The sequence below is a fragment of the Catharus ustulatus genome, chromosome 18, assembly GCF_009819885.2.
Source record: "Catharus ustulatus isolate bCatUst1 chromosome 18, bCatUst1.pri.v2, whole genome shotgun sequence".
Classification (NCBI taxonomy): domain Eukaryota; kingdom Metazoa; phylum Chordata; class Aves; order Passeriformes; family Turdidae; genus Catharus; species Catharus ustulatus.
This window is the reverse complement of record NC_046238.1, coordinates 13,830,027-14,090,226: the sequence shown is the minus strand read 5'-3', so window position 1 is coordinate 14,090,226 and position 260,200 is coordinate 13,830,027. Positions and strand designations below refer to the sequence as shown.

The window sequence follows — 260,200 nt, the reverse complement described above, 5'->3', positions numbered from 1 at the left end:
TCTTTCTTAACTAAAAAGAGCTGTCAAACATGGATGTCCTGCAGGTAAATATCCACTCTAATGCATTCCTAGTTTCTCATCATAGGACTTGGAACATCTTTCTCCAAGTCTACTGCTAAAAGGCTTTGTGAGGTACAAACTCCCTTCTGCAGCTCCATCAAAGGCTTCTCCAAAATCTGGAGGTGCAGTAAGTTTTATCTAGCTCCCAATTCCTGCTTGTACACACCAGGAAAAGACTCAGCTCTTGCTGTCACACACCCACACGATTTACCAAAGAGACACCTGGCTGTTACAGGGTTTTACCTGTTAAAGACAAGATCAGTGCTTCGCTGGCCCAAGCCAGGAGTACAAGGTGTGGAGGTTGGTTGTGAATTCTCACCAGGATGAACAAAGACATCAGTCCCTTGTGAGGAAACTCTTGTGCTTTTAGGTAAAGTTTCCTTTACAGTTGCAGCCACTCCACTATTTAATCTCAAATGCTGCTGGCTAACAGGTTCTTAAATATGTACAAGAGAGTTTCACAAATGGTGACTTATGAGCCCTTCCTTTTTCCTCAGTGCACTTCCATCATTTCTCAGCTCCTCCCAAGGACCTTCTCAAAGGTGCTGGCTCACAAGCCACAACACATGGCCACAAGCTCCCCACTCCCACAGCAAACTTCAGGACTGAGGATGGAGTAGAACAGGACAGCCATGCTGTTCCCAGGCAGAGTGAGGGAGGAGAGAAATGAAGGCAGAGAATGCAGTGAGGGAATATCACAATTCTGTAGATCCTGTACTGCCATGTGGATAGTGTGCATCTAGGAGTAAACAATGAGAATGAAAGCAAGAGAGAGGGAAAAAAGACTGAGAGGGCCCCATCTGCCCCACCCTGGTGCAGCCTCTTATGCACAGGAGTCTTTTGACACAGTTTTGTCCTGCATGCAGAGCCAGCCCTTTGAGCCCTTCTGCAGGGAATGAGTTGAGGCTGGGGACTGAGCTCCAGTCTCCAGGCAGAGCAGAAAGTTGGCTCAGGACAGTGCTGCTCCACCCCTGCAGGACCCTCTCTTCTGATCACAGCCTTCCTGCCAAAGCTGTCAGAATGCCTGAGGCACAGCATGCTTTGGCCTGGTCCTGCACATTCACATCACAGCTTTTACACCTTCAGCAGAGGGCTAAACCTTAATACACAATAGAGAATGTTAAAAATGCACCAAATACCTGAGCAGGTCTTACTGGAGCATCTCTCTAGAGGGCTCTGGAGATGGCACTTGGCTGCTGCTGGTGGTGTTCTGAGATGGAGCTGATTTGCTGCAAGGATTGTCAAACATTTCAGGTTACATGGCCTAAATATCAACTGTCATAGTTCTTTCCTTGCACAGCAAACAGATGTTCAGTGTCAGGACTCAAGGAAACAGCATGAAGCTGAGTTGAGAGAGCTTTAGGCTGGATATCAGGAAAAGTTCTGGCCCTAGAGAGTGCTGGAGCACTGGAACAGGCTCTCCTGGCCAGTGGTCACTGCAGCAGGAGCTCAAGAAGCATTTGGACAACACTCTTGGGCACAGGGTGTGATTCTTGTGGTGTCCTGTGCAGGGCCAGGAGTTGGACTCCATGACCCTGATGGGTGTCTGCTGACTCAGCATATTCTAACAAGCTCGGCTTCATTTCCCAGGTTGTTTTTCTCTGAAAAGTCTCTTTTCCCTCCTCTAAAGACTGAACTTACCTAGCAAGTATTAATTTCAAATTCTCCCTCTCAATTTCAGTGTAGCCAGGCCAATCAGTCTGAAGGGTTTGAAAGAGATGTTCCTTCAGACTGTAGGAATTATCCTTTGGATTCAGGTTGGCTACCTACAGAGAAGACATTTAAGCAAACAAACCTTCATTGTGGTTGCTATATGCAAACTACAGAAATCCAGTTAGTCCTGAACAGCTGTTTGTGAGCACCCAGCTGGAACTGAACAATGTCCTTTGGTAGAGAGATGAATTATTCCTCTATCACATGAGCTTTAAGCTATATTAATTTTCTCCAATTGGAAACAGCCAAGGAACTCTATTCATATCTAGCAAGTTTTCCTTTGAAAACAACACGTAGTGCTTTTTATATTTGAGGAATGTGATAGTTTGGTCTTGCAATTAAGTGATGAATATTATGTTTGTTTTAAGGAAAGTTTTACTGATACATAGTTATGTGTTTGGGATGTGTTGTTTGGATGTCCTCTGTTCTCCCCATAGTCCCCTTTCCCCCAGGGAGTTGCCAGGGGACAGCCTTGGTAGTTGGGACATGCAGAGGGAGGGCATGAACCTGTTCCCCTTGCATGGGGTATCTGGGAGGAGGGAAGGCTTGTTACTGTCACCAGCACCCAGGGGGCTCTCCTTTATTCATAATTCAGTCCTTTTGTTGTTTTTTGCTTAAGGTTTTTAATACACCTTTGAACTCTTTAAAGAGAGCTGTTGTTTCTCACAGTGCTACAATGTGTAAGGAGAGGTGGTCAGGCCCAGAGTCCCTCTTCATGTGGCTGAGCCAGGGTTCATTCCAGAAAAGTACTGCCATGAGAAGACCGTGCACATGGCTTGCTGTGTTCCTTTGAAAATCAGTGAGGTTCATATGTTCCTCAAGACAAATACAAAGTCTACTCTAAGAGGTGAAATGAGGAAGTAAAACCTCAGGACTGTGAATATCAAACGTTCTGATTTAGACTTCATCACCTGACACCTGCTCAGAGTTCCATAGAAAAGCCCACAGGAAAAGTCTCCATCCATTTTTTCCCTACAACACACTGGATAACTCATGAACACCACCATCATCTGTCACAACTTTGACTTTTCTCCTTGAAAACATGATAAACACTGCTAATTCAGGTCTGTGCTGATGTCTGTCTCCCCCAGCTTAAAAAAAATATAAAAGTAACAAAGATACCCAGAATCAGGAATTCATGTCTCAAAAGCAGAACTAAGGTTATGTTGGAAGGGAAGCAAGTGTCTTTGTACCAGATCTCAGCAAGCTCAGGCTGCCCTTTCCAGATTTATACAGGAAAAACCCCACTTGCCCTGATGTCCAGAAAAGCCTGAGCAAGGCATTTCAGGGTGGAGTGCTGCTCACACAGCCCTTTCAGAATACAAACCAGTACCTTGAAGCACTTCACACCTCATACAGGAAATTGCCTCCAAGGAAATCTCCTTAAACTTTGCAATGGAACAGGAGAAAGTGTTTTCACCCTTCACTTTCTAAGGAGCTGATCTTGGAAATTTTATAATAAACTTGAAATCTAAATGTGTTACTTAAGGTGGGATCGGCAGAATATGGCTCATTAAATTGTGAATTTGTGTCGTCTGGGTGAAAAAGCCCTGGCACTGCCCTGGGCAAGAACAGCAACAAACTTCACAGGTCCAAGGAATGAGTTCCTTAAATGTCAATGTGGGATCAACCACACCTGTATCCATGTTGAATTTGGCTCTCTTGACTAGGTTCCCAAACACTTTTTTCCTGGCTAAAGAGGCAATATTCCTACTTGATATATTAATGCTTGCATAATTCCACTACAAGCCTACATAGATGGGGAATATTTAAAAAGGAAGGAAGGAACTACTGCATCTTTCAATTGGTGTGCCTATCATGAATGGTTGTGAGAAAGAAATACCAGTGGAACTGAACTCAAAGGAGTATTGGAAAAGTCTCTAATTTAAACAGGTGAGGAAGTAGTAAAGTTATGAACTTCCAGCAGAATAGCATGCTGGAAGAATTGCTGGCACAAGCTCCATGATCTCACCTGCTGAAGGATCTTTCCAAGGGAATCCTTGTCCTTCTGCCTGACTCCATCTCTCTGCAGGCGGGCGAGTAACTCTGGCTCCTTGTAATCCCTCAGAGCAAGTAAATGAATCACCCTGTCCCTGTAGGGTCGGCCATAAACAGCAGCACAACCACTCCAGTCAATGTCTGCAAGTCTCACAGACATCATCCTCTTCTTCTCAGGCACAGAACCTGAATTGTTTCCTTGGGCTCCTCTGACCTCTGCTTTTTCTCCTGAAGTGAGGGAAAAACAGAAAAAAATACTTCAAACTGGAGATTCTGGGAAAGCACGGATGTTGATTCAAAAGTATGTAGCAAGACAGTTGAACCTCTCTTTCTTTGTCATTTACAGATCTGTAAGAATCCAGACAGTAAAGCATTAGAAAGAAACAGTCATTAAGAGCTGGTTAAGATGTGAAACTGGATGGGAAGTTTTTTGTGAAAAATTCTTTATATGATTTCCCCAGTTTGTAAGCTCAAGCAATGAGCTATGTCAAGAATGACATGGACAGTGGGATGAAGTGCACCCTCAGCAAGTTTGCCAGTGCCAGAGGCATGGGATGCCATCCAGAGGGACCAGGACAAGCTCAGGAAGTGGGGCCCTGGGAACCTCATCAGATTCAACAAGGGCAAGAGCAAAGTTCTGAATCTTTTGGTTTGAGACAGCCCCTGGCACAAAGACAGGCTGGGGCATGAAAGTGGGGAGGACTTGGAAGTGCTAGGGGATGAGAGCCTGGATATGACTAAAAAACCATACAGATATCAGGTAAAAAATGAAATGGAAGCATATCTAAAACTGGTCCATCAGTTTAGTGCCCTTTGCTCTTTGATTGTGTGACTCCTGTTCTGCCTGGGTCCTGAACTCTCTGCTCATCTCTTTGGCTTTGCTCATGGCAAGTATTTTATCAAAATTCAAAGGATGGGATTTTTTTTACACCCTGACAAATTCTGTTTTCTCACCTTTGGACCTTGGAGTCTTCCCCTGCACCCTGGCAGGCACTGGGATTCCAGGAGTCTGAATTGTATCTTTTTTTGGTACCTCAGGGTGGAGGTGGTAAATGGAGCTGACTCTTGGAGGCAGGTTCAAAGTTGAACAGGATGTGGAAGACAGGAGCAAGGACGAAGGAGAGTGGCCACCAGCTGCTGGCTGGACATCACTGGGCTGTTGGTCAACCCTCTGCTTCTTGCTCATCCCAGGATTGATAAAATCAGAAGCCAGAAGCCGTTTCTGCAAAGATGATCAGAATTAGTTTTGCTCCCATTCTGAAAAAGCAGCATTTCTGAACTGGCAATGGTTGGAAACACACCTTTCTTCCCTAAAACAGCCTGTCAAACAAGGAGGTGCTGCAGCTAAATATGTTCCCTATTTCATTCCTACTTTCTCACCTGACTATTCAGCCAGTCCTACTCCAACTCTGTAGCTAAAAGGCTTTGGGAGAAAGACACTGCCTTCAGCAGCTCTATCAAAGGCTTGCCCAAAATGGGGAGCTCAGGTTAGCTTTATCTGGCTCCCTGTTTCTGCTTAGGCACACCAGGAGGACACTCAGCTCTTGCTGTCACACACCCACTCCATTCACCAGAGCAGCCCCAGAAGCCGCCGGTGCTGATCACAGCGTGTCCAGAGCAGGGATGAGAACAGCAGAGAGTAGCCCCAGCCTGGCTGCAGGTGTCATTGCTGCTGTTCTCCAGAGCAAACCCTGGATCACCCTGAGCCTCTTCCCCACGGAGCACCCACTGCTCCCATCCATGCACATCAGCAGCTCAGAGCAGGAGAGCCAGACCCGGCTCTGTGCCAGCCTGCTGACAGAAATCCTGTGGGCACGGAGGCAGGTGGGAAGAGGTTGCTGGGGCCTGCAGCATTTCCTGCTCTGGCTGGAACAGAGCCAGGGAAAAACAGAGCTGTGTTCTCCATCCTCTATTTAAAGAGACTTCTTTAAGGTGTATAAAAGATACCCTTTATGCAGTGTTTGCCAAGCTTCTTTCAAGAGGTTTGCCTTGCTCTCTCGTAGTGGTAAGAAAACAGGCCCCCTCTTGATTTTAACCCTGACAAGTCAGAGGTATTCCCTGGTGATTCAGAGTCCCCTCCTCACACATGGGATACCCTGAATCAAAATGGGGCCTAAATGCTGCCTAGGGCAGAGAAACAAGATTCCTACTAATGCATCACTACTGTAATTTGTCCTTCTTCTAGACTTCCCTAAGATTTCTATTCAAACAGTAGCACTGGGATGTCCCTGCATGTTTTAGGTACTAGAGCTTCCAGATCATCAAGAGCCTTCACAGACACAGCCAGGTACCAAAACCACGTACACATCTTGTCCTTAGCAGAGCTTCCTATGCACCATGAGAAACAAGTCATGTGTGCAGGCTTGTTGCAGGCTTTGAAAAGCATTCAGTGTGTTACAGAAGTACCTTGAAAAGCATGCAGGAATGCCATTAGAAGTACACGCTGCAGGTTTTTATGATAGAAAGACAACACTACTGCTTCATATCACAGCTTTGACACCAAAAGCAAGTGGGATAAAATGTAATATATGCTAGAGAATATTTAAAAAACTGACAAAATACCTGAGCAGTTCTCAGTGGAGTATCTCTCTCAGAAGGTCCCAGAGATGATGACTGGCTGGTGTTGGTGGCATTCTGAGGTGGAGCTGTTTTTCTGTAAGGAGAGTCCAACAACTCAGGTTGCAAGGAAAAAATATCAACAGTCATAGTTCCTTCCTCACAGGGACAACAGACCTTCATTTCCCAGAGGGTTTTCTGAAATGGTTGTTGTCCTGACTGAACTTACTGGAAAAGGGTCACCTCCAACATCTGCCTTTCACTTTCACTGTAGCCAGGCCAATCTTCCTGGATGTCTTTAAAGAAATGTTCTTTCAGACTGAAAGAATTCTCATTTGCATCCAGGTTGGCTACCTACAGGCAGACATTTAAAACAGAAATGTTCATTACACCTAAATGTAGACTACAGATGTGAAACTGGGAGTGCAAAGCTAAAGCAAAGCTGAAGAGAAAATCGTGCACCAGTTTTCCAGGACTTTTGTTTGATGGGAAGAACAAAGCAGCTGTCATGTAAGAGACAACAACTTTAAACAAGTGTGGTCCATTTGGGCTGTAGAAATTTGGATGCAAGTGAATCCCAAACTGCTGCAAGCATGGAGGAAATGTGGATTATGAAAACCTCTCCCTGCACTAGGTATCCAGGTTTTTTGGTCTTTATGGCAGCTTTGAGAGTCATAGTACACTATGCCAGAACTCTCAGTCTTCACCATTTGAAATACATGGAGAGGCCAGGTTTTTCCTTTCTCTTTCCTTTTCTTTTGAATAACACCTGAAGAAAACCATCTCAATGGACAAATCCATATTTTTCCACCCTCAGGAGGACACCTACTGCCCTCTTGCTTCCCCCAGCTACATTGCCATGGCAGAGCACAGCCTGGGCCTGGAACAGGGCATGTTTTCATCATCCCATGAAGCACCACAGGATGTTGGCATTTGTCTCCTCAAACAGAACTGCTTTTCTTTCTCAAGTGCCTGCTCAGAGGAAACTACAGCTTCCTATGGTAGAGTTGTAGGTGATAATCTAGCTAGAGCTGCACTTCAAGAATTTAAAAGTACCAAAGATACCCAGAATCAGGAATTCACTTGTTAAAAGCAGAACTAAGGCTGTGTTGGACAAGAAGGAAAGCTGTGCATGTCAGATCTCTGCAAGCTCACGCTACCAGTTGTTCATATATAGCAAAAAAACGACACCACCTCTCTATGAAGTTAAGAAAAATGTGAATAATAGTTTTCAGGACGTAGTGCTGTTCACACAGCCCTTTCAGAATGCAAACCTTGAGGCAGTTTATGCTACAAACAAGAAACTACACTTTCAAAATCTCCTTAAACATTGACAAGAATAAAGGGAAAGGAGACAATTTTTTCACCTTTTACCCTCTAAGGAGCTGAGCATTGAAATCTTATCATGAACTTGAAGTATAAATGGGCTACATGCATTGGGATGGCAGACCATGGCTCTCATTAAATTGTGAATGTCTTCAGGGTGAAAAAACCCTGCCACTGCCCTGGGCAAACACTGCAACAAACCTCACAGGTTCAGGGAAGGAGTTCTTAAAAATCATTGTGAGATTAACTGAAACTGCATCCATGTTGAATTTCCTCCCTGGACTAACTTCCAAAACACTCTTTTCCTAGCTAAAGAGGAAATATCTTAATGCTTACATAATTCAGCAACAGCCTTTGTGGACAGGGAATATTTCAAAAGGAAGGAAAGAGCCACTGCATCCTTCAATCAGTGTGAATTGTATGAATGGCTGTGATAAAGAAATACCAGTGGAACTAAAAGGAGAACTGGAAAAGCTACTGAATAATAATAAGTGCCAAGGAAGGTGATGATTCAATCCACACGACAGCAAAGAAACCGTGTGCTCAAAGTTCAGCCACCACCTCTATCATGTAGGATTTGCCTGGAACACCCTTCCCTGCAAGGCAATCTCCACAGATCCCAGCAGAAGCCAAGTACCACTGAGAGGCACCTACTCCATTCTAATGAAATACTGCCCTATGCAGTTACTAAATTTGCCTCCTCAGATATTTTTCTCAGGAAATTTTAAGTACCACAACAAACTGTTTCACCCAATTGAGAATTTCACCCTCCAAAGTTACTCCATGAAGCAGTTAAACAGTGCAAGGAAAAGAGAGAGGCTGAAATAAGGGAACGACATTACAAAGGGTTTGTCTTTGCCAGCTATTCCAGTAAAACATCAACAATGCCCCAAAACTTTTGAAGGTCTTTTTTCTGTCCTCACATGGACTTGCAGTTGGGGGGAAACTGGGTAAAAGTTTATGGAAAAACTTTAGCAAGGAGCATTTCCTAAGCCTCTCATTAGTTTCTAATTGAAACCCTGAAGTAAGACAGCCAAGAGTCAGCACTGCCAGCACCAACTCCAGGATCTCACCTCCTGAAGGATCTTTCCAAGGGATTCCTTGTCCTTTTCCACAACTCCCTCTCTCTGCAAGCGGGCAAGGAGCTCTGGCTGCTTGTAATTCTTCAGAGCCAGTAAATGAATCACCCTGTCCCTGATTGGGCGTTGAGAAACAGAACTGCAAAGTCTCGGGAAGAATTTTGCAGGGTTCGTGGGCATCGTTCTCTTCCTCTCAGGCACAGGATCTGGAGTGCTCTGTGGAGCTTTCCTGAGCTCTGGTATTTTAACTTCAGGAGAGGAAAAACAGAAAAAGAATTGTCAAATGGGGGGTTGAGAGAAGGCAAGGAAGTTGATTCAAAAGCATGTACCCAAGACTGTTGAAACTCCATTTGTTCAGCATTTATAGATCAGTAAGAATCCAAAAAGAAAATAATTAAGAAGAAACAGTCATTAAAAAAACTGGTACTGGAGTGATACTGGAGGGAGGTTTTTGTGAAAAATTCTTCTTATGCATGGCTCTTTTATATGATTTTCCCAGTTTGTAAGCTCAAGCATTGAGCTATGTCAAGCATGACATGGACAGTGGGATTAAGGGCACCCTCAGCAAGGTTGCCAGCAGCACCAGAGGCATGAGATGCCATCCAGAGGGACATGGAGAACCTTGGGAAGTAGGGCCCTGGGAAGCCTCATCAGATTTAACAAGGACAAATGCATAGTGCTGCATCTTTGGGGTTGGGACATGCCCTGGGCACCAAGGCAGGCTGGGGGATGAAGGTGGGGAGGATTTGGGGGTTCTGGTGGATGAGAGGCTGGGCATGAGCTGGCAACGTGTGCTGGCAGCCCAGAAAGGCAACCGTGTCCTGGGCTGCATCAGGAGAAGTGTGGCCAGCAGGTCGAGGGAGGGGATATGACACACCAGGCACTGTTTTGAAACCAGGAACTCGTGCTTGGTAGCTGATGGAGACTTCATGAGTATTGGTGAGAAATCTGGGAGCTTTGTCCCTTCCATCAGACACACAGAGACTGACCTTTCTTGGCACGCTCCTTCAGCCTTTCAATGTAGGTCAAATTTTTAATGCCTTTCTCCACTTCCTGTTCCTTGGACCATGCCTCTCTGACATTTGCCTGCAAACCTAATTGCACAAACATCACACAGTTCAATTATTTACAGCACTGAAAGCTCGTCAGTTGTTGACTGAAGGCACTATTAATGTTTTGAGAAGTTACATCCAATGTAGATACAGAAACTTCCCACAGCATTCAAGGAAAACACCTCCTAAAACCACACCCCTGCATGACTTCTAAAAAATATTACCTGAAACCATAACCAAGCATTAACATGAAAATTAGGAAAGAGTTCTTCACCCAGAGGCTGGTCAGGCATTGGGACAGGCTCCCCACAAGACTTCTCACGGCACCAAGTCCACCAGAGCTCGGGAAGCATTTGGGCAAGGTCCACAGGGACATGGTGGGATTCATGGGGAGAGAGCTGGACTTACACATCCTTGTGGATCCCTTCCAAGCATATTCAGCATATTCTCTGATTCTGTGACAAAGCCCAATCCCTAACTGGTACTGCATGGAGCATGTTGCAAGGGCACCCTGTACCCTACCAGCAACCAGACCTGTCTCACCTGAGCTTCTCAGTGCCAGCCCAAAGCAAAAGTGGCCCCAAATTCCACAATTGTCTCACTACTGCCAGACCTCAGACCCCAGTCACAGAATGTTAAATATTTCCTTAGGATCTATGTCCAAGAATCAAACAAATCATCATTTGCATGTGAAACAGAAAATCCCCAATGAGAAATTTGTGAGTTTAGATTTGTCTCCCCAAAACGCCTCGATGCTGCTGCCTTAGAATGCTCTGCACTCAGCTAAGGCAGAGCAAGAGCTGCACTTGCAGTGGCAGGGATGTCCCTGCAGGCAGTGACTGCAGCACAGCCAGGTGAGAGCCCCTTTTTCTCAGGGCAGCTGTGCCTGGTTCAGCTCACTGCTGCAGGCAGCACCACTGAGTGCCTGTGAGGGGAATATCCACCTCCTGTCTGCCTGGAGCCAGGCTCCTTGGGGAAACAGTGCTCAGAACAGGTTAGTGACAAATGGCACCACCTAAGCACATTGTGCTTTGTGGACAATTATGGACTCCATGGGGAAGATGATTTTCCTTTCACTTTCCTTGAAAAGAACCAAAACTATTGTGGCAATAGTTACTGATAAATGACTGAGACAAAAAATTCAATCAAGCAAAGTTTTCCATATTGGCCCTATGAAATTCTACATGGGACTTCCTCAAGGTCATTTTTGGTCAATTTCCAATAAGTTTAACAGATAAGCACAGTGCCTAGGTACTACAAAATCCAATTGCAAAACCAACACATTAGCTACCAAGCCAGCAAACTTAAGTGCATTAGGTAGTCAAACCATGACTTCAATGCTCACAATTCCAACCTGTCAAGCAGTATGGTAAGAAGGAAGGACTGGCAGGCTTTCCAAGAGGAAAACAGGCCAATGGCTGAATGCAGTGACAAGAGATTGCAAGGCTTATCTGATGGCCAACCACCTACAACTGAGACCTCTCAACACATCCCTGTCCCAAAAATATGCTACAAAAGAAAATTACCAAGTTGAATATCTTACAGACATTGAACAAAATATGAAAAGCAACCATACCTCCAAGTGGGTTATACAATTTGGCAACCTGCACACTTCCAATGTGCGACGCCTCACTGGCATTTGGCTAAAAGGAAAAAAGAAATGTTCTGTGAAACATTCAGCCAACACTCCATTCCTGGTGATTCACCAGGACCCTTAATTTTAAACAAGAGCTCTATTTGAAAAGTTTTGCTGTCCCATCACTAAAAACAGCTGCTCTGACACAATTCTCCCTCTGACAGCAGCCGGCTGCAAAACTGCCCTGAGACAGCGACCGTCACTTGGCCTCCAATGCAGCCAAGTGTTCAAGTAGCAAGTCATCCTTTCCCAATTGCTGGAATTTATAGGCACGGGCTTCCCTTGAAATCAAGTGCCTGAGCACAACTGAACTTGCCAGAGCTCAGCTGACAAACCAGGCGAGAGTGGTTCCCAAAAAGATCACAAAGTCGGGCAGCACCCAAGGCTGGGATTTATTTGGTACTGAGGAAGCACATGCTGGAGTGAGAGCCAAGAAGAATTTCAACTGCAAAAGGGGAATTTTGACTGTAACAGGTGGCAAAACCCTTTCTCTTTTCCTCAGCTCTAGATGCAATTATTTGCTTAGGTGTGAGATGAAATCAGTTTATCCCAGGATACTCAGATGTAACAAAATTTGGGTTGCTTGGCTGAACTCATCATTTAGTACAGAATGGGCCACAATGGAGCTCAAAAATCACTACAATGTCTATGGGCATGAGCATATTTTTTAACAAAAACAACCTATTGCCATCCAACTGCATTGTTCTGAAGACAAAATTGGCTGACCAGTGGAGTTAAAAAACTCATCTGAAATTTCCCTGAACTTTTATTGAAATAGGAGTGTCACTTGCAAAGATCTGTAAAAGCAATATTCAACAGTCTTTTAGAAATCCCTCAATATTTTGCTTGTGAGACTGTTCATCCTTCACCCCTGTCACTGTCATTTGCACTAAGTGCTGCCTCAACACAATTCCACTGATATTTCTGTTTCAATCATCAGTACTGGCAGAGCTTAGGACAGGGACTGGACATGAAGGGGAACAGGGAGTCACCTGAACTTCACATCCTTTTACATCACCTTAATGAATGAGTCTGCTCTAGGAGCATCTGTGCATTTTATAGAAGAATGGGAACAAATCACATCAGGTGCCAAACCCATCAGCTTGGATTACTTATGCAGCTTTTCACTGCTTGTTTAGCCTACATTTTCTCCTGGTTAATGAATTTTAATTTTTAATTGACTGTTAATTGATCATAAGCAGTATATTAATCATAAGCAGTGTATTCATCTTAACCATTGTAATTTTCCACCTTAGAAAGTAGGTAGCTGGGTGTCTTTTGGCTATCTATTGTTAGAGTTGGATTGTTAGATCCCCAAAACTTTTTGTTTTGCTAAACTAACCCTGATAACCTTCAATGAACAAAGCCTGTGGGCATAAAAGGCTGGACACCTGGAATCTAGACTTCCTAGCCCTCCAAGAACATGTTGGAGTGACCAAAAGACAAAGAAGAAACTAATAAAAACATTTCAGCCTCACAGCTCAAAACTACTTGTCTGGGAAAAAGATAATAAACAGACTGAAAATGTGAATTTATTAGCATGAGAATGGAAACATCAATACCAATAAAAGTGAGAATACTAATTAATAGATAACATGAATGATGTCATTTAAGACCAATGGACAGGAATTTCTTTGTGTTTTAAAAATGTATCAGTAAGTGGAAAAGCTTTGAAAGTGGCGTGTATGTGGCTGGAGATTCTCCATTATGCACCAGAGCTGGGAATAAAGTAATGGCTACTCTCAATACTGAAAACAAGTTACAGTTTGAGGGTTTCATTTATCCTTGCATTTCTGATGACCCTGGTATAAACAAGGAACAATGACAATTCCAAGCATTTTTACCAAGACCCATTCCCAGAGCATGAATGGACTGAATGTCACAGGCTGGGGAAGCTCCCACTTCCACTGGCAGCTCCTCAGAGTCATCCCTGGGAGTCGCTTCCCCCGGGGCGGCCGCCTCAGAGGGGCCGTGGGGCACCAGTGGGGCCCAGCCCTGCCCAGCTGGTCCCGCAGGGTCAGCAGCACCTGGCAAGCTCATTTCCAAGTGCAGGAAGGGGCACTCTGGCCACCCCAGTTGCTGAAGCTGTGCAAACCAGGGCTAATTAAGTGTTTCTGCACAACAGTGCTGTACTTGGCTGTCTCTGAGGTGAAAATAAAAATTAAGGAAAAAAGAAAAAAGCATTATGGAAAAAATAGCTGGAACAAACTGCACAATGTCACCTGATGGAGGATCTTGCCAAGGGTACCCTTGCATGACTCCATCTCTCTGCATCCAGGGCCTCAGCAAGGACACATCCCCTCCCACCTGGAGGTGACAGACGAGCTCTGGCACCAGCTGGTGTCACTTCTTGGGGATGCAGCAGTCAACGCTTGGTCTCCAATGGGGCTCTGTGGCCAGGTCTCCATCTCAGGGCCATTGGGCTCACCAGGCTGCACTGGGACTCACGGTCCCCACTGAGCCCTGTCCTGAGAACAGCTCCCCAGCCCTGCAAGCAATCTTGGGGACCGCCAGGCCCTTGACACCACCAGGAGACCCCCAGCCTGCTTCAGGACACCTTCCCCAGCATCCCTGTGTCCCTGCAATGCAGGACTTCAGTGCCAACAGCCCATGGCCATCCCAAACCCATGCAGTCCCTCTGCCCACTTGGTGTCCCCACATCTCTGAGGTGGAGCTGCCATCATCTCCCTCGGCACCACATCAGCTTACAGTGTCTGGGACAAGCTCCTGAGACCTGCTGCAGGCTCAGCTCACTGATGCACCAGGAAGGAGCACCATGCAGCACCTGAGCCCCAGCAGCAGCTCTGCACAGCCCCAGCTCCCCTCAGGCACCCCCGCACCCTGGGAGCTTCTGCCACGGGCACCGAGCTCCCGCTGCCGGGTCGCCCTTGTGCAGGCCCGCCTGGAGCTCAAGCGCCATCTCCGATTCCCGCCTGCGCCTCCTCAGGCGGCAGCGCCGCTGCTTCTCCTCCTGCCGGCCCGCGCAGCTCCCAGCCACACACGGGGCACCCACAGATCCTGCGGGACACACACAGATCCTGCGAGACACCCACAGATCCTGTGGGACACACACAGATCCTGCGGGACACACACAGATCCTGCGGGCACTCGGCACCCTCACAGCCCGGGCTGGGGCACGCCCAGCACACAGCAACCCCACAGTGCCTGCCTGGGGACAGCACCCTCAGCACCCCCACACCTCACGGCCATGGGGAAAAGCTCTATGGGGTGCCATGGCCGGCCCTCAGGAGCACGGGCTTTACTAGCCACAAAGGTGCCTTCTCTGAGAAGGTGCTGGAACGTTCCTCCCCGTCCCGGTCCAAAGACGGGCCCGCCGCCGGCAAAGGCCGAGCCAAGCAGCGACCGCATGTTCGAATAGGAAATATAAAGCAAAAAAAGAAGCAACACTTCTTGCACAGTAAGTGTTATGAACAAGTTCATAAGTTTTTAGCTTCTCATGTTAAGCTTTTCCCTGTTCTGGTTGTTAAAACTAATGTTAGTTGTTAAACGTTAAATTGTTGGCCCCCCCATTTTGCCTTAGCCCCCACTCTGTCTCACCTCTGTGTTTCCTTTTCCCTCCGTCGAGTGCTGCTGCTGCTGCTTCCCTGAAAATGGCGCCTGGAGGAGGGTGACATCATGGACCCACATGCAAATGAGGGGAGTGCAGGGGGACACAGGGACATTTTCCGGACTTAACACCCCTTAGGACAACGAGCCCAAATGACAGCTGGAGCTAAAACCAGTGTCCCCAGGCTGGAAAAGTGATGTGGACCATCCCGAGCTGCTCGGATTTACCACCATGATGTAAGAAGTGCCCCACCAACATGACACCCCTGGACCACGAGCAGACTTCGTCTTCCCAGGGATTCCCGACGAGGACAGAAGACCCAGCTCTGCCTGCGAGGACACAGCTGCACTCCTCCTCCTCCGGGCCGTCATCGGGAGCAGCGGCGGCGTGCGCATCCCCGCGGACCCCCCCCCGAGCTGATCTCACCAATAAAGGCCTTTTCAAAGGAGCTGGTCTCCTGGCCTATTCACTTCATTTTGGGGGCTCATCCGGGATAGCCACGCCCGAAGAGGACCAGGGACGGACCGGCCACCCGCCCCACCGGACCTCGAGGGACAGCTGGCTACGAGGACCAGGAGATCAGCGCGGGTCGACGGACCAGAGGAGCGCCGGGGTAAGTATAGCCGGTGGCGGGAATAGGAGGCGAGCGAGTGGTGTGTGCATGAGACGGGGGCCGGCAGCTCAGACCCCCGAAGTGAGTGCGGACCCTTCAGTACCGCGGTTCCGGATCTCCCGCGAGGGGGCCGGCCGGGAACAAGGGGAAGCGAGTGAGGCCTACCAAGGCCTAGTGAGTGCGTGAGGCGTCTCCTTGGGGGTAGGTTTCCCCCCCTCCGGGCGTGCGGAGGAAAACCCAGGGTGTGAGTGGCACGCATTAAGCCCCCCTCCTAAGGCAGCCTAGGTGACTCCGGGCGTGCGGAGGCCTAGGCAGTGGTGTGAGTGGCACGCAGTTTTTGGCAGGGTACCCCCAGGTACTGCCGGCGCCGAGCGTCCAGGAGGGCCCCGTTCCCCAGGGCCGGACCAGACGCGCCGTAGGTGTTGCGCTGTCGCAACTCCAGGGGAGGGTGGAGTTTGTAAACCCGCCGCCCAGAGCACAGGGGCGGGGAGTCAGGGAATCGGGTGAGGACTGGCGAGGCAGGCAGCACACACACACCCACGCATCCCTGTTGTCTAGGCCATCCTACTGGGGGAGGGTGGTCAAGCCGGGCCGGCAGACGGCAAAGGGGTCGGGCCCTGCTTGGGTGACTCTCCGGTAACGGAGAGCTCGCCCCCAGGTAACCCTGGAGAGTTTTTTTTTCGCTTTCCCAACTCTCTTTAAAAACTGAGGAAAGTGACGGCACCAGGGAAAGGACTGCTTGTAGTCCGGGGTTGGACACGTCCGGCCCGGCGGGAGGCTAGGCAGGGGAGGTCCTTAGGGAGGCCTGGTGCTAGGGACCCCGGCAGCGTCGAACAAAAGTGCTCAGAGTCCCGCTGGGGCGAGGCGCGGGGGTACGTAGGGGGCTGATCACTAGGACCAGCCCCAAAAGGTTCAACGGGGAGGGTTGGACCTAAAGCCTCTAGAGGCTTGTTCTGTTTTGTGAGGTTTGCAGTCACTTAAAGGATTGCAGGTTCGGTTAAGCATATTTAAGGTTTACATTAAGAGTTTTTGGCGGTAATTTAAGTGAATTAAAAGGAGTTGTGTTTGTTAGAATTTAAGTTGCAAAAACTTTTGAAAGGAGTTAATTTGAGAGGCCAGCTTGAGCAGTTTAAGTTGTTTAAGTGTTAGGTTGCCCGTCAGTTTGTTTCCTTTTGGGTAGGGGCACCGTTAAAGTTTTATTTCTGGCCTGAAAAGGTAGATTATAACAAACAGTCTTTTTAGTTGTGTTGCCTATTGATGAATTAAGTTTAAGTAAGGGCATTTTAGATTTTTGGTAAAGTAACTTTTGACTTATAATTTAGAAGGGCCAAGTAATTTTCAGTTGTTTAGAGGTTGTGTTGCCTGTCAGTCTATTTCCTTTTGGGTAGAGGCACCGTTGAAGTTTTTTTCGGCCCGATATGGAACAACTGGCTTATGTCGCCTGTTGGCAAGAAATTGCCACAGGCTGGGATAATGCCAAGATTTACAAATTACAAAAGAACAAAAAGGACAAAAAAGAGGATGAGGAGGTAAGGGAAACAGGCAAGAGATGGGACCCCCTTGAATATTTACCACCTCCTCCTCCTGCCTATCCAGCATTGTCTGAGCCCCCCCTTCCAGCTCCTTCAGCTACGCTTCAGGTTTCTTCCCCCACTGAAACCCTGGTACCCCCACTGATGGCTGGCAATAAACCTCCACTCCCATCCCCTACAGAGTCTAACATCTCTGCTTCTTTGCCATCAGCGACCCAGCCATTAACTGCCCCTGGTGTTCCTGTCCGAAACCCAACTCCTTCACCTACCCCATCCACTGCCCCAACCTCTATTCCTCATTTGCCCGTACTACCAACCCCTTCTGTTGTTCCTTCACATACAACCTCGACCTCATCCCCAGTGTCCCCTGTAATATCTTCCCCCTTGCCCAATACCCTTACTTTTCCTCCCCCAGACTGGGAACTGAACCCACAGGCACTGAACACTAACTCAGCCCCTAACACCTCTGTCCCCCAAGGTAGCGCTCAGGGGGAAGAACCTTACTATCATACCAGCTCTAGGGCATCGAGGGTAGAAAGAACAAATAAAACTCTCAAAAATGGTTTAACAAAACTGATTTCTGAAACTCAGATGAATTGGCATAAGTGTTTGCCTCTTGCCCTTCTACTAATAAGAACGAGGCCCCAGTCGGACATAGGCGTTTCCCCCTGTGGAATGGTGTTTGGACTTCCTTTCCTTGTCACCCCTTTCGGTACGGGGAACTGCATAGAAGGAGAAACAGCAACCCGAAAATATCTAGAGACTATTGGGAGGACATTGGGAAATCTCGGAGGAGGGGGATGCCTTCCCCAGGCTTCCCCCCTCAATGCAGACATGCATTGGATCAGTCCCGGAGATTGGGTGTTTATAATAAAGTCCTGGAGTGACCAACTCCTAAGTTTGAAGGCCCATTTCAAGTGTTGCTCACTACACACACTGCGGTGCGGACCCAGGAGCGAGGCTGGACACACACCTCTTGGGTTAAAGGACCAGTATCACCTCCCAGCAGCAAATCAGATGCTGTGGCACCACCGGCAGATGCCCCTGGATGGACTGCTACTCGAGACCCAGAGCATCTTGGAATAACATTAAGAGGGAAACTAAGAGACAGTTAAGAAATTGACACGGAAAGACTGGTTAGGTCTTGAAAAGTTTGTGTGCAAATGGACATTATGTTGTGGTGGGGACTCTTGGAGAAGACAGGGAATTGGTATTTCTTAAAGTTACCTGGAGTTGTGTTCAACCCATTTTTTCTGATACTGTTGTTGTTGCTTAAAGGGTTTTTGAAGTTCAGAGTTGTAAAAGTTGGCAAGTTCAGTGTTTTGTTCATATGCCCCCAATAACTGGCTAAAAACATTAAAAAGTTCATATATTCTTCTCTGAGCCCAGCACTAATCTCCTACAGAATATTCCCCAAAGGGTGACTAAATTGCTAGGGGATCAGGAGTGAAGGGAGCCAGCCCCTGAGAGAGGGACTGTGGTACGCATCCAGAAAGTTTTTCAGTTCCCTGAGAGGCAAGACCAGGTGAGGCCGCAGGAGATGGCTCATACTGGACTCTTGGGAGGAATAATGATAATTTTATTCCTATGCAACATTTCAGGAACTACAGACGATGCCTGCACCAAATGTTATCATCCCCTGTATGATGGGGAAAATCTCAAGTCCCTCTTAAGGGTGCATACCAACGTAGATCCCAAGTGCTTCAATAACTCCCAGTTAAGCACCTGTTGAGAAGATGGGAAGGTATATTGGCTAGTAAATACAGCCTCTTATAGGCAACACCTGTATGGGGAATGTCCTGTAGGAGATACTCGGCTTTGCTTCGAGTACGAAGCAAATGAAAATGGATTGGAAGTTAACTAGCCAAAGACACACCAAAATCATGTTAATGGAAAGTCGAGAACAAAAAAATCAGAAGCAAGAGCAAGAAGGGGCCAGAGAAATATATGAACAATATCAGAAACTAAAAAATTTTGTATTCAGGAATCAGAGGTCAGTGTTTGATGCAGGCTAAAGCCTGATCAAAGAAATAGAGGGGGGAATTGTTATGAACAAGTTCATAAGTTTTTAGCTTCTCATGTTAAGCTTTTCCCTGTTCTGGTTGTTAAAACTAATGTTAGTTGTTAAACGTTAAATTGTTGGCCCCCCCATTTTGCCTTAGCCCCCACTCTGTCTCACCTCTGTGTTTCCTTTTCCCTCCGTCGAGTGCTGCTGCTGCTGCTTCCCTGAAAATGGCGCCTGGAGGAGGGTGACATCATGGACCCACATGCAAATGAGGGGAGTGCAGGGGGACACAGGGACATTTTCCGGACTTAACACCCCTTAGGACAACGAGCCCAAATGACAGCTGGAGCTAAAACCAGTGTCCCCAGGCTGGAAAAGTGATGTGGACCATCCCGAGCTGCTCGGATTTACCACCATGATGTAAGAAGTGCCCCACCAACATGACACCCCTGGACCACGAGCAGACTTTGTCTTCCCAGGGATTCCCGACGAGGACAGAAGACCCAGCTCTGCCTGCGAGGACACAGCTGCACTCCTCCTCCTCCGGGCCGTCATCGGGAGCAGCGGCGGCGTGCGCATCCCCGCGGACCCCCCCCGAGCTGATCTCACCAATAAAGGCCTTTTCAAAGGAGCTGGTCTCCTGGCCCATTTACATCAGTAAGTACCTTAAATATACTAGATATATTTAGGTGCAGAAGTCACCCCGCTCTCCCTTCCCGTAGCAGCTCTGGAGAGGAGCTCATGACATTTGTTGCTCTGTCAGTGTGCTCCTGACGGGGCTCAGCCCCTCATGGCGGGACCGAAGCATTCAGTCGTTTCAAAAGGCGATTTCACTCCTCCACCACCGGCTGGGTAGGTCCCTATCTTTCAGTAGGCCGAATAAAATGACCTCTGAGGTCCCTGTGTAGCTCGCAGGACGGCGATTCCGGCGCTGAGGGAACACACCGCCCGCCCCACACCGCGGCCCGAGCGGGGCTGGCGCTGGGCGAGCGGGCAGTGGTTAAAAATGTCTGTGGGTCTGGCCGGGCCGGGCCGGGGCAGGCGGAGCAGGGGCTGATCCCCGCCGGCCCCGCCGCTCTCCCCGCCCCTCGCTCAGGTGCCGGCGGCGGCTCCCGGTGGCCGCTCGGACGGGGAGGGTGCCCGCGGGACAGGGGGCACTGACCGGACTCGTCCCGGCCCGTCCCGCAGGAGCCGGGCCCGGCAGCCTCGGGGAGGCAGCGGGGGCGAGACGGCATCGCTGCCGGAGCGGGGTTTGCCCTGGGCAGAAGCGTCCTTCGGGGAGCGGCTGGGATGCGGGGCTGCCCGCGGTGCCTCCGCCTTTGCAGAGCATCCAGGCGTGTGTGTCCCCGCGTTCTGCGGGCTGCTGGGGCGGGATGTGGGAGCGCTGCTGCGGTCCCGAGCCCGGACGGGTCGGTTCAAGTTCTCCTCAGAGCGCTTGTCTGTTTTTAAAGGTTCTCCTGTATTTTCACGGAAGGCTTTTTTCTTTATTTTCACGAAGTCGTGAGCAGAAACTGGAGCGAGTGTACACACTGGAATAGAGGGATGCTTGTGCATACATGTGAATTAGCGTGACCTGCGCATGAAAATGTCAATCTGTGTATCTTGATTTCATTCCAGCATATGTTCGTCAGCAGAAGCAGAAATTTTCAGTTGTGTGATATCCTGTACAGATTTTCTTCTGGCAACAGGAATAGCAGCATAAACACTTGCTATTTTGTCTTTCAGCCGAGGAGATGTTCAAACTGGAAATATAGGCACAAATCAATTAGGAAAAATATGCAGCTGCTACTCCCTAGATGAGCTGGAAAGGGGGAGTTTTTGATAATCTTAGTAATACTTAAATGTTGCTGCCACTCGTTGAGTACAGAAATGCAGTCAAAGCCAACATGCATTTCCTAGAATCACCTACAGCTCTGAAGTTTTTCCAAAGTACAAACTATTCACTATAGAGTCAGTTTAAAACCTCACTTGGAGCATGTCATCAGTGTAGAAAATGCTTCATAGCTTATTTTATCAAGTTGGTAACAGCGCTCTCACAGCAGTGGATCTCTGAAGACAAAGTCTGTAAAAGAGAGTTTTTTTCCGCATTGATGCATTTGGTTCATGACAGAGATGGTTTTGAGAAGGTAACTCGTGTTAAAAAATGAGACTTACTGTGGAGACAAAAAGCTGGCCAGTTATTTTAACTGACATGATTGGAATGATGTTTTTAAGCCTCCTGGAAGTTAATTATCAAAAATGATGGAAGTTCATTATCAAAAACATACTGAAAAATAATGATGAACACGTTATGCTTAAATCAACTTTGGTAATCTTCAAAGAGCAATAGTAGCCAAAAACTGCTCCAAGTAATTTTACTTATGTGAATGTTGAAAACTCTGGGCCCGTGCTTGGGCAATTGAAGGAAAGAAACATTGGAACTTTACAGGAATACTCATGTGTTTTGAAAACACATTTTTCAGATCAGGCAGTGATATAGAAGGACAGCTGTTGCCTCAGGACAGAAATCAACCAGAAATGGACACCAGTGAAGATCTGAGAAAGAAAATCCAGGAGCTTGAGAAAAAAACCTTGGACTTAACCAATCAACACAATCATGATGTAAGCATTTTGTTTGCTTGCTTGCTTTATTTTACCCTTGAAATGAGTGGAAGTTGTTTCCTTAAATGCAATTTGTTTCCTTGAAATAATCCTCTCATCGGGTGAATCAAAATCACGGTCACAAGCTGGAAAATAACAAAGCAGCAGCCCTGCACAGACCTCTCATGCCTGCCCATGGGAACTGGTATCACTTTCAGTGTCATTGCTGATAGCTGAAGGTGTGTGTGAGAAACTGGAGCACTGCACAACAGCAAAGTCATGCACAAGAATATTTTGCATCCCCAGCTTTGGAATTCTCAATGTAAGACATGGTTGCTTTGTTTGAGTGGTTTAAACCTGGTAATTCCAGGGATCCATTTTAGAGAATCACCCCACCATTGATGGAACAATGGGAGCACAAGAGCAAATCACTGTGTAAGAAGCAGGAATCTCTAAAAAAAATGGTTATGGAACAACAAACTTGGTTTATTGGCTGTATTTAATCTACAACAGATGAATGAGCACTCACACCAGCTGCCCATAACAAACTGCTAATAGTAGAATTGTTACTTGTAGCAGTTACAATAATTCAAACTCCAGAAAATTTTAATGAAGTATTTTCTCACTACTACTTCATTTAGGTACTAGTTTGCCACAAGAGCATCAGGGTAAACCTTTGTCATGGGCTTAAATTATTTCCCATTTATGGGGCTCCTGTTAATAAGGATGCTGCTGCTTTGTAGATGTTTTGAAGAAATGCATGTTTTACTTTCCACCTTTTTGCATTCAGGTGGCTAATGTGGTAATTTCTGGCAGCAGTGACTAGATTATCTTTCTTACAGCAGATAAGAACCTTTTTTGAAGTGTTTTCTTTGTTTTGTTTGTTGTGTTGAATAGAATTCTAACTCAAGTCAAGGGCACCGTGCTGAGCAAATAAATGCTGAAATACCTGAAAAGAGCAGCCTGCTGCTGCTGCATCCCAAGCCAGGACTGAGGAATGAGGACCTCACCCATTCTGAAGACCCTTCCAAGTCATTGTTTGGCAATGAGGAAACAGGGTTGCTAAAAACCAAGTTAAAGCAGAGTATTTTTGCACAAGAGACTTTTGCTGCAGATGCAGGATTTGCAACCAAAGATAAGCCAATAGCAAATGCAAAGTGCCTGTCACACATGTCCAGCAGCAGCTCTCCAACTGCTGCATCAGAGATGGGGAAACGGAAGAGGGAAGCCCTAGAAAAGGCACAGTAAGTCTTGCTCATCATGAAGTTTGTAGTGAAGCTTAGAAATTCTGGACATGTGATACATTTACTTTAATTTGTATGTCATACTCGCATGTACTTCAAAAACCAATGGTTAATTGGTATTTTAAATAATCATAAGATTAATCATAATTTATAGTAATTATCTTTAAAATATACGCTTGCTTGTTATTTAGTGATATTTTAAAATCTCACAGGAAGCCAATTATTCTATTACAGCTTCTAGGATAATGCTAGAGGAATAAATATTATAATACACACTGCAATTCTCAGTAATTAATTGGCTTACTATAAGCTGCAAAGTGCCTAAAATATATCAAAACCTTCCATCAAGGATCAGGTTATATTTGTTCCATCAATGAAAACAGAAACTGCAAAAGCAGCTGGGCAGTCACTGAAGGTGTAGATATAAAGCTTCTGAATACTCTGAGCTGCCATTTTCAGCTCCAGGACTGGACTGCATTCCCTTGACTGAAAATGCATTGTTGGTCAGTGAAACTTGCTCAGAGAAACCAACAGCAGCACTGCATTCCTGCCTGGCCTGGTTCTCACTGAAATTACTTACAGACTCATGGTTATGAGCCACTTCACCAATTCATTAGATGATTGCTGTGCTCCTTGATTCTCCTACAGTGCAAAGCAGCTGTGTGCTGGCTGAGCTAAGGAAGGGCTGTGGTCACTCCGCTGTAAGCAGCTCTCAGTTACCCAGTTCATCCTGAAACCCAAACCACTGCAGTCCACTGCACTTCACGGAGCACTGGTGTGCCTTTCCTGAGTGCCAGGGATACAGGACAGCAAGGCTTCCTCTGGGTATTGCTCGGATTGAAGGTTTGTTGAGGCCAGCTGTGATTCCAAGCAGTGATTGCACTACAGGCTGTGTAACCAGTGTGTGTTTTTTGTTCATCAGGCAGACTGCAATTCGTGCTCTTTGGCAGCAGCTGGATGAAATGGCATGCCTGTGCTTCAAAGAGGAGTCCTGGATAAATCAGATGTCAGCAATGGTAAGTGTTTCAGATGATAGGTTTGGTGCCCATTGAACCTGTATAAATTAATCTTAGAGATTATTAACTTGAATTGGCATGTGATGTTCCTTGTCAGTTCTGCCCCATAGATTCCCTGCCCCATAGATTCTGATCCCATTCGTGCCCCACAGATTTCTCTGCCCCATAGATTCTGCCCCATAGATTCCCTGCCCCATAGATTCTGATCCCATTCCTGCCCCACAGATTTCTCTGCCCCATAGATTCTCTGCCCCATAGATTCTGACCCGATTCCTGCCCCATAGATTCTCAATCCATTCCTGCCCCATGGATTTCCTGCCCCACACACTGACCCCATTCCCTGCCCCACAGATTTTCTTGCCCTGTTTCTGCCCCACAGATTTCCCTGCCCCACAGATTCTGCCCCCGTTGCTGCCCCACACATTTCCCAGCCCCATCGATTTCCTGTCCCCATTCCTGCCCCACAGATTCAAAAAATAAAAAAAAATCCCCCAAAAATTCCAAAAAAATCCAAAAAAATCCCAAAAAATCTAAAAAAAATTCCCAAAAAATTAAAAAATCCAAAAAAATCCCCCAAAAAATCCCCAAAAAATCCCCCAAAAATCCCCCAAAATTCCCAAAAAATCTCAAAAAATCCTCAAAAATCCCAAAAAATCCCCCAAAAGTTCCCAAAAAAATCCAAAAAATATCCCGAAAAAATTCCAAAAAAATCCCAAAAAAATCCCCCAAAATCCCCAAAATTCCCCAGAAAATTCCCAAAAAATCCCCCAAAAAATCCCCAAAAAGTTCCCAAAAATGCTAAAAAAATCTCAAAAAAAGTCAAAAAAATTCCCCAAAAAATCCAAAAAAATTTCCAAAAAAATCCCTAAAAAATCCCTAAAATTCCCCCCAAAAATCCCCCCAAAAGTAAAAAAATCCCATAAAAATGCAAAAAAAAAATCTCTAAAAAATTCCACAAAAATTCCAAAAAATCCCCAAAAAGTCTCCACAAATTCCCAAATTTTTCCCAAAAGAAATCCCAAAAAATTCCCTAAAAAATCCCCAACAATTCCCAAAATTCACCAAATTTTTCCCAAAAAATTCCCTAAAAATTTCCCCCAAATCCCCAAAAATCATTCAAAAATTCTCGAAAAATTCCCAGTTCCTGCCCCATAGATTCTGATCCCATTCCTGCCCCACGGATTTTTGGACTTCATTCCTCTCTTTTTTTGGTTCAATTTTTGGATGGATTTTGATGAATTTTTGGGATAATTTCGTGACAATTTGGGGACATTTCTGGATTAATTTTGGGCCATTTTTGGGTGAATTTTGGGTGAATTGTGCACTGATTTGGATGAATTTTTGGATGATTTTTGGATTAATTTTGGGCCATTTTTGGGTGGATTTGGGGCTGTTTTGGGTGACTTTTTAGATGAATTTTGGGCCATTTTTGAGACAATTTTGGGTGGATTTGAGGCGATTTTGGCACCATTTTTAGGGCCATTTCTGGGATATTTTTGGGTAAATTTTGGGTGGATTTTGATGAATTTTTGAATTTCTCTGCCCCATAGATTCTGAACCCAAAATTTTCCAAAATTTCCTCCAAATATTCCAAATTTTTCCCCAAAAAATTTTTTTAGATTTTAGGGGGAATTTTTTTTTATTTTTTGGGATTTTTTGGGGCTTTTTTTTTTTGCCATTTTTTGGGATTTTTTTTTTAATATTTTGGGAACTTTTTGGGAATTTTTGGGGGGAATTTTGGGGAATTTTGAGATTTTTTTGGAGTTTTTTAGGGAAATTATGGAATTTTTTTTAATTTTGGGGCATTTAGGGGGAATTTTTGGGAAATTTTTTGGGATTTTTAAAAGAAAATTTGGGGGTAATTTTGGGGTATTTTGGGATTTTTTTGGTTTTCTTTATTTTTTTGAGATTTTTTTGAGGTTTTTGGGGGATTTTTTGGGGATTTTTTAGGATTTTTTTGGAATTTTTTAGGAACTTTTTTGGGGATTTTTTGGGATATTTTGGGGGAATTTTTTGGGGATTTTTTGGGATTTTTTGGGGAATTTTTGGGGACTTTTTTGGGGGGATTTTTAGAATTTTGGGAGGAATTTTTTGGAGATTTTTTGGGGAATTTTGGGGATTTTTGGGGGGATTTTTTGGGATTTTTTTGAGGTTTTTTTAATTTTTTAGGGAAATTATGGGATTTTTTTTTTTTTAATTTTGGGGGGGATTTTTGGGGGGATGTTTAGGGATTTTTGGGGGGATTTTTGGGGGATTTTTGGGAATTTTGGGGGAATTTTGGGAAATCTTTTTAATTTTTTTTAATTTTTTGGGATTTTTGGGGCAATTTTGAGGATTTTTTTGAATTTTTGGGGAAAAAAGTTGGGAAATTTTGAGGAACTTTTTAGGAATTTTGGGGAAAAAATTTGCAAATTTGGGGGGATTTTTGGGGAATTTTTTTTGAATTTTGGGGATTTTTGGGGAATTTTTTAGGAAATGTTTGGGATTTTTAGGAAATTTTTGGGATTTTTTGGGATTTTTTTAAAATTTTGGGGGATTTTTGGAAATTTTGGGGAATTTTGGGGGGATTTTTTTTATTTTTTGAGAATTTTTGGAGATTTTTTGGAGATTTGGGATTTTTAAAAAAATTTTTGGGGAATTTTTTTGGGAAAATTCGGGTAATTTTGGGGAATTTTGGGGAATTTTTGGAGGAATTTTTGGGAAAAATTTGGGGAATTTTGGGAATTTTTTGGAGGACTTTTGGGAATTCTTGTGGGAATTTTGGGGATTTTTTGGAGATTTTTTGGGGGGATTTTTGGGGGATTTTTAGAGGGATTTTTTTAGAATATTTTGGGATTTTTTGAGGGAATTTTGGATGAATTTTTGGATGAATTTTAGGGATTTTGGGGGGATTTTTTTGGGGATTTTTTTGGATTTTTTGGAATTTTTGGGGGATTTTTTTGGGATTTTTTTTGAATTTTTTGGTAACTTTTTGGGGATTTTTTGGGGAATTTTTGGGGATTTTTTGGGGATTTTTTGGACATTTTTTTGGAATTTTTGGGGGATATTTGGGGGATTTTTTTTAATTTTTTTTATTTTTCTGAGATTCTTTTGGGATTTTTGGGGGAATTTTTGGGATTATTTTGGAATTTTTTGGGAACTTTTGGGGATTTTTGGGGAATTTTTTGGGGAAATTCGGGTAATTTTGGGGCATTTTTGGGAATTTTTGGGGGAATTTTTGGGAAAAATTTGGGGAATTTTGGGAATTTTTTGGGGGATTTTTTTGGGGACTTTTGGGAATTCTTGTGGGAATTTCGGGGATTTTTTGGAGATTTTTTTTGATTTTTGGGGGGATTTTTAAAGGGATTTTTTAAGAATATTTTGGGATATTTTTGAGGGAATTTTGGATGAATTTTTAGGTGAATTTTAGGGATTTTGGGGGGATTTTTTTGGGATTTTTTTTGGATTTTGTTTTATTTTTTTGGAATTTTTGGGGGATTTTTTGGGGATTTTTTTTTATTTTTTTTATTTTTCTGAGATTTTTTTGGGATTTTTGGGGGAATTTTTGGGATTATTTTGGAATTTTTTGGGAACTTTTGGGGGATTTTTGCGAGATTTTTTTGGAATTTTTTTGGAAACTTTTTGGGGAATTTTTGGGGAATTTTTGGGGATATTTTTGGATTTTTTTAATTTTTTGGGGGATTTTTTTTATTTTTCTGTGAATTTGGTGGGGATTTTTGAGGGAATTTTGGATGAATTTTTTTTTGGGGGGGGGTAATTTTGGGGATTTTTGGGGAAATTTTGGGGAGTTTTGGGAATTTTTGGGGATTTTTTTGCCATTTCCCCGCCCCCACAGACGAGGCCACGCCCCTTTTCCCCATTCTCCGTTTTTATTGGTCGGCGATGACGTCACCCAGGAGCCGGCCCAAGATGGCAGTGTGGGCGGGGTCTTACGAGGCCACGCCCACCCGGAAAATGGCTGGGTCTGCCCCGCCCACCCAGCGGAGCAGCGCGAGCAGCGATTGGCTGAGAGCTGGAGGGGGCGGTGCCAAAACAGGAAGTGAGGCAAAAACACAAAAAACACAAATTTGATCCAAAAAATTCCCAAAATTCCCGATTTTCAACCCAAAAATCCCAAATTTTCCCACAATTTCCCCCAAATTCCCCAAAAATAAAAAAAAATCCAATAATTTGCCCAAATTTTTCTCAGAATTTTTCCAAAATTCCCAAAATTTCCCCAAAATTTCAGAAATGTCCCCTAAATTTTTTCACTGTTTTCCCCAAAATTTCCCAAAATTCCCCCAAAAAATCCCGAAAAAACTCCAAAAAATTCCCAAAAAATCCCAAAAATCTCCTAAAAAATCAAAAAAAAGTCTCCCAAAAATTCCCAAAATTCCCCGAATTTTTCAAAATATCCCTAAAAAATCTCCAAAAAATTCCAGAAAAATCCCAAAAAATAAAAAAAAAAAATCAAAAAAATCCCCCAGAAAATCCAAAAAAAATTCCCAAAAATCCCCCCAAAAATCTCCAAAAAATCCTAAAACATCTCCAAAAAATCCCCCAAAAAAAACCAAAAATCCCAAAAAACCTTCCAAAATTACCAAATTTCCCCAAATTCCCCAAAATTTCCAAATTTCCCAAAATCCCAAAATTTCCCTAATTTTCCCCGAAATTCCCCCAAAAATAAAAAAAGGATCCCAAAAAGCCCCCCAAAAATTCCCAAAAAAATCCCAAAATTTCCGCAAAATTTTACCCAAATTTTCCCAAAATTCACCAAGAAATCCCAAAAAAATCCCAAAATTCCCAAATTTAACACCAAAAATTCCCAAAATCCCGAATTTCCCCAAAATTCCCCAAATCCCCAAAATCCCTCAATTTTCCCCCAAAAAATTAAAAAAAAATCCCCCAAAACAATTTTAAAAATCAAAAAAAAATCCCCAGACATTCCAAAAAATTCCCAAAATTCCCCAAAATCCCCAAATTTTTGCCAAAATCCCAAAAAACTCCCCAAAAATTCTTTAAAAAATCAAAAAAAATCCCAATAAATTCCCCAAAAAATCCCCAAGAATCCCCAAAATTTCCCCAAATTTTCCCCAAAAATCCCCAAAAATACTCAAAAAATCCCATTTTAAAAAAATCAAAAAAATCCTAAAAAAACCCCAAGAAATTCCTGAAAAATAAAAAAAATCTCCAAAATCCCCAAATTTCCCCAAAAATAAAAAAAAATCCTCCCAAAAAACCCTAAAATTTCCCAAAAATTCCCCCAAAAATCCTAAAAAATCCCCCAAAAATTCCCAAATTTTTCCAAAATACCCAAATTTCTAAAAATTCCCAAATTTTCCCAAAAACTTCTTTAAAAATTACCCAAAAAATAAACTAAAACATATAAAATTTAAAAAATTTTAAAAATAAAAAAAAAATCCAAAAATTTCTCCAAAAAATTCTGAAAAATTTTAAAAAAATTTTAAAAACCCAAAAATCCAAAAAAAACCCTCAAAATCCCAAAATTCTCCAAATCTCCCAAATTCCCCCAAAAATAAAAAAAATCCAAAAAAATTCCCCAAAAATTCCCCAAAAATCACCAAAAAATCAAAAAAATTCCCAAATAAATTTTAAAAAATCCAAAAAATAAACCCCAAAAAATTCCCCAAAATCCCAAAAATACCAAATTTCCCCAAATTTGCCCAAAATTCCCCAATTCCCCCCAGTTTTCTCACCTGGGTCAAGTCTGTTCAGGGCCAGGGCGGGGCCAACGCCGCGAACGAGGGCGGGGACGTGGGGGAGGAGCTGGGGGGAAATCCGGGAAAAATTAAAAATTTGGGGAAATTTGGGGGGTTTTGGGGATTTGGGGAATTTTGGGGGATTTTTTGGGATTTTTTTGGCTTTTTTTGGCTTTTTTTGGGATTTTTGGGGGGGAAATTTGGGGAGTTTTGGGGGATTTTTTGGGGATTTTTTTGGGGGATTTTTTTTGATTTTTGGGGGGGGAAATTTGGGAAATTTTTGGGGATGTTTTGGAACATTTTGGGAATAGTTTTAGAATTTTTAAAAAATTTTTTGGGGAATTTTTTGGGATTTTTTTTATTTTTTGGGGATTTTTTTGAGGAATTTTTGGGGATTTTGAAAAATTTTTGGGATAATTTTGGGGATTCTTTGGGAATTTTGGAATATTTTAGGATTTTTTTGGAATTTTTTGGGATTTTTTGGGGGAATTTTTTTTCGGAATTTTGGGGATTTTTTGGGATTTTCTGAGGGAATTTTAGGAAGTTTATTGGAATTTTCAGAATTTTTTTGGAAAATTTTGGGACAATTTTGGGGAATTTTTTGGGGAATTTTTGGACGAATTTTGGACAAATTTTGGGTGAATTTGGGGCCATTTTTGGATGATTTTTGGATGAATTTTTGTAAAAACTTTTGGATTAATTTCTGGTCAATTTCGGGTCAATTTCGTGTCAATTCCGTGCCAATTTCTTGTCAATTTCATGCCAATTTCGTGTCAATTTCGTGCCATTTTGGACCCATTTTCAGACAAATTTTCGACGAATTTTGGGGTGAATTTGGAGCCATTTTGGGACCATTTTTGAGTGAATTTTTGGATGAATTTTGGGGTGAATTTGGTCGATTTTGGGTCATTTTTGAGTGAATTTTTGAGTGAATTTTGGATGAATTTCGGGATGATTTTTGATGAATTTTTGGGGTGAATTTGGTGGATTTTGGGTCATTTGTGTGTCTCAACCTCTCCATCCCCGCCCCCAGGAGCCATCGCAGAACCGGAGCCTCCTGCTGGAGATCCTGAGAGAGCGGCAGGGAGCCGAGAGCCAGGGGGAGGGACTGGGACCAGTATGGACCAGTATAAACCAGTATGGACTGGTATGGACCAGTATGGACCCAAAAACCCCCACAGAAATCCATAAAAACCAGTATAAACCAGTATGGACCAGTATGGACCAGTATGGATCAGTATGGACCAGTATAAACCAGTATGGACCAGTATGGATGAGTATGGACCAGTATAGACCAGTATGAATTGGTATAAACCAGTATGGACCGGTATGCAGTGGTATGGACCAGTATAAACCAGTATGGACCAGTATGGACCAGTATGGATCAGTATGGACCAGTATAAACCAGTATGGACCAGTATGGATGAGTATGGACCAGTATAGACCAGTATGAATTGGTATAAACCAGTATGGACCAGTATGGACCGGTATGGATCAGTATGGACCAGTATAAACCAGTATGGACCAGTATGGATGAGTATGGACCAGTATAGACCAGTATGGACTCCCAGTGATCCCTTCCCAGTTCATCCCAGTACAAACCAGTTCCTTCCCAGTAACCCCAAATCTCAAACCAGTCCATCCCAGTTCATCCCAGTTTGATTCCAGTTTGATTCCAGTTCCATCCCAGTCCATCCCAGTCTCTCCCAGTTCCCTCCCAGTTCCTCCCAGTTCCCTCCTAGTCCCTCCCAGTCCATCCCAGTTCCCTCCCAGTTCCCTCTCAGTCCCTCCCAGTCCATCCCAGTCCATCCCAGTCCCTCCCAGTTCCCTCCCAGTCCCTCCCAGTTCCTCCCAGTTCCCTCCCAGTCCCTCCCAGTATAACCCAGTCCCCCCAGTACCTGCTCGTAGGGCACTCCCAGTCTGACCAGTGCTCCCAGTGTGTTGTCCCGAACCTCCCCCGGCCCCTCACCTCCCCCTGCAGGGTGTGGCAGCAAAGCTCCACCCCCCAGGCCACGCCCCCACACCCGTTAAGGAAAAAGGGGCGGGGTCTGGCCTTATATGGGAATAGGGGCAGGGCTTAAGGAGGTGGGCGGGGTTTTGGCATTTTATGGGGATGTGGGTGGGGTTTAATGATGGTGGGCGTGGTTTAAAGGTAGTGGGTGGGGTTTAAGAACTTAAAATGGAATGTGGGCGGGGTTTAAACGTGGTGGGCGGGGCTTAATGGAGGTGGGTGGGGCTTAATGGCTTTAATTAGGTTGTGGGCGGGGTTTAAGGGAGGTGGGCAGAGTTTAAAGGTGGTGGGCGGGGTTTGAGGCCTTTAATGTGAATGTGGGCAGGGTTTAAACATGGTGGGCGGAGCTTAAGGCCTTTTATGGGAATGTGTGTGGGGCTTAAAGATGGTGGGCGGGGTTTAAGGATGGTAGGCGGGGTTAAAGGCCTTTAATGGGCCTGTGGGCGGGGCTTAAAGGTGGTGTGTGGGGTTTAGGGCCTTTAATGGAGTTGTGGGCGGGGCTTAAGGGTGGTGGGCGGGGTCTAAAGGTGATGGGCGGGGCTTAAGGCATTTAATGGGAATGTGGGTGGGGTTTAAGGCCTTTAAAGGGTTGTGGGCGGGGTTTAAGACCTTTAAAGGGGTTGTGGGCAGAGTTTAAAGGTGGTGGGCATGGCTTAAGGCCTTTAATGAGAATGTGGGCGGGGTTAAATGTGGTGGGTGGGGTTTAATGGACCAGTATGGACTGGTATTGACCAGTATAAACCAGTATAAACAAGTATGGACCAGTTTAAATCCCTCCCAGTCCATCCCAGTAAGTTCCAGTGACCTCCCAGCATGACCCAGTGACCATCCCATTCCAAACCAGTATAAACCAGTTACCCGCAGCTCTCCGCCAGCTCTCCCAGCGCTCCCAGCGCTGCCTCTGCCAATCTCAGGAAGGCCCTGCCCACTTCCGCCCTGTGGGGGCGTGGCCATGACCATAAATGGGTGTTAATCCTGCCCCCAAGCCCTGCCCACCCCTCCCTGGCCATGCCCACTGACTCCTCCCACTCGGTGACACCATCATCCTCCATGGCGGTGACGTCATCGCTGTCGGGGTCGTCATGGAGATCCGGCAACCAATCAGGAGCGTCCGTGGGGGGCTGGGGGGGAAAGAGACCAGTATGGACCAGTATGGCTTCGTATGGACCAGTATAAACCAGTATGGACCAGTATGGACTGGTATGGACCGGTATGGACCGGTATGAAGCAGTGTAAACCAGTATGGACCGGTATGGACCAGTATAAAACAGTATGGACCCATATGGACCAGTATGAACCAGTATAGACTGGTAGTGACCAGTATGAACTGGTATGGACCAGTATAAACCAGTATAACCCAGTATGGACTGATATGGACCAGTATGGACCAGTATAAACCAGTATGGACTGGTATGGACTGGTATAAACCAGTATGGACCAGTATGGACCGGTATAAACCAGTATGAACCAGTATGGACCAGTATGGATTGGTATAAACTAGTATGGACCAGTATAGACCATTATAAACCAGTATGGACCAGTATAAACCAGCATGGACCAGTACTGACCAGTATGGACCGGTATGGACCAGTATGGACTGGTATAAACCAGTATAGACCAGTACGGACCAGTATAAACCAGTATGGACCAGTATAAACCAGCATGGACCAGTATAAACCAGTATGGACTGGTATAAACCAGTGTGGACCAGTATGGACCACTATAAACCGTTATGGACCAGTATGGACCCATATAAACCAGTATGGACCGGTATAAACCAGTATGGACCAGTATGGATTGGTAAAAACCAGTATGGACCAGTATGAACCAGTATGGACCAGTGACCACCTCCGGGGACTTCCCAGTAACCTCCCAGTTCATCCAGTCCAAACCAGTAACCCCAGACCCATTTCCACCCCAAACCAGTATAAACCAGTACAAACCACCACTCCCCATTCCCTCCCAGCCCCTCCCAGTCCCTCCCAGCAACCCGCAAACCCCATCCCGGTCCAAACCAGTAACCCCAACCCCATTTTCACCCCAAACCAGTACAAACCAGTATAAACCAGTATAAACCAGTAGTCACGGATGGTGGGGGCCGCAGCGCCCCCTGCAGGACCGAAAGTGCCCGCGGCAGCAGCAGCGCCGTCCCCTCCCCCAACAGATGAACTGGGATGAACTGGGAGTTACTGGGATGAACTGGGAAGGGTTTCAGGCCTTACTGGGAGCAACTGGGATGAACTGGGAGTTACTGGGATGGGGATTTGGGGTTACTGGGATGAACTGGTTTGAACTGGGAGGGACTGGGAGTGGCCTTGGGGTTACTGGGATGAACTGGGATCAAACTGGGACTTACTGGGATGAACTGGGAAGGAGATTTGGTGTTACTGGGACAAACTGGGATCAAACTGGGATGAACTGGGAGGGACTGGGAGGGAACTGGGGCTTACTGGGATGAACTGGGACGAACTGGGACAAAACTGGGATGAACTGGGAGGAACCCCGGGGTCACTGGGCCGCTGTTATGGGGTCACTGGTTTATACTGGTTTATACTGGTTTATACTGGTTTCACTCATGTGACCTTGGTGGCCTTGGGGTCATCGGGGGCCAGGCCCAGCCCCAACTGGAACAGCTCCAGGAGCCCCTCCCCAAACTGGGATCCCAGTGCTGCCACCAGTCCTAAACCAGTATAAACCAGTATGAACCAATATGCACCAGTATAAACCAGTATGGACCAGTATAAACCACTACAGATTGACATAAGTCAGTTTGAAGTGGTTTAAGTTGGTATAAACCAGTATAAAATGGAGTTGAGGACTGGATTGCTCCCAGTAAGGACCAGTTTAAACCAGTATAAATCAGTATGAACCAGTATGGAACAGTATGGACCAGTACGGACCAGTATGGACCAGTACGGACCAGTATGAACCAGTATGTGAGGTCCCAGGCCCAGCCCCAGCTCCAGCAGCTCCAGGAGCCCCTCCCCAAACTGGGATCTCAGGGCTGCGGCCAGTCCTGCACCAGTATAAACCAGTATGAACCAGTATAAACCAGTATACACCAGTATGAACCAGTACGGACCAGTATAAACCAGTATGAACAGGTATACACCAGTATAAACCAGTCTAGACCAGTATGAACCAGTATAAACCAGTATATACCAGTAAAAACCAGTATGGACCAGTATGAACCAATATAGACCAGTATGGACCAGTATGAACCAGTATGGACCAATATGGACCAGTATGAACCAGTGTGGACCGGTATGGACCAGTATGGACCAGTATAAACCAGTATAGACTACTATAGGCCAGTACAGACTAGTATGGACCGGTATGGATCAGTATAAACCAGTATGGACCAGTACAAACCAGTACCCCCCAAATTTTAAGTCTCACTAAGCCCCACCCACCGCCACCATTTTGTCTCATTAAGCCCCGCCTACCGCCGCCATTTTGTCTCATTACGCCCCGCCCACCGCCACCATTTTTTCCTGTTTTTTGACAAATTTTCGCCATTTTTTCCCCATTTTTCCCTTCCCAGTCCCTCCCAGTTTGATCCCAGTTCCCTCCCAGTACAAACCAGTACAAACAAGTAACCCCAAACCCCATTTTCCCCCCATTTTTCCGCACTTTATTCCATTTTTTCCCCATTTTTTTCCCAATTTTCACCCAATTTTCACCCAAATTTTTCTTTTTTTCCCCTCCCAGTACAAACCAGTACAAACCAGTCTCACCCAGTGCCTGTAACTGGTGAGGCCCCTCCCGGGCCAGGGCGGCGACAGCTGCCAGGGTTGGGGGGGGAGGGGCAGGGACTCGCAACTGCAGGCTGGGAAAAAAAATCAAAATTAAAATTTTTGGCTGAAAAAATGAAAATTTTGGGGAAAAATAAAATTGGGGAGTTTTGGGGGGGGGAAGAAGAAAAAGTTTGGGGATTTTTGGGGGGAGTTTTGGGGATTTTTAAAATTTTTTTTGTTTTTTTCTTAATTTTTTGAGGATATTGTGAACAATTTTTGGGGATTTTTTTTTGGACAAGTTTTGAGAATTTTGAGGGGATTTTTTTTATTGAAAAATTTTTTTTCTAGTATTTTTTTAGGAAATTTTTCGGGATTTTTTGGAATTGTTCCAGGGGATTTTTTAGGGGATTTTTTTTTTAATTTTGGGGGATTTTTTGGACAACATTTTGGATTTTTTTTTTTTTTGGGGGGGTGGGGGTTGGAAATTTTTTGGGATTTTTAAAATAAATTTTTGGGACATTTCAAAGTTTTGGGGTTTTTTTTTAATTTTTGGGGGGATTTAAAAATTTTTTTAATTTTTTGCAAATTTTGGGGGATTTTTTATTTTTGGGGGGATTTTTTCGATTGTTAAAGAATTTTTAAATTTTTTTTATTATTTTTTGGGATTTTTGTGAACTTTGCCAAATTTTTGGGGATTTTTTTGAAAAATTTTGGGGAACTTTTGGGGTTTTTTTTTATTTTTGGGGGGATTTTTTACAGAATTTTTCGGGAATTTTTTGGGAATTTGGGGGGATTTTTTGGATTTTATTTTGGGGTTTTTTGGGGATTTTTCGGGATTTTTTTGAATTTTTATGGGATTTTTTTGGGAGATTTTTTGGGAAATTTTTTGGATTTTTTGGGGTGATTTTTGGGCCATTTTGGGGATTATTTTGGGATATTTTTGGGGTGATTTTTGGGACATTTTCAGGCTATTTTCAGGACTTTTTTGGGATAATTTTCGGGTAATTTGGGGCTATTTTAGTGACATTTTTGGACCATTTTGGGATTGATTTTTGGGCTGACTTTGGGACTATATTAGGACATTTTTGGAGTGATTTATGGGGTTTTTTTGGGGGTTTTTTTGCTGTTTTTGGGATAATTTTTGAGCTGGTTGTGGGTCATTTTGGGATTATTTTAGGGCTATTTCTGGGATATTTTTGGACTATTTTTGGGTTGATTTTGGGATTTTTTGGGAATTTTTTTTTACATTTTTGGGCTATTTTTAGGGTGATTTTGGGGTTACTTTGGGAATGTTTTTGGGATATTTTTAGGTGATTTTTGGGACCTTTTTGGGTTATAATTAGAAGATTTTTGGGGTGATTTGGGGGAATTTTTAGGACATTTTTAGGGTATTTTGGGATTATTTTGGATCTATTTTTTGGGTGATTTTGGAATCATTTTTGGGATTACTTTTGGGTTTATTTTTGGGTTGAATTTGGACCATTTTGGGAATATTTTGGGATTATTTTGGGCTTGTTTTTGGGCTGATTTTAGGATATTTTGTGACAATTTTTGGGATTAATTTTGGGTTATTTTGGGGCTGATTTTTGGGCTATTTTTGGCACTTTTTTTGGTTTATTTTTGGATTTATTTTGGGATATTCGGGGATTATTTTTAGGTTTATTTTGGGTTTATTTTTGGGATTTTTTTTTGTTTATTTTGGACCATTTTGTGTTTATTTTTGGGCTGATTTTTGGGACATTTTGGGACATTTTTGGGATTATTTTGAAACTATTTTGGGATAATTTTGGGCTGATTTTGGGCTATTTTAGAAACATTCTTAGAACAACTTTACGACATTTTTGGGATATTTTTTAGGATATTTTGGGATTTTTTGGGACATTTTTGGGATTATTTTGGATTTATTTTTGGGGTGATTTTCAGATAATTTTTGGGATATTTTTTGGGCCATTTTTGGGTTGATTTTTGAGATATTTTTAGGATATTTTTAGGACTATTTTAGAACATTTTTGAGAATTTTTTCCCCCACATATTTCCTATTTTTGGGCCATTTTTGGGTTGATTTTTAGGACATTTTGGGTTCATTTTTGGGTTTATCTTGGGCTTTTTGGGGGATTTTTTTCCCCTATTTTTTTTTGCTATTTTTGGGATATTTTTGGGCTATTTTGGGATATTTTTGGGGTGATTTTGGGGTATTTTAGGATATTTTTGGGACATTTTTAGATGATTTGTAGGACCTTTTAAAGATATTGTTCGGAAATTTTTGGGATATTTTTTAATTTTTTTTTTTTTTTACTATTTTTGGGATTCTTTTTGGTTTGATTTTGGGCCATTTTGAGATAATTTTGGGTGATTTTGGGGTATTCTAGGACATTTCTAGGGCAATTTTTTGGATATTTTTCCCCTATTTTTCTCCTATTTTTAGGACATTTTTGGGTGATTTTTGGGAAACTTTTGGGATAATTTTGGGGTGATTTTGGGCCATTTTTTGGGTTGATTTTTGGGGTAACTTTGGGCTACTTTAGGACATTCTTGAAATAATTTTTGGGATGTTTTGAGGTTCATGTTGGGTGAATTTTGGGGCATTTTGGGATTATTTTGGGTCTATTTTTGGGCTGATTTTTGGATATTTTGGGATTTTTTTGGTAGAGGGGCCTGGCCAGAGCTGGTGCCTGCAGCAGCAGCTTCCTCTGCATTCCTCCCTGCAGGCACAGAAACGCTCCCTTGCTCTTCTCCCTGCACATCCCATCCCCAGCTGAGCGTGTCCTGGCTGGATTCATGTAAAGGGGTGGGACCCCATGGAACCAAAGGGCCATTGTGGCACTGTGGGGCCTCATGGAATCCTGGAGGCCATGGTGACACTTTGAGGCCTTGTTGAATCAAGGGGCTCTGCAGGACCTTGTGGAACCAAGGAGACCCTTATGCCATTGTGAGTCCTCACAGAACCAAGGGTCCATTGTGATACCGGGCAAGAGACCCCTGTGATACTGCCAGGGATCATGGAAACAAGGGACCAGTGTGACACTGTGGAGCCCCATGGAAACAAGGGTCCAGTGTGACACAGCTGGGCCCCATGGAAACAAGGGACCAGTGTGACACAGCTGGACCCCATGGAACCAAGGGACCAGTGTGACACTGTGGAGCCCCATGGAAACAAGGGACCAGTGTGACACTGTGGAGCCCCATGGAAACAAGGGACCAGTGTGACTCTGTGGAGCCCCATGGAAACAAGGGACCAGTGTGACACTGTGGAGCCCCATGGAAACAAGAGGCCAGTGTGACACTGCAAGGGATCATGGAAACAAGGGACCAGTGTGACACTGTGGAGCCCCATGGAAACAAGGGACCAGTGTGACACAGCTGGACCCCATGGAACCAAGGGGCCAGTGTGACACTGTGGAGCCCCATGGAAACAAGGGACCAGTGTGACACAGCTGGGCCTCATGGAACCAAGGATCCAGTGTGACACTACCATTGTGACACTGCAGGTCCCATAGATACAAGGGAAATGCTAACAGGTCTGGTTGGCTTGGCCTGACTGGTCCCACTGCCCTTGGCATGTTGAGGATCTCTTCTTATGTACTCCTGAAACCCTGGGGCTCTGGGCCTTGCTTCGAATGGAGAAGAACTGTCCATCTTCTTCCAGGCATCCATGCCTAAAATGGGATTCCCCCTCCGAAATTCCCTATGTGTAGGAATTGCTCCCATATACCAAACAGCTATTACAAACAAATCTGGCTGCCCTTGTCTTCCTGAGGACTGACTCTTATCTGCCTTCAAACACTGGAGCTCAGTGCTTTCCTTCTTATGAAAAAGAATTATCCTTCTTCTTCCAGTACCCGTGCCGAAATTGGGATTCTGCCTCCAAAAGTCCTAGATCCAAAGATTGCTCCTACGCAAAAGCTGCTATTATAGACAGTGCTGGCTGACCTTGCCTTGCTGAGGGCCAGCTCTCACCTGCCTTCCAAGCAGTGGGGCTGCATGCTTTCCTTTCTTTGGAAAAGAACTGGCCTTCTCCTCCAGGCAAAAAGGGCTGAAATTGGGATTCCACATTCAAAATTTCAAATATCCAAGAGTTTCTCTAAGACAAACCTGCCAGGACAGACAGGTCTGTCTGGCCTTGGCCCCTGGTGGCTGCCACTCACTGCCCCTGACTCACTGGGGCTCTGTGGTTTCCCTCCTGTGGAGACCATGGGGACAATGTGGGGGCCTTGTAGCACCAAGGACATCACTGTGGCACTGCTGGGCCCCATGGTCCCAAGGGCCCAGTGTGAAGCAGCAGGGCTTTGTGGAACCAAGAGGCCATTGCTGCATTCCAGGGCCTCGTGCAGCCAGAGGGCCGTGGTGATCCTGCAGGGCACCGTGGATCCATGGAGACCATTGTGGCATTGCAAGGCCCCATGGAATCATGGAGACCATTGTGACGCTGTGGGGCTCCATGGAACCAAAGGGCCATTGTGACCCTGCAGGGCCTCATGGAAGCAAGGGGCCATTGAGACACTGCAGAAGCAGAGAGAACATTGTGACACTGAGGTGCCTCATGAAACCAAGGGGACATGGAATGGATTTGGATGGTTTCGCTTCCCAGGAGCCACCTACCAGGTCCAGCTGATTATGGAATGTTGAGGACTCGCTCTCCTCAGCCTCTGGAGAACTGGGGCCCTGTGCTTTCCTTCCTATGCAAAAGAACCATCCGTCTTTCCAGGTGCCAACGGCCAAAGCTGATACTCCCCCTGAAAACGTCCCAATATGCAAGGGTTCTCTCAGTTAAAACTGCCAGGACACCCTGGAGAGCTCTGGCTGCCCGTCACCACTGGTGATCACCTCACATCTCAAGGCTGCTCTGAGGAAAGTATTTGAACAGGTTTGACTACTGGAAGATCAATGACTGTCTCATCCTCTGAAAAACTCAGATCCTCTTCTGATCATACAAGTTTTTTTTTTCTCATTGTGCATTATGCATGAAATTATTTTTTCAGCAGTATAATATTATTCTTGTCACTCTACCAGTGTTATCTGACAGAAGACCCCTCCTCTACATATGCATGCAGGTCACCTGTGTAAAGAAACACACTAAAGAATCCAGCAGGAATTATTTGTCTCTGCTTCCCATCTGTCACATCTCCTCTGGAGCTGGAGGTGCAGCCGTGGTGCCCACAGCAGCCCTGGGGCTCTGTGCCCCATGGCCTCCCTGCTGGGCAGCCTCTGACAGCTCCTGCACAGCCCCTGGCACCTGTGGGCCTGCACTGACAGCCCTGCCCTGGGCTCTGCCGGGCTCTGGGCCAGCAGAGAGGCCGGGCAGGGCTGGCCATGGCTGGGAACAGGCCCTGAGCCTCGCAGGAGGATGGAGCTGGGCCACAGCCAAACTCAGCCCAGGGCAAACCTGTGCTGAGCAGCCAGGGCTGGCAAGGGCTGGGGACAGAGGCTGGCAGTGACAAATGTCCTGGGCCCCCTCCCTGCTCTGTGCATGCCACCAAGGGCACAGAGCAGCCTCCTCTCTCTTTGGCACTTGCCTGTTTCCAATGCCTTCCACAGGCGCTGGCCCTGCCCCACAAGGCCTGGGCTGAGTCCTGCCCCTGCACGCTCAGCCAGGCTGAGATGGACACTGCTGCTTTCTCTGGCAGGCTCTCTCAGGCCAGCCCAGCTCCCTGCAAGCTCTGCCAGCTGCCCTGAGCTCTGTGCAGCACCAAGGGCCTCTCCCCAGCACAGCCCAGCCGGCTCTGGCCCCACAGCTCTGCTCAGCCCAGGGGGCTCTGGGCAGTGGCCCCACGGCCTCAGCCCCTGCCAAGGGCACAGCAGCAGCTGCAGCTCAGAGAGGACTCAGCCCCAGCCATGGGCAAGGGGCTTGGCCAAGGCAAAAGGAGGCTCCCTGGGTGCCCTGCTCCCCTGTCCCTGAGCTCCTGAGAGCTCTGCAGCCCCTGCTGCCATCCCATCTGCCCAGGCCAGCACAACAGCCCCGGCCTTGGGGCCCTCCAGAGCTGCTCCTGCTCCAGGCCCAGGGCCCATCCCAGAGCTGGGGCAGCCACAAAGCTGTGCCCATTTCTGTTCATTCCTGCTCTGATGAGGATGGATCCTCAGCCACTTGGAGGATGCAGATGAATTTTACTACTCCAGAGGCCTCTTTTTTCTTGAGGTCTTCAACTGAGAAATTCAGTAGCAAAGACTCATAAACTTTTGTTCAAAACACCCAAACAAGAAAAGCCCCTGGAAATAATTTAAGTTTTCAGTTCTTCTGTGGTTAATTAGAAAGATTTCAGAAGTGTATTCCAAGTGAATATACTGTACTGAAAACAATCCCAAGAGAACTCTTTTGTCTTGTATTTTCCCCTTTATGGATGGATATCAGCAATGTCCAATTGATATTGACCCCCAACACCTTCTAATGCAGTCTGATAGATATGAAAATCAAGACCCTTCATGGCTGATAATCAATCAGTCTTTGTGTCCACCCTCTTCCTACCATTTCCCTCATCCAACCCCTGGGACTCCTATGGATCAGGAATGCTGTGGCCAGCAGGACCAGGGCAGTGATTCTTCCCCTGTGCTTGGCACTGGTTAGGCAGCACCTCGAGTGCTGTGTTCAGTTCTGGGCTCCCCAATTTAAGAAGGGTATGGAGGGGCTGGAGAGTTTCCAGTGAAGGGCAACAAGGCTGGTAGGGGGTCTGGAGCACAAATCCTGTGAGGAGTGTCTGAGGGAGCTGGGGATGTTTATCCTGAAGAAGAGGAGGCTCAGGGGAGACCTCATCACTCTCTACAACTCCCTGACAGGATGGGGCAGACAGGGTGGGGGTCAGGCTCTTTTCCCAGGGAACAGTGACAAGACAAGAGGACACAGCCTTAAGCTGCACCAGGGGATGTTTAGGATGGACATTAGGAAATATTCTTCACAAAAAGAGTGATTGGGCATTGGAAAGGGCTGCCCAGAGAGGTGGGTGAGTCACTGTCCTTGGAAGTGTTTCAGGAAAGATTGGATGTGGCACTGAGTGCCATGGTCTGGGTGACAAGGTGGTGTTGGGTCACAGGTTGGACTTGATGCTCTCAAAGGTCTTTTTCAGCCTGGGTGATTCTGTGATGATTGTGACACTGCAGGGCCCTGGGGAAGCAAGGGGCCATTGTGACACTGCAGGGCCTCGTGGAACTGAGAGGACCATAGTGACACTGTGTACAACATGGTGAATTGTTAAAAATGTATATGATCACAGACAAAGACCGTCTAATTAAAGTTAGAATGTGGCATGTTTATTCACCGGTGAGCAGCACAGGGGTCACCTCCAAAAGGCATGACTACCCTGGACAAGGTTCTTTGCCGTCTATTTATTTCCCAAGTTTTAACATACAATGCGTATTCATTACACCAGCACCTTCCATTGCCATGTGATATAAAAATGAGGCTATTAGTCCTTCACATGTGCACAATTCTTCTCTTTAATTGGGTCAGTGGTCTCGAATTGGGTCCGCGGTCTCAAAGGATGAAGTCAGGAGAGTCTTCATCAGGTCTCTGTGACCCTGCAGCATATTCCAAGCCCCCTGCTTCGTGATCAATTGGTATGCAGTCCAGATTCTGGCCATTGTTCTTACTGGTTTCAGTCTGTTCTTATATCAATTCACTTACTCCACTTTTTGTATAAGAAAGCTTGTAATGGCAAACAATATAACAATTAGCTGTAGCTTAAGCACTATGAATCATTAACCTACCATTTTCCTATCTAACTTACACCCTGACCAATATGATTTGCTTCTAAACCTTAGCTAAAACCTTAACTCTTTAAAATCATGATTCAATGGGACCACACAGCCAAGGGACCATTGTGACACTGTGGGGCTCCATGGAATCAAGGAGTCCATTGTGACATTCTGGGTCCTCATGGAACCACAGAGGCCATTGTGACACTGCAGGGCCTTGTGAAACCAAGAGGCCGTTGTGCCACTGGGCAACCAAGGAGGGCCTTGTGAGAGCCTGGGGCCCAATGGAATCAAGGGGACATTGTTCCATTGCAAGGACTCTTGGCATGAAGGGAACAATTGTGACACTGTGGTGTCCCATGGAGCCAAGGGTCCCTGATGACACTGCAGGATCTTGTGGAACCAGGGCTCCATTGTGACACTGCAGCACCAAGGAATTCATGGCAGCACTCAGAGGCCTCATGGAACCAAGAGGCCATTGTGACACTGTGGAACCAAGGAGAGCATTGCTGCACTGTGAGACCTCATGGAACCAAGGATCCATTATGACACTGCAGGGTCCAAGGATCCAGGAGACTTTATGACACCAAGGTGTTCCATGGACAAGTAGCAGTCATAGTACATGATGGTGAGAAGGGAAAATTCTGCTGAAATGAAAAACATCACAAACAACACCTGTGCAGCACATCCTGAGTAGGAGATAGTCCTGGTGTCCCAGAGGGAATTGTGCATGGCTTTAGGGACAGTGGCGCAGATGGAGCCCAGGTGAGTGAGGGCCAGGTTGAGCAGGAAGAAGAACATGGGGGTGTGCAGGTGGTGGCTGCAGGCTACGACGCTGATGATGAGGCCGTTGCCCAGGAGGGCAGCCAGGAAGATGCCCAGGAAGAGGCAGAAGTGCAGGAGCTGCAGCTGCTGCGTGTCTGCCAATGGCAGCAGGAGGAAGTGGCTGATGGAGCTGCTGTTGGACATTTGCTGTGTCTTGGCATGGGGATACGTAAGAAAAGTACAGTAATTTCACGATTATAAGCTGCACTTCCGGGTGTCAGCAACTTTTCATTCTTTGTCCATACATAAGCCGCACCTGATTATAAGCTGCATGTTACAATACAGAGTGTGATAAAAGGTATCTGTTCTATCACCATCTGTTGAGAGTGGGGGCAGTGATCCTGATCTCTGCGGGAGATATTCTGCTAATGGGCCATCCATTGAAACCAGGCGGGGCATTGTTCTTTATCTTTTCACAAGCCGTCCTTCCTCCAGCGAGTCATTTTCTGCTAATGGCCATTGAGTCCCACTGTGGGACTGATAAAATTACTGCATCCCATTGGAAGTTGCTCCAGCCAGGGGGAAGAGCCCAACATTTCTTACCAAAATAAAAACAGAGGTTTTGGGACACTAAGGTAGCCCCTTTCTCCACTGGACTCCAGAGGAAAACCGGATTTCTCCACATCACCACTGGACCTTTAGAGGGAAACTGCACCTTCTGCAGGAGCACTGCTCCAACTGAGCCACATCTGTCACTGCAGGAGGATGCAGCCACCATGGAATGGGACTGCTGCCAACACCCTGCCTGATGGGTGTCAGGTTGTACTCTGACTTTGTCAGGGTTTGGGGTTTGTTTCTTTGTAGTACTGTATTTCTATTTTAATTTCCCTAGTAAAGAACTGTTATTCCTAATTCCCATATTTTTGCCTGAAAGTCCCTTGATTTCAAAATTATAATAATTTGGAGGGAGGGGGTTTACATTCTCCATTTCAAAGAGAAGTTCCTGCCTTTCTCAGCAGACATCTGTCCTCCAAACTAAAACAGCAACTTTTCATTCTTTGTCCATATATAAGCTGCACCTGATTATAAGGCGCACTTTGGGTTCAGACCAAAATTTTAGTCAAAATGGTGCAGCTTATAATGGTGAAATTACTGTAGTCATGGACTAGTTCAGTTTGGAGAGGACTTCAAATATCCCAGCCCAGTTTGGTGGCATTTGCCCCCCACTGCTGGCCCAGGGCTCTGCTGCCTGGAGCTGTCCCTTCCAGTAGCTGCTTCCCTGTACCAAGGGCTGGGCCCTCCAGTGCTGCCAGAGCCCAGGCCAGCCCTGGGGGCTAAGCTCTGCCCTGCAAACCCCTCCCAGCACAGGGCACTGCCCAGGGCCAGCTCTGCCTCTGTAGGCTCTGATGGCAACATCACAGCAACCCTGAGAAGGCTGGAAAATCAATACTGATGCTGCATGTAAGGGGCCCTCTGCTGATTTCTCATAATGCCTGGTTTATTTTTTCTCAACCTGAGATGAATATCAGTGTGCCATGTCCCATCTGGGCAACCCAGAGCAGTAGATTTAAAAAGTAGGATTTTCCCTTCTGTGTAGCTCCTGCATTGCTGTGTTCCCTGTACAATCTACAGTAATTTCACTACTATAAGGTGCACCCTTTTGACTAAAATTTTCCCTTGAACCCCTTATAGTCCGGTGCGCCTTATCTGATGTACAAAGTCGCAAAATTTGCCTACCCAGAAGTGTGAGCTGTGAGTCGTGGGGGGAGCCGGCAGTGCCACGGCAGCTGGTTGGAGGCGGGCCCAGGGGCCCACGGCACAGCCCCTTCCGGGTGCAGGCGGGCCAGGGGGCCCATGGCTGCCGGATGAAGGTGGGCCAGGGAGCCTGTGGCACCCCCCCTCCCGGGTCCAGGCAGTCCTGGGGGTCCATGGCTGCCGGGTACAAGCGGGGCCTCAGCCAGAAACGGCGTGAGGGGAGCTGGGGGTGGAGCCTCGCTGCAAAAAAAAAGTGCGCCTTATAGTCCGGTGTGCCTTATCTGATCTACAAAGTTGCGAATTTTGCCAACTCCCAGGGGGTGCGCCTTATAGTCCGGTGCGCCTTATGGTCGTGAAATTACCGTACTTGGAAATGTTCTGGAGTTAAATGTCATGCTGGGAGCAGTCCTGAACAATGCAGCATCCTCACCACACAAGGAGAAAACCTCCAAGCCTTACCAGCTCTCTCCTTCCTCCCTGACCTTGTCCCCCAGTGCTGTGAGCAGCTCCCAGGGCTGGCTGAGGGCTGTCCCTGGCAGGCAGCAGAGCCCCTGCCCCAGCACAGCACCCTGGGCTGCAGGACCCTGCTCTGCAGGACAGCCCTGGGCACCCCTGGCTGCTCTGCACAAGAGAGAATCAGAGAATGTACTCACAGAGTCTGTAGGCATTGGGATGTTCCAGCTTTAGGAGATCACTGCAGGAGCTGCAGCTGCATTGTCCTGCAGCCAGAGGCTTCCTGTGTCAAGGGCTGGGAGTGATTCTGCCCCAGGCACTTCTGAGCATCTTCCCAGCCCTGACTGACTGAAGCTCTCTGTGCCTCTGTGCTGTGCCCGGGGTGGCTGCAGGCAGTGTCTTCAGCCCTGTTGTGCTGGGAGAAGAGCTGCTCATCAAGAGAAATGTGTTTTTGAAGCTCTTCTTGGTTTCCAGTATCATCCTCTGTGCCAGGAGCCAGGCCTACCTCAGCAGCCCAGACACAGCATAAAGACTTTAATGACCCTCTCAGAGTTTTGGTCCTGTTTGGATCAGACTCAGTCCCTGAGAGAGTATTCAAAAAACTTCTTTAGAACTCAAAGGGAGTTTGAAAAACTGAAGTTTCTTTAACTTTTAATGGGTTCCACTGAGGGACACAACTGTGAAAGTGTCTCCAGTTTCCAATTAGAGAAGAACACTGGTGGCAGTGATGGACAGGTGGGGACAAACAAGGGAAAGGTGTCTCTGATGCTGAGCAAACCTGGATGTGTTTCAGGAATGCAAAGGACCAAGGCCTGAGCCCCAGCCCCTGCCAAGGCACATCCTGTCCCTCCCTCATTGCTCAGGGCTCTTCCCGGGGCACTGGGCTCTGGGGATGTGCAATGCCAAGGGCAGCACCATGGGGCGGCCCCTGCCAGGCTGCTGAGCAGGGACAAGGAGGCAATGAGGCCCCAGCACAGCAAGGCTCACTTGTCCTTTCCTGCTGGCCTCAGGCCCAGGGCCAGCAGCCATGGCCAAAGTGCTGCAGGAGTTGGCTCTGGCAGGGCCTTTCAGCTGCTGCCCATCCCTGTGCCCTGTGCAGCCCAGGCTGTCCTACGGTGTCCCTGCCCTGCGCCTCTGTCCCTGCAGGCTGTCGTCATCCCCCGGCTGCCCCACCTGGCTGGCCCCTTCCTTTGCTGACAGCTCTGCGTCCTGCCTGCCTCTGCCTGGCCACACAAAGCCTTGGGCTGCTCCAGACTCCTTCTGGGGGACGTTTTGCACCATGACCTTCCCCTGGAAGAGAAATTCCTTTTTCCATGGGTCCCATCTGGTTTTGGAATTAATTCTTTCTTTCTCCATATGTCCTCAACTATGTCAAATAGATCCACCATCTCTGAAACTGCCCTTCAAGAGGCCCAGGCTTCTCCTCAATCTCCTTTGTCTCTATGCAGTGATCATGTGCCTTAGGCTTCTAAACTCCACCTTGGGAGATCTCTGAGTCCACTCCAAGGTGTTGGCAAATTAAAACATTCTGCTTATTGTCTGAGGAAATCAGCAGAAGAACAAGATCAGCCAGACCTCTCTGTTCTGGCTACTTTACTCTGGGAGCAGTCCTTGCATATAATTTGGGAAGCCATATCACAATTTTGGCCATGATTCTTTTCCTTAGAAAGGAAAGCACAGAGCCCCCATGTTTAAGGGCAGAATAGAGGTGACCACCAGAGGCCAAGGCCAGCCAGAGGCATCTGTCCTGGGAGAAACTCTTGTGGATAGGAATTTTGAAGGAAAAGTACCAATTTTGGCCATGAGTCCCTGTGCAGGAGGGACGGTTCTTTTCCATAGGAAGGAAAACACAGAGCCACAGTGTTTGAAGGCAAGTGAGAGCAGGCCCTCAGGAAGACAAAGTCAGCCAGGTCTGTTGGAAGTGGTAGCTTTTGTCTGGGCATAATCCTTGGATAATGGGAATTTTGGAGGCAGAATCCCATTTTGGCCATGGGTGCTTGAATGAGAAGGACTGTTCTTTACCATTTGAAGAAATGCCCAGAGCCCCAGTGCTTCAGGGGCACATGAGAAGAGACCCTTGAAATGCCAGGGGCAGTTGGACCAGACAGGCCAAGTCAAGCAGATCTGTTACCTGTTCCTTGGATCCATGGGGCCCTGCAGTGTCACAATGGTTTCGTCATATTGGATCCTTGACTCCATGAGGCCCAGATGTGTAACACTGGCCTTTTGTTTCCATGGGGCTCCTCAATGTCACAATGGTCCCTTGTTCCCATGAGGCCTTGCAGTGTCAGAATGCTTTCTTTGGTTACATGGCACTGCACAATGACACAATGGCACCTTGGCTGCATGAGTCCCTGGTGTGTCATAATGGGCCCCCCTTTTTTCCATGAGGCCTTGCAGTGTCCCAAGGGTCTCCTTGGTACCACAGCATCAGGATATAAATACTATGAGCAAGGGGGCAAGTGAGACATGTTGTAAAAGATGGTTTATTGCTTTAGGGCATCAGTCTCATAGAAGGGTGAGATGTTAAAGGCATTACATCCAACACCATAATATCAGAAGCTGCCTAATTCTTAGTTACAATGTCTTATGTTAGGTTTTTAGCCAATCAAATACTTCTATGAACTTTGTTAGAATCTTTTTGCACCAATCATTAATTGTTTTGCTTTTCATGCCTTTGCTGCATGCGGCATTTTTCAACCAACCGTATAACACTTCACAAACCCACATTGATACATCTTAAACTTCTAACTAACTTTATAATAGTTTATTTTGCTAAACTTTAAAATCTTTTAACATTTTACTTAACGAATTTCTTTGCTTACATAATATATATTTCTGTTTACTTAGAACATATTTTTATTTAAATGACAAACTTATTTCTTGCTTCATGTCTACTTTAACTTTAATGCTCTAATTCTCTAAGCCCTCTCCAAGGTCTTAGGTCAAACCTTGTATCCATCTCCATCTCTGAGCCTGGATGCACAAGGCCCTGAGAGCTCTCCATGTCTTCATTTCGCACACTGCAGTATCCCAATGGACCCTTGGTTCTGTGGGGACTCACAATGGCAGAAGGGTCTCCTTGGTTCCATGAGGGTCTGCAGAGCCCCTTGATTCAACAAGGCCTCAAAGTGTCATCATGGCCTCCAGGATTCCATGAGGCCCCGCGATGTCACAATGCACATTCAGTTCCATTGGGTCCCGCACTCACCAATCCTTAGTTCCATGGGACCCTGTAGTGTCACAACAAACCATTGATTCCATGAGACTCACAGTGTTACAATGGCGCCTTCGTCCCACGAAGTCCCACACTGTCACTGTGGCCCCCTTCATTCCATGAGGCCCTGCCATGCTACAATGGCTACAATGGCTCCAATCGTCTCCAGTGAGACTCTCTACAACCACCTGAACAGAGGCTGTAGTCAGGTGGGGGTCGGTCTCTTCTCCCAGGCAACCACTGACAGAACAAGAAGACACAGTATTAAGGTGAGCCAGGAGTAGTAGAGGTTTGACATCAGGAAAAAATTGTTCACTGAAAGACTAATTGGGCACTAGAATCTTCTGCCCTGGCAGGTGGTAGAGTCACCACACCTGGCGGCATTTAGAAAAGACTGAACATGGTACTCAGAGCAATAGTTTAGTTGATGAGGTGATGTTAGGTCATAGGTTGCACTTGATGATCTCAAAAGTCTTTTCCAAACTTGTTCATTCTGTGATTCTATGTCATAATAGTCTGCATGGTTCCCTGAGGTCCTGCAATGTCACAACGGACCTTTGGTTTCATGAGTTCCCACAGTGTAATAATGGGTCCTTGGTTCCATGAGGTTCCCCAGTGTCACAATGGTCTCTTGGATCCACAGTGTCACAATGGCCCCTTGGTCACAATGGATTTTGGTTCCATGAGCTTTCATACTCTCAGCAACAGTTCTGCAGTGTCACCTTCAACCCTTTGTTCCACAAGGTTCTGTAGTACTAACAGGGTCACCTTAGTTCTGTGAGGTTCCAAAGTGTCACAATGGACTCCTTGGTTCTGTGAGGCCCTGCAGTGTCACAATGCACCCATGGTTACAGGAGGTTCCATAGTATCACCATGGTCTCCTTGGATCTGACTTATAACAATGGACCATTAGGTTCCATGTGGCCCCACCCTGTCAAAATGGATTTTGGTTCCATGAGCTCCCACAGTGTCAAAAGTCCCCTTTGTTCCTTGAGGTTCCAGTGTCACAGTTGACTCCTTGGTTCTGTGAGGCCCCACTGTCAGCAAATCTCCAAAATATCAGAATAAGACTCCTTAACACTAATTTGGTGTTAAAGAGGGCATCATTTTTTTCAGGCCTCAGGTCCAATGTGAGAAAAATCCAAACTTTATGTGGACACATCATTCTACAAGGGTGTTGCTAATATTCAGTCACTACATGTGTATTACAATTTACCCATTTCCATAAAACCCACCCCAAGTTCCCAGGTTCAGTCCTTATTTTCTCTGTCACTGAGCCAGATGTGTTCTTCTTCTCTTCTACCATCCTGGCTGGGAAAGCAGCCCCTGCATGCCATATTGCTATGGTAAGGTCCACAGGCACAGTAAAACTTGAAAGAACCCTTTTGGTATCAAGGCCAAGGCTTTGTGTGCCCAGGCAGAGGCAGGCAGGACACAGAGCTGTCAGCAAAGGAAGGGGCCAGCCAGGTGGGGCAGCCGGGGGATGACGACAGCCTGCAGGGACAGAGGCGCAGGGCATGGACACCGTAGGACAGCCTGGGCTGCACAGGGCACAGGGATGGGCAGCAGCTGAAAGGCCCTGCCAGAGCCAACTCCTGCAGCACTTTGGCCATGGCTGCTGGCCCTGGGCCTGAGGCCAGCAGGAAAGGACAAGTGAGCCTTGCTGTGCTGGGGCCTCATTGCCTCCTTGTCCCTGCTCAGCAGCCTGGCAGGGGCCGCCCCATGGTGCTGCCCTTGGCATTGCACATCCCCAGAGCCCAGTGCCCTGGGAAGAGCCCTGAGCAATGAGGGAGGGACAGGATGTGCCTTGGCAGGGGCTGGGGCTCAGGCCTTGGCCCTTTGCATTGCCTGAAACACATCCAGGTTTGCTCAGCATCAGAGACACCTTTCCCTTGTTTGTCCCCACCTGTCATCACTGCCTCCAGTGTTCTGCTCTAACTGGAACCTGGGTGTTGGAATTCAAAATGCAAGGAATTCTCAGAACATTGGGTCTGTAAGCCAAAGCTTAGATTAAGCAGAGATAGGTATAGCTTTATAATTTAAGATATAGAAAAAATAAAGGGAGTTACTAATGTAACAAGAAGTTTAAAATGCAGGAATGTAAGTTTGTGTGTTGTGATATAATTGCCTAAGAAATTTCACACTGTAGTATGAGTCAGTAAGATGAAATACATTAGTATTGAATTAAAAACATAGATATGTCTGCTTGACAGTGTTTTATTAGTTAATAAATCCTTAAAAGACTCTTTAACCATAAGTCTTGTGACTTCCAAGCCTTGCTGTGACCATCTGTAAGAAAAACTTACATTTTCTGCTCTGTATAGAAATAAAAGAATTAATCACGCTTTCTAAGCTACTCAGAAGTCCTGTCTCTGTTTCATTCAGAAAAAGAAAACATCCCCACCAAAAATGTAACATAAAAGCAACAAGCCCACACTTAAAAAAATGTAACATTAAACCAATAAATTTATTTAAAAATATAATGTTAAAACAATAAACCTGCAGCTGGGGACACTTTTCGCAGTCATGTCCTCAGTGGGACCCATTAGAACTTCAGGAAACTTTGGACTTTGACTCTGTCTTTGAATTCTTGAGAGTTTCTTTTCCTCCTTTACCCTATTTTTTCCTACCTGACATCATTGTCATCAATTTTCTGCTCTAATTCAACCCTTGGGAAACCTTCTCCTTCATGTTTATCAGTGGGACTCACTAAAAGTAAGAGAAACTTTGGACTTTGAATCTGACTTGGAGTTCTTGAGAGGTTTCTTCAACTCCCTCTCAGGGACTGATGTTCAGGGACTCAGCCCCAACCCTGAGAGGGTCATTAAAGTCCTTGTGCTGTGTCTGTGCTGCTGAGCTGGGCCAGGCTCCTGGCAAGGGAGTGCTGCAGAGAGAGAGCCAATATTTCCAAAATATTATTTGGAGCTCCTTGGCAGCACCAAATGCACACAGGGCTCATTGGGATCAAGCAAGTCCTGACAAACCATGGCTCTGCTTTGATTTCCCTCTGGTCTGGTGCAGTTCATTATGACAGTTTTCAACTCCAGCTATGGAGAAATATTTCAAAGAGCTTCTAAGAAATATCCATTCCTATTTTAAAGGGTGTATTTTATTACTGTTCTGGTCAGAGTAGAGGTGATTGCAGCATTCTGTGATTGATGTTGATCCAGGGTCTCTCCTCAGGAGGTCTGGCCTGCTCAGAGAAGCTGTGCCTTGAGGTCTGACCCAGTGTGGACAACCTTGCTCCACATTCCCCAACCCCATCCTGTCTGTCCTCACTCACCTGGGACCTGCTTTGCTTGGAGAACTGGCTGCACTCAGGAAAAGAGATGTTTTTCCTTTTATTTTTTTTTTCTTTTTGAAGCAATCTAAAACTCTTAATTTCCCCACTGCAAACAGACACACTCCTCAGGTGTGTGCCAGCCCAAGGTGCCACCAAAACCACTGCAGAGCTGCCCTGGGCCAGCTGTGAGGGTGGATCATCATCCCAACCTGCACTGGGCCACTGCCAGGGGCTGTGGCCATGGCCACTGCACTGACCCCACTGCTGGGTTTGGGTGCCACGGCAACCGTGAGAAGTTCAAGTTTCCTTGGAAACACTGGGGAGGACTGGGACATACTGGGAAAACTGGGAGGCCTGGGGGAGACGCTGGGTCATACGGAGATGGACAGTGGGAGGGCTGGAACATACTGGGGAGCAGTGGGAAGGCTGAGGGGGAATTTGTGTGGACTGGGATGGACTGTGGGGGTACACAGAAACATACTGGGACATACTGGGACATAGTGGGAGCGATACTGGGGGATACTGGGAGAAACAGGGGACACTTGGAACCATGTTGGGAAGACTGGGGGACACTGGGGCGCACTACGGATGACACTGGGGAGACCTAGATGTGTACTGGAAGGGACTGGGCTGTACTGGGAGGGCGTGGAGGGGCACTGGGGTTGTACTGGCTTGTAGTGGAGATGAACTGGGCTGTTCCGAAAGCGACTAGAGGGGTTGAATAACTCCCATCATGCCCTGCAGCCCAATTGAGCCCTGCTGGAGCCATGACTACAACACCCATCATGCCCTGCATGCTGCCACAGAACGTCCCCCCCCCCACCGGTATCTGCCCCCCACATGTCCCATAAGTGTCCCCCAAACCCTCCAGGATCCCTAAGTGCCCCCTCTGCGCCCACGCAGGACCGCCCCGAAAGCGTCTCTGGATTCCCTGAATGCTCCCAAGCCATGGATGCCCTGGTAACACAGTTCAGCGCCTAAAGCTCCTGTCGTGCACCACACCCTCAAGAGAACGGTTAGAGCTCCCCAGGTTTCCCCCATGTGCTCCCGAACCGTATCCGTTGCTTCCCGAGAACCTCAAGTCAAGTGCCTTCCCTGATCCCCAAACACCCCGTCCAAGTCACCTCCGGGACTACAGCTCCCATCATGCTCCACGGTTCCAGTAGAGTGCTATTCGAGCCATGACTTCATCTCCCAGCATGCACTGCGCCCACGAGAGACATTGTAGCGTGTCCAGAACTCCCATGATGCTCCACGGCACTATTAACATTTACTATACCAGAGCCTACAACTCCCATCATCCCCCACGCCCCAGAGAGCCCCGTCAGAGCTCCCCAAGACCCTGCCCGGACCCCAAAGGGCCCCAGATTCCCCTCCCTGACCTCCAAGTGCCCCCCTGGAACCCCAAGAGCTCCCGTGGACCTTGAAACGTCTGTCACAATCCCTCAGTGCCCTGCGCAGTGCCCACCTGGCTCCCCAAGTGTCCTCCAGACCTTCAAGTTCTTTCTAAAATCTCTCCCCAGACCCAAAACTGACACAAATGTGCCCCAGAAATGTCTCCATGGACCACAAAGTGGCCCCTTTTACCCTGTCTGAGGAGATGATTGAAAAAAAAACCACTAAAGGACTATAAATAGGACTAATAAGCATGAAGATGAAGAAATGAATAGTAAATACTGGTTAATTAACTAAATGAACTAAAGTTTTTCTGTTTGCTAAAAATACATAGGTTTTTCTAACATAAACATAAAAATAAGGTAATAAAAATACAGATCAATATTATTATAATAAACACAATTATTATAATTTCAACTATTATTACAACTTTTAATTATAAACTATTATGATAAATTTTATTTACAAAGAAAAATGCATAATATTATTTTAATGCTTTGGGATTTCAGTCCTCCATGGCCCATTTCAGACATGGTTGTAGGGAATAAATTCCCAGATGAAAGTTTTTCTCTACAAGGTGTTTACCCAGCTGTGGTTGATGCTTGTGTTGATGTGTGTCTACCCAGTTGACTATAATTGTTTGTGTTGACTATTTGTTGTTAACATTTTATGTCTTTTTAAATTGTTAACGCTCCTAGCTGTTTGTCCCTTCTCCCATCCCAGTACCTATGCACGCCCACCTCCACTACCCTCTCCAAAATGGCATGTGACAGCAAGTGCTCATGGGATACCATTCAGTGGTAAAAACCCCTAAAAACAATGAGCCAGTGTAACATCTAAGACTAAAAAATTATGAAATCACCAACTAGAGCTTTCTCGCCTTGTCGCCATGACTTAAACAGCATCGGGCCGGCATGACACCCTGTCCCAGTTTGAAAAACAAGTATTTGCCAAGAAAGGCAGGAATCCCTCCCTGAGATGGAAGGAGTGAAAATCCCCTCTCTCCAATTTATTATAATTTGGAAATTAAGTGGCTCTGGGCAAAGATACAGGGTTAGGAATGACAGTTCTTTACTAATACATCTACAAGGCCAAAAACCCCAACATCAGCTGAGAAAATTAATGACAAAACAGAACAGTAACTCAGTTCCAGTCCTTTTTGGCTGCAGACACTTTCTCCCTGCAATCAGTACCAGTGGTGGTGGGGGCAGGGCAGGTCCTGAGCAGCTGGAGAGGGCTGGGACAATGGTGGCAGCGGCCCAAGTTGGAGAAGGACGGGGGAAGAGTTGTGTCCACCAGGGGACAGACCTGCCCTGGCTGTGGGGGTGCAGTACTTGGCTGTGTGCCCCAGGGGGCAGCACTATGTGGGGAGGTAGCGGGCGCGCAATACTGAGTTGTGTGTACCCGGAGGCACGAGTACCCGGGGGAGCGGGGAAGGGAGAAGGCGCTGGACCGCATTTTGTCCCCCAGGAGGCAGCACTGCCCAGGGGTGAGGCCGGGGGTCCCCACTACGGCATTTTCTCTACCAGGTGCAGCAGAGCACCGGGAGTGGGGGGGGCTGCAGTACCGGACAGTATCCACCAGGGGGAGGCAGTGCCCTGGGGGGTGAGGCCGCTGTACACATCAGAAAAAAATCAGAAATAAACCCCAAAAGGAACAGCCTAAACGCCCAGAAAAATCCCTAAATATTCACACCAAGAAATGGAAAATTCCCCTGAAAGTCGCACGAGAAATGGCCAGAAAAGTCCTAAAATCAGCACTAGAAAACCAAAAATGGCCACAAAACCCAGTGCGATTCCAGGAATTTCAGAGGAAAAAAAACCAGGAAAATGGGTGGACAAAATTCTGAAGGAAATCCGACTTAAAATGCCCCCAAACCCTAAACATCGCATGAAAAAGGCCTCAAAAATCAAAATAATCTAAAGTAAACAACACCCTAAACCTGCCAAAAAGACAGGGATTATTGGGGAAAAAATCCAGAGGAGAAAAAACAAAAAAAAATCAGCCTAAAAACTCATAAAAATCCTTACATATTCCCACGAAGAAATGCAAAAATCCCAAAAAAATCACATGGGAAATGGCAAGAAAAGTCCTAAACTCAGCAATAAAAACCAAAAAATGGTCCCAAAATCCAATGACATTCCAGGGATTTCAGAGGAAACACAACAGGAAAATGAGTGGGCAAAATTCTGAAAGAAATCTGACTTAAAATGCCCCAAAACACCAAACATCAAATGAAAAATGGCCTCAAAAATCTGAAGTAAAAACACCTTAAACCTGCCAGAATTCCAGGGATTATTGGGAAAAACATGGGGGGAAACACAGAAAAAATTCAGCCTAAAAAATGAGAAAAATCCTTAAACATCTGCAACAAGAAATGCAAAAAATCCCCTAAGAAATTGCACAAGAAATGGCCAGAAAAATTCCTAAAACCGCCACTAAAAAACTAAAAATAGCCCCAAAAAATCCAGTGAAATTCCAGGGGTATCTGGGGACACAAAATGGAAAAATGGGTGGCCAAATCCCGAAGGAAAGTTGATTTTAAATGGCTGAAAAACTCCAAAAATCGCATACAAAATGGCCCAAAAAATCCAAAAACCTGCAAAAATTCCAAGGATTATTGGGAAAAACATGGGGGAAAACCCAGAAAAAAGTCAGCCTAAATAACCAGAAAAGTATGGAGAAGTCTGCACCAAGAAATGCAAAATCCCCTAAAAATTACATGAGCAATGGCCAGAAAAGGACAAAAATCGGCACTGAAAAACTAATAATAGCCCCAAAATCCAGTGAAACTCCAGGATTTCCGAGAAAACAAAACTGGAAATTGGGTAGGTAAAATTCCGAAGGAAATCAGACTAAAAATGGCCTAAAAACTCCAAAAATTGCACAAGAAAATGCCAAAAAAATCCAAAAATTAGCACAGAAACACCCCAAACCTGCCAAAATTCCAGGGATTATTGGGAAACACATCAGGAAAATCTTAGAAAAAATTCAGCCTAAAAATCCATAAAAATCCCTAAATATTTGCACCAGAAAACGCAAAAATCCCCCAGAAATCCCCCGAGAAATGGCCAGAGAACTGCTAAAAATGCCACGAAAAAAATGAAAATTGGCCCCAGTGAAATTCCAGGGATTTCTAAGGAAAACACCAGGAAAATTTGGGGGGCAAAATTCTGAAGCAAATTCAACTGCAACTGGCCTAAAACTCCAAAAATTGCACGAGAAATGGCCCAAGAAGTCGAAAAATAAGCACTGAAAACCCCAAACCTGCCCAAATTCCGGGGATTATTAGGAAAAGCATTGGGGAAAAACCCAGAAAACCTCCAGTCTAAAAACTCAGAACAATCCCTAAATATTTGCACCAAGAAACGCATAAATCCCCTGCAAATTGCACCAGAAATGGCCAGAAAAATCCTAAAATCAGCATTAGAAAACAAAAAATCGCTCCAAAATCCAGTGTGATTCCAGGGATTTCAGAGGAAAAAAAAAAAAAAAAAACAGGAAAATGGTTGGGCAAAATTCTGAAGGAAATCTGACTTAAAATGGCCAAAAAACTCCAAATATTGCATGAAAAATGGCCCAAAAAAATCCACACCAAAACACCCCAAACCTGCCTGAATTCCAGGGATTATTGGGAAAAGCATGGGGGAAACCCAGAAAAAATTCAGCCTAAAAACCCAGAAAAATCCCTCAAAATCCACAACAAAAAATGCAAAAATCCCCTAAAAGTTGCACGAGAAATGGCCAGAAAATTCCAAAAATTGGTGATAAAATACCAAAAATAGCCCCAAAATCCAGTGAGATTCCAGGGATTTCAGAGAAAACAAAACAGGAAAATGGGTGGGTAAAATTCCCAAGGAAATCAGACTTAAATGGCCTAAAAACTCCAAAAATCACACAAAAAATACCCCAAAAAATCCAAAAATCTGCACTGAAAAACCCCAAACCTGACAGAATTCCAGGGATTATTGGGAAAAGCATCGCAAAAAACCCAGGAAAAATTCAGCCGAAAACCCCATGAAAGTCCCTAAACAGTAGCACCAAGAAATGCATAAATCCCCCAAAATTGCACAAATATGGCAAAAAGCTCCTGAAACATGCACTAAAAATCCAAATACGGCCACAAATCCAGTGAAACTCCAGGATTTCCGAGAAAACAAAACTGGAAATTGGGTAGGTAAAATTCCGAAGGAAACCTGACTTAAAATGGCCTAAAAACTCCAAATATTGCACAAAAAATGGCCCAAAAAATCCGCAATGAAAATCCTCAAACCTGCCTGAATTCCAGGAATTACTGGGAAAAACATGGGGGAAACCCAGAAAAAATTCAGCCTAAAACCCCAGAAAAATCCCTCAAAATCCACAACAAGAAATGCAAAAATCCCCTAAAAGTCGCACCAGAAATGGCCAGAAAATTCCAAAAATTGGTGATAAAATACAAAAAAACACCCAAAACCCATCAAAATCCCAGGGATTATTGGGAAAAACATCAGGAAAAAACTAGGACAAATTTGTTTTTAAAATCCAGTAAAATCTCTAAATATTCGCTTCCATAAAAATGCTAAAATCCCCTAAAAATTGCACTAGAATTGGCCAGAAAAGTGCTGAAATATGCACTAAAACCCTAAAATGGGCCCCAAAATCCAGTGAGATTCTAGGGGTTTCAGAGGAAACAAAATGGCAAAATGGGTGGGCAAAATTCCGAAGTAAATTCGACATTAAATGGGCCAAAACCCCCAACAATTGCAGAAAAAATGGCCCAAAAATCCCAAAATCTGCATAAAAAAACACTCAAAACCTGTCAAAATCCCAGGGATTATTGGGAAATACATCAGGAAAAATCCAGGAAGAAATCACCATTAAAAAAACAGAAAAATCCCTGAAAATTGTTTTCCTCCTTATCCCTCATTTGGCAAACCAATTTTTCACACATAATAAACAGAAATTTCTAAGATCTTTCTTTGTCACTGTCAAATGTGTTCAGTTCAGAAGGGTGGAACAGAGAAGATCAAGACATTTTTTCTCTCTGTCTGTTTTCTTGCTACCCGTATGAAAGGTATGCAAGGAAGGCGCACAAAGACAGAAAAGCTGTGTAAATGCTTCCTTAGAGCATGCAAAAGACTGTGTGCATGGTAAACATGCAATGGTTGTGTAAAATACTGCTGAATAAAGTCCAAGACATCGCTTTTTTCCAAGAAGCAAGAAAATATGGGACAACTTTTTTCTTTGTTTGACAGTTTATCCATTGGGTTGCCATGCCAATTGCTAGCATTCAGAAGAGTTTTGCAAAAGCCCATACTCAAAGAAATTATGATCTCAACATTGTCATAAGGACTACTCATTCTACAACATCTCAGCGAAGATTTAGGGGAAGTCTGTGGGTGAGCTTTGGCCGATGCTGTAGTACCTAGGTGTGCTTCACAGTCCACAGAAGTAGATGACGGTTTGCCGCCGGGAAAATGAGAAGAGCGACAGTTTGCAGAGTGCGCAGAAAGAAGCTGCAGAGAAGTCACGGGGTTGGTAGGCACAGCATACTGGCTGCCACGGGAGTGTGGCTTCCAAATTCGCGTTGGCAGTCGTAAGGAGGCTACTTGGGCTGCTACCTACTCTTCTTCACACCTCCTGTAGAAACAATTGTGCTTGCTTTACTTTACTGCCACAAGACCCAGGCAGAACAAGGATTGATTCAGCGGAGAAGGGTAGGAATAGGGTGTATCAGTGAGTTTGAAGCAGTTTACGTGCAGCAGGTGGAAGGTGCAGATGTGCACTTGCTTTTACTTTTAGAGCTTTTTTCTATGAAAGGAGTTGCTGAAAGTCAGCAACGGAGCTGCCACGGAGAGTGGAAAATAGGATGGCATGTCTAGTTGGGCAGGAAGACACAAAAACACAGTCTGGTGTGTGTGCAGTTTCATGGCGGCTCAAAGAAGGGTACCTGAGGAACCTGTTCTGCTTTGGAGCATCTTTCTGGGTGATCATAGGCTCTGTAATACAAGGAGTTGGACAAAGAGCTAATCTATCAGTTGTGTGTGATGAAGCCCAAAGGCTGCACTTTCGCAATTTGGTCCGTGCAGCCGAGCGGAGCTGAGCGCAGCCAAGCAGGCTGTGTCGGCGGCAGTGCCGCCTTGCAGGGCAGGTCCAGGTTGGCCCGGGCGTGGTTCCGGACAGCTGGCGGCAACAGGTTCGCGAGTAGAACGGTGCTGCCTGGCGTTGGGGTGGCAGTCCTGGATGCCCGCACCCTTCCAGACAAAATAGATCTTTTCCAATTTCTGCACCTTTACATGCACACCAGAACAATGGCATTTCTTAGCCACAAGGCAAAATAAGGCGTTAGTCTAGCCTCAGCAGCCTAGGCGTTAAGAGACCATGTGTGAGGGAGACCTTAGAAGTTTCTTCCCCCAAGCACATGCGTATTCTCATTGCTGTGCTGAGCTGAAAGGTCCGGGCATGGGAAGTCTGGCCTGCCCTGTGCAGAGACTAACACAAATGTGGCGCTGTGATCCCCGCTTCCGGAGCTCTGGTTCCCACAGCAGCCCTCGGGGTGACTGTGGATGAGGCTGGGCCGGCCCCACCTCCCTTCCTCTCCCCCCCTCCCTCCCTCCCCCCCACCGCGGGTCTGACCACAGCACATGGCACTCTCGGCAAGGCGCATCCGAGAGGGACTGCCTGAGGGCCCCTTGAGGGGTGGGGAGAGACCCGGGTGGTGTTTCACCCCTAGGAGTCTCCGGGAGGCTATGAAGCTGCTTTGAAGGCTGTAGCTCCTACTAGGGCCCTATCCTAGGAAGTGTCCAAGGCCAGCATGGACAGGACTTGGTGCAATCTGGGCTAGTGCAAAGTGTCCCTGCCCATGGCAGGATGTCAGAAGAAGATGATCTAGCTCCAAGGTCCCTTCCAGCCCAAACCATTCTGGGATTCTAGGTTTCATGGAAGGCCCTTTATCCAAGTGAAGTGCTGTATCTCTAGTAGTTGTCAGTTCTTCTGGAAGCAGGCCCGGCCAATCAGCTGCCATGAGCCACGGCTTCTCAATAGGATGAGTGTGACACATTGGCAGAGAGGAAGGCTGCAGATAGATCTTCAAGGCCCAGGTAAAAAAAGCAAAAGATTGAGCAAAAGCCAAAGGTTGGTTGTGTTAAGTCAGTTTGCTGGCTGTTCAAATTACCCTAGGTCATTTGCAACAGGTCTGGTTTTGATTTGTTTTAGTAAAAAATGAATGCCTTATCTCAAGCATATGCTCTCCAATGCATCTGCGTGCGTTCCCATCTCTTTGTTGTATACCAGTTACATGAAGTGAAGGCAGAATTAGAGCACAGCAGTAAAACATTTAGAGGCATTTGTAGTTAGCCAGATTCAGGCATTTTTAACTCTGCTGTTGACTTTTCTGGTATCTGCAAGTACTGCAACACAGTCCAGTTACTCCACTTTTCCTGTCTGAGGAAAAGATGATCCTTTTTTTTCCTCTCTCATTTTGTGAGGTTTTTCTCAATAATCCCTGGAATTCTGACAGGTTTCGGGTATGGTTCAGTGCAGATTGTTGGGATTGTCTGGCCCATTTTTTGTACGATTTCTGGAGTTTTTTGACCATTTTAAGGCAGATTTGCTTCATAATTTTGCCCACCCATTTTCCTGTTCTTTTCCTCAGAAATCCCTGGAATTTCACTGGACTCTGGGGCCTTTTTTGGTTTTTCAGTGTAGGTTTTAGGACTTTTCTGGCTCTTTCCCGTGTGAGTTTTAGGGGATTTCTGCATTTCTTGTTGTGAATATTTAGGGATTTTTATGGTGAAGTTTTCCTGGATTTCTCCTGCCTTTTTCCCCCCCATACTCCCTGGAATTGTGGCAGGTGTGGAATGTTTCAGTACAGATCTGGTCTTTCCAGAGGCTGATTTTAGGACTCTTTTGGGAGATTTTGGGGGGTTTTTTTGCTCAGCTAGATTTATGGCATTGCATCCCATATAATTCCTGCTCCAGCATGATAACTTCCCCTTTCTTCTTACTGCATAGTAGGCGAAAGACTTAAATATAGTACACTTTCCTTTCTGAATGCACATAAAATACTCTCAGGTTAAGGCTTTATTCAGTGACAATGTTCTTAATTCTGTTGTTTCCTCAGGCTGAGGAGTAGTCCATAAAATGGGAGAGCACTGCAGCTACAGGCTTACTTTTGATCTGGCTGATGGCCATTTCATTGTTTATGGATTTAAAGACAAAGGTTTAAAACCGCTGCTCCAGAAAACATGGGACATTTTCAATACTTCTCTTCCATTTGCAATTTTGTAGTCTTCAACTTCCTTAGGCTGGCAGTCAAATAAATGTTGAGGAAGTCACTAGTTGCAGTGTCGGTTTTGGAGGCCCCTTTGTGTTGGTTTTGGAGGCCCCTTGAAAGGTTATTCTCTGAACCCTGTGAGGAGTGCTACAAGTTGTCTGAATACCTCCACATTATAGAACCTGATTTTAAATAAGCAAACCCTGAAAAGTCTTATTATGGAGTTCTTGATTTTACATAGAAATCCACCGTGGGAAAGGTAAATAAGAGAAAAGTGGGTCTGAGTATATTCCCATAAAATAACATGCAGGACAAAGTATGTTAAGTCCACATCATTACAAGCAGCGTCCTTTGGTCCTGATTCCACTCTATGCCACAACCTTTTCTCAGCCACAAGCACTTAGCACAAAGCAAAATCTTTCCCCATCACAATGGCTGCAGAGATCTCAGAAACCAAAATCACCTTCCAAGACCAGGAAGATTTGCCTTGTGAAATATGTACTCAGTCCTCATTCGGTTTCTTAGTTTTTCAAGGAAGAAAAACAAATTGTCAGAGATAGTTCTCTCCTTGTCCCAAATATGGTGATCAGTGAAATACAAGGAAAACTGTAAGAAGCCATTTCTAAAAATAGCAGCATGTGTTTCAACTAAAATATTGAGGGCTTCATTATACGAAAGCAATGAAAGCACAGAGGACAAAGAACTATCGCACCTTGCAACTAGATTCCCAAGACCATTGCTAAATAAAGGAGAGGAGTCTCCCAATAACACTGGCCAACTAGCCTCCTGTCAGTCAGTGTTGGTAGCAGTCTGATTCACTGGTGGCTGTAGTCCTCCTGGAGTGACAGATGTGGTTCAGTTGAAGCAGTGATCCTGTAGAAAAGTGCAGTTTTCCTACGAAGGTCCAGCAATGATATGGAAAGGACCAGTTTTCTTCTGGGATCCAGTGGAAACAAAGGCTACCTTGTTGTTTCAAATCTCAGTTTTTATCTTGGTAGGAAAGGCTTGGCTCCTCCCCCTGACTGGAGCATTTGCCAATGGCATAATGGAATTTTATCAGTGGGACTCAATGGGCCAGTAACAGAAGATACCTCCCTGGAGGAAGGATGGCTTGTGAAAAGATAAAGAACAATGCCCCACCTGGTTTCGATCGACGGTCCATTAGCATAATATCTCCCACAGAGATAAGGATCACTGCCCCACCTGGTCTCAACAGGTGGTGATAGAATAGATACTTTTGGTCACATTCTGTATTGCAACACAAGACACTTGGGCACACTCAAACTTAGGCACACTCAGTCAAAAGCAGCTCCATTTGGGCAAAATCAGACATGCTTGGGAAAACCAGACATGCTGAAGCACACTCAGGCAAAACCAGACACACTCAGGCACACACAGGAACACTCAGGCAAAATCAGGCACACTCAGCCACACCCCAGCACAGTTGAACAGACTCAGGCACACTTGAGCACACAATAGGGCACACACAGACACTCAGGTACACTCAGCCATACAGAGGCACACTCAAGACCACTTGGGCCCACGTGGCCACATGCGAGTGTTCTAACCCACTATCCAAGATGTATTAAGAATGATATGTCTCTTGATTCTTGACCCCTGTAATACCTGTGGACTGACCCTATCTCCTCTGCTTTACCGTATTGGCAAGATGCCAATTCCCCCTCCACTTCCTGACCATAGAAAAGACCACTGTCCTTGGGAAACTTTCTCTTTGCCCCCTGGACACCATGAAGAAATAAACCACAGAACGCCTGGAAGAAAAGAGCCTCTTGGTATCTTTCACCCTTGTTCATGCTGCTCTGGTCCCAGTCTTGCCCTGCTACAGAATTACCAGGGTATGGGGTGAGCCTGGGACCATAGTAGCAAGCAGGCACACTCAGACACCCTCAGGGAAAATCACACACACTTGGGCACACTCAGACACACTTGGGTACATGCATGTACGCTCAAGCAATATCAGACAAAATCAGGCACTCTAAGGAATACACGGGCACACTAAGATACACTCAGGGAAGATCAAACACCCTCAGGCATACTAGGACACACTCAGGCACAGTTGACCACACTCAGGCCTTCTCAAGCACACTCTGAAACACTTGGCCATACTCAGGCCTTCTTGAGCACACTAGGCCCACGTGGACACAGGCAGGCACACCCACACACACTCAGAGCACATTCAGATGCACTTAGGCAAAATAAGACATGCTTGGGCACAGTCAGGCACACTCAGACACCCTCAGGGAAAATCCAACACCCTTGGGCACACTAGGGCACAATCAGACATAGCTGGGCACTCCCAGAAACCCTTGGGAAAAATCAGACACACAATTGGACATGCTCAGACAAAATCAGACACACTCTGGCATACTCACACAAAATCAGACACACTCGAGCACACTCAGCCACGCTCCAGCACAGTTGAACACACTCAGACCCTCTCAGGCATACTTGAGCACACAATAAGGCACACACAGACCCGCTCAGGCACACTCGAGCCCATATGGGCACAGGCGGGCACACTCAATCACACTCTGGCACACTCAGACACAACTGGGGAAAATCAGACACTCAGGTACACTCAGACACCCTCAGGGAAAATCAGACACACTGGGCACAATCAGACACTCTCAGGCATACTCAGGCCCTCTCGAGCACACTCAGGCTCACGACAGCACATTGGGGCACACTCACACACAACTGAGAGCACATGGGCACAATCACACACAGGCACACTGAGGCACAATCAGGCACACTCAGACACCCTAGGGTGTTGGGGAGGATGAAATAGGAAAACTCTATAAATATGATTGCCTGGGAAAAAACTTTGAGAATACGAAAACTATAAATGTGAGATTGAGATACCAAACCTTAGTTACTAAATAACTAGAAAACAATAGGATGGCCAGCTGAAAGTAATCCCCTCTTGATTGAAGAATTCCCTCTGCTTGCTGGCAGGTCCAAAGATCAGAGAAGACCCTACTAGCTTGGCAGAAGGGGTCCAAAGACCAGCTTTTAGGGTTTAAAGTGTAACACAGTATGGTAATGATTCTTATAGGCTGTATGTAAATGCTATAGGATTTGTATCTTGTATCTCGATTGGTTAGTGGAAATTGGAATATTCAACACAGAAGAAGATTTATTGTATTGCAACAGGAACCTTGCTCTCTGAGCTTTTCCTCTTACCTCTCTTACTGCCCTGTGCCGAGCTGTGGCTGGCAGCTCAAAGCAGGGCCCTTTTCCCCATGCCCTTTTGCAATAAACCACAAGTTCCAAGACCTGCCTTTAAAGATCTCTCCATCTGTCCCAACCATCCTACCCACCGTCACCTCCTACACTAGGGCACACGTGGGACCTCGGGCACACTCAGGCACTCTCAGGCAGATTAGGGAATACTTGGCCATGCTGAGACACACTTGAGCACGGTCAACCACACAGGCCCTCTCAGGCACAATCGGGCACAGTCAACCACACTAAGGCCCCCTGAGGCACACACAGACATTCTCAGACGCACTCAGGCACATTAGGGCGCACTTGGGCACTCTCTGACCAACTAAGACACACTGGAGCACACTTGGGCACACGTGAGCACACTCACATTCGGGAACACTGAGGCACACTCAGGCACACTTGGACACTTCGGGGCACACTTGGGCATACTTGGACCCACTCAGGCACACTGCGGCACACTCGACCACACTCGGGCACCCTTGGGCAGACACACTTGACCAAACAGAGGCACATTCAAACTCAGTCACACTCAGGCACACTAGGGCACATTCTGGCACACTCACACACTTTCAGACACATATGGGCACCCTAAAGCATGCTCAGTCACACCCGGGCACACTTAGACACGCTCATTACCTCTCTGACTCACTCAGACACACTAGGGCACACACACACACTCTAGCACAGTCACACACACTCAGGCTGGCTCAGAAATACTCTGATGCACTCAGATCAGGGCACACTCAGGCATACCTGAACACATTCATGCACACTAGGGGACATTAGGGGACACACTGACACATACAGGCACACTATGGCACACTGTCACTCGGGCACATTCAGGCACACTGACACACAACTGGGCACACACGGGCACATTTAGGCACACTTAGCACACTCAGGTACACTAGTGCACACTCAGACATACTCAGGCACACACTAGGGCACATTCAGAAACACTCAGGCACACTTGGACACACACAAACAATCGGACACACTCAGGCACAATCAGACATTCTCCATCACACTTGGCCATACTCAGGTGCACTACTACACACTGGGGCATACTCACAATCGAGCACACTCAGTCATACTACAGCACACTGGGGCACAGGCGGGCACACTCCAGCCCACTCGGATACACTGGGGCACACTCGGCCATTCTCAGGCACACTACAGCACACTCACACACAATAGGGCACACTCAAGCACACTCAGACACTCTCAGGCACACTGAGACACACTTGAACACATTCTGCCCTTAGCAGCCCATTAGCCCAAATACATAATTCCACTACTCACCATCATACAAGAATAGTAGTGTTATGTGGACCAAATCCCCACAAGTCAGCTACTCACCATTTCTACGCATGCTGGGGTCTTCGAGTCTCCAGCTTCAGCCAGAGCCTTAGGCTGTGGTTGTTATTATGATTGGCACCTGGGCTAGGAAGAGACAAGGTTACACGGCATTTCTGGGAGCAAGGCAGATGTGCTTATGCACTGTAAGACATGTAAATGCATGTGCTGTGCTTGTGAAAAGCCTTGAGGGCCCACAAATGGACATTTTGCACCATGCTGCCTTCAAACCACCCCCACCCCCTCCAAGGTAACTCCTAACTGGATAGCCTGCTCACCTTCCCTCTTGTGGTCACAGTCCTCAATTTACTCACCTGAAGCTCCAATCTCAAACATCTTTAACACAGGTCAAGTGCCTTTTCTCATATGACAAATCTGCTTAAAAAAAATCTCAGGTGTCATACTTGACACAAGCTACAATTTCAGGAAGTTGTAGTCCACCTTAAAAAAACAAAACCAAAAACTACAAAAGCGCCTTATTTCCTCTGAATACACAACCCAAAATCATGAACTTAAGTACTCCCTGTATTCAATGCTATTTTCTTCACTGAATCTTCAGAGCCTCTGCTTCTTTAGATGCCCAAAAGCATCTGCTGAAAAACAGAGATAAGGTGAAAGAGTCTCTTCACAGAAATGAGAGGAGAACCCTTATCCCAGCTGATCCCAGAGAGGGAATGAAGGCCCTTAGCAAAGGCTGCAGTTAATATACCCCTGACTGGGACCACCTCTCATTCCCAGGAAAAAGGAGGAGCAAATCCCACGAGGTATAAAAGGCCTCAGAGTAACTGCAGCTGTTTGGCTCCTCAGACTTGAATTTGAGGTGAGTAATTTTTCAATAGAGAAGACAACTCTATAGGAAATGAAAATACTTTCCTTTGTGCAACAAGTGCCTTCAGAAAAAGGGCGGCAATTGGGTCAGAAATAAAACTTTGTGTTTCAGCAGCATAGCTAGATAACACAGAAGATTTATTAGTGGCATAATTAGTCCTTAGTGAATGTAAAAAATTACTACACATGTGACTAACTAGGGTGGACAAGAAAAGGAATGAGAAGAATGGTATATCACAGGGACCACTGTTTAGGGCTATCTACGTTTTAAAAAACAGGAAAAATCATAAATTCTCTGTGAAGCAAATCTCACCCACCCAGTTCCATGATATCAGTAGGGAAGAAGCATTTTGCACTGCAAAGGCAGCCAGGGTTCTTAGTGGTGGCAGCTTGCGTCTGGGAGAAATCCTGATCCATTCAGAATTTTAGCAGACAGAATCCCGGTCCTAGGAACAGGGCCCTGGACAAGAACATTGGGGCTTTGCCCTCTGAACCAAAACTCACTCTCCCAATATCATAATAGCAGTTTAAAAGAAGTATTTCACACTGCAAACCCAGATCCCAGATTCCCTAGACAGTTAATCCCAGCAGGGAGGAAAAGAGTAGCCCTGCATCCCTCTCACTTTACCCCACAGCACAGGCAGGAGCAGGAGCCCTCCAGGGCAGAGCCCTGGTGCTGAAGCCTCCTGGCTTTGGCTGCTCAAACACCACAGCTTTTGGCAAAGATGGAAGGAATATAATGATTTTTCCTGTCCTGAAAGAGAGGAGGAAAAGAAAATTAAGTCCACTGCAGAAGTCAAAGTATCCCAGCTTTCACATTTCTGCTCTGATTGCTCACTATGGGGTTTTATCCAGGTGACACCAATTCAAATATAAAAGGGCCTTTCCCCAGCATTTTTATTCCTAACTATTTCAGACATTAAAAGGATACTTGTTGCAGTAGAAGCTGGCTTGTACTGGACATTGGAATTGGCCATATATGCAAAAAGCACTCTGGTGGGACAGACAGCCCTCCAGGGGAAAGAACCACAACCAGACAGGGGCTGGCCCAGTGGGTTTCTGCCCGGCTGCAGGGGCTAATTGGTCAGAGGGCTGGGCAGCCTGAACTTTGGACCAATCACAGGTGCTTGTTGAGAAACATTTAAGAAGCTGTAAAAGGACAGCTCAGAACAAAGAAGAGACTTTTTGTCACGAGAATCACAGAGTGCCCGTGTCTCTCTCTCGGTGTTGATGCAACAGATGCTCATTTTTCTTACTGCATTCTTTGCTTAATTTTAACAGAACCATTTTCATCCCAGACTCCACTTGTCAGTTATTCGATCCTTTACCACTGGACTTTGTACAAAGGGACACCTGGGGTGCTGCATCACAAGAAATCTCAAAGATAAACCCCTCCAAAACCTGCCAGAGAAAGGTTTCAAGGTTCTCCAGAACACAGACAGCTATTCATGCCTTGTCAGGCCACACCAATTCTGTCACATCCACCTGAGCTGTGCCGGTGAGGCAAAGGCTCCCCTTCCTCCTACAGAGCCACTGTCTGAGACCACAGATGTCCATCCAGGACAGCACCTGAAAACAACATGGGAAAGGCAAAATGAGAATGTTTTCTGTCAGAAAATGAGTACTACTAATAATAATCAGACCTTCTGGACAGCTTTAGTAACACCGCTTTCACATGATAAATACAGGCCATGCCCATCCTTCCAGCCCAGGTGAAAACATAAAGGAGAACTACAGGAAAAGCAGACTCCCTTATATTGATGTATTTCCTAAAAACTCTTCTGCATTGTAGGCTCTTTGTGTTCTTTTAGAAAATGGATTGCTGCTAAAAACATCTCAGGCCCATATTTTATCAGCCACAGGCAGGACAAGGTGAGCTACAGCTGGAGAGCCAGGGAGATGCAGGACCTTGGCACACCAAGGATAAAAGCAGAGGAAGCAGGGAAGGTGTGAGGGGGAGAGCTGGAGAAGTGAAGGAGCAGGCATTTTCTTGTTTAGATTCATCACTGCTGGGAACATGGAAAACACGTGGTGCTGCATGCATCAAGGACAGAATGCCCATTCTTGGTTGTTTTCCTTTGCTCATAACCTTTGGCTTCAAGCCCTCTCCAGAGGAGCAGAGAATTCCTCCAGGGTAAGGGTGACTCTGGTCCCACTCCAGGAACGTGTCCAGTAAAGAAGGGGAGTAGTTTAGAGGAACTGACCTAAAAAAATCAAGCTCCACAAACACTGAAATGAACTACATTGAGCTGCAACACCAAGTGTTCACAGCAGGCAGAGGCACAAGGTGCACGCAGGACCAAGAAGTACCACTTCACTTGCTTTTTCTGCTTACTTGTATTTCAGTTCTGCTTCCCTTCACAGCTGCTATTCTGCCAAGGCCAAGTCCATTTTCAGAAGCCTGTGTCCTGTGTAGTCAAGGCAAAAAACCCTCACTTAGGATTTCTGCATCACATCTGGATTTGCCAGGAAGCGGATGCACACACAGATGCCCATTTCTGTGACAGGTCAGTCAGAAATCATGCCACCCAGCAACTTGCTCCTCACCTCCCCACTTGGAAATACATTAAAAAGCCAGAAAAAACAACAACCACACAACAGCCCACAAAAGAGAGAGAGTTTAGTGCAGCTTCATCTTAATATTCTGCCCAGTGATGAAGAAAGGAGGAAAGCTGTTCTTCCAGTTCTGCATCAAGCAGTTTGAAACTGCCAATATTGCCCTCACCTGCAGCTGTAGGAATTTCCCTCCTTCCTTCAGCCTTGCCCTGACTTCTGAGGGGCCAGAGGCACCACACAACCCAAAAGGATCGGCACTCACACCCACTGCTAGTACAGACATCTTCATGGTCTGTCTTTGGCCAAACAAACCCCAGGATGTTTTGCTTTCCTGACAGACTTGGCCAATTTCATTCCCATTTATCAAGGCAACAGACTCTCTGTGGCTCTGGGGTCAGAGCCCCACTGCTGGCACAAGACCTCCAGAAAAGTTTAGAGAGAAGAATCCAAGAACAAATTGAAATCCCAGCTATGCAATGAAGGCCTGCTTCTGGCAGGTTCCTTGCAGCTTTTGGGGCACAAGATAAGCCTCTAGACCATAAAAGCATAAGTGAGAAGCCCACACCAAACACTTGGCTTAAAAGACATTGCACCTAATGTTACAGACACAGAATTGCTTTGGCATTTGGCATTTCCTGCACCCACACAAACACATTAAAATAATTAAGTGCAGAGTCCTGAAGCTCAGTTCTTCTAGTCTTCTTTTGGTGGTGTACCAAAATCTACAGCAACACTTAAAAAAAATGGAAAGCAACTTCCACCCCATTCTATTTTCCAATGTAAGAGTCCTCTTAAGAACAGCTCAAAGAAAAAAAAAAGCCCAAGACCTACTAACAGCTAGTGTACCAACCACCCATTTTCCATAGATTTTCATGACACCTGATGGCTTTTGTAAGAAAATAAATTTGTATGTGTAAAAACCCGTCCAGTAAGAGCAGGTGTCTCTGAGCCCACAGCTCGTAGGTAAAAGATCAGAGGAGTGGCACAGAGGGATCCAAAAGTGCCCAAGAGATGTTCAAGTTCACTATATTTGGGCAGCCTTATTTGAAACCAAAGTGCTCTGCAGCTGCCCCAATCCTAGAGTTCATAGCAACGAAACGAGCTCCCCCGCGCCTCATTTTCCCCTCTCTTCCCTTCCGTGACTTTTCCACACACGGTCTGAAGCTGCCCAGACACAGGCACTCGCTCCGGGGCCGGCACCTTTCCATAGCGCGGGGGGGGCCGGGGGACCACGGTAGTGTTGGGACTGGGTGCTCGGCACAGCCCCGCGCTCGCAGCAGCGGACAGGGCACGGCCCCCAGCACCGGCTGGGAAAGCCGCTCCTCGGGCGGCTCCTGTGGCAGGCGGCGACTGCGCCGGGAGACCCCCGCCCGCTCCTGCCTGCCCAGCGGGGCCCGAGCCCCGCGGCCGGAGTGGACAGAGCGGACAGGATGAGCTCGGCTCTATACCGCCGCTCCCGCCTGCCAGCCTAGCACAGCTCGGCTCCGCATGGCTCGGCTCGCACCAGAGCGGCTCTGGGAGTCCTTAGAAGCAGCCCAGCCACCAAATTCCAGTCCCACCCCAGCAATTCCCCCAGGAATGAAGGCTAGGAGTGTCCCCCGTGCAAGATACTCGGTGCTGGCAGAAGCACCCTCAAATGCAGCAGTACAGCCTGATTTAAACCCTTTAAATGCTGGGAAAGCTAGAGTTTCCTTCAGGTGAACTCTTGAGGCAGCAGGGAGTGTTCACCTCACCTTAAATGGCAAATAAATGTGTTCTCCCCTTCCATTTAGTCTCCTACAGTAGCAGAAAAAAGGAGTTTTTCTCAAATCTCTCAAATTATTGGAAAAGGGGGTTTTTACCTCAATTCAAATCCTTAACAAGGAGGGACAACAGGCTTCTCCCCTAGTTTAAACCTTAGGATGATGAAAATGAGCAGGTTACCCTCAAATCAAATCCATAATAAAACAATAATATTTTCCACTTAACAATTAAAATAGAACACAGGGATTTCCCTGCCAACTGATACCCCTAACATCCCAGAAAAGGTAGGCTTTCCCTCAACCAACACCCTTAAAAATACAGGTGAAAGGGCATTCCCCCCAGTTTAAACATACGCAATAATGGAAGAGGAGTTACTTCCCTCAACTCAAATTCCTTTTGTCCTCACAACCCCCAATTTTTCTGGGGGCACCAGGGAGGAATCAGCAAGATAAAATTGAAAAGGGAAAGGAGACAAGTCCCTCCTGCACTTGGCCTTCAGTACTGTTCCTAGTTGTTCCTAGCCTACCCTTGCTTTGCTTTGCCTTGCCTACCACTCTTTGCCTTGCCCTCCATGTAGGCAAGGCAATGCAAACCACATGTAGGCAACTTGTAGGCAAGTCAAGGGAGTGTTTAGAAAGGCCAGAGCAGTGAGGGGAAAGCAAATGGAGTGGTAGGTAAGAGGAGGCCCAGAAGTTCTAGGCAAGGCTGAGGACAGGAAGATAAGCCCAGTGATGGCTAGGCCAGGCTGAAACAGGAAGGACTAGGCAAGGCCCTGGAGGAAAGCAGCAGGCAGGACGAGGGTGAGGCATGGGCATGCAAGGGAATGCATAGCTAGGGAGGGTTAGAAACACAAGGCAAAGAAACTGTTAGGTTGCCAAGGCAAAGCAAGGCAAGGCAAGACAAGGCAAGTGAGAGGTACATCCAAAGATTGCTGGTACATGAAAGTGGCCAGGACAAAAAGCTCTGTCCAGCCTTGATTTGGCATGGCTATCTCTAATCTTCACCTAAAACACTTGGGCTACCTGCTTTCCTTCATATGCAAACGAACTGACATTCTGGGGCTGGACCCCAAGGGAGAAATGTGAATCACCTGTCCAAACTTCAAGATATGCACAGATTGGTACCAACCAAAAGCTGCCCAGACAGATGAGTTGGGTCTGGCAGCATGTGTCCTCCTCTGGGCTTTTGCTCATGTGCTCCTGAAACACTAGGGATACATGAGAACTTTGAGAGTCATAGGAGGAGCAGACAGGGCAGGGCAAGGCCAAGAAATGTCACTGAAAAAGGGGTCTTGAATTCTGGGGAGGTGGGGTGGGAGGGGGATGAGCAAGGTGATGCTCAGCCAAGGCAGTGTTAAATTCCTGAACCCAGAGCAACAGAAGAGGGACTTAATAGAATTAGGAAGAGTTTATTTTTCTTTCTTGTATATAGCAAAAGTAGGAGTGCATATTAGAGTGGGGCATAGAGTATGCGATATGGGAAGTCTGTATCTTCCAATTACCTCATCCTGTGGGGAAAAGGGTGACAGAGCAAGAACTTAGGATAAAAAGGGAGCTGCATCCATCAACCATTTGAGAGACCCCATTGGAAATGCCCCATGATCTCTTCCTTTATTGGAATAAAGTTACAGGACATACCTGTCTCCTTTTTGGATTAAAATCTCTGGAATCGTGGATTAATTTTTCTGACAGCACCAACCAGCGCTCCCCGCTCCGCCCGGAGCTCGGCAGGGCCCGGCCGCACGCGTTCCCCGCTCCGCCCGGAGCTCTCGCGTTGCGGGCAGGCCGCGGGGCAGGCGGGCCGAGCCGGCGCGGCCGTGGTGGCGCGGAGAGCCCCGGGCGGGACGGGGAGTGCGGCGGCGCCCTGCGCTTCTGCTGCCGGTCTCTCGGCAGCTGCCCCCGGCAGGCCCGCCAGGTGCCCCGTGGCCTCGCGGAGCGCGGGGTCGGCCGGGCAGTGCACAGCCGGGGTTGCGGCCAGCGGCGGCCGCAGCAAGGGGCTGCTGGCACTGCCTGTTCCGGTGGTGAGAGAAGGGAGCCCAGAGCGGCGATGAGGGGTGCCCGCCTTTGCCGAGGGTTCCGCACGTGGCCGATTCCGGCGAACCAGAGGTCCAGGGAGCTGCGCCTGATGTCGGCCGTGGGAAGCGCGCTCCGGTTGATGCTGGCCGCTCCCGCCCAGCGCCGCGCTCCCCCGAGGCGTTTTCCTGCTCGTCTTGGGAGGACGTAAAGGACACTAAATCGGGAGCAACTTCGTCTCCTGGTATCCTCAGGGAGACAGCGCACAACTACATGACAAAAAGCCCACTGTAAAAATATGCAGAAGTCTTCAAACTTCTTACCTGTGCTTGCTTGGAATTTGTTGGTGGACCAAATGGATTTTAGGTAAACTGGTATTGCTGATACTACTTTTAAATTAGATTCCTCAACTTCAGAAGGGTAGGGATGGTGGTCATATAGCCCTGAGGAATGCTGTAAACAGTAAGACTGCTCAGTCATTTCAAGCTGTTCAGGAAATGATTGTAGCAGTGGAGTGGACACTGTGAGTAGGTAGCCTTATGTAATGTAATGAGTGGTACTTCCAAATGGAGCAGGATTTCTCCCAGACCCAAGCTGCCACCACTTAGAGCCCTCGCTACCTGTGGAGCTGTCAAACACCTCCTCCAAACTGATACCAGGAAACTGGGAGGCTGAGTTTTGTTTTACAGGGAAAAGGATCACCGTTCACCTCCAGGGGCCTGTAGCCAGGAGTGGGCTTCTGCCTGCTAAGATTCCAACTGGCGCAGGATTTCTCCCAGACCCAAGCTGCTACCACCTAAAACCCTGGCTGCCCTTGGAGTGCCAAATGCCTCTTCCAGACTGACATCAGAAAACTGGAATGTTGAGTGTTGCTTCCCATGGAAAAGACCAAGCATTTGTGTGCAGGTGCCTGTTCCTGTGACTGGACTTCTGCCTGGTAAAATTCCGAACAGCGCAGGATTTGTCCCAGACCAAAACTGCCACACCTAGAACCATGGCTGCCTTTGGAGTGCCAAATGCCTCCTCCAGAATGACATCAGGAATCTGGAGGGGGGTGAGTTTTGATTTTACAGGAAAAGGGCCAAGGTTTGTGTCCGAGGCTGGCTGAGGGCAATGAGTCTACCCTGCAATCAGCAGCCAGATGGAAAGGCTGGCTGAGGGCAGCAGGTCTACCCAGAACCTGCCAGGACGGGAAGGCACAGGACAGGATATTGTGCATCCCCTCTTGGCATCCCAAGAACCAAGCATGACACCTGCAGACGTGGCACAAGGGGCATGATGCGCGGCTCCCCAGGAAGGAAGGAAGGGAGGGAAGAAGGAAGGGGTCCAAATCAGAGGTGCCGCTTCCCAGAGGACCTCTGGAAATGTAGGACCCAGGATAAAAACCCTTAGTATGACCCTCTGTCATATTTCATAGCAAAAAAAAATCCCAGTAAATGGATTCTTCATTATTTTTAATTGATAATATTAAGGAATTTTTATTTTGTATGTTTATTTCAGTTATTAACTATGATTTTCTCTAGGAACGCAGTCCAACTCAGCAGCAGTGACACGTCTTGTCACCTGGCGACATCTCTTCCTTCCACAGCCCCCCTTCTCCATTTCCAAGGTGCCATCTTTTTGCTCACATCACAATGCATCTCTTCAGTCTGCCATTGTCATCACAAGGTGGCACTCCCCCATCACTGGGACACCCCATGGCAACAACTGGGAGCTGCTGGGCACTGCCTGTAGCCTCAAGCAGGGTTGGGGGATTGTTCTGGTGGGTGTGGGGGCTTTTATGGGAGGGCCCTCAAGGACAGGCAAGGCAGGGGCTGATTGGAGAGGAATTTGGGGAGCAAGATGGAGGAGTGTTACACCATCAGCATCAGCAAGAAGCAGAGTTGCTTGTTCCCCACACTCCTGCGGCTCTCCATCAAAGGTGAGGGTTTTGGGAGGCCCCCAGGGGCCAGGAGGGTTGAACAGGGCTGAGGCTACTCTGAGGGTCTCATGGGTATAGCATATCCCTCTGCCGTGGCCAGCTTCTGAGCTGTGGGAATCTCTCTCGAGGTTCTGGCTCTTATGGGAGCTCTGACAGCTCCTACTGGGATCTCAGGAGCCAGCTGAATTTTGGGTTGCCATCTTGTTTTGGGGGTTGGATGATCACAGCCCTGGTTCTGAGCCCTTTTCACACCCCCAGTTTTGCCCCAGCCCTGCCTGGGGAGTAGAAGGAGGCAGAACTAGGGGCACAGTCCAGTCCAGGCTCTTTGTCAGCCCCATTTATCATTCCAAGAGCTCCACAAAATGCCATGAGTGCAACCTGACACTTCTTTCCAATACTTTCCAGAGGTGGTGGCCATCTGGGATGTTGTGTCTGCCTACATCCTACGACAGATGAAGCTGGACAAGGTTGGCTGGTGTCTTGGACCCCTGTGGTCCCTTTTCCCGAGCATCACGGCGCCACCCCAAGAGAACTCTTCTTAGTGTTCCCTGATCTGCCAGGGGTAGAGAGACCTAGCAGAGAGATACAGGATGCTGCTGGGTCCATGCCAAGGATCATCCCAGCGAATCTTTCCCTGGTTTGCAATTGCTTGGGATCTTCTTTAGCCGAGGAATTTTTGTGAATATTTTGAAGAGGGAAGGTAAAAAAAATTGAGAACGTGAGTTTTTCCCACAATTTTCACATTTCCTTTTGTCAGAGACTGGATTAGAACAACGTCTTGAGACATCTTGCACTTGTAATCCCAGTCTGCGTCTGGTGGGAGGGGCAGGGCAGGCTTTGCGTAGGTGAAGCAGTGCCCATCCCACCCCCAGTGCCCAGTCAGGCTGTCAGTCATAGCACCTAGGGGTCATTGATAACCTGCCCTCTGATTGGCGAGTGACCAGCAGTCCCACCTGGAGCATGGGCCCACAAAGGCCTAAGAGCTTAAAACAGGCTAACCACAAGGTAGCCAGCATGTGGACCTTGCCTTGCCTGGGACACTGGGGGGGAACACAGGAGCTGGTACCTATATGTGTGTTTTGCTGTACTCTTTCTGTCTCTGTCTGTCTCTGTCTTTCCTTCTAATCCTCTTTTCTTTGTACCTTTTTGGTAAATGCTGAATAAATGCTAAGTAATGGGATGATAAGTGGTTTTATGTTGAATTTGTTAGTGTATTTATTCCTTTGCCAAAGTTTCTTTAATTTTCTGTATTTCTACCTTTCTGTGATTTTTCATCTTTTGAGAATAGCTGGTGGGGATTTCTCATTGGCACTAGCTAGATTAAAGGCACCTTGAGTTTAACCCATGGATTCAAGGGTCTGGGTATCTCAAGTGCTTTTTCTTTTTCCTGGGCAGGGTGTTCTTGTCCCAGGTCTTGGGACCTTTGCTGTGGTCCATGAGCAAATCAATGGCATAGAAGAGGTGTATGTGGTTCGAAGACCTGTGTTCCAGCTGGATATGGACACGTCCTGTCTACGGGAGCTGGTGTTCCCAGCAGTGATGATACCTGGTGAGAAGGGATCCAGCCCCATATTTGGGGGGACTGTGTGCCCTCTGCTCTTTGAGGGAGGGGGGAATCACCTCCAAAGTTGGAGGACAGAGTTGACTTTACCCCAGACCAAACCTCTCTGGCATTTTGCCATGAATCTCACGTGAACATTTGCTCAGCTGTGGTAGTGAAAATGCTTTCCTCTTTGTAGGTGACATCAAGATCATGCCACTGGATTACTGGTGGCTGTCCCAGACCAATTCCCTCCCACCCGACGTGGTGAGGGGCTGTGTGGAAGAGACCGTTCTTTTGTATTCCTTCCAGCTGAGGGACAGGCAGCGCCCTGCCTTCGCCTTTGAGAATATTGGCATCCTGTCCTGCCAGGACAATGTCCTGTGCATGCAGTTCCACTGCAGCTGTGTTGCAGGACTGGAGAGTCAGGACACCTGGGTGGCTCTACTGCTCACGGTGAGCTCGAATGTGGGGACACTGAGGTGCTGGAGCATGCCCAGAGAAAGGCAGAGAGGCTGGGAAAGGATCTGAAACACAAGTCTTATGAGGAGTAGCTGTGGGGACTGAGCCTGAAGAAAAGGAGGCTCATTGGGGACCTTCTTGCTCTCTGCATCTGCATGAAAGGAGGGTGAAGCCAGGTGGGCGTAGGCCTGTTCTCCCAGATAACAAAAGACAAATTGCACCAGGAGAGGTTTAGGTGGGATTTTAGGGAAAATGTCTTCAAGTGAGAGGTCATCCACCCTTGACACAGGTTGCCCAGGGCAGTGGTGGTCTCATCATCCCTGGAGGGATTTAAGAGGCATGTGGATGTGGCCGTGGTTGGACTTGTTGGAAGAACTCCAAGGGTTCTTCCAATCTTATTGGTTCATTGATTCCATGATGTTCGTGAATGAGGTCTGGGAAGAGGAGTTTGGAGAAGTGGGTTCTATCCTATAGGAGCAGAAGACAGCTCTGCTTCCTCCATGGAAACCTCCTGACAGCTCCCTGTCACTCTGCAGAGGCTGAGTGTGCCAGGTTCTGGTGTCAACAATGGAGTGGCTCAGGAAGTGCAGGTTGCACAGGCCCACATGTTCCCAAGGTGAGTGCATTTCCTTGATGATTGTCTGGTTCCTTCATTGCCTGCAGAATGGGGGGTCTGCCATTCCTCAAGCCTGTGGCATCATTTGCTTCTGGAGTTGGCCTCATTTATTCTTTTGGGTCCCTTCTAATACAGGATGTTGTCATTCTGTGATTCTAGGTTTCAGCTTGCTGTGTCTGAGGATTTTTCCACCCAACCTACAAAGGCTGCAGAGAAACACGGGGTCAGAACAGGTAGGGAAAGGGTTCCTCCTGCTCTGATACACGTGGAGTAATCACATCCTGTTACCACACAACCTCACAGGCTGCTCCCAAGAGCTTCCTCCTTTTCCAGGAGAAAAAGAGCATCCTGGAAAGTTTTCTCAAGCTGTGCTGCCATACCAGAGGCCAGGCATGAGGCAGCAAGAGCCAGGGCCAAAGCCACCTGCCAGGTGAAACTCTTGTGGGAACAGAATAGAGGGATCTTTGCACCCAGGGTGAAATCCACTTCAGACACTTGGACTGTGTAGCAACTCAGGGAGGTCCACAGGAACAGTCCTAGCTCCCTACTTCTCCTGAACACCTGTGGAGTTTTGGCCCCAAGGGAAACAGGTTCCCTATCTGCCCCATGCTGATGCTGATGGCTGCTGGTATTTCTGCAGTGTGCTTGCCCAATACCCAACCAGCTCTCGGAGGATGAGGGAGGTAGGTGGGCAGGAGTTAGCTCCTTCAGCCAAGCCTGACATCACCCTCCTGGCTTCTGAGAACTGCCAGAGAGCACTGCAGGTATGTCCCAGATGGATCAGATCTGAAGGAAGCCCCTCAAAAGCTGAAACTAATTATGCCTGACACCTCCAGGAGGTCTGGCAGCTGTCTGCAGAATGGGAACATGGGAATTCACACTGGAAAGAACAGAAGGTGGAATGGGGGGCGTGGGAAGCCTGGGCTGCTGAGGAGGACCAACAGATGCCACAGGTAGGGGAAGAGAACCGCTGTGTCAGTCATCCTGGTTGCCCACAGAGCCTCCCTGGGACAGGGGCACAGGGAGTGGAACTGGAGACCAGGGGGGACCATGAAAGACTAATGAGGCATGGGACAGGTCCCTTGGAGGAGCTGGATGTTTGTAGGGTGTCTCAGGGAACTTTTGGGCCCCCCGGGCTACTTTGAGGGTAGTCCCTGGGGATTGGAGGGACTCTTAGGACCCCAGGAGATGGGAATCCCTGCGGACCCAGATTGAGAGAGGGGTCTCAGGTGGGATTAGGGTGTCCTGGGGCTTCAAGGGGACTCTTAGAACTGGAGGAGATGGGTGTCCCTGGGGTCCAGTTGGGGGACACCGAGGTACAGGTCAGAGATCTGCTGACATGTCTTCCAAGGGAGAGCTCTGGGGAGAAAGAGCAAGCTGTCAGTCATGGTGGGGTGCCAAGTCTCCTGGCTCCCACATTTTCAGGGATCCTCTGGGAAGCAACACCTCTGATTTGCTGAAAGCATCTCCTCCTTGGCAGGTATCTGGCATTGGACGTGCTTGGGCTCCCCATCGTCCATCCCAGCCCCCAAGAAAGGGGGTCACTGTGAGGTTAGGGGGGGCTGGAACCCCCCTCCCCACAGAGAAAATGTCAGAGAGATTCCAGCCTGGGACCAGGTGGGTGAATGCACAACCAGGTGGGTGGATGTGGCACTGTGTGGGTACAGGATGGGGTGAAGGGAGAGGCAGCTGGCAGCTCTGGGATGACAATTCCCTCTTGTTGCAGACACCTTTCCCCACGAGCCATCCAGGTGCTCTGTGGGCTGGAGCCACATCAAACACGGAGGAACATCTTCACGTTCTTGGCTGAGAACAACCGGCGGCGGCAGGAACAGCAGAGGCAGTTCTGCAGGTACAGTAATTTCACGAATACAAGCCGCACTGAGTATAAGCCGCATCTCTGGGTGTTGGCAAATATTTCGTTCTTTGTCCATACACAAGCCGCACCTGAGTATAAGCCGCTCTGTCGTTCGCAGCGAGGACCCCAGGTGCAACAAAGTTGCCAAATAGTAACAGAACCGCGGCAGGGCGGGGTTTACTGGCTCAGCTAAGGCTGTGCAGGCTCGGCCCACTCGGGGCTGCCGACGGGGCCAGGTGGCCCAGCCCGGCGCTGCCGCTCGGCGGGGCCGCTCAGGGCCGGCCGCCGCTGCCACTGGGCTCGGTCACCACGGCCCAGCACTGTACCGTGGTGGCAGGCAGGGACGGAGCCCCCTCCACTCCCGCAGCGGCGGAGGTGGGCAGGGCGGAGCACCCCGCCTCCTCCCTGAGCCGCGGCAATGGCGGCGCGGGGCTCCCCCGTCTCTCCCCCAGGCTGCGGCAGAGGAGAGAAGGAAAGAGCTCTCCTGCCTCTCTCTCCGCCCCCCGTGCTGCCTGCAGGGTGCCAGGCTCCACCCGCGACGCAACAGAGTAGCAATTTGTAACAATCGCAAAATGCCGGCTTTGCAGCTGCTCGGCTCGGCACCCTGGCTGGCACTTCTGAGGTTGTGAATGTCAGAAAATTATTCACATATTAGCCGCTCCTGAGTATTAGCCGCATTTCCGGTTTGGGAGCCAAATCTTAGTCAAAATGGTGCGGCTTGTATTCATGAAATTACTGTAATTCCAAAGGGATTGATTTCACCACTGCAGAGGTAGCCCCAGGGGATGGGAGCGGGATCTGAAGGCTGCCTTTGGGCTGCCTGACACACCCCTGACACCTACCTGAACACCCAGCATTGGCTTCCCATGTGGGACAGAAAAATCCTGATTGAAGACAGAGAGACCTTTATGGCAGGCCATCTCCTTGTCAAACCTGAGAGTATGTCCTTCCCCGGCAGAGTCCTGTCCCACAATACCTTATCCTGAGTGGGGACACCTGTGTGGGACACCCAAGGTCTTAGCCCAACCTGACTTTGCCTCAGCTGTATGAGGGACCTTCTCATGGGCTGGGAATTCACCAGAGCATCTCCATGGACACCTTGACGTGATCTGATCCCAGGTGGCTGAGCAAGTCCTGGAGAAGTTCTCTGCTTCTGCCTGCCTGATTGATTGGACGCCTCTCTCTCTCTCTCCCTCTCACCTCAGCTCCAGGTGCTGGTCCAGCGCGTAAAGGGTTGAGGCTGAGCTGTGGCTGCTGGGGATGCAGCTGGGAAGCTGCTCACCTGCTGAGGTCCACCTGTGGGTACAAAATAAATACAACTGTTCGCCCCAGGACTGAGTGGCCTAGGCCTGGTGATGAAGCTGTCTAATGGCTGGGACTGTGCTGGGACCACAGGGGCTGGGATGGGGAGGGGGCTGTGTGGGGGACCATGGGCTTTTCAGGAAGGTGAGGAAATGGGTTTGCCTCATGTCTCCTGCTCAGGGTGGAGGGACCCCGCAGCCGATAGGCCAAGGTGAGTGCGATGTTTGCCAGGTACCTGCTCTTCAGGAGGAACAGGTAGGTCAGACTCCTTCACAAGCCCTGGTTCTCATGGGGCACCTGTGCCAGCCCCCAAGCTCCCCAGTGTCCCCCAGTACATGACAGGAGGAGAATCCAAACATCTGGGAGATCTTCAGAGTGCATTTTCTGGCACAGGTGATACGGAACCAAGATGGAGAGGTGCCTGGGGAGCAGTGATCACCCATGGGATCATTGTGCCTGCTGGGATGTTACTGTGGAGAGACTGGGGGACACTGGAAGAGGAGGACACTGGAGAGCAGTGAGGCACACTGGAGAGCAGTGAGGCACACTTGGGAGCATTGGAGGGGGCACTGGAAGCAGTGCAGGAGACAGGGAGCAATGGAAGGGGCACTGGAAGCCCTGGGGAGGACCCTGAGAGTGCTGAGGAGACTGTGGAGCACTGCAGAAAGTTGTCATTGACCTTTACCTCCCCTGGGCAGCCCACCATCCTCAGCACCCCTGTGCCTACATATTTTCCTCCCTCAGGAAGGGAAGGCACTGTTCTCCTCCTTCGTGAGCCCACCTCCCAAATTTGGATACCATCTCCAAAATTTGAACACGTCCAGGGATTGCTCCCACACAAAAGGTATGGGGGCAGAAAGGTCCTGGCCTTTACCTCCCCTGGGCAGAAAAGGCAACTTTGCTCTCCAGTCTGGTGTATCAGTGCATTTGTGAGAATGAACACCTATCATTGCAGCCAGGCTTATAGCACCCCAGAACTAGAATCGCAGCAAAAAAAAATCAAGGGTTTGACAAACAAGGAACAATTTTTTTTCCTCCATAAAATTCCAGCTTTTAATTGAACCCCACACCAGTTTCTGATTGATTTTGTATGGTGCCACCTGATTTAGCTTTTCAGGGGTGGTTTGGTTTGGGTTTTTTCCCCCCTCCTCATCATTCACCAGTGACCAACCATGTCACTTAGCACAGTGGCAGTGCAATACAGAAACGAGGTGCGAAGCAACGCTGAGGATCCAGGATGCCCATGTCCTCCATTTTAGCATCTTTCTGGCAACAGCAGAAAATCCAAATGACAACACCCTTTCAAATGCACTTCATCAATCACAGGAAACTAGGAATGACCTTACCTGAAACTTTGAGCATGGCACATTTATGCATGCAAGTTACTTCTGGGGATGTTCCAAATGGGCACAGAGGAAAATTTTCCACAATGAGAACAATCAGCCACTGGAATAATCACCCCAGGGAAGTAGTGGGTTGTTGCTGTGGCAACGGACAAAGACAAACACTACACTAAAGTTTAAGTGACAAAAGCCAAATCATTATTGCACACATCTTATAGTTATCAGAAGGCACTGTGTTTCATTCCAGTTGGTCACTAACCTTTCTCCACTCAGTTCATTGGTTAGTAGCTGTTCATGTGCGTATGTGCTAATGGCTTTCCTCTTTACAGATATTTATATTTTTATCCCCTGTGAAGAAGATGTTTCACACAGGCAGAATCTTTACTTTCACAGGTGTAAATTGTCTTCCCCCAAGAATAGATGGATATGCAAGCTGATTCTCATTGTTACCATTCCTTCCTCACAGGAACTTAGCTGAAGTAACAAGGCCTGAACCATGATTTTACCAGACCTTTCTTTTGTAAAGTTTTACCTATATGCAACAGTGGATTTCTCAACATTGGACACTTTTGAGATTCAGCTGGAACTGGGTGCTGGGCCAATCTTCTCTTGACTGTGCTTTTGCCAGGAAAGGTTGATCCTGGATCCTTGAGGTCCCTTCCAAACTGGGATTCCATGAGTTCATGGAATCAGACAACATGCTCCCTATGCTCTCCTGCACCTTTTCTGAACACAACATGGAAAGGTGGCTTCTAGAGAAAAATTGAGACCTATGTTCCTAGAGTCTCTGTTGTTTTTCCATCCCTCAGAACTGACTGAGCAAGGGCTCATAAGACCACCTCTGCCCCTAGGAGAGCAAGTGGCACCGGCCAGTGGCAGAGTGCATGTCAACTGCTGCAAGACAAAGCTTATGAAGCAGCTGTTGTTCAAGTTGTGGAGCTTCCCCCATGCTGATACTGGCTGGTTGCTGCCAGGCCACACAAAAGCTTCTGCAGGGGAAACAGGACCCTTTGTCGATGAGTTACTCCCTTACAAAGGCCTGCAAAGAAATCAGATGCTGAAGGACAAGAAAAGCTTCTTGTGGCTGAAGAAAGGCAAAGTATTCTTCTGCACTCTTCTGTGCCCAGAAGACCCAGCTCTCACCTATAACCCAAGCACACTGCAGAGGCAGTCTTAGTGCAGCCATTCTCCACCTCTCCACGCATTCTCCACCTCTCCACACACAGCTCTTGCTCATGTGCAAGAAGTTGCTTTTCTCTAACACTGGCCAACTTTCTTTCCACTTTGTGCCTTGCGCCTGCCTCCAATATGTCTTACCTTCTGGGGAATTTGTACTGTCTTGGGGTGATTTTATGATGATGCTTTATTCCCTAATCGTCTGCTTTATGCCCAGAAAGTGAGTGCCGTAGCTTTAAGATGGACCTGGGGGGTGGGGCAGGGAGCCTTGGGCTCCTATGGGCTGTGTTCAAGCTCTGGCTCTCTCTGTGCTCTGGAGGAGGATGCTACATTGTTTCCTCTGTTGGATTGTTGTTTTTTTCCTAGCTTGAAGCAAAAAGTTTTTTCCCTTCTGTTCCTGTAGCTTGGAGGCGGTACCGGGAATCGATCCTCTCGGCAATTCATCCCTTTTTACTTGAACTGTTTCGGTTTTTTTTATAATTTTTTTTTTCCCCTTCTTTCTTTGACTGTCCGGGGAGCCAGTGCGAGATGGCCCCAAACCCGAGACCTCGGAGGAGCTGAACTGAGACAAGAAAGGACATTTAAATCCACCAAATCTGGCTGTTGCAAGGAGAAGACCCACGCCAGATATCTAACAGGTTCCCAGCAGCTCTGAACTCTTTTCTTCTCCCATTCCCATAGACAAAGAAGGGTGGTTGCCAACTTTGCCTCTCAGTGACATGGCGAGGTGGGAGTGTGGTGTAAGGTTAAAAAATTTTTTTTTCTCCTTTTCCTGTTTTTTTTCTCTACCTTGTGGGCACCCTTATTTTTCTTTTGTTAATAAATTTATTTTCTTTTCACTTTCATCCGCTGGTATCCATTTCTCATTGGCAGAAGAAATGGGAGTTATTGAAACCCTCTCTCTTTAGAGAAAAACACTCAATTTAGAGCTTTTTTCTCCTAGAATTTGTCTCCAAACAGGTACTCACAGGACCTGCTGTGTGTGATGGGAATTGCTTGTGCCTTTAATGGGGGAGTGTTTGGGTTTAGTATTTTTTCCTTCTGTTTCTTTCTCTCATGGAATTTTGTCCCATCTGTCACCAAGAAGATATGATCGATACTTCAGAGAAAAGAAGTTGCCAAGCTAAGGGGAGGACGGCACCTGGCTGTACTTCTCTTACCTGAGGGTTTCTCTCTGAGAGGGACTGAGAGAATTGGGTAAACAGGGCTGGGCACAGCTCCTTTGCAGTTCTTTTGCTTCCTCATCTTTCAGAGGGGAAGGAGACTGCAGTCTCTGTGGGAAGAATTCGCCCCCACTGTGGGTTCTGTCTCCTGATGCCTTCTCCTGTGAGCGGAGCTCTGCTTGTAAGAGCGGCTGTTGGACTGGGACCTTACTAGCACCCTTCCTCACTAAAAAAGGGACTTTTCACCATTTGCTGGGGTGCCTCAGGGGAAGAGCCCAGGGATCCCTGAGCCCCTTCCCCCTCCAAGGGAGCCTCTCCCAGCCCTGTTCAGGAGCCGGGCTGTTGCTGCCCAGCCCCCGCCACGCCTCGCTACTGCTCCTGGGGTTTTTTTGCAAGACTGCCTGCTGGGACACCCTGCAGTAGCAGGTCCTGCTACAGCTGCTGAGTTTCTGCTGCCTCTTGCTTGCTGTCCCAGGTGAGCTTGTTCCTGCCATTTCAGCTTGTTGTATCCGAGGTTCCTGCTGGGGCATTGGCATCAGCTGCCTCTGGGCGTTTGTGGAACATCCCTTCCGCTGGCACGCCTGCCATTATGACATGAAAGAGGTGACCGAGCCCACCCCACAGCGCCCCCTGCAGCCGCGGGGGAATCATTGCACCCGCCCTGCCTGGCTGGGAGCCAGCAGCGCCCCTGCCGGCCGTGCCCGGAACTGCACCAAGGCGAAAGTGCCTGTGGCGAGAGAAGGCTGGGACTGGGTCTGGGGGTCTGTTTGTTGGGAATGCCATGGCTGTTGTTTGTTTGCCTTGTTATACTCACTAGTAAAGAACTGCTATTCCTTTTCCCCAGGGAAAGGGGCCTGAAAGACCCTTAATTTCAAAGTTATAATAATTCAGAGGGAAGCGGGTGAGTCTCCATTCCAAGGGATGTTCCTCACCTTCCTTGGCACATATCTGTCTTTCAAACCAAGACAAGAGCTCTGGCTGACAAAAAGTGTGTCAAGTAGTGCTCCAAACGGACAGGAATCACACAGTCATCCATTTCCTTGATAAGAAGCAATTCTGGGCACTGAGAACTTTTAGGGACTATGAACACCTACAGAACTGCATGCACCCACCCATCAGCATTCTCCATACAAAGCAGATCAGTGCTACTTTACCCCTCTGCAGAGCTGTGCATGCAGGACATCCCCTCCATTTCCACAGCATTTTAGTCCACAGCAATCATCAAGAATTGACTAATTTCCCAGACACACTTGGTTTCTCCCAGAGTGACCCTCACTGCCACACTGTCTTTGCTTTCCCACAGGTAAGAATGTCAGTCATCTGCTGTTCCTGCTGCTCTCAGAAGAAGATGCAAAGGGAATGTGGCAGAGAGCTTGAAGGAAAAATGCAGCCTCACCAGCAGGAATGAGCTGGCATGAAGAACCCACCTGACAGCTCTTAGAGGAATTTAAAAAATGGAACGCATAAAGAAGGGATTAATCTGGCCATAGAAAGAGGGAGGAAAATGTTGGGCAAAATGAAACTCATGTCCTTCTTAAGCATTTCTGCTGTAAGAAACCGCTGAAAGTGAAGAGGAAGAGTTAAAGGACAACCTGAGGCATCAAGAGACTTAACTGCAGGATGGAGGTGTCATGACAGGACTACAGGCAGGGGACAAGTTCTTGATGGCAGCTGGAACAACCTTCAAGATGTGACAGGGACATCTCTGTGTGATAGCAGCAAAGAACACCCATGGGAGAGGTGTGTAGTGCACAGCTGGGGGCAATCTCCACCCCAGATTTTAAGAGCTCAACAGGAAAATGTCCTGAACCATCTGATACAGCTTTGGATATACCCCACTAGGAACCAGCGGTTTGGATAACTCTGGAGGCTTTCTGAGCCTATGGGTTTTAGAGGTGTTACTAAAACCTGATGTTACACAGAGATTTGCTTAACAGATTTACAGAAACAAAATCAAGAAAAAGAAAAAAGCAGCTGCACAGGATTGCCCGATAAGGTTTGCGAACAAAAAACTTGTTTTATTGGCACTTTAAAGTTCTTGGCTTGCTCTTCCTAGTAAAAAAGCTTGGTAGAAGATGAAAAAAATTAAATGCACTAAAAAACTAGAGTTAAAACTGGAACTGAGGAGTTCCACAGAACAGAGGGGGGAAAAAACCCAAACCTCAAAACAAATGCACTTTCCTAACAGGAGAGAAGTAGGAAATCAAACTGTGCCAGGAAGCTCAAGAACTGTGCAAAAGCTGTTAGCCTCATACTGGTCTCTGAGTGCCAGAAATTATAGCCTGTGTGCCGTAGCAGCTCTGAACTGCAATATTACAAAATCTCCTTCTCTGCAATGTCTGCTGGCTCCTGGGAAGGACAAGGACTTTGTCTTTCACCTTAATAAAAAATGCTTCTTCTCCAGATTATTCTCACCAGAAACTGCATCATCACAACAAACAAACCACCAGTATGTGTGAGGAAATGGAGACTGGTGGAGCCTGCTCCTTTATTCAGGGAATGCTGCCCCTCTGTGGAGGAAGGTGCATGAGGATGGGGAATACTCCTTACCTTCACTTATTGTGGGATGTCAGGCCCAGATTCTGGATGGAAGCAGCGAATCTCAGTGTGCTGTGACAAGCACCTGGAATTCAGGTAACAAGCAAAAGCCTTCCCCCTCTTTTATGGTGCGTAGAAACTTGGGAGTTCTTCAGAACTATAAACAATTAATACCAAAGATTTTCTGTGCAACAGATATTTAATTTGGATGGGTTTTCTGCAAAACATCTATTACACATCCAGGTGTCAACCCTAAGGGTCCATTGTACCTGATCTCCCTGATAGTAGGTACCTCTTGCTTACACCATGTTTCTCCAACCATCTGGCCTGAGCATGAGTCCACAGACACTTTGTCCTAGCAGGCCCAAGAAGCTGCTGGCCAGCTGACAAACTCTGACCAAGTCCCCTTGACCTCAAGTGGCCTACCAGGAGCTGGCTGCAGCTGAAGGATTAAGGGACAGATGTTTTCCTTGATGCAGGCACAGGGCCAGGTGCCAATCAGTGGTGTAGAGCTCCGAAGGCTCCAAATAGCCTCTCTCTAATAATTAGAAATCTCTAATAATAAAATTATTACCTGGTAGAGCAAATTGATCAAAGCAACACAAACCTGAGGGGGTGACAATAGAACAGGGGTCACTTTATTGTCAGGCGGTCGAGAAGTTTTTCTGATGCTGTAATTATGTCTCAAAGAAACAGCAGTGGAACTAAGTGATAAAGTACCTGCAAGCAGAGAACCCAAATCCTCTGATGCTCACAGCCCACTGTGAGCAATCCAGGAGGTGATCCTTCTCTAGAAGGACCCTCAGCCTTTTAGGTGTTACCATGGTGGCAGTTACACCTACTTGCAGCGACCTCCTGTTCAGGAAGCTCACTGCAGATGCCAGTGCCAAATTTCTGAGTTCCACTGAGGTTCCATCCCCTCTGCTCACACTCATACATGGACATGTCCTTTTCATAGCTCCAATTCATGGCTTGGCTTTCTCTAGTCCAAGTTCAGTATCTTCCACAAAAAACTCCTACACCCCTTTGCTACAGCTCAAGGCTTATTTTTTAATTGCTGCCAGGTTCTTACTGGAGAACCAGTAAACTAAGAGGGTGCTGAGCTTCCAGGTTTAGCATATGAATATACTCAAGTTGGAAAAGGGGCACTCACGCTTCTACATCACTAAAAACACCCATCGTATCAGGCACAGTTCCCATTTCTTTTAAAAATAAATATTTATAAACAAAAGGAAGAGATTCAGAGAACTACAAAGTTAAAAATTTTCCTGCCAACAGCACGAATGTTTCCCATGTACAGTCACAGGAACAAGTTGTACACCAACATGAGCAGTGTCTAAAAACCTCTCTCCTCATCAGCTGCCCCAGTCCACCCGCACAGAGATCCACATCGCCCTTTGCAGCAGCCAGCTCTTCTGCACCTCTCCAGGACTTGTACTGGAGCTGCTCAGTCTCCTTTCATGATCAAGTCCTCAATATATGCATCCAGTTCATCATCTGTATTAATATCAATGTCCTGAAACCAAAGCAACAAGGAATACCAATGAGAAGTGAATCCTGAAGAACAGTGCAAGAAAAGAGGAGCCAGAGCAGCTTAGCATCCTCTGTTACATCTGGCCTGCTTAGTCTCTATGCCCCAACCTCCAGCACCCTCCAACTGCTGATAGTTGCAGTGACAGCACTCTCAGATTTCCCTCTCAGCATCTGAAAGAAAACACTGGAAACCCATCAGCACCTGATGTTCAAACAATGCACTGAAGTGATGGACTTGCTGTACTGATATCAGTTGAGGCAGGTTTCGTTGGGGTTCGTTTAGATTTAACATGTTTTTCTAACAGGGAGCAACTGCTTCCAGATGCTTTCACTAGCCTTTCCAGGTTGATCCTGATTTTATTAATGTAGTTTTTAAATTCAAAGTTAGTTTACTTATTTAAATGTTTAAATTATATATTTTCTATTTTAATTTAATAGTATAACTAATGTCTCAATTTTACCACAAAACTTTTTATATTGTTTGCTTAAAGGTTTGCATTTCTAGATGTGGAGCTCAGAATCTGCCCAAGAACAGGGCAAAAATTCCCTGCTGAGCAATGCCTGTGCCTGGGGAAATTCTCAGGCAGCCTCACAGCAGAGAACAAACACAAGCTGTGCATTACATACACACCATTAGGAATCACTCGGTGAGAATTAACACACATCAGGACTCCTAGGCCTGCATCCCAAGGGTGGCCAGTGACAGCCCAAACTGTTCCCAGCTGAGGAAGAGCCCAACGAGACACTGGACTGAAACACTTTTAATGCCTGGGGGGGAAGAGCCAGGTGGCTACACTGAGGCAGCTCAGGGTTTGCTACTCCTCCTCACCCACCTCCTGTACTTTCTGCAAAAGGGCCATGATATTAGTCCTCAGCTTCTGCAGTTTCTCCTCTGTTTCCCTCAGCTTCTTCTCCGAGTTCTGCAGGTTTTCCTCACAGGCTTTGGCGCGGGCATCGGCACGTGTCTGATATGAATTGCACAGGTTCTGCAGACCCACCTCATACTGCTTAAAATATTCTTTCTGTAGTAGACAAAACCCAACAGATGTCACGTTAAGAGAAAGCATCAAGCGTCACAAAAACATGAGCACTCATAGCTGTAGAAGATCCAAACTCCTGGCCCCCTTGATCAAATCCTGCCCCTGCACGGCCTCCCCACACTCATCTACATCTGATTTGCCTACACCAGCCAGTATGAAATTCACACAGCTTTTCACATTCTTCCAATACCAGAACTGCCCCTAAAGCTGCTTGAATTTAGAGTAAAGATGCAGCCTACTTTAAAAAGCCTGAACCCACAGGTATGCTGCAGGCAAGGCCTGACATCCCCTTTACACTGTGAGTATCTGTGGTACAGATCACCCAGTCAACACAGCCTCTCACTGCAAGGTAGGGACAGCACTAAAAACCCCAGACACAACCAAGCTGTCCTGTGGAAGAAGCAGGAGTGGTAACTCCAGCAAATGCCAGCAGATGTCTGAGTTATCAGAAGGGGTGGAGACAAGCGAGAGACTGCCAATACACACACTGCAAGTGTGGAACTACAAAACAGAACTAACTGGCTTTGGTCAGTAAGTTTGGTCAGTTTGGTCAGCTGCAGGTAGCTTTTTACGTGTGCCTCCTTGTAAAGGTCTCTCTTGGTGGTATATCGGAAAAGGAAAAAGTCAGAGGGGTCAGTTCCCTTGCCCTGCATTCCAACCAGCACTGGTCCTCCCAGTACCAGGTCTCTGATGGAAGCTCACTTCCACCTGTTCTGTGCTCAATTAAATAGAGGTCAAAAGTCTTAAGGTGTGCAACTGACTTGCTGGTAGTAAACCTGCTCTCCTAGGAAATTGGGAAGGGGTTGGCTTCCATGTTGTCTCACACTAAAGCAAATGGCCTATAAAGGGATTGAATCCACACTAACGTTTTGAGTTAGACTCAAAGAATTGGACTCGGTGATCCTCGTGGCTTCCTTCCAACTCAGAATATTCTGTGAATCTGGGGATAATTATTTGTTATTATTTACAATTTTTAAGATTGTCTCCAGAAAAGTTATAAGGCTGTGAGCAAAACAAGAGATATGTTTACCTCCTGTTTCTATAAACCTCTGACCTGCTCTCTCCTTTTTAGAAGATTAACAGCAATGGTTAAGAATTTAAGATAGCAGCAGCCAATGGCATTCCCACACAGATGCATGGTAATTAGAAAAATCCTCAGACAACTGTTACAAGACTCAAGGCATCTCTCAGAGCTCTCATTCTTTTCCTCACCTATGTTAGTCTGCCAAGGACCAAAATTATCTTTTCAAGAGTGCACTCTTGCATCAGCAAGATGCACCTTTTCTGTAAGAATGGAGTATGTATGGGGAAAACACACAAACTTACTTTTCTAGAAGTACTGAACTCACCAAGGGAAATGCCAACAACCCTTCTGAGCTCATGGAACTCAGCTCATTCTTGGAGATTGGAAAATTTGGAGGCAAGAAGTATCGCAAACAATTCCTGTGCAGAAAAACAAAACACAAAGCCAGAGTTGGGAGTTTACCAGACTGAAGTAATCAGAGTGCAGAGCTCACAAGGTCTGCGGTGAACCCACCTAAGGATCTGGACTAGCAAGTCAATTGTTTCTTGGCTGCTGCTGGAACCAGTGGTGTCAGGCTCGATTCTGACGCAATCCGAGGTAGAAGGCTCAGCCATGACCACCTCCTCTTCCTGCTGTGTATCTGGAGCCTGGTTCTCAGGAGAGGGAGGCTTCATAAGCCTTACATCCTCACTGCCCTTCTCTACCCTGAGAAAAAGTATTAAAGGGGAATGTCAGGAGTCTTTTTCTACATTGGACATACCTGAAACACGGTTTCATCAGACCCTGTACCCAAGTGTCACACAGACCTCTAGATACACAACAGCTGCCTCTAGGGCAGGCAGCAGTGACAGACTGATGGAGTCTGTCATACCCATTCCTTATGAAGTCCTGGACAGTCCTGACCTCACATGTTTTCTGACATGACAGCAGCATCCATGTCAATAAAATAAGACCTTCCTCCCAAAAACAAAACAAGCCTCCAAAATCCAGTAGCTTGAGGTAGTTACCAGCGATCCCTTGGTGTGGTGTCTGTAGGGACATAATCAAATTTCACCTTCCACCGGATTGCATGCCTGACCCTTTCCACAGCCGTGACACGACCTGTGAACCATTCCTTGTTCACACGCACCTCCACATGCAGACCCTTATCTGTGTGGGAGAAGCAAAGGTGTTTGCAAACATTCAGCTGCTGGAAAGCACATTCTACAAGAGCTCTAGAGATTCAGGCACCTCAGCAGGAAGTACGCTTGAACCTGTGACAACGCCCTCAAAACAGTATGGACACCATAAAAACACAATGGGCACACAGGTCATCTCCTGCTGAGAAACATGAAACGCATAGAAATGAAATGACAATTCCATATGGAAGGTTTCTCCTGTACTCCAAGGCTTTACAGTATCACGATGGGGTCTAGGGCAATTTGCCACACTTGCCTAGTGGGTCACTTTGCAGAAAGCATGCTGAAAAGATGCCCTGCTCTGGAAGATGGTGCAGTACCACCCTGGCCATCACCTTTCCTGGAGTCTCCCAGCCCCTCTTCTCTCACAGCAGTGGAGCAGATCTGGATACAGTCCTGAGCCTTTTCCAGCTGGCATGGCTGTGTCATCCACTCAGGAAGGGTGAACATGCCATCAACTATACACTGCAGCTCAGCCCCACCCCTGTCAATGTGACACGGCCATTGATCACAGACATTTCCACGCCACGGATGCCTCTGGTCTAATCAAAGGGTTCCCAGCCATGCTTCATGGAAGTTAGAATAAACTTGGGGTTTGAAATTAAAATTTACACTATTTCCTATTTAAAAATCTCATTAATGAAATCACAAGTTTAACTGGTGCAACAGTTCTTTTCTATGTCAGATACTGGTGGCAGGCCAAGGGCTCATTTCTCACCTTTCTGTGCTTTCTTCAGTTCCAACAACTCTTCCTCTCCAGCACTGTCTGTGAGCTGGGAGCAGAGAGAGCTCACATTAGTGGCCTCCCATCAAGATTATAAACATCTGACAAATACCTTCTGCTGGGCAAACCAGCACACTCTCACCTCCACCACCACCTCATTGGAATCCTTCTCTTCTTTCACAGCCAAAAATTTTCCTCGTTTTGTTCTCTCCTTTTTGGGCTCCTCCTCCTCCTCAGACCCATCCTCTGGGATGTTCAAGGCCCTCTTTCGCGTGCTGGAGGCCTGAAAGAAGCAAACAAGCTCTAGCTATTAATTCCAGCCTTCTTCCAACCACAACGTTATTGCAGCAAAAAAACAAACAAACAAAAAAAAAAAAAAAAACAAAAAAACAAAAAAACAAGCAAAAAAACCAAAAAAACCAAACCCAACATCCAGTATTTAATTTGGCAGTTAATTAGCTGTTCTGGAAGGTTTTAGAGGTGCTACATCCTCATGCAAATGCTCACCCCACCACTCCATACACTTTTTTTCCTCTAGGGAAACTATCTGGTCTAACAGGAAAGACATGAGACCAGTCTTCTTGAGGGGTGTAAATGGCACCCTAACCCAAGACTAAAGCAAAAGTTCTCTTGTCCTGTGCAGTATCCACAGTGCATATATCAACCACAAGACAGAGCAGACAGGCTGAGTAAGACAGTGGATGAGGAACTGAGGGGTTTCATCCCATTGATTCTTACCTGTAAACATCTGCCAGAGGCAGATTTTCTTACTGCTGGCACCTTGGCAGCTTTTGGATTGGGTGTCTCACGTGGGCTTTTGGGGCTCTGCAGGCCAGAGAGGGACTTCATGCTTGTACTTGGTTTGGCAAGAGTTTTTAAAGTGCTGTTAGACTTCCCAGCTGTAGCAGTGTGATGGTGTGTCCTGGAAGTGCTGGCCTCCTCCTTGAAGGGTATGCTCGCTAGCTTGGGAGAGCTGGTATTTGGACGATCTGAAGAGCTCTTTTTCAGCTGACTGCAGGACTTGGGAGGAGGTGAAGGTCCTGGTGGTCTGCTGGGAGCATTCTTGATTATATCAGGCAAAGGAGGAGATCGTGGGCGCTGAGTTTGGGTGTGCTGAAACAAAGGAGAGTAGAGAGAGAAGAAGGGTAGAAGAATGGGGAACTGCTGTTCAGAACAACTAAGGAAGCACAAAAGAGTAAAAGCCTACAGCAGGATCCCATTTACCTCCCTTGAAGGCCATGTGGTCACTTCCAGAGGCAGTTTCTTTAAGTCAGCCTGAGATCGAATTGGAGTGGTTTTCTACCAAAAAAAAAAAAAAAAAAAAATCAGAAAGGTCATGTTTACAAGCTGCCAGAGGCTGCCTGAAACCATCCCAGCAGCTTTTTAGGCTAAAATCAATGATTATATGGTGTGGTTTGTGTCCTTCAAGAGACATCCCTTCAGCTGTCATTTCCATTTTCCCAACAGAAAATTAAATGCAAGCTGAGATGGTCAATTTCTGTTATTAGAACAGCCCCAGCCCCCTGAAGGAGCATAGATGGTTTCAGACTCAGCAGCAGCTCTTTGCACAAGGAGGTCCATCACACCTGCTCTGCTTAGCCAGAGAACTCCAGACTCACCTGCAGAGCTTCCAGCTTTTTCTGCTGCTGGCGGATTTTCTCTGTCAGTTGTTTCTGCTTTTCCTCATTTGATTTCAAGTCTTTTTTTAGAGTTCCCAATGGTACCTTCTGCTTCTGCTCTGCAGCCTCACACCTAGCAGGGAGGGAATGCAACAAAACCTCAGCAAGCACAGCAGTACCTGTATCGTCTCACACAGGATTATCGCAATATCCCATTCCAGATGCAGCAAGAAAGCCACTTGACTTTCTGCAGTACAGTAATTTCACGACCATAAGGCGCACCAGACTATAAGGTGCACCTCCGGGAGTCGGCAAATTTCGCAACTTTGTAGATCATATAAGGCGCACCGGACTACAAGGCCCACTTTTTTTTTGTCACGAAGATCCGTGCCACGTGCAACAAAGTAATGAATTAGTAATGCAATCCTGCGATCGTGGAGTTTAGTGGCAGGTGCTCAATTTGCAAACATTTTTCACATATTGGCGTAGCCTTTAAATGCAGCCCCAAGCGCCCTCCCTGTGCATGGGGCCTGGCACTCCCGCCCGCCCCAAGTTGGCGAGGTGGGGCTCGGCGCCGCCGTGGCTCGCAGTTTCTGCGGCAGCCCGCTCACTCCCTCCCCGTGCCGCCCCGGCGCTCCGGCAGCCCCGTGCAGCTCCGGGAGCCCCGTGCTCCCCCGGCACTCCGGGAGCTGTGTGCCGCTCTGGGAGGCCCGCGCCCCCCCGGGCTTTTCCCCATGCCGCCGCTGCCCCGATGCTGGCTTTCCCCCGCCGCCCGGGTTGTACCACTACACTTTCCCCCAGCCACCCGGGCAGCGCCGCCACCACCACCGCGCTTTCCCCCAGCCGCCCGGGCTGCGCCGCCGCTGCCCCGATGCTGCCGCTGGGCGGGCTCTGTTTGGCTCGGGGCTGTTGAGGGCTCACACTTCTCGTTTCCCCCGCGCCTGGGCCGGTACCACCTGGTTTCTCATTCCCCCCGCCCCTGGGGTGGTGCCGCCCAGCTTCTTGTTCCGCCTGGGCCAGGGCCAGCAGCAGCTCCCTCCCTCCCTGCATGACTCCTGCCGGCCATGGCTGCCCGCTCCCACCCCCCCTCATGACTCAGAGCTCCCGCGGCACCGCCCCCCCATTGCAGCTCACACTTCCAGTTTGGCAAATTTCACAACTTCGTCCATTATATTAAGGCGCACTGGACTATAAGGTGCACTTCCGGGTTCGGGGGTAAATTTTATTCAAAAGGGTGCGCCTTATAGTCGTGAAATTACTGTACCCACAATCTCAAAAGCAGACATCAAAAGTTTTCCTTTTGGAAAACAAATATGAATTAAGGATCAAAAGCACAGTTGTTAAGAAAAGGGGATTTTTGCTAGGATTCACCAATTCAGAGTCCAGGAACTGTGACAGCTGTGATATCTTCTGTACTGCATGTAGGAGTACTGCAACTGTACTACTCCTGACCTTTTCAGCAATTTTCCTTCTTATCAGCTTATTCCTTCATATCAATTCTTCTTTCTACAGACTTCTTTCCCTTCAGAAAGGAAAGCACAGCGCCAGAAACCCATGACTAAGACATTACCACAAGCCTTCCACCCTCAGATGCCTTCTGCCTTGCCACTCAAGTCCAGGCAGTGTCCTTTGCAATGTCCTGTAGCTATTTGCTTTTTCCATCCTGCTCAGCCTATGGCTTACAACAGTGGTGAGTATCCTACTCTCCCAGGTCCTATCAGAATCCTGGAAGAGTCCCTGAGAAAGAAGGAAAACAGAGGTAGGAAATACTCTCTCAAATGGACTGGCATCACCTTCAAAGCACTGACTGAACAGCTGGCCCTCAGGAGCATTGCCAGAGGAGGAAGAGGGGACCGAGCCCGGGCTCATCTCATATCACCAGAGTCATGGAAAGACAGACTAGATCAGCCCTGCTGGGGTAAAGTCATGGAAGAATGGTTTGAGCCAGGAAAGCAGCAGACAGCCCTTTTACAGCACAAGAGATCCAGCAGATCTCACTGCACTGGAGCCAAGCTGGTAACCTGGAGATGTGTCTTACTAGTAAAGGGAGAATCCAGCTCTGTAGAATACTCAAAGCTCCAAAAAGCTGAGGAGAGATGGTTTTATCAAGATCTTTACCAGACACACACTGATCAGCTTTGTGAGTGAGAAGGAGCACAAGCAGCAGGTCCTCCATCAGCCTTTTCCCAGCTGAAGCACTACTGTGGTGTTTTCCATAGAGTGGTTGCTTCCTTGGCTTCCTTGGAAGTGTGTATCACCACTGCAAAATGACTGCCTGACACAAAATCTGCAGTTCCCAAAGACAAAGTTGAACAAATGACACAATACACAGGTTTCCCAGCACAGAAATGTGTCTTCCAGCTCATGGCAAGGCTGGAAGCAATGCCAAGCTGTATCTTACAGCACAATAAAGAATGAAAGCATCTTGAGTTTTGCAACAAGAGAAATTCAGACTACTCATGGCATCCAAACCCAGAGATTGCATCACTGGAGGCAGCAAATTAGAACATAGAAATTATCTTGGTAGTCAGAATGGATTAAAAGCAAGACTGGTGGTGGTTCAAGGAGTTTTGAGAGACACACAATCATCAGCTAGTGCTTTAGTCACCCATTCAAACGATACTTAGGATCCAACTGGATATTGGGTAGGAGAATAGAGACAAGCAAGCCTGACACTATTTCATAGAGTGAAACAGGGACACTGCCTTCTCTGTAACAAAGAGAGTGATGGTGGCACCTGGTGCTGACTGCAACACAGACACTGGCACTGGAGGGAGTGACTGCTTCCCATGACAGAGAATGAGAAGGGCATTCAGCTCCCATGATCTAGAACACCATGCCATGAGCAGCCACTGAAGTGTAGGTGGAAAAACCAGTAGGGTGGGCAACAGCTCAGTGCCAACACTCCTGAGGCAGCCAAAACCACCATATGATCTCTGATGCCAGGAGAGTCTCAAGACCTGACATTGCTCTGATATTGCTTCATTTCCAGTTTGGCTGGATGAGACCCTGCACAGACCCTCACAGTACACAAGCTGAGGACGCTACCCATGTGCTTCTCAAATCCTGTAATCCTTCAGACACTACAAATACCTGGAATGGTCAGGACACAGATGTGAAAGTGTCCAAACTCTGCACTAGGACCCAACAGCGCAGCACTTGGAACTGGAATGCAGGAGCAACTTCTGCTTCATGTAAAGGACACAACTGCACTCGCTGCTGGAAAGCACATGTAAGTCTATTTAATAAAAAAATGTCCTGGAGTTATTCTTCCAGCATAAGACTCCCGAGTTCCCTTTTGAAGCTAAAATGACCAGAAGTTTGGCTTACCTGTGCCAGCTGCCCCACCTGCTCTTTCTCAGCCTCCTGCATGGGGGATGTAGGATGGTACAGCATGCACTGTGGAGGCACCCGGACTCACTCCAAACAACACCTCAACATGTTCTCTTGTGAAATGCAGCCACCCACCCCCACTCATCCCCAATTTCTAAAGTATTGAAAATAAAAAATTTTAATTCTTTCCTCAATAAATCAAGTTCCTGGTAGGTGACACCATAAAGACCTCATCTGCAGACAGAAGTGCACAAATATAATGGTAGGTGAGGGGACCTGAGTAACACACCTCCATGGCTACCCTCAGGCCATCCCAGGAGCTGCCATCTCAGAAGCTACCAGCCCATCTAGGGTCCATTTCCACAAGCCCAGAGACCTAAAGGCAGCTCAGGGGATGTGAATTGGGCTTTTTGGGAATTGTGGAAGGCAAATCTGTTCAGAGGAAAAGAAACCCTGCTTTGGGGTCCTGGCAGGACTGTCCTATGGCCACCGCACCCCTGGTGTCTGGTCAGTGGGGGCAGCCCTCTGAAATATCTTTTGGACCAACAGGAGGAACGAAAAGCAGATAAAGGAAAGGACTGAGATTATTTGGGAAGAACAAACACAGGAAAAAGAGACTATAACAAGGGCCAGTTGTACATATACCTTTGGCTGGTCAGTACACCTCTGTGTACTAATCTCCACATCTCCCTCTTTCCTAGGTGAGGGCCTCTGTTCCACATGCGCACCTGTGTACTGGGGTGCAAGTGCCAGCAGCTGGAGAGGGACCACGGGTGACAGTGACCCATGTGCCTGAGTGCCAACCAACTGCTGTGACTACAGGCAAGTGAATGAACATGAGCCACAGGAACATCAGGCCAGAGGAGCCAACCAGGAGGTTACCTGGGAGCAGGGAAGGGACATCTAAGGGTGACCTGCAGGAGCTGATTACTAGAGGCACAGGTGAGTCCTGCCCAGCTGATGGAGATGGGTATAGGGGTGTAGGCAGAGCTGTGGGTGTCTCTAGGCAGAAAGGACCTGGGAAGAGCAAGGATCCCAATCCAATCAAGACAGAGAGATGCCCAGTGTGAGACACTGGGAGGTGTGTGTGTGCTATGTGTAACCACAGAAGGAAGTCTGTACACCTCACCCTCTGGGACTGCAGGCCTCAGGGCCCATCTATCCCAGTGCAAGTAACCAGAGGCATGGGATCTGGAGGCCAGATATGGACATGAGTATTTCCACTAGTGGCCCTTCATCCTGATAAGCCAAAAGGGAAAAGGATGAAGCTGCTGGTGCGGTCTGTAGGAGGGCTGCACACACCCACCTGTGCTATCTGTGGGGCTGGATGTGCGTACCTACACAATCTTTCTGTGTTTCTGTGTGTCTACAAGCAGTATCTTCAGAGCCTCACTACTGCTTCCATGTGAAGGGCTGGGGATGTGGCAGCCCCTTCTAAGGTTCCAGGCTCAGCCCTGCCCCAGAATTTTGTCCAGGAACATCCTCAGCACTGCCACACTCCTCAGAGTTCTACATCAGGAGCTCTACATACACATGAAGCAAACAAAGAAGTGTGCACAGGTAGTTTTCCACTGAGAGGTACCAAAAGGATGAAGATAGAAAGTCAATACTTCGAGATAACATCAATATTCTGCAAAATTTGCGGTCACTGATGTCAAATTTTTTATTCCAATCAAAAGTTACTGCCTGGATTCATCCCCTTTGTCTTTAAGCCCTGAGCAAAGGGACCTGAGTTACAGTGAAGCAGCTTCCCTTCCAATATAGACAAGAACTGGCTTCCAGCAGTGCTGCTCTCCACAGAGAAGCCTAGAGCAATCATTTTCTTCACTCAAATAAATGACTAGACTCTAAGTACATTTTGGAACTGTAACACACATCACTGGAAAGTGAACCACTGTGCTGCTCCCTCAAGCATTCAAAATGTCCCTCCTGGGCTCACCCCAACCAAGTGGAATTGCTGCGTTTTGGCGTCTGATGGGTGGGAGCAATAGGAACAATAAAGACAACTGCAAAGCCCCCCTTGAACTCACCTAACTCCCAGCCTGCACCATGACAGTTCTCCAACTGCCATCTATTCTGCCCATGGCAAAATTAATATAATCTAAACCTACAATAGTATTTCTGGTGCCAGTGCAGAAAAACCACCAAGGATCCAAATTTCACCATATCACTGGTTGATAGGCTAGAGGCAGCTCTGTGGTCTAGCTGGTTTCACCCTGCTCAGCAGAGCCACCCAGCACCAGGAACCCAGGACCACGTCCTGAAATATCTCCAAGGATGGAGACTGCACAATCCCCCTGAGCAACCTAGGCCAGGATTTGGTCACCCTCGCAGGTTCAGGGGGACCCTCCAGCAATCCAGTTTGTGCCCACAGTGTCTGATCCTGCCACTGGGCACCACTGGGAAGAGCCAGGCTCCATCCTCTTTGCAGCCTGCCTTTATATGTTTGTATACATTGATGAGAACGCTCTGAGCCTGCTCAGCTCTGGGATGGACAGCACACACCACTGCTGGGGCTGTCCTCCCCAAGGACAGGACTTCACATTCTTCTGGATAAATGTCAGGATAGGTTTCTGCTGGCCCATTTCTCCAACCTGCAAGTCCCTCTGTGGATCTGTGACTGCCTGGTTTGTCACCTGCTCCTCCCAGTTTCATGTCAATTGTCACTTGCTGAGGATGTCCTCTGCAATTTGCACATCGCAAACGCCCACCCAGCAGTCAGCTCACTATGCAATTGCCATTGTTGCCTTCTCACAGACTGTGAGCACAGCTTAAAGGTACAGAATCCTTGCAACTGTTTTCAACAAACAGACGACCAGCAAAAAGGCTCCAAATGTGCACATAAGGCACCCTGCAAAAAAGTCTTAATATGAACTGATTCTTACCTGTCTTGACCAGGATCAGGGTTCATGGAGCACACCCAACTGTCAGGGTAGTTCTTATCCACTGAGCTCAGCTGGAACGGGAGAGTCCGCCACTTCAGACAGACATCTGTTAGACAGACACTTTGCAAGTCAGAAACACACAGCCTGAGACACATTATTTTTTCCCATAGCCCAATTATCGCCCAAGGACCACACCAAAGCGTATCCAACAACAGTAAGACCAGTAGCCAAAAAAACTGTGAGACAGTCACAGAATATATTGAGTCAATTCCTTCTTTGAGCTCACAAAATGCTTGAATGAAACCCTCAAAGACAACCCTAACAAGAACGCAATGAAGCCTGGCATCAACCACCACCAGAGGACCTCCCACTCCTGCTGAAACACTGACACATACAAACTGAATTGAACAGCCAGTCCTGACATCACAGCTCAGCCCAGCAATCAGGCTGTCTCTTAATAATACCAAAGTAACATAAATCAGACACTTATCCACTACAAAACAAAAACCAAACAAACTATTAAATTTTTGATGAATCAGGAACACAAATTTGTCTTCCAGAGTATTGTTGGTCTACCAGGAAACCAACAACTTCACAAAATCAAGTTCTGCCAAGAAAATTCAAGCATCCTTAAATCAGGCTCTGAAAGGATAACAACAAGGGAAGACAAGGAGAGTAAAGCCCCCCCTCCTTCAGAAGAACCTCGAAAAGACTGAGACAACTATTAAGTCAGAAGAGCCTAAAAAAAATTTCACGAGAATGGCCTTACTTTCCTTCCTACAACCACATCCTCAAATCCCAGAGAGAAAATAAGGGAGTTTGGTGTCCCTCCACCAGGTGACAAAGCAATGGTGTTGAACTTTCTATTACTTTAACAAGGGCTTAGCCAGAGCTGTTAGAGCTGAACAGAAGAGAACTTCCATTAAATTCCATGGCAAAATGTTTCCACTGTGCTGATACAGCGTAGGCCAGTGCATCAGGGTACAAATTACTTGGCCACTTCCCACTGCCTGCGAGGATGTTTCAAATCTTATTCTGGTGTTGGGATGGGTGCCTTTGGTGAGTTCTAGTTCATATGACATTTGTAAGTCTGCTCTCAACACTGCTACTGGCCATAGCCACTCTGCTGTGTCAGGGCACCTGAAGATCAGTTAGTGAACTGTGCAGGAAAGGAGCCTTATGCCAGGATGTCACAGAGTACCACTGAGCGCAGACAAATGCAAACTGCAGAGGAGACGAGCCCTAGAAAGAGAAGGATAGTTCATCCCAAAGCATCTCCTAAGAATTTAACTGTCCCCATCTGAAGCCAGGACTGTCCCCCCCTTCCCCAGAGAGAAGCAGCTGGATCAGACGCACCGCACTGAATTGTGGTGGGGATCTCCATGGCTCTCCTGCGCTTGTAGCGCAGTTCACTAGATGGAGGCTGGTTCCAGTTTGCTGATAAATAACCAAATTCATCCCAGAACTTGATGATACCTCTCTGGGCTGGAAAATAAACCACATCCTGTTCAATACGGAGTCACTACCACAAAATCACCACCTGTTCTCTTGGCTGCCCTCCAGCCACCCAAATTTTTCCTTCCAGACCCTGGTAATCATGAAGTTTTGTTACCTATTGCAACATCCTTCCAATATTGAGCCAAATGCTCTCCCATGGCCTTCAGCAAGTGTCGATACTCCTTGGCATCAGCAAAGTCTTGTTTATTATGGGTTGGCTCCAGAACCAAATAGGGCACATCCACCACGCCTACCACTCCTCCACATGCCCTGGAAGAGGGACACAGAGTCACAAACATTAAACTGACAGGTTGGCAACCTGAACCGTCATGCAAAATGTAAGATGGGCTCAAATATTTGTATTTGCTGTCAAGACCTATTTTGTCTGTCTCTACAATGGGGCACTATTACTACCAGCACTCATCAGCACCAAACGCCAAGCACCTCATACTGCTGCAGGGATGACTAAAATTTGTGTAGAGAACTCTCTATCAAGAAACCGGGGAAATACTAGACAGTATTAAATACAATTTATTTGTCAGAACGCAAACTGAAGGCTGACAAAATGAGCAAGCCTCAGCCTCATGAAAAACGATTAATGCAGAACACGGTTATTGCACAGCCTAAGTCAGATGTAGAAATGTGCCAGGCTTAAGCAAAAAGATTGCAGAAAAATCTGCAGGACTCACATGCCACCCTCCAGCTGTGGGCCCACCTTCTCATACATCTTGATCAGCCGGCTGCAGTTATAAATGAACATGCCATCCAGCTCGCGTTGCTCAATGTTCACCCCAAAGATAAAATTCAACTCCTTGGGCTCCTTCAGCGCCCTGTAGGGAACAAAACAGAGTCTTGAGAGATGCTGAAAATAAAGCACATTATTTGCTGGTATTAGAGAGGGTACGGAAATCCAGTACCCTTGAGCATTAAATTAATCCCGCTACTTCTGAAAAATACAAAATATTTGTTGAAAGAGCATTACAACCAAATATGAACAAAATACAAAATCTTTGCAATACAGATACTAATTTAGGCTGGACATATAATTTAATTATTCATTTGAATATGTCTTCTCCTTCAGAACAGATTCCGGTTTTTACTTCAGATGGTTTTATCCAGTGAACTAGTTTTACGAGAGCACCGTTGCATCCAGACTGGTCTTTTTCAGTCCTATTTTGATTTGTATTTTCCAGCAATATATCCCTTTCTAGATAAAGCACAGAAATTCAGATTTCAATACAAAACTACAGTCTTGATATTCCAATTCCAGAAGTTCTCCCAATTCCAAATTTCACAAGCTGCTCCTTAAGTTGGAAACCTGGAGGATACAACATACAGCCCAGGCAGAGCTTTATTTTCTGGAGTGTCAGGATATCAATTTGCATGATTTCTCCCTCATCTATGCAGCAGATGACTCCAACAAAAGTTGGCCTTGAGTACGTGTGTGAGCCCATAGGGATTTCTCAATCTGAATCTTTGGGTACCAGGAATTCTATCTCCATTAAGGCCAAAAGCCTTGAGATTTTGATCTCTTTGTGCTATAAATCAAACAAAATCCCTGTATCTCACAAACAGAAATCCTGCTCTTCAACATACTAAATTAATCAGATTCTACAGCTTCCCTGATATCCATGCTGAGGATTTTTCATAAGAAGGATCCTCAGCTTCAGGATGAAGGTATCCTCAAACATGAGGTCCAAACCAGTAACTACTGCAAGGCAGAGACTACACCTTAGTCCTGCCCACCCCTCTCAATTTTAACCTCCTTTATATTACTCACCTGCCCCCATCAAGTCCTCTGCAGTTATATACAGTAATTTCACGATTACAAGCCGCACCATTTTGACTAAAGTTTTGGTCCGTACCCAGAAGTGTGGCCTGTAATCCAGAGTGGCTAATATATAAACAATATTCTGAAAGTTTCCAGCCCAGAAGTAAGAGCCCGCGGCAGCCCCAAGCCAAGCTGGAGCCCGGCCGGCCCGGGCAGAAGTGGGAAAGCCTGGCAGAGGCAAGGCCAGCGGTGCGGGGGTCGGATGGCAGAGCCCGGACCAGCAGCGCGGAGGAGCCCAGCGGTGCGGGGGGAGCCCAGCAGAACCGGGGCTAGCAGTGTGGGGGAGCCCAGCAGAACCAGAGCTAGCAGTGCGGGGGAGCCCAGCAGAACTGTGGCTAGCAGTGTGGGGGAGCCCAGCAGAAGCGGGGCTAGCAGTGTGGGGGAGCCCAGCAGAACCAGAGCTAGCAGTGCAGGGGAGCCCAGCAGAACTGTGGCTAGCAGTGTGGGGGAGCCCAGCAGAACTGTGGCTAGCAGTGTGGGAGAGCCCAGCAGAACTGTGGCTAGCAGTGTGGGGGAGCCCAGCAGAACCGGGGCTAGCAGTGTGGTGGAGCCCGGCAGCACAGGGGAGCACGGCAGAAGCGGGAAGCCCAGCAGTGCAGGGGAGCCTAGCAGAACCGGGGCCAGCAGCACGGGGGAGCCCGGTGGCACCAGGGAGCCCAGCAGAGCTGGGCCAGGGCGAGCAAATGCGGCAGCAGTGGTGCAGGTGGCGGGGGGGGGCGAGCGAGCCTGGTGGCGGCAGTGACAGCACTGCCAGGCTGGCCCCGAGTGGCCCCGCCGAGCCTTAGCATCGAGTTGGGCCACCTGGTCCCGTCGGCAACCATGAGCAGGCCAAGCCTGCCTGGCCCCGCCCCGAGCCAGTAAACCCCGTTGTGCAGCGATTCTGTTACTAACTGGCAATTTGGTGAAAGTTGCACGTGGATCCTCCCTATCAACGAAAGTGTGGCTAATAATCCGTTGTGGCTTATGTATGGACGAGGACCTAAACATTGCCGACACCCCAGAAATGTGGCTTATAATCCGTGTGGCTTGTAATCGTGAAATTACTGTACTGTATCTTAAAGAGGAATTTGACTTCTGCTTAAATGGTTAGCTGAAGATAGTGGAAGTCTTTAAAATATTCTGCTGACTGTCTACTAGTATCAAATATTAGGAAGACCTGATCCATGCACACATAAACTCTACACAATGATCACCTGCAGATATGAGATCTCAGTCTGTCTTAACAGTGAAACTTTGCAAAATAAATCTCAAAAATAAATTAAATTCATAGTCATTTTTTATTTAAGGCCATCCTCCTTCACATAGATGCAATGGTACCCTGTGACAAACATCCATTCATTTATTTAAAACAGGTGACTGTAGTACATTCCTACGAAAACACCCGAAATAGCAGCTTTCCATAACTTTAAATCTAAACCTTTGCCAAGAGGAATTTTGAACACTGCTAACTGCTGGGTTGGAATGTGACCCTTTGGTCTCAGCCCACTGAGGTAGACAACAGTGATTCAAGCGCATGAGCAAGTGTGGCAAAACATCCATCTCAGGGATTCATTTTCTAACTTTTAGAAAAGAATGTAGAGCCTTACACTTCAAGTAATAGCATGTACTCACCTACAAAACAAGAAGGACATCTCCTCATTTTTATCAGAGAGGACAGGAAGTACAATTATCATGCAAACCATGGAGAATAAAGTAGTGGGTCAAAAGCCAGGGATTTCATTACAGTAATTTCACGACTATAAGGTGCACCCTTTTGACCAAAATTTCCCCCCAAACCCAGAAGTGTGCCTTATAGTCCGGTGTGCCTTATCTGATGTACAAAGCTGCGACACTTGCCACCCCGGAAGTACAAGCCCGCAACAGTCCCCAGCCGAATAGAGCCCGCCCAGCGGCGGCATCAGGCCAGCGCCGGGCCGGGGCAAGCCCGGCGGCATCGGGGCAGCGGCTGCGCGGGGGAGGGAAAGGGCAGCGGAGCAGCCCAGGCGGGGGAGCAAAGCCGCCGGCATCGGGGAGATGGCCCTGCGGGGTGGGCCTGCCAGCATCGGGGCGGCCGCCGCGCAGGGTGGGGAAAGCCACCAGAATCAGGGCAGCGGCGGCGCGGGGCAAGCCTGCTGGCATTGGGTCACCTGGAGCGCCAGGGCACTCCCGGAGCAGCGGGGCCCAGGGACGCTGCACAGAGCAGCGGTGGGCATGCCCCAGCCCCGTGGACGCTCCACGGAGCAGCGGCGGGCATGCCCCAGCCCTGGGGATGCTCCACGGAGCAGCGGTGGACATAGTCCAGCCCCGGGGACGCTGCACACAGCGCTGCATAGCCCAGCCCTGCCGGGTACAGGTGGGCCTGGGGGCCAATGGCTGCCGGGTTGAGGCGGGGCCTCGTCCAGAAACCGCGCAGGGGGAGCTGGGGGCGGAGCCTCGCTGCTTCTGATCATGAGTGATGAACGCAGAGATACAGGGAAAGCCATGTACCTGCCCATAGCATTTTTTTGCTGGTCAGCTTAGTAACAGGTAGTATTTTGCCCATGGGCAGGAAGTGCAGAAGACTATTCACAAAATTTTTCACTGCACACTAATGTCATTGTCTTGGGTTGAAATACAGGATGTGACGAAAAGTATCTATTCTATCACCATCTGTTGAGACCAGGTGGGGCAGTGATCCTTATCTCTGTGGGAGATATTCTGCTAATGGGCCATCCATTGAAACCAGGTGGGGCATTGTTCGTTATCTTTTCACAAGCCATCCTTCCTCCAGGGAGGTATCTTCTGTTAATGGCTCATTGAGTCCCACTGTGTGACTGATAAAACTACAGTAATTTCACAACTACAAGGTGTACCAGATTATAAGGCGCACTTCCGGGTGGCGGCAAATTTCCGAACTTTTGCCCATATATAAGGAGCACTAGACTATAAGGCGCACCTTTTTTTTTGCAGCAAGGATCTGCCGCCAGCTCCCCCCGCGCAGTTGCTGGCTGCAGCCCCGCCTCCACCCGGCAGACGTGGCACCGTGGCCCTGCAGGCCCGCCTCCACCCGGCAGATGAAGCACTGCGGGCCCCGCCTACACCCGACTGCCACAGCCCTGCCGGCTCCTCCTGCGGCTCGCAGCTCCCACTTCTGGGTTGGCAAATTTCCGAACTTTGTCCATAAATAAGGTGCACCAGACTATAAGGCGCATTTCCGGGTTTGGGCCAAAATTTTAGTCAAAAGGGTGTGCCTTATAGTCGTGACATTCCTGTACTTCAGCCCATTGGGAGATGCTCCAGCCAGGGGGAGAGCCAAGCCTTTCCTACCAAGGTAAAAACTAAGAGTTGGAACACCAAGTAGTCCCTTTTCTACTGGACTCCAGAGGCAAACCGGACTTCTCCACATCATCACGGGACCTTCGGAGGGAAACTGCACCCTTTCTACAGGACCACTGCTTCAACTGAACCACATCTGTCACTGCAAGAGGACTGCAGCCACCACTCAATCAGACTGCTACCAACACCCTGCCTGACAGGGTGTCAGGCTGTACTCTGACTTTGTCAGTGTTTGAGGTTGGTTCTTTGTAGTACTGTATTTCTATTTTAATTTTCCTAGTAAAGAACTGTTATTCCTAATTCCCATATCTTTGCCTGAGAGCCTCTTGATTTCAAAGTTATAACAATTTGGAGGGAGGAGGGTTTACATTCTCCATTTCAAAGAGAGACTCCTGCCTTTCTCAGCAGACACTCGTCCTCCAAACCAGGACAGCCACCAAATCCAAGAATTAAAGAACAAGGTGTAAATGGAAAAATGTGTGGAAGCTGAAGGAAACAGCTTCTCTCACAAGCTTCTGCATCATTCAGATCCTAGCTCTAGCACTTTTAAATTAAAGCTACATTTATTTATTTCATTCTGACATTTTAAGATCAATTAGATCTATCTCCAGCAACAAGGCTGGGATAGTTCTGATCTAAGCAGCCATGTAAATGAGCAAGCACACAGATGGGTGGGAATGGAGACATACTGTATCCAAATCTCCAACTTCCTCAGGTTCAGCATTTGTTCTAAGAGTATTTGTTTCTGGTTTTCACTTCATTTGAAAAATGCAAAACAAACGTATATTAAGCGCGAAATATTCCAGTGAGTACATTAAAAACCAAAGTTAACTGCCATCAGAGGTAAACTAGAAGAATGCCTTGGGATTTCACAGCAGTGAAACCAAAACTCAGCCCATTTTCAGAAAACATCCCTAAAATTCCTAAAACGATTTCACTGTAACTTGTGAACATTTGTTCATCAGCCTGAATCTTATCTGCAGGTGAAAAAACAAAAGAGTGAAAAAAAAGATAAAGGAATAAAAACCAGGTGAACATCAACAGCAAACAACCCAATCTAGAGACCCACAGGTCTTTCAGTAAGTAAGAGGGGAATAGCAGAGGTAACCAGAATAGTGCTCCAGCTGATCAGTTTAACCCAGGCATACGAGATGCACACGGATATTTAAGCTTTGAGCTGAAGCAAACACACACACAAAGCAGGAGAGATATATGAGCACTGGAGCAAACATCCTAGGTACTAGAGTTTGAAAGCTCCTGCGCTCACCGCTGCTTTGCATCTTTAATCCTTTTCTTGACGTCAGCCTCCCGCCGCATGGTGATGGCCGAGTTCTGGACCTGACGCAGCGTCACCTGTAAACAGGCAATGCATAGTCAAACTGGGAAATTCATAAAATTCACTCAATTTATGATTTGCTGCTCCTTCACAAAGAGCTGAGAAATGTTTTGAATGTAAAGAAGTCACAACCGATAGACAGTGACAACCAATGTGACTCCATATGTAGGGCACATTTATGCTAGGTTGTTTAAGTAGCTACACAGATGCTTGGAGGAAAATGTCTACGTGTAAAGACAGGATTAAGGAAATTGAAACCAGTTACAACGGAGCACACAGAAACATCCAGGACGCTTGGATACTGTTGTTTCCATGACATACCAATAGGAAGCTCAGTGATTTTAACTGGTGTTACTTGCTGACCTTCCTGGTGTCCCTGCCAGTCCTCCTCCCAACTCCTGCCACCAGGGCTCAGCCTTGCCCCTCTCAAAGCTACAGTCCTTCTGGTAGGAAGCGAAGAGGCCCTCTCCAAAAGCCCCTGCCCAAATGCCTCAGAGACAGCTGCCCAGGCAGCAGGGAACAGCCAAACAGCACATAGCTCTAGTTCTGTTCCCTGGGCCTCCATAGAGACTGTCAGCAAACAGGACCTGGAGTCTGGAGGTCACCTGCCCACACAGGATATATCCAGGGTGTAGGCAGGGGAACGCCAGCACACTTCTCACTTGGGCTGGAGACCATGTGAAGATGGTGAAGTACATCCAGTGGTGATGAGGCCATGGAGATGGCTAAATGCTGCTGGAAGTTCACTGCTGACTGGAGCCACCACCTGCTTAACCAGCACACAGCATGCTGCCATGAGGTGCTGCCCAGTCAGCATCACTCCACCACCAGTGCTTCAAACCATCCTTAGGTACCCAAAACACGACATGCTGCCAAAAACATAAGGCTCACCCTGGACTCCCGCGTGAGATCCCCTCCGAGGCGTAGCTCGAGGGCACGGGCTTTGCTCTCCGCCTCACGAGCCTTCTCTTCCGCTGAAACATACAGGGACAAAGATGATGTCAGCTGATTGGTACAGACATCGTCAGATATTCACCCAAAGAGAGCAATTCCAGAGAGTCTTTGCTGCACTGATGTGTACAAGGGTACAAAGGGAACACAGAAATGTACAAAAATCAAACCTTACATGAGAGGGTCCCACAGACACGGCATCTTAAACAGGCTCAGAGGTCACAGTCAACACTGACAGAATAGCAAGGATAAACTGTGCAAAAGCTAGTTTGAAGGAAGGAACTGGAAAGTAAAAGAATACCTGTGGCCCTGCCTGGTCTGTCTGGTAATGATTCAGAGAAAGGTTCACACAAAACTAGGACTAAGTTCAGGCTTGAAAAGGAGTTCCAAAGAGGCAATTTTCTTGCAGAGATTAAAGGAAAGGACTACTCTCAGAAACGCGTTTATCTCAGATAATTGCTAAATTTTGCCTGGAAAAAAGACAAATCTGTGCTACACATTAAATAGGACCCAGCATTCGGAGAACTCACCCTGCATGTGATCCTTGCATGCAAGAAATTTGTCACATAAAAGGAATTCCCCTTTTTGCCTCTCTCGTAGACAAATAGTAATGCTGATGATAGGCGCACACCACCCTTGTATCACTTAAAGTTCATTAAATAAACCTAATTTTCCACAAGGAGAATGGACAGAGAGCAGTCCTGAGTAGAAGGACTTGGGGGTGCTGGTGGATGAGAGCAGGCAGTGCCCCAGCTGTTTGCACCAGTTCCCAGAAACTCCCCCTGCCCTGGGCCAATCCCACAGTGTGGGCAGCAGCGGAGGGGGTGGATTCTGCCCCTCTGCCCCACCCAGGTGAGACCACACCTGCAGAGCTGCCTCCAGCCCTGGGGCCCAGCACATGAAGGACGTGGAGCTGCTGGAGAGAGTCCAGAGGAGGCCACAGAGATGCTCCAGGTGCTGGAGCACCACTGCTCTGGAGACAGGCTGGGAGAGCTTGGGATGCTCAGCCTGGAGAAGACTTCAGGGAGACTTTAGATAAAATGAACTTTAAGATTCCTTCCAATCCAAGTCATTCTGTGATTCTGTAATTTGGTAATACAACGGGTGCATGCTGAGGGTGGCGTAGGTCACACTAAGGCAAACAATGCCTGCACCCCCACACCTGGGGGCACAGCAGCCTGGTTACAGCACACCCAGAAGCACACACATCTCCCTCCCTGCTCTCCTCACAGTGAGATAAACTGTGGCTGTGAGACACTAAAAACAAGAAAGCACACCAGTGAAGGAGCAACCTTGCCTGAGATTTACATAGGACGAGGTAAGCAAGAAGATGACAGGCTAACAATTGGCACTTAGGGATTACTGATATCTCTCCACAAAGCAGGACTCGGTTGCCAGCCAGAAGAAAACTGGAGTCAGTAGCCAGTCAGTTCACTTAGACCAGTACAAGAGAAATCCCTTTTCCTTTCTACGCAGTGTTTCATCGGAATTTTATTCCTCATTCCCACAGCAGCATGCTCTGGAGTTCACAGCTGCTTACCAAGGACTGTGCTGTGTGACTAGCCATCATCAAGAGACAGCGTGTCTAAATCAAGCCAACAGGAGGCTGGAGGCTGCTTAAAGCACTTGGTCCACTTTAATCAGAGCTTGTAGGGAAGTTGCAGGTGGCTAAACATATTTGTGGCTAGTGGAAAGAACACAGTGGTAACCCAGAAGGGCATAGGTTAAACCTGCTCCACTAACGCAGTGACAAGTGAGACAGCTGACAGGGACCGATACAGTTACAGGGCTGAGGCCCTAAGGCATAAAGATGCATGTCCTATGCAGGAAAGTGAGCACGTAGCGGCTGGAAATCCATACACACAATCCTCCCAGGGGACAACAGGCATGGTGTATCCGTGGCACTGCCAAGCAGGTCACTGAACACACCAAAACAATCTGAAATATTACACAGAGCAGCACAGAGTTGTTAGTTTCCAGTACTTGACACCTGCGTGACTCCTCACCTCTTCCATTTGTTTGCTTTCCAAACTTTGGAAGGAGATTTCAAGAAGCGAGGCAATGGCAATGCCTCAGTGCAGTACTCAGTTCAGAAGAACACAGAAAGCAGGTGATGGTCTTTCACAGCCACATTGCCCAGGAATGGTACTTTTTTCCTAGGTCCACTGTTGGAGGTCAGTCATTTTTTCTTTTCCCCTGTCCTCCCTCTCTGGGATTTTTTCCCATTGACATGTTAAAATGACTAGTGACAGAGGAAAGTCTCTTTCTTGGAGTTTTATCTTGCAGGGCGGGGAGGCAGGGGAAGGGGCAGGGGTGGGAGGAACACAGTGAGGAGGGCAGGTAAAGGAAAGATGTGGGCAGCTGCTCGCTCTCTCGCTCGTTTGGCTCAGAGGAGAGCAGTCACTGGAGAAACCCCGCTCTGCCAAACTGACGCCGGGAGCTGCCTTCCCAGGCTGTGGAATCCCGCAATCCCCCCACTCGGATGCTCTCCCACCTCCATCCAATTCCACGCATCCTGTTGGAGTACCGGGACTGACATTGCCCCAAGATCCGTGAGCAGCGTCTCTCCTTCACCCTTCCCATCTGGGACACAGCTGCCATCATCCCAGTGCTGCTCCAGCCTCGTGGGATCACCGTACCTCCCTCTGCTCACTGGGAGCTAGCTGGTGCTGCCTGCCACTTAGGACAGTAACTGCACCACAGGGGAGAGGCATCCACAACCAAAAGAAATGTTATTGCGTTCCTGTACTGTTTGGTGTGTGTGTATATATATATATATACATACCACTAAAGAACTGTTATTACTAGCCCCATCTCTTTGCCTGAGAGCCCCTTAATTTTGGGGGGGATTTGTACTCTCCATCTCAGGGAGGGGCTCTTGCTTTTCTTGGCAAATACCTGTCTTTCAAACCAGGACATCCACCCACTCACTTGGAGAGCTGGATACTACAGCTCATTGCATGAGGCAGGAAGTTAGTTCCTGGGGAATGAAAACTGGCTTTTCCTCATATGAAATATATGTATGTTTTCACTCCTGAGCCATGGATCTTAGATAAGCAAAAGCTGTGTCACAATAGTCACTGCTGCTCATACATCTTCACCCCCTCCAGCTATTTTTTGGTTATCTTGTTTTGATTCCATAAGCTCATAACTACTTCCAGAGACTCTGTAATCTCTCAGTCTGACTGATAACAAAACATTCCTTGCAGGTAGGTATCTCTAGAATTCTGGAACTGCTGTTCACCCAGCTGAGACCCACCATTTCTCACAATGTACTCCTGGGTTTAAAAGAGAAAACTGCAAATCCTTCCTGGGTGAGGATCCCTCTGGAGTACTGAAGACCATGAGAAATTAATAATTTCTACCAGCAGAACAAGAAAGCTTGGTGCTACAGATTAAATGTATTTTCCTACAAGCTAAGCAATGCGATGTATGCCCCTGAGGATAATGACCCAAGCAAGTTTTAGTCCTGGAGGCTCCATGTGACCCAATCTTGTAGTAACAGCCTGAGGTCAGCTGGGAGTTTTCACCACAGTATTCTAAGCCCTTTGCTCTGCACCCTCTTTCCCCCAGAGGCACCAAGTCCATTCAGTGATCACTGTACTCCCTGAAGTACTGGGTTGGTTTGGTGATCCCTGCACACCAGAAGCACTGGGCCAGTTCACAGAATCACAGTATCAATTACAGTAATTTCAAGAATACAAGCCGCAGCAATTTGACAAAAATTTTGATGGAAACCCGGAAGTGCGGCTAATAGTCGGGGGCGGCTAATATGTGAATAATTTTCTGACATTTACAACCCCAGACGTGCCAGCCAGAGCGCCGAGCCAAGCACCTGCCAGTAAAAGCCGGCATTTCGCAATTGTTACAGTGTTACCGTGTTGCCCTGGCTCCCTGCAGGCAGCACGGGGGGCGGGGAGAGAGGCTGGAGAGCTCTCTTCTTCCCTCCTCTGCCGCAGCCCGGGGGAGAACAGGGGGGGGGGGGGGGGGGGCGTCGCCATTGCCGCGGTTTCAGCGGAGGATGGGGGGGGGGGGCGGGGGGCGCCGTCATTGCCGCGGCCCGGGAAGGAGGGGGGGGGCTGCGCCGTCATTGCCGCGGCCCGGGGAGGAGGGGGGGGGCGCCGCCGTTGCCGCGGCTCTGGGGAGGTGGGGGGAAGTTGTGTGCCGCCATTGCCGCGGCCCGGGGAGTGGGGGGAAGTGCGCGCCGCCATTGCCGCGGCCCGGGGAGTGGGGGGGAAGTGCGCGCCGCCATTTGCCGCGGGCCCGGGGAGCGGGGGGGAAGTGCGCGCCGCCATTGTCGCGTCTCGGGGAGCCGACGGGAGCCCCGCACAGCCATTGCCGCGGCCCGGGGAGGAGGCGGGGTGCTTTGTCCGCGCCCGCCGCCGGCGCCACGGGCGCGGGAAAGCTCCGTCCCCGCCCGCCGCCACTGTCATAGGAGCGGGGGAAGCTCCGTCCCTGCCTGCCACCGCGGGGCAGCGCCGACCCGGGGTGACCGAGCCCAGTGGCAGCGGCGGCCGGCCCCGAGCGGCAGCACCGGGCTGGGCCACCTGGCCCCGTCAGCAGCCCCGAGCGGGCCGAGCCTGCACAGCCTTAGCTCAGCCAGTTAACCCCGCCCTCCCGCGGTTCTGTTACTAATTGCACGCGGGTCCTCGCTGCGAACGACAGAGTGGCTTATATTCGGGTGCAGCTTATCTATGGACAAAAACCGAAATATTTGCCAACACCCAGAGATGCGGCTTATACTCAGTGCGGCTTGTATTCGTGAATTTACTGTAGGTTGGAAAAGACCTCTGGTATCATGGAGTCCAGCCTGTGACCAACACCACCATGTCAACTGGACCTCAGCACTAAGTGCCACAGCGCTTCCTTAAACACCTCCAGGTATGCTGACTCCACTGCCTTCCTGGGCAGTCCATTCCACTATCTAATGACCCTTTCTGTGAAGAAATTAATCCTAATGTCCAACTTAAACCTCTCCTGCTGCACCTTCAGACTGTCTTCTCATCCTGTGACTACTTGCCTGGGAGCAGAGACCTACCCCCACCTGGCTACAGCTTCATTTCAGGCAGCTTTACCTGAGCTTCCTTTTCTCTAAGCTAAACCACCCAAGCTCTCCTCATAGGACATGAACTCCAGACCCTTCAGCACCACCGTTGCCCTTCTCTGGACTCACTCTTCACACCTCAATGATCTTCTTGAGATGAGGGGCCTAGAACTGGATACTTTTTGAGGCGTGACCTCAACAGTACTGAGTACCAGGTGCGGAGGGAAGAATCACTTCCCTGGTCCTACTGGCCACACTATTTCTAGCACAGGCCAGGATGCCATTTGCCTTCTTGAGCACACTGCAGGTTCAGTGATCCCTGCATACCCTAAGGCACAAGGCTGGTTTGGTGATGGCAATGTGTGACATTTTAGTGCAAATTGGACCTGTTCTCAGCACTGGGACAACAATGGGCACCATTTTTCAATGCCAGACACTAAACCCCATTTTTTAAGTGTCATGAAAGCCTCACAGACTGCTTCAAGGAAGAAGCCTCTCTAAATTCTGCTCTTTGTATCTTCTTGAAAAGCAGTGAGAGTGTGTGCTCAAGACCTGCCCTGGTTGTAGGACCCAAACTAAAATAAATTCACCTATGAGGATTGAGGCACACAATAAAATCTGCTGAAGCTTCATTTTATCAAACCTATCTTGCCAGTCCATACTTCCTAAAGGAGGAACAGGGAACATGGCAATTCACACCATTTCACTCCTGCTGCTTTTCTTGGAGCAGGGTCATAGTCACACTGCCCTCTGTGACGCTGTACAGGCTGAATGTGGCACCATCCCTTGTGCATCTGACCTGCAGCCATAAACAGACATGCCTAAAGCAGCTCTGACACAGGGACAGAGGACACATACCTCCGAGTGATTTATGTAGTTGATTTATGAAACCTACCAGAAGATATAGGTCACATACAAATCACTTACATCTTCCAAGTTTCTTCCTTCACTATACCATTTTTCCATCAAGGGTTAGGGAGGGACACTGTTTTGTGTGTTAAATTTCTGGAGATTTAATTGCATTTATCATACAGTTTAATGTTTTTATTCATATGCTTACGTGATTTCTCTATATGCTGAATATCCAAAAATGACAAACTGCGCTTTCCCTGAGGATTACAGGACTTAACAGGAAAGGAAAATTAGATGGGCAAAAGCTATGCCTGGAAGGGTTAAAACCAAACAAATCAGGGCTCCCTTGTACACCCAGACCAATCCCTTTACACTGAAGTGAGAGAATAAAAATCTACTTTTTTAACTGCCTTAACAGGAAAGGTGCAGGACAAAAACACAACCAAAAGCTCATAGTATGTTAAAAGTGAGAGAAGAACTGCAGGGTGATAGGGCTCAGTTAGGCTTCTGCTGGAGTAGAGGCAAACTGCTGGGACTCCAAGGGTTATCCTGTACATCTGCTACTCAGATGAAATGATCTCTGGGAACAATGTACATTCCTTCCATTGCATGAACGTAAGTCTATGTCATCTGTTGTTACTGCAATAATTCAGTTCCTGAGTAACCCAAAAGATCCCAGAGGAAAGCAATCCAGGTAACACCAATCAAGGGTTTGGTCCTCCCTTAGCAACAGGTGAATGAGGTCTCATGCATACCCGATAGCTCACCTATCCTCGCCATGTGCTCGGCTTTCTTCACCTCTTGCTCTGCACGGGTCTTGAAACGGTTTGAAGTGTATTTGTACATCCTGTAATGATCAAAATTTATTAATCAGCAAACTCAGCAGTAAGGTCAAACCAAAATTTCATCAATGCACGAGAGAACAAGGAGCTCACATGCTAGTCTACTCCTCCCAAAATACTCCATAAATGGAGGAGGTTTACATATCATGAACTGGACGTTCTTGGATGAAGCTAGGAAAAATCTTTTAAGTCAGAGATGTCTTAGTAGTAGCTGCAACCACAATACCCTCTCTTGTCTCTGCATTAACCAGTGGAGGTGAAATACATCCATATTCTTGTAGTAAATCTCAAGACTTAGAGAAACAATTTCTTCAGAAGTAGAAAGGAGGAGTGAACATATATGAAAAGCTTCTCAAAACCCTCCCACCCCAGCTAAATAACCTTTCCTGTGAACAGCTGTCACAGGTGTGGTCTGACAGGTCCCTCTCACACAGGGCTAGCTCAAAGCAGAGCAACAATTTGACCAGAACTTCAAGTTTCCGGACACTTCTGTGTGCTTCACATCTGATTCACAACCTTGTAAATTGTGCTGGAGATGGAGCAGCTTATTTCACCTTCCCTGTATCTTAACATGCCAAATACAGATCCAAATTCACTGACTGCTGAAGAGTGAGAGATGGGTGTTTGTGAGGCAGAAGCTCATGGATGGGTATTACCTCCAAGTATGTCATGAGGAAAGATGACATCTACGACAAGCAGAGCCTGCAGGAGCTCAGATCACCTTGACACAAGATTTTGGATATACCAAGAAGAAAATCCCATCCCAAATGGACCGGAAAAATTTTCCAGTATTTAACTAAAGCAAAAGCCACTAGAAATGCTGTCTTTACAGAGAGGCAGAAACACACGAGTGGGGATGTAATACTTGACTGACCAACTGATTGGAATCACACTTAGATACTAATGAGAGACAAAATTCCCCACAAATGGTTGATAAACTGTCAGGATTTATGAGAAACAAAGCTTGTACTGATGAAAAGTTCTGTTTGTTTTTGTGGGTGAGCACACATGGACGTTAGTATTGACATCAGACGTAGTCTTACCAACAGGAATCCCTTGCCCCCAAATCTAGAAAATTATTACCGCAAGTACAGTTCCCAGAAATACATTTTGCTAAACTTTTTTTCTGCTATTTATAAGGATTTCCTCCCTGGGGAAAAAGCAGGCAGGTGCTAAGACTTCCAGAAATCACAGTTGGTGATTTCATCATGTCAGGAGCTACAGAGGATTTTGGTGGCACCAAAACCTAGAGTTAAGGCTGATGAAAGCTATGTGGAGCCCGGAGACAGCACAGTGAAAGCCAGGCTGCTTTCAACATGTAGGCAGAATTACATTACTTTTACCCACATCTGCCTGACTTCTAAGGAGAAAATAAAAAGACAGAGAAGCAGAGTGAAGCTGGATTATCCTCCCATGCCCAGCTCAGAGGGCAGGGCAGCACTTGGGGGGACCATAGGGACAGTGCTCCTTTGGTGTAGGGAGCACCGCTAGCAACTGTGGGGTGTACTAGATGATGGCACCGTGAGCCATCACCAGCTTCAAGACACTCATTCCAACTGTCTTGGAGTGTCCTTGTGACGGCACATGCCTTGCATGTGACCTATTTCTACATGCACAGCCCATATTGCTAAACAAGTTCCAACAGGTACTGGGGAAGAGATGGAAGCAATCCTTCAGGAGACACAGGCCATTCCCAGGGAAGCTGGGAATGTGGTAACACAACCACAAATGCTGGTGAAGGACCTGTACAAAAGCAGCCCTGCCTCTGCCACCAGGATGTTATCAGCTCCAGAAAGGCAAGGAGAAGCCTCTCCCACACAAACATGGGTGGTGACAAACAGGAAACAGGTGTCCTGCTCAGGAGATGCACTGTTATTCCTGAAAAACAGTGCAAGGGTTGCAAAACCTTGTTTTCAGTAAAGCCACTTACATACCCTAAATCCACAGCAGATTTCCATTCCACTAACACCAACACTGGAACCTGCAGACAATCCACTGTACAGTCTTCTCTTTCAGAGACAAAGGCAACCTGACTGACAGCAGGAGGGAACCCCCACAAGAGTCTTTCAAATCTCCCACACAAGCACACCAGTTACTCAGACTGTAATGCAGTAGCACCTCCACTGTCTGTTCTCTATCCCTTTGCTTGACCAGGAAGGTTCAACACTTACCTGGTCCAAGCTACTGGCCCAGAAACAGAGCCATGCTAAAGAGCTGCACATCACTGCTACATCAGCTGACCCTAAAGGAGCACCACAATGGAGGTCCCTTCCCCTGTGCACTCACACACAAAGCAGTGCCTCTACAAGTGCAAGGGATTAAGCCAGTATTAACCTCCAGAGCACTCAAAGCCTAGTAGATAAATGGGGATGGTGAGCTCTGGCTCCAGCTCTAAAGGAAGAGCTAGGGCATAACCCTTTTCAGCAGGTTCAGGGAGAAAAACGTAAAAAAACCCCACACCTATGGCAGTAAAAGCAGAGAAACTCCACTTTGAGAATGGACCAATTTGCTGGTTTTCTCTTTGGATAGAGCTACCCAGCGCAGATTTGAGCTCTCCTTAGGAAAAAGACTGTTTCCTCAACCTGGCCAGAGCACAGTGTGGCGTCTACCCCAAGAGCTGTGCTGGCTCTCAGAACCCATAGTGAAGGCTTTGATGTACAAAGCCTTTGTATGCTTTGTCCTGATGGCCATGCAGCTTCTGGAGCCCAAAGCTGACATCAGGCAGCCCAGTCAGAAGGGAGCAGTCTGGACACTCTCCAGAGAGGCCCAGTAAAGCCACAGTAATTGCCACAAATCTGACAAGATTTATACTGTGCTCTACAGGAAGGCCTTGCAGTCTTCACTACTCTGCTGCAGGAATGGGGACTTTAAATGCAAATGTCTTTACAGTGTTTGAGAATTGGTACTGGCTTATCACCATAAGTAGATCTACAGAGTCTGCTCAGACGCGGCACAAGCAGATCTGAGATACACCTGCCACCAGCACTAAGCCATAGCTTGGGGCTCCTTAGAATAGCTACTGACCACTTGAAAAAGAAGATACTGAGGTAGATGAACATCTGGGGTGACCTGGGACACCTAATATTGTCATAACACTGGTAGCATCACCCGCAACGATGACATCCTGTCTATGAGTTTTGCAAGAAGCTTGTCTCTGATAAGATAAAAACCTGTGTCCCGCTCTGGTTTCTCTCCCTAGTACTTTTGATGGACTGCAGCACAAGCAAAAGCAGCACAAGGCTCTCACATGTATGTAAAACAGTCAAAAATCCAGAAATCCAGAGATTCTCTACCCAGTAAATTAGGATTTACAGTGGCAAGTTCCCTGCCTTCCACAGGGAAACAACTGGCCTGGCCAGCATGAGGAGCAGTGGGTGTAACATTCTTTTATTTTGATCAGGTTTCTGATACTATTTCATACAGTCTCATGTAAGGAGCTGAGGAAGCCTAAATTAAAAACCAGCCAAACTCTTCAGGCACTGTCAGTGGCATGACACTGGCCTGTGGCTGCTAACAGCACCTGGTAGGCTGAGAGTGAGCCCAAAATGCTATACTAAAAAAATCCACAAATACTCTACAAAATTACTACTATTTTATTCAAATAAATTATGCCAGGATATCTAGAATGCAGACTGTATGCTCCCAGAGAGAGTCTGCCTCAAGAAGACTTAAATAGAGGTTTCCCTTTCCTCTCCCATCTCAGTAACCTTTTCCAGCCTCTGTGCAGCCAACTGACAGCACACCCCAGCTCACTGTTACATTTTTTGTTTAAGGAAACTTAAAAGGAGTAAGGGAAAGCTTTTTCTCAATCTCTATTCAAACCTAGATTAACTACATTTAAAAGCAACTGTTTCAAAGCATTTAGTCTAATTTCTTTTTGGAAATAATCCTAACACCCACCATATGTATTTCCTTCTTCTGCCCTAAAAACAACACAATTACCCAACAGTTTTGTGTGAATATGGCAGTTCATACAAGCAGGATCCTTATTTCTTTGTGCTGAAAGGGAACCAAATTGCACCAATGACTCACGCAATTTTCAAAGGCATTAGATTTCCCACTATGTATCTCTCTTCCCGTGATGTCAACAGCACATACCATTCTGTTATGGTCTGATTTTGTGGCTTTAAGGTTAGGGTTGGGAATGGAATTATGTAGGATACACCTGGAGATCAAAACACTACACCTTTTCTATAACCCCAAATGGTCCCAGACACCAGCAGATTTTGGATTCAACACTTACCTTGGCTTGTAGAGGCAGCATGAGAGTCGTTTGGTTTGTACTTTGTGTCCGTTGATGAAGATCCTCATCCTGGGATCAATATAAAGCACAGCAGCATAGGCACGGAAGGAGCGGCGCTCCGGTTTGCTGCAAGAGAGCCATCTACTTCAGAACATGCCCAAGAGATACCCTCAGCAAAACAGACAGGTGAAAGAAAAGGTCTTTCTATTTGAATTACCATGAAGCTACATAGCAAAGTTTTTCTTTAAATTTTTTTCTACCAGTGTCTTCTCCAGACTCTTTGTTGCGCTGTACATAGTAACTACTGCTACACTGATACACGTTACTGCAATCTGAAGAGAGAGTTTGAATACTCTTGGATAATAATGGCCAAAGCTGTAAACTGGGTATTTAACACTAAAAGTGTGCCCCCCTACCAGAGCTTTTCTACTCTTCAGTGAGTCAGCAGTACACTACCACAGAACCTGCCTACTCACTGACACCCATGGTACCACAACATCAGAGGGAAGAGACAGTGATCAGTGGCAATCATGCCTGCCTTACAAACAGGCATTAAAGATGCTGAGGTCCCTTGGAGGGCCCCAAGGAATTTGCTCAGTATCATCACTCTAATACACAGACAAAGCTGCTTTTACAGGGTCTGAAACTCCCTATGAAAAATTCAAGCACTTCACGGAAGAAGCATGTAATCTCATCAAAAAAGTAAAGTTTGCTATGTGTGCCCACGGAGGATTTAATCAAGCTTTTGGCTCATTTCAGCTCAGTTTTTCCTTTTCAGGCTAGAAATGATCAACTCAGCAAACACTCTGCTCTCTCTAAACAGGGCCCTGTGCTCCTCCAGCTGCCCTCTGAGCACATCCTTCTTGCCCCTCTGCAGGGAGGAGTGCTCCCTGACAGATGTGATGATACACCCCACCTGCCTCCTATACTATCCACCCTCAGAGGCTGACCTGTACAGCACCTCATGTTTTGCCACAAAATCACAAAACTGAACAGCAGTTTGGGAGCAGCACTGACTCACAACCAGCTCTCATTCTGACAAAAACATCTTTGATAGGTGAAGAAAATGAAACATATAACTTAGGGTTCCTTTTTTTATGGTATCTAATGGACTCTGAGTCTGCTGCTTTGTCTAAGCTGAGATCAGCCAGCGCAGGTGTTCACCCCAAACACAGCCACAGTGTCCATGGGCTGACACACATATGAACCCCAAACTGCTAAAGAACAAACTACAGATCTTCTAAATTCTCCAATTCACTACAAAAACAGAAGCTTAAAAAAACTCCATGCACATAGTACAGTAATTTCACGATTACAAGCCGCACCGTTTTGACCAAAATTTTGCTCCCACACCGGAAATGCAGCTTACACTCAGGAGCGGCTAATATGTGAATAATTTTCTGACATTTCCAACTCCTGAACTGCAAACCGAGGCGCCAAGTCGAGCACCTGGCAGTAAAACCCGGCATTTACGCGATTGTTGCAAATTGGTTACTCTGTTGTGCGGGGGGTGGAGCCTGCTCAGTGCCGGCAGCACAGGGGGGCAGGGGAGGTGGGGGGTCCCTCCTGGCCCCGGGGCTTGGGGGAAGGTAGAGGGCTCTTGTCCCCTCCTGCTGCCGCCACCGTGGGTGCCGGAGGGCTCCGTGCCCCTCTGCCACTGCAGCGCAGCACCGGGGTGGGGTGAGCGAGCCCAGCGGTGGCCGGTCCCGAGAGGCCCCGCTGAGTGGCAGCGCCGAGCTGGGCCACCCGGCCCTGTTGGCAGCTCCGAACAGGTCGAGCCCTCACGGCCCGAGCCAAGCCAGTAAACCCCACCATCCTGCGATTCTGTTACTATTTGGCAACTTTGTTGCACGTGGGTCCTCGCTGCGAGAGCGGCTTATAATTGGGTGTGGCTTGTGTATGGACAAAGAACAAAATGTTTGCCAACACCCGGAGATGTGGCTTATAGTCAGTGCGGCTTGTAATCATGAAATTACTGTATATAGCCAAATCCTACACCAAATTTGATTAGCATGTTACACCAGTCACACTTACGTTCCCTCTGGGGGTGTTTCTGCCATCTGAATATCCTGAGGGTCAGAAGTCACATCCAGCTCTGGCTCTCCATTATCCATTAGTTTGAGGTTAAAGATGATCACCAGGGTGCCTGAGCAAGTAACAAGTCGACCAGGTGAATCCCAGCCAAACCCCAAATACCTCACTTGTGATCTGCACCATCCACATGTACCTTTCTCACTACGTATCTTATTGAACTGGTCCATCACTTCCCGTTCTGATTTGAAAGGGGAATACTTGTAAATGAGCTCCGTCTCAATAGCAAATTTCTCCATGTTGTCCGTCACAGGTTCATGGCTCCGTGTGCTCCAGGTGGGTAGGGGAACGATGACCTGCAAATCCCATTGTATTAAGAGTGACTCAGGCTCTCCCACTCAAGTCAGCCCCTCCTGCAGGTCATGGACCAGTGACTTACCCCACCTGACAGACCTCTAAGTCACCATGAAAGTCCTTTCCAGTTTTTAAGTAGTTTTCATGTCTGTCAAATGCTCCCCCAGACTCTCTTTGCCAGCCTCTGTGTTGCCTCCTTACAATACCAGTCCCAGAGTGAACCATTCCCAAGTCACATGTACAGAATACTGGCTACTCACACACTCAATGGTTTTTTTCCCCTTTCCATGTAGCAACTTCTGTAGTACTAAAAAGACTGCTCTGGCTTAATTTCTCCCTTGAACTCAGATATCACTCACTCATACTTTTCGTGATCTCAGTCTTTGATTTTTCTGCCATTTAGAGCAAAAATACAGATAGAATTATAAACTGCAGTTGCACATCAAGGACACAAATCCCATTCCAGAACTGTGATCAAGCCAAAATAGTAGCCAGAGATGCTGTGGGAATTAGAATTACTTTACTGTTCCCAATCTGTTTCAGTCATGGGCTGGTTACCAGCATGCACTGTCCCTCCCCAGCTTCTCTGCACAGGTCCATCCCTTCAATCCCTCCCTCATAATGGAAGATGCTTTCTGAGATACCACCCCAGTGCAAATTTAAAATTTTTCATTAATCTTGCCCAGAACAACAATGCCTGAGTTACCTATTTAAATATACAAGTTTTTCATAGGTAGAACTATACTGACTTTTTATTAAAAATCAAAAATATCTGTAAGAGACACACCTGCAGTTAATGACCTGGGGGTAGCAACTTCAAATGCCTTTAATTCTCTACACAAAATCAAATCAGAGCACTAAAATTAAATACATCTCAAACTCAAATTCTGTGGGAAAAGGAAAATGCAAGATGTGTGGGCATGTCCTGAACTTATCATAAGCACACCTTTAAGAGACTGAAACAAGCCCTTCAAACTTGCTCTATTCTAGAGAGACTTCAGAACTAAAACCAAAAGGAAAAAAATTCTGTTGACTTTGCAGAAGGCCTACAAGCAAAATGCCAAAAGAAAACCACACACTGATCCCACCAGAGTCATAACCAACCCTGACACAGACTCTTCTGTGAGAGCTGGGTAAGTTCAGATGAGGCAGCATTCAATATACTAGTTCATTACAAGAAGCACATGCAAACCTCGTCGATGCCTTCTTCCTCATGGAACGTCCGAGATAAGAGGAGGCAAGTCATGGTGTTATCTTTCTTCGTGAACAGGATAAAATCCTTCCCAATCCGCATGGAACCCCTGTAGACAGAGGTCAGACTGTGTATTACACCTGATGTACCACACTGTTCAGAACACAAGCCACATTACTGAGCTTTCTTCCCATTACGAGACACCAAAACCACGTTAGGCAGAAAGGTTGAAACAGCAACTACCATTTCCCTCTACACATTTCAATCCTTTCAGAAGGCATATCAATCTGGGCATTTTCACAATGTTTCAAAATATTTAACACCAGCAACAATTAAAAGGTGCACAGCATTGAAGACTCATATTATGCAGAAAGTTTAAACAAAAATTTAAAAAAAAAAAAAAAGACAACTGAGGTGGGATGCGACAATAACCTTCAAATCTCTGAGCAGAAATGTCAGTGAGAAAGCAAGCACATTCCTCATTTCATTGTACCTAGAATCAAGTGCAGCAGTCTGGAGACAGAAAATTCATTTCCTAACCTAACTAAAGTCTTACTGACATTCCAGCTAAGACAGGTTAGCAGTTTGCTGTCACAAAAAGGGACAGTCCCTTCTTCCTCCCCACTCTCCTATCACAAATGGTGTATTTGCATCCTCCCTATCTTCTCTACCAAGTTATCCTATTACCAGACTCATTCAAAACACCTTAACAGATAACAATTACCATTGCATCAAAAGAAGTATTAGTGTTATGTCAGTGCATTTCTCTTCAGACTAGCTTAAATCAATACCACAGTGACAGCACAACCTACCTTTCACATGCTGGGGTTTCAGGCAGCATTTCTCAGATGTAATACAGTAAAGTTCTTGCTCAAGGTTAAGAAAGGACAGAGATCTGTCCTGGAAGCATACAGTCAGGATCTGGGATCTGTCCTGCACTGCAGCTGAACCAACAGTGTCTCAAGATCCCCTAATCCTGGATTTTTTTCCCCCAGGTTATAGAGTCCCACTGATTTCCCAGTAGAATGCATATAATCAAGCCACATAGGTGAGCACAAAGCAGAACAGCCAGAATAAGTCACAAAGCCCTGTAACTTTTCCAAAGACACAGAAAACTTCTTCCTCTTTCCCAGCAAATCCACTCCAACCAGTAGGATTCCCTTCCCACATGGGCTACTCTGCACTTAATCCCACTCCTCCTCTCATTGCTTCCATCATTCTCCTTTTCCCTGCATTTGTTTGGTTTAAGAACAAAAAGAAAAGGCTTAAGTCCATCCGCCTTGCACCAGACAGACAACTTTCGTGTTGGGAGGTTGCAGCACTATTTTGCTCAAGTTTTACTACCTGACTGTAACAGGGATCACATAACTAATGATTTTGTTTCCAGTTCTTTCATTCTTTTCCCTGAGCTCTGACCTGTACCCTCTATCTTATGCAAACATAGTGGCAAACCACTGTCATTAGTTGTATGGAGCCTTCCTGATAACTGAAAAACTACAGCAGATATTGACAGAGCTTCTATCTACCAAACCAGGGTATCTTAGAGTTCATCTGCTTTTATTTTTTTTTTTTTCTTGGAAAAAAAACTATACACCTCTGATCAAAAAGTACATCGATCACCTGGACTATGACCTCCCCAACCTCAGGAGGGTGGCTCTTGTTGTACCTACGATTTCAAGCCGTTCCCATACTGCCCGATTTGAGTGGACTCAGGCGATCGCTTGGCTGATTTACCAAACTGGATAACACTGGCTGCTTCATCTGCAACAAGAGACAGAACAAAAAAGGCTTATTTCAGTGTACGGACACACACACACACACACACACACACCCCTTTTAGATAAAGAAAGAAGATAACTCCTTCACAACTGGAAATAGGCCAGAAAAGGGGCCAGAAGCGCAAGCTGAAGTTCCATCCTGAAGCTTTACCAGAGTCCTGTGAGATACATGCTGCTTGAGGGCACTAATGTTACCAGAAGCTGTGAACAGGTGCCATGATGCTGACAAAAAGAATTTTAAATTTCAGTCTAGCTCACTGTTCCATCTGAACTGCATGAAGATGTTTCTTTTTGAAATAAAAAAAAAAAAACAAAAAAAAAACAAAAAAAATCCACAAAAATGGTCTATTGTGTCCATCACAGTTGTAAATTCTCAAAAATTAAGACTCTAGGATGCAGGAGGTCTGTTGTCTGTTGCACCCCATGTCCCACTGACACCACACACTTGAGAGTGCTGGCACTAGAGTCAGGACTATTAAAAAGGTCAGGAATTCAGAATAAACACCGCTATTTCTTCATAGTGCTGAACTGAACACTCTGGTTAATGAAAGTACCAGTAGGACACAAGCTAACTTTGGCAGCAGATTGCTGGAGCCCTGGCAGCAGGACAGCTGGGGAGAAAGTCAACACAAGCAGCTCCTACAGCAATTAGCAGAGGATTTCATTAGCACAAGACACAATGAAAGGACACAATGGCTTTACTACTGAGAGAGTCTGTGATTTTTAGTTTCAGTCTTTCTATTGTTCAAGGGATAAAGCCTTGTAGCATTACCCTAGGACAGAATGATTCCTTTCCCTTCCCCCAAGAGATAGTAATCATTTCACCAGAGAGTTTACTGCAAAAAATAAAGTTTAATTCTAGAGACAAGGAACAAGGAGGGAGGGCTAAAAACAAAAGCATACACAAGCTATAAGGGAGCACAAGACATCACTCATCCCACCAGGCAACTATGGGGAGGCTGAGCCCACGAACAAGCCAGATTTCAGCATGCAGGAGATTCACACAGGCTTATCAGCATTGACCAGTTTTACAGTAAAATATTCAGTACTAACACCATTAGTCAGACATGACATCACTGAGCTGGTGTCAGAACGCCATTTTCAGTTGAAATTATATTCAGATTTAAAGACACAAATACAGGAGAACAACTATGCAAACACCTCACCACCTCAACTGCAGTTGTTCTTAATGGAGCTCCACAGCTGTTCCAGAATAGCTATTCCAGCTTTGGATTGGATAAGGGTAGTACCTCTGCCTTCCCTTCATCCTACTACAGTATCTTTTAGCCAAAGAAATAAAATGCTGGAATGTCTTGTATTTGAGATCTGAGTAAGGATATCGGTGATGATGATGATATTACTATTATTATTACTCTAATTACTATTACTGTGTTATTTTTAAAGCCTGGTAAGGAAAGTAGATGGGGTATATTCTAAAAAAAGAAGGAGACATTTTTGCTCCACAAATATTTTTCAGTAACTATTTTTAAGAAACTTTTGGGAAGCCTAAAAAAGGTAAAAAGTAATTATCCAAAGCATTTCCCCTCTCAGGAAAGGTGACCAGATGGTTTATCACTCAATGCTGGATGTCTAAAATCATCCCATCATGATTCTTCTTTTAGGGCAGAGGGATGAAGGTAATGCTGAGCAGAGGGGACTGAGAGGTAGCACCTCTCTCCAGGTTGTCTTTAGAGAGATTTAATACTTATATCCTCCCAAAAATCAAGATACAATTTTTTTTCCAGCTCTTTGTAGGCTCTGGAGGGTGCTTCACTTAAGGCTATTTTAGTCACACTGTTTTTGTTTGGTTGTGTCTCAGAATTACTGGATTAAAAAAAGCCAAACTCCCGAGCAAGAAAAATGGGGGAGGGAGATCTATGCAAAACAAAGAAGACAAAAAAGCTGAAGAAATTCACTCAAGGTGGTCAAGATAGCAGGCTGATCTTCAAAGCCCCAGAAATCAAGGGCACATATAAAAAGATTCCTTATAAGAAACACTGGATGCCTGGGATGAAGGAACTGGTAGATGGAGCTGTTCAGTTCCTGAGTGTTCCTGCTCGTTGAGCAGAGTCCTCTTTTATCTCAAAGTTCTTCAGCTGAGAATGTCCCAATCTGAGCAAATTATACTTCCTGCCTTCTCCACAAATTCATCTACTATATTCACATTAGGTGGAGTATTCACAGTGGACTCAACAGCATCCTCAAAAGATGGATGTTAAAGCTAAAGAATTTAATTCACTACCTGAGGGAAATAAACCTAAAGCCAAGTTGAACTTTCCAGAGGACGGGGAACAAGGGAGAAGTGTGAGGTCCTTTATCACTGTAACAAGCACAGGACACCAACCCCCATGGGGCAATGACTGGAAACAGACAGCGACTGACAAATCACTTTCACATATGTTCTTGTAATTTATTTTCTAAATCTGTTAACTTTAGATGAAATATCAATGCTTAGGTTAAAGACAAACCTTAAACAAGGTTAAAGAGACATTTTCTCCTGAGAATTCTGTAGACTGCTCCCCTGAAAATGGCCCCCAAGAGCCACTGTCCACACACTCAAGTGTGTACACACTGTAAAGTAGGAGTTGGAGTTCCAGTTAAACAGTGCTCCTCACCATTGTGAGCCTTGGATAAACAGTATTTTTAAAATACAAGATCTAATAAAGCACCAAGCTTAAGCCAATAAAGCACTACTACAGTAATTTCACGACCATAAGGCGCACCACACTATAAGGCTCACTTTTTTTTTGCAGCGAGGCTCCACCCCCAGCTCCCCCAGTGCGGTTTCTGGCCGAGGCCCCGCCTCAACCCGGCAGCCATTGGCCCCCGGGCCTGCCTGTACCCGGCAGGGGCGGTGCCATGGGCCCCCAGGCCCGCCTGTACCTTGCGGGGCTGGGGAATGCCCGCTGCTGCTCCATGCTGCCTCACCGGGGCTGGGCTGTGGCCGCCGCCCCTCCGTGCCCCCTCCACGGGGCCGGGGCGTGCCTGTGGAGGGGCCACCCCACCTGCACAGGGCCGGGGCATGCCCGCTGCCACTCTGCCTCGCCTCCACCTGGCTGCCGTGGCCCTGCCGGCTCCCCCCACGGCTCGCAGCTCTCACTTCTGGGTAGGCAAATTTTGCAACTTTGTCCATCAGATAAGGCGCACCGGACTATAAGGCGCACTTCCGGGTTCGGGGGAAAATTTTAGTCAAAAGGGTGCACCTTATAGTCGTTAAATTACCTTAATTAATTGCTTCCATTAAAACAAAAGATGTTTTGAACTCCCAAACTTCAAAAATACAGTTTAAAAAAGCAAGACCTGATACATTCACTTCAATCTCTCAAAAAGCAGTGGAACAATCCCTCTCAAAAAGTATTAGAAACCAGACAAGGCAGGTGACTGGACTGTCTGCAGAAATTTACAAAGACAAGTCACATCTGACTGATTTGGTCACCTTCTACAAGGCAGCACTTTCTGCCCATAGGGAAAGAGTAGTGTGCTGTTTGGCTGGACTTCAACAAAATGTTGGATACAGCTTATCACAGCCTGTTCCTGGACAAACTGGGGAGACAGAGACCAGGCAAGTGGTATACAAAACACGTAGGGAGTTGGCTCATGGGTCACGCCCAGAAGTGATCATCAGTGGTTTTCACTCCTGCTGGCAGCCCGTCATAAGCAGAGACCCCGGGGACTGATGCTGTGCCCCACATTGCTCAACATCTCCATACAGGATCTGGGGTGCTTTTGCACCCTCACCAGCTTTGTTGATGGGGGTAAATTTGGCACATAAGGAATGCTTTCTTAGACACCTGGACAGGCTGGAACAGTGGGCAAGCAAGAAGTTCAAGGCAAGTATAAAATCCTGCATCTGGGATTAAATAATCCAAAAGACCAGCACAGACTAGAGTCTGCAAGTTAGGAGGAGCAGCCTTGCTGGAAGGGTCCTGGTGTACGACAAACTGAGTATCATTGAGCAGCGGCCCACAGTAGCAACCGAGGCAAACAGGATCCTGGACTGTATCCACAGGGACATTGCCAAAGAGATGGAAAATGATTATCCCACTCAACTTCTTGTTTGTCAGGCCCCACCTGCAGTACTGTGTGCAGTTCTGTGTCCTCTATTCAGGAAAGATGAAAACAGACTGAACAGGATGCAAAGGAAATTATCAGAGGGTTGCAGAATCTGCCACATGAGGAGAACTTAGTCTCCTTCCTTGAGAAGAGAGCCCAGGAGGAATCTCATCATAGTACTACAGTACTTGAAGGGTAGTTACAAAGAGGATGGGGGGCCCTCCCCTAGGAGCCACATGAAAAAGAGGCAGTAGATACAAGTTGCACAGGGAGAGGTTTCTTCTTAAAATAAGTATGAAATTTTTTAGAGATCAATCAGTCATTTAATCAATCGCTGGAATAACCTCCTCAGGTATGTGGAGGAGGCCCCAGCACTGGAGAGACAGGGTGCTAAATCATCTCTTCCCTTTCCCATGAAAGGCTGGAACAAATGATCTTTGAGGTACTTCCCACCCCGAGCACTTCTATGATGAAAATGTCAGGTAGAGACTTATGTCCTTCAATTGCTTAAGAATAAAACTAGAATCACTTCCTAAGCTACTTGTTATACCTTCTCAACCTACGAGTTGATCCACTGAATCATTCAACCTGCATTTTGACTCATTAAATTCACGTAGCACTTTCAGAGCCAGGCATTAGGTAAAATTTCAAGCCAGAGTAGTGATTTCACTGATAGTATGAGAAATCTGATGTACTGCATGAGATCTATTGCTTGGTTTTCTATGGGCTCCTATCTAGTTCCTTACAAAAAAGTCGAACTTTTGGGCCAGTACTATTATTCTCTGTGTTGGGGGCAGAGGGTATTTATTTATTGGATGATAATGTATTTTCTAATATTGGAAACTAGGAAAAAGTTCTTCACCAAAAGGGTTGTCAGGCACTGGAACAGGGTCCTTTCCAACTCAGAAGATTCTATGATTCTGATACCTCTCTGCAGGACATTATGGTTCTTTTGAAAAGAGCTGTCCTGTGACATCACTGAATCCTCAGACCTTATGATAAGTCATGACTACAGTGTGAGATGTTTGCAGCTTGAGTACAAATGTATTTTGATCTTGACATCACACAACCTCAAGTGATCATTAAGAGAAGCAATGAGTGAGTACTGAATGCAACCGCAGCAGGAATCACTTGACAAACATCCCTAATTTTTAGAAATGAGGAGTTGTCATTTGATTTGCTAATCAGAAGCCATAAGACAGAGCACTCAAATCTGACCAACTGCCTTACTATACTCTTCTGTTTTCAGAGCCTGCCAGACAAATCTAGAATTGTCCAAGACAGAACAAGACCAAAGAGAGCAGCAACAACAGTTCCATACACAATATGTTACTGGAACAGTTAACTCGAGCTCTTCAGCTTTTCCCTCCATTTAGAAGTGCCCAGACACAACTGGGTTTATTCACTCATCCCCAGATGGTGCCTCATCCAGCCTTCCAATCCTTTCAGTTGACTTGGGAAGATCCCATGATAGCATGGGCTCTAACAGTACTACAGCAACTCATGGAGGTATTCTTTTTAACATGTGAGCTTTATGTACAATAAAAACAATTTTTAATATAAGTTATCATACACAAAAATATAACACTACCAAGACCCATTGTTTCTGCTGAAGGGAGAAAAGTCCAATAAAGATTTTTCTGCTGACATCTCTTAAAGTCAGATGGAAGATCTTCAGAATATCTTTAAAACTGGTAGACCCTGCATTACAAGAAATTCAAGCTCAGATCCCTACAACCAGGGATGGAACCAGAGTCTCACACAGGGAACTTGAATGAAAGACTCTCCTTAGCTGCTTCTGTCCATGCTGACAGGCAAACAGTGCAGCACACAGAGCTTCTACCTGGCTGCCCTTGGTCAAGCATCAAGACAGTCAAAGGAAATTAATTACATGGTATTTACCATATAAAATGCAGAGTGCTGTGAAATACCCATGCAACGCATAGTACCTGCCCATCTTCTTTACTGAGTGTTTCAGGCTATCAGGATAAAATTCTTCAACATTTAGCTGAAAGATTAGTCAAAAGAAGCCACTTAATAGCTGTCCTGGGTAACCCAAATATTATTGTACTCCACATACATCTGTGTCCAAAACTGATAGTCTCTTTGAGACCTGGAGGTGCGGCCAGAATCAGAACCACAGGGTTGGGGGCAGGCGAGTGTCAAGCTCTTTAAAGTTGAGGCACTCAGGCATGAGTTTCCTCTCTCCCGTCACTGTTTTTGCTCAAGGCATAGGCTCTGCTTTGGTCTTTTTTAATCTCTGTTTCCTCCTGACCTCCAGAGGTGGTTGTTTCAGGTAAGTTTTCTATGCTCGCAACAGTAGCAACTGTTGCTACAAAATGAGCAGCTTAATTTCACAATCAAAAACTGTTTCAGAGTTAATTTTGTAACATCTATCTGCAGCTGTAGCGTGGTGCTGAGAGAAGGAAGAGAGGAGTCAAGAGGCCCTACTCCCTGCAGTTGCTGCAGCCGCCAGCAGCACCTGGCTGATGTAAGAAGGCAGAGTCTGAGCCACCTCAGCTGGCTGCCTTGCCATCTTCCGCCAACAGGAAGATGAAGTCCTTCCACAAGTTCCAGTCCTTGACCAAATACCAGCTGCCCAAGCGTGTCAGCCACGTACACCAATGGAGCTGCTGCCAGTAGAGAGACAAGAGGGAGGGCTGCCACCATTTTCCTCTTCTCTCCCCACATGCAGTTGCCCATGGCAAGCATCATCTTGGCGAAAGGGGTCACTCACTGCCATTTTGAGTTTCTTTTTGTTCCCAGGGAGGTCATGAAGATTTGGCAAATTTGTATCTAGTGATTATTTACTGTTATTTTGTGCCTGTTGCTGTGTTGCTTATTAAGTAAACTGTTCTTTTTTCACTTATATTTACACATACTCATTTCCTGTGGAAAGGGATTGGTTAAAACTAAGGGGACAAAACTCATTTCAGAGCATCCCCCTTAAATTGTCTTAAGCCAGAACAATAGCCAATACTTAAATCCCATTTTGTCACAAAAAGAGCAATACAGAAGCAACAACACTGTAAAAGTTTCCATGACATTCTGTGGCATTAGAACAGTTGTCTGGCACCTTACAGAGAGAAACACATAGTTTTCAATACAGGCAAAGAAGGTTATATTTCCTCTCCCTGATCCTAAGGATTACAAAAAGGCCACACCTCAATCTCAGAGCTTTTTTTTATGGAGGGGCTTTATTGTTTCCTTCAGTTATACTGATGACAGAAAAGTACTCTTGGGAGATCTGTTTAGCATCCTTAATTGTATTCCAAAGAATATACAGAAGGTACCTAGAGTTCAAAACAAATTCCCTTATAGAAGTCACAAATCTGTGTATTAAAACACAAATTAAATTTAATTAAATGCTTCTTATCTGTACTGGGTTAGGCTCTCCATGCTAACTTGCATGGGACTGTGTTTTAGAGAAGAGTGTTGCTAACACAGGGGTATTTTCATTAGCGCTGAGCACAGCTTACACAGCATCAAGGCCTTTTCTGCTCCTCAAACTGTACTACCAGCAAGTCGGCTGCACAAGGAGTTGGGAGGGGACAAGTGTGGAACGGATGATCCCAACTGAGATTCCAGACAACATCATAAAATCCCAAAACAGTCTGGATTAGAAAGGGCCATCTCGTTCCATCCCCTGCCATGGACCAGGTTGCTCCAAGCCTCATGCAACTCGGTGCAGGGATCTTCAGATAAAGCTGGGGAAGTAGGAGGAAGAGGGGCACATGTGGCCTTACAGCATTCGCCTTCCTAGGTCACTGTTTCACTTATGGAGGCCTGCTGAGGCATCCTGGGGATGGCTGAACACTTGTGGGCCCATAGGAAGTGGGGAATGAATCCCTTGGTTTGCTGTGCTTGTGCGCATGGCTTTTGTTTTCCCTTTTGAACTATCTTTAATCTCAACCCAGGAGGTTTTCTCACTTTTTACCCTTCTGATTCTCTCCACCATTCCAGTGGAGGAGGAATAAGTAGCTGTGTGGAGTTGAGTTGCCAGCTAGGATTAAACTATGAAAATATCACAAGAGGAACTTAAAAGTACTGAGGAATCAGTGCAAAAGTATTAGTTGTTGCTTATTTACCAATTTCCTTTGTCTTCTCCAAATTCACCTCCCAATTTCACACAGTTTTTCTGCCCTGTACAGAGCTCCTCACAGGATGATGTATCAGTCCTCAAGACTCAAAGGTGACGGTGCTGCTCATTGATGCTAAATATAAAGCATTCTCCTGCTAGATACAACACCAATTTACATCAATACTTACAAGGCAGAAATATGTTTGTTATATTCTTCTCATATTACTAAGATTTTATATTGTCCAGTACTGATCTCAGACACAATGTCCATGATGAAACAATGGTAAACTGTTTTCAAAGCAGAGTCTTTAATTTCTGTCATGGCACACCTTCTAGTTAGAGTTGAGATATACTGATCACCTGGCAGCCAGATGGGGAAAAGACTTATGCCATCAAACCTTGTACTTGCCCCTCTCCTTGCTCCACTATTCACCCTTCAGCCCCAAGGCCAACTTCACTGTACTGGGAAACTTAAGGTCAGGTTGACCCAACTCTATAATGCAGCAAAACAACTTTCTTTTGATCAGATTAGTTTTCTGCAATGGAAGAGGTAAATTGTTTGATATGTAATATGGTGTGAAAGAGCCAGTGAAGAGGCAGGAACATGTATATAGGCATGGAACATGTTCCATTTTCAATGGAACTAAGCTGTTAATTCAATTTAAACCATAACATGAAACCCCAGTTTGCAAATGCAAGTGTAACTTTCTGTCACTTACTTGAATCCATTCCTGTTCCATCATCCAAAAAACATAGCATGAATCCACCTCGTAGGTCCTCTCGTCGCTCTGCAACAGAAGAGTTATTCACTGCTCCCATAAGCAGAAGTTAAAAGTTCCATAAAATGGGATTGATCAGTGTTAACAACAAAAGTAACACAACAAACGGGACTTTTATACCTGCAGTATGGCTAAGCTGTAAGAAAGAGTACCTGATTTTTGTTACAGAATGACTAAGAACTTCTTCACTTCTGCACTACAAAACTGTATTGTGTCAGCACTTTCATAGCATCCATTACAAGCAGCGACTCATTTCACCTGACCCAAGGGTCAGGTGACTTAATTGCTGACTTAATTGCTTCCCCAAGGTATATTTGTAAAGAAAACAGGCACTATGGCACAGAAGAAATGGTAGAACAATAGAATTATTCAGGTTGGAAACAACCCTTAACATCAAGTCCAACCACAAACGTATCACAGCCGAGTCCATTAAACCATGTCCCTAAACCCCAGATGTACACATTTTTAAATATGGGTAGATAGTGACTCCCCCACTGCCCTGGGCAGCCTGTTCCAGTGTCTGACTACACTTCTAGTGAAGAAATTTTCCCTAATACCCAATCTAAACTTCTCCTGACACAGCTTGAGGCTGTTTTTCTCTTGTTCCTGTCACTTGCTACCAGGGAGAAGAGCCCAACCCCCATCTGGCTGCATCCTTCTGTCAAGAAGTTGTCAGAGCAAGAAGGCCCCCCCCCATGCCTCCTTTTCTCCAGGCTGAGGCCCTCCAGCTTCCTTAGCCACTTCTCATCAGGACTTGTACTTCAGCCCCTTCTTCAACCCTTTTCTGGACATGCTCCAGCCCCTCAATGTCTTCCTTGTCTGGAGAGGCCCAGCACTGACTCCAGGATTGGGCATAAGCACCCTCACTCTTATTCTATCGAGGACAACATGCATTTGCAGCCTAAATCCAAGTTAACTACTGACTTAATTGCTGACATGCTAGGGAGCAGCAGGAGTGACTTACCAGTAAAAATGTCTATTCTCGTGGCATCTGCATCTCTACAAAGAAATAAAAATCAGAACTGTTATTCAAGTGTTAGACAGAAATGAAGCTAAAAATCCAGGCATATACAATCATTCCAAAATAACTGGCTGAACAGATCAAAGTCCACAGAGGTCCCAGAGTCATCACTGACAGAAAACATTGTCCGACTTTTTGTCTATTTGAACCTATACTCCAGCATAAGACATTGCTGGCACATTAACAGTTCTGGTGACAGGAAGTACCACTGGCATTCTAACAAAAGTCATTCTGAGACTGAGAATCAAATGAGTACACACTTCTGAGCTACCCCCTGTACAAAAAAAACCACCATCTATAGTTTTTCTGTCAAGCTGCGTACAAAAGGTTTAATAATGCCACATAAAGCTTCATCCCAATACATTCAAGACCGTTACAGGAAACTGTCATTACAAGATCACTGAAGTGAGGCCCCCTCACACACTGCATACTCCTCTGCATTTGAAGGTACAGCATGTACAGCATTCCTGCCCTCTTCTCAAACCAACCCCGGCTTGCTGACTAGAGGCGTGGAGCTGTAGCACTGTAACAAACACCACTAGACAAATGTCACACTTGTTTCAATTTTGTACCTCCAGCCCAGCCCAGAAGGCAACCTATCTCTAGCCACCCCCCAAAGACTCTACTTTTTATTACCTTGTAGCAAGCCAGAACACAGCACCAGTTCGCTGGCACGCACACACACAAAGTTGATTCCCTTAACAGAAGCTTTCCAGCTCAGAAACGCCCTAATTTCAACTCCTTGCATCATAAAATGTACAATGTGACAAATCACACTGGAGAGAAACAATCCAAAATATTTCCATAGTGCTTCATGACAGTACTTCCTGTAGCTCAAGAGAAAAGCACACAAGGCTTGGGAGGCTGCTATAGCAGGGAGTCCCATACACGTGAGACAGGCGACTCAACACCTGCAATTTCCAAAGACCCTGTCTCCTCAAGTATCAAAATCCCTTTAGCTGTTATTGCTCTATTTTTCAGCATCCCATTTGTGATTTGATTTTCAATGTCATGTTTGATACTACGATTATTTAGATATCAGAAGAGTCAAAGCTCTTGTAATATTTATTTCAGCAATTTCTTTACACAAAAGGGTAGACTAGTTTTTCTTGAAATCTATCTTGGTTCTGCTACCAATTTCCTTTCCAATATGAGTTGTTCCAGGATTCATTCAAACTTGTCTTTCCCAGGAATAATTTTTAAGGGGTTTGACGTGGCAGTGTAAGAAGAGCAAGTGAAATATTCATAGTAAATTGCAGCAATATCTTCTATTTTCTTGTAAAGTCTACTAGAAGTGAAAATTGTTTAAGATCAACTAATATATATGATGAATTAAACCTTAACCAGAGTTACCTTGGGAATTAGGCGGTCTCAGGTACATACCTGGCATTATCTACAAGTTCGGCAAGGGCACCAAACAAGAACTCATGGGTAGTTCTGCAATGAAACACAGAAGTCAGCAGAGTTACACTAACACTCAAGAAAGTAAAGACCTTTGAATAAATGAAAATCTCAACTACGTTTTAAATGATCCAGTCAAATGAGTACAACACTACAGTCTGGCTGGCAGCAGACTAGGTCCATGCAGCAGCCAGTCTGCCCCAAACTGCAGCTCACTATGGTCTAAAACGTATTGCAGCTATACAGACATGATAGAGAACATGATGTTCCAATGAACCAGTCTGTGACCCAGTCAATAGATCATGGAAATCCTTATTCAGCACACTGACAGGTCTTTTCATGGCAACTAAACACTGCCTATAAGTAATATGGTCAGATGAAGATTATCAGAGAAACTATAGAATAGTTTCAGTTGAAAGGGACCTTAAAGCTCATTTCATTCCAATCCTCTTGCTCCAAGCCCTATCCAACCTTGCCTTGCACAATTATGGGGATGTGGTAGCCACAGCTGCTCTGGACAACAAGACATGAACAACATTATGAACAAGGTGAGTCTTCCCCCCCCCCCCCCCCCCTTCCGCCCATGCAATACAGTCCAATCGCAGAAGTTATTTGTGACAGAAAAAAGCTTCCAGATCCCAGCTAACATCCAGCAGGTTCAACTGCAACTAATCCACAGAAAGAGTCTTCTGACACCACTGTACCACGCCACCTTCCCAAATTAACGATAAAATCATGAACCCAGCTACCGCTTCAGCACAATCTCAAGAGACATGATTAGTTCCCAGCCTCTTAACTGCCACCTCTATAAGCAGCTCCCATTTCAAAGCCATTAGTTATGAGTCTCAACATTGAAAGAATATAGATGGTGAGAAAAAACTTACGCGGCTAATAAAAATTATTACAATACATTGTCTGTCGACATAAATGCTGTATCTCCATTTCATGCCCAAGCTGGCAACCTAACTTCAAAATCTAACAGTCATTTCAAACATAGATGAGCCACATCCACCATAATACTAACAGCAAAGATGTGGAGAAACAGTTGATTGGATTTGTTGCTCTTCTAGGCTGTTCAAAGAAGAGACCAAGACCTCAGAAATTAGTTTTATCAACATGTTTCAGTTTGCACAAAACCCTCACAGAAAGCCAACAGGTGACTAAGAGAAGATACTTGTTCATATTTCAGCCTTCCAAGAACAGACACATAGGTACTTCCCAAAGATAAATATACAGCTGCCCACACTGTTAATAACCCCAAAACAAGCTTCATATTCATCTTCAGGGTGATCACACTGAACCCATCAACACAGCTGCAGTCAGAGAAAAACACATCAGCCTTCACAGTTATCACTAAAATCATGGGAACAGGTATTTCCACATCTCCACTCCCCTTCAGAGACAAGACCAATGGAATAGTATTTGGAAGACTATCTACCCAATCAGAAAGCTTCCCAGAGACACAATCTTGTCATTCCCTCCTTTGAACAGGATTTCCTGCTGTCCTGGTTTCAGCAGGGATAGAGTTACTTTTCTTCTCAGTCGGTGCTGCAGAGTTGTGTTTCAGATTTAGGGTGAGAATAATGTGACAACACACCAATGTCTGGTGTGAAGCCATGCATACCCTGAAGACAAGGACCTCCCAGTGTCCTATGCTAGTGAGCTATACAAGAAGCTGGAGGGGAGCACGGCCAGGACAGCTGACCCAAACCAGCCAGAGGAATATTCCACACCACAGAATGTTCTGCTCAGTCTACAAACCAGGGGAGCTGGACAAGAGGGGCCAGTCGCTGCTAGGGAACAGGCTGGGCGTGGGTCAGTGGGTGCTGAGCAATTGTATTGAGCATCACTTGACTCTTAGGGTTTCTTCCTCTCTCTCTTTTTCCTATTATTATCGTATGTTTCTTCACTCCAATTTTTGAACTGTTCTTATCTCAGGCCATGGGTCATAGCCTTGTACAATTAACTTCCCGTCCCACTGGTGAGGTGAGTGAGCAGATATATAAGATGATTACAGCTTTCAAGTGTTCTCTTGAGTTTACAAGTGTCTATTCAGTTTCACAGGTCAACATCACATACTTCCTTATTTAGGAAGCAACGCATAAGCAAATGGATGCTTTAGCACTTGCAACTATGCCTCATGAGCACCTTTTACTCCACAATGTTAGGAATACTTCAAAGAAAAGATGCAAGTAGGATACAAATAAGGATTTCCAAAGAAAGGTGCTGGAACAAAACAACTGATAACACAGCTACAGATGATAAGAAAGGCAAAACAAAACATCTCCACATAGCCTGACACCACACTGATCTCGACCATCTCCCAAAACTAGAACCTCTCTGATGACACAAGCAAGGGAAACCTTGCCAGAAGCAATGAAATTCACTCCAGCTATTTATCACTAACAGAAATGAATACACGCTATAAAAGTCTTCTATTCAATTTATGAGTTTGAACACACTTGTCAATATCTAACTAAAGTCACATGAAGTGCTTTGGCCTGATTTAATCAACTAATCTCAAACAAATCCATGGTCTTGCCTTACAGTTAGAAGTGCCTGAAATACGTCATATCCATCATGATCAACCAGTGATCATTTCTCACACCTCCCCAAAAGAGTTGGGGATTGTTTTTTGCAACATGACTTTAAAAAAACAGGACAAGCTGTTGGCAAAATGAAGTCCATCAGAGCTTGCACGTAACCTGCAAACATGGTGAGCTTATTTTAGATAGGCATCATCAGAGGCAACAAGAATCAGAGCGCCCAAACACACAGACAGAATCACAAGGTTGGAACAGATCTCCAAGATCATCAAGTCCAACCCAACACCTCAACTAGACCGTGGCATCGAGTGCCACATAGTCTTTTTTTAAACACATCCAGAGATGGTGACTCCACTACCTCCCCAGGCAAACCATTCCAATACTTTATCACCCTTTCTACAACTATTACTGCCATACAATGGGCGAAACAACATATAGAAAGGAGGAAAGTATTATCAAAATCCATAGTGTCAACAACACCTCATCTAGACAAGGTTAGACAAAGACTGGCCTGGACCATCCCACAATGTGCATCTTCCATTTGAGCCAGTTCCATGCAGAACTGGAGGCTTGACAAGGAATAGAACAAGGAGTCCAACATTGGCAATTTATTGAAACATAGGTGACAAAAGGTCAAGTCAAATGGCTCTATAATACGACCAACTTCAAACACCTCTACAAAGAATCATTTTGAGTAATGTCCCAAGGGAAGAAAAGCTTCTTTCAAGCAGGAACCTCCTGCTTGAACCTAGTTGGACTCCACACCCTGCAGACAAGTACCTAATAACTAATGAGAGATTTAAGACTTCACTTTTGCTCTGAAAGGAGGGCACATCTGGGAAAACATTATATTTTGGCACATGAGTCAGGAACAACCGGCCATTCTCTAAGTAATGCACTCTGTTGCAGGCCAAAACAGACAAAAAGCACAAGAAGAGGGAATTTGGGGGGGTGAGTAGGGAGATATTGTTGGCGTGTTATTACTAACTTTCCTCAAGTCCATCATTTAGTCATCTTGAAGTCTATTTGAGTGACCTTCTTCACTTCAACTGTATTCACCAGGACAATTCTAGTTACACAACAACACACAAGTTACAAGCTAAAGGCTACCTACTGCTTGAAGACAATTTCAGGTCCTCAACTTTCAACCAACTCCTTCAATTTACTTATTATAAATATCAAAATATGCAAATCAGATTGGCTGTCTTTGGTATATTTTTTGCATCATCTCAATGAATAACTTTGGAAGTATCTTAATGTAAACAGCATATAATTGTTAAGGAAAACCACCAGGTGACTGGAAAGTCATAAAACAATGCACATGCAATTTTCATGTGCTTATGCACATTGATTTTCATTGTAGGATCTAAAAGAATTTTAACATAGAAATATGAAGGGTTGAAAAAGACCTCTAAAGGTCATCTAGTCCAACCTCCAGCCATGGGCAGAAACACCTTCCACTAGGCCTGGTTGCTCAAGCCCCATCAAACGTAGCCTTGGACACGATTGAGGGATGGGGTAGCCACAGCTTCTCTGGGCAACCTGTGCCAGGGCCTCCCCACCCTCACAGGGAAGAATGTCTTCCTTCTATCTAGTCTGAATCCACACTCTTAGGTTAAAGCCATTACCTTGTCTCATCACTACAGAACTTACTAAAAAGTCTGTGTCCACTCAACTATTCGTCAAATAAAGAACTTGAAAAAGCATGGTGATATTTTTACTTCAAAAAAAAGATGGCAATTGAATCAATTCACGTAGATGCTGGAGGCTCACTCTATGTGCCATCAGACACGTAAGCATTAAGCTACTATTGGAAAGATCTGCTGCAAGTCCTCAAGCTCAGGGACTTAATCAACTGTCTCCCGAAAAGCACTTCAGACAAGTGCTCTGAGTGAGACATACAGAAACTTTTCTGAAAGGTCTTAAAAAGAAAGAAAAAAGGTATGGTTTTCTTCTGCATCCTAAAAGCCATAGGGTTGGTCTTTCAGTGCAATTTAAAGAATTTCCACCTCCTTGACTATGAGAACACGCTTAGCATTGAACTAGAATTTATCTGTGATGGGATGGTCTTCCTCAACAACAGAGAACAATCCAAAAGACCAGTCTCCTCTATCAAAATCCCTGCGATGGTCGTAGGTTGATTTGGGGATTGGCTCTTTTTATTTTTTGCTCATTTTTTACTAGAGGATCAGGAGAGGTTATTTGTAATGGGTTAGTTTGGTGCTTTTCTTTGTTATGACTTCCATTACTCCCATTGCCATCCTTAGGGAAACATTCGACTTATGCAGTTCCCACAACCTCAAAAGGGTCTTTGTTCATGATGGATAAGAAGCTCTGAACTTTGTTTTATCCAAGTATTAGCTTCCAGGGATGATCTTCTTATGAAGATAGACAGAGTTCTGGAGCTTTGCAAAACAACACAACCTACTCACAGAAGCCATCATCTGCACAGTCTTCTAATCCATAAAAAAATGATTGTCTTCTGGAGCTGGACGTGAGAATTCCACAAATCAACAACTGCACCACAACATGACCCAGTATTGTCCATCTCAGGCACCAGACTGTCCACTCCATATGCAACTGCTACCAGCCAGCTAGAGAGCAGACTCAAATGCGACAGGGAGCCATTACTAGGTTTAATCCCTTGTTCAAAGCCCATTACTTTCCTGACTCTGAAAATAAATGGATTGTAATGGTCTTGACATATCGTGAGATCAGTTTTAACTCTTCTGCGGATGTATCTCATTACCAACAGAACCAGACAAAAATATTTTGAAACCAAGTTGCCAGTGTTTCCGTCCCATCTTTAGACTGCTGCAGACCACTGTGATCCTTCACATGTCAAAAAGGGAAACACAAAAAGATAAACCTGCACTTTATTTGTTCTACTACTGATGGATAACAGTAAGTCAACTCTTCCACAGAACATCAGCAGACAATCTTATGCCGGTGACCGACCAGCTGACCAAAATGAAGCAATGCCAAGTGGTTCCAGAGACTTCTTCCAGTTCGGGCAGAACAAGCTCCTTAATCTCCTCTATACATGGCATTACAAGGCTTAGAAGCAGCAGGCAGGTGTTGATGGTTGCCTGACCCCGCTAAGTGCTGCTTCCTGATGGTGCTTCTCATTTCTAGACATGCGCTCAGAAGAAACTCATTTCAAATAATGGCTTTGCCTCTTCTCAAGAGTGTTATTTTGGGGGGGTTCACTGGCGACAGGCAAAAATCTGACTGGAAAAAGAGTATCATAATCCTGTTAAAAATAAACCTGCAAAAACACTCAGTCACACACAAAGCCAGACGCTGTAGATGGCTGCAGGTGCAGGTGGCTGGCATGGCAGCGCACACACTGCTGCAGAGGTCTGGCCGTGTGGGTTTGGTTCCGTTCCTCCCGGGGCCTCTTGCCCCCACGCACCGGCTCTCCGTGACGTGCGGACTTGCCCACGGCGAACCAGCTGGTCCCCGGAGCGGCCACGAGGCGCTGAGACCGGAGGCCGCTCAGCCCCACCGGCCCGCGTGGCCTCGGCCAGGCCCATCGCATCCTACCGGTGAAGGCCCCACCCCACCCCAGCCGGTACTCACGAGTTGGTGTGCAGGTATTCGAGGTAAGCTGGGCCCGGTTCAGGCTGCTGTAATTGCCCAGGGACATGGCGGCAGTGGTCGCCACGGGGCCGGAGCCTGCGACGCATGCACCGGCGGCCGCGCGCGCCTCGAGCCCTCCCCGCCCCCTGCCAGTCGCGGCCCCCACCGGATGAGCGGCCGGCGCTGCACTGCACTCCGTTATGCCGCGCCCCACCGCCCCCTCGCGGTGCGGTGCGGTGCGGTGCGGTGCGGTGCGGTGCGGTGCGGTGCGGTGCGGTGCGGTGCGGTGCGGTGCGGTGCGGTGCGGTGCGGTGCGGTGCGGTGCGGTGCGGTGCGGTGCTGGGCCCGACGCGGGTCCGCTTTGTCTCCGCCACGCTGGGATCGCACCCGGCGCCGCAACTGCCCCCGCGGGGCGGAGACACGCGGCTGCCACCCATTGGTCAAGAAGAGGCACGTGATGCAAGAGCCTCGGCGCGGCCAATGTGGGCTCTGCGCCGCCGCGTGACGGACGGGCGCGCGCGGCCGGGAGGGAGCGGCGGAGGTGGGTGAGTGCAGGGCGCATGGCCGCTCCGGGACCCACGCCGGGACCCTTGGCCGGACCCCCATTTTCTCCCAGGTTCCGTCCCGGCAGCAGCCGAGCGCTTCAGCGCCGCGGGAGCAGCCGCCGCGGCGTTTGGGCGGGGGAGCGGGTGTGGTGTGGCGGGGCCCGGGAGCGGGAGTCCCATCCGGCACTGCGCGAACTCGCCGGAGTTGGGAGGGCCCGATCGCCTCGGTACCGGCAGCGTGCGTGGGGATGCACCAGCTGGCGGTGACTGCTGGGGGCTAGGCTGGAGCGGGTGAGGCCTGCCGGTCCCGAACGTCGGAAGCGGCTCCGAGACGCGTCTGGATGGAAGGATCTCGCCGCTGAACTCTTACGGAGGCTCCGCACGGATTTCGGCAGGTGCCGATCCTGCTGTGCCGGTGAAGTCTCTGAGAAGTCACCGAGGAGAAGCTCCTGAACGTGCTTGTACTTCCCAGAAAACATTACTGTAAAGGGTATATAAAATCGTAAATATTCTTGCTTCAATTCTGTGCCTTTGCTTCATCTTGAAATGTGAAGGGATTGAGCTCAGGGGCTGTCCTACTTCTGGCCTGCCCCCACCATGCCCCCCAAAAATGCAGCCTGAATGCGGGAGCACTGAAGGCCAGGAATACTTGAATGAGCACCTGAATTGTCCGGTGGAAAAACACCCCCAATTGTCCTTCTGAAATGGACACTGAAACAGCATGATTTTGTCTGCTATGTCTTAGATGATAGGAATCTGAACTTAATATACAAAATCTGAAGGAATTCAGTCTGTGCAGAAATTATTGTGGCGTATTTCTTTCTGAAGAATGTCCAACAAGAATGAAACATGTTAGATTGCAGATTTAAAAAGGATAAACATAATTTGATACTTAATTTCTAGGGAACCACAGGGAAAAGGTAAGGGTTTTGTTAAAAAAAAAGGAAGTATTTTATTTTGTCTGATAATTTTCCAACAATAAAATCTTAAATCATCAAAGAAAAAAAATTTTTAAAAAAAGGCTATGAGAGTTGGAATTATTCAGCCTAGGGAAGAGAAGCATCCAGGGTGACCTTACTGCAGCCTCTCAGTACCTGAGAGGACTCCAAGGGAGCTGGAGAGGGACTTTGGAGAAGGGGGAATGGCTTCCACTGCCAGAGGACAGGGTTATTGGGACACCGAGAAGAACTTCCTGGGAGGACGAGGAGGCCCTGGCACAGGGTGCCCAGAGAAGCTGTAGCTGCTCCGTCCCTCCAAGTATGCAAGGCCATGTTTGCCAGGGCTTTTTGAAGCAACCTGACCTATTGGAAGGTGTACCTGCCCATGGCAGGGAATATAACAAGATGAGTTTTAAAATCCTTTCAAATCCAAACCATTCCATAATTCTGTGATTCTATGGTATCCAAGCTATGTGGTAAAAAACTAAATTTAAATCTGTTACTCATGATTGGTAAATGGTTAAAATCTGAGTTTTGTATTTGTTTGATCTTCCCATCCCCAGTGGTCTGAGCCTGAGCTAACAAGTCTGCAGCTTTGACCTGAGAACATCACTTCCCAGAACAGTATTTAGCTCTGTTTACCCTCAGTTTGGCCTGTTCAGGCCAGCAAGTTGGAGCATTCCTTCTGGCAGGGATTTCTCTGTGTGCTCTTGTGAAGATCAAAAAATCACTGTTTGTATGTCTGCAGTGGCTCTTGTAGGCCTTATCTCTGAAAAGCTGTGCACAGTAGGACATCAAACTGCATGAAAGAATTGGGAAATTACTGTTGAGAGCTGTGCTTAGGTGTATTAGGTGTATGACAATCAATGAGTCTGTTGAAGATTGTAGCATCATCTGTTGTGCTCAGCTTTCATTTTGCCACATTGTTGTCAATATCAGCAGCAGGTGTTCAAAAGCAATATAAAAAGGGCAAGGTAATTACCCAAATATGTGTTCCTTAGGAACATGAACCTGAACTTATGCATCATATTATTCTTGTCCTCTCAGGTAATCAGAGTGTCTCTGTACCTACTAGGAAATTTGTCTCATCATCTTGCCTTCAGGGAGGAGCCAATGGTTTTTTCCTGATGTTGGAGAGGTTTACAACATCATCCAAGTGCTGCAGCACTGTGGACAGAGCAGTTGAACACCTTCTGGCTGCTCCTATGGGAGCTGACCTGTTCTGATGATGGGCTGGCTGTATGCCAGTCCTTTCCATCTGACCCTTGGTAGAATACCAGTACTGTTGCAGTTCTATTTCATTTGGCCAGCCCAGGCAGGAAATTGTTCATTACCATCTCACCATTTGCTGGTGATCAGTTTGACAAAAGCAAAGTGAAAATTTCATTCTTACACTTTCCCTAGCCTCTTTGGTCTCTCTTGGAAGAGTTTTACCTTCATTTGCTGGCTCTCTGAGTTGCCAGACATTGCCTAAGGTGTAATGAAATGAATTCATGTTTTGCAAAGCAGAATTTCAATTACATCACAGTTCTATCTCGCTATGGCTGATCTATGTTTAGATAGGAACCTCTGTCCATGGATAGAGACATAACAAGCTGTTTGGCCTGTGTACCACTGCTGCAAACTGCTGAATTTCTCACTACTTTAGAGATGAAAGTCTTCCCTACTGGAAATTCACATTTATCCTCTTTTGAGGCAGCTATTTTTTCCTTGGAAACTCTCCCTAAACTTTCTTTAAATAGTTCTAGATCTTCAGTTTTACTGGTTATGACAAGCAACCTCACCTTTTATATTTTTTTTCTTCTGCTACCAGCACTATTTCCCTGAGTTCTGTTCAGTCCCAGAATCTCTGCATCTTATAGTATGAGCAAAACAAAGTATGGCTGCTCAGGTGTCACAGGTAGTACCACCTCATTTTTTGAAGTCTCAAGTGCAGTAGAAGGCAACAGTTTGTTCTGGTGCACATAACTTTCCTCATAAATGACCTGTGGGTTGGTGGTTTGTCCAGCCTGTACAAGTGGAACTTGGGGCAAACTGTACTGCTATTCTTTAACCGTAAGACTGAGTTTTTACTCTGAAATTAATCCCCAAGTCCCCTTGTTAAAACTAATCTTTTGATTCCACACTGTTCAAAATCTGTTTCTAGGCTGTGGTGTGAGTTCCCATGCAATGTGGTGTTTGCTGCTGGGTCCTTACTCTGTCATAGCTTTTGTTAAGCCTCTTTCCCCTGGACTCCAGGCCATAGCCTGAGGTCATTGAAGAGTTATTTATGTGGCCATTGTTCTGGAAGTTGAAGCTAACTGCTTCTACACCTGGCCTTGAGTCAACAATTGTCTTTTTTCTCCCCTATTTTTTAGGAAGCTAACCTTCTAAGCCCAGTACTTAGTGCAGGAGTCATTACAGTGGTAATTACTAGATTCTGCACCAGATAAGTGCCATAAGTACATCTGTGTGTCTTTGCACATGCCTGTGAGGTCTCCCAAGTTAATTGTAGCTTTATTCTGTGCTTAATGTACATGAAGAAATGTAAAACTTTGCGTTGTAGAAATGAGGTTTTCAGTGTCGGAGTGAAAATAAGCAGGCAGTGAAAATAAATTCGAGATACCACCAGTTAGTCCTCAGGTGTTTACTGGTCCTTCCTTTTTCCTTCATTTTTTCTGGAAGCAAAAAATGGCATTGCCCTTTGGATGCAAGGTCCTCTGTCTATGTCATGACAGAAGCTGCTGAAGTTCGAGGTCAGTGCTTTTATATACTGAGTGCTTCACCTCGGTACTTCTAAGAAGGTTGGGTGCAGTTGCAAGCCCCAGTAACCAGATTGGTATGGATCTCTTTTTCCATTGCCCTGATTTTATAGAAAGAATGTCAAAGCAGTTTCCTTAATGGACTTGAAATCATGTTGCCTCACAGTTTTTTGGTTCATTCTTTCATGTCATGCCATATGCTGCCTCTTCTGTGTGATTAGTTCTCATTGTCTCCCTGTACAGAATGGGAACTTCTGCTGTGAAATACACTGCTGCTTCCAATGTGGGGTGTTCTCCTTCAGACAGAGCATGCTAGTCTCACTGACAGAGAAGAGCTGTGTCAAAAACATCAAAAGCATTCTGCTTTTTCTTGAGCATGAGTTGCATCTCCATGTTGATTCAATACAATCCAAGAACACAACCTGAAGTCAAGCATTTAGAAGGACGTGTTCTCCTCCTGGCTTCTCCTAGTAAGGAGTTATTCCCTCTGTTATCTGGGGCAGCCCTGTTTCTTGTGTTCAGCTATATCTGCCCAACATCTCCATCATTCACACTCAAGTAGCAGAGCAATTTGCTGACTAGATGTAAGTATCATGAAGTTGGACCTCTTTTCATGGAAGTATCTTTTTCTCCTATGTTGGGAAGCCTAAATCCTGCGTTTCTGCTCTGGAAACAGTAGTTTTATGAACAGTCTGTATATCAGTCCTTAAAAGACATGCAGAGCAAGATGTTCAAAGATGAGTGCATAAACATGTGTGGAAGGTACTGGCATAGCAGTTCAGAGACCTTTTCCTGTAGTGCCAGGTATCAGCCTCTTGATGCTTTGTTTTCACGGAAAGTCATGTCATGGATGTAAATTCCTATTTCAGTCTAGGTACCATTCTCTGTGAGACATTGGTTGTCAGAAACTACTTTGTAAATATGAGTTTGCAGAAGAATGGAAAGGGTAAGATTAGATGAGAGCAGAGAGACATCTTGGAGTAAATAGGCAGAGGAATAGTGCACAGGGAGGATCCTCCACTGCCAGTCAAGCTCCCAGTGTCCTGAGCCAGGTTTGATTAATGAAATAATAACATGAGAAAAATGTCACAGCTGCTACAGCATTATGCCACCACCTCAGGCCTCCTGCAGAAAACACTGTGCATTGGTAGGAAAGACAGGCACAAGAGCCCTATGAGAAGATGGTAGAAAATTGAGCAATGGTGGTGTCTTACAAGAATTTTCCTCACAAACTTGAAAGAGCTATGGATGGCATGAACTCATTGTCATAATTTGATAGTTTGGTCAAGATTGGATGGTTTTCCACAGGGATGCTGCAAAGGACCCCAAGACCAGAGGCTTTCTGCTCTGAACTGTAACTGTATGATGTTTTTAGTGGCTTCAACCAACATAAGAAGGTGTGCAGGCTTCTTAACAAGGTGACTAACTAGTACAATTCTTTCATGAATAGTTTTCCCTGTCTCATTATTTGAAATATGTGGGACTGTGTTTCTTTGTGGGTTTGGTCCAATTCAGTGTGCCTGTTTAACCCAGGCTTGATGGATGTGTGCCCTGACATGGGCAGTTCAGGTAATTTCAGTCTGACAACTTGAAGCAACCGAAAACATACTCTTACTGTGAAAAGTTTATGGAAATCTCTTGTGTGCCTCATGGAAGCAGCATCCAAATAGATTGTGCTGTAATACCAATGAAGAGATGTATCACTACATTTGGCGCAGAACACACTTGGGGAGTGCTATGAAGAGAGCAGGACTTTGTGGTCATTCCCATCAAAGCATCTCTCAAGAAAACTGCTCCTTTAGCATGTGCTGGAATGCCACCATGGATCTAATGACTTTTGTCATCTCTGAAGGCATTCATCTCCCCTAGCTGTAGCTCTGTACAACTGCAAAGGTGCATGAGAACTCTGGGCTGCCCTTCTGTCTTGGAGGAATCTGACATCAGCATGAAGGGCTGACTGCCTTAGTGGGAGAGGATGAGGGGGACATCACAGGTGTGTAATACATTCCCTGGAATGTCATGGTTTGTGGGAAGCTGGTCAGTCTGGCAGTCAAGAGATGGTGTGAGAAGAAAAAGTACTGTAGGAAAAAGCTGTCAGCACTCTGTCAGTACACAGCTCCGGAGACTGTCCCTAGCCTGATACGGAACTATCAGGAAGCTGGCAAGTTCTCGGGAGGCCGAAAAAGAAGAATCTGTGAGGCAGTGTCATTTTTTCAGCAACTTCACCCTGAAGTTGTCACTCAGATCTTCCATCCAAATCTGGTTATTTTCTTGACAAGAAACAAATGCAGGAAGTGTTTTATCAGCACAGTTGGATCATCTCGTGATGGTTTGACCAGTCCTCATCAATCCTATAATCCTGTCCATTTGGAGGATGTGTGGTGCCATCATACTTTTCAATAGATCCTAAGCCTCTCTTCTTGTCCTGCATTGGTGATCTGCATAATATATAATCTGCATAATATTTTAAAAAGGTGAAGGATTTTGTTTTGTGAAAGTAGTTTTTGCCTGTGTGCCTCTCCTAAACTCTTTCCCTAACCCTGCCCCTACCTAATGTAAGAAAGAACAGAGTATCCATAGGCTCACAAGGATTGTCATGGTAACTTGTTTCCTTCTGGTGTGTGGGATAATGGGTATATGAAAGCCGATGAAGAAGGACTCCAGGCTATGTTGAAAGTCAGTTTTGGTGTTACATCAGGTCGCAGTGGCTGAAATGTAGGAAAATACCAGCATTAATGAAAGTAGTGCAAAATTGCAAGGAGATGTCTTGACTCTGGGCTGAGGTTTAAATGGAGAAGTGACTGCCAAGCCAAAGAGAGGCCAGCCTTGTCCAGGGGCTGAGCAAAAAGCAAGAAACAGCCAAAGAGGTGAGAGTATCATGAGAGTATCAACGGTGCTGCCTGACTGGGATCACTTACCAAGGCTACAATCACTGAACAAGGGTGCAAAATCAGAAAAAAAAAATGAGCCTGAGAGAGAAAGAACTGGGCTAGGTTGTTCATATGGTGGAGAGAAATGGGGGCAAAATAGAAGGCAAAGCAGTTTGGGGCTGTTCAGGGCCAGGGTGGGCATCAGCTCAGGAGCATGACACCAAATCTGCTAGGGCTCTCTGGGTGGGTTTTGCCTTGCTTCTGCAGCCATAGTAGTGGGATGTGTCCCCTATCATCAGTGAACAAGTCCCCTGATACGGCCACAGAGAATGTGACTTAAATTTGCAGCTCAGTTCATCAGAATCTCAGAAAAGGCCATTTAAGGAATCTCATTTTTGTCCACATCCCTCTGCAGCCCTCCACACAGGACTGAAAGACAGAGGAAGGTCACAAATATCCCTCCCACTTCCCAGGAAGAGCTTTGCAGGTCCTTTCCCAAGCTGCTGCTGACAGGGTCTTGGAAGTCGACAGCACATCTCACACTCCAGCACACCCAGCTGTTTGGTTCAAACTGGGAGTAGCCCTTGCCAGGAGGGCTTCACTATTTCCAAGCAGCATGAACACACACCACCAGACCTGTGGGTGCTACTCAGTCCCACCAGAAGTCATCCCAAACACTAAATGGAGAAGCTGTCTGGAAAATGAGGAAACACTTTTGCATCAGGAATTACTCAAGGCTTTGGTATATAGTGTTTTCTCAGACATTTATTTCAGTGCTCTTTATAAATGTTCTGTTTGAAGAAAAATATTGTAATTGGCCAGTATTCCACAGAATCGAATATTTTGCTCTATAAATATTTGCTCTATTTCCCCTGCCTCATAGAGATTTAATTCTTTGCTGATTATGTGGCTCAGGTTCTGGCCATGATGAGGGCTTCCCTGCACTGTTCACATGTAGCAAAGGTCTTAATCCATCCAGTGTCATAGCAAGGGGGAGAAAAGAATTTATCCTTAGTTAATCCTGAGAAAAGTTTTGCATCTGACAGACTTATCCACTGAGAATGAGGAGTATGAAAGAATGCACATTGGAAGAGGATGGGACAACTGGGGGGCAGAAGCCAAGCTTCCCTGCCCCCTTTCTCAGCTGTGCAGGGAAGGGGTCACTTGCCAGGAATGGGGAGCCCTTGAAAGAGTGGCTATGAGATTTCAGAGCTTGTGGGATCTCAGGAGCTCACAGCATGGTGAATAGCAGGCAGTGTGGGTCAAGTGCCACGACTGGAACTTGTCCCTGCCAGCTCCTCGCTGAGGTTTCTCCAAAGCCTTTGCTTGTTGAGGGGCTTGCCTTCCCTCTTGATGGCAAAGGTGTTACCCAGTGTGGAAAAGGGTTTTAGGCACACCACATGGTCCCTGCTGTGGAGAAACATCCTGCCCTGCACCCAAGGCTCTGCGGTGTTCACAAGTGTCTGCTGGATTCATGGGCTGGAGATACACCAGGCAGAGAGGAGTGTGTGTCTGCACTGAGGGACACACCTTGGCAGGACTGCCATTGGAGCACACAAGTGGTTGGCTGCTTATAACAAGCAGGCACCAGCTTCCAGGTATGCAGATGGGTGAAGCCTAACTTCCTTTTGGGATACCAGTAGGTGATAGGGCTGAGTGTCTCTTGAGCAAGCACTTCCCTTAAACAAGGAGAAAGATGAGAGGACTGGAGGCCAAAGGATTCAATGGCAGAAGTAACACCATGCAGCATGTTGATGAAAGTTCTGCCCAGCACAGGGAAGCACATTCAGCTGGAAGCCCACCACCCCAGCCTAGTGTTGAGCTGTAGCTGATGGGTTTTGGACCAGCTGGAGGCTCCTGCTGCCACTGAGGCTGAGCCACAAGGCTAGGCATAGGATGTGGTCATCAAGGGAACCTGGAGCAATGGTGTGTGTCACACATGGTAATTGGTGGGACAAGCTGCCTGCTACTTTTGGTTTTGGTGGAAAGTTTGGCAGTTAGTGTGTGTTCTGTGGTGTTTCCTCAGTGACCAGTCTGGCAGTACCTGCTGTGTTTCCATGGGGTGGTTTGAGAAGTCCACTGTAGAAGCATCTTAAGAATTGTGAGGAATTTTTGTAACATCAGATGGAGGCTTTGATCCATTTTGTGATCTTGGTGGATATTGATGATATCCTTCATTATTCTGCTGGTTCACTTTACCATGTGTACCTGGGGCCAGGAACATCTTAACAGGTACTGAGAGAAGAGGACCCTGGTAACAATCACCTGATGATATGCAGGATGTTAAAGGTGTGTGGGTGTTAGGAACAAAACATAAACGCTGCGAGGTGATTGGGAGAAGCTTTGCTTTGTACAGCTGTTTTTTGTGTCCTGCATAACAGCTGCTAGATTGAGGACAGGAATGGGGCACAGTTCAGGTCGAGCAAAGAAGGCAGAACAGCTTCTTGAGGGACAACATAAGGGACATCAAAATGCAAACACAACTTGCAAGGAATGGGAGTATTTTTGTGAAAGGTTATTTTAAGATTTCTCTGTGTGCCATCATACCACTGAGGCGGGAGAAGGAATGTCATGGAAGGAGATAGCTGGATTGGGATGTACTGACAGCTGTGAGTCAGAAGGAGCAAAGTGCTGGTTTTGTAACTGCCATACATGATGGAACTGCAGTTGACCCTAGTGACTGAAGTTGGAACTTAGAGAATTACCTCCAGAAAAAAAAGAATAGGGAAGGGTGGGAAAGCACTTCCCAGGGAGCCAGAGGAGCATCATGGGATGCTGGTAGGAGCTTTTGCTGCATACTTGTTCATACTGGCTTTGCGGTGGATAAATTAATCTTTTGTCTCCAAAGTTACAGTAATTTCACGATTATAAGCCGCATATCTGGGTGTCGGCAACTTTTGGTTCTTAATCCATATATAAGCCGCACCTGATTATAAGCCGCACTTTCATTCGCAGCGAGGATCCACGTGCAACTTTCACAAAGTTGCCGATTAGTAACAGAATCGTGGGATCACGGGGTTTACTGGCTCAGCTCAGGACTGTGCGGGCTCGGCTCGGGGCTACTGTGGGCTCGCACTTCCGGGTTGGCAAATTTCTGAACATCATTCATATATTGGCCGCACCTGATTATAAGCCGCACTTCCAGGTTCCGACCAAAATTGTAGTCAAAATGGTGTGGCTTATAATAGTGAAATTACTGTAATTGGAGACCACATGTGAAATGCTGAATGGAGTACTAGAAAGCTCAGTTGGTTAGAGCATGGTGCTAGTAACTCCAGGGCTGTGGGTTTGATCCCCCTATGGGCCATTCACTTAAGAGTTGGACTTGATGATCATTCTGGGTCCCTTCCATCTCAGAGTATTCTGTGATTCTGTGAAAAGCTCTGTGAATCTCATTGTGTGTGGTCAGGGCATTTTAATGCAACAACTCAACCTACCTGCAGTATATTAGGCATAGCAGCATTGATTAAGAGTCCAGTGCAAGAGCTGGGCAGGGTAGACTCCTGACTAGGTGGCTGTTTGGTTCGTTCTTACATAAACCATCTAGACAAGAAGACAAGAAGAAGCAATGCCCTGGCATGAGAATATTGCTCCCTACAGAGATGGTCTCCTATTCTACAGCTTTCATATCTGGGCTTGTGCAAAGCAAGGAGGGAACAGAAAAAGGATATTGGTAGTGCAGCCAGCTATGCATCAGAAAAAAGTCTATGAACTGCTATGAAAATAATGGAAAAGAACACTAACTAGTGAGACTTATTATATCTAGAAAACATCTGATGTTTTACACACAGAAGGTGCATCATTGCAAGAAATATCTCCTTATGGTGAGCCCATAAAACTCAGGTAATGCAAGAGGACACAGCACGGAGCTACAGGCAAGAAGGATGGTCCTGGGAGGAGCAACCCTGAAAAGCATACTCAGGAATATTTGTCCAAGTCTTCTTAAGTCCTTGTGACTGTCCCAGGGAGAATCAAGTGTCTATAAGGAGAAAATATGTTCAGAAAAGAGACTGGTCATGAAATGGTTCGCATGGTAAATGGGACAGAAGGTACAGAAGCAAACAGCTGTCACCTGAGAGCAGCAGATGAAAGCTCATCCTTTTGATCCATGAGGACATGGTAGTCCTGGAGCATGGGGCCACCATCACCAACCACAGGCAGCAGAAAGCCCAGAGGTGTGACACACAGCCAGGCCCTCCACCAGTTGGTAGGACATGACCCATTGGGAGCAGCACACCCAACTGTCTTTTGTCAGCATGTGATGTGGCTCATTAGCAAATACCAGGTCTGGTCATGTACAGTGCTCCGTAACATTACAGCTTCCAGGTTTCTTGGAGTCATATGGCACTGGTGCCTGTGATGTGGTTCCCACGCTGCACAAGGGAGTAACCTCTGAGTGCTAAGGCAGATTTGTCCCCAGCTCCTCAGTCCTGGAGGAGAAATTGTGCCTGTAGCCAGGGCTGCCTGTAGCCAAGGCTGTCTGCAGCCAGCCTGTGAGTGTGGGCCATGCTGAACCTTGCACTTGGACTTGGCTGTGTCTCCCTCCATGCAGGCAGTGTCGCAGGTCCAGGACAAGAAGTCTGTTTGCCTTGGCACCAGGCTGCAGAGAGGACCTCAACAGTTGAGGGGGTTTGACCACCTCTACCCAGGTCTGATTGGCCTTGCTTGTGCACAGTAGTGCCACTTTGGTTTCTTGTCCCAGTGATTTGGGGGACCTTCCCCAAACCCATCTCTGCAAGACGAGTTGTCTTGCTGTTGACATACAGCTTGTGAATAAAGCCATTTTTTAGGGCAGTCTGGAAAACAATTCCTTGATTGCCTCCCAGGGAGGATTCTTGGATGTAGATGACTTCTCCAGTCTTCTGGGAAAGCTCTGAAAGGGTTGGCATGTTTCACAGAACAGTTCAGGCTGGAAAGGACCTCAAAGGTTATTTCATTTGATTCCCCTGCCATAGTCAGGAACACCTTCCAGTATCCCAGGCTGCACCGTGACCTCTCCAACCTGCCCCAGAACACTTACAGAGATGAGGCAGCCACAGCTTCTCTGGGCAACATGCCAGTGCTTTACCACCCTAACAGGGAAGAATTTCTTCCTAACATCTTATCTAAATCTCTCCTCTGTCAATTTAAAACCATTTCCCCTTATCCTATCACTATCTGCCCCCCTATATACTGGAAGGCGGCAATGAGGTTTCCCTAGAGGCTTCTCCAGGCTGAGCAGTATTTGAGGATGTCAGGAGCCTAGGTTTTTGGTAAGTGACCAGGAGTGGCATCTTTCCTGAACCCCTGTTCTTTTTCCAAATCCTTCCTTTCTTGGCCACAGCAGATCTCAACATTTGATTTATGGGCTTTCAAGGTATCTCAAAAAGGTGAAAAAAAGAGAGTTGTGTTCATTCAGCATGACAAAGAAATTGGAAAGGCAGGAGGGAAGATTGCTGTCAGGTCACCTCTCAGGAATGTCCTGTCTGTGGAAATACTGAAGCCACCTCCCTCAGAGTAACACACAGCCAGGGCTTCACCTGAACTCTCAGAACTTCAGCTGAGCTGGAGCCTCCCTCTGTTCTGATAGCACAAAGATATTTCTCTCCAGCTCCAGGTGGAGCCTCTGACCTCAGGAGCTGAGGTACCCCTGGGACCCTGTTTCTGACCACCGCTCAAGGTACAGAGAAAAGCAGGATGAGGGTCCTGTGGGTCAGCACGGCAGGAGGGATACAATCCCTTGGAGGAAGGGCAGTCAGACAAGGTCTGGCCAGACTGGAGGGGAAACTCTGCAGCCTACCAATGCCATCTAAGGAGGGGCATGGCTCTGTGGGAAGTTCAGATGCCACAGAGTGCCTCTGCAGGCCCTGGCAGCAGTGGCTGCGCAGCAGGACAGGCACCATGCACTCAGCCTGGACCGTACACAGATCCATTTGGAAATGGCAGCATACAGCAGGGAAGGGAGGTTCCACTCTTCTTTGCAGGTTGGCAGCCCTGTGGTTGCTGAAGATGCTGACACCGAGGCCCTGCCTGTTTTCAAGCGCTCTAGTCCTCTGGGCCCACTGCCAGGAAACAGGCTGCAGCCTGGGGAGTCATGTCCTGAGCAGATGGCAGCCTCTGCCTGCAGGCTCCCTCTGCTCCTCATGGACATGGTGCCCTGCTTGTGGCTGCATTCTGCACTGTGGGGTGCTGTGCTCCTGCAGTGCTGGGTATTGAGAGTGTTTCCCTCTCCCCTCTTTCCTGGGGCACAGGCAAGGTGGACTCATGGCCAAGAGGTGCCCAGGTAGGAGCAGGCTGTGTCAGAGGCACTGCAGCAAAGCAGATCCAGGCTCCTGTGACAGGGATGTGGTGCTGCAGGATAAACCCACTGACTCCTGTGGCAGTCAGGGAATGGGACTGACTGTGCTTGCTTCACAGGATCCTTGGGGAATTCTGTGCAGAACAGAGGCCAAAGGTCAGTGGAGGGAAAGGGATTAACTTATCTGGGCTTTAACTCCTACAAGCCAAGGCTGTGTTGGAGCAAGAGCTCAGTGCCCTGGTGCTGCACCCCCCACAGCAGGAATTGAGCTGGACCAGAGTGGGCATGAGCAGGAAGGGCACTAACCCTGCACCTCGTGTGTGGGTCTACCCGTGTGTGGATCTACCCTCTGCAGAGGCCTGAGCAGGCTGAGCCCCAGGGTACTCACCAGCATTGCTCCTGTACCAGCTCCTGTAGCAACAGACAAGAGCCTGCAGATAGATGGATAGACCTGCCCGTTCTCTTCCTCTATGCAGGTAAAGAGGCACAACAGAGATCCAGCCCTCGAGATCCACATCTGGGGCAAATAGCTTCTAGCTCATAGGTGGTAGCTTTCCGCATGCTGGTCCCCATACCAGCCAGCCAAGTGGGACAACTGGAGCCTTCAGTGTGTGGGGCAGCACTGATCCTCCCTGGGCACCCCAAAAGTTGGACCTTCCTTGTCACATGGGTCCTTCCTATCCCAGATGAAGCGGCATTCCCAGGCAGGTGGGAGGCTGTTCAGTGCCCCTGCCAGCAGCAGGATGTGAGGGATCCATCACGCCTGATCCTGCTGTGGCTCCCAGCAGGACGTGAATCATGCCTAAGAAATGGGGATATGTTTGGGCACGAATGCCCTGTCCTAAGCAAATGGCACCATTTCTGTGCAGGTTGGTGGTCCCTGTGGCTGGTCTGACTGCAGCAGAGCTGCCATACAGCTGCCCTCCAGCTGCTGCTGCCCTCCAGCTGCTACTGCGCTCCAGCTGCACTGTGTGTCCCATGCACACCTTCCTGTGTATCACCCTGGCCACTCTGTGCTGCCTGGCCTCCATCCACACCCAAGGGCAGCCCTTAACACATCCCTTGTCCTGCACTATCTCTGGGGTGTGCCCATGCCCAGGTCCTGCCACCTCTCAGAGGGCACAGCACTACATCCACAGCAGTGCTACATCTACCCAGGTCCTGCTCAGCCCCTGAATTAAACAAACTGCATAGTTCCCAGGGACTTAGTGTCAAAGAGGATCTTGGCACAACATCTCAGGAGCAAAAGGAGGAAAAAGAAGCAGGGGGAGCCCAACTTCTGCAGCCCCAAGCAGCTGGAGGATCTTCTCTCCCACCCAGAGGAGCTGGGAACCATGGGGATACTCTGCCATGGGGGGCTCTGGGAAGTAGGTCTGAGAGCTCCAAAACTCAACTACCATGCTGCTGCTGCTGCTGCTGCTCCTCCTCCTCACCCAAACATCCACCTGCGGTGACAGGTTCCCCCTCCCTGGCTTCCTCTGGATTGAGGCCAGCCAGGTCAAGCCAATTTGTGATTTTGGGAGCAGTCACGAAGCATTGGGTGTGCAGACAGTGGGATGGATACTGTGGTTGTCAGAAGTTCCCAGGAGAGGATGCATAAAACCAGGAAAGCCTCAGGAGGAAGAACAGATGGATTCCAGGACCCTCATCTGCCCACTGCAGCCTGTGTGGCCCTGCACTGCCAGTAGGTCTGTGCTGTCAGAACAGCAGGGTAATGCTGGCTTCACACTGTGCTCCTGTGCCCAGAGGAAGGGCTATGCCCCAAATGAGATTGAATTCTCCCTGCCTAGCACTACAATCATGTCCCTACCTTTGTCTGCCTTGTCCCATCCCTGAGTCAGGCAGGTGCCCAGACCAGTTCCAGACACATGCTTGCACAATAAAATTCCATCACTGGTATTTAACATTATGTTTAGCGTCCCAAAGGGAACTCAAAGGATTCTCACCCCTCTTCCCTTTGCTGCAGTTGTCCCCTGGCTAGGGGAGCCCCTAGGATCTATGCATTCACCCAGGCCTCTGCCCCTTGATGCAGGTTCCTCCCATCTACTGGGCTATATGACCGCCTTTGTCAGCACAGAACACACAAGGGCATGCTGTGATTGCTGAAAACTGGTGAGATCACTGCCTCACCTGCCCTGCACCAGTGCACAGCGCAGCCTCCCCTCAGAGCTCCCAGAACCAGGCCTGGAGATGGAGCTCTGGACTTTCTGAGGGGTGCTCTGTGTGGGAAGGCCACCATCCATGCTGCCAGCCACACAACAGTATCCATTGCCCTGCCCAGTGCTGCTGCTCGCAGAGGGTCTGGGGAACAAATCTGATGTACCTTCAACAGCTGAAGGTTGGCATATCCCAAGGGCAGATGAGCTGCTTTTTGCTGTGCTACCTGAAGGTCAGAAGCTGGGTATGCGGCAGTGCCTGCTCCCACATGACTGCAGAGTTGCAAGTGATGCAGACTCCTGAGTGTGCTGGTGCCTGGTCCCTGAGGGGCTGTGTGGCAGCAGAAATGCAGGGCAGACCCCAGACCCCTGTGTAGCAGCTCCGTGGCAGAGGATGGCAGGGATCATCCAGCAAGATGATGTTGCTGCTGAGACTGGCAGAGGGTGATGTTATGTTAGGGGGCACAGTGCTTGGAGGGGTTGGCTTTAGCGTGGTTGCTTGGGCAGGGGCTGTCATGCTCCAATGGAGCCCAATGCTGCTCAGGCCTGGAGAGTGGAGAGCTGCTGAGGAACCTAGGGGAGCAAAGGGCTCTGGGATGCCTGTGCAGCTGGAGACCCACGCCACCAAGCAGGCCTGAAGTGAGACATCTGAACCAACACTCCCAGTATGGAAACTGCTGCACTTTCCAGGCACTTCTACAACACTCCATCTTTCTAGCCTGGTGAGTCCTTCCCTGTGTCAGATGGTGCTGTGGTCCTGCTCCATCCCACCCATCTTCCCAGATTGCTGGGAACTCCCAGAAGAGCAGTGAACTTAATCTTAGTGACCTCCTCTGGAGAAGTCCCTTGGTCTCTGGGTTGCTGGTCAAGACAGGGGACAGCACCTCTCCCCCTCACCTAGGAGCTGGAAGCAAATGGCAGCGGTCTGCTTAGCAGAACCCACAGCACCTCTGGGTTACATTAGGTACTTAGTCCTCTCCAGGGAATACTTCTGGCCTTTGCCTAGAAACAAGATGGAGCCCCAACAAGTTTGTCTTCTACAGAGCAGGGCCGCGCTTCAACTGCAGGTAAGAAGCTTGGAGTCTCCAGGGGAACCTTTCAACACCAAAACAGTAGAGCTTGGCCATCCTGGCACTGCCTTCTGGGACCCGGGACAGGATATAAGGACAAGGACACCATAAGCAGCTGCTGAGTTGGAGCATATGGAAGGGACAACACATCCCCAAGGGAGCCCTCGCAGGGTTTTGGGGGTGCCCTGGGCATTAATCCTGCAGTGGAGTCAGGGAGCAGCTCAAACAGCTCCCAGTGCAGGCAGGGGCATCCCACGGTGTGATCCCCCGGGCCCGGTGCGGACCCTCTGGGCAGGCGGTGCTGGTGGCTCTCTGCCCCGCATCCCAGCAAGCAGCTCCTGCGGGCGGGCGACACTCTGCGGGCAGCGATACACCCTGGGGTGCCACACTAGGCGGGCCAGGCCCGAGTTCCGCTCCACCGGCACCGGGTGGGGCCCGGGACGGGAGTGAGTCCAGGGCGGCACGGCACGGCACGGCGGCTCGTCTCGGTGCCGGTGCACGGCGCCGGAACAGGGCTGAGCACCGGGATACGGGACACGGAGGTCGGGCGGGGCGGGGCGATGGGAAGAGGCGAGGCGGCGGGAAGCCGTGGGGCTGTGGCGCTGCTGCGAGCAGGAACGGGAGCGGAGCGGGGCCGGAGCAGGGAGGGGGGGGCGGGGCGGGGCGGGGCGGGAGCGCAGTCGAACCCAGCGCGGGGCCGCGCCGCCCTGGCCGCACTTTGTTGTCTCGGCTGCCACCGAGCCCCGGCCGCAGCAGCGTGGGCCCGGCGGTCAGGATGTCCCAGGAGAGCCTCCTCGGGATGGACGAGGGAGCGCTGCGGAAGCTAGTGAGTCCTGCGGGTGCTCCGGGGCTCGGGGTACGGTGCGCGGTTCCGGGGGCGGATCGTGCCTAGAGGTGCCTCGGCTCCTTGAACCCCCCGGGCCAGGGGCTGCTGTCCTAGGCGCGGGCAGAACGGGACCGGACGGGCCTCGGGTCTGTCGCTCGGCCGGGGGATTCCGGAGCCAGGTCTCCGGAATGGAGAGAGCGGATGTAACGCTGGCGACCCAACCTTGGTCCCAGGCGGCAGCATCTGGAGGGACCAGCGCTGGCCTGGGTCGAGCTCTGGGCCGGGGTCCCCGCTCTACTCCGGTGATTCCAAAGGCTCTGGCCCCACTGCTGTGGCTGTGCTTGGCTCTTTGCTCGCTACCGCGCCCGGCCGTGCCTCCTCTCCCGGCTCCATCTTCTCGACCGGCGGATCCCTGGGAATCGTTCCCCGATGCCGGCACAGTTCCCTGCTCCCCGCTGTCCCCTTGGGGTTCCCGCGCTGCCGGGGGCTGGCGCGGTGCCAGCTGCACTTCCTGGGCTCTGCCCGCAAGGCTTTGCATCCCATCCCCTCCTGTGCGGCGCCTTCTGGAGCACGGGCCGGAGCACTGCCCCAGCAGCGAGTGCCGCAGTCGTGCGGCCGGTGGGCTTTGGAGGACCAGGGTTTCCGTGTCCCGAAGATGGGACTCAGGATGCTCAGACGGGGCTGGTGTCCCGGGAAGCCCCTAAAAATGCCCAGTTTTGGGCAGCTTCAGAGACCCCCGGCCCGGGGCTAGGGCTGTGCTGGCTGTCCCGGGTGTTGATCCGGGGTGGCCCAGGCCAGCGATGGGGAATGATCACAGCAGGAAGCTGAGTCAGCAGGGAAGGCAGGTCTGCTGGAACAGGAAAGAGTCGGGATGCCGAAGGGAAGTGAGGGCTGTGCTGTGGGTCGACACGGGGATTGCCCCTGGCTGAGCCTCCTGTCCTGCCACCCTCTGAGTGATGACACGCAGACCTGCCGGTGGTTCGAGCTGAGAAGCCCACTTGTTTCTCGTGGGATGATGTCGGGGCCAACGGACCGCCCATCCAGAGATTTGGGGATGAGTGGTCAGGGTGTCTCTCCATTCTGCCAGTGCTCCAGCTCTGCCATGTCCCAGCTGAGGGCCCTGATATGAGCTGGAGCCCCAGGAGCGGTGGTGGGTTCCTGGTGTCTGGCCAGCCCAGGGAGGTGGATCTCATCCTGCAGCAATCACTGTTTCTATGGACACTTTTTCTTTGAAATGCTGAGGCTTTACCTCCCCAAAGCCCTGTGCTCGTGACCCACATCTCCATGTGCTGTGTGGCACAGACTGAGAAAAGCCTCATCTGAGTTGATGCGAGACAGGGAAGGAATTATTCTTCTTCTGGTTAGATTTTTGGCTCCACTCAGCTGGGAGAGGATTAGACCATATAAGGGAAAACTGCCTTTCCCACCACTTCCTCCCCCCTCTGCCCTCCCTATCCCTCCACTCTGCCTTGCTTCTCCTTTCTCCCAAGTGACACCTAGGTAGCAGCATCTGATGTCCCCAGGGAAAATGGATGAAGGAGGCTGGGGGACTTGAGGAGATCCCTGCAGCCCCCTCACTCCTGTGCTGGCTGGGCTGGAAGCTGCCAGAAAGCCTCTGCCCTGCAACTCCTGCCATAGGCATCCATATGATTCCCTCCCCAACATTGTTATCCTAGTCTCAGGAAGCCCAGCTGGGATGAACCAGTGGTGCAGCATAAAGGTGACCAAGGGCTTGGAGAAGCCAGAGGATGGAGCTGTGGGAAATGGGATGGGTGCTACTGGTGGATGTTCAGAAGCCAGAGGTAGTCTGAGCGTTCATGGCTGTACTGAGCTCCAAGCTGAGGTCTGCTGGCCTTGGGCCGGGGAATGCTTCCTCTCCCAGCCTCTCCAACTTTTAGTCTGGTTAATTAAGGAGGATGTAAATTCCCTTGGAGACAGCAGCAGGGTAGGCTTGAACTAGGAAAGTCACTGCCATGAGATTCCCTTCTTCTTATACCTGTCATCCAGTGTCCTTCCTGCTTTCCTCTGCCTCGGGGGCAGCCGTGCTCCCCATGGCTCTTTCCGAAGGTGACGGTGAAGCTTTGGGTTGTAGGAGGTGCTTGATGTGCCAGGCTCTTCCGATATCCCAAAGTGGTTTCCCTGTGGCCAGGCTCCAGCCTCCAAAGTGCTGTGTGCTCTGGCATTCCAAAGAGGTGGATGGATGCATGCATGCTGGGCTAATTGCAGCCATCCTGAAGGAGCTGCCCACTGCACTGGGCTCTGAGCACTGCTGTGGTGGGCACCAGTGGGAAAGCAGCCTATGGGTGCTGTGTGCTGAGGAGGGTGTTTGCTTGGAACCATTAATTTGCTGGCAGCTGGGCAGGGCCCATGGGGCCCTGGCATGTGCCGATCCCTAAGCCTGGCTGTGCTGCCAGGGTTGGGCCTCTTGGTCCCTTTGCAGCTGTTGTGGTTTCCAACATACTTTCCCCTGCCACTGGCTATGGAGTTTCCAAAGCTGCTCATTTGCCTCATCCCAGCTCCCTGCTGACGTGGGCTTGGAATAAAGCATTTTCTCCAGGCCTGCCATTTGTCCTGTGGGGAGAAGCCTTCCAGGACCTGGGTCGTGTCCCTGCTGGAGCCTCCTGGGTAGGGCAGACCCCAGAGCTGGCAGGTGGGTGCCACACAGCACACACTGGTGCCAGCATGTTTCCTGCACCAGGGTCTGCAGTGCTGGTGTCCTATTGTGTCCCCCTTTTCTGGCACTCATAACTTCTGCAGCTGCTGTACACATGCCCCTTCTCTTCCCTCCCCCCACCTTTCCCTCTGCCCTGACCCAGCTACTGGGGCCAAGCTCAGCTTGCCCCTCACTGCCAGCAGCTTATTTAGGGAAGGGCCAAGGCCTTGGCCACCCAATATGCAGTTGAGGACTATTTTCCTGTCCTCAAAACCTTTGGATGGCTGCAGGGAGAGCTGTCCTTACTGCAAAGCTCTGCGTCCAGCCCCTCATTTTGAACTGAACCAAATTCCACCCATCGATGCTGCCCTGTTTGCAGGGAGCCAGGCTTCCTGGCTGGCCAGAGTAGCTGCCATTGCTGCTGGACTATGCCTTAGTCCTGGCAGTAGTTGTCCCCACCGTATGGAGTGGATATAGTGACATCCTTGGGATGTCGGCAGCCATCTGGGGCAGATGGAAAATGAGAGACCCATGAGGATGGAGGGGCTGGTTTTCTCTCCAACCCTCCCCTCTGCTCTGGCAGTGCCATGGCACCTGCTCTTCCCAGCCACTTCCCTTGCTTTGTGGTGGCAGACATGCCGACTCTGGATAAAAGCCCAGAGTGGGCTGCAGGCCTCAGCTCTAGCCAGGATGCTGGAAGGAATGGTACTGCCTGCTGGCATGGTAGGGGCTGCTGAGGCAGGAGGGAAAGAGCTCCCCGACTCCAGGCAGCTCCCCCAGAGGTTATGTGTATTTTTAGAGTTGGTCTGCCCTAGAGGTTGGTAGTCCCAGTCACTGGGATCTTCCTAGTCGGGGAAGGATAATGCCCCCAGCTGGGCTTTGCAGCTGGCAAGAGTTGGAGTACCACAGTTTTAGCTGCTGCTGGGCTGGCACATTGCATCTCTGTGCCTGCTCTGTGCTTGCTGGCTTCATTAAGGTGGGAATGGCTTCATTAAGGTGGGAATACCTTCCCATGTCACCAAGCTCCAAGCAGAGAGGGCAAAGGGCAATAGCTTCTCAAGGTCTCTGCAGACAAGTCTGTGTACAGGTGGTGGTGTGGGGCTCTCAGTGTGGCTCAGTTCAGGTCCAGTCAAGGGACTGACCCTGGATCCCTACTGCAGCAGAACCCACAGAGCCCGGATGGGTGGCCTGTCAGTGACCCATGGGACAGGAAGGGAAGGGACTGATACTCTTGTCCTGTGACACAGCCATGGCTTCTCCCAGTGCAGTGAGGCTTGATGATGACAGCAGCTGCTGTCGGTCATGGGGTTTATTTTTAATGAGTTCCCTGGGAAATCACCTCCTGGGTTCCCAGTGTCACAGCAGCCTTGATGTCCTACAGCAGGACAGTGTGAGGGTAGCAGGGCCATGCCTGCCCTGGCTGGCCTTTCACTGCAGATCTGGCTGCCTTCTGCCCCTTCAACATGAGGGGGTATGTTCATGGCCCTCTGGAAAAACTGGAGCTGGTAGTGGGGCTGGACTGTGACCTGCTCTGGAAGAGGGAGAGCAGCTCTGGGTGCCCCTGCCAGGTGCTGACCTTGGATAGGCTGAGGAGCACTTGGAACACCTGTGATATATTCATGGGGGGCATTTGTGGCAGAGTTGTGGCTGTGCTTCCCACATATAAAGGGTTGGGCTTGGATTTAGGACAGATCCTGCTCATGGATTTGGTTCCAGGAGCTGCCTGCCGTCCACTAGCAGTAGATGAGGGTGGGGAGGACTGCAGGGTGGACAAGATGACCCCTTGGTGTGATGCTGGGGCCCTTTCAACCAGCATCTCCTGGGGAGCATGGGGTGGAAAGAAAATGGGCTCTCCTGTTCCTTTGTTGCTGGAGGGGCTGGCATAGGTAGGAAAACTCATTCCAGAGCTGATGGCACTGGGAGGGGCAGAGCTGCAGGGCACCAACCCTTGTAGGCAGCAGGACCACCGGTAGGTGTTCTTTTCACATGCTTGTCTTTTTGACCTTTACATGCCCAGAGGTCTAGGTGCCACCATGGCAGCCCCTCCTCACCAAGGCTGGTCCCAGCATCCTGCCCTGAGGGAGGCTGTGCCCACTTCCCGTAGTGCCAGGCAGCGTGCACTGGGTATGTGGGTGCCACACACAGACAGTGCCTTTGTCTAGAGCATAGGCAGCTCATGGCAGAGGGTGGCATCAGGGCTGAGACAGGGGCTTAGTGGCCAGAGCCAGTGCTGAGCTCTGCCCTGTGCACCCAGCTGGAGGCCACACTGGACCTAGCTGAGCGGCGCCGCATCCGCTCAGCTATCCGGGAGCTGCAGCGGCAGGAGTTGGAGCGGGACGAGGAGACATTGGCATCCAAGCGCTTCCGCCCAGAACGCAGCAGCCACCGGCAGGACAACAAGGAGAATTGGCCACAGTGAGTCCTGTTGGGAGCTGAGGTTATCCCTGCCTCTGCCCTGGGAGATGAGGGCTGCGGTACCTGGCTCCACTGTGTCTGGGATTTGAGTGAATATGAGGGTGGGAGCAGCCTGGCACAGAGCAGCTTTGCTCCTAGTGGGGCCTGTTGCCTGGATCTGCCAGCGGCCCACAAGGGGGCTTTGCTCGCAAGCGCCCGTGACAGCTCCCAGACGGCCACTGCTCTCAACCCTGCTCAGGTCCCGGCATCTGGAAGAGGAGCAGCAGGCAGCCCTGACTGCCTTGTCTGAGCAGCTTGAAGCCATCACCAGCGTGGAGGAACTGACAAAACTGGTGAGTGACTGTGTGCCAGGGCAGACCGTTTGCTGAGATGGAACTTGTGCTAGGGCTGACCCTGCTTCTTTCCTGGCTTCCCTCTTGCAGCTGCGGGCAGCGGGTGAGTATGAGGAGCGCAAGCTGATCCGAGCCGCCATCCGTAAGCTGCGGGCTGAGGAGATTGAAGGTGAGGCACCATTCCCAAGTTCCAGGGGGGATGCCCTAGAGTGTCTGGGATGTGGGCAGCTCCTTCCTGAACACCACCTTTGCTCCCATCCAGCTGCGACCCTGGCTGGAAATGTGCAGAGCAGCCAGAGGGATGGCAGCAAGATTCCTCCCACTGTGCCTGGGGAAACGAAAATTTTCCAGAGGGAAAATGCTGAAACACCAACCCTTACTGGGAGTGAAGAGAACTGTGGTGAGGGCAGCACCAAGCTTCCAGGCACAGACAAGAGTGGGGAGAGCAGCCAGAAGGATGATGCAGAGCCAGCAGTGTCTGGGCCAGAGGAGAGTGGTTACAGGGAGGCTGTGGAGCAGACCCCTGCCCAGGAGCCCAGAGGCTCAGCGGTGAGTGTGTAGAGCACTGCAGGGGGTGGGACTGTTCAAGATTTCACCCTTTCCTGGGGTTCCTGTGCCAGCCTGTCTGGAGCACAGAGCCCTGGGCAAGCTGTGCTTGCCTGCCCAAAGGGACTGAGGCAGGTGGGACTGGGGTCTTTGGGGACAGGGGAAACATGGCTGGGCTGTGCCAGCGTGGCCCCTGCAGTGGTGAGCTGGGACTGGGGCCTCAGGCCAGGGTGCCCCTTGGGCTTCTCCCAAGGATGCAATCTGATGGGTATCTGGGAGCCCCTTGGTGCATGTGGTGCACTCATATCTGCTCCAGTTCTTGAGGATGAGGCTTTTTGGAGGCAACAGCCATTCATCTCTCCTGCAGAAGTTGTCTTGCGTGAGTAGAAACCTTGACTCCCTGTCCCCCTTCTCGTGATGGCTGTCCCTGCCAGCCTTTGAGGGGCCAGGGCTCATTCTGGAATGAAGCCGGGGGCTTTCTGGATGGGGGAGGGATAAGCTGGTGAGTAGAGCTGGAAGGAATGAGAACAAGCTGGGGCTTTCAGTGTAGCAGGGATGAGTGTGCAGACTGTGTGGTGATAGATCTTTGCATCCAACCCTGTGGGATTGCTCTTTGAGGGTGAGAGTGGGAAGAGGAGAAGCAATGGGTGTACCTGCAGCCAGGTGAGAAGGCGTTGAGTTCCCCCATTTGCCTCTATCCAGCCCTGTTTCTTCCTCCACTTGTGCAAGGGCCGTAGCAGGAGACTGCCAAAGGGATGTGGCCTTGTGCCACCTTTCAGCACCGTGTGCCTCCCCATCCGGATGTGCTGGCGTATTGCCCCCAAGCCCTGGCTGGGCTGGGACATCACTGAGAAGCGGAGAGGGATGTTCTGCTCGATCTGGCTGATTACTACAAACCCAAGGCCATGTCCATCCTTGGGTTTGGGGCCTGGTTCTCCTGTGCCCCCTCAGGGTACAGGCCCCTCTTTGTCTCCCCCTGCCTTAGAGTCATGGTGCTGCTAGAGGCACTGGCACAGCCAGGACTGGCACCTTAGGACACCCTAACCCTGCTAAGACTTATGTCAGAGAGACATCTGACCCCTGTGTTTGGTCCTGTCTCCAGAATATTTCATCATTTGCCAAGCAGGTGCTATGGACAGGGACAGGGTAATGTAAAACTGGGTGTTCATTGCATCATGGAGCCCTGGAGTGCCTGGGCTGGGCTCATAAGGCACGTTTGGGGTCCCCCTTCACTAGACGCTGTCTCCCTCCCTGCCCACAGGATGCAGCAGGGTGTGAGGACACTTGTCCCGCTATGAGCCTCTTGCAGTGACCCCTGTACTGGCTTGTCAGTTCCAAGCAGCATGCAGGCAGGGACCTGGATAGGATGGGAAGGGACCATAGCCTGTGGTCCTGGCTGGAATGGGCCATGGTGGCTCAGTCAGAGACTGGACCAGGGCTAGTTCTGCTCTCCCCAGGCCCACAAGCGAGAGGATGTGGTGGAGCAGGACCATGTCCCAGCTGGGAGGCAGGAGCTGTGCAGCCACCAAGTGGGAGACCCCCAGAAACCCAGTGCTCAGGGTGAGTTCCCACAAATGTCCATGACAAAGTCCTGTCTAGATGTGTGCCTGGGGCCAGAGCTGTGCCTGGCCAGCTGCAGCACGATGGAGGGCATACCATCTCACACTGGTGGGCAGGGCAGCTGGGTGCCTGGGAGGGGCTGCAAGAGTAGGGATGCATTGCAGGCAGCTGCAGGCTTCCTGAGCAGAGCCTCTTCTCACCCACAGCTATGGTTTCAGGGACCCTTGTGCTCCTGGAGCTGCAGCCGACCCCAGAGCCCAATCCAGAGCCTGACGATGGTGGTGAGGACGTGCAGCAGGGCCAGCCCCAGGGGCAGCCCCAGGCAGCCTGGAAGGAAGGGAACCTGGGCAGTCCTTCCAGCACCCCAGAGCCCAGTGTGGCACAAAGTCCCAGAGGGGAGCAACTCATCCCAGGCCAGTCCAGTGGTGGCAGCCAGGTATAAAACTGATGGCAGCTTCTGCTGCCCTCCTTGCCCCGGGCTGGCAGTCTGTGGGTGAAGGCAACTTAATGGGGGGAGCATGTAACATCCAGCTAAGTGCTCTTCCCCTCTACTCCCAACAGCTTAATGCTGGGGTGCACTGCCAGGTGCTGGGGCCTGGTGGGAGACACGAGAGGCCATCAGTGGGTAAGTGTAGCCCTGAGGGGGGTGACCTGAGAGCCGTGTCCCCCTTACAGCTGGGCAGTGCTGCCCCATAGCTCCCCCTGCTCCCCTGTCCTGCAGCATTTAGCTCCCAGGCAGCCCTGGGGACATGACTCCAGCCCACATGTGCTGAGCCAGGAATGTGAGTGCAAGACACGGCCAGGCCAAAGGCCACCTTTAGCTGGGGGCTGACTGCTGCCTAGCCAAGTGGTGGCAATGCCCACACCAGCCAGGGAGCTGGGTGCCAGGCAGGCTGTTTACTGGGGCTCCCACTCTGGCCGGGTTACTGCAGGGCCATGAAAGGGAATCGGTGCCAGTAGCAAACCCTGGCCTTTTGCATTCTTTGTCCCAATAAGGCTGGGAGCTGTGCATGGCTGGCTCTGACCACCCCCACCCTGGGTCCAGCACCCTGCAGGGCCTCCTCACAGTCCCTGAGGGATTCCAGTGGCCAGAAGTTGCCCTCTTCCTACTGCTGGGAAAACCATCCCCATGGCTGTCCCAGGAGGAAATGGGGAAAAACCAAAACACAGCACGCTGCTTCCAGGGCCAGGGGTGCTGCCCTGGCAGGTGGAGGTTGCTGTTCCTCTGAAGAGCCCATGGAGTCTGCTGGCTCCTGGGAAGATGCTGGAGGTGGTGGGTTGCAGTGTGGCATAGCCCTGGGTAGAGGAAGGTATGCAGGATCTGACCCCACCTTGCCTCACCGGGGGCTTAAACCTGGGTTCTGAGGAGAAGCTGAGCCCCCTCCCTCCATGGGCATCAATGACTCCAGCCCCAGAGCAGAGCCCTGCTTGCACCCTTGAAGGCTGAGTCAGCTGGTTCCCTCAATGTGTCTCCAGAGGTGATGGTGTGCCAGAGCCTGGTGAGGATAGGGGTGATCCCAACCTTTCAACACAGACCCCAGGGACCCCTACTGCACTGTTGGGCACAGAGCCTACCCTCCTCTGTAGTGTGGTTTTGCATTGCAGGACAGAGCCCATGCCTGGGGTGCAGGGCAGCCTACAAGTGCTGATGGATTTTGGCACTAAGCTCTGGGGAGTGTGGAGTAATGGGGAGGGAGACCACAGGGTGCTGTGCTGGGGTGGGGGGATGCCAGCAGAACCTATGCCATGCTCACCCTGTGCTCCCCTTGTGTTGTTCCTTCCTTGACCTGTCTCTTCCCAAGCATCAGTGCCCACTCAGGAGGTAATGGGGACGCCGGCTCGCCTGAATACTCACCGGTGGGAGCTGGCGCCATCCTCCCTTTGCCTTGCTGGCCCCACGGGTAAGATCCTAGTAGGGGCTGCTTCCAGCCTCTTGCTTCCTGGAGGCGGGATGTCCCCGGTGGAGCCTGGGCAGATGTGGAGCTTTGCAGTGCCGGGATGCCACAGGTTGCTGCTGGCTGCCCACCTGCTCTTTTGCTTCCTGCCCAGAAGCCCTCCCTCCCTCCCAGCCATGTGCACAAGCATCCGGCAGCAGTGGGGGGAGGGAGCAGAGGCTTTGAGGGGCTGCAGCCACCCTGGAAAATGCTGGGTGTATGATGGCATCTCTGGGGGGCGGCAATATATCCCGTGAACACCGTGGGAGATTGCATGCGTGGTCAGGCACTCCGGGGGCATTGCGCGTCATGTGGGCAACCTAAGGGGTCTGCATGCACATTGCAGCATTCCGGAGCGAGGGCAGCATGCATCGCAGGGCGCACCCCAGGGTGGGGGGCAGCGTGTATCGCAGGGGGCACCGCGGGGCGCTGCATGCAGGCTGCGGGGCCAAGTCCCGGCGGGGACACGCGCAGGCGGCCGCAGTCCGGTGACCCGCGCCCATCCCTGCAGCGTCGCGGCCCGCCGGACCCCCACCTTCCCCCGCCGCCGGCTCGGTGCGGGAGCGCGCGCAGCGGTTCGGGCCGGCGGGGGCGGGCGGCGCGGGGGGGCGGGCCGGGACCGGGGCCGCCCAATGGCAGAGAGGGCCCCGCACGGCCCCCCCAGCGCCCGCTCAAAACGCGCGGGGCAGCGGCGGCGCGGAGCAGCGCCTGGCCCCGCGCCCCGCCGGATCCCGCCTGGACGCCATGAAGACCTTCTTCACCATCGAGATCAAGGATGGGCGCGTGCAGCCCCTGGCGCCCCGCATCACGGCCGCCCCCGGCAGCCAGCGGGCAGGTGGGCACTGATGGGTACGGGATGCGCAGGACAGGTCCAGTGGGCAGATGGCATCTGTCATGAGGCTTGACACTGTCGGGGTGATGGGCAGGGGTGTCATGCAGGGAGGTGGGACTGGAAAAGGTGGGGGTCTCTCAGGAAAGTGTGCACCACAGGGGAATGGACCTGGGGAATCCACTGGGCTGTAAGCGCTACAGAACTGTGGTCCTATTTCGACAATGTGCACAGCTGGGCAGTGGAGCAGGTGGGTGCCCATGGGCAGTCGGGCACTGACAGATGGTGGGCACAAATGGGCAGGTGGAGGCAGGCAGGCTGAGCCAGGCCGGGTGGCAGCAGTGGCATTTGAGTGCTGGCAGCCCAGACGTTGAGCACAGAAGAACAAAGCGTGCCTGGTAGCCCTCATCCTTTGGCCTGCACTCTCAGCCTGCTTGGGGCATCTCAGTTCAGGGAGACCAACTAGCCCTGCAGCCTGTCCCCATCCTCAGTGTCTTACTGTGTTTATGTTTGGGGTCATTTCCCAATCCCTGCCCTACCATGCAGCCCTGCCCTGTCCTCTCCCCACTGACCTGCTGTTTCAGGGGAGCCCATGCTCTGTCTTATCCCACTGCTGCACCGTGTCTGTTCCAGCCCTGCCCCAACCCTGCTTGCCTGCAGATGTGGATGGCTCAGGATGCTCCTGTGGCCATCCCTCTCACCAGGAGGTCTTGGCTCCAGCTGAAGCACTGTATAAAGTGCCTTTTTTGGGGAAGGATGATAAGCCAGGACAGTGAGGGGGTCTCAACTTTCCCATCTCTTGCTTGCCCCCAAAGCCCTTTCCCTGTGCCAGAGCTCAGTGCCAGGGCAGGGTGTGAGGGGCAGGCAGATAGCCCAGTCAGAGCCACTCCCCAGCTGTGGGGCTGAGCCTGTGGGCTGGGTCAGACCCCACATGCCTCTTGCTCCCCTTGCAGAGGTGACTCTGGGTCTGCGGAGCACCCCCATCCATATCACCACCATCCCCAGCAGTGTCAGCAGCATCTGCAATATCAGCAGCGTCAGCAGCAATGTCACCAAGGTGAGTGCCTGGGGGTCTATGGGGCTGTGCCCCACCTGGTCATTGCCTGGCAGTTTCAGGGTTTGGGGTGGGGGCCAAGGACCAAAGAGTTAGTGTAGGCAGCATGATCCAGAGGCTCTGTCTGGTTTTGGTTGGTGCTTTTGTTTTGGTAGGGTTTCTTTCATCCAGAGACCCTGGACTTTGTGTGTGGTTGCACAGCCCACATGAGCTTCCTGCACTCTGGACTGTGCCACCATGTACTCAGACACTTAGGGAGGTGGGCAGAGGGGGACAAGGAATCTTCTGTGGGTCTCCCTTTATTTTGAACACCTTTAAGGGTGGCAGCAGCTCAGGGAAAAACCCATTGCCAACCACCCCTTTGCTTTTCCTCCTGGGGATGGACCTTAGCCATGTGTCTGGGGAGCCTGCCTTGGAGGGGGGCTACTCCTCAAAGGTCTCTAAAGCACCCTGGAGCTGTGGGTTAGGGTGTTGCCTGTTCCTGCTATACCATCTTGAGTGGAGAGTGCCCAAAGCCCCAGCCAGCCTAGCAGGGATTCTTGGGTGCAACTGGAAAAAAAAAAACTGAAAAAAACAACCCTTCTGCAGTGTCTTGTGAGGAGAGAAGGCTGTGACCACCTTGGGGCTGGGTGCACACAGGAGGCAGCCCTTGAAGTGCTTTAATCTGCTTGTGCCCATCTAGGGTAATGCGAGGCGCCTGTGTGCCGCCTTGGCAGGAACCAGGATGTCAAACATGGCTCTGTCTCACTCATGGCCCTGCACGCGCCTGGCTGCCTCTGCAGGAACAGCACTGTGGGTGGCCTGTGTCACTGCCAGTGGCTGTGGTACCACCGATAGCCTGGGGCTAGCTGATGGCTATGGTACCACTGGCTTCACCCCATCCTCAGCCCAACCCCTGCCAGCATAAGGCAAGAGGTGCCCACAGGTGCTGCCTGTAGTGGGGCGACTTCCCTGCACTTGGGCAGGCTTGGCCCAAGCACTTGTCAGCTCTCATTAAGGTATTAGTGGGTCTCTCCAGTGAGGTGGGGGGCCTGAGACCTGTTGGCTGCCTGGTAGAAGACGCAGCTTCCAGGTATGCTCCTGGTGAGCAGGGAGGAGGAAGAGGATGAAGCAGTAATGCTGGCAGCCCTGCCACATAGGGCTTGGGTTGGAGGACCTGGGGGCAGTAGCCACAGCAGCATGTCTTCTCATTGGTGGGGTGCTGCCTTTGCCTGTGCAGGAACATGCTCCCCCTGGGGCAGGCACTGGGCAAGCAAGGGCGTATGAAGACCTAAAATCCATGCTTGGCCAGGGCCAGCCTGGGGCTGGAGATGTGGTGGGTGATGCTGGCCAGGAGTGGGAAGGCACTTGGGCAAAAGAACAGGAGTGGTTGACCTTTTCACGCACCCAGCACTGCAGTGGTCAGGGCTGGTCCCCACCACTTTGTCCCACAGCCCCCAGGCTGGTATCTGGCCCTGGCAACCTCCAGGGGCGAGGGAGGGGCCACTTGCAGCGCTCCCCTTGCTGAGCCACCTGGTCCCACAGCCGGATGCACTACCAAGTGTGGTGCTTGGCTCAGCACCCCTGCAAGGGACCCCCGGCTGCTGGGACCAGAATAGCCCACAGGCAGGGAGCAGGCCAGCCTCCAGCCGGGGGGGTGCCTGGGCCTCTATAAAGGGCAGTGGACAGCTGAGCAGGCCTCGCCACGGCGCCTGCACTGCTACCATGCCGGGGCTCAGCTTGGAGGGGCTGGCGCAAGCTGGGGCGGCTGAGCTGGCAGAGCTGCGGCAGGAGCTGGTGGCATTCCGGGGGGCAGCAGAGGAGAAACTGGAGTGGGCTCTGCAGCGAGTGCGGAGGTTGGCACAGGCACTGCAGACATTGGAGCAGGAGCACTTGGAGTTGCGAGCAGAGCTGGGGCGTCTGGGCCGCCGCCTCGATCTGCTGGAGCCGGGGCTGCAGGCGCCCCCCGGGGAGGACATCAGCACCCTCTTTCTGGAAGCACAGGACCCTTGCGCCCACTTTGAGGGCACTGAGGAGCCCAGTGGCCCTGTGGCCCATCCACCCACTTTCTCCAGTACGCGCCAGCAATCGGTTCTGCATCTCTCCCGAGGCAACAGCACAGTGAGTGTGGGCAGCCCTGCCCCATGACAGGGGAAAGGGAGGGGTCACCAGCCCCCAGGGCTCTTGGGGGTGTGTATAGCCCTGGCACAAGGTGTGACTGTGGCAGTGGTGCATGAGGACACGGCACCATGGGGATCTGCCACTCCTTGAGCTCACTGTGGTGGGGCTGTGCACCCACCTGTTTCACATTCCTGGCGTGTCAGGTGGTAGGCTGCAGGGAGCTGTCTTGCCCCCACCACAGCACCAGGCACAGGTGGTGCCATGGGTGCATGTGGCCAGCATTAACTCCTGCTGATGATTTTGCCATGCATTGGTTACTCGGCCACAGGCTGCAGGGTGAGGTGTGTGTGTGGCTGCTCTGATCCCCTTCTGTCATCCCTGGTGCCTCTGTGCCCTATTCAGGGCCTGGCCCACTGCCTGCTATGCATTGCTGGGGGGTTGTGCTGAAAGGGACTTGGCATCCTGGCTGTGCTTGGGCAGGAACTGTTCTAGATCCTGGCAGGGATGCAGGACAAGGCTCTTGATTTCCTGCACAAGCTCTTCTCTACACTAAGTCCCTTAATTCCATGGATATCCCTGTGCTGCTAATGGCTTGCCCCACTGCTGGGTAACAGCTACTGCCCAGCCCAGAGCCCTGGGCAGCCCCTGCCTTCTGGAAGACCCAGCCACCTCCTACCAGGGAGGATTTGGAGATCTTATGGCAGCCAGACTGGAAGGAAGAGAAGGACTGCTGGGCCCTCCTAGGGCATGGGGTGCTGCAGATTGTCATGCTCCTCTGCCGGCCTTGAGTGCTGCAGATGCTTGCAGCATCCCACCAGCTGAGAGCACTTAGGCCCTATGTGGCACATCCTCTCCAAGGTCCTCACTGCCTATAGCCCTGGGTAGGTCTCAGGGTAATGAGAACCTGGACCATGAGAAGAGGTGTGGGGGGGAGACCAAGCTGGCAATGGCTCAGCTGCATGATGATGTCCTTGCAGATGGAGCCGGAGGTGGTGGAGCAGCACCAGGCACCAAGGCGGGAACCAGAGTTGCCAAACGGCATGGAGAAGGTGCAAGTGAGGGAGGTGGAGAGAAAGAGCAAGCTGAATGTCGAGGAGCTGAGCAAGATTGAGGATGAGGATGTTCTGGATAAGATGGTACCTCCTTTCTCTGGTTTGGGCTCCTGCAAGAAGGTAAAGGGACCTTAAGCTGATGGCAGAAGACTAATGATGACTTCCCCCTCCCGCAGCTGGATCAGACAACAGACTTTGAGGAGCGACGGCTGATTAGAAATGCCATGCGGGAGCTGCGCCAGCGCAAGCGAGGTACGCAGGGATGGTGACCCCTGCTGGGGTCAGACTGGTGGTGGTGGCAATATAGGGTGCTGAAGTGGGGCTGTCCAGCTGCAGGGAAGCAGTAGGGTGTGTGCTAGGTCCTCTACTGGCTTTGCGAGGCCAAGGACATCATCCTTCCCACGAACCAGTTGTGGGCCAGCAGCAGCTGCAGGACCCCTGGTGTGGCAGGAACCATGCTCACCACCCCACCTCCCTGCTGATGCTATCTCCCACTCCACTGTTTGCAGATCAGCGGGAGAAGGAGCGAGATCAGCGGCTGCAGGAGGCGAGGAGCCAATCTGTGGCAGGAAGGGCTGGCCACGCCACAGAGACCACCAGCAGGCAGAGCACTCAGTCAGCCGATGGCTCGGCATGCAGCACCATCACCAAGACTGAGCGTCTCATCCAGTCTAGTATGGGCTAGGCTGGGGGGTGTGCCAGCCCTCTGGGGGCCTTGCAGAATCCTTCCCAGTGCTCTGCAACCCCAGCTCCTTTGCCATTCACTGCATGTCCTGAGTCTGGCTTGACTGTGCTGGGAGCAGGACAGTGTTTCAGAGCTGAGTCTCCGGCTTGCCCAGAACCTGCCTGGGGATAATTAAGGGTTCTGCTCTGGTGACTTCCCTCTGAATCCCCAACCCTGTCAGGATGGCAGGGCCTCATCTGCACCTTTGGCCTGTGTCGTGTCTCCTACACCCCTGCTCTCCCAGTCCCTGAGTGGCTGCAGGGGCTGAGGGATGCCCCAGCTCCCTGCTGCTTTGCGCTTGCCTCTTTGTTCTCTGCCTGAGGGGCACATGCTCTCTGTTCTCCCTCTACCTGCCTCCCTCTGCCTACCACCTGGGACTTCTCCCTGTTGCACTGCATGGGTACAAAGGTGCTTGGCAGCAGCAGGTGTCTGTGGGTGCTCCTTTTCCAAGCCCAGGAGTTCCAGTTGCTCTGTCCATGCAGGTGATGGCACCAAGACCTCCCGTACTACAACCATGGAGTCGAGTTATATGAAGAGATCAGACAGTAAGAGTTTCTCCTGCCCTTTCCCCACAGCATCCTCAGGGTGTAACCCTGGGGCATTGCTGCTGCTGAGCCGTCACTGCCCTGGTGCAGGCAGAGTCCTGCCTGCCTGGCACAGCTCCTGCTCAGGGCCTCTGTCCTTCCTCTCTCTCTGCAGATGGCAACAGTACTTTCGTTCAAACCAAATCATCCTACAGCTCCTCATCCAAAAAGACAGGCAGGTGAGCAGAGGTGCCTGTGGGGACAGCCCCACTGGTCCCTTGTCACTCATCTGCTTGCACAAGCCCTGTGCCCAGCTTGCAGTGTCCCCACTGCAAGTGCGACTCCAAAGCCTCCAGGTTCCTGAGGTACATTCAGTGTGTTCAAAGGTTCTCATGGGTCCTTCCATGAGCAAGGAGATAGGTCTGCTATCTGAGGCCCTTAAGCCACCTCTCTTCTGTCCTAGGGACATGGAGGTCTCCAGAGTTCCAGGGCTGGCTGTGGGCTGAGATGACTGCTTGCCCTCACCTGGGCTGCCCACAGCCCCTTTAGCATTGCCTATCTCTCTCCCAGCATTTTTGACCGTGAGGATGAGAGTGCTTCTCGGCAGAGCAGCCTGGCTGCGCTGGAGCGGCGTCAGGCGGAGAAGAAGAAGGAACTGATGAAGGCTCAGAGCCTGCCCAAGACATCAGCTTCACAAGCACGCAAGGCCATGATGGAGAAGCTGCAGAAAGAGGGTGGGAGGTGAGGCTGGGCCTGGGGCAGGCTGGTCAGGGCAGCAAGTGCTGTACAAATAACAATAACCTGCAGCTGTGGATAACACCTCATGTCTCCTGCCACAGTTCAAACCCTGCAGCATCACAGACCACTGTGCAGCGCTCCTCCAGCTTTGGCGTGCCAAATGCCAACAGTATCAAACAGATGTTGCTGGACTGGTGCAGAGCCAAGACCCGGGGCTATGAGGTGGGTGCCACCTCCTCTCCCTGTCCCAAGGCCACTCACTCTGTCCCTTGGTAACTCTGTTGCCCTCTCAGCATGTGGACATCCAGAACTTCTCATCCAGCTGGAGTGATGGCATGGCCTTCTGTGCATTGGTCCACAATTTCTTCCCTGATGCATTTGACTACAGTAAGCTGACACCCCAGAACCGCCGCCAAAACTTCGAGGTGGCCTTCTCTTCTGCAGAGTACGTACCTCTCTTGCCATCATAGGGACTTAGGATGGCTTGGAGCAGCTTGGGGTGGCTCTCCTGCTCGCTGCTGGGGTGAGGGGGGACACGTGGAGGTGATGGTGCTGGAGGTGGGTGCCTGTAGGTGTCACTCCCCCGTGCAATGCAACAAGGTTAGATGCTGTGGGGGGCAAGCAGCAGCTCTGTGGGCAGAGTCACAAGAGGCCAGTGCAGCCTGGTCTGGTGTGTCAAGGGTGGGTACGGGTGTCTGGGCTCCTAGGTGTGGGGCAGAGCACCTAAAGGCAGAGTAGCAGCCCCATGAGCCCACTTGGCTTCAGGCGGTACATCCCATCCTGGGCTACCAGGTGTGGGACTGCAGCCAGTGGGGGGAGCAGGATTTGGCTATGCCAGGTGCCTTCCTTTCACAGTTGTAGGGGCTCAAACACCATTGCAGCTTCTCCAGTCTCTTCCCTTCCCCTTTTGCTTCTGGTTTTTCTGGGTGTTGAGAGATGGGAATGCGCCCAGCTGGAGGGCTGGCAGCCAGCCCCTCTCTCTTTCCTTCTGTCTCTCTCCCACCCACTTACTCCTCTCCTCCAGCACCCTGCCGGGGGCAGGGCTGGGGGTCCTATCCTACTGATGTCCAAGGTGGCGGGGTGAGATGGGGACTCCCGCAAGTTACCAGGGTACCGTGGTGCTGTTTGGTGGAGCGAGAAGGGGGCTGCGGGCCTGGCGCTCCTGTTAATGGATTTTTTGCCTTAATTGGGAAACTGGTGCGCGGACTTGAGAGAGCCATCGATCTCTCCGGCCTGGAAGCCAGGTGGCCTCTCGTCCTTCCTCCTCCTCCAGCTCTTGTGAGCGTCCTCTCCCGAGCTTCCTGCACCAGGGCTGTGCTGCGTGTTCCAAGTGGAGCTGGGCAGGAGGGCGGGGCTTGCCCCCCCCGCCCCATCCTCCCAGCGGGTCTATATAGGAGCTATATAGAGCGCCGCTCCACTCTGGAACCCGCTCCCCGAGCACCTGGCGTGCCAGAACACCTCACTCGTCCTCCTCCTCCTCCTTTTCCATCTGTCTTTCCCTCTGGACTACACGCCTTTCCACGCCACTCACCTGCCCCTCTCCCCCTTGCTTGTGCCCCCCCAATATCACTGAATGGCCTTGGCATGGGGTGCCTGGAGCCCTCCTGCCCCTGCATTGTGCATCCACAGAGCATGCCAGAGCGGAGCAGCTGCCAGTGGGATGGGAACTGCACTGATCTGTGTCTCTTGTTTTCTCTTCCTTCCCTCCCTGACTGGGCTGCGGTCACTGGCTTGCCCCTCTCTCCCTGCACCCAGGAAGCACGCGGACTGTCCGCAGTTGCTGGACGTGGAGGACATGGTCCGGATGCGTGAGCCAGATTGGAAGTGTGTGTACACATACATTCAGGAATTCTATCGCTGCCTGGTCCAGAAGGGGCTGGTAAAAACCAAAAAGTCGTAGCCCATTGTCAGCCCCCCCCCAGGACCAATGGTGAGAATCTTCCCCTCCAAGTACTTGCCCACGCCCCCACGACCACCAGGACTTGGCAGGGAACTGACTGCCTTGGCTGTGGATGAGGCTGGGGGATGCTGGTGGGTGAGGGGTGAGTGCTGGCAGTGCCAGACAGGGCTCAGCAGGAGCTGGGCAGAGACAGCTGGTTGGGCTCTGGCCTTCTGGAATAGTGCCTATGGGGGTTTGGGCAGGGGAGACTGTGTCACCCTGGAGTGCTGTTTGTTCTCTGGCTGTAGGGAGGGCAGTAGTTAGAGCCCTGCCCCCATGGCTGAGCCTGACCCAGGGATCAGCTGCTGGGATGCCACTCAAGGTGTTCTGAGCGATGCTGCCAGAGTGTGGGTGAACCCACAGGATGCTGCAGCATCACAGCTTCCACTTCCTGCCTCATTCCCCTGCCTCAGGGTGCATGCCCAGCTCCAAGATGCTGCCTGCTCATATATGGGCAGAAGCAGGAGCCTGGAAAGTGTGACTCACGGCTCAGGTCCTGCCTTGTCCTGCAGTGTTTGTGCCTGTCTCAGGGCACCCTGACTGGTGCTAGAGCTGCAACTCCCCAGCTCTGCACAGTGCTGGCACACCAGGGCCCAAACAATGGCTTTATAAGGGTAGAGGCACTCTCTGTGTGCTGCCATTGCTCCGCCATCACCCCTTAGCCAGGCTGGCAATGGCAAGGGCTTTCCCAAGGCCCCAAGCATCACTCCACTCATCCCCACGGTGGTGAAGAGGATCAAATCATGAGGTGGGGCTCATGGTGCCATCCAGCCTGTGGGTTTGGAGCAGACAACAGAGACCTAATAGGATGGCAAAGGCCCTGGGACCCAGGGTGGGGGGCTCTCCTGGGCCGTGGTGCTCCCCAGGGGCTGGCACTGGCTGGGATTATTCCTTGGAGTGGGACTGTTCTAGAGGGCCAACATTTGTAGTGGGGCTACTGCAGGAGGGGAGAGGGGGAGATACAAGGCTTGGAGGGTTGAGGGTGCTGTCATGGTAGATGGGAAGCATAACGTTCAGACCCTCCTTGTGCACCTGTCTTTGGGGGCAGAAGCCTGCCTTGGGGCAGAACATTGAATGGCCCAGGCCAAAGCAGCTGAACTGAGCATGGCGGCAGCAGGTACCGCGAGTTTGTGTCAGCACCGCCCCCAGTGCCAATGCAGCCCTTGCCCCAGCAGGAGCCTGAAGAGGGGCGGTGCCTGGTAGGGATGTGGGGCCGGGGCAGGGCCAGAAGGATTAGCAGCAGTGGCAGGTTGGCTTCTGTGCCCTCCACCCCTTCTCTCCCAGAAGAAAGGAGAGGGCAAGAGGTAGCCAAATCCCCTCTATGCCCTTCCTGGCTGTCATCATGGCTCCTAATTGTGTTGTCAGTCCCTTCCAGTACCCAGGGAGCCCTGACCTGGGGAGAGACATGGCCCAGGGAACTGGATGGGTGGCAAGGCAGAGTGGGCTACCCCACCAAAAGGGCAGTGGCAGAGGCCCAAGGCTACTATGGGGATGGGGACACAACCACAGCTGATCCGCCAAGGCCCCACAAGACTGGTAGCTGCTAGAGTCGGGTCCTGCATAGAGCCCCACACTGTGGTAGGACAGGGAGAGGAGATAGACCAGGTTGAGTGAGCTGAAGCAGGGCAGTGACCACTCCAGCACTATGGTGTGCTGGGCCTGGGGCAGGCAGCCCCCAGGCTCCGGTCTGGCACAAAGGAGCTGGGCTGGCAGGGCTTGAGGCAGGAGTAAGGGGCAGCATGTAACGAAGACGACCCCCTGCTTTCCCTGAACCACTTGGTAGCATTTGAGACAGGGGCACAGCAGACACCTGCAGCCAGGCTGGGCTCTTCCTAGAGGCCATCAGCATCAGCTAGAGGAGCAACAGGAGGAGTGTGGGCACGGCTTTAGCAGGGGATGACTGCCGGCACCAAGAAGTGGGACAGAAAGCACTGGGGAAACAAATAGTGCAGACAGCTGAGCAACCCATGCCCTGGGGCAGGCACCTCCCAGGGCAGACAGCGGGTGTTCTTCCCTGTGTCAGGAGCTGATGGACTGTGGGTCAGAGTGGGATGGGGGGGGTGTGTGGAAGGAACTGAGCAGGTCTGAGAGTAGCCTTGCCCACACCAGCAGGCCCTGACCAGTGTGGGGTGCCCACACCAGGCCCCACAGGGGATAGCCTGCTTGAGGCCATGCTGAAGGCTTCATCTCTGCAGGACGCTGGTGGACTGCGTGCCGCTGGTGGAGGTCGAAGACATGATGATCATGGGGAAGAAGCCTGACGCCAAGTGCGTCTTCACCTACGTGCAGTCCCTCTATAACCACCTGCGTCGCCACGAGTTGCGCATGCGGCAGAAAGAGTGCTAGAGCCTGCCCTGCCCGCCCCCACTGCCACCCTCACCCCAGAGCTGCCTGCAAGCAGAGCTGCTTGCCTGGGAGGGTCTGGGGGCCATGGGTCTGGCACTGGGGACATGAGAACTCTTCCACCAGGGTATCCCCACACCTCTGCCTTGGAAGAGCTGCCTTCTGTCTTGGCGAGCTGTGGGCTGACCCTGTGGGCAGAGCCAGGTGGGTGCTGCTGGGGGTGCTCCCACCTTGGCTTACCCCCCATGCTCCAGCCTTTTAAGTTATTTGTTCTCCAGGAATTATCTGCCCTGCAGGCACCATCCCTGTGTCCCTGGGGTGGCCTGGGCACAGCTGTACAGTCCAGCCAGGGTCATGGTACATTCAGCAGGCAACATCTGTCAGTGCTTCCCTTGGCCCTCTGCAAGGCAGCCTCTCTGCCCACTGCAGGCCTTTCTTGGTGTCACCTCCCTGGGGACAGCTCCACAACCGTGCCAACACCCTGCTTCCCACCTCCACGTGCACCTGGGGCACTTCCACATTGGGAGCACCTGTGGGCTGGGGTGTGGGGGGCAGTGGCAAGGGGTCCCAGGGGAGTGCAAGGCAAATAGAGTGAGCTGGGACAACTGCCCCTGCTCTCCTCTCCAGCTCAGGGCCCCCGCGTGCTCAGCGCCGCTCGCCCCTCTGTCACATCTCTACACCCGCGCTGACACGTGTACTAACACCAGCCAGATAATAAAGGTTTATCTAGGGCACTGCCTCTGGCTCAGGTCCTTCTGCCAGTGGCATACTGCACACCACAGTGCTTGGGGAACGCTGGCAGTCCAGCTGCTGCCGGTCCCTCTACCTGCAACTTACTGCTTACCCAGCCTGGAGAGACGCCGGGGCGTGTACTGCTCCTTGCCTCATTGATGATGTCTGCAGCTGAACCAACCTGACTAGGGTTCAACTCCCCCCATTGCTCCTAGGCTTGGCACAAAGAAAAGATCCCACAGGGCCAGCAAGGCTGTGGTCAAGTGCAGCTGTGCCCCACTTCCTTCCCTAGCTGAGGGCCAGATGTCACCACTAGGCCAGTACAGTCATGGGGTTTTGGTTCAACCCTGCAGGACTTGCTCGTGGGCTCATGCCCCTCCCCCTGCACCCTGTGAGAGCAGCTCATCCCATGCCATGGTGCCCACCACCTCACCTCTTGATCATGCTGGGGAGGGGTGGCACAGGAACAGCACAGTTGGTCTGTAGGTTGGTTTGTGGCTCACCAGCAGTGACTGACTGTGCCATCTTCTCCTGCCTCTGTGAGAAGCTCTGGGGCACCCAGCTATCCTTGGAACAGAGCAGTGTGGGATGCATGCCACTGAGCTCTCTCTGAAAAGATTACACAATGCAGATGACTGCAAACAAAAGCTTTACTGAGAGCTGGATATGACATAACCCTGCTGGGGGATAAAGCCCCTTCTTGGGGCAGCTCTCCCACTACTGGGACTCAGCACATCTACCCTTAGCACCTGGCACTTTCTGCTAAGGGTTTCATCCTGTCCCATGCAGGCAGGATACCGCTGCCTAGTGCTCAGAGCAGCTAAACCTTTGGGCACAGCAAGGGACTGTAAGGAATGCTGTTCCTCCCAGCTGGCCAAAGATAATGGGCTCCAAGGACAGGTGGGCATCAACCAGCACACAGGACCCTTGGAATGCCCACAAGTGCCCAGGAAGCCCCTGCTTTAGGCTGGATCTGCCTAGGGCATCCTTGGGCAGAGGCTACACAGCACCAAGCAAGAGTGGGGCGGAAAAAACCTTTGCCACCCTGTAACACCACCCCCAGCTATCATAACACCCTCATTCCCTATACTGGGGACTGGTTGCAGGGCCCTATCCCAAAGTGTGACATTCCTTGCTAGAGGTCTGGGTGTTCTTCCTTGTCACGTTTGGGTGGGGTCTTGCCATCAGCGGTTGGCATTTGGGGGTGCAGCAGTATTGGCAGAGGCTTGGCAGGGGCAAACTGGAACTCCTCTGGCACAGGGGCATCAGGCGTCTCCTTGCGGTAGAAGCCCAACTCCTGCACCAGCTGGTTGATCTCTTCCCGGGTCATGTCGCTCAGAGGAATTCTCTGCACCCAGACAGGGGCTGTAGCCTGGCACCTGTGGGGCACTGACCAGCCCAGGCCCTGTGGAGGCAGGTGCCACACTGCCCACTCACCTCTAGCTCCTCATACCGGTGGCCAAGGAGCACAAGCTCAGGGTCGGCACCAGGAAGGTGTTTCATCTCCAGGTTATGGCTGGGCAATGTGTTAAGGAGTGGGCAGCACTGGTCAGGCCCATACAACCCTTGCCCCATTCCATCCTTCATCACATCCCCTTCTATCCTCTGTCACATCTCACTCCCGCCTATTTTGTACCATCCTCCATCCCAGCCCATCTTCTCTCATATCCTTCTATTCCCTTCCATACCATCTGTTCTGTCCCCCATCCCACCCCGTTTCCCACATAATACCATCCGATTCTCCATCACATCCCCCAACCTCCATCACCCATCCTCCACTCCTCACCAAACCCTGTCCTTCATGCCACACAAAACCCCATCCTCCCTCAGCCCGTCTCCTCCCACACACCATTCCGTCGCATCTTGTCCCACACCCATCCCATTGCATCCCATCCCATTGCATCCCATCCCATCCCATCCCCAGCGTTGAAGCCGCCGCCGCCGGGTACTAGAGCGGGATGTCCTGGGTGACGAACGCCTTCACCTGCGGAGAGTGGCCGGCCGGGCCCGGCTGAGCGTCGGGAAGCCCCAGCTCCCCGCCCCAGCCCGGCCCCGGTACGTACCTCCCTGAGGCGGTTCAGCCGTCACCCGCCGCACGTCTGCGGGAGTGGACACTCCGTCAGGCACCCGCCGGGCACCAGCTGACCCCCGGAGTGACCCGCGGCCCCCGCCCGCGCTCACCTCCACCTTGCCGCGGGCCAGGTCCCGCAGCACGGCCTCGCGGAGCCGGGGGTGCTCCGAGCCGCCTCCCGCCGCCGGCGCCGCCATCAGCAGCAGCAGCAGCGACAGCCACAGCCCTGGACCCGGCCACGACGACAACGCCAGCATCGCTCTCGCCGCTGCCACGTCCAGCCCGACTCGGGCATGCGCGCGGCACCGCGCATGCGCACCCAGTCGCTCGCAAGAACACGTGCGTGCGCGCAGGCAGGGACATGCGCGCAGGCGCGTTCACACACGTGTGCGCACGCGTGAGTGCCGTGTGAGGGGAGCCTAAGTCCCGGGGGAGCGCACCGTGCACAAACCGGCACCGTACAGACCAACGGCACCACCCACAGCAACACGCACAGAGCAACACACACACGCACACACACACACACACACACACACACACACACACACACACACACCCACACACCCACCCCCACACCCACACCCCCACACACACACACACACACACACACACACACACACACACACACACACACACACCCCCACACCCACACCCACACCCCCACACACACCCCCACACACACACCCACACCCACCCACCCACCCACCATGCACAGACCGGCACCACACAGACCAACAGCACCACCAACGGCAGCACACACAATGCGCAAACCAGCACCACTCAGACCAACAGCACCATCAACAGCGCCAGCACACACACAGCAGCACACACACAGAGCAACACAGAGACACTGTGCATAGACTGGCACCACGCGAACTAACAGCACCACCAACAGCGCCATCACACACACAGCAACACGCACACGCTATGCACTGACCAGCACCACACAGACCAACACCATCACCAACAGCAATACACACACAGCAACACACACCTTGCACAGACCGGCACCCCACAGAGCAACAGCACCAACATACACACAGCAACACGCACACACACACACTGTACACAGACCGGCACATGGAAACCAACAACAGCAACACATACAGAGCAACACACACAAACAGCTATACATACACACAGAACACACACACCCCCCACGCACAGAGCAACACAGAAACAACACACACCAAGAGCAGCAACACACACAGCAACACCACATGCCAGCACATGCATACCAACAGCACACAGCAGCACACACCGTTCCCACCAACCCTGCACACAACACCACACACACCCCAACACCGCACACCATGTGCACGGACCAACACACTCCAACACCTCACACCCCAACACCACACCCACTATCTCACACACTTGCACCGCACACACCCCCATGACACCAGCACTGTGCATTTCCACAGTATGCTCACTGATACCACATAGTACAAAGACACACGGAGACACCCAGGTCAGAGTGTGTGCATTCATATACAGCAGCACACACACACCCACACACACGCATCCCCACACCATTCTGCATATACAGCTGCACACACACACACACACGCACAGTTGTGTGCACACAGCCCTGCATACATTTAAATGCAGTCTGCACAACAGCACATGTGCACACATGCTGATTTACGTGTACACCCAGCTGTATGCACACACTATGCACACACACACACACACACATCTGACGTACACGCATGTGCAAACCATCATGTGCACCTGCACACACCTACCTAAATCCCTACTGCACCCCCCACAGCTGCACATAAACACCCATGGAAAGGCACATCCCAGATACAGGTCATGGGGTTTTGGATTGGGGTTTCTCTGGTCCCATCATCTGTTCAGGCAAGGTCACCCAGAGCCAGGGGCCCAGGACAGTCTCCATGTGGCTTTTGTGAGCATCCAAGGATGGAAACTGCACACTTTCCTGGGCAACTTGGGCCAGGGAAAAGTGTTTCTGACATGCAGAGGGACCCTCCTGCATTCTAATTTGTGCCCATGGCCTCTGGTCCTGCCCCTGGACACTGCTGGGAAGAGCCAATCTCTGTCCTCTACACTTCCTCTCAGATATTTATATACATGGATGATATCCCCCTGAGCTTCCTCTGCTCTGGGAGGCACAGTCCCAGGGCTCACAGCTTATCCTTACATGAAAGATGCTACAGCCATTCCTCCTTGGGGCCCTTCACTGGACTCCCTCCAGCATATCCATGTCTCCAGGACTTGCTCTTGGGAGCTCTGCACTGGACACAGGCACCTCTGTGACCTCCTGTGACTTGCTGACAACACCCCCAATACAGCCCAAGATATCATTCACCTGCTTTGCCCTGAGGAGACAGTGAGTACATGGTCAATGTGGTGCACCCCCTCATATCCCTCTGCAAAGCTGGTTTCCAGCAAGATGGCCCCCAGCATGTCCCAGAGCAGGGTTGTTCCTCCCCAGGGGCAGGACCCTGCATGCTCCCTGGTTGAGCCTCAGGAGATTCCTGATGGCCCATTTCTCCAGCCTGTCCAGGTCCCTCTGGATGGACACATGACCCTCTGGTTTTCCAGCCACCCCTCCCAATTTGCTGTCACCTTCATAGTTGCTGAGAGTGCCCTGTCATGCCAGCCAGGTGGGATGAAGATGTTAAACAGGCAAAGGCCCAGCACTGGTGCCTGGGGACACCATGAGTGACTGGCTTCCCATAGGACCATGTGCCACTGACCTCCACCCCTGGATCCAGTCATCCTGCCTCAACTTGTGTTTATACAGCCTGTCAGCCAACAGCTTCCCTAGGACAAGCAGATGAGCCCAACACCTCCAAGCAGTGCAGGTGAACACTGTCCCTTGCTCTGCCAGCTGCTCACTCCATCACAGAAGGTGGTTGGGTGACCAAGCAGGACCTTCCCTTGGAGAAGCCAAACTGATCCCTCAAGAAGTTGTTCGTGTGCCAAGTGATGGTTACCAGAGCTTTCCTGCTCTGTTATCTTTCCAGGATGAAGATGAGGCAAACTGGCCTCGAGCCTACCTTCACACCCTTGCAGAAACTACCAGTTGCATCGACTCTCCTCAGTCCTTTCCCAGTTGCCACCATTGACCACAAAAGTATTGCAGGTGCCCAACCCCACGACAGCAGGAGTCACTTCCCACAGTTTCCTTGGCTCCCGACTCAGTCCCACAAGGACCCAGGGATTTTGTACTCTCTGACCAATATCCTCCTCTGCCTCGCTCCTTAAGTGACCAGAGTCCTCATTCTCCTCAAGCTCCAGTTTTCCCCAGACACTGTGGCAGGTACAGGCTGAAGGCGGATCCTTCACCCGGAGCCTGTGTGTGTGTGTGTGTGTGTGTGTGTGTGTGTGTGTGTGTGTGTGTGTGTGTGCACCCCGAGCGCAGGTGTTCACACCTGCCCGTACAAAGTGCTTCACTGGAGCACATGGGCACTGCCACACACAGGTGCAGCAGCACCTACACACAGAGCCACATACACACAACTGCACACAGAGACACACACACACCCAGCTACATACACAGAGCTGCACACATACATCTGCACACACAGTGCTGCACACACAGCACACAGCCCATATGTAAATATACACATAGCCAGACACAGACACGCACACTCACACCCAGCTGCCACGCGGGTGTGTGTGCTCACCAACAATGCAAACACTCTGCAGCAGACCACAGACATATCTGGCACAAGCTGACACAATAGCTGCAGTAGTGAACAGAGTCATATACATAGTAATGCACCAGGGCAGGCATTCATTTGCAGGGGCAGATGTGCACATACAAGGGCAGGTGTGCACATGCAAGGACAGATATGCACTCACGAGGACAGGTGTGCAAGGACAAAAGTGTGAAGGCGCAGGTTTCCTTGCACACGCGAGAAAAGGCTTTCGCGGGGCAGCCAGACGTGCAGAGGCACGGGCCGTCACGTGAGCGGGGCGGGGCGCCAGGTGAACGAGGGGCGGGGCCGCTCCTGCGCTTTTAAGACGCCGCGCAGGTGGCGGGCGTTGACGTCACTGTGTGGATACGTCACGGGGCGGGGCCGCAAGGTGCGCGGGGCCGGGTCGGGGTCGCGGCCGCTGCGGTCTCCTCCCGCCGATGGACTCGGCCCGGCGCGGTAGCGCCGACCGGGGCTTGGCCGCCGGCGCAGGGTCCCGACCCGGCCCCCCGCGCGGCCCCGGGAGCGCAGCTCGGCTCCCGCCCGACGCTGGTTCTTCGGCGGCGCCTTTCCTCGGCGGCGGCGTCCCGGGCGGCCGTAGGAGCTCCCGACCGGACGGGCACGGCTTCGGCCACGGCTGCCCGCGGCGCGCAGAAACCGAGGAGCGGTCCCCGGCCCGGACCCCGCCTGAGGGTCTCCCGCAGCCGGCCCTGCTACCCCCCTGCTCAGGCGGACTCCCGTCCCCGGCAGCGCCGGGCCGCGCCGCCTTCCCCGCGCCAGCCCCATCGGAGCGGCGGGAGATGCTGCCCAAAGCGGAGTCCAGCGACCACATTGCGGCCTGGGCGGGCCCCGCCGTACCCCGCGCCCCCACACTACCCAAGGCCGTGTCCAGCGAGTTCCTCGCCGGCGGCTGGGGGGGCCTGACCCCCCGAGCGGAGCCGAGCGAGCTGCCCGTCCTCGCCCGGCCCCTCGGCCGGCTCAATCCCGGCGATGTCTGCGATCCGCTACCTGACTGCTCGGAACGGGCCCCGGAGGAAGGCACGTTCCGGTGAGTGGGACCGCGAGGCGCTAGCGGGACGGGGCTCGCAGTGCTGTGGGAGCAGCACCCGCTGCGCCCCTTCCTCTGCTGTGGCAGGTTCAGCAGGGTTGGGGTACGGGACTGCCGGCAAGCTCCCGGCGGGGAGGATGCCTAGTGCCCAGTGTTCATGTGGGATATCGTGGTAGCGATACCGACTGTGGAGTGAGTGCCATGTGCCCTGGGTGTCCCCGAGCACTGGGGTTAGTGTGGCGCTGCTCTCCTTCTCTTATTGAAATGTCTCCCCTGTGACTGAGGCTCTTGTCACTACCAAAAGAGCCTGCGGGCCCTTTGCTGGTGCCCGTTGCGCAATGGCATTAATGTGTTGTGACGGATGTGGCTTTGCGTTGGTGAAGGACACTACTGCGGGGCTGCAGCACCGCTGTCACATGGCCCTGGCCTTTGTGACTGGTAGGGGCTGGGAACTGAGATCCGGGTCCTTTTTCCCGGGAGCCTGAGCCTTCCTGGGGAAGGGGGGAAGCAGTTTTCCAGAGACTCCCTGTCTTGCAGCCTGCCTGTGTCAGTTGGTGATGATGAAGATGAGGGCTCTTTGTGCTGTTTCTAGAATTTCAGATGCACATCGTGGGGCATCTTGAAGGCAAGGATCTGTCTCCCTCATATGGGAGTTAAGGACTGGGATATATGCCATGACTAAGCTTCAGCCTTGGCTACTTCTGTTGCCAGCAAAAAGCTTCCTTGGTGGATCTGGGGGCTGAACACGGTTACAAGGAACCCCTTCGAGCCCTCGTGTTACTGTTCTTCCTTTGTCCTCCCAAGCATCACAGTGGTCACCTGGAACGTAGGTACAGCCATGCCCCCAAATGATGTGACGTCCCTGCTGCATCTCAACACGGGTGAAACAAACGATGTGGACATGATCGCCATTGGGTAAGAGGATGAGGTGCGGCTCCCCCTTTTCCTTCCCCTCCTCCCTCTGGGGATTCCCCAAAAAGGGAATTCACCAAAGCCCTGGGGGACAAGGAATGGAAGAGCTGCAGCCCCAGCCTCCCTTGGGACATAGGGAAGGGGGTGGGGGGTTGTGTGTGTGCATCACGAATGTCGCATGTCAGAAAAGGTGATGGAGAATCAGCACCTGCTAAAATGGGAGTGCTGAGAGGAACTGAAACCCTTGAGTACTGATTAGACTTGAATACTCATCAAGCCTGAGGCTGACTATGCTGGGCCAAGTTAGCCCTGCTCTTGCTGTGAACCGAGGCAGTCCCTTCAGTCAGGTCTGTCAAGGCATTTGACTCATCTGGTCAAGTCCTCTGGGAGCGTTCTCCTCTGTGCTTTTGCATGTGGTATGCAGGCCTCAAGGACATAGATCTGCTGTTCTACTGAGACTGGCTCTATGTCCCTGGTACACAGACCTGCTGGCAGGGCAGTGCCACAGCGCTGTGGTGAGGTGAGGGTGCGAGGACTGCAGTGGTGTGTGAATCCCTGCTAAGGCTAGGGATGTGCTGTCTTTGCACAGGGAGCAGGAAGCAGCCTCTGCCTATAGGTATGAGGTGGAAGAGCTGGATCTGCCTCCAGAACTGCCCCCGAGCTCCCAGCTGTGGGGGCATAGTGGTGTGAGGGCTGATGCTGCTGGAGCTATGATGCTGTGGTGGAGCCAGACTCTCAGTCCCCTCAGCCTTGCAGGCCAGTGGAATGGGTCTGGGTGGGTGGCAAAGGTCAACCTGAGCTGGATGGATGGTGTGAGGGGTGTAGCTGATAGTAAGGGATCTGCTGGGACCATGTTCCATCCAGGGCAGGGTGTCCTGCTACTCCTCCCTTCCTGGCATTTCTGCCTGGCCGTGTCCTTCCTCTAACCTGTCTCTTTGTGCTTTAAGCACACGATATTTTTGGGCAAGACATTTTCTGATTGCACTGTTCTCTGTGGACATTTTTCCCTCTCTCCATTAATTGCCGAGCTGGGAGGAGCACTATTAGCTTTCTGGTTGCTGCTGCTCTGAGCTATGCAGCTCAAATATGTCTGGACACCTCGTGCTGTTGGGATGTGACTTCTGCGTAGAGACCGAAGGCCCTGTAAGCCCCTCTTGCAGACTGAGATGGGCTTTAGGCTTCTGTTCAACCCTGTGCAGCTTTACTGTTTCTGCTATAGAAAGGGCCAAGACCTCCTGGATTCAGGGCCACTTGTGCCTCCTGCCAGCATGTGGCCCAGAATCACTGGAGCCAAGGACATGGCTGGTTTGTGTTCTAAAATCAGTGTCTTCCCTTGAACTGCCCTTCCCACCCTGTCCTGCTGCCCAGCATTGAGCTTTGGCACTTCTCCCAAGTTCTCACTAACTGGGACACAAATGCTTTCTTGGTGTGGCTGAAGGACCTGTACATTTCCTCTCAGGCTACAGGAGGTAAACTCCAAGATAAACAAGCGCTTGAAGGATGCCCTCTTCACAGATCAGTGGAGCGAACTCTTCATGGATGTGCTGAGCCCCTTCCACTTCATCCTGGTAAGGAGTCCTGAAGGAGTTGTCAGCTGGTGTTCTCTCTGCCTGCCAGGCAGGTGGGACACAAGGATAGAGAGCTGGACTGCAGGATGAAGGGAGGTGCAGTGGGAGAGCTGGCTGGAGGGACAGCCTGCAGCCATCCAAGCAGCAGGGACCACTACTGCATCTCACCCAGCAAGTTGTTTGGCTTGTGCCACCCAGCTGCCTTTCCTGTGCCTATGCTTCCCCTCTGGTGCTTTGGGGTGACTTTATGCTGCCCCCTGCATTGAACCAAGGTGAGGTGAATGTGGGAACTGGCTGGTGCTGCTGGCAACAGCCTGCAAGGCTGAGGGCAGGCTCAGCTCCCCATGGCATTTAGCTCAGAGCATATGTAAGCCCAGCATCACTGAGGCTCAAGTTTGATTGTCAGTGTTCAGAAGGGTATGCACACAACTCTGAACCAAATGTGCTGTCAGTCACCTGTGGGATAAGGGGGCACAGAAAGGGTGCCTGCCCCATGGCCTGGAGTGGGGGAAGTTGACCCCCTGTCCCTACTGTCCTACTTCAGCCCTTGCTTCCATTCCAGGTCAGCACAGTGCGGATGCAAGGTGTGATTCTGCTGGTGTTTGCCAAGTATTACCACCTGCCCTTCTTGCATGACATCCAGACAGACTGCACCAGGACAGGGCTGGGAGGATACTGGGTGAGTGTGGTCCTGGGGGGAGATTGCAAGGGGCTGGCTTCCAAAGGAGTCATGGGATCCTCTTGGTGCAGGGCAACAAGGGTGGGGTGAGTGTTCGTCTCTCCATCTTCGGCCACATGGTCTGCTTCCTGAACTGCCACCTGCCAGCACACCTGGAGAAGGCGGAGCAGCGCAAGGAGGACTTTGCCACCATACTGCACATGCAGCAGTTTGAGGGGCCCATGGCCAACGGCATCCTGGACCATGAGTGCGTACCCCACCACTTTGCTCCCCAGTCTGGTCTCTAGTGCTAGTCTCAGTCCTTGGCCACCTCCATGTAGGGTCTGGGGTCTGTCCCCTGCATCTCAGCACAGCTTGGAGATCAGGTCTTGACTGCAGAGCTGGCCCAGCATGGACTCAGCCTGAGAGGTCTTGGTCTCACCACATTCAGGGCTGGTATGCTGGTAAGCTCCTGCTTTACTAGCGTGTTGAGGTTTGGGACCAGTCAGGCAGAGGGGCCAGCTCTGCCCTGGTCTCCTGGCTGTGCGATCTGAATCCAGTGGGCGCCTCACAGTGGAAATTTCCACCTTCAATTTCGGCTTGGGGAAGTCTGGCCCATTTAGCTAATGGTGCTTGGTCCTACCTACAGAATTCTGGCAGCTGGCCAGGCTGCTGTGTGAGCACTGACCTGTGCCAGTGTTCCCAAGAGCATCTGTGCTGTGGGCTAAGGCTGCCTCCAGGCTGGGGACATCTTACCCCTGCTGTCCCTGGCTCTGGTAGCTTCAGCCCATTGCCCTTGCTACCATTCACAGCCTCGTGTTTTGGTTTGGGGACCTCAATTTCCGCATCGAGAGCCTTGACATCTGCTTTGTGAAGTATGCCATTGACAGCAACGTCCTGAGCCAGCTCTGGGAGAAGGATCAGGTGAGGGATGGGCATGCTGCCAGCCTACACTGGACTCCAAGCAGTGATAGACTCACCCCAAAACTGCCCATTCAGGACAAGGCATGTCCTCTTGCAACCCCTATGACACAAAGGGCCCTGGCTCTCATGTCTTTGGGGGAGGAAGGGATAGCAGAGTTCCAGGTCAGTCTGGATGGAACTGGACACAATTCCCTCATCAGTGTGTGAAGAAGACCTGAGGCATTGAGCCTACAGACTAGCTGCTGGCTTAGATGGACAAACCCTAAGAGCTGTGGGAGGTGGAAGGAACAGGACTGGGATGTCACAGTGTGTGAGGGTGGAGAGACTTTGGCGGGGTTTGTGGAGGGGTGTGGCTATGGGGGCTGCTGTGCTCCTTGATGTGCTCTCTTCTTCACAGCTGAACATTGCCAAAAGCACGTGGCCTGTTCTCAGAGGTTTCCAGGAGGGACCCCTGAACTTCCCACCCACTTTCAAGTTTGATGTGGGCACCAACAAGTATGACAGCAGGTAGGAGAGCAGAGCTGGGCATAAGGTGGGGCTGGGACATGCAGGAACTGTGGGGCTCAAAGTCAGTGTAGGTGCTGGTGTGGATGGGTGGGGAGAGCAGCCATGCTGGGGCAGGCACAAGCTGGACTGGGATATGATGGCAGTGCTGGTGCCAGCACAGGTCTGTCCCTGCAGCTGTGCTCAGTGCCAAGATGAGCCACATCCCCTGCCCACACATGCTGTAGTGCCAGGGGGAGGCAGTTTGGGTCAGAGCCCATTGCCCCTGCCAGGCAAGAGATGCCCCTCTGTGCTCCTGCAGTGCCAAGAAGCGAAAACCTGCCTGGACCGACCGCATTCTGTGGAAGATAAAATCTCCCAGCAAGGGGTTGGGCACAGGTGGGCACCGGCCCGGCCAGGGCGTGCTGTCAGTGAGCCAGCTGTGCTACTGCAGTCACATGGAATACACCGTCAGTGACCACAAGCCGGTAGCTGCCATCTTTGCTGTGCAGGTGAGCACTGTGCTGGGAACACAGGCAGGAGCTGCAGGGGTGGAATGCCCAGCCTTGTGTCTGGGGGACTTCTCTTTGGCAAGCTTAGCTGCCTTGCCCCTTACTGGGGGCTGCTGTGGGTATATGCATGGGGTCCCTGGCATAGGCAGGGGTCCCCAGCAGAGGCAGCTCTTTGCCATGCCCTTGCTCACCATGTACCTGTCTCTGACAGTTTGCTTCCAAGGTGGACAAGCCCCTGGTTGAGATTTATGTGGCTGATGAGTGGAGCAGGCCTGAGCAAGCAGTTGTCAGGTACAAGATGGCTGTTGGCTTCCACCGGAGCTCCTGGGACTGGATAGGACTCTACCGGGTAGGGGCTTAGGGGCTGCTGGGGCTGGAGGGAGTGGGAAGCACTGCACAGCATTGTGGGGTCCTTTCTGAGATACCCCCTCCACCAGCGAACGTGGTGAGGGCAGAGAGCTGTGCCCTCCCTTCCCCTGCCATCATGATGTGGTCTTGCTTCAGGAGGCTCAGGTCCAGCAGTTCCCTCTTCCTCCTGCTCTGTGGGCCCCTCAGGGCACACCTGGGGGGGTGCAAGGCAGCTTTGTGTCACCCTGTGTGAGCCTCTCATCACAGGCCTGAGCAACAGGAGTCTGAAGAGTGATGGGGCCAAGCAGGGCTTACATTGTCCCACTCGTGTTCTCTTATGGTGAACAGGTGGGCTTTCGGCACCCTAAAGACTATGTGTCCTATGTCTGGGCCAGGAGCGATGAGGGAGAGCGCTGCCTGGAGAAGCAGCTGTATGCACAGGTGAGGTGGGGCCTGTCCTGCTGGCAGTTCTGCTGCACAGTGGAGGGACAGTGGCCCCTTTGTGCCGTTGGATTGGGGGGGCAGGCACCTCATTGCTTTTTGCTGAGCCTGGGGCAGGCTTATGGTGTTGGCAGCAGATATTTGTACTTTTGGCTGGGGTTGGAGGTGGGGGGCACCCCTGGGCCAACCCCAGTGCTCATCAGGTGTCTCTGGGCTGCAGGTGATGTTCTCTGAGGAAGCACTGCCCAAGGGGAATGGCGAGTACATCCTTGGATACTACAGCAACACCTCCAGTAGCATTGCTGGTGTGACTGAGCCCTTCCAGGTGAGCACAGCCAAGAGGTGAGGGTGAAGGGGGATGGGTATAGCAGGGGGTGGTCTCTGGATGGCAGAGGCCAGCTGGTGTGGCACCCAGCAGTCCTCTGTTGGGGGTCAGCTAGCAGTACTGATGCAGGGGTGCAGATTTCCCTACCCAGGTCAGAGGAGGGCAGCAGCTCTACAGACAGCTCAGGCAGCAGCTCAGAAGAGGATGACAGTACACTTGTCCTCCTGGCCCCCAAATCCCGTAGCCCCAGCCCAGGCAAGATGAAACGCCACCGGAGCCGAAGCCCCAGCCTGGCCAAGTTCCAGGGCCTCATCCTGAGACCATCAAGCCGGGACAGGGGTACAAGCCGCAGTCCCTCACCCCAGAGCCGTCGCAGCCTCCCCAGGAGTATCCCCACCATCCATCTGCCTCAGGAGGAGCTGGGGCACCCTGGAGTCAGAAGCAAGGATCTGGGACAGGCACCCGAGAGCCCTGAGGGCAGCTCATTCTGCCAGACTCTGCAGGAGCAAGGTGGGCTCCGGCGCGTCTCTGCTGACAGCTCCCTGGCCAGGGCTGACCCCCGGAACCTGGGCCTGCTGCCTGCACTGCGCCTGGAGATGATTGACCAGGCCCTGGGCTGGCGGCGGGAGAATGCAGACCAGGGCTATTATCCCTGCCGGAGAATGACCCCTACCAGCCCCCCAGGCTGTGGCACCTCCCCAGAGGGGCACAGCCCCCAGGAACTGGACAGACATAGCTGTGCCATGGGCCGCTGATGCAGTGGCTCCCTTCCTCCTTCCCCACAGCGCGCTTGCTGTGTGCTTTCCTCTGCCACTTCCCTGCTGAGATACTCCCTCCCTTATTTATTGCAGTAATTCCTCACCCCTGTTGCGTGCAGTGGCAGGTAGAGGCCTTCCCTCTCTGCCCCCAGCCCATGCTCCTGCCCTGGGCAGGGCTGTGAGGTGACAACACAGGGGAGGGTGGGCAAAGCTGGTCTAATGGGGTTTGGGGAACCCCTCAAGAATTTCCAAGTGCAGGACTCTGTTGGAGGAATGCTGGCCTCACACCTGAGGTGGCACAAGAGGCCAGGGCAGAGCTCTGGCAAGAATGGTGATGGGCACAGAGCAAGGACCACCACAGGGGACCCTGGAGATCAAAGCTTGCTCCTTCCCTGCTCTACCACTGTGCCTCAGCCTGAACATAGTGCAAGTGACAAAATAAATGATCCTGTGCACCCCAACTGCACTGTGCTCACTGCTGGGGCCAGGATCAGCCACAGGGGTGGGGGCCACAGCAGCAAGAGGGGACAACAGGCTTAACGCTTGCACCATAAACCATGCTCTGACCACCCTTTATTTCTTCTGCTGCATGCAAGTACTGACCCCAGCCCTCCTATCCTGCCTGGACAAGAGGGTCAGAATCATAACCTCACTGCTCAGACACCCCAGTTGAAGGGTTCACAAATCTAGGGCTGGGCTGCCCTGCCATCCCCCCTGCCCCAGAGCACACCAGGGACGGACAATTGGTTTTCCCCTTTCCTGAGCCCTCGTATTTCCCCTTGCTTTTGATACTCATGGATGCCAGCCACAACTCCTTGAGAGGCTTCTCAGTCCCTCTGCCTCTCTGGCTGTGGTCCCCAATTCCATGCTGTCATGCCAACAGCTATGCTCAGTGCCATTCTTTGACTTGAGGACCAGACCCCAAGCAGCTCCAGGCTGCAGGTTCCGCACAGCACATCTTCTTCACTTTCCTTCCCAAGGCTGTGCTGCTTGGGTGTCAGCACTGAAGCACTGTGTAGGGCCAAGCACCTGTCGTCTGCTCTACAACCAGATGCTGGCACTGCTCACAGAAAGTGCCTCCCCTGGCCTGTGTCTTCCAGTGTGGATGTCTTGGAGCTCAGATGCAAACGGCCCCAGTGTCTTAGAATCTTTTTGAGCGGCTGTGCAGGTACAAGCACAGCTCTGGCCCCTGTGGTACAGCTGCTGGAGAAGCAAAGCTGTGAGCATCACTGTAACCCTGCAGCGTGCACCAACCCTCACTGCCCCTGCCCTGCAGCCTGGTTGCAGCATGGCAGAGCAGGGCCAATGCGTGCACTACTGATTTCCTGCCCCACCCAGGACCTGGGCTCTTGACCTCCCCACTTACCTGTGCTGCGACCCCCTGCCTGGGCTGCAGGTAGCAGGCAGCTCCAGAACAAAGCAGTCTATGGCGATGTGGTCAGTCAGGACAGTCATGTCCATGTCCCTGCAGTCCCTCGTTCTGTGGAGGCACCGTGCCAATCTGCAGGCACAGGAGGGCACACATCAGCAGGTGCTGGCCAGGGCAGGCATCCCACCTGCTTTGATCCCCAACTGTATGCACACAGTGCCCTTTTCCTCCTAGACTCACACCTGCGTGTGCAGTTGCAGAGGAGGAGTATCCGACTGTCCACATTGTGCAGCTGGTACCTTGTCTCGTTGGGTGCAATCTGGTGCTCACACTTACGCAGGTGCTTGTTGCACCTGCACCCCCTGCCCGGGCCTGAGGAGTGTGGGGAGGTAAGCAGCACACCCAGCACAACCCCACCAGCCTGAGGCCTTAGGCCACCCCAGCTGCACTGTGCACATCTGCCACAGTACCAGCTCACCCTGCCGTTTGCGCCCCTTCACAGCTGGCATGGGGGTGGCTCCACACTGTGCTGTGGCTGGGCTGGATCCAATGCTGCCATACCAAGAGTGTGCTGAGATGCCAGGTCCTTGCTCTGCTCCAACCACATCCTGTCCTGACACTGTCAATGCTGTTGCAGGGCCAGGCTCTAGTCCCCACTGCACTGCTGGATGCCTGGTTGTTAGCTCAGCCTTATCCCTGGCCGACGCAGGAGTACCTGGGCCTTGTGGCTGCTGGGCTGTCTTAGGTCTCCGTCCTTGGCTCCGCCCGAGCTTTGCCCTCAGTTCCTGTCGAAGGTGCTTATGGCCTGTTCTAGAGAAAGTCCTTCCCTTGTCCGGGGGCTCCTCTGCTGGTAGGATGGGATGGTACTGATTCTGCTGCACCATCCTGGCCAGAGGTACTACACCATAACGCTCACACCTGGGGACACCACGTGCTGTGAAATCCTGCGCACCTACCCAGCTGTGCCCGAGGAGGCAGCCGGGCAGGGCACACTGAGGGCCAGGGTACCCCCAGGAACTTACCCGCCCCACCAGTGCCACTGGACGCACTCCTCGCTCTCTTCCAGCACAAAGCACGGCACCTCCAACAGGTTGAAGAATGTGACACCGATGATGTTGGAAACGGTATCGTTGATGGCGAGCAGGCACCGCCGGAACCTACAGGGAGGGAGCAGTGAGGAGGACGGGCTCCCCATTTCCCTCCCGCCCCCGGCCCCGGGCTCACCTGGCGTCGCAATCGCAGTGGGACACGGTGTGGCAGGCGATAGTTGCGGATGCCGTAGTTGAACTGCAGCGCCGTGATCTGAGCCCAGCACTGGTCGTGCTCCCGACAGCACCGGTCGGGACCGCGGAACAGCCCTGCGGAGGCGCCGATGAGCGCGGCCCCGAGGAGGGAGACGGGTGCTCCCGCCGCCCCGCGGCGCTCCGTACCCAGCTCGTTCCAGTTCCCCGCCGAGTCCCCCGCGCCACACCACAGCGTTCCTGGCAGCGTCCAGCCCCGGCGGCGGCGGCGTTGCGGTCCCGGAGGCACAGGGTCGGTGCAGGAGGTGCGGCGCCGCCACAGCGCGGACAGGGCCCGGCGGAGCGCGGCCCCGGGCGCGGCGGGCGGGCGGTGCGCGCAGGCGGCGCGGAAGGCGCGGGCGAGGCGCGGATCGCGACGGGCCCAGCAGGCGTGGAGGCGGCCGGGGGAGGCCCCAGACGCTCTCCACCAGCGCGGGTCCGGTGCCGGCGCTCAGGAACGCCACGTACCGCGCGCCGCCCGCGCCCGCCGCCTCCCGCGCGCACACGGCCCCGCCGAGCCAAGCGCGCGCGCATGCGCAGAGCGCCGCGCAGGCTACAACCGCGCGCACCCACATCCCGCACGCGTCGCACCCCCGCGCCCGACTTTAACTGCGCGCCCGGCGGCGGACCCGGCGCCGACTGGCCAATGCCGCGCAGGCCCCGCCCCGCCCCGCCCCGGGGTAGAGCGCGCGATGCGGCCGGGTTCCCGACCCTGGCACCTCCTCATCTCCCCTAATCTAGGGCACTCTCCATTTCCGGGCACCCCCCATCCCAGACACCCCCTGCGTTACGCACCCTACCCCACGCGGTGTCTCCCTGAGCACTCAGCAGTGTGCTTTCACGACCACGACTCTAGATACAGGTGTGTGCAGGTGTGCACAGCTGTGTGCACAGCTGCGTGCACACTCACCTTGAGCACACGTGTACACACGTGTATGAGTGTATTCCCATGTGTCGTGCATGCCCAACCATGTGTGTGCCCGCTGTAGCCATGTCCCTGCTCAAGTGTCCACTGTGCTCAGTCAAGATACACAGCACTGTCCTGTCCACCCCCTGCAGGAGCTGCCCATGGCCCAGGACCACACCTGTTCGAGAGTTGAGGATCCCCGAGGATGGAGCCACCACAGCCACCCAGGGCAACTCCTACTCCTTCCTGACCCTCACAGTACAAAGGTGTTTCTAGATATTCAAAGGAACCTCCCATGTTCCAGTTTGTGTTTATTGCATTTTGTTCCAATAGTGGACATCACTGGGAAGAGACAAATTCTTGTCTCTGCACCTTCCCTGCCTGTGTATTAACAGGATCCCTCAAAATTCCTCTGCTCCAGCCTCAGCAGACCCCGCTTCTGCAGCCACTTCACACAGTACAGGTGCTCCAGTCACTCCACCACCTCCTCCATAGCTCTTTGCTGGACTCGCTCCAGCATGCCTGTGCCTTGCCCAGGTGATCCCAGCTGGAGCAGCAAAGCTTCCCCCTGGTGCTCCCTGCTCAGCTTTGCCTGGTGCGGATTGGGCTGCTCCATGAGGACACATCCCTGGCTCCTGCTTTGCTGGTGCCCAGCAGGATCCCATGGTCTGTCCCTGCAGAGCTGTTTTCCAGCTGGTGGCCCAATTTATGCTGGTATATGCTGGGAGGATAGCTGGGCTGTGGGGCAGAGATCACCCCCCCCACCTATCCCAGGGCCCCTGTGCCGCAGGGAACGATTGCTTAGGGTGGCCAGTGGGTCTGGGAATCCTGCTGCATCACTGCCGCATCGCAAAAGGATGCTAACCCTGCTTTGGAGAATCGGCCCACTGAAGTCCAGATGCACCTCTCTCTTCCAAAAGAGACGGGAAAGGGAAGGCAGGCAGGAGGGAGAGAAGGTAGGAAACAAACCATGTATCTTCTGGTGTGGCTCTTTCTTCCAGGGCCAGTCTGGAGCCATGGCTGTGTCCAGGCTGATGCTTTGCCCTGCTGGAGTGCTGGTGGGGGGGCAGGGGAGGCAGTCAGTGGAGCCTCATGTGCCCTAACCCTAACCTGGGGGCACTGGAGGCTGATGGATGGGGCTTGGCAGTGTAGACTTATCTCACCTTATCAGGATTTCCCTCACACCAATGCACTGCAGACAGGGCAGAGTCCACCCTATGGCTGTGATAGGGCTGCCATGTGCCACCCATGACATCGCCCCAGGTGTCACAAAGGTCTCCCCTGTCCTGGAAGTTGTGTTCATGAAGCTGGATGAGGGCTGGGAGGATGGGCTGGGGAAGGGCTGTGCTCAGGGGTAGCCCAGATGTGGGAGAACCAGCTTTACACCTATAGGAATCCACAGGACCCCTCCTGCCATGGGCTCTGCCACACTGCTGCGTTCCTGTCCCAGCGCCCCGGGGGCTGCCCTGTGCATGCATTGTGCCCCCTCATGTCCAGCACCCTGAAACTGCCCTGTGCCTGGGCTGTGTTGGCAGCCCGTGGGGCCCCACAGAGAGGGATCCATGGGACAGCCTTGGCTGACAAGTGCATGACTGTGTCAGAGAAACAAACCCCAGTTTGGGGTTTGTCTGGAAGATAACAGGATAAGAAGGGATGCCCAATACTTTGGCTTTCACCGCCCAAGCAGCCAGTGGGTTACAGCTCTGCAGCAGAGCTCCCTGCTGTGTAACCATGAAATTACTGCTCTGCTGCCAGTTGCTGCACAAGGCTGGTGTCTGGCTGGACAGTGAGGACACGAGGCTGTGCCCTGGGCTACCCACCCCAATAGGCAGCACTGCCAGCCCTGCACCCGGCTCTGCTGACGTGACTCAAGGCCGCAGACAAGGCCAGCACAGGGCTAAGCTGCCAAGGACTCAGGGCTGAGCCTGCAGTGCTCCCCCACTGAGCTCTGGTGGAGATGCCAGCCGTCATGGTCTGTGCAGTGAGGGTGCTGAGCTGGTCAGGACTGGAGCTAGCCTTACTTGGGCTGAAGAAGAGGAGAAATCAGATTTTATCTGCCCTGAACTCTGAGTCATTTCTTCTCCTTTTGCACTTCCCAGGCCAGCATGGGCATGGGAGTGATGCCTCCTATGGAGACATCCTGCAGGCAGGGGCTGGATGACCTGACTCTGAGTGGCTGCTGGACCTGGGGCCTCATCTATGTCTCAGTGCTGACACACTCCCAGATGTCCCTATGTCCAGCCTTGCCCTTTGCCCCAGCCAGCACTGACTCCCCATTATGCGTGTACCATGCATGCTGCTGCCTGTGTCTTGCTCATGTCCCCTAGGGACAGGCACCCTTGAAGGGGATGCACAGCTCTGCCTTCTGGAAAAGGAATTGCTGCAGCACTGGATATAAGCCTTTCTGCTTTTTACTGATCTAAGCTGGAACTTACAGCTTTGTGGAAGGAAGGAATAGAGCATCCAGGTCATCCATGGCTCTGAACATGAAAGGCAGAACATGGAAACAACTTCTTGAGAGAAAATGTGAAGGTTGGAAGACAAAATTCAATTGGACTGAGCAAAGGAATGGTGCAGTTATTTCACACTTGAATTGAGATTATCAGTTCAAGCACTATGCAGACCCAGGGAGACTCTTGAGGGCTCCTGTGGACTCGGCGTGCACCCACAAGTCCCTCCACCCCATGTTGTTTGGTGGGCACTCCCCAGGCTGGCAGCCAACACAGCCACCACTTGTCTGTCTAGGAGAACTTGGGTCAAGCTGCAGTCCCATGTGACATCTTTGTCCCATTTGGATCCTGTCCTCTGGCACCAAGACCCCATGCCAGTGCCACCCTATCACACTTGCATGGGGACCCTCATCACACAGCAGACAGGAGTGCCCCAGCCTGCTACATCAGGCTGCTCAGGCTTTCCATCAGCCTGATGGAGATTGTGGCACTGGGACATGAGGGGAGTCAGGCTCTTCTGCTGCTTTCAGGGCATTTGCCTGCTCCCTCACTAACCTGTGAGGCCAGGGTGATGGGCTTAACTCACCTGCACCCTTCACTCCTAGCTCTAGGGAGAGCACTGTTTGAGGCTGGGGTGGAACTGGTGACCATGTGTGCTCAGGCCACCCTGGGCAAGGACAGCCCACACGCCTGGCCCCAGGCTCTGGGAAGGCTGTGTTGGTTGTAATCATGTAGCATCTGCCCAGAGCTCTTCAAGGAAAGAGCCATGCCTCTAGGATATATTGTCTAATACAATTTTATAGGGAGAAGGGACTACAGAGGCAGAATTTTCATCTCTCTTGCCAGATTCTCATTGCAGAAGCAGAGCTGGCCCCATCAGCTATTTTCAGTGTGAGTCTGGGCTGTAGGAATGGTGGGGATGGTAAGACTGCACATCTGCTGGTCCTGCAGCTCACACGAGCTGTCTCCAGCTCTGGGTCCTAAGCCACAGCTTCAGCTGCCTCAAGGTCTTTTCCAAGAGTCAAAGAGCACCCTGAAGGCCCTGGGCAGCCTTGGCTGGGTGACCCTGCTTGAGCCAGGGACTAGACAACCTCCACCCTCAGCAAGGAGGCACTTCCAGCAGTAAATAACCAGCTTTGCCTATAGGAAAATACAGAAAGCCCCAAGACATAAGAAACACAAAGAAAACCACCCCAAAACCATCACAAGGCACAAAGGTTCCTTGTAAGAGGATAGTGATGGTAGGAGGAAATTTCTAACATTTTCTGTTTTCCCTTAGCCCCTAGGCATTTCCCCATGTCATTGTGGTCCTGGGAGCACCTGGTTTTACTGCCCTGGTGAACACATTCCTTTAAATTATGGGAACTACCCAGGAGGAAGCAGCTCTGCAAGGAGTGATACCTGACTGGTGCATATCAGGTGAAGGTCAGGTAAGTGATGAGTCAGTAGGAGCTGGGTTTACCAAGAGCAGCAGAAGCAGCAACTCAGAGCAGGGATCCTCTTCCCAGCATGCGTGGGGGTTTGGGAGGAGCTGTGCGCTGCCACACTGGGGAGAGGAAAGGTCACAGGGTTGAGGCATTTCTGGAAAGCACAGTCGCTTTTCTTTCAATGTCCAAGGAAAACTGTGGGCTGGTAATATCACCTCTTTGGAAATGAGATGAAGGGACCAAAGCAGCTTGACAAGAGAAAAAATTCCCACATGCTTCAGATTTCTTTCCCATTGTGTACAACAAATGTGACTGAGCTCTGCCTGTGACAGAAGGGAAGGTTTCTGGGAAGGTTTTCTTCTGCTAGGAAGGTTTGGGTGCCTGCAGCAGGAAGTGTGTAGGGTACTGGGTGAATAATTTACTGAAAAGTCAGGTGAACAAGCCACAGCACATGTATGGTTGTTACTCCCAGGTGGCAGAGCAGGGCCTGGAGCACAGCCAGCTCCACCCTGAGCACCCACGGGGACTGGCAGGGCTGCAGCCTGTGCACTCTGGCCTGCAGCATTCACACACATCCACATCATTGTACACCTCAGCAAAGGGGTATGAGTGCAGGGCAAGCTTAAAAACTTCAGGATTCCTCCTTGAACTCCACACATCTCCCAGTAAAGCCAGTCTCCCTGGGTTTTGGTAAAGGAAGCAGCTAATTTCAGATGGCCTTGGGCCCCAGTGAATTTCTCCTTCTCACTGGAGCTGAGTCTGGTGCAACTGAGTCTGGGCTTCTCCTGGCTCAGTCCAATAGAATTACTGTCCTGGCTGTCATTTGTTGTCCAGCCTAGAGACAAGGCATGAATTTCAGCAATTTCTACAGAGGGCAAGCCTCAGGAACAGTCACACCACAGAGCTTCTGCAGGTATTGGCCAGCAGCAGGATGAGAACAGCCGTGTCCCAGGCTTTTAAAGATTGTCAGCAATAACAGAGCAGGGCAGTTACACAGAGCTGCAATTCATGGAGTGAGTCCTGGAGACGTGGCATGCTACTGATACAAGGGATTCTGCAAAAGAAACTGGGACTCAGGAGCTTCCTTGTCCCCTGGCCAAAGATGGTACCCTAGGTCTGTGCTGCTGTTGTCATGACCCATTGGTCAGGGGCATGATGTTCAGCATAAATTCTCACCAGGTTGAACAAAGCCACTGGAACTCCTATGTTTCATTGTACAGCCATCATAACTCTGGCAACCAGTCCACTGCTTAGACTCAAAAGCTGCTGACCAACAAGCCTGTAAATTCTTATAACACACTTCCACAAGGTGCTGGCTAACAACCCACAACACATTCCCATAAACTTCCCAATTGCACAACGAAGTTCAGTACAGGGTATGGAGTAGAATATGGTAAGTGTGCTTGCCCAGGAGAGAAATAAACACAAAAGAGGGAGAGAGAACAAAAATTATCATAAGTATGTAGACCCCATCTTGGTCTTGCCACGGGTGGTCCAGAGCTGAGGTGAGACAAAGGAAGTGAAAAAGAAAGGGAGGGAAAAGAGAGTGAGTGGCCCCAATCCACTTTCTTTTCTAGTTAACCTGGTACAAGCCTTTTTGTAAACTTATCTTTTTGTGCTGTTTTGTTCATGCATGCACAGCTAGCCATTTCTGCCCTCCTGCAGGAAGTGAGTTGAAGGAGGGAACTGAGCATGAAACTCAGGGGGAAGCAGGAAATTGTCTAAGAATGCACTGCCCAACTTCCATGGCACTGTCTCCTCCAATCATATCTTTCCTATGGTAAGTCAGAATGTTTGAGACAAAACATTCCTTTGCCTGGTCCAGCAGAGTCATGAGGAATGGTGACTCTGCAGAAGCACCAAAGTTTTGTGAGCAGCATGAGCTCATGGCTGGTGAGGGAATCTGGCCTAGGAAACTACCCAGCTAATTACCAAATCCAGCTGCTCTTCCAGAAATCTGCCACTGAAGCATTCCTGAAGAAAGGGCAGTGCTGGTCAGGAGGCTGCATGTTTTTATTTTGGATACTCACAGCACCTACAACTTTACTTTAATTCATCCTTGTGTCCATGTCAGTAATTTTGGAGGGCCAGAACAGCTTCACAGGCTCTCAAGCTTCAGGACTACCTCTACCATGTGGCCACATCACATGCACAGTTACCTCATGACGCATTCTTGGGGCTGGTAGTCACCTTTCCTGTGCCGTGTGGCCAGAGGCTCTCCAGGAAAGAAAAGGACTGATGTAAATCTTTTGGATTTACATCATGGTCAAAGCAGATGTGGCCATTTTGCTTGGAAAGCACAAATAAAACCACAGGAGGAACCCCTCAAGCACTGGCGAGCACCTCCACCCACGAAGACACACCTCAGGGTTAAGCAGGGACATGGGCTTCCTGAGTTCTGCTGCAGGAACACTGGAGAAGCTATGAGCAGACTGGATTCCGGTTTCACTCACATTCCAGTTAGTGATGATGTAACCTACGAGATCCACAAGCTGAGGTGGTGACTGAGGCACAAACCACAGCTATGGCAGAGAGAGCTCTGCTTTCACTGCAGGCATGTCCTGATGGCAAGTGGTGACTCCTTCCTGGAAGAGTGTACCACCAGAAGCCTTACCAAATCCGCCAGATTCTTCACAGGGCAGAAGCCCATCAAGTGGCCTCAGACGTGGAGATTCTCGAAGCTGGAGTTCGCTGGCCAACCTGGCACAGGGAGGAGAGGCAGAGGGATGGAGGCCACAGCTGGACTCCCGGCCCTGACACAGCCTTGCCAGAACTGGCTCCGAGATCCGCTAGAGCGGGGTCGTGCTCAGAGCTGCGGGAGAAGGGAAAAGCCCCCGGGCATCTGTGCCAGTCTGTCCAGGGGACGACACTCCCTCCCCGTCTGGCCACGAGATAAGACTCCCTCCTGACCAGGGGCTGGCGATGAGCTACTCCCTGGAGTGAGCCCAGCCGAACGCAGCCGAACGCAGCCGAATCCAGCGCAGCGCAGCCGAACGCAGCCGAACGCAGCCGAACGCAGCCGAATCCAGCGCAGCGCAGCCGAACGCAGCCGAACGCAGCCGAATCCAGCGCAGCGCAGCGCAGCCGAACGCAGCCGAACGCAGCCGAACGCAGCCGAACGCAGCCGAATCCAGCGCAGCGCAGCCGAACGCAGCCGAACGCAGCCGAACGCAGCCGAATCCAGCGCAGCGCAGCCCAGCCGAACGTAGCCGAACGCAGCCGAACGCAGCCGAATCCAGCGCAGCCCAGCCGAACGCAGCCGAACGCAGCCGAACGCAGCCGAACGCAGCCGAACGCAGCCGAATCCAGCGCAGCCCAGCCGAACGCAGCCGAACGCAGCCGAACGCAGCCGAATCCAGCGCAGCCCAGCCGAACGCAGCCGAACGCAGCCGAACGCAGCCGAATCCAGCGCAGCCCAGCAGAACGCAGCCGAACCGCTCGGGTAGAGCCAGTCGGTGCCTCGTGCAGCGCCCCCTGCGGGCCGGGCGGCTCCTGCAGCCGGCGCTGCCGAGGCAGCAGGCGGGGAGCGCAGCCCGCGGAGCCCGAGCACAGAGCTGGCTCGCTGTCCCCGCGGAACACGGGAGCTCCTGGCGGCAGGGACTGTCCCATGGGTTTGGGTCGCTGTGGTCCCTGTGTGGAAGCCCAGCAGCTCTGCATTCTGCCAGGGAATGGCACTCAGCCGTGGTGTTGTGTCAGTGGAAGGCTCTGCTTTGAGAAAAAGGGCTTGGAGCAGAAGACCTCCACAGGTCCCTTCCGAGCTAATCCACTTACTTTGTGAAGAAACATTTATTTATTTGGAAACACAGACCCTACCTGGTGGATTGTCAGAGCTGCAGGGAGATGAACAAAACGGTCTCCATATGCACCCAAATCTCTGCAAGCTGGACAATTTTTCTTTCCACACAGGTTTCTTGCTTGCTACCACTGCTTCCAGCAATACACTTCCTGCTTGTCCTTTGTCCTCCAGCTGCCTCACCAGGTGCCTTGTCCCGTTGCATGCTGCATGTCCTCCACTGGCCCAGCAGCTGGAAAAGCAGGATAGACTGTGGAAGGAGGGCATGAGGGGACTCCAGAGTCTGCCCCCAACAGCCTGGGGACAATAGGCACACTGCACTTTGCCAGAACTACTCAGGGTGAGGTGGAGTGAAGATATCTGCTCTGTGCACCTAGTAGACTCCTACAAGTTATACTCCCAACAAACCTAAACAAACCTCTTCTCCCACACAAAGGTGCGGAGTACAATGAGAAATATGGAGGATGGGCTAGGTTTGTCATTGGTTACCTTCTAGCACACCAACCATCTATCGTCTTCTCCCTTTCTTATGGGGTGTTCCTCTCAGTATCAGCCATGGGCAGGGCTGTGGTGACCCACAGATTTCATTGAAGTCTATTGCAAGTTTTCTTGCCAAGAGTGCGCGATCTCTGCTGCTCAGTGTATCACAGAACAATGTAGGTGGGAAGGGACCTTCAGAGGTCTCCAGAGCAACCTCCCACTCCAAGAAGATTCCAGATTAGGAAAGGTTGCTCAGGTCCTCCTTTATTTGAGATTCTAGTGTCTCCAGGGATGGAGATCCCACAGACTCTCTGGGCCCTGTTCCAGCACCTGAGATGTCTCATGGTAGTTTTTCTTTCTCATGTACCCAGCTGGAATTCCCTATGTTCTATCGTGTGCCCATCAACTCTTGTCCTATCACCATGCACTTCTGAGGACCCAGCACTGTCACCTTTGCATCTTCTCATTAGGCAGGTGGTTCTGAAGGTAGCAACTGGATCCTTGAAGCCTTTGATACTCCAGAATGAACAACCCACTTCCCCCTCCTCTCATGCATCCCTTACTTCCAGCCCCAGCAATCCTGGTGGCCTCTACTTGATTTACTTCTGTGTGTCATTGATGTTCTTTATGTATTTACCTGGAGTCCCAGCCTGGACATAACACCACAGAGGTGTTATGCTGTTCAGGATGGAGCAGGGTTTGTGGGGCTCCACATTCACTTTGCCTCCTGTCTCTGCTTGCACTCTACAGTGGTTTTGGATAATAAAATGCAAGTTGTTATTTCAGAAGCTGAAGAACTTTCCATTTTCTGTAGCTCAGCATAAACATTACTTTTTTTTTTTTTTTTTTTTCCTATGAGGACAAAGAGGATGATATTTGGGATCTATAGATATTTCATGAGAGGCAGGTGGAGTCCAGATGCTTCTTGGGAGCACTGAAGTAGTACAAGCACTCATCTGAGTGAGTTGCCCAGGCTGAACTGCTGTCAGAGCTTGGTGACCACCAACTGCCTTGTGGTGCATCCCAGAGCTCTTCATTTTGGCGAGAAGGATGTCCTTTTACAAATCTGAGGGACATTCTAGCTTCCTGCCTCAGGAAGACAGAGCAGTGTCTTGTCCTGTTGCTTGTTTACATTTTTATTTGCTTAATCAGAAGCCTCTTTTTTTGTACCAAAACTTTTGTGTTTGTCACAAGAGAACTTATTGGGACACTGTTTTCCTGATAAATACCACTATTAGGCTTCAGTGGGATAAAAAGTGTTGCTTTTTTTTTTTGATCACTGCTCAGCTCGGCCACTGATCATTGTAGCTTTTCAGCTGTGTCTTTTTTAGGAGTAAAACCTGGCTGCAGGAAGGCTCAAGACAGCTGTCTGAGAGGGTATTCCCTCTAAAAGCCCCAGAGGAGACTACTGCTGCTGCTGTTGCACTTACTGCAGCCCTCCAGGAATCACTGTGTGCATAGTCGAGGAATGAAAAAAAAATCTGGGAATCTTTGAATGAAGGGTAACTAAACCAAGAACAGGCAAATCAGACATCATTGCAATTTAGAAGAGGAAGGGATGAGCTACCAGGGCCATTGTCAAGGCACTGCCATTAGGCACCAAAGTTAAAAACTACTTGAGATGCTTTGTCTGCTGTAGCAAGACCTGTCACAAGTTAAAGGCCAGCGTCTTTGAAGCTCTGGGCTTGCACTGGAATCCAAAGAGTTCTAGAACCCAAAATGGAGGAGGAGTAGCAGCAGCAGCAGCAGCCAGTGCATGTGGCTGTGGGAAGCCGGCATAGAGGGAGTCAACCCCAGCTGGCCCAGAACAGAGGTAGAGCAGAAACTCCTGGCCACATGCTAGCCTCTGCCCCATTGGCTGAGGAACTAGGAAGGTACAGCCCTCCCGAGCCATCTACCACACACTCCCTCTTGAATACGTATAGACATTTTCCCAAAAGTTTGGAAGTTCGGTCTGTCTGGGTTCTGCAACAGACTCGTGTGGACCCAGTTCTTCTATGACCCTGAAGTTCAGAAGTTCAAAGTGTCTGGGTCAAATTGTCTGGGTTCTGCAACAAACTTGCATCTTGATGTAGAGACACTAACACCTATTTCTTCTAAAGACCTTCACCCATCAAGTTGTTTGTAAAGACATTAGTACCCATATTTCCTGTCAGGATCGATCCCCAGCCTCCCCTGTGGCAGGTCTGAGGTCTCCTAGAGCCTCCTTCACACCTACGATGCCACCTCTGCAGCACAATCTTGGCCACCTCCAGCAACCACCAGAAAATGCTCCAACTGGTCGCCCTTCCTCACTTGCACTGAACCAGTCCTCAGTACTCCCAGAAACATGTCCAGGGTCCAGCAGTGTGAGTACTGTGGCCCTGTGCTACTGAGCAGGAGCAGAGCTGGGGGCTCTGACACGGAGTCTCTGATTAAGAAGATCCTGATGTTGTCACATCCCTGCCTGAGGAGTGCTAGACATCCCCTCCACTGGCATTCTCCCAGATGCAGTCCTGGCTGGGCCAGGAGAGGCCTGGCATCCCTATGGAACAGCTCTCCTCATGTACACTGCAGAGACTATTCCCTGAGCACGTACCAGGGCACACAGCAGGGAACGAGTCACGTGCTGGCCCTGCATTTGATCAGCTTGAGGCACAAGTACGGCTGCCCGGGGTCACCCCCAAACCAGTGGCAGCTCTCTGCCTGCTGGAAGCACATGGGTATGTAGGGCTGCAACCTACCCTGCCATCACCACCAGCCCCCAGGTGAGTCCAAGCTTGCCTATAGCCACCTCCAGTTCTGTCCCTGCCAAGGAAGCTGTGCCAGAGAATCCACCAGCACTGGATGTGACGGTTCACTTGGAAGCCAGAGTGTCCCTTTGCCCCAAATCCACTGTACTATGTGCTGAACCTGCCTTGGATATGGGCCACCTGCCCTTTGCACAGAGAGCTGATGCCACTTCTTCTGTCCTGCCCTGCCTTTGCAACACAAGCAGGACTCCAAAGGTAGCTAGTTCAGGTGCAAAGAACAAGGGGCACACAAGAAACTAATTAGCATTGCTGTCAGAGGTGGAAAATCTACCTTAAAAACAGCTCCAGCTTCCTATTGTGTCCCAGATGGGTGCTGGGATGGCCAGAGGCTCAGGGCTCCTTCTGCACTGCTGGTGGGGGTTTCTTCTCTGCAGAAAATGCCCAGAGCTCTAGGGTAAGGATTGGTGAGGAGGGAGGCAACAGCAGCTGGTCTGGGGATGTAATCCAAAGCCCTGTGGTCTGAAAGGGCTTTGGGAGTACAGACAAGTCCAAGACTAAGCAGAACCTTCCTTTGCCATCCTGCACCCCAGATACCAGGAGGCCCCTTGTGAGAGACTGAACTGTGAAGGGATGATGACTCAAAACATTCTCCCATTTGTGGAGATGCCAGGGTGCTTTGTTGATATGGAGGAGAGGTTTTGGATGTGTAATGGCCAATCTCTGATCTGATAATTACCTGTCTTGGGTGATGAGATCTTCCTAGTCTTGTCAGATTACAGTAATTTCACGACCATAAGGCGCACCTCCGGGAGTCAGCAAATTTCGCAACTTTGTACATTATATAAGGCGCACCGGACTATAAGGCACACTTTTTTTTTGCTGCGAAGATCTGTGCCGCGCGCAACGAAGTAATGAATTAGTAACAGAGTCCTGATCGTGGAGTTTACTGGCAGGTGCTTAATTTGCAAACATTTTTCACAGATTGGCATAGCCTTTAAACGCAGCCCCAAGCTCCCTCCCCATGCGTGGGACCCGGCTATTCCTGCCCGCCCCCGGATGGCGAGGCAGGGCTCGGGCCTGCCGCAGCTCGGGGCAGCCATGGCTCACACCTCAGGGTTGCTGCGGTTCAGGGTGGCTCAGGGCCGCCACGGCTCGCGGTGGCTTGGGGTTGCCCGCGGCTTGGGGCGGCTCAGGACTGCGGGCAGCTCGGGGCGCCTTGGGGTCAGGCGGGCTTGGACCGGTCCTGCTTTTCCCCTGCCGGGGCTGAGTGAGCCCAGATCGGCCTCGCTTTTCCCCCGACGGGGCCGGGTGGGCTCATATCGGTCCCGCTTTTCCCCCACTGGGGCTGTGCAGGCTCGGATCGGTCCCACTTTTCCCCTGCCGGGGCCGGGTGAGCTCAGATCGGCCACGCTTTTCCCCTGCTGGGGTTAGGCTGGCTTGGATCAGTCCTGCTTTTCCCCCACTGGTGCTGTGCGGGCTTGGATCGGCCCTGCCGCCCACCCCCTGCCGGGCTCGGGGCGGCTCGGAACCGCCCGCGGCTCGGGGGGGAGTGGGGCCGCCCGCTCCCTCTCTCCCCGTGCAGCAGCTGCTGGCTGGGGGCTGCCCCGGTCCACCCAGTCCCGCCCACCCCACGCGGCTCCTGCTGGCCGGGCGCTGCCTGCCTCCGTTCCCCCTCGCGGCTCGGCGCTCCCGTGGTGCTGCTCCCCGTCACGGCTTGGCTCACGGCTCACACTTCTGGGTTGGCAAATTTCGCAACTTTGTGCATTATATAAAGTGCACCGGACTATAAGGTGCACTTCCGGATTCGGACCAAAATTTTAGTCAAAAGGGTGCGCCTTATAGTCATGACATTACTGTACTGTAGATAACAACAAAAACCATATCTACTTGCCTGTGCAATACTTGCCTCTACTTGCCTCTACAATAAACCCCACCTGTGTATATTTACAAACACCAATCATTTGGTGTCATTTCACTCTAATCTGCCCCAAGGAATCTAATAATGAGAATCTGGGTTACCATTGCCTTTGGGGGTGAGTTGTAAAGCCCTGATCCAAAGACAGCTTTTGCTGCATAAATAAATCTATCAGAGAGAAGAGACCTCTCAGTCAAAGGGTAAACATACAAGGTCAGAGGAAATAAAAAGATGCAGTAAAGAAAGAAGAGGTAATTAGATTAGTATAAAAAAAAGTTGGAAGCTTCTGGAGGTAAGAATGATCAAAGGACAGACATTTACAATTGCTACCTTAAAATTATTATTTTATTTCTCCACTTTCTTTTTCCTTTCACTAACTGCAGCCTGTGATTTCCAGAGGACAGGCAAGGTTAAGGTACCTGCTTCCATCATTTTGGTTCACAGCCTGAAGAAATAACTGTATTTTCAGCTAAAGGCAGAAGCCAAAGAAACAGCATAGTTGGTCCACTTGGAAAGGGAGAAAAGCTTCCATCACCACCTGAATTTGCATTGGTAACAGGGGCTCACATTGGGAGGAGATGGGATGGAATTAAGCTGTGGGCTGTGGGATGCATGTGCAGAAGCACATGGCAGCACAGAGGGGCACACGGCAGCACAGAGGAGCACATGTCAGTATAGAGGGGCACATGGCAGCACAGAGGAGCACATGTCAGTATAGAGGAGCACATGGCAGCACAAAGAAGCACATGGCAGCACAAAGGAGCACATGGCAGTATAGAGGGGCACATGGCAGCACAGAGGAGCACATGGCAGTATAGAGGGGCACATGGCAGCACAGAGGAGCACATGGCAGCGCAAAGGAGCACATGGCAGCACAGAGGAGCACATGGCAGCACAGAAGGGCACATGGCAGTATAGAGGGGCACATGGCAGTATAGAGGAGCACATGGCAGCACAGAGGAGCACATGGCAGCACAGAGGGGCACATGGCAGCACAGAGGGGCACATGCAGTATAGAGGAGCACATGGCAGCACAGAGCCTTGCTTCCACCTGACTTTAGGAGGAGGAGGAGGAGGTGCCATGGTTGTCCTGGGGTGACGTTATGGTGGCTTGTATACCCAGTTGTGTGTTCTGTTTTAAGCGAAAGTCTGTTTTGTCTACTTATCAGTTGGCTCCCCTCCCCCATGTCTGTGCTTGGTAGGCTAGCTCTGCTGGCTCAGGCTGCCTCTGGCTGCTTGCGGCTTTTGCTTGCTCGCTTTGCTTTTGCTAGCTTTAGTTTTGCTTTTGCTTATTAGTTAGGCAGTCCAATCTCTTTCCTGGACTGTTTTTTGTTCTTTCCCCCTTTCCTTTCTGTATACCTTCTGAACCTGTTTGGACTGGACCTGGAACACCGAGGAACACTGGGATCCTGCAATTTGAGATCTGCAGCAGTCACTCTCAGCGCTGGAGACTGACGCTACCCACAGGAGAGATTTTCCTGAGTTTGTCACCCTCTCACACTGGTGAAAGAATTTTTTTGTCATCCGGGGTTGCTCATTTTCTTCTCTTGTGTTGGGGAGTGTTTGGTTTGATTAATAAACAGGTTTTTCCACTTTTTCCTCTGAGGAAATTCTTCCCGAACCCGGTGGTGGGGGGAGGAGTCTTGGGGGGTTTGTTTTTTTTCCTGGGGGCTCCTCTTGGAGGTTTTCCTTAAATTTGCCCTAAACTAGGACACTAGAGCCCTGCAGAGAGGAGCCTGCCAGAAGCTGACAGAAGGATGAACAGCATATGATTACCCAATAGGATATTTAGAAAGCATGTTGCTGACGTGACAACATGGGATAGGTCATGTAGTGAGAATTACCATGTAAGGAAATACTGTGCCTTGAAAAAGTTTATAAAACCAACTCATTTCTTTGAATAAATTATTCTGATTCCCTGCTGGTCTGGGTTCATGTCGTGGTCATTACAACTCACTGCCAATATGGCAGCACAAATGGCTTCTGGAAAGACAGCTTGGTTTGTTTTCAAAGACACCCTTTAGGCTGTGCTGCTGACACTCATTTGTGTTCTGGAAGCGTAAAAAAGCCATGTCCTGAACACGAGAGGGCTGGACATGGCCAGTTGCTGCATTATGACTGTGACAGAGGGGCCAGGGGTAGGAAGTGTGTAAATTTTCTGCCTCTAGACAGTTGCAGTGGTTATTTTCACTTTGATGTGTGAAATTATTTTTGTTGATGAAAATGAAGTTTGTGAAGATTGTGTGTTGAACATTTATATTAATGCTAATTACCCTAGCTAAGAGCTGACAACAGTTCCATCTCTTTCTAACAGAAGTCTTTCTTTGAAATCTAAAATGTCTCTGAAGCTTTTCTTTTCTGCTGGACTGGGGAAGACAGTCCTGGACAAGATCTTTGGACACAGTTGTTTGTTTACCCAGGTAAAGCCTTTGTCAAGATGTTCTTCACCTCCGAGTTTCTGAATGTGTAGATGAAGAGGTTTAGAAGTGGTGCTACAGCTGTGTTTAAGATGGTGACTGTTTTCATCCATTTCAATGAAGTTTTGAGGGATGGCTTGACATGGAGGAAGATGGTGGAGCAGTACCAAATAATTACTATCATGAGATGGGAAGAACAAGTGGAGGAAGATTTTTACCGGCTTTGAGCAGATAGGATCTTCAGTACAGTGGAGATGATAGAAATAAAGGAGGTCAGGAAAACAACACAGGAGCCAGGGATGACAATGGCGAACAGGACAAAGCACACCAGCTCAATGAGTGTGATATCTCTGCAGGAAAGAGTAATCCAGGAGGAGATGTCACAGAAGAAGTGGTTGATGACATTAGAGCCACAAAGAAAACCTGGAAATCAAACACAGCTGCTGAAATGACCAGGAAACCACCCACCCAAAACCCCACTGTCAGCCCCCTGGACAGAGTGCTGGTCATGATGCTGCTGAAGCTCAGGGGAAGGAAGAAATATTCCTTACAACCAAATGAGAGGACAAAGTACATCTGAAAGAGTGAAGGAAATGGACTGGCTTTGTGGCACAAGATTAGCCAGTGTCTTTGGGACGCAGGCAGTGGTGAACCAGACCTCCAGGAAGGCAAAATTTCAGAGAAAATAGTACATAGGGTGGTGGAGTTGATGGTAAGTACTCACAAGCACAGTGATACAGAGATTGCCCATGACTCAGGACATACACAGAGAGGAAGAAGACAAACAGGAATACTTGCAGTAGTTGAGAACTAGGGAATCCAGCCAGGATAAACTCCTTTACTTAAGTTGACTTCTGTTGCACATCCAGCCTGAAACAGCAAACCCCACAGAGTGCAGGGGCAGAGGCAGCTGTGGAGAAACATGACTTATGCCAGCATACAGATGGCATGTGTGCCTCAAAAGAGGAGGAGAGGTTTGACTACAGAGTGTAGTCAAATGCTAGCCAATCTGTGATGAGGAACGTCAGCAAGCAACTACTGGTCAGTGAGCTGGGGGGTAACTAACCATAGCCAATCAGGTTTTTACTAGGGTACACAAGTGCCCTGTAAGCCATTAAAGAGCTCTCTGCTGCACAAACCATCAGTGTTGTGTCCTGTCTCTGTCTCCCACTGTTGAAACATTGACTCACTCTCCGTTTGTCTCCAGGGGAACAGGCCAGCTTACTTTCAGAGCATAAATGTCACAGAGGGTGATACCTGCCCCAGCCTATCATGGCTTTCATATGAGATGGGACAATGATGTCTTCTTCATCGGAACTGGTCACAGTCAAGGCAGAGAAACAGGGGCTTCCAGGCTGCAGCTGGTTCCCTACCAAATCCTTTCCTGCTGCTGGCTAATGAATCATGTCTCAGCCTGGATTTCTGCTCACCAACCATGAGGACACATCAAGGACTGTGATGGAGGTAAATCAGCTCTTCATGGCTGTAATGAGCTGGGGAGAACCTGAGCAAGTTCAACATCTGCTCTCTAACAGACCAAGGTAAAGAAATTAAGAGAGAAACCATTCTCAGTATTCAACAATGACTATTCTCCCTGTGATAATTGATAAAAGATTTGTGTTAATCATAAAAGTATTGGGGTTTGTATAAACAAGAATACTAAGATCTGAAGTGAAGCATGAACACTAGATAGAGGAAAATATATGATTAAATCATTCTGTTTTAAATCCCCATGTTATGATTATTATGTTTTCTAAATAAGTTGTATCTACTACCAGTTTGTAAAATCACACTTTCTGATAGTCCGATAGATTTTGCAAAATCAGATTTCCTGCCTTTGTTTTATCAATGACTGCCTGTCTACAAAGAGCAGACTTCCCGATTTTTGCCGATTTTATCTACCAAGACCAGATGGTTATCTATCAGACTGAAAATTGCCCAGAGACTTTATGGATGTTTATTTCAGCCACCACTGCTTGCCTGGCAAAATTATGACAGCAAAGGAAGAAAAATTATTGATTACAATGAAAGACCATACTATAAGAAGAGGCTGCAAACCAAGGTTTGATGGAGCGTGAAGTGGGCAGTGACCCCTCACGTTTCCCCAGCACTGCTTGCTCCATCTATATAAAATAAAGCAATCTAAATTTTGCTGAATATCGAGACTTTTTGTTTCTCATTTATAACATCCCCCAGCCTTTCCTTAAGACAGCCTAAAATTGAAAGGGATTTCATTTAAGGTTTTGAAGATATGCTCCAAGAGAGAAGATAGGGAAAAAAAATCTCAGAAATCAGACAAAAATTAATATATTTGATCAGTTCAATTTTCAGTGCAGTTGGTAAAAGCTTGGCCAGAAAGAGACAGTTCTTTTCATGGCTGCAAAATTTCTCCCAACCTCCATTAGTTTGTATGCCTGCACACACCAACCCCTCAATTCCTCTCCTCTCCCTGCCTTTTAAACTGTACTCTATTGGCCTATTTTTAATCTGTTGACTGGAAGGTCTGGGACTGTGCTGTGAACTTCATCCAGGCAAGTGTACAAGTGGATGAAGCAGTGTTATTTAATTTCTTTGCCTAAACCCCTGGAGTCACTGTTTGCTGAGAATTACATTCTCCAATTATGGTGTCCTAAAATCAGGGGTTGTGTTTGTGCTGCTCATGGGAAACAGGAAGTTTTCCACTTCACTCTCCCAAGTGCTTTTTTTTTTTTGTCTGAATAACATGTGTTTGTCCAAGGGGTTTCCAGAATGGTGAAAAGGGTTGTGTTCACTTTCAGGAGTTCCCATCTCTGCCAGGGACTTGGAACAGAAGTCATTACAAATCTCTTAGATTTGACAAAGTTGCAGAGAATAAGGTTGCAAAATTGCAACAATAGTACAGAGTTTAATGGAAGACCTTTTAGAAGAGAAGGTAGCTTTACTCTAAAACTCAACTGAAGGAGAAAGAGTTTCTCTCACACACATTCCTTCTATCTTGCTCTCTAGTCTCAGGAAAGGTGTCTCCAAGGAAACTGCCCAACAGCCAGACCCCATGATACCAGCATTCACCTCGTCTGTGAGGGTTCCAGATCCCCTGTGCTGACATCCAAGATGAGGAATGCCAGGCTTCCCATCACTCCCACACTTCCTAGGCTGGCAGCCATATTCAGGTTTTGAGTCTCCCTTCTGCTACCTCTCAGGAGCTTTCTGAGAGGCACCTCTCTTAGAGGTTCTTGACTCCCATTTCTGAGACAGACTGGCTTTGCTGTTTTTTGCCTTCTTGTCTGGATGTATTATAATCCCAGTTCTTTCCCTTCCCAACATCAACACTTAATGGCTTGAGGATTTCTTCCAGTCTGAGACCAGACTGGTTATTCCCTGCCCCCACCCTCTATCCTTTCTTGTTCCATTACCTGGGTATACTGAGAAGCAGCACTTGACATGCAGGGATCTTTTGCTGGGCTGCTAATCTGGCTGCCATCAGCATGTGCTGCTTTTGGAAGTATTCTGCTTTTTGCTTTTCCTGATGCTTCCACAGCTGTACATGACCATTCCTTCAACCCTATGAGAAGCAAGCAATGCAAATAAAAAAGCACTATCCTGGTGATCAAGAAAAGAGATTTTGGCTCACTTGTTCAACTGTCTGTTTCTATGCAGTCATTGAAGCTTGAAATGATCAGTTTTCAGGGCCGATTTTCAGTGTTGATTTTGTCGTGATTTGGGGTAGATTTCACTGTGGAAACAGCTTGATGAAAGGCTGTTAAACACAATAGATGTCAGGCATGAGACAGCTTGAAGATGGGACTCACCTGTGTTTAGCCATCAAAACTTGATGCTGCCTGATCTTACAGCAACATGGTGGTTTCCATGGCTTGAAAACACTGTTCTATTTCTGAAACCTTACAGGGGAGACAGAAGCTGGAGGAAAGGTGTTTGCTCCCCAGGAAAGCCTCTGGTGAGGAAAGGTTCAGAGATCAAAGGATCCAGTGTCAGGGATTTCCAGTTGAGCAGCACCACTCCAGTTGTGGGGTCTGGTGAGTGGGGAATCACTCTGGGTATGGATGAATTTTCACACAAAGTAGGTGGGAACCTTCTCTTTGGGCCAGACTTCCAGTGACCTGCAAGGGAATACCCTTAGGACTGAGAGATACTGTTTTATCCTGAGAGTCATGTGAAGGGACCCTCTGAGGGTTGTCATGGTCTGTTAGGTCCTACTGCATCCCTAAAACTCTGCGTGTACCACAGGTAGAGCAGCAGTTCCTGGAGTGCTGTCCTGAGAGGAGGCTGTTGGGGTGCAACTCATGAGGAGGCCTGACCTGTTCACAGCCCTGAGAGCTTCTATTGCTGGCACCTCCAGAGGAGGGAGAGCTGCTTCCATATGTCACAGCCTTATTACTGCTCCCCTTTGGTGCTGGGTCAGTGCCCCCTGTGTACCCACCACCTTCTGCTAACCAGAGGGACCCTCTGGCTGAGGGGTGGCATAAAGGGTCACCCTTTGGGGTGTGACTTGCACCTGTGCCTGACCTGTCCCTGTCTGCCTCCATTCTGTCATCCAGAAGTTTGTGCCTCTGATTTTCTATTTTAACTTCCCTGTAGGGACACCTCTGTGTCTTGGAACAGCTTTATCACCATCAGCTCTCAGCAGACCTTGATAAAACATCCTTACACCACCTCACCCTCTACACCATGCGTGACTTACTCCCAAGAGTTTCAGAATGCAGGAACCGTGGTAAGCTTGTTCTTACCTGAAATTCTCCAGGCAAGAACAAGCTGTCTCCAACAGAGCCAGAGCCCAGATGGTAGGTGAGGCTGTCTTCTGGGAAGGGCTCTAGAGGAAGCCCTCCAAAGGGAATCATGGCTTTAATGAGCATGTTTCTTTGTCAGTTTAAGCTTGAGAAGTTAAATTGGTCTGCATCAAATGAGTGTGATCCATCTCTGCATCCCCTGGGGAATCTGACTGTCCCACGTGAGGTAGCACAACAGCCCCTGAGGCAAAGTAGTTTCTGGGCGGCCTGGAGCAAGCTTGCCTTGCTTTCCTGCACAGGCAACGAGGACAAAGCTGTAGCTGGTGAGATTGCCTCCGTCACTTACCTCTGTCAGAGCACAACAGAACACAGCCTGGGAAGATCCTGTGAGGGCTTCACTTGCAAGTTGTGCATCCATTGTGGAAAATAATTTTAGGGGATAAAGTAAATAATTTAATTAAATCTAAAGAAAAATATTTTTTATTTTAACTGGCACAGGTATTCTTTTAACTTTAAGAAAGCATCATGTCCTTTAAGCAAGTGGTCTTTTTTATTCATCATCTATCAGCAGTCCTGGTTCCCCAGGGGGTTGGCAAATGTGATGTCCTTCTATAAAAAGGATGACAAGGAGGATCTGGTTAACTCCAGGCCTGACCTTGGTGGCTGGGAAGGCTGTGCAGCAGATAGATTATCCTGAGTGCTTTGCTGGCAACAAGGGAACAGCCCAGGGGGAGAGGGGTGCAAGCTGGGCTTTTTAGCCAGGGAAGGGAGGTGGGATACTGCTTTTTATCATGCCAGTGTGCTCCCTTTACACAGCTGGCTCAGGCCAGTAAAACTCCCCCAGCCCTGGGAAAGTAGCAGGACATTCACACCATGGCCTGAGGGTTTTCATCCCTTCTGATGGGGTGTAACTGCCTCAACCACGCTGATGTAAGAGGAGGCTTTAATGCCTTAGGTATCATAAACCATCCAAGGTCCTTGAAGTGCTCCCAGACTCATTTCTGGGGCCTTCAACCAGAGGACTGTGCATGATGCACAATGTTGCATCACACAGAGGCAAGACACAGAGTCCTCCAAAAGAAAAACATCATCTTGGAGATCTCCGTGGGAGGAGTCTAGGGCTGCTACACATCACCAGAGGGCACTGTAAGAAGCAGGAGGAATCTTGGGTAGATCCCAGAAGAGAGAGATGAGAAATGAGAAATGGTCATCCCAGGTTGCTTTTCTTGGAGGAGCTTTGAGCTGCTAGTGGGTTCTCAGGGGACTAAAGCAGCTGTGTAAAGCTTTCAGGAGATGCCTGGGAGGAGTCTTGGGCAGGTCCTTGATGATACAGGACCCATGAACAGAGAAGAATCATCTTGGATACTTTCCCTGGAGAAAACCGGGGCTGCTATTTGGGATTTCTGGTGCTGTAATAAAAGACAGAAAGACTCCAGAAGATGCATGCATGGGAGGTGCTTCGTGTGGAACCTAGAAGATGCAATTTCCACAAAGAGAGAAAAATCATCTTGGGCAGCTTCCCTGGAGGAGTCTGGGGCTGCTGCCTGGGATATAAAGTGCCTAAATTAGAGATGAAAAGACTGGGAGATGCCTGGGAGAAGTTGCAGGGAGATTCAAACAAATACATTTTCATTCAAAAAGAGAAAAATTATCTCAGGTAGCTTCCTTGTAGGAGTCTGGGACTGCTACTCAGGATGTCAGGATTTATCAGTATTAGTGAAAAGACTATGAGATGCTTGGGAGGAGCCCCAGCTGGATCCTTGAACAGAGAGCTTCTACCAAAGCACAAAACATCACAGGCAGCTTCCCTGGAGTACTCTGGGTCTGCTGCCCGGGATTTAAGGTCTTGAAATCACAGATCCAAAAGCCCCAGGAGGTGACTGGGAGGAGTGCCCTCAGCTGCCCTGTGTATGACTTCACATCTAGACTCTTCACCATCCTCACAGCCTTCATTGGATGCTCTCTAATAGATTTACCATCTTCTGGTATTGAGGTGCCCAAAAGCTCCTGATGCCATAACCACAAGATGGCTTGCTGTGGTCTTGTACCCATTGAGATGCATGGCTGTGGAGGGCTCATGCCCTTTGGGATGCTGTGTTCATGGCACATGAGGGCTGATAGTCCCTGCTGCTGTGTGGGGTCAGTGTGATCATCAGCCGTAAATGCAAACTGCACCCAGTGCAGCCCATACTCTTCCTCCCACAGTCTCCACCCTGAAAGGACTTTGGCTTCCCTGGCTACAACTACAAGTGATGGCCCTGTCCCATCATCACAATGCCCATGGGTCTCCTCCTTAGATGGTTCCTCAGTGAAGAGACATGACTCTAGGGTTGCTCCAGCCCCACATCACACTGCACCACACCATTGCAAGTACCACCAAAGCAAGAAAGGGCACAGTGGCAGAGTGGATAATGCATCCTCTGCCTGAAACCATCAGTAGCCCCCAGTTCTGAGGGACCTGCTGCCTCCATGAGGAGCAGCACACATGGAAGAGTGGGACACGTCCTACAACCCACCTGCCACCACTGCCAGCCCCAGGCTGTAATAAACCTTGCCTAGGGCTGCTCACTGTGGTGAAATAGAGGAACATGGGTGTCAGAGTTGGTGGCTGTATTCCCATCCTCCAGACCCACAATGCCACGGAGGGAACATGCACGGCCTCCAGCCATGGGTTGCTGGTCCTGCTGCAGGGATGTGTATAGGCTCTCCTGCCCCCCACCTCACTGGGCAGACCCACTAATACCTTAACGAGAGCTGACAAGTGCTCAGGCCAAGCCTGCCCAAGCAAAGGGGAATTGCCCCACCACAGCCAGCTGCCCACAGGCAGGACCTCCTGGCAGGTGTGGGCAGCATCTCTGGGCACCGCCTGCCTCATTCTGGCAAGGATTGGGCTGAGGATGGGGTGAAGCCAGTGGTACCACAGCCATCAGTATGCCCCAGGCTATTGGTAGTACCACAGCCACTGGCACTCACAGCCCTTGGCTCCTCCCTCCCTAAAAATTGCACCTGCCTTCTACCACCCATTTATTTAAAGAAACTAAAAATTAAAACCACACCTGGGGCCAGCACAGACCTGTAGAGCCCAGCTCCAGCCACTGGAAACTCCCAAGTCCCCCATCGGGCAGCTGGTGGAAAAGACAACCCAGTCCCAAGCACAGCTCTCCCTCCCTTCCCTCACTGCAGGAGGGGTGTGCAGTATCTTTGGTCTGGCTCCTGATCAAGGGGGTCCAGTACCACTCTCCATGGATGTGAGAGCATGGAGTAGGCAGGAAGAACAGCCTGGGCTTCACTGCTGGAGCTGGAGGTTAGTGTGCAGCAGCCACTCAATGGTTTCCAGCAGGTAGGCCATGCCATAGTGCTGGGCGATGTTCTGGAAGACACTGACATGGTCCGTGAAGGCCTGGGGAGAAGAGAACAGGGAGGGAAGGATGGAGTGGCTGTGCAGGGCTGGCCAGAGGACAGCTCAACGGATGCCAGGGGATGTACAATTAGAGCAGAGGCAGAGGAGGCACAGGGCACCTTAGGGCCCCTCACTGAGCTGCTGGGCAGGTGTTGACGTACCTGGGAGGAGATGGTGGGGGCGAAGTCTCCAGCACAGCTGCAGTACACAGGCATGTGCGTCTCCTTCACGGCATGACACTTTTTGCACACCTGGAGGCCAAGGAGGTTCAGGTGGGTCAGGAGATGAGACCAAACCCCTCTGTCAGTGGCGAAGTGAATGTGTCCAGGCACAGACCACCACAGGAATGGGCAGAGCGGGGGATCCCTGTGCTTACCAGGTCCTGCAGCACGAAGGCCATCAGCTTCTTCTGCAGGGCTTCCACCAGCGCCATCTCAATGGCATCGATATTGTACTGCACATGGCAGTTGGGGCAGTGCCAGCCTGGCAGCACCAACCTGTCCTAGGGGTAAAGAGAGGGAGGTGATCACCGCAAGTCCCACGCACTGCAAGTCCCATGGTAGAACTTGTTTCTGGAGAGGACAGAACATAAGCCAAAGTCCTAGCATGCTCAGATCCATCATATGCAGCTAGAAAAGAACAGAAAACTGGCTTTAGGTGAGGACGATCATGGGCAGCAGAGAGAGCTGCAAAACAAAGGGGAGATAAAGAGAGGAAGTGGGTAAGATGATCAGCTGACCTCCAGCACTGCTGCACTGGGGCCTCTATTGTCCCTAGGAGAGGCCGTACCTGGGAAAGGGAAGGGTCCTTGCACAGGTCCAGGTCCCTGCAGAAGTTGCAGTTCCTGCAAATGACTTCAGGAAGCACATAGGAGCGGCAAGGGTCCTGAAACTGGGCTGCTTCTGAGAACTCGCCCACCTCAATGAGGCGCAGCAGGTCCCGGCGTAGTTTGTTCACCTGGTTGGTTATGTTGGCATCCAGGGAGAGGACCTGCAAGGATAAAAACCAGGTAAGCCTAGCAGCAGAAACTGTTCTCAGCAGGACAGTTCGGAGCTGTGACCCTCATATGGATTTAGGGCACAGTAAACTGGTTGTAGATCCCTCCTGCAGCAATGGACAAGGACCAGAATTTCATTCAGACCCCAATCCATCAGCCAAGGGGCCTGACCAACCCCCCCTGACCTTGCAAACATATTTGATGAACTCCAAAGCTGGGTTGTTGAGTGGCAGGTAGGAGCCAGGCAGGACTGGGAACATGTCTGAGGGCTCTGTGGCATTCCGGGAACCAGCCATCTTCTTCTGGATCTTCTGGGTGATGGTGAAGAAGCTCTGGGTGAGCTCATTGGCCACATAATCTTGTGAGAAGGTGATCATGCCTAAGGGGATGAAGCAGAGAGTGAACTGATTGGTGGCACATTGGGCAAGCAAGGTGGGTGGCTCTCTGCCTGCAAACAAGGCTGCCCTGGGGCTTGGCACTCACCAGGCATGGCCCTTAGCTCCCCCAGAGCCTCCTGGGACACCTGGCTAGTGCTCCTCCTCTTGATGGGGGTGCTCCCAGGGGTGTTACGCCGCAGCTCCTCCTTCATGCTGTGGTACACAGCCACGATGTAGGCTGGGAAGACATAGGCAAGGCTCCAGCTCCTACCCAGAGCTGGCACTGGGGGGGCACAATGACCTCAGCATCTCCCCATACTGCTCACCTGATACAATCATCAAGAAGTAGTTCTGGCAGGAGCCGGCCTGGGGCAGGAACTGCGCGATGTTCCAGCTGTTCTCCAGCAGCTCCTCCACATCTGGCTCCCCTTCCTCCTCTTCTTCTTCCCTTGCCACATCCTCCTCTTCCTCACTCTCCTCCTCCTCCTGTCTCTTGCTGGTGTCCTTCTGGGGGGTCCCAGCAATGCCATACCAGTCCATCATGCCCAGCCAACACCTCCCTGCTCCGCTCCCAAGGGACAGGGTGCTCCCCATGTCTTACCTCCCCACAGTGGATGCGAGAATCCACTTTTCCCTTGATACCTCCATAATTTGCTGGGTCCATCCAGAGCAGGAACTCCCAGCAGCGGGAGAAGGAGATGGTCAGAGAGTGGAAGATCTCCTTGGAGTGGATGCTGAAGGGAGGAAACTCTAGTCAGTCCCTGTAAATATCATCTCTTCTCCATGGGACACTGTGAGGAGGTGGTACTGGCCAGGAGAGAGGGGTGCCCCCTTTCCCACTGGACTCCTGCCAGGAATCCCAATGGAAGTCATGCCCAAGGACACTTGGCTCTCTGCTGTTGTGTCAAGCTGCGTATACCACAGTTGGGATGCAGCCAGCCAGCCAGGGGACAAGTTGCTGGGCATCTCAGGCTCTCCTGGAGCTCTCTTCAGGATTGAATCCTATGAGTATACTTGGAATACTGCCTATAGAGGGCAGCTAGGGACAGATCACTACTCCAGGCATGACAGCAAGAGAACTGGGAAGCCTTGTCCCTTCAGTAGCTTTGCCAAAAAAAGTAATAAATTCAGTTCCGAGATGCATCAGAAGGCAAAAAGTCAGGGCCTTGAGCCCTGCCCCAATCCCACCATCCAGGAGCCTCATCTCCAGGCGCACTCCACCTGTTGATGATGTATTCCATGTAGCTGATGGCATCCTCAATGCGCCGCTTCTTGGTGCACAGGATGATGCGGTTGAAGTTGGCGTAGACCACAGAAGAGCCCAGGCGCTTGAACTCAGCTACAAGCCTGCAGCAGGGCACAGAGTGGGGTCAGTGGGTGGGAAAGCAATGCCAGAGGGGTAGACGTGGCCCAAAAAGGATGCGCTGATCCATCAGCTTGGAGTCAACATGCAGCAACAGTGGGCAAGGGAAGTCACCCAAAGAGGATGAGAGGTCCCTCCTACTGCCCCACTTTCCTGAAGGATCACTGGGGTGCCAGCATCCTGGTCACTAACATCACACCTCTCCATTCCCCATCCACCAGTCTGCGACACTTCAGACCTCACTTACTGCAGGAAAAGCTTCTTCATCATGTTGTGGAGTGTGCGGTGCAGTGCCGGGTCATAGAGCAGGGAGGAAGGAGAACGGAGCCAGCGGTAAAAGTGAATGACCTGGTTGTCTGCATAGACGTTGTGATATTGCGTAATTTCCTTCACCCAGCTCACCACCATGCTCTTCAAAATCCTGCCAGGGGGCAGAGACCAACATGACCCCACCAGCCAGCAACAACCCCTTCTTCCTTCCTGACAGGGATGTGTTTACAAACACACTAGAGGATTTAGAACAGAAACTACCTTGTTCAGCCCTCAGCACATGATCTGTGCCTCTATAACCTGGTGGAGCATGAACAAAGGAGAAAGCAATATCCCCACACATCTGCTGGCTGAGGCACCAGACAGCTCTGAGGATCTTCCAGTGTGCTGGGGAAGATCCCTGCCATGCACTTGAGGCCTGGATTTATACTTAGAGCACCCTACATGCCCTACTGCTGGAGAAAGGCAAAAGCCAGGAGGGAATGAAGCAGAACCTGAAGGGGACCTGCCAGCATGGAGACCACCTGCTCTACCTCCTGCTGTTTCTCAAGCCACACCTGAAAGCGTTGGAGCAGAGAGCAGTCTCATCATAGCTGGCTGGGATGTTGGCAGCTTGGTTCCCTGTCACCATGTCCTCCAGGGATGCCTGCTGAATCACATCAAAGCTAATGCTCATGCTGGAGCCTCCTTCCATGTCATTCACGTGGTGGGACTGCAGCACAGTATTCACAGCCAGGCTCTGGATGTCCAGCTCCAGACACACTAAGAGCAAACACAGCTGTCAGCAGGGAGGCAGGGAAAGGACTAGGAACACCCTCTCTGCTGCTGGCAGAAGTGCTTTTCACAGGTACAGGGTGATCTAATCTATAGGTGCTACTGCACTCAGAGGGCAGATGCTTTCATAGGCATGACTGGACCTTCATAGGTGTTGATTGAGCCTTGTCTTTCAACGAGACTTGGACCCTCTGGGGACCACCAGTTTTCCTGAAGGCTGCAACAGTGGACCTCAGAAGAACTCATTACACTAAAGCTGCCTAAGCGAGACCTGTCCCAGCATCACCAGTGATGACCAAGTGAGCTTTCCTTGGGCTGACAACATTGCAGGTGGTCTGCCAAGTGCTGCTGTCATTGGTCACTGGTAAAAAAATCCCTATTTTGATGCCTGTACATGTAAAAGGTGAGCCTTCCCTGCTCCAGGACATGCCTCATGCCATCCATTTTCCCCATACCCATGCTGAAACCCAAAAGCTGCTGGTTACAACTGTCACCACAGAGACTCTTTGGGGACTGCATCCACCCCTCTGCAGGACTTACAGAGCAGGATCCAGCTCTGCCCCATTCTGTGCTACCACCCTCCTCCCTCTTCACCTGTGGAGTAGCAGCCAGGGTTGTTGATCTCAACTGAGGCTCTCTCATCAAACTCCATGACCAGGCGGTTGTCATCAGCCTCCTTCCCCCCCAGGTCGGGGCGGGCCGTGGGGGACAGCCACAGCAGGTGGTTGTGACGACAAAGGTGGCGTGAGAAGAACAGGTCAGAGCCGAAGGTGGAGATGTCATCAGGGAGGTTCCCAATGGGGATGTGGTAGTACCTGAGGCACAGAGACATCAGTAGTCATTGGCGTGAGCATGGCTGCAGGAAAAACAGAAACCCTGACCATCCCCTCAAGGGATTAGGCAGCTTCTGTGCTCCTACTGAGAGCATGGCAGCCTCAGGGGAACATGGCCACCCTGTGTACCTGCTCATCTCAAAAGCCTGGGAGAGGCAGGTGTCTAGGTTGAGGTAGTGGCGAATCATGCGGCGGGCAGCATGCCGCTGCCAGTCCAGGACGGAGTAGCTGATGTCATCTACCAGCCGGATGGGGACCAAAGGGAACTCCTCAATGGTGGGGATCCCACTTGCCAGCCGTTTCAGGTCCCAGTTGGACTGCACAGCCACCAATGTGGGGCCCCGGCGCTCGTCCTGCACCCAGGAGAAAGAGACGTGCTAGTGCACCTCTCACTTGCTCACCACTCACTTCTCACCAGGAAGCTGGTGGTGTTAGGTGCCCCATCCCCACAGTAGGTCCCATGGCCCTGGGATAGCACACCCCAGCATTCCTGAAGCACCCACCCACCTCCAACACCACCAGCTCCCCAGCTGAGTGCAGGGATGGAATGAGATCCTGAGGTGGGCCTTGCTGCTGGCACTGCCCCAAGTAAGCCCTCCACAAGCGAAACAAGCATCCACTTCTTGACCTTGGGTCCAGCAGTTACATGCAGGTGCTCTTGGAACTAGTACACCAGTGCCTTCCACACCATCCTTCCCTTAGTCCCAAAGGTCCCACTGAGACCTTCCCCACACCTTCATCTCACCTTGTAGCCCAAGAGCAGTCGCTGGACACTTCTGTAGATGGCCTTGGGGTCGGTCTCAGCACGCACCTCAAAGGTGTGTTTGTCTGGGGGCAACAGCTCCTCACCCACCTTTTCCAGCAGAGCCGCGCGCTCCACTGAGAACAAGGTGGTGAGGTTTGGCATCTGGTTGCTGCGTACCTGGATGCAAGAGGGATCAGGTCAGAGCCAGGGGAGAGTGACCCTGGGATGTGCAGTGCAGGGATGTGAGATGTATGGAGAAACCTGCTGCCTGGCCGTACCAGGGAATGGTCTGGGGTGGAAGGGACCTTTAAAGGTTGTCTAGTCCAACCCCCTGCCACAGACAGGGATAATACACAATCTCAGAATTGTTTAGGTTGGAAAACACCTTTATGATCAAGTCCAGCTGGTCACCCAACACTGCCAAGGCCACCACTGAACCATGTCTCCAAGTGCCATATCCTCTTATCTTTTAAATCCCTCCAGGGATGGTGACTCCACCACTATCCTGGGCATCACTCCATCACTGCACCACTATCCTGGGCAGCTGTGCCAAGGCTTGACAACTGTTTTGGTGAAGTTTTTCCTAATATACATCCTAGACCTCCCCTGGTGCAACCTGAAGTCAACTAGACCAGTTTGCTCCAGGTCCCACCCAATCCAGCCAGAGCTTTGCAGGTAAACCTGTGCCAGGGCCTCACCACCATCACAGGGAATAACTTCCTCCCAATATCCCTAATCCTGCCCCTCTGGTAGTGGGAAGCCATTCCCCGTTGTTCCCTTGTCCAAAGTTCCTTTCTAGCTCTCTTTAGACACTGGAAGGGGCTTCTAAGCTCCCTCTGGAGCCTTCTCTTCTCCTGGTTGAACACCTCCAGTTCTCCCAGCCTATGTCCAAAGCAAATATGCTCCAGCCTTCCTCAGAACATCTTTGTGGCCTCCTATAAACTTGCTTCAGCAGCTCCATGTCCTTCCTATATTGCAAACCCCAGGGCAGGAGGCAACTCTGCATGTGGGGTCTCACCTGAGCAATGCAGAGGGGCAGAATTCCTCCCTTCCCTGCTGCCCATGCTGTGGGGATCAGTCCAGGACATGGGGGGGTTTCTGGGCTGTCACAGCACATAGCCAGGGCATGTCCTGCCATCAGCACCCCCAATTTCCCACTCTCCACAATGCTCCCTTACCTTATCTAGCACAAAGACGGCAGCCTTGCGCTGTGAGGGGATGAAGAGGCCCAGGAGTGCCTTGCTGCCCTGGGAGCTGTGGTACAGGTAGATGTGGCGAATGCTTCCTGGGGACACAGAGCACAGAACATCACTGGTGCCCATGGATGCCAGGTGCCCCAGGGGACCCTCTCCCAGGATTCCTCACCTGGCTCCAGGTAAGTGAACTGGGCCAGTGAGCGCATCTCCAGGTGCTCAATGTTGAAGGTTTCAGCCTCTCGGCCTGCCAGGTGCCGGACGAGCTGCCTGCTGACCATGCACACGCAGCCCAGGTGGATGAGGGCACGGAAGAGCAGTGGCACCTGGAATGATGGGGAGATGTGATGGAACAACTGCTACTAAGCTCTTCTTGGGCGTTGCAGACCTAGAATAACCCAGATTAAAACCCACAGGTAGCACATACCTGAGATGCCTTGGAATGAGTTTGGTATTACTGGCCTTGCTAAAGGTACAGAACAGGTATCTAAAAATATACATCTTCCTTTCCAGGCCCAGATCCTTCCCTACTTTGGAGGATATATGGAGCAATATTTGGGCAATCTTGCTGCTCTGCAACTTGCGGTTTGTCACTCTCAGGCAGGGGTTCCATTTGAACCTCCAGACAATTGACATGGTGGGAGATTCACCACAGATGCATCCTGTTTTATTAACCCTGTAGCTGTCAAATCTACTGCTGCAGGAGACTCCTGAAGGCTTGCTGAGGAACCTGGTCCCAAACTAGTGAGAAGTAACAAACATTTCTTGCCTGATTGCTCTTCCCTTGTGCTAGTTTTAGTTGTAGAGGCCCCTCACATCTCTTCAGCAAGATGAAGCATTCCCATCTAAGTTCTGTCCCCAAGGACAAACTGTTCCCTCCCTTGCATCCTTCTGTTACTCCTGCTGCATTTTTTGCGATCATGATCAGAACTGCATTGCTGATGTTTAAAGATCAAGATAGATCTTCTCTTGCTGAGATCAGCGTCCATCTGGGTAAATTGTGTCTCGGGGGGTGAAAACTCCACAACCCCTTGGGCAACCTGCTCAAAGATATTTGTGGAATTTTTTTCTGACATTTGCACAGAATTTTCACATTTTAGGTTGTGCCATTCTTTCCTGGGCACCAGAGCAGAGCCTGGCTCTTCTCCACTCTTTGCATTGAGCAGGTCCCCTGAGCCTCTTCTGTGCTGCACAGTCCAACTCAACCTCGTCTCAGATGACAGATGCTGCTACCCCACGGCTACCTAAATTCCTTCATATCTTTAAAACTTCTCCATACCCTTTGTTTTACTTCAGCTAATCATTTTAATTTCCCCTTAACTTCTTGATTTTTCACTTTCCTACTTATTAAACACTACTAGAGTGGAGAGGACTCAGGCTTTCCTAGAGGATGGTCTATAGATATAAAGACTTCGGGTACATGCCAGTCACTTTGGACAAGTAATCTTGTAGTAATTTCATGATTACAAACCGCACCTGATTATAAGTTGCACCTCTGGGTGTCGGCAATGTTTAGGTCTTTGTCCATATATAAGCCGCACCGGATTATTAGCCGCACTTTCATTCGCAGTGAGAATCCGCGTGCAACTTTCACAAAGTTGCCGATTAGTAACAGAATTGCGGGATAGCGGAGTTTACTGGCTCAGCCCTGCTCAGGGCGGCCGCCGGGGAGCGGCCCTGGCCCTGCTCATTGCTGCCACCTGGGAGCGACGCCCCTGGCCGCTGCCGCTGGGAAGAGAGGGAGCGGTGTGCCCGGCCACTGCCCCATCGCCCGGGGCCAGGGAGCGCTGCTGCTGCCCTGCCACCGGGGCCAGGCGGGCTCCAGCTCGGGACTGCTGTGGGCTCACATTTCCGGGTTGGCAAATTTCTGAAATTTCCATATATTGGCCGCTCTGGATTACTAGCCGCACTTCCGGGTTGGGACCAAAACTTTAGTCAAAATGCTGCGGCTTATAATCTTGAAATTACTGTAAGTTTTGGGTACTGCTTACTAAACCTCAGTATGGTTTGGTGGTCACCATTTTCAATTGCTGATGGCATATATGGTTCAACCTTTTACATCACCACAGGATTTCACAGCCTCCACATAATCATTAGGAATTGTGCCTTGCCTTGAGAGATCTGTCTTCAAATTTTTCAAAAGCAGAAACTTACGGTGAATAAAAAAGTTTTCTTTAACTATGTCGCACTGGAATACTTCATAGGTTATACTAGTAACTTCAGCAGCAAAAGTACCCCAACTCTGTGATGATCTTTTTGCCCTTGAAGTCTCCTGCACCTCAGAAAGCATTTCATAGACAGTAGCACCTCTGTTCACAGCAAAGCTTGTCCTCCTCAGGACTTCCCATCCATAATGACCCTACAGTGCATTTCAGTACCAAATTCACCTGCCTTTATGCTTTCTTTAACTCCACTCTTACAATGATGTGGTCTGTTCTGCCACTTCCATATAGGCCAGGTCTTTTCACTACAATATCTTAGTTAAATTCCTGTCATCAGGTTTTTATCTGCTTGACAAACCAATATCCTCACTGGAAGCAAGCAATTCAGGTTCCCACCTTCATTTTCAGCACTGGCAAATTGAATTTTAGCCTCCTTGCTTTCTACAGGATTTCTTTTAGGTTGTTCTGGCTCTTCCTGAACTTCCAAGTTATATGCTGTTCTTTTTTTCTAAAGGTTTTACAACCTTGTTTTAGAGGACATGGCACTCGGACACTCAGACCTATGTATCACTCCACATATTTTGGGTTTTCCCCCAGCTTTACTCCAGATACCCCTTCTCCTTCCTGGTCCAATACTAGCAGGCTGGCTCTAGATTAGTTTAGAGGAAGCTCTCCATTTCTTTCCCCAAAGTTTCCTAACTCCAAATAAACCGAAGTCTCTTTCTTGACATACTGTAACCCATGTGCTGATACTCAGTCAGCATTTCTGTCCATATAATCGTAACTCCCAGTTTCCTGGACAGCGTCCAGGGCCTTGGATCTTTAGTGTCTCACTGGAATTCAGATTAACAAGCTACTGCTCAGCAACCCTTTAAGACAAGCACCTGTGTCTCATACACTCCCTCGATGTCTGGAGCAGAGAGGTCCGCGTTGATTTCGTTAATGTGCTCTTGATACATGTCTTCAGGAACAGAGTATTCGTATAAGTTGTAAACTAAGTTTGAGCGGGGCAGGATCCTGTTTACCTGCCAAGGTAAGGGACAGGATTATTGGGGGACATCCCACCATATGACATCACTGCCAGGATCCAGGCTAGCTCCTGGTGCTCCCTCCTAAGGAAATCAGTGGGTTATGCTCATGCACATTATAAATTCCCATAACAGAAAACTTGATTTCCAGGCAGGCTGGGATTAGCAGAGGGACTGGGGCCTGGATGAGGAATATCCATGGGGTAGAAGAATGAGGTGTTGCATGGCAGATGCTTTTAAGTGGAGGTGAAGTGTCTTACCACCTAAGTGCAAGCAGCTGTTTCCCCTTCCAGAGGGGCAGGTCCTCACCTTCCTGTAGGCTGTTCCCTCCTCAGGCTTTGGGATGCGCTGGTTCACATAGAAGACACGGGGGATGCTCAGCTTGATGCAGTGCAGGTCACTCCCTATCACTGCCCACAGCCGGAACAGCCCAGGCTGGCTGGTCTCAGCGATCTGTAGGACATGGGGTAGGAGGTCAGTTAGGAGATCCAACATGCCCTCAGTGCTTACATCTACACTACAGAGCACTCTGGGGATCTGGTTAACTGGTGGCTAAAAACAAAGCAGGGGGCTTAGAGAGTCGTCAATTTTAGCTCTGCAGTCCCTGTGTCCTGCTACTGTCCCAGGGTACCATGAAGAAAACTCTGCCTCAGGCTTGGACAACTATCTCCAGGGAATGTCTTCCAAGTCACTCTGAAGTCCTGGATATGCAGCTCTGAGACCTTTCTGGAGGATGAATTGGGTGACAGAGGCTGGGCTAGGTGGCCTCACATAACAAATGTTTATAAAAACACCTGGATGACACCACCCCACCTCTTCATTTGTACATCGTCTGCTTCTAGGCACCACTGAAATCCCACATTGAATGTGGGGCTCCTCAACACAGGACACAGACATACTGAATGGAGTGAAGGGGCACAAGGAGGAAGAAGGGATGGGAACATCTTTCATATCAGGAAAAGCTGGCAGAACTGGGACTGTGCATCCCAGAGCAGATAAAGCTCAGATGGTTCTCATTCACATATATATGCCCAAAGGGAAATGCAGAGAGGACAGAACCCGACTCTTCCCAGTGGTGCCCAGTGGCAGGACCAGACATCATGGGAACAAAGCAGAATGCAGGAGGGTCCCTCTGAATGTCAGAAACTTTTTCCCTGCAAAGGTAAACCTGGTCCAGGTTGCCCATGGAAGTTGTGCACTCCTCATCCTTGGAGATATTCCAGGACACGGTCCTGGGACCCCAGCTCTGGTGGCCCTGACTGAGCAGGATGTGGGACCAGTGGGACATGAGAGCAGCCTCAGTGGATGTTTTTGCCTTTCTGTGACTGTGGAGTGCTGCCTATGGCCTGAGCTAGAGCTGCCTCACCAGCAGATCTACCCACACATCCGAGAATCATCAAGAATGACTCTGTAGGCACCTGTTTCCATCAAGATGTGTGTGAGTCTGAGGTTCTGCAGCCCTTCCTGGGCTCCCCAGGGCTAACACTTAGATGGGGTACGTCAGGGTTCCTAAACTTCACCGTTTGACCACAGAGTGTAAATGTGAGGCTTGTGCCCCAGACTGCCCTGTGGTAGGTCCCCTCCCTGGTACCTGCACGATCTGCCAGGGCAAGTCCAGGATGCTGCGCGCTGTCCGGCGCAGGTAACTGCCCAGCCCTTTGGAGAGGGCATCACGGACTGCTCCTCCACATGCCACCACCCCACCGTCCTCCAGCCGCTGCCTCTTCCGCCGCTCCTGCCGCTGCCGAGCCTGCAGCTCCCACTTCTTCTGGTGGAAACGCAGCCAGACCAGATGCTCCTCCTGAGTGGGGTGACAGCAAGCATGAAATCAGCAAAGGCTTCCCAGCCCCACAGCATCACACTATGCAGCCCCCAGCCCTCCAGCCCCCAGTCCCATATCGTGTCCCTGCCCCAGCTTCGAAGCTACCACCCCCCTTTTCTCTATCAGTGGTTGCTTTTCTGTCTCCTGGTTATATTTCCCATTGTATCCCAGAGCCATGTGTGTCCAGAGTGCTTTGGAAAACCCACAGCTTGCTCCTGGAAGCACCCAAGCTGCTTGGATGGATGACTACAGTCCTAGGGCATCCCCTGCACAATCTGCTTCACCTACCTTGTTAGTGCCAAGGGGTGGAGGTGGTCCCAGGATCTCCCGCCACGACTGGGACAGCTCCACATCCTGGGACAGCTGTTGGCTTTCCTCTGCTGCAGGGATGCGCTTCCGCTTGTTTGCAATGGGAACCAGTGGCTGAGGGATCTTGACAGCCCTAAAGTCCTCTATGTCACCCACCTGTGAGCTGGGTGTCCCCTCCACAGGCCGGCTGGCAAGAACCTGAGAGAGCAAGGAGAACCCAAGGATGGGAGCTGCAAGAGAAAAGCCCCACTGGTACAGCTAGCACCTTCCCCTCATCCTCTTTACCTGTTTCTTGCCTTCTGAAACAAAGAGCTCATTGATTTTTTTCTGTTTATACACATCATTCTTCTCCAGGAGTTTCTTATGAAGCCAGTCTGGGTGTCGGACCCGTGGCACTGGGTTCTTTACCTGCAGAGTAGCTCCAAATCACACTGAGTCCCCAGCAAAAATCCTTCCTCCTGCCAACCCCACTGCCCCATACCTGCTGCAGGGCTGCAGGAATGGTGATGATTTTCTGGATGGTGCTGCTCAGTCTCTCAATGTAGTAGTCCCAGTCCAGGATCTGGGAAGAGGGCAGAGCTTGGGCAGTGAAGAAATCCAAGCAGAACAGACATACGATCAAACATGCAAGTAGCACCTCCACCCCAGCCCCCTGCTTTGTGAGCACAGGAAGCTACTACCCAGGCTGTGTCTCCAAAAGGACAAGCCCTTGTCCCACATGCAAGGTTATCTGAAGGGATGCCTCACTCACCGCACGGATGTTGAAGTCCTGCAGTGAGGGGCTCTTCAGCCATTTTCGGAGGTAGTGTTTACGCACACTGGGCTCAGCTTGGAAGATGGCAAGAGGGATGGCCCTGGGGAAGGTAGGGAATCAATATCCTAGCACCCCACAATCTACTTTCCCAGCCTGTGGAGATCCTTCAGGCTCCTTCTAAACTCCCGCGAAGCCACTGGGTTGTACAGTGTTACTCACTGCCCTGCTCATGGCTTGCGCTGGATTCAGGTGATCACCTGGCCATGCATTCCAGTTCGCTCCCTTCCTGCTACCTGCCCATCCCCTCTTGGCTTCTCCCAAGGCCAGAAGCCCTGGCCCCTCCAGATGACGTTACCTCTCAGTGACTGGAGACCCTTCTGGTTTCTTGGAAATGATGAAGCGACAGCTCAGCCCTGCATCCTTCACCATCTGGTCCCCCAAAAACTCTGCCAGGCGCTTGGCAGTGCTGATGGAGGTGGACTTCTGCTCCCCGTAGTCCTCCAGTTTACGTGACATGGACCGGTTCTCTGAGATGAGCTCAAACAGCTCTGAATCAGGCATGTTGGCAGCCTGAAAGACAGGGAAAAGTCCAAAGTTAGCAAGAATGAATCAAACTTTGCTGCTGTCAGGAACAGGGAGCATCACACACAGTTGATGTGTCTCTTTACAGGGAGCCTGGGAATTGCTTGCTGGTGCAGCTGCCAGTGGGATCTATAGAAAAGAGGGAGTGTGGGTTTCTGGCTTGCAACAATTTGTGCCATGGCTGGGCTGTGGCAGCACAGCTTTGTGTTGTGCATGTAAAGTCAGCCTTACCAAGAATTTGTTGCAAAACAGCATCACAAAAGGAACAACTGTAGAGGACCAGAACTAAACATGTTTTGTCTCAAACATTCTGAGTATTGCTACAAGACAGGTGTGATTGGAGGAGAAGGTCCCATGGAGGTGTGGCAGTGCTGTTCTGAGCCAATTCCCTGCCACACCTCATGCTTAGTCCCCTCAGCAACACACATCCAGGAGAAGGGCTGGCTGTGCATGAAAGGGAACAAATGGGTACCCCTCTCTCTTTTCTTTTTATCCTCTCTTTCTCTTCTACTTCCTTTGTCTCATTGTGTGCCCCAGCTCTGGACCATCCATGTGGCATGACCAAAGCAAGACCAACACAGATATTCTTTGTTTTCTTCCCTTGCTTTGCCCGAGCAAAGCAGGGCCGTCATATTCTACTTCATACTTTGTATTGAACCCTGTTGTGCAAGCGGGGAGCTTGTGTAAAGGTATGCTGTGGCTTGTTAGCCAGGACCTTTGAGTAGTGATGCAGTGGCCAATGTGCCAGCACCTTTGTGTGATGGTGTGTTGCAGCCAGTACCCTTAAATCCTGGTGATCTATGGTGGCTTGTGAGCCAGTGCCTCTTGAGGTGCTTGTGTTGGGAGTTGAGAACTTATTGAAGTGTTCCGTACAAAATTAAGGGCTTGTTTGCTTCCACTCTTGAAGTCTATTGTAAGAATTGGCTTGTTGACTAACACTTTTTGAGTTTAAGCAGTGGGCTGGTTGCTGGAGTTACAGCAACTGTACAATAAAACATAGCAGTTCCTGACATGTGACTAGTGTCTTTGTTCAACCTGAAAAGAATTTGTGATGAAGATCACGCCCCCGGACCAGCAGGTCATGACAACGACCCAGTTAGACTCTTGTTCCCTCCCACCCCCTTGTGTTGCATCTGTCTTTGCTTGGGGTGATAGCAAGTCAAGAGGCAGGATGGGCCTTTGCTGGGGTTTTCACAGAGATGTTTACTTCAGCCACGCATGTGCATCGTCCATGGCTCAGAGAACAAAGGCTAGATACTTTGTGAGGGTCCAGGTTAAGTAGCTGGGGTGAGCAGGGCAGGGAAGAAGCATCAGAGACCAATTACCAGGGGACATGGGGGTGTTTCAAGAGTGGATTTAGGGTAGAGGGCCAGTAGGGTGGGAGTGACCAGAGACTGAGGGACAGGGAGAGGGGCACTGGGCTGACCTAGGGAACAGAACAGGAATTGCTTTGGCCAGATAGAACAGGATTGTTATCAAGAGAAGGCAGAGAGAGGCCTCTCATTTTCCCTAATTGGGAATGCCTTTCAGAGTTTCCACACCCTTGTATAAGAATCACAGAATGATTCTCACAGAATGATTCTCACAGAATCATGAGGAGACCTCTAATATTACCAAGTCAAACCAGCAGTACCAAAGCCACCACTAACCCGTGTACCCAAGTGTCACATGCATACAGCTTTTAAATTCCTCCAGGGATACGGACTCCACCACTGCCATGGGCAGCCAGCCTGTGTCAGAGCCGGACAACCCTTTTGGAAATGAAATTTTCTTTATTACTCAACCTAAACCTCCCCTGCTGCAATTTGAGGCAATTAAATCTTCCTTTAATCCTGTCACTTGTTTCCTGGGAGAAGTGCCCAACACCTGCCTGGTCCCACCCTGCCATAAGGGAACTGTAGAGTAAGAACGTCCCCCATGAACCTCCTTTTCTCCAGGCTGAGCCCCCACAGCTGCTCCTCATCAGACTTGCACTCCAGCCTCTTCCCCAGCTCTTTTCCCTTCCCTCTGGACATGCTCCAGCCCCTCAAAGTCTTTCTAATCGTGAGGGGACAAACTGACCCCAGGGTTCAAAGTGCCTCATCAGTATCCAGCACAGAGGGATGGTTGCTGCCCTGGTCCTGTTAGCCACACTATGGGTGGTAAAAGCCAGGTGCCATTGCTCTTCTTGTCTACTTGGGCATATGCTTAGTCATTGTTAATCAGCACCTCCAGATCCTTTCCTGTCAGGCACCTTTCCAGATCCTGTCCCCAGCCTGAAGCATTCCATGGGGAATATGCAGGACCTGGCACTGACCTTGTTGAAACTCAGACCCCTGGCCTTGGCCTGTGGATCCAGCCTGTCCGCATAATTCTGCAGGGCTTCCTGCCTTCCAGCAGATCCACACTCCTACCCAGCTCAGTGTCATCTGTGAAGCAATGACGGTGAAAGAGGTACAGGGGACCACTGACTCTGTGCGAGCCAAGTCCAACCTCCCACAGTTCCTGACCAGCTGAGATGCTCCTTCCCAGGCTCCACCTCAGAGCGCAGATTTTCTGAGCTATGCCTACCTTGCTGTAAAGCACATCCAGCCAATAATCAGCCACCTTGGCCACAGAAGCGTAGACCTCCTCCAGGGTGCTGCCTTTCAGAAAGGCTTCAAACACAGATGACTGGAATATCTTCACTAGCTGCAGTTCTCCTCGGCGTTTCACCTCAAACCCCTTCAGCTCAGCCAGGGACCCGTCCTCGTTGAACACGGCATACCTAGGAGAGAGTGTGAATAAACCCAGCCTACACCAAGGGACACATCCCCCAGGGTGCCACTGGTGTCCCTCCTGCCAGGGTGCTTCTCCCCATGCCTTTGTGCCACCATCCAGCACGTTCAAAGGAGCCACAGAAGCACCTGGATAATCTCAAGAATCTACAGCTTCTCTAGCAACCATTTTACCTTGGAAAAGGACATCAGCTCTTGCCCCAGTTCATCCACACTGACTCATCACACCACAAGGGAAGGGACCTTAAAGATTATCCAGCCCCACGCAAGGCATACCTTCCACTATCCCAGGTTGTTCCAAGTCCTGTTCCAGTCTGGAGTGGCCTGGAACACTGTGGGGCAGCCACAGTTTCTCTGGGTAACCTGTGCCAGGCCTCCCCACACTCACAGTCAAGAATTCCTTCCCAGTATCTCATCTATCCCTGTCCTCTGGCAGTAGGAATCCATTTCCCCTTGTCCTGTCCCTCCAGCCCTTGTCCCAAGTTCCTCTCCAGCTCTACTGGAGCCCCTTTAGGCCCTGGCAGGGGCTCTAAGGTCTCCCTGGAGCCTTCTCTTCTCCATGTGAGCACCCTCAGCTCTCCCAGCCTAGCTCCAGACGAAAGGGGCTCCAGCCATTGGAGCATCTCCATGACCTCCTCTGGACTCAATCCAGCAGCTCCGTGGTTTTTTGTGCTAAGCACACCAAACCTTGATGCACCTTCTCACCACTGGTGAGAACTGACCTTAACTGGTGGAGCATGACCTTAACTGTGTGTAACTAACAGTGGGAGATGAGAGCCCAAATGGGGAAGTGAAGATATTAGGAAGAGATTTTGAAAGAAGGAAAGGGTCAACTCCCATGCTGGCAAAATGGTTGAGAGGAAACTGGATACAGCCATTACACACTTAAGGGAACATTCTTCCCTCTTGCCTTTTCTCTTGCATTGTTTTGCCTTTCACAGCCCTGAAAATTATCTGTATGTCACACAAAACCCCAAACCACCACTGTGAAAATGATCAGTGAGTACTCAAACCTGCTTGGCCAGCCCTTCTCCCACCCGCCCACATTCCCACCAGCACAGCCTTTCCTTTCTCCACCAAGCATGGGGTCTGCAGCCACCTCCAGGCTGTTGTGCTTGGAGAGTGTCTGGGAAATAATGCCCTAAGATCCCTTAACTATAGAAATCCAGAGTCCCTGAGGGGAGTCCTACAAGCACAGCTCACTCAGAACTGAGCAACACTTTGACTCCTGCAGAAGGGTCTGAATGCCTGGAGAAGGGCACTGGCAGGGAATAGTGGGTGTTGAACCTTGTCCTGTCATGCATTAAGCACAAAAAAAAAGTCCAGAATTGTGAGGACAGAGTGTGCTGGGGGCAGCAGCAGCATGCTTTGCAGTCAGACCCAGGTCTGTGGACTGCCACCCAAAATAATGGATGCTACTGCTCTAGCTCACATTCTTCGTTAGAAGGTGGTCATTGAGAAATCAGTGAAGTATGGGTACAACTACCCTATAATATGACAGTAATAACAGAACCAGTGCTACTTACTGATAGAGAGGGAAGGGGAAACACATAGGAGAAGTGTTACTGGAAGTCTGTGAACTTGTGAGTCATAGGAAGGCAGGAACTGCTGAGTTTTAACAGATTAGATTGAATACAAGCAGTATTAGAAATCCTCAAAAGGAAACTCAATGCTCTCCTGCACACCTCAGAGCCAAACAGAGAGATGTCTGGTTGCTAGGCTGTTATCTGCTAAATTTTGCTGCTATCTACTAAAATTTACTGCCATAGTAGCTGGATTCAAAGATGTAAGAAACTTGTCATTCAAAGCCAGTGAGTCAAATGCTGCTGGCTCCGGAGGCAAGGACAGACATGTCTCACAGGCACGAAGGCAACGAGATCCTTACTCTGTTAACTCAGGGAAAGAGACAATATTTCAAGCTTCAAAATCCCACCTTTTCTTCAGCTTCTTGCCCTCCTCTTTGGAGGCTGGAAGGATCATGGCCAGGTACGGACCATCGACTTCAAAAAAGATGCTGTTCTCCGAGCGCGTGATGTAGGTGAGTGAGGCTGGATCCTGCAGTTCCTGGTACTGGTCATTTGTGAAGCCCTCCTGTGGCACAGTCCCAGGAGAACAGTTTCAATCCACAGCTGTCTGGTCACACCAGGGGATGCCCAAAGGGACACCTGAGCACCCCTCTGAGAGCTACAGCAAAATTTAGTACTCAAAAGTCAAAACATCTGTCCTGCCTGTTGAGAAGGAAAAGGCTTTGGACCCTAAAATGGTTTTTTCCTGTCTTACAGAGCTTGGAGTAAGCAGAGTATATGTTTAGACCTTGTGCTGGGCTCCCTACCGGCACAGGTAAGCATGCACCTAACCTGGCCCTTTACAGGCTCCCCTCTCTGATGGAGGATACTGAGCTGCTTTCTCCATTCAGATGCTCTACAGGGGCATCATCCCCAACATCTCAGCCAGTACACAGGGAGTGGAGATGGAAGAGGGGCTCTCCCTACTCAATTCATCAGCTTTCCATCTCGTTTTCCTAGGCTGCAGAGCTGGCCTTTACCTTCACCAGGATGTTCAGCATGGCACCTGGGTAAGAGATGGTCACTTTAGGCTTCTTGATATTGGTTGACTTGATGATGAAGTTCTCTGGGAAGCTATTGGGAAGGACACACCAAATCCCATCGGTATCCAGTTCTAGAGGTCTCCTAAGGAAGGAAGGAAGGCCACTGTCAGTAGCAGAGTGGATGAGAGGTGAAGATCAGCACGAAGACAGCAGTAGCCTTTTGCATCCACACTGTTCCCTTCTACAACGCAAACCCTCAAATACAATGGTATCAGGAATCGCAATGCTCATAGAGTTAGAGAATCACAGAGCACTTGAGGTTGAAAGGGAGCTTATAGTTCATCTCATTCCAACAACTCCTTGTCATGGGCAGAGACAACTTCCCCTAGACCAGGTTACTCCAAGCCCTGTCCAACCTGGTTTTGAAACACTTCCAGGGATTCAGGGGCAGCCACAGCTTCTCTGGACAACTTGTGCAGAGAAGAATTTCTTCCCAATATTCCGTCTAACCGTGCCCTATAGCAGTGGGAAGCTATTCCCCCTTGCCCAACACTCCTGGTTATTGCCCACAATCTATCTCCACCTTTCCTGGAGTCTCTTTAAGCACCTAAAGAGGCTCTAAGGTCTCCCTGGAGCCTTCTCTTCTCCAGGATGAATACCCCCAGGTTTCCCAGCCCTTCTTCCTCATAGGAAATGTGTTTCATCCCTTCGAAAACTCAAGTATTTAACTTGCTCCCACATCTGTCCTAGATGCAGATGGACCTTCTTCAGCTCAGTATTCACTCACCCAATCTGCTCAATCAGCTCTCTGGCTTGGGTGATGATATTTGCCCCTGTGAAGCAGACAATGCCAGCCATTTCCATGGAGTACCAGCGAGCTCTGTGAGCAGAGGAGTCACAGTTACAAGCATGACATGCTCCCTCCAAAACCCAGCTATGGAAGGGCAGGAAGATGTCCAGGGGAAGAATGGCAAGAAACACAACACAGGCCTTGGAACATGCTCTCCTATGAAATTCTCTACCTATGATGCTCCAGAAAAGCTGAAAATCCACAAACAGACAAGATTCCAATAACTTAATGTCTGGTAAGAGTCTCCAGGATGAGGAATAACGGGAAGAAGCAAGAGAAGAGTGTTACAGGCAGGACCTATTCTCATCTAGGTGCTTCAGGAAGTGACTACCTCACCAGGACAATCCTGGTTTCCAAGGGTCCTCTCTAGAGGATCCTGGATGGCCCAGGGGAGACTTACCCTTTCCGCATGACATATCCGTAGAAAGAGTTGAGGATGCACTTGTGGGCCAACTGCAGGGAGTCATAGAGGATCTCCATGTTCTTGCAGCGTTTCACTTCAGCAGCATCTCCTGTCTCCACTGCTGCAGACAGCTTCTTCTTCCACACCTGCATGCCAAGGGCAGAGTCAGGACAATTTCACATATCAGTACTGGCGGCACCCAACTGGTTTCCACTCAGTCCCAGTATAGAGTTGCAGCTATAGGAATATTTTTGCCAAAGTTCAACATCATGAGTCAAACATCCCATTTTCTTTTGCAGCACAGAAGGGGTTGGCCAGAGGCACTCTGTCACTTGTCAGAAGAGACTCGCAGCTTGCACTTGTCATTGATCAGAATTCAACCAGCACCAGCTGTGCTGCACCATATGTGTGCTGGGGAAGAACTCAATACACTGCCTGCTGCAATCCATGATACCCAGCTAACAGCAGAACCACCAGTGTAGGAAAAGCCTCTGTCAGCCCTGGGAATCATGGTAAAAGAGGCAGCTAGGGGGAACTGCAAAGCAACAGGTTCTTTAATTAACTCTTCCAGACATAGAGACCCAGTGCCTTGTAGAACAGTTTGAGTTGGAAGGGACCTTAAAGCTCATCTCATCCCACCCCTTGCCTTGGCAGGAACACCTTCTACTAGACCAGGTTGCTTTAAGTCCCATCCAACCAACTGGCCTTGGACACTTCAAGGGATGGGGCAGCCACAGCTTCTCTGGTCAACCTGGGCCAGCATCTTACCTCCCTCACAGGGAAGAATTCCTTCCCAATAACTAATACAACCCTGCTCTCTATCAGTGGGAAGCCAACAGAGTAATCCTTTGAGGTTTTCAGCAAGACACAGGAAGTCCCCAGGCTTGGCAAGACAATTTGAACAGCATCCAAGCTTGGTACCTTGTGCAGACCCTTGAACTCGTATCGGCGGTCCCGGAATGCTCGCACTGTGTCCACGTAAAAAGAGTTTTCTCGTTGGCAGATGGTGGTGACTCGCTCCTCAACCTTGGTGACATGGATCTTCTTGTATGCCTTGCAGCAGTAATCTGGTCAAGGGAGAAGGCAAAGGGAGGTTCTCAGGGACAAGTGCCCTGCTACAGAGGGATGAATAGAGTAGGTATAGGGAGCCAGCTAAGCATAAGGCATGGGTGTGTGGGGGACAGTCCTACTGCAAAGGGAGAGGAAGATTCCATTATAGAAAGATGGAGCACCTCTTTACAGAGGTGGAGGGCAAGGGGGAAAACAAACTAATCATATGGCCCACCTACAAACCCAGGCTCTGCCCCTAGCCAGCTGGGTGGTTCTGCTGGACAGCATCACTCCAGGTGATAGGATAATGTGATGTTTCCCTTCATTTACTGGCTTTATTTAGAAGCCTTATGAAAAATGGAGCCATTAATACTTCAGCTCAAATCTGTGACTCTCCAACACAAAGGGAAACGCAGAGAGGTACCAATGCCTGGCTCCTCTTAAGAAGCAAACGAGTCTGCTGGAATCTGGAGAAGTTCTGAGACCAGTCTGACCTCAACCCACAGCCCTAGGAGGGGTTACTACAGCTGAACACAGCTCAAAGTCCAGGTTGCAAAACACTGCCAGGATCATGACCTTGATTTGCTTTTTTACCTGCCAGGCGCTTTTTCTCATACTTGGCTTGTTCTTCCTGGGAGAGCTCGTGGAAGGCACGGAGTGGTCCATCAGGGAACAAGGGAGGGAACTTTTCTGACTCCAGCTGCTGCTGGATGCGGTGGTACTCGCTGCGGCTGGCAGGCACTGCAGAGGAAGCCAGTGATCAGTCTCTCAGGGGAGAAGCAGGAATTTGGTTCCATCTCTGTGCTCTGGACTACATGGTCCTTCCTGTACTTACTGAATTCTCCTCTCCACTGCCAAGTCATCCGGCGCTGACAGTTGGCACCTGGCTTGTTGAAGTCACAGGCAGCACATGTGGCCTCATTAACCATGGCCGAGGGCTGGATGCAGTAACAGACACACAGGTGTTAGAGGGGACAGGTCTCCAAATGACAACTCATGCTAGAACACGTGCTGAGCAGCAGGAGACCACAACAGGTGTGAACATCAGAGATGGTATTCAGTGAGTTCCCCTTTCCAGAGCCTTTCAGGAGCACAAGCCCCTCAAAGCAACAGCTGTGTTTTTGGGAAGAGCTCTAGCTAAAGCTGTAGCTGAGTCTCTGCAGACCTGGCCATCCAGAGAAGGACAATAGAGCTGGGGAAGGGGTTGGAGCACAAGTCTAATGAGGAGCAGCTGAGGAAGCTGGGGGGTTCAGCCTGGAGAAAAGTAGGCTCAGGGAGGAAATCCTTCTTCCTACAACTCCCTGAGAGGAGGGTGGAGCCAGGTGGGGGGTCAGACTCTACTCCCAGGGAACAAGTGAAGAAACTGCCTCAAGTTGTGCCACAAGATGTTTAGGATGGATATTAGGGAAAAATCCTTCACTGAAAGGGTGATCAGACACTGCCACAGGTTGTCCAGAGTGGCATTCTCCTGAAAGTATTTAAAAACCATGTGGATGTGCCACTTGGGGACATGGGTTAGTGGTGGTTTTGGCAATGCTGGCAGGCTGGTTGGACTCAATGGTCTTAGACAGCTTTTCCAACCAAAATAATTCAGTGATTCCACAGTTCCATGGCGGCTTGACCAAGTTTCACAGTCAGCCTTATCTGCTTCCCCTGCCCTGTGTAGAAAGTTCAGCCCTTGCTTTTAAGGGGATCATCCAGAGGGATCATCAAGATCATCTGGAAGTCAGATTAGGAGAGACAAAATTAATGTTACTCACCTGCAACCTATTGGTCAGAATGATGTTGGGGTACATGGCCCCCACATCCAGATGATAGATAAGAGGACACTCAATTCTGTTGGGAACATCCTTCAGGGAATGCAGTTTGGCCTTGATTTCATCACAAACCTGTGGTAAGACAGAGAAGTGAAACTAGGGCAGGAAGGAATTAATGAGTCAAATACTTGTTGAATTTGGATCTTCTTCACATGGACACTTGCCACAGGCTCCAGGGATGGATCTAAAGGACCAAAGGAGCAGATCAGGAACTCCTCGACCACTGGTGCCTTAGCTTTTGATTTGAACCTCCAGGGTAAGCTTTTCTGTAGGGATACCTGGAAGTAGCTGCTTTCTAAATATGACTTGATTGGGAATCTTTTTAGTGCAAGTGGGTTAATGCAATAGCAAAGACCAGAGGTGCTGCCCCCCAAGAAATTCCAGATTTGGATTTGGAGAGGGGCAACCTACACTTTTGTAGTTGATAAGAAGCAGGGAACAAGAGGAACAAGAGTATTTGGGATGTCTGAGGGGTCTGCCTTCTCCCTAAATTCCTTTCCAGCTCTCTCAGAGCTTTGCAGCTGATTGAACCTGTGACGGGAAAAGCAGGAGCTGCATTGCTCTGATGGGGCAGAGACCCTGATCCCCAGACAGGGCGCTTAGTCTCTCTTTGTAGAGCATAAACCAAACCCAAAGAAGCATTTCAGAGCTGCACTCCCAGTTTGCTGCCCAGCTCAGCCATGCTGCAGGTGCTGTACCTCCTGGAAGTTGGTGACCTGATCCAAGGGCAGACCTTCCTCTTCCTCGATAGCGTGCTTCAGGGTCTTCTCCACATGCTTCACCAGGAAGTCAAAGGCAGCAGGATTCTACAAGCACAAGGAGAAGGCAGTGAGGCCATAGGCAGCTGTCCCTGGCTGCAGGCTGGCAGCTTCTGCCCTCCATCCCTGTCCCTGCTTGGCTTGGGGACCTCTGAGCCGTAAGGGACATGTTGAGGCACTGGAGGAGGTGATGGAAGTGGCAGAAACAGGTAAAAAACCCTCAGGAAGGGTTCAGAAGTTCAGTTTGGGAGAGAGGACAGAACCCCAAGTGACAGAGGCATAACTTCCAAGAACCACTGGCTGAAAAACAAACCCAAAACCTTACTTCACCACCATCCCCTGCTGTCAACAAGCTCTGGATTGCTTGCTCTCGCACTGAAGCACAGATGGCCACTTAGAGATCTCCTCCCATCCCATCCCCTCCCAGCCCAGCTTCAGGTAGTAGGGGTCTCCTGAAGGTTGTCAAACATTGGAACAGGATGTTGAGGTCAGTGGTGAAATCACCATCCCTGGAAGTGTTCAGAAGACATGCAGCTGTGGCACTTGGAGACAGTGGTGGCCTTGGCAATGCTGGGTTAACAGCTGGACTTGGCAGCATTAAAGGGCTTTTCCAGCCTTACTGATTTCTGTGATTCTAGGTGTTGCCCTAGAAGCTCAGCAGAGATACATTGGAGATGCCAACAACAGTAGAAACGCTATCCCTCCCCACCACACTGATCCACAAGGACAGGGGCTGGCTGCTGGCCCATTACCATTTTGAAGCGGCAGGGAATGTCACTACGGAAGACCCCAGATTCCAGTGCTTCCACGTGGCCTCCCACATAGGTCTCAGAGTCCAGCACATGTCCATCTTCGGTAAGTTTGTTGAATTCCTGCTCCTGCTTGTTGGGGAAGATGATGTTGGCATGGTAGGCCTGAACCATCAGCAGTGCCTCACAGAGTGTCCCAGATCCTTTTCTTAACACCTGCACATGAGAAACCAATTTGGTTTAAAATTCAAAAATAGCAGATTTAAGTATCAGGAGCAAATTCTTCCCTGTAAGGGTGGTGAGGCACTGGACTGGCACAGGTTTCCCAGAGAAGCTATGGCTGCCCCGTTGCTGGAAGTGTTCAGGCCAGGTTGGACAGAGCTTGGAGCAATCTGGTCTAGCGGAAGGTGTCCCTGCCCTTGACAGGAGGGTGGAGATTATCTTTAAGATCCCTTCCAACCCAAACCAGTCTGTGATTTTGTAGAAGTGCTGTCCCAGCACTGGCAAGACTGGACTGTCACACAATAAACAGGACAGCTTCAGCTGGTGACACATCTGCAACACCACTCCATCAAGTGCCTTTGTCAGCTCAGCCAGGTGGGAACAGACTGACATCTTCTACATGCTTAGCACTGACAGCTTCCTCATCATCCTCCCTACAGCTGACAACAGCCATCAGGAGACCCAACCTTGCACGGCCACAACTTCAAGTGAACTTGGCTAAGCATGGAGCATCAAGACATAGTTTCTTCCTCTAGCCCTGCACTGCCAAATCTCAGGTGCCTTCTTCTAGAAACCAAACACTCCCCAGCTATGGGAGCAAGGAGTGGCCTCTAAATCCATCCCCCCTTCCCCCCTGCCACACATGCAGAGTGTCTAGGCAGTGGGAATCAGATCTGTGGCCAGAGCATCCCTGCAGTGGGGGAATCATGGCACTTCACCTAGCAAAGAGAGCATAATTTTAGGAAAGTGCTCACCTCATCAGGCTCCATGGGAATGATGGTACACAAGGCAAAAATGAAGGGATGCACGTACTTCATATACATGTAGTAAGTAGCAACAGCATCGGACACTGAGTAGGTGGCCAGGGTCTGTCAAGGAACAAGAGAAGCAAATTAATCCCAAGTCACAGAGTGGCTCAATGACAATGATTTTTCACTGTTTCCTGCTGGACATTCTCCTATCAGCAGGAAGAAGGAAAAGGTGTACTTCTTCACAGCCTATATAAAGAATATAGATATTACATAGATATATATAATATAGATTTTATATATAAAGAATATAAATTATATAAAGAATAATGTGTTTGCTTCTGAGGCCATCCTGCCTTAGCTCTAATCAAAGAGCAATATGTCAGCTCTAACTGAAAAGGAACAGGGAAGATGAGCTGAAGGAACATAATCCGCCTGGTTTGGGTCTCAGGAAGCTGCTACAGGGCTCAGCAGAAAATCCTGCCTGTGACACCTGGAGCACTAACCCTCTCTTGCATCCTCAGCAGGTCTCAGTTCTTCATGGTACTTTTCACCCCACACTGATTAAATAATTACAGAGAATGCACAGCGCAATGCCAGGGCCAGAACCACTTCAGGGGAATCCTGTTCCTTCTCCTTGTAAGATCTAAGGCATTAGAAGTCTGGGGAGACAAATTCAGTTAATTTCTCAAAATCCAGTCTAACTTACAGACTCAGTGCAGCTGCTCTAGGTTTGTTTCCCCATAGAGCACAGGGAGGGAATACCTGAGGCTCCTCTGTGGCCATCCGGCACATCTCCTCAGGGTCCAGCTCCACTGGATCGTAACCCAATTTTGCTTTAGCTGCTGCTTTCAGGTTGTGACTTCCCACTGGGAGGTAACTGTCTCTCTTCACCCACCTGGACAGAATCAGGAAAATATCAGTTTGTGCAGAGAAACCAGGCCTGACCTTCAAAACAGGGTCAAGATTGTGAAGGGAATCTCAACTACCATGGGGATTTCTCACCAAGGACAGCCCAGCATCCAAGAACAGTTGGGTACAAGGCTGTCGGACTTTGGCTAGCCTAACCAGAACCCCCACTGTCCATCCCACCACCACTGCTCATAATTTCCACTTTCCAGCTCCCTCAGTAGCTTTAAGATAAATATTTCACCACTGAAGAAGACCCCATCTGCAAGAATTGCGAGGACATCCAGCTGTGCTCCAGAGCCCAGTCTGCTCTGGGGGGAAACCCACATAAAACCCCAAAGTTCTGTTTCTCCCATGTGTCCTTTCCTCTTCCCTCTGTGTCAGGAGGCTGGTAGATGAGGCTATAGTCCCTTTCTCCAGTGGCCAGATCTTAACCCACTCCCTCTCTATTTCTCTGTCCTCCCAAACCAGCAATCAATCACTCAAGGCTGAAGGACAAGAGCAGCCTGGGAGCCCTTCAGGGGAAGACTTGGTGGTTCCTGTGGGATGCAGCACACCAAGGGGAAGAAGACAAAACAGGAATGGTTTATCACACAGCTGAAGAAGGTGACACACAAAGCTTCCAACAGCCAGAACATGAGAACAGTATTCAAATACAACTGTAGGTATTGTATCTGAATGGAAGAGATAAAGACACAGCTATGTGATAGAGGGGCAGCATTCAGTACCTCAGACAGTCCATGTGGATGCACTGGGATGCTTTGTACTCTCCCTGGCTATCCTTCTGAAATCCAATTTCCTGATACATATTAAGTCCATGAGCTGCTGCTCTTGCTTCCACAAAGGGCCTGAAGAAAGAGGCAGCATGAAGAGAAGGAGCAGAACAACATTTTTCCTGCATCTCCAACAATGGTTCCATGACCACTTTGTTACAAGAATTTTTCTTGTGATTTATCTGTGTATCTGGTCACAGGGAAATCTTCCTGCAGGACAAGTAGACACATCACACCTGGAAGTGTTCAAGGCCAACTGGGACTTGAAACAACCTGGTCTAGTGGAAGGTGGCTTTGGTAATGGTAGCGGGGTTGGAACAAGATGATTTTTAAGGTCTCTTCCAACCCAAACCATTTTGTGGTTCAAGAGGCAAACCTGCTTGCTTGTATCCTGCACATGGAGGCAGAATTGTATGGTCCCTCTCCTGCTTCCCCAGGCTCTTCTGCACACCTTTTCCAATACCCTCCAGGTCTCTTGACCTTCTCCCTGCTCTCCCATGACTGAGCTCATCCATATGCTGACATTCCCATATTGCCAGAGGTTTAAAAACAGCTCAGGCAAGCACATGGGACCCTTCAGAAAGTCCTACTGCCAAGTGCAATGGCCACAAGATTTGATGAGACGCAGGACATGGCTGCTCCGCATGTGGCCACACGGCCTTCCCACACTGTCTGAGCCATGGAAGGATGTCGAGGATAGAACCTGACCTTGCCCTCTAGTTCAGATGACACATTGCCAGTTTAGTTATCATCCCTGATCTTACCAGTCAAAGAAGTCTCCATTGTATGTGACAATGATGGTGGGTTTGGTCTCCTGGATGTGTTCAAACCATCTCTGGATTAAATGAGCCTGGGATGAAACAGAAAAGACATGTATTTTTTAAGGAACTTCATCTCCTCCACAGAGAGGTGGTGGATACCACACAGTTTGTTCCACCCTTCCTCTTTCCTCTGCACCTAGCACAAACCTGATCTCTCTTACCCTTATTCCCAAGAAACAAAAGCACAAGCAGCCCTGGTGGACTTACTGTGTTTCCCAGGGAGGCAATCTGCCAGGAAATGGGCTCTCTGGCCAAGAAAAGCTCCAGGCAGGTAAAACTCTGTATAGCAGAACTGACTTACCTCATCTGGTTCGTTAAAGACACAAAATGGACCCTCATACTCTGGCTTGGGAGTAAACTCAAAGTCTTCAATGTTTTCTGAGACGATCTCCCTGTTTGTGATCAGGTAGCCCTGAAGAGGTGACAAGGAGGCAGTGAAGAGGACTGGGGTCACAGATAACTCAAAAATGCTGCCCAAACAATGGGATGTTTTCCTCTTGAAAGCCAGAGCTTCTCTCAAGGGGTAACAACATTTTGGGAGTCATCAATTTGGTTGACCATTGGAAAATGAGGCCATGGAGAGACAACATGGGACACCAGTGCTGTCCCTCTCCCGAAGAGAAGCACCAGCAACCTGGGCTGGATTCCACAAAACTCGGTATCCAGTATATCACCCAGAATTTAATGCTATTCCCACAGCCATACATCGTGCAGCTGGCAGAATGGCAAGCCTGGAGACAGCAGGATTGGAGGGGAATGCTGGGCTGCTTCCTGGCTTTGCTGCCCAAGCCGAAAGAAAACCACCGTGGTATCCTTACCTGCCCATCAATCATGTAGGAAATCATCATGATCTGGTCTGTGTCTGCATCAGGAAACTTCAAAGGGAGTTTGGTTGTTTCAATATCAAAGGCAAGAACAACAGGATCCTGAGCAGGACCAAATCCATTAGAAAAGATTCCAGAGTTGACTGAAAGGATGGTTCCCCATAAAACCCAGTGTCGGTCCAGTAAGTGAACTAGAACATCCCCGTTAATCATTTTAGTGCTTTAGCAACCCAAAAATCACTACCCAAGCCCAGCATTCCCCCCCACCACCACGGTTTTACACTGGCATCACATCAGACACCAGTCTGTTGGGGCAGATACACATGCCCAGTGCTCACCGGCCGCTCCACAAGGTCATCTCGGCGGGTGATTTCAGGGGGGTAGGTGTTGCCCCGGTATCGCACATTGTACCAGTGAGCCTGTGGAGAGATAAGGGTGGGCAGAGCCTTACGGCAGGGAAACATCCCCATGTCTCTCTGTCCAGCTGCTGGGCATGGAACTGTGGCAAACAGGTAGCCCAGAAGAAAGGCTCAAATTATGGCCATGCATTAACTAGGTAGCTTTTCTGTGTGCCATTAACTAATGAGAAGCCCAGCAGAACAGAACTGAGCGCTAGACATGAACTCATTGTCACCAATACTTTTGTAAAGGTGTTGGAGAGAAAAAACTTTTCTGTGCTTCAGGAGTGTGACTGGGAAAGCAAAGCTCACCACATGGATCTTCAGGTCGATGGAAAGGCGAACATGGTAGGGCACATCATACTCCCGCATATCCACAATGTTGTCCATCTGGTTGGCAATTTTTTTGGAGGCTCCTTCCTCATCTGTGCTTAGACTGCCCCCACTCAGAGCACTGCAAGAGCAGAGGGAAGTGGCTGCTTTACCCATGTGTCACACAGAATCACTAGGTTGGAAGAGACCTTTAAAATCATCAAGTCCAACCCATGTCCTAACACCTCAACCAAACCATGGCACTGAGTGCCACATCCAATCTTTTTTTAAACACATCCAGGGATGGTGACTCCACCACTTCCCTGGGCAGACAATTCCAGTACTTTATCACTCTTTCAGTAAAAGACTTTTTCCTAACATCCAGGCTAAATTTCCCTTGGAGCAGCTTAAGACTGCGTCCTCTCGTTCCACCACTTGCTGCCTGGAAAAAGAGACCAACCCCTGCCAACTACAACTACCCTCCAGCTAGTCGTAGAGAGTAATAAGGTCACCTCTGAGTCTCCTTTCCTCCAGGCTAAAACCCCCAGTTCCCTCAGCTGTTCCTCATAGGGCTTGTGTTCCAGACCCCTCACCAGCCTTGTTGCTGTCCTCTGGACACGCTCAAGTGTCTCAATGTCCTTCCTAATCTGAGGGGACAGAACTGGCCACAGCACTCAAGGTGTGGCCTCACCAGTGCTGAGTACAGCGGAAGAATGATCTCCCTGCTCCTGCTGGCCACACTATTCCTGATCCAGGTCAGGATGCTGTTGGTTTCCTTGGCTACTAGGGCACACTGCTGGTTCATATTCAGTCGGCTGTCGACCAGTACCCCCATGTCCCTTTCTGCCTGGGTCCTGTCCAACCACACTGTCCCCAGCCTGTAATGTTGCAGGGGGTTATTGCGGCTAAAATGCAGGACTCGGCATTGGACTTATTAAACTTCATCTTATTGGACACTTCCCATCCATCCAACCATCCCGGGTCTCTCTGCAGAGCCCTCCTACCTTCCAACAGATCGACACATGCTCCCAGCTTAGTGTTGTCTGCAAATTTACTAAAGATAGACTCAATATCCTCATCAATAAAAATATTAAAGAGACCTGACCTGAGCACAGACCGCTGAAGGACACCACTGGTGACTGATCCCCAGCTGGATGCAGCACTGTTCACCACCACTCTCTGGGCCTGGCCACCCAGCCAGTTCTTAGCCCAGCACAGAGTGCTCCTGTCCAAACCATGGGCTGCAGCTTTTCCAGGAGTTTGCTGTGGGAAACAGTGTCAAAGGCCTTGCTAAAGTCCAAATAGACAACATCCACAACCTTTCCTGCATCCACCAGGCAGGTCACCTGTTCATACAACGAGATCAGGTTGGTCAAGCATGACCTGCCCCTCCTAAACCCATGCTGGCTGGGTCTGATACGCTGGCCGTCCTGTAAATTCTGCATGATGGCACTCAGTATAAACTGTTCCATCCCCTTACTGGGTACTGAGGTCAGGCTAATTGGCTTATAGTTACTAGGATCCTCCTTCCTACTGTTTTTGTGAATGGGCATCACATTGGCTTCCAATCATCTGGAACCTCACCAGTGACCCAGGACTGTTGGTAAACAATGGACAACAGCTTCACAAGCTCATCTGCCAGCTCCCTCATCGCTCTGGGATGGATCCCATCTGGTCCCATAGACTTATAAATATACAAGCAGCTCAGCAGTTCTGACTGCCTCCTCCTGGATAACAAGGGGACCATTCTGCTCCCTGACACACCATCTGCCAGCCCAGGACAGTTCTCCTGAGGACAAGCCATTTTCCCACTAAAGGCTGAGGCAAAGAAGGCGTCAAGCACTTCCGCTGTCTCCTCGTCTGCAGTTACCAAGCTCCCTCCCACATCTAGTGGAGAACAAAGGTTGGTCTTACCCTTCCTTTTGCTGTTATATTTGTAAAAATGTCTATTATCCTTCACAAAAGTTGCCAAATGAAGTCCTAACTGAGCTTTGGCTCAATTTTTTTCCTGCATGCCTTAGTAACCCCCTTAAATATTTCCTGAGATACCTGACCCTCCTTCCAGAGATGATACATCCTCTTTTTATTCCTAAGTTCCTTCAAAACCTCCTTGCCCATCCAGGCTGGATGTTTACCCTGTCGACTCATCTTCCAGCCCATAGGAACAGTCTGTTCCTGTGCCTTCAAGATCTGTTTTGAAGCATGCCCACCTTTCCTAGAAGGTTTTGTTTTTAAGGGCTGCTTCCCAAGGAACTCTCCTAAATAGGCCAAAGTCTGCCTTCTGGAAGTTCATAGTGAAAGTTTTATTGATGCTCCTCCTTATTTCACCACATATTGAGAACTCTATAATTTCATGATCACTATGCCCCAAACGGCCTCCAACTATCACATCTCCCACCAACCCATCTCTACTTGTAACCAACAGGTCTAGCATAGCCCCCTCCCCAGTGTCTGTCTACCAGATGCCCACTGCCACTGGTGACATTAGCAGCAGGAGTCAGGGACAGGAGAGAAACAGAAATTGTTTGATTATTTCTGTCTCGGTCACAACTAGAAGTAAGGTTACCCATTGCTTCTCTGATCCTTTCACAGGGAACAGGCAAACTTTGACAGGCAACCAGAGATACCACCACATCTCATCCCACGTGTGTGTGGCACAGAGCTGGAAGAAACACACTGAAGATGGGTGGCAGAGAGCCACAGCAGCGATCAGACACAGGCAAGACAACAACTCTGAGGACAGCTGGGAAATAATCAAGAGGGTCTAATTATTAAGTGGGTGGTGAGGGACTGGCACACATTGCCCAGAGAAGCTGTGGCTGTCCCTGGATCCCTGGAAGTGTTCAAGGCCAGGTTGTACAAAGATTGGAGCAACCTGGGATAGTGGAAGGTGTCCCTGCTCATCACAGTGGGTTGGACAAGACAGACTTTAGAGGTCCCTTCTAACCCAAACTACTCCATGATTCTATGAATTATTAACATAAGACACCAACTGAATCCCCTGTGGGGAGCTCCCACCTTGACAGCATGGTTGTGTAGACATCACTCGCCTGGTCCTGCTCCCTGTTTTTCCTCACAGCAGGAGAGATATCCTTCCGCACCTTCACCAAGTCCTCCACTGTGTTGAAGGACAGCTTGATGTAGTTCCTCTTCAGGCCCACCAAGTGGTTTGGCTGCAAAGCAGCAGAACAGCAGCTCAGGGATGGGCACCATGAGAGAGGGGTTGAAGGTCAACAAGACTGACGTAGATGGAAGGATTGGCCAAAACCAGAGGGGTTGATGGGTGGGACAGGAAAGCAGAAGGAGAGATTCTGGTGGGTGTGTCAAGAACACAAGAGCAGCACTTCAAGAGCTCAGCCAGCCCTGCTGCTTGTGCAGGCACCCACAAGTGGGATTTACCCAGGGAAAAAGAGGAAAAATGGATCAAATGTGAGCAGCATCTCCCTTCTGCAGTACTCTTCTTCCTTCAACCACTTTAATTTAAGAAATTAATGTCCTGAACACGTTGTCTGAAACAGTTAATATTTTCAAGGCGAGGAATGTAATTACTGCTGATAAGCAATTAGCCATAGTAAATACATTTGTGAGATGCCACAGCACCACGAGACTTAAGCCAAGCACGCTGCTTTCTCCTCCTACTCATCCCTTTCTACTAGAGCTGTGCAAGGTCCAAAAAAATGCCACAGAGGGATACAGACCAGGTCCAAGTCCTCTTTGGGGACAGTTTCCAGCTTTGCAATCTTCCCTTGGAACTTCTTGGAGAGGAAGGAGGACACTTCCCGCTCACAGCCCTGTCAAGAGACCCTGGGGCTGAGCAGTGCATCTCTGTCTTTGGGAGAAGATCATCCCAAAGCAGACTGCCCAGGAGGTCTTGAGCTCCCAAAGATGCTGTCTCCTTCCCTGGGGAGCTCAGCCCTGCCCCTCCTCACCTTCTGGGTGGCAATGTAGAAGTAGGGCTGGTAGGGTAGGGCCACCTAGGAAGGAGCAGACAGATGATGGTGACAGGTTCCCTCTTGGGACAGCATACCCATTTGCCCTGGTACCCACCTTGAAGCGACTCCCATCCTCCTGGATGAAGTAGTAGTCCACTGCACTCACTGACCTCCGGTCCTCATCCAGCACCTCTGTCTATCCATGGGCATCAGGACTCATGAGAACCATAAGACTACTCCGGGACCCCACCACAGGACACCTCCCTCCCGGAGCTTACCGCAAGTCCCTGGGTGGGACTTCCCGTAGGGCCACGGAAACACGGGAGGCCCAGTAGGGACACTGGACCTCCCCCCGGTAGGGTTGGGGTCTGTCAGTGGGAACGGCCTCGCAAGGCCCTATCATGGGTCCCCCCAAGAGACTTAACTCCCCGACGCCCTATCAGGGCTATATCAGTGGGACACTCCCCCCACACCCCGCACTGTATTGGAAGACCCCTGCCCCCAGCCCCACCGCCATAACTCCGTGGGACTCCCATTCCTGGGATGGTTGGTGTGTCTCTGTGGGAAACCCCTCCTCAGGCCCAGTGGGGGTCTTCCCACCGGATGCCCCGTGCCCCATCTGTTGCCTGCTCGCCTCCTGCCGCGCCGGCCCGTACCGGGTGCATATTGATGAGCCAGCCCGTCCGCTCACCGGGCTCCGCGGGCCGCTCGAAGCCGAACAGCGCGTCCAGCCGGTCCGTGCGCTGTGCCCGCTCCAGGCGTTTGAGTGCAGACAGCGCGGGGGCATCGTCACGGCCGGACCCGGCGCCATCCGTCGGCTCCCGGTACCCGCCTGGCCCCCGTCCCCGCCGCGCTGCCTCGGGATCGGCGCCGTGCGGCAGCCCCATCCCCGCCGGCCCGGGCCGCACCCCCCCTGCGCCGCGGGAGAAATTTCCCGCGCTGCACCCGGTTCTCGCGAGAGCGAACTCCTCACAGCGCCCCGCGGTGAGAGCACCAATCAGAAACGCGGCCCCGGCTCCCCGGCGGGCACATCCCACCAATGAGAGGCCGAGTTCTCGCGCCTCGTCCTGCCCCCGGCGCGCGCCCCCCCGCCCCGCCGCGGCTCCCCGGGCGTGGCGGCTGTCCCGGAGCTGCGGCGGCTGTCCCAGCGCTACCGCGGCTCCCCGGGCGTGGCGGCTGTCCCAGCGGTACCGCGGCTGTCCGGGAGCTGCGGCGGCTGTCCCAGCGGTACCGCGGCTGTCCCGGAGCTGCGGCGGCTGTCCCAGCGGTACCGCGGCCCCCCGGGCGTGGCGGCTGTCCCAGCGGTACCGCGGCTCCCCGGGCGTGGCGGCTGTCCCAGCGCTACCGCGGCTGTCCCGGAGCTGCGGCGGCTGTCCCAGCGCTGCCGCGGCTGTCCCGGAGCTGCCGCGGCTGCCAGGCTGCGGGTTGACCCCAGCCCGGCGGTAGGAGGGCGGCCCAGCGCACCCAGCGGACCTCTTGCCGACTGCTGAAGCCCCGGAGCCGGGTCTGCCCAGGCCCGGGATGTAGCTGCTGCTTTCCCCGTTGTGGATTCAAGTAGCAGCGGAGCTGAGCGCAGGTCCCAGAGTGAATCCTAAGTAGTATGTAACAAAAGGTTAACCACAAGTAATAGTGGAACAAGATGTGCAGGTACACCAAGCAAGATAACAAAGCAATACAAGATAGCAAAGAAAAGCAAGGTAACGGGGCAAGCAACAACAAACGCCGTCAAGGTCAAGATAGCAAGTTTTAACGGAACTTGCAAACTGCAACATTAGCTACAAACAAGTTAGACTGAAAACCAAGAAGCACCAAGGCGTGCACTGAAGATAGAAGTATAAAGTTCAAATGTGAGGAAGACTACTTTATCGAAAGACCCCCAGAAGACTGACGACCGCCTCAGAAGGAACTGATGTATGCATGAAAGCAGAAACTGTTGTAAAACCATGGTACAGCTTTATGCAAATATGAGTATGTTAATGATATGTTGTAGTTGTGATGTTGCACGGAAGGACTTCTAAAATGTAACTGAAGGCTAAAGATTTAGTAAACTTTTGTCAGAGAAATCCCCTTCACTCCAGTGCTGAATTAACAAATACTTGCTCTGTAGTCCTCTTACTATGGAGTATTATTTTCTTGTCCAATTTTGGGCTTCAAGAGACACACAGGTCCCAGAGACAGACATGGATGCACAGGACACCCAGGACCCACAGGCACTGGACACAAGACAGCCACCTGCAAGGTGCTATTATCAGCTGTCACCCTCCCCGTGTCTGGTGGCCTCTCGGTTCACACGTTCAGTGGCAAAGCCCAGGCTGATCATTCTGGAAGGGCTAACCTCAATGGGTTTCTGGATAACCAATGGATTGGTATCTCATCTTTGTATAGGTAATCACGCTATGAAAAGCCAGTGTAATTAAAAGAGACAGAGTGTTGGAAATGTTACAAAGTTTAACATCTTTTAATGTACAGTAATTTCACGACCATAAGGCGCACCAGACTATAAGGCGCACCCCCAGGAGTCGGCAAAATTCGCAACTTTGTAGATCAGATAAGGCACACCGGACTATAGGGCGCACTTTTTTTTTTGCAGCGAGGCTCCGCCCCCAGCTCCCCCCGCGTGTTTGCTGGACGAGGCCCCGCCTCCATCCGGCTGCCACGGCACCGTGGCCCCGCCTCCACCTGGCAAGCCCGACCCCGCCTCCAGCCAGGAGCCCCGGCCTCGCAGCCCCGCAGGCCCCCAGCAGCCCCAGTCGCGCGGGCACCAGGAAGCCCCGGCCTTGCCTCCACCCAGCAGCCCCTGTCCCGTGGCCCCGCGGGCACCTGGAAGCCCCGGTGCTGCCGGCACCCAGCAGCCTCGGCCCCGTGGCCCTGCAGGCATCTGGAAGCCCCGGTTCTGCAGGCACCCAGCAGCCCCTGTCCCGCGGCCCCGCAGGCACCCAGCAGCCCCGATTCCGTGGCCCCGCGGGCACCCAGCAGCCCCGGTCCTACAGGCACCTGGAAGCCCCTGTCCCGCAGCCGCGCGGGCAGCCAGCAGCCCTGGTGTGCGGCCCCGCGGGCACCCAGCAGCCCCTGTCGGGCAGGCACCCAGCAGCCCCGGCCCCATGGCCCCACGGGCACCCAGCAGCCGCGACCCCGCCTCCAGCCAGGAGCCCCGGCCTCGCAGCCCCGCGGGCACCCAGCAGCCCGGGTCCTGCAGGCAACCAGCGGCCGCAGCCCCGCAGGCACCCAGCAGCCTCGGTGCTGCCGGAACCTGGAAGCCGCGGCCCCACGGGCACCCAGCAGCCCCGGCCCCGCGGCCCCGCAGGCACCTGGAAGCCCCGCTCCCACGGGCACCCAGCAGCTCCGTTCCCGCGGCCCCACAGGCACCTGGAAGCCCCGCTCCCACGGGCACCCAGCAGCCCTGGTCCCATGGCCCCGTGGGCACCCAGCAGCCCCGACCCCGCCTCCAGCCAGGAGCCCCGGCCTCGCAGCCCCGCAGGCACCCAGCAGCCCCGGTGCTGCCGGAACCTGGAAGCCCCGGCCCTGCGGGCACCCAGCAGCCCCAGTTGGGCAGGCACCCAGCAACCCCGGTCCCGCGGCCCCGCAGGCACCTGGAAGCCCCGCTCCCAGGGGCACCCAGCAGCTCCGGTCCCATGGCCCCGCGGGCACCCAGCAGCCGCGACCGCGACC

At 50.0% G+C, this 260,200-nt stretch overlaps 7 protein-coding genes, 1 long non-coding RNA gene and 1 pseudogene across 11 annotated transcripts; 2 read left to right on the top strand and 7 right to left on the bottom strand.

Moving 5' to 3' along the window:
• Window positions 1–4,107: 4,107 nt before the first annotated feature.
• On the bottom strand, window positions 4,108–14,789 carry LOC117004872 (RNA polymerase II elongation factor ELL2-like). The gene is made up of 9 exons (XM_033075994.1): window positions 14,684–14,789; window positions 14,299–14,438; window positions 11,361–11,427; window positions 9,722–9,826; window positions 8,727–8,980; window positions 6,557–6,681; window positions 6,334–6,424; window positions 4,805–4,993; window positions 4,108–4,119 (listed from the first exon to the last, which is right to left on the bottom strand). Exons 1-9 carry the CDS (start codon window positions 14,787–14,789, stop codon window positions 4,108–4,110), a joined length of 1,089 nt encoding a protein of 362 aa, XP_032931885.1.
• A 35,789-nt stretch (window positions 14,790–50,578) lies between these two features.
• LOC117004576 lies at window positions 50,579–68,418 on the bottom strand. The gene is made up of 3 exons (XR_004419649.1): window positions 68,295–68,418; window positions 63,325–63,328; window positions 50,579–50,589 (listed from the first exon to the last, which is right to left on the bottom strand). It is a non-coding gene; the product is annotated as an uncharacterized LOC117004576 (long non-coding RNA).
• A 20,086-nt stretch (window positions 68,419–88,504) lies between these two features.
• MORC2 (MORC family CW-type zinc finger 2) lies at window positions 88,505–144,093 on the bottom strand. Its single transcript, XM_033075606.2, is given in 27 exon segments — window positions 88,505–89,412; window positions 90,263–90,451; window positions 91,819–91,912; window positions 92,007–92,198; window positions 92,501–92,642; window positions 93,390–93,444; window positions 93,538–93,678; window positions 94,134–94,508; window positions 94,620–94,694; window positions 95,015–95,147; window positions 101,233–101,338; window positions 102,589–102,717; window positions 102,845–102,999; window positions 103,419–103,559; window positions 109,122–109,207; window positions 110,082–110,164; window positions 116,805–116,884; window positions 121,123–121,248; window positions 123,157–123,268; window positions 123,350–123,509; window positions 124,700–124,808; window positions 126,370–126,460; window positions 135,331–135,399; window positions 136,355–136,389; window positions 137,795–137,848; window positions 143,941–143,962; window positions 143,965–144,093. Coding segments are annotated over 27 exon segments (3,066 nt in total). The 5' UTR covers window positions 144,008–144,093; the 3' UTR covers window positions 88,505–89,343.
• Window positions 144,094–161,207: 17,114 nt separating this feature from the next.
• Window positions 161,208–182,837, top strand: SMTN (smoothelin). The gene is made up of 22 exons (XM_033075653.2): window positions 161,208–161,363; window positions 166,271–166,431; window positions 166,670–166,763; window positions 166,854–166,932; window positions 167,026–167,312; window positions 168,767–168,869; window positions 169,076–169,305; window positions 169,431–169,494; window positions 170,672–170,770; window positions 171,315–171,638; window positions 172,586–172,689; window positions 174,670–174,786; window positions 175,764–175,922; window positions 176,015–176,090; window positions 176,348–176,512; window positions 177,045–177,107; window positions 177,262–177,325; window positions 177,657–177,827; window positions 177,926–178,046; window positions 178,118–178,269; window positions 179,580–179,754; window positions 181,959–182,837. The coding sequence occupies exons 1-21, from the start codon at window positions 161,313–161,315 to the stop codon at window positions 179,722–179,724; spliced, it is 2,829 nt and encodes a 942-aa protein (XP_032931544.1). The 5' UTR covers window positions 161,208–161,312; the 3' UTR covers window positions 179,725–179,754; window positions 181,959–182,837.
• A 633-nt stretch (window positions 182,838–183,470) lies between these two features.
• Window positions 183,471–185,421, bottom strand: SELENOM (selenoprotein M). The gene is made up of 5 exons (XM_033075654.2): window positions 185,020–185,421; window positions 184,902–184,937; window positions 184,788–184,822; window positions 184,276–184,354; window positions 183,471–184,186 (listed from the first exon to the last, which is right to left on the bottom strand). The coding sequence occupies exons 1-5, from the start codon at window positions 185,164–185,166 to the stop codon at window positions 183,974–183,976; spliced, it is 510 nt and encodes a 169-aa protein (XP_032931545.1). The 5' UTR covers window positions 185,167–185,421; the 3' UTR covers window positions 183,471–183,973.
• A 3,553-nt stretch (window positions 185,422–188,974) lies between these two features.
• On the top strand, window positions 188,975–197,018 carry INPP5J (inositol polyphosphate-5-phosphatase J). 2 transcript variants are annotated; one of them, XM_033075651.1, is made up of 12 exons: window positions 188,975–189,628; window positions 190,433–190,543; window positions 192,000–192,108; window positions 192,671–192,787; window positions 192,859–193,034; window positions 193,579–193,690; window positions 194,088–194,197; window positions 194,496–194,685; window positions 194,897–195,034; window positions 195,382–195,474; window positions 195,695–195,799; window positions 195,937–197,018. In XM_033075651.1, the coding sequence occupies exons 1-12, from the start codon at window positions 189,021–189,023 to the stop codon at window positions 196,552–196,554; spliced, it is 2,487 nt and encodes an 828-aa protein (XP_032931542.1). In that variant the 5' UTR covers window positions 188,975–189,020; the 3' UTR covers window positions 196,555–197,018. The 2 variants fall into 2 exon arrangements, with proteins under 2 accessions (XP_032931542.1, XP_032931543.1); XM_033075652.1 differs by having other exon boundaries at window positions 196,044–196,370.
• A 75-nt stretch (window positions 197,019–197,093) lies between these two features.
• Window positions 197,094–199,781, bottom strand: PLA2G3 (phospholipase A2 group III). Its single transcript, XM_033075993.2, is given in 9 exon segments — window positions 197,094–197,760; window positions 197,924–198,058; window positions 198,169–198,298; window positions 198,405–198,844; window positions 198,949–199,083; window positions 199,151–199,182; window positions 199,184–199,284; window positions 199,357–199,628; window positions 199,675–199,781. Coding segments are annotated over 9 exon segments (1,491 nt in total). The 3' UTR covers window positions 197,094–197,621.
• Window positions 199,782–214,566: 14,785 nt separating this feature from the next.
• LOC117004870 lies at window positions 214,567–220,177 on the bottom strand (annotated as a pseudogene).
• A 338-nt stretch (window positions 220,178–220,515) lies between these two features.
• Window positions 220,516–257,418, bottom strand: POLE (DNA polymerase epsilon, catalytic subunit). Of its 3 annotated transcripts, none has more exons than XM_033075832.2 (48): window positions 257,188–257,418; window positions 256,647–256,727; window positions 256,529–256,573; window positions 256,298–256,390; window positions 255,618–255,772; window positions 252,600–252,741; window positions 252,228–252,308; window positions 251,884–251,991; window positions 251,367–251,477; window positions 251,009–251,094; window positions 250,200–250,319; window positions 249,328–249,460; window positions 248,569–248,682; window positions 247,595–247,807; window positions 246,783–246,890; window positions 246,028–246,156; window positions 245,103–245,205; window positions 244,862–245,008; window positions 244,139–244,284; window positions 243,215–243,363; window positions 242,752–242,844; window positions 241,962–242,106; window positions 241,350–241,507; window positions 239,211–239,406; window positions 236,434–236,648; window positions 236,076–236,178; window positions 235,806–235,886; window positions 235,610–235,732; window positions 235,304–235,522; window positions 234,785–234,994; window positions 233,503–233,646; window positions 233,050–233,190; window positions 230,176–230,329; window positions 229,989–230,095; window positions 228,811–228,987; window positions 228,195–228,418; window positions 227,827–228,047; window positions 227,016–227,220; window positions 226,436–226,609; window positions 226,047–226,172; window positions 225,427–225,559; window positions 225,152–225,332; window positions 224,932–225,063; window positions 224,634–224,827; window positions 224,241–224,441; window positions 223,828–223,953; window positions 223,613–223,702; window positions 220,516–223,451 (listed from the first exon to the last, which is right to left on the bottom strand). In XM_033075832.2, exons 1-48 carry the CDS (start codon window positions 257,416–257,418, stop codon window positions 223,338–223,340), a joined length of 6,882 nt encoding a protein of 2,293 aa, XP_032931723.1. In that variant the 3' UTR covers window positions 220,516–223,337. The 3 variants fall into 3 exon arrangements, 2 of the variants coding, with proteins under 2 accessions (XP_032931723.1, XP_032931724.1); XM_033075833.2 differs by having other exon boundaries at window positions 257,223–257,371; XR_004419678.1 differs by lacking the exon at window positions 220,516–223,451 and having other exon boundaries at window positions 223,828–223,948; window positions 257,223–257,371.
• Window positions 257,419–260,200: the final 2,782 nt, after the last annotated feature.

Excerpts from the sequence above, each read along its gene's own strand:
- LOC117004872 (XM_033075994.1), bottom strand. The coding sequence starts at position 14,789 with ATGCGGTCGCTGCTTGGCTCGGCCTTTGCCGGCGGCGGGCCCGTCTTT. Across the intron at positions 11,428-14,298 it reads GCCTGCACAAGGGCGACCCG|CCAAATGCCAGTGAGGCGTC; the intron begins GCAGCGGGAGCT and ends TTTTCCTTTTAG. Across the intron at positions 9,827-11,360 it reads ATTGTATAACCCACTTGGAG|GTTTGCAGGCAAATGTCAGA; the intron begins GTATGGTTGCTT and ends TTGTGCAATTAG.
- SMTN (XM_033075653.2), top strand. The coding sequence starts at position 161,313 with ATGTCCCAGGAGAGCCTCCTCGGGATGGACGAGGGAGCGCTGCGGAAG. Across the intron at positions 169,306-169,430 it reads AGTCCAGTGGTGGCAGCCAG|CTTAATGCTGGGGTGCACTG; the intron begins GTATAAAACTGA and ends TACTCCCAACAG. Across the intron at positions 171,639-172,585 it reads CCCCGGCAGCCAGCGGGCAG|AGGTGACTCTGGGTCTGCGG; the intron begins GTGGGCACTGAT and ends CTCCCCTTGCAG.
- INPP5J (XM_033075651.1), top strand. The coding sequence starts at position 189,021 with ATGGACTCGGCCCGGCGCGGTAGCGCCGACCGGGGCTTGGCCGCCGGC. Across the intron at positions 192,788-192,858 it reads CAGGGCTGGGAGGATACTGG|GGCAACAAGGGTGGGGTGAG; the intron begins GTGAGTGTGGTC and ends CTCTTGGTGCAG. Across the intron at positions 193,035-193,578 it reads AACGGCATCCTGGACCATGA|CCTCGTGTTTTGGTTTGGGG; the intron begins GTGCGTACCCCA and ends TACCATTCACAG.
- POLE (XM_033075832.2), bottom strand. The coding sequence starts at position 257,418 with ATGGGGCTGCCGCACGGCGCCGATCCCGAGGCAGCGCGGCGGGGACGG. Across the intron at positions 247,808-248,568 it reads TTCCCATGGAGCCTGATGAG|GTGTTAAGAAAAGGATCTGG; the intron begins GTGAGCACTTTC and ends TCTCATGTGCAG. Across the intron at positions 226,173-226,435 it reads ATGAAGAAGCTTTTCCTGCA|GCTTGTAGCTGAGTTCAAGC; the intron begins GTAAGTGAGGTC and ends GCCCTGCTGCAG.